Raw genomic sequence first — 242,556 nt, forward strand, 5'->3', positions numbered from 1 at the left:
CACCAGGGTAGCAATAATGGTAGCCAGAGTTAAGATAATGGCATTTACCTATTTGTATAGACAGTCAGTGAGAACACCCTGAGCACCTACTGTATACCAGACCCTGGGTGCTGGGGACACTGGGGGTGACCCCATCACAGGCTCTGCCTCAAGAAATGCATTGTCTAGTGAGAGAGGTAGGCAGGTCACCAGTCAGAGTGATATGGGCAATGATGCAACTTGGCCCAGGATGCTATGGGTACACAGAGGAGAGCCCCCGACTCAGCCTGAGGGATGGAATAGGCAACAATGAGCTGAGTCTTAAAAGTCCAGTAGGAGTCCATCAAGTGGAGAAAGTGTGGAAGGGCATTCCAGGTAAAGGAAAGGTATAGACGAGGGTACAGAGGTATGACTAAGCGTGGCCTGGTTCTGGAAACACTAAGTAGTCCCCTGGTGGTGGGACACTGGGCTCATGGATAAGAACAGTGGGAAGTAAGGCAGAATCCAAATCCTAAAAAGCCTCTTATTTTTTCAACATTTGCATTTTAAAAAGGGAAATCTGAGTAGAGCACTGTTTAACCCCAAGAAACGAAGCTCTAACAGGGGGTATATTTCAGACACCTGAGGAGCAACTGTGCTAAGCAACATCTTTCACTTCTCCTTATCCTGTTTCACTGATGTTTCAGTCCTGGCTGTAACCAGATGGCTGTTTGCAAAGGGTGCTGGGGGCACCTCTGTAACAAGGCCCCACAAGCTTTGGAGGACAGATCAGACCAGAAGAACATCAATCAAGCAGCACCTAGCCCCCCCTCTCCAGCCATTAAAGCCCCTACCTGGCCAAACACCTCCCAGGTCCAGCTCTCACACTTCTCAGAGATTTCTATTGCCAATAAATTTAATTTAAAAGTAAAATAAAATAAACATGTAAAAATCAGGTTTTGATTACAATTTACGTGAGTTCAAGGACAGGTGATTCGGACATGCCTAGGCACCTCAGGTGAGCCAGTGGAATGGAGCCACAGAAAACCAGTCCCCTTGGGCGACTGAGAAGCCTGTGAATTGGGATTGAACAGCCCAATTGAGTAACAAAGTCTTTCGTGGATGGAGGTACAATTCCAAACACAACAGGAGGCTGTCACTTCAATTTCTTCCCTGCTAGCTCCATTGACATTTCCTAGGAAAGAAAAGTCCTTTGGGTAAAGCCTAAAAGATCTGTGTTAATAAAATCTCTGTTCCAAGTTCTTATCTTGAGTTCTCAGGTTTAGTCTTACAAGAATCCAATGAGGCTTTTGTAAAATTCTTTTTTTTTCTTTTAACACTTTATTTTTTAATTTTTCCCCCTCCCTGTAAAATTCTTATGCCCCTTTTTAAGAAGAGATAAGTGGAGCTCAAAATTGCTAAGTCATTTGCCCAAAAGCACACCATCTTTAAGTCGGCACAGTAGGGATGTAGCCAATTTCCCATACTGTACTTCTGCTTGTAAAGCTCTGGCACCCCAAAGAAGTCCAGGTGGCCCCAGACCAGGAATTGCTGGTCTTTTTAGCACATGCCAACTTCTGGAATTTCAATTTGATTGGACCAGCCAAAGTCACATGACATACCACCTAACCAATCACTGTTTCCAAAGGAATGCAAAAAGACAACACAATGGGATTCTCCCTACATCATACCCCTGAAGCAGGGGGTGAAGCTCCACCTTCACCATGTTGAGAAGGTGAGAACATCTCGAAACAAAAATCAGTGAAAAAGGAAATGGATTTTGGAGGAGCAAATACTTTGTGACCACTACAGTCACATAAGGGAAACATGATTTATACAAGAAATGGAGCAAGTACAGAATTCTGTCAGAGTCCCACTAGGAAACAGCAGGCACGCTCAGGCTGGGTAACTTGAATAAAGGGATTATCCACAAAGGCGTGGGCAGGGTATAGAGAAACCATAGGGATAGGGCAGAACCTAGAGGTAGTTAGTCACAGTGACAAAGAGAGAGAGCAGTCACCAGAACCTGGAGAGAGAAAGGGAAAGATATGGAAAGAACATGGCCTGACAGGAGCAGTGGCCTTGGTCCAGGGAGATAGCCAGCTCATGGGGACCCCAGGGAAAGGAACCAAGGGAATGAGCCCCGGGTTCCTCTCCTTCCCCCTCTCGTTTCCTGTGTGTGTCCCATTGACTGAAGCAGGCCAGAAACCAGAGAGCAAGGGTGACTGTTGAAACGAACCATTTAGGTCAGCCTCCAGGGTGCAAAGCATTGAGGAGAAAGGTGGGGCATGGACCTGGAGAGGCACATAGAGGGTGGCCAGCATACCTGACAACTCAGCAACTGTTGGAAGCAGATTGGAATCCTTGGTCCTCACACTGGCAAACCACTTCGAGCAGCATTCTCAACGTCATCTTTGTGGAACCCAACAATCTGTACTGCAGGCAACCATCCCAGGTGCTCCTGAAAGAGATGGGCAATAAACCACAATTGGAATAATTTCTATGCAGGATGAAACATCATGTTTAAGCACTGGTGGCTGTGTGAAAGTCAGAGTCCCTCAGAAGAGGCAATGAATAGTTAATTACACTAGTATATCACTTTGTACTCTGACTATATCAGCTATCTACTGCTGTGTAACAAATTACCCCAAAATCTGGTGGCCAAAAACAATAATTGTTTACTATCTCACAGTGTCTGTGGGTCAGAAATTCAGAGGTGGCTTAGCTGGGAGGCTTTGACTCTTAGTGTTTCGTGAGATGACATCGAGATGTCGGCTGGACCAGCATCATCTCAAGGCTTCACCAGAGCTATGAAATCTGCCTCCAAGATGGCCCACTCACATAGTTATTGACAGTGGGCCTCAGCTCCTTACCACATAGACCTTCATGCTTGAGTGTCATCACTACATGGCAACTAACTTTCCCCAGAGTGAGTGATCCACTAGAGCAAGGCAGAATCCACAATGCTTTTTATGACCCAGCTGTGGAAGTCACGTTTTGCCATTTTCACAACATCCAATTGGTCATATAGGTCAGCCCTATTCTCTGTGCAAGGGGACTACACAAGGGCCTGAAGACCAGGGGGCTGGTATCTTTGGGAGCTGGTATCATTGGGGGCCAAGTGTTAGCACAGAGCCTGGCGTGTAAAGGTAACTCAGTCAGTGTTTGGTCAGTGCTGACTATGTCCTAGCACTGTGTAAGGCCTGACCCACAGCAACTTTCCCCAAGAACTTATATTATTTTTAGAAAATTAAGATAGAGATTGAATAAGGAGAGACCAGTACAAGCTGGTACTCAAGAGAACCAGAAATTGAATAGGCATAAGTAGCTAAAAGTGGCCCAGGAGAGTGTCCAGACACTCTAATGATGGGCAGAGAGCCAACTGAGCCCCTATTCTGACCCTGCAAGGGGAAGTTCTTTACTGCTTGGAAGCTGAGGGCAGGAAGCCCTAGGCTTCTCTATGGCTTGCTCTGAGCCTCTATCTAGCTGAGCGGCCTAGCCACATTGAGCTGATTCTGCCATTTCCTGACATATGGCTGACACTACCTAAGACCGTTGTTCCAGGCTGGGTCAAGCCTAGAGGCTTTGAGAGCTGGAAGGCTCCGAGAGGTCATCAGGTCTCACTCATGTCTGATGTGAAATACTGAAGTCCAGAGAGAAAAAGGGATCATCTAAAGTCACTGAGAAACTAACATATACTCAGCACCTACTTAGCGCCGGGCCTTGTGCCAGAATCTTCATACTCATCATGCCCTTTAATCTTAACAGCAACCCTGAACTATAGGAATGATAAACCCCATTTTACAGATGAGGAAACTAAGGGTCAGAGAAAGGAAGTGAGCTGCTCATAGTCACAAAGCTAAGAATTGGTGGAGCCTAGATATGAACTCTAGTCTCTTTGACCCTTAAGGCCATGGTCTTACAGGATAGAAGGTGGGCAAATGGAAGAGAAAGTAGGGTCAGACATCTGTGCCCCTACCAATGGTGAGCTTTGGGGACCATGTCTATCTCCAGCATTGGCATGAGCTCTCTGAATGGTGCCAGGAACACATGGCCATATTTAGCAATCCCTAAACAGAGTTGGTTCACTGTGGGATGGAGCACAGAGTGGTGACATGGCTGAGGTCTTGGCTGCCTCCACACTCCCCATTGCAAGAAGGGCGGCCACCATGTGAGACAATTATTGCCACATGCATGGGGCTCGGCATCTTAGGATAAGGCCATGGGGACTCAGGGGACCAGAGCTCTGGTGCAAAGGCTCATATGATCAGGACCAGTGTTGTGCAATGGTTTGGGTCAAGGGTTTGCCAGTCAGAGGCCCCGGTAAACAATACTGGGCTCCTTAGATACAAACACAACAAGCTTTCCTTAGGTATCCATTGAGTTACAGCCACAAGATAGGGCACTAAATACACATTATTTCACATTTTCACAGCATTCTTGGGATGGGGAGGTATCATCATTCCTTCTTGTAGATGAGGAAACTGAGGCATCTCTGGGAACTGACCCCCAAGGTTGCAGAGTTATTAAGTGCCCAAGGCAGAATTCAAACTCAGGGCTACTTGACTCTCAGACCCCATCACCCCACACTGCAACCTCCATTCTAAAAACAGAGCTCTCTGCACCAAGGATGCATGGTTGGGTGGGAGGCCATTTCTTTGTGTTCACAGCAGGATACCTCTGGCAGCAACTGTCCAGATTTGTAGTGTAGCCTAGGGGTTCAACATGAGTCTGCAGGTACCTGAAAGACCTGTATTCAAGTCCTGATCTGCCACTTGGGAGTTCTGTGGCTTCAGGCAAGTCCCTTGGCCTGTGTGTTTCAGTTTCCTCATACCTAGCATAGGATGAGAATCTTTGTGTTGCCGGTTGCTATGAAAACTCAAGGAGCCGATGCCTCTGGAGTGCCTGGTGTTGTTGGAAGCACTTAGTAAACACTTGTCACTCCAATGAGTGTTTTTAAATCAATTTAGGCTGCTGTCTTGAAAGGTAGATGGGGGAACCGGGGGCTCCATAGCAAGAGACCTTGAGTTCTACATGAGCCTGGAACCCCTTAAGATGATATAGTCACCATCTTTTTATCTTTGCATCTGCTGAACCAGAGCCTGACAAACTCTAACGGATGACTCAAGGCCCCACATAAATGTCACCACCTCTGAGAAGCATCCCTTGAACATGCCATCTCCATGTTCTCACTTCTGTGTTCCTTTAATACCCTAAACAGACCTCTGTGTTTGCATTTATCAGATTGGAGAAGAATATAGTTTCATGGCCAAGAGCAAGACAGATCTAGAGCGAAATCTACCTCTGTCGCTCTCTACTTGTGTGGCCTTGGACAAATTACTGGGCTTCTTTGATCTTCAAGATTCTTTTCTGTAAAATAGGAAGGGTAACCCTGTCCTCCCAGGGAGATTATGAGAATGAAATGTTGTTTATGTTCTTAGCACAGGGATCGATAAAAAATAAATGCTTAAAAAATGATACCATCATCATCATCATTGCCATCATTTTATTGCTGCTGAGTAAATATTCTTCTGTCCATCTGCCTCCCCCCTCTGGCCCTGAGTAGAGAAGTTCCAAGAGACCCAAGAGAAGGACAGAGGAACAGGACCTCTATTGAGCATCTATTATGTGCCAATCTCCATGCTGAGGGCTTTGCATATGATGTTATCCCATTTAACCCAGGTGAGAGCCCCTTTTAGGGCAAGTGGCATTCTCCTCATTCTTACAAAGAAATGGGCTGAAGCCCAGAGAGGTTAAGTAACTTTCCAAAGGCTGCACAGCCTCGAAGAGGTGACACTGGTACTTTAATCCAGGTCTGTCTGAAGGAACGCACGCTCCTTCCACCAAACCTATCACATTCATCTTTGCATCCCAGGGCCTATAAATGCCTGTTGAATGAATAATCACAGTCCAGGCTCGCATCGAGTTACGCATGAGAGGCCCACCTTCCACTTATCGGGGCCTCGGGGCTGTATTCTTTGCAGGGGTAGATAAAGATGTTTTTATGAAAGTTTGAAGCAGTGTTAATGTGGGGATGGATGAGGGTTTGATGGACAGCCTTTGGAATCCAGTCCCTCTTTCCCTGCCCAGCCCAACTTTATTGCTCAACGTAGGCTCCCATAGAGACTGTCCTCAACTCAGGCCTCGCCAGGCTCCATATCCCCTCCAGGCCTTTGCTTAGACCACCCCCAACCTGAATGTCTTTCTTTCTCTCATTTGTCCAGGAGGGGCTGGGGTGAGGGTGAGGGGAGTGGCTCCCTACCTCCTCTTTCGAAAATATTTCAATTCTATATTTTTTGACTCTATAATTTATTTTCCTATAAAAATTATATAAAGTGTGTATAGTACGTACATACATATATACATATATAATGAAATTCTTTATTCGTTTTCAAATGAGAAATTAAGAATCATCTGCAACCTGACCACCAAGAGACAAGTGCTACCAACATCTCCCAAACTTTTGGTCTAAGTGGATACATCTAAGCATTTACATACTTTTTTAAAAAAATTTAACCAAAATGTTATTTAGCAACTTGCTTTAACATCTTTAAAAAACCTTGTGACAAAATAATTCCTGGTCATTATGGACAAAATACAAACTGTGGATGACACAAGGACAAAAGCCATTATCGCCACCACTGCCAGTGTTGGGTGGAGGTTTCCTCTCAACCAATTTTTCTATGCCTATGGAATGACGTATGACATTGTTTCACAGCACTTGAGTTTAAAAGTAAATATATTTTTTACTAAATCAGATGAGTATGTCTTCAGAGTGGGGGCAATCTGAAAAGTCGAGGAAAGGCAGTCTCTCCTGGCTGCCTCTGCAGTACTCACTGGCCACTAAGAAGCAGGTGGCTCCACCTCTGCAGGCCAATCCATACTTCCCATGGCATGGCTCTAGTGCTTATCTCCCTGGGCCTTTGTGCCAGGCCACCTGTCAGCGGCTCGGCTACCTCCAGGCCACCTTCCAACTGCCGCTCTCCGCTCTCGGTGGACACAGCCCTTTCTTTCCCACTTCGGTTCCCCTCTGACTCTCAAATCCCTCTTCGTCTAGAACTGTCCAGTGCTCTCACCTCTGGAGCACAGGCTTCAGGAGGGAAAAGGTCATTAATTCTTCTCTGAGAGAAAGCGAATATGGAGGGATGGAGATGACACTTCCCTTTCTTCCTTGAGTCTCTTGCGTTTGCAACAAGTCGGAAATTAATATGCCAGTAAATTATCCTGCCAAAGGCACACTCCTACACTAAACAGAAGTGCAAGTATACTGTTTTGTAACCTTTTTCGTCTCCTATCTTCGTAATATTTTCTCTCTTACTCAAGCTCTTTCTCTCCTTCCCAGTTCACTTTCTTGGTCATCCCAGCCTTCAGTGGCCTCATCCTCTTTTGAACTCTCAAAGCTGCAGGATCATGGGTCAGAGAGTCTCTAGATGGGGCGACTCAGGCCACTGCTGCATGAGCTGGGCTTGGCTGGTCTTTGAGTGCTATTGGGTCAGGGTCTGGGTCTATCCTTGGTGGTACCCCAGGAGGAAGCAGCCAGGGCTGAGCAGGAGCAACTCTTGACTGTGAATTATGAAGTTGAACAGTGGACATCTGTCTCCAAACCTTATCTCCTCTGCTGGTGCAACATAGAAGACCCTCCCAGGATGTGTCTGTAGGGCCAGAGCAACAAGTATTGGCCCCAAGCTTCAGGGTAAACCTGGTGTTTATGGAATGATGGGGAAAACCCAGGAGAAGCTTCAGCATCATTTTTCACAGCTGGGTTATGAGGAAGCCCAAGGCCAGTGGCCAGTCTCCTGGTTGGTGGCAATGTGCCCCAACAGCAGGCGGTAAAAAGGTAGGGGGGTCTTGAAGTATCTGGAGTAAGTAAAGGTGGAAAATGGGCACATGATGGCTAACCCAGTGACCCCAATGGCAAAGGAGTGGCCTTTTCAGTACCCCACCCCCACATGTGGCTTCACCCAATTGATCTGGTTTAGCTGGGGCATAATTCAGACTATCCCAGATAGCCAAGGAGGACCCAGAGGAAGGGTCCTCTGGGTCCTCCTTGTATTCATAGCATATTCATTCGCATTAGTATAAAATGAGCAATTCCTTGCCTTGGCAAATGGGGTGTCCAGACCACTGGTGAATTTTTCTCATTGCCAGTATCACGTCATGAACTCTAACTGAGTGGCTGCTGCAGAGCTATTTGCCCCTAGATGAAATGGCCCCCTACTACTGAACTTGACTGTTCCCCTGACTGTTCTATGGTACTTCTGTTTCTTTCTGTGCTGAGTGCTGGCACCTTGCATTAGTGTCAGTTCGATCAGTGCTCCTTGATCCCCTAATTATCATTTGCCGTCTGGTAACTGAGTAATCACCTTGTTAAAGCGGTACATGTATTTCAGTCGTTTCTAAATTCAGCAAGTGCCTAACACATGGCAGTTCACAGGTGCCTGACACATAGCAGGCACTCAATTAGTGTCTGACCTTCCATTCGGTCAGGGAGCTCAGGGAAGAAGCCTAAAGGAGACCCTTTTCCCTATTGACTCCAGTATAGCTGCCATCGGATAAAGGCCCCTCTGGGCGGGACATTGCCTTGCTCAAACACCTTCAATGTCTCCCTCTGACTTACATGATAAAGTTAAAAATCTCCATCAATCAAAACCCTCATGATCTGACTTTTCAGCTGGCCTTTCCAGTCTCATCTCTCACCTCCCACCTCCCCTTCCCACACCCTGACTCCTGTCTACATGGGGCCACAAAGCCTTCTCCAGCGGTCAAAAGCCATTCATCATTCAAGGCCAGAACCCTCCCTCACTCCCTCCTTAGTTCTTAACCTGAACTCTCAGGTTAAGTAACACTTTTATTCTAATCCTCATCAAAATTGAACTTAGATGACCATAGGATTTTGTCTGTCTGTCACATAGTCTGGAACTTGGTGGGACTGAGATGTTATTTTAGCAATGAATTGTTGAAACCCTGCACTCAGAGAAGTTCAGTAAATAGCTAGTCACCATGCTAGGTGCATTTTACATACAGGTTCTTTAATCTCTATGGCGACCTAGCAAATTAGGAAGTGCTTTCCCCCAAATGAAGTCTCAGGTTAAGTAACTTGCCCAAAGTCATATTTGCTTAGCTTCGAAGGCTCTTTGCCAGGTATGTTTAAATATGTCTAATGAGTGTGTGCTCAAAATACACGCACGCACGCACACACACACACACGCGCGCGCACACACATACCCCAGCCTGTGCTTCATAGGAGCAGCACTACATGGACCTAATCTCACCTCTGTTTCTGTGTGTTTTTTGGAGCTTTCTACTAGGGCACACACCTCCTCTGAATTTCAATTTCCTCAACTGTCAAGGGGCATGATATTAATAGCTTCCTTCTTAGGCTGATGGAGATAACAGCACAAAGCATGCGGCCTTGTGATAAGTCATCTTCCTTCCTGGGTGCCCTGCCCCATCTCCATGCAGCGTAGATGCTTTGCAGATGGCTGAGAAGTGCTGGCTGGGGCAGGACAGGACTGGGTCCCTCTTGATTGTCTTCCGGAATCACACATCTGGCTTCTCTGGGAGGGGGAAGGGAGCCAGGTTCCCTGGATGCTGATGCAATGCGTCTGTTGTGGGCCTGTTGGGAAATGCTGAAACTTGGGAGGAAGGAACAGCAGCCATTGCATCCCTCGGCTGTGTCCAAGGCAGCTTGAGCAAGCCCCCGGCAATTGCTCCATCTGCCAACCAGAATGATGATGCCCCAGGGTGGGGTGTTGCACCACATTCTTAGAAAGCTGCCTCTGTACATGCATTTCCATTGGGGGCCTGGACTGGTTTTGTTTAAACACTGCCTTTTTCACTTCCAAATTTCTGAGGACAAATTAGGAGACAGCAATGTGGCGAAATGATCATTATTAGCCAAATGTCCCTGAGTACTTTCTCTACCGCCTGCCCTGTGCTAAGTGCCATATAGACGTGCTCTTGTAGAATCCACCCACCAACCCTTTGAGATAGGCGTTATTCCTCTCCAAATTTGCCGATGAAAAAACCGAGGCCCAGAGAGGTTAAGCAACTTGGCTATGGTCACACAGCTTACAAATGGTGAAGCCAGGAATTGAGCTCACACTGTATGGTTGGTTCCTGGACTGTTCACTACTCGTATTGCCTCCCATGAGTAAAAAGACATGGGCCTGGAAATCAGGCTGCTCTGAAGTTGAATCTTAGCAATGCTATTGGCTCACTACATGTCCTCACTGGGCCTCCATTTTTCCATCTGAAGAAAGAATGGGTTAGAATAGATGACTGGTTCTTAAATTTTGCTTTAGCTTTTGAAAAAATAGAATGCCTTAAGCAGGAATTGACTACAAACGGACACAAAGAATATTTTCATTGTACGGCAATGAAAATATTCTAAAACTGGATCGTGGTAATGGTTGCGCAGCAATGTATATTTTCTAAAAATCTTTGAATGGGTTCATTTTATGGCATGTAAATTATACCTCAATAAAGCTGTAACTTACAGAACATTATGTAAAACATCAATACTCAACCCCCAGGACCCCACCAGGTTGTTTGAAAACAAATGGGCTGTATGGATTCCGGATGGCCTTCAGACTCTGACCTTCTGGAATTTCAAGTTCATTTCTTGCACCTCGTTTGTACAATCGCTATAGATTATATGTGGTCAGGGATTCCATCTTCTACACTGTCAGCTCAGCCCCCGCACAGCATCTGGCCCATAGTAGATGCCTGAGTATTTGTTAAATAAGTGAATGAATGACTGAAGGAATGACTGGTACATTTTTTACAAGGGTATATCAGACTTTGGGCTACTTGGAGGCAGGTACTGTTTTCATCTCTGAACCCCCAACTCCCAGCGCAGACCTGGTACAGAGTGAGTGTTTGTTGAATAAATAGATGAGCGAGAGAATAAACGGTTTAGTTCCTGCTCTTGAAACAAGTTGAGGAGACAAGATATTGGTGTATTTATACACACTGTGTATTACTCAGGATGCTTCGGTTGCAAGCAACAGAGAACAACTGTAACTTTAGGACAAACAAAATTCATTGGAAAGGTATGGGAGAGAGGGCTTGCAGATCATGCCCCGGGTCTAGGTAGCAGACCTAGCTCATCTCTTTAGGAAACCGCTACGGAATGAAACAGCTCTAACCATTTTTCGTCCTTGTGTTATTCCCGCTCTAGATTCAGATCCCAGAAGAAGGGCATCTGATTGGCCTGGCTGGGGTCAGATGCCCTCCCTTGGCCAAAAATAGTTGAGCACTTCTATTGATAGTATATGAAGACAGCATTTAGGGAAGGGGGAAGGGACTCAAAACCAAAAGTGGGTTCCAAGTCTAGAAGGGGAGATACATGCTGGGCAGGTCAAAATAACCAATGTTCATAACAGCAAAAGATGAAAATGAGAGTTGGAAGAATTAAGGGAGATGTCACCAAGGCAGGCAAGCCCAGAACTAGGAATGTGGGGCTACCCCTGAGTTCCACGGAGGGCAACAGTTGGAGAAAGAAGTGAGCAATGGGCTAAGAAGCTAGAGAAACTTATTATTTCTTCTTCTTTTAAAACCCTTGGCTAAGCTACTGACTAATACTGATAGCCATCTCTTAGCACCAGGGCCATTTCCTCTCTGTTCTGGAAACCTCAGGAGGCTTCGATTAAATGGTCAGAGGAAGACCATTCTGAGCAAGGTGCATTGATGGTTCTGCAGTCCTACCAGGCCTTCTTCCGGGGCGTTTGCTGTGTAGCACTTGCCTCCAGGTCCCGGCTCCAATTTGTATTTCACGGAAAATGGGGGAAAGAAAGAATACTCTCCAAACTCCTTCTGTGGCACATGTTGTGGGTCTATTTTCTGATTTAATGCTCCCAGCTTATTGGCGAGCTGAGTATTACTAACTCCCTTTGGCAGTTAAAGCAACTGAGACTGACAAAAGTAACTTGCCCAGTGACAAGTGACAAAGTTGGGATTTGAACCCAGGCCCAGCTAGCCCCTAAAACCCTGTTTGCATGCTGTACTCGGTGCCTCCCCACTGGTTGTTTCAACCTAGGTAAGTCCTGTAACCTCTCTGGGTTTCCCCATCTGCAAATCCAGGGCCTAAAAGACAGGGTCGTCTCCTGCCCTGAAGAGACTATTCAGAAGCGTTTCAGATGGCCCCCATGGGCCCTGGGAGGGGGAAGCCCTTAGTGGCGGGTGAGGCTGATGTGGTCTGGGCCACAATGAGTCTGTCCCAGCTGTAGATGACTGATTTAAGTGGCTTTCTGCAGGAGGAGAGCCAGCCTACCACAGGCTGGAGGCAAGACCTGAGCCTATGAGTCACCCCACCTCTCCTTGCCACTGGAGGGGACGGTGACAACCCATGTCTAGTCCCCTCGGGTCCCTACCCCCACCCCCAGGGGTGTCCTGCAACCGGGGCACAGTGATTAGGAGTACGTGCTCAGACACACACACAGACTTTGCAAACAATACAGGGAAATAAAGTTCTCACAGGAAACATTATCATATTGACTCATGACAGACCCATCCATAAAACAAACTCTGGGTACCTGGGGCGGCTCAGAGAGCAGCAGCCTGGGAGACAGCAGCCAGGCCGCTCTCTCCCGGCCCCTGGAGGAAGTGGGTGCCAGTGGGGAAGGGCAACATCCCCTGGCTGTTCTAATGCTGGCTCAGAATCTGAATTATTTGTCAAAAAGAGCAAAAATAATTTTAAAAAAAAAAAAAAAGCACAAATCCCAGAGCACTATGGCCTCTTTGCCTTGTCACAAGAACTCTGTTGCAAAAACTCCTCTTAATACCGTGGTATTTTGCAAGTCAACTGCCATGTCGATGCAGAAAATATTACCATCTCCAGAGGCCTGTGTCTTCATCAATCCTTGCTTAGCAAAGCAGACTTGTAGAAAGAGATTCTGATCCAAGTCTTTTTTCAGACATGGGAAGGCAGCTTGGAGTATCTGACAGGCATCAGATGGACAGGCCTCTTACTACACGTAATCTCTTCTGGTTTGGGGGCCTCAGTTTCTCTATCTGCAAAATGGGAGTAATCATGAGAATTCAAGAAAATGTATGTACAGCACATGGCATGGTATTCATCTTCCTGACCCTTTGTGAGAAGCAGCCTGGAAAAGGGATTCTACCGTTTCTTAATCTTGCGAGCTTGGGCAAGCCCGAGTGCTTCTCCGTACTTCAGTTTCCTCCTCTGGAAAAGCAAGGGACATAACTAGCCCTGGCTGCCTGCCTCCCCAGGTATGGCATGACTGTTAGGGTAGCTGTTGTCAACCAGGCTTAAGACACTGGGTTGTGAGGGGTTCGGGTACCAAGGAGATAGTACCTATAGTGTTTGGGTTGCTGCAATCCCAGCTGAGCCCTGGCCATTTTCCCATCTAGAAATTAGAGTGATGGATACATGGTGTCCCAGAATTTGCCCTAAGAGAGGAAGAGGGCAAATATCCCCTTTCTGGTTGTGGAGATTGACCTGGGTAACCACTGGGAAGGGGTCATCGGTGGTACAAAAAGCACCCCTCCTTCGGGCCCCAGCAAACTCTAGCTTCCCTTGAGAGTACTGTCGACTGACTTAGAACCCTAGGTACCTGGCATGGAGTTGGCCCATCTCACATCCACCACCTATGCCTAGCACTGACCGAGGTCCTCATGAAATCGCTCCCAGTCTCGCTCTCTCCCTCGATTTCCCTAGTGGTGACAAGGGCGCTCTCTCAAGGACATATGCGGACCAGGTCACACTCCTTATCTTGTTCGTCAAGGTTCTTTGGGGTCTGGCCTCTGCTGAGCTAACCAGCTGGCCTCTCACCCACCCTACTCTCCAGACTCGCTCAAGGACCCACAGTTTCCTGAACCTACCATGGTTTCATGTGTTAGTGCTTTATCCATATGCACGTCTGACTGGGAGGTTGCTCCTTCTGTTACCTTCCAACAAACTGCTATTCATCCATCAAAGCCCAACTTCGATGTCCCCTTTTCTGTCAAGACAGCTCTAAACCATCCCCCAAATAGTCGCTCTCTCCTCTGTGCTTCCACAGTTCCCTGTCCATCTCTCTGTAATAACAGCTCTCATGCCATCTTATCGTTTGCTTCTTTATAGATCTTGTGGTCTCCTACTTGAGACCACAAGCTCAACAGGTTAAGAACTGATTTCTGAGTGTCTTGCTCTGAACTCTTAAAATTTCCTCACCACATTTAGGAAATTTCCCTCCACAAAATTGTGACTGTGTGGGTTGCTGCTGCTTAAGGGATTTCCAATGGTGCCCAAATTTACAACCAAGTGTCCTTCAAGGGAGCCCACTTCACCTTGAAGCTTTAGTAGCTTATTTTTGTACCAAATAGACTCCAGATGGATCAGCAGTGGCCAGCACACTAATGGCAGCTGATGCATGCCTGCATTTTTAAAAAATTTTAATGTGCAACTGTTTAATTTTTCCCAGGAACTTATTTTCTGGGCGATAGAGATATTTTTTAAATAATACACTTCTTTTGTGTTGGAGGTAAAGCAAGGAATGAAATCAAAGCACCAGAAGTACAACTCTTTTGCCAGTCCCTAAGTCAGCTCCAAGGATGAGAAATAGGATGCAATGCAGCTCTAAGGAATGAACTCCTTGGGATGTATGTCCGTCAGGCAGAGCCGTCTGGAGCACTTCCTAGAAATCTTGACCTGTCGCCGTCAGTGGAGAAGGCTAATTAAAGGAAATAAAAGACTAGTAGCCAGGAGATTCCAATGTGCTGAACAAACAAAGGCAGCCAACCTGCAGACTGCGAAGTCAGCTCTCTGCTTTGCCCCTGCTCGGCTCCCCCTCCCACCCACCAAAACGCTTTTTCTTTTCCTCGTCTGATTTTCCAGATTTTCCACTACCAACACCTGCTCTTTTCTGTTTACCCGGAGGGATCAACAGAGACAACCTTCGAAGCGGAGGCTAATGTAGTAATTGAGGCCCCTGACTCCAACTGTGGACCCTTCAAGGGCTGGCACTGTCCCTTCCTCATCTTGTGTCCCATGAAGGGCCATGCAGCTGACTGCAGTGGTTCAGAGTAAGGATAGAGAAATGCAAAGTAAAGCTACTAGACACCTCTGTTCTTCCATCAGAACTAAAAAGGTTGATCATAGCAAGTGTTGGTGAGGATATGGAGCAACTAGATTACTCATACACTTCTGATGGAAATGCAAAATGTTATAATACACACTTGAGAAAACACTTTGACGGTTTATTATAAAGCTAAATATACACTTTACCGTATGACCCAGCCATTGCCTCCTAGGTACTTTCAAAAGTGAAGTGAAAACATATATCTGCAAAAAGACTTATACATAAATGTTCAGAGCGGTGTCTATCAACAGAGGAATGAATCTACAAAAGGCGATCTATCTGTACAATGGAATATTATTTGGCCATAAAAAAGGAATAAAGTACTGATTGATGTTATAACATGGATGAACCTTGAAAATGCAAAATGAACAAAAGGATTAACAAAGGACCCCACAGTATAAGATTTCATATATGTAAAATGTCTAGAATAGGCAAATCTGTAAAGACAGAAAATAAATTAGTGGTTGCCAGGGGTTGGAGGGTGGTGTGGGGAGAATGAGAAGTGACCAAAGGTAGGGAGTTTCTTTTGGAGGTGCCGGAAATGTTCTAAAATTGATTGTGGTGATGGTTGCACAACTCTGTGAATATATTTTAACTCAACTGCACCCTTTAAAAGGGAAACTTGTATAGTATGTGAATTATGTCTTAATGGAGCTGTTACACACACACACACACACACACACACACACACACACACACACACGTGATGAGGATCAGGTCTCAAGCCCGACACAAGCAGCATGCAGGAGTCTCCTAATTAGACCTGCAGATTGAATTGGGTTGTAGAATCTTGTTTGGCTGGCAATGTTTGAAAACACTATTTGATCTTTGTTCCTGTAACCTGGGCATGTGCTCTCCAGTCCTGTTGGGCAAGATTTACTCATTTATACAACCTGCGTGGCTTGATGTGTCCATCCCTGAAGGAAGGCAGGGGACCCTTGAAAGCCTGGGAGAAGGGACACAGCCCTGACTTGGAATGAGCTCCTCTAGAAGCTGCTGTACCTCCCCCATTCGCCAGTGTTGTATCACGAGATGCCACAATGCTGGAGAATTGGCCTGCCATGTTTCTGAGTTAACAGAGAGTAGACCCTGGTATGGAGCCCCACGTCAGTGTGAGACTGGTCTGCTATGCCATTCTACCCTCTTTTGCATAAGAGAAATAGTAGAGGACATTTATGGAGTGCCTACTATGTGCCGGCCTGAGCGTAAAACTTAGCATGTAGCATCTCATTTAATCTCCACCGTGACCCGAAAGGGGCTGTTCCCATATTACTCCCCAGTATACCCAGTGGTGGGTGTGTACCTTGCTCAAGGCCCCCCAACTGTAAGTGGTGGAGCAGGGACTGGAACTCCAGTCAGTAAGGCTCCAGACCCCAGGTGGCCTCAGTGGCAGAGCCAAGGGGCCTGGAGTAACCTGTTCCTACCGCACCTGCACCAAGAGAAAGCAGAGGGCGGGGAGGACACAGGGCTTGCCTGAGGGTGAGACAGCCAGAATTGGGCTCTTCAGCTGGAGACTCTCAGGCCAGTCACATTAGCTGCAGGCCAGGAATGGAGGATCTGGGCATTTACCCTGTGGCAGGTGAGAAGAAAGAGTTTGTCCTGAAGAGTTCGATTTGGAAAATTACCAGGCAGAAAGGGGGATTTGCATTGAGAGAGAAGATGGGAGAGAAGGAGATGGGGAAGAAAGAGCAAAGGGAAGGAAGGAAGAAGGGAGTCTTCCCAGCCCAACGAATATTTGGAAGATGAGTAGTTTTATTTTGTGGGTTTTTTTCCCAGGTTGTTAACAATGGACAAAGCATAGGTTCAGTTGCCTGTTTATTCATTCATTCACTCATTCATTCATTTATTTAATTGAAATTATTTAATTTCCCCCCCACTGCCGTCTACCTCAGTTGCCTGTTTGAAGTAGTTCCTGAACTTCCATATTGAAGAAAATCCCAGCAGCCAGGCATTTAGCTCCCGGAGATCCCACTTTGTCTGATTCTTTTTTGACAGTCACCTCTCTGTGTCTTCTCTACTTCCTATTTATTAGAGTTGAAATCAAAATCTTGATTTTTGAAAGGTTTACTAATTTAAGAGATACCGGGTTGGGCTCGCCCTTAGACATAGCTACAGGTCTTTTTCTAGGTACAACTCATTTTTAAACTTTATGTAATAACTCCAAAAAATAAGTTTGTGTCATTGCCAAGTACTAATGGCAAGAGTAGCTGGCATCACTGTAAAGCTCTACACACATTGTCATCAGACCTCTCAGTGTCCTTGCAAGATTAGCTTTGTTTCCTCCACTTTACAGGTGACCAACCTATGGCTTAGAGGGGGTCACGTCACAAAAGAGCACATAAATGCAAGCTCTCGAATTCTCCAGTCTTTAAGAGGAGATGCTTTTTCTCTTTATCTGTTTTGGCCTTTGCTGATGGCTGGCGATAGGGCTTTTTACAACTGGGCCAGCTTTCCCTGCCTAGCTCTTTAACAAACATTCCAAGTGGACTTATCGTCCTGTGGGTTATATGGGAAATTCTCATTCATTTAATTCATATCACAGAGTAAAAACAAAACAAACAGGGAACTGCATGCATAAAAAAATACATTAAATTTACCAATCAAAAGAAGTCTGCAGATTTTTTTTTTTCAATGTATTTACAAATTCCTTTCTCCTCTGTACTTTATTACTGAAAATAACATACTCTTTTCTGGTATCAAAACCAAGGTAGCTGTTTCTGCCTTCTGGCCAGTCCATAAGCATTCACTGACACCTCTCTAGAGAGGGTTGAGAGCACAGTGGGCACAGATGAGTAAGACCCAGGTCACTGGAGGTGATAAGGCATGTTCATTAAACAACAATGGGTGCCCTGCCTCGTCTGATAAGTGCTGTGGGAAAGGCTTAGATAAGATGCCATGAGTGTGCACAGGGAGAGGCCTTTCTATCTAGGAGAATCAGGCCAGGCTGAAGGATGGGTAGGAAATGAACAGGAAGACACAATGAGGAAGGACTTCCTTCCTCGGAACTTCTTCCTCACCATCACTGTGGCTCCCATGGATGCCATATGCCAGGCGCTGGGCCACGCACATTATCTACATTGTGGCATTTGATCCTCAGAGCAACCCACTAGGGCAGTTACTGCTCCCACCCCCTCCTTTCAGATAAGCAAACTGAAGCTCCAAGAGGTTAAGCCACTTGCCTAAGGTTACAGGAAAGTTTCAAAAACAAACTTTGAATCCAGGTCTATTTGAAGCCAGAACCCCTGCTCTTAGGTTGATTTACCATTTTCAGAGAACTTTCAAACACGTTATCCCATCTGATCTTCCTGTATCAGAGTTTCTCTATGTCTCACCAGCCTGTTGGTACAGATGAGTCACCCTACCCGTAAAAGATCGGCCCCTCCCTCTCCCCTTGCTTGCCCTGGTCCTCAGGCCACCTGCAAAGTTTCCCCGCCACTGGCGGGAGTCCCCAGGGGTGTCTACAGTCGCCTTTCCTTCCATCCCCCCTATTAAAGTTCACTGCCCAAGAAGGCCCCACACCCTCTGTCCAGGTGCGGCCCCCTTTGAGATTCCTTTCCCAGCGGGCAGCCTCGGGACCCTGGGTGCTCACAGAGGGGTTACCGCATCATGACCCCTCTGTAAGCCTCGGTTTCCTTATCTGGGAAGAGAGAGGGGTCAGTTCAGTTCCACACATGTACACTGAACAGCGGATGAATATGACAGTGAACCATGGAACTGAAGGAAACGGGTGAATCAGGCCAGGCCCTGGATGAGACACACACATAAGCAATTACACCCCCAAGCCCCATTTGTGTAGGGGCTAAGTGCCATGAGGCAGTCAAACCGTTATGGAAAGGACTGTTTCCAGTTGGGGAGAGGCCCATGTGGTGGCTGTTCACGGAGGCTGTAACTTAACATAGGCTGGATCCTGGGCTCAGAGCTTCACCAGCATTGACCCGTTTAACCCTCCCTCCTACCCCCAAGCCAGTTGGGCAGGGACCAGTTATTATTCCCGTGGTAGAGACAAGGAAACTGAGGCTCAGAGAGATGAAGTCACTCGCCCAAAGTCACACACAGCTAGTTAAGTGGTGGGATCTGGCAGAATTAGGTCTGAGGGCCCCATATTCTTAGTTGCTGTCTTCACAGAAGTGGAGCCAGTAAATCTTGGCATTGACGTATCAGCTCAGTCCTGATGCAGCTCAGCTCCATCCCTTTCTACATTATGCTTCTTGGGCTAGAATCACACATTGTTTCCCTGTTCCACAGTCAGCTGGGACAAGAATTCCTGGAGCTCAAGTAAAGTCATGAGGATAGTCTCCCAATTCACAGAAAAAAATCGAGTGGAAAGTCAGAGCCGTTTCAGTTGGGATTTTTTCTTCTGTGTCCCTTATTCCTGCTAGACTTTACATACCAAGGTATCTGGCTGATCAATAACAATCATAATCATGAATATCATCGAGTACTGGCAAGCACTTTACATGCGTTGCCTCATTAAATCCTCACGACCACATGCGGCAGATATCTGATCTCTGTTTTACAGAGATGAGAACCAAGGCTCAAAGAAAGGAAGTGTCTTGCCAGAGGTGACCCAGGCAGCAAGTGACCGGCCTTTGAACCAGATCTGGTGGCCCTAATGCCCATGCTCTTAACCACGATCTAGATGAGTTTCTTATTTTTCCCTTTTTTCAGTGGTTCTCAGTCCAGGCTGCACGTTTGAAATGCCTGGGATACTTTTTTAAATACTGTGGCTAGACCCATCCCAAACCAATTCAATCAGACTCTTTAGGAGTGGACACAGCTTGATGATCTGGGCCCTGGGAAATTCTTGGTGTTCCACCAAGAGCCTCAGCTTGACCTGAAACTAAAGGGAGAATTGGACTGTGCTGTGGGAGAGATGAAGGTTAGCCAATTCTTCTCCCCTTCACCTTCCCTTCCATCTTCTCTTTTTCCGGCCCACCTAGGAAGTGGCCTCCAGTCTCCTTCTGGGTCTGAGATGATTGTGCATTTGGGTTAAGATTTTATGTGGCCCTTCTCCCACATGCTATCTGGTGAGACTGGCACATCATAGGTGCTCAGTAAACATGTGGTAAACAAATTCATGAAGAGACCCCCTCCAGCCATCCCTTTCAGGCAGATGAGACTGCATGGATCTATTCTCTAGGAGTTTAAAGAACATACACAGTGGGACCGAGACTTGCCCACTCAGGCAGGTAGCATCATATGCTTCCATCAGCAGCACACGAGCGTGTCCCTTGCACCGCCCCCTTCCCAGCAATATGTATTAACTTAAAAAAAAGAAATCCTTTCTAATTTAATAGGTAGAAAACAATCTCGGTTTTGGTTTGAATTTACATTTCTTTGACTACTGGTGAAGATGAACATTTTTTTCATGTGCTTATTAGTCATTTGTATTGCTTCTTCTGTGAATTGTCTGTTCCCAATTTACTAATTTACGACGAGAAGTATAACTGCCAAAGGGACCGGATACACATGTCCTCCAGCCAACACACCAGCTCCCTGTAGGCAAACCCCTCGAGAAGCCAAATTCTAATCAGAACGATGCTTAGTGAGCACAGAATGAAAAAAGGATGGGGTTGGTTATGGGATTCCAGGGTTTAACAGTATCAGGGCAAGCTAGACCTACTGCTGGGATCACAGAATCCTTGGCCAGAGCATCCTCCCTCTTTCTCTTTCCTCTGCCTCCCTGGCTACCCAACACTTCTTCAGATGGACACGTTCTTTCTTTAGAAACATTACTACATTCATTTGGGATTCCCTCCTGGGCCATATGCTTGAACTCTCAAGGCAGTCTTCATTCCGAGTTCCTTGCCTCCTTGGACTGCTTGTCCATTCCTTGGAGATTCACAAAGTATAGTTGATACCTTGCAGGGTGTCTGCCTCCCTTACTGTCTTAGATTTGCCCCCTCCCATAAGTGAAAGCAGCTCCAGAGGGTTTACAAGACTCAATAATGCATTCCACACTTGGAATGTTCACACTTGTGCCATTGTCAAACCTTCCCTTAACCTCTCCCAGAGGTCTCAGACTACAAAGGTTAAGATCCATTGCCACAGAGCAGTAGTCCCCAACCTTTCTGGCACCAGGGACCTGTCCTCCTATAAGAATCTAATGCCTGATGATCTGAGATGGAGCTGAGGCCGTGATGCTAGCGCTGGGGAGTGGCTGCAAATACAGATGAAGCTTTGCTCACCTGCCAGCCACTGACCTTCTGCTGCGTGGCCCAGTTTCTAACAGGTCATGGACCAGTACCGGTCTGCAGCCTAGGGGTTGGGCACTCCTGCAGTAGATGTTGAGAGTGGAGAGAAAGGTGTGAATGGCATAGCCCAAAGACTAAGAACTAGAAGAACCAGGAAGAGGGGCTCCGGGCACGTGTGTGGTCTGGGAGGGTGCCTGGAGCAGGAAAAAAAGGAAAAATTTCATTCAAAGACTGGAGGAGAAAGAGGATTTTAGGTGGGCATGAGCAGGGTATCTCTGGCCTGAAACATGCAAAAGCCCCTTTCTGGTAGCATTTGGCCCGCTCTCTCTTTTTTTTAAACATTTTATTTAGTTATTTATTTAACATTTTATTTATTTATTTATTTATTTATTTATTTATTTATTTAGCATTTTATTTATTTTCCCCCTCCTTCCATCTTTGGCCCTCTTTATCCTTCTTTACTCCAGGCCTCCAGAGCAACCTTCCTAAACCAAATCTGACTAAGTCACTCCCCTCCTTCAACCCTCCTGCATCTCTACCACCCATGAGATAAAATTTATGTCCCTAAGGTCAGCATTCAAGCCTTTCACAGTAAACAACTTTGCTTTTCAGGCTTGCTTCTCTTCCCCAGAAGACTGTGGGATGGTTCCTGAATATGCCATGTATGTTCACACCTCTGAGCTTTTGCTCCGGCAAAGCCTTCTGCCTGGGATGCCCTTCCCAACTTCCTCATCCTTTAATACCCAGCTCAAAAGTCCACTCCTCATTGAAGTCTTTCCCGAGCCCCCTCCCTCCTTGAAACCCTTAGTTATAGCATTTACTACATTTATGAGAGTGTAATTTTTCCAAGCATCCTCCTCTCTGGCCCTTGAGAACCTTGACATCAAAGATCGTGTTTGGTCTGTCTGGGTCTCCTAACCTCCAGCAAGGTCCCACATGTAGTAGAGGCTGGATGAATGACCAGGTCACTGTTGTAGACTTGCTCATGGGGAAGCACTATGCAAAGAGAATTAGAGATCTGGACTCCGATTCTGGACCTCTGGGGCCTTGGGCAAATTCCTTAGTCTTTCTAGACTTCGGTTCCCTTTTCTGTAGAAGGGGAGCATTAGGATGTGACTATCTGTGATGCTGTTTATTAAGATTTACTCTGTACAAGGCACCACTCTAGAAATAAACATATTGTAATAATAATTATATAATGTATATAACAATAATGATGTATATAAATATTTCTGGTAGCATGGAAATATAAAAACGAAGTCCTTGAAGTGATTTGCAGTCTAGTTCTGTAACCAACAAAGGCAGGATAAGACCTCTTAGGGGGAGAGATTTTAAACTGGAGGAAGCGGTATATTTCATTATAAGAAACATTATGCCACTCTTGGCTCCAAAGAGGTAGTGTGATGGAGCAAAATAAACATGGATGTGAGAGGCAGAGCACAACTCCAATCCCAATCTGCAGCCCTCTAGCTGTGTGACCTTTAGCAAGTTACTTTCCCTCTCTGAGCTTTAAAAACTGGAGATTGTCTCAAAGAGTTGTTTTGAGGACTCAGTTAGATGGTTGTAGAACTCCGTGAATGCTAGGAATCCTTTCTTTTTCTTCTCAAGGAATATATGCTACAAGAAAAGGGATCTTGGACAAGGGACTTCATCCTTCAAAGCTTCATTGTCCTCATCGGCCAAATGGGGGCTGCCAGGAGGGCTGATTTTAGATGAAGTGAGATTGTGAGTACAGAGAACTGTGCTGGGATATTCCATGAATGTTAGTTTCTCTCCCAGCCTGGTGGTGTGGCATAAACCCCAGCTCCATCTCCTTGGGCAGAAATCTTGGAACAAGGGATTCAGAGCCCTGGAGACGGCTGAGAAGGAAGCACAGTCAAGAGAAAGAGTCAGAAGATGACTCTGGGACACGTGATGACTGCCTCTCCCATCAGAAAATGCTCTTAAACAAACAGCAAGTTTCCTCCATTAATAAGGCCTGTGGAATGCAGATGAGATTTTTTTCCTCCTCCTTTTTTGCTGATTAAGTTCCCCCAAAACCCCCTTAAGAATTTTAATAAGAAATGCAAAAATCAACAAAAGTCCAGCAAACCCTTTCCTGTTATTAAATAAAGGGAAAGTAAATATTGCAAATTGGACATATTTCATAAGAGGATGTTTTGTTTGGGCGAAAAAAATGAGAAAGAAATGAAAAAGCTATTTGCTTTCTGGCAGCAAATACATGTCTTTGCTGAATTTTGGTTTCTAATTTGATGACTGGGGCATTATTCCTGGTTTGCCTGGAATTCAGGCCTTTTGACATCTGAGGTGAATGTACCCAGGCGAGCAGGAAAGCCAGGTTTTGGCTATGTTGGGCCTATTCTTCTCTCTCTTCAATGAGCAAACCAAGGAGTTCTTTAGTCACCCAGGAAATCATGATCCTAAGCTCAGAGGTGGAGACCTATAGAGGGTCACATACAAGACAAAAGCAACTTAGAACAAAGAAGTTAGTATGAGAGTGAGAAACAAAATAAAACACAAAAGTTTCTCTGTACTTCCTTTTTAGGATAGGAGACCATAAAACGTACTGCATTAATGTAGCACAGAAGCCCTGTAGTCAGGTGGATCTGGTTTTAAATTTACCTCTGTCACTTCTTAACAGGGTTACCTTGGGTAAATTACTTCTCTGACTCACTTTCCTCAACTTCAAAATGGGGAAATTGAAAGTATTTACTGATAGAGATGTTATGAGCAATAAATGAGTAGAAAATGAGCCAATGCAAGGAAAGTGCTAGGCTCTGTATGTTTCCCATATTATTTTGTGTAATATAACAAATGTAAAGGAAGAGGAAAAATGGAAAAAGTGATAAGACTTTATTTTGCTTGATTTCTTTGTAGTGACTGTTAGTTCGCAAAGAACATTAGCACTCATGATTTTGCATGCTCGTCGCTTCAGCCCGAGGAGACGGGCAAAGTGAGAACTGCCCTTGGTCTCCCATTGGGGCACCTGGTGCAGGAAAGTGGCCCCTCAGGGACACATATTAAATGTTCTTATGTGACGATGAGTTCAGAGAAAATGACGAAAGGAAAGGGAGGGAGAGAGAGAAGCCAGAGGGTGTGGCCACTTCCAGCCATCTCCTTCCCACAGCAGAAGCATATCTTCCCCAGAGCACCTGCACCTCCTCCTGGTCCTCTCTGTCCTTCTCATGGCGTCCCCACAGCCTCACTTGGCACTCGCTTCCCCCTGGTGGGGCGGGCACTCACAGACGGTGGGATCTTTTGTGGAAAGCCAGGAGCTGGACTCCACCAGCCACATTCCCATAGCAAAGTCTAGGCCTGAGCCTCCAAGCGCCAGAACCTGCCTGCCACCTCTTCTGATTGTCTTCTCCCAGGTTCCTTTCGGGCCATCCCAGAGGACTGGCTACCCCTATCTTCAAATAAGAAAATTATTTGGTTTTTGTAGTTTTCTATCTTTGTATTTGTTTGTTTTCCCAAAGCATCTTTTTCTGCAGAATTTAAAAATAGATAAAGAAAAACATGTAATTTAAAATCATATTCCCACTTGCATATTTGCTTCTAGTTTTTTTTTAAGATAAAACATAAAACTAAAGTCCCCATATCTACTACCTAACCCCCACAGATAGGTAATGAATTTGGTGCTTATCCTTCCTGTTATTTTTCTTTTAGCTTACCTATACATACATTCAGTATTTTATATTGTTTTCTGTGTATTTTAATTTACACAAATGGCATCATAGATCTCATGTTGTTCTGCATCTTGCCTTTATCACCAAACATTATGTTTTTTAAATCTATCCACATTGATATGTAATAAGAGCTAGTTCATTCCTTTTCATTTAAGCTGCACCGTATTCCACTCTATGAATCTTTTACACCACATTTTGTATATCCATTCCTGTAGGGGCAGTCATTTAGGTTGTTTACTTTTTTAAAATTACAAACCAACATGCTTTGATTTAAAAAATCTTTGTATGTGCCTTGTGGGCATCTATGCCCAAGTTTCTCTGGGAAATTTACCCAGAAGTCAAATGTGTTTGTGAGTCACAAGGCAGAAGTAAACATACCTGGAATCCAGTCCCGACTCTGATGTTTACTCCCTGTGTGACCTTGGGCAAGTCATTTCAGTTCTCTGGGTCTGGTTTATTACCTATAAAATGGGTGTGTGCTAATCCCTAACTCATTGCATTGGCTATTTCTAAAAAGTAGCAGGAATTGTGCAAATGGTAGGAGTCCAGTAGCTCTCATCATCCATGCCACAGGTTTTTCTAGCAACCAAAGTAGGATCTGAAGGCAATGCCCAACCCTTTGCACAAGGGACCTGGAGCCCAGCAGAGCAATTCCTTGAGGCTTGCCCAGCCCACCTCTTACTACATGGTTGTCACCTCTTTCTCCTGCCTAGCCTGCTGTCAGCTGGGTAAATAATTGAGCAAATGCACCCTTCCGCATCTCAGTTTATTCGCCTGTAAAATGGAATAAAAGCACCTACCTCGAAGGGCTGTCATAAGACTTAAAGCTAGATCACGTATGCCGGGCACTTGTTAAAACTGCCCTTTCCAACTCACTCTGGACACTTTCCCCTTGAAAGCTGTAAAATTATCTGAAGTTCCTTCTCACCAGCAGGGTGAAGCTGGACTATGTTTCTGATTTGATTTTGGTTTCACAGCTCTAGGATTTTACGTTGCGGATGCTGCGAGTAAACACGTGGAGGCTGTGTAAGGACCCTGTGTTTGTTTTCCGCCCCGGAAAGCTGCATCAGCAGGAGAGACTGGGTCGTTTAAATTTGCTAAAATGTCTCCATCTAGTGGACTCTCTGAAACACTGCAGGGGTTGGCCCTGTTTGGGAAAAACAATGGGGTGACAGCTGGGGCCGCCCTGCCCTGCTCACAAACTCCAGTGGCTCCCCATTGTCTACGGGGTAAAGTCCAAATGCCAAGGCTGGAATTCGAGCGCCGGCCCAATCGGGCCCCGCCCTGTCTTTAGGACCTTATCATCAGCTTCGACCTCCTGCCCCCGCCAGGCCCAGTTCCTCCCTGCTCCAGAACCTCAAAGCCCACACCTGCCTAGCACGTGGACCAGCCCTGTGCCTCAGACCTCACCTCCCTTCTCCTCTCCACTCTTCTGAGGCTAACCCTCTTTCCAGGCTCAGCTGAAAGGTCACCTCTTCCTGGAAGCCTCCCCAACTCTTCAATCCATCCTCGTCTTCCCTGACCTTCCATCAACACTTGCTGTTGCTCGTTTTTGTATTTCTATATTTAAAGTTGTGTTTTGTCAATGCACTGTCCTCCAGTATCCAGCATGATGAATTAAAATAAATGCAAGCCTGGTAGTCCCCTGGATCTGGATCCTCATCTGGCCTCCACTACTTCCTAGCTCTGAGAACTTGAGCGAAGGAGGGAACCTCAACTGTGAAACAGAAGAACACCTATTTCACAGGGCTGTGATGAAAATTAAATAAGATAAGATGAAAAGTGGCCAGCACATATTAACGCCCAATAAATTGTCGTTAAGGTGATCATATAAAATACAAGATACTACAAATAGTACATGTAGGTTCTGTGCAACATTTCACAGATAAATGATATTATTGTTCACTTTGTTAGATGTGCTAATGATACTGGGGATATATACATGCAGTTGGTCTTCATTATTGTAAGATTCAGCATTTGCAAATTCACCTACTGGCTAAATTTTATTTGTAATGCCAAAATCAATACTCACAGCGCTTGTTCATTTGCAGACATGCACATGTATAGAACGGAGAAAACTTTGTCTCCCAATTTGCATGTTCTCAACTGAAGTCAATAGATGATACTCTGCCTTGTTTCAGCTCTCATTCCAGGAACAAGTTTACTTTTTTCAGTCTCTTTAGTGCCACATTTTTTGCATTTTTGTGCTGTTGGCGATTTTGCTGTTTAATATGGACCCAAGCAGAGCGTTGAAGTGCTATCTAGTATTCCTAAGCTAAGAAGGCTATGCTGTTTCTTACAGGGAAAACACATGTTAGATGAGCTTCATTCAGGTGTGAGTTATAGTGCTGCTGGCCATGAGTTCAATGTTAATGAATCAATAGTAGATATTCAATAAAGTGTCTTTAAACAGAAACACCCATAAAACAAGGTTCCATATTGATTGGTTGATGGAAATGTTGTAGCTAGACTGGCAAGAGCCTAACCCTATATTTTCCCTAGGAGTAATGTTTCAGTATTCACTAATTCAGTGTTCATGGTGACTCTATAGAACTACTGGAATAACAAGAATCAAATATATATATACATACACATATATATACATATATGTATGTGTACATATGTATATATGCATGTGTATGTATATAATAAAATTTAAAAATTCGAGATATATACTGAAATTTTGAGTGAAATTATATGTCTGGGATTGCTTTAAAATATTCCAGCAGTGGGATAAAGATGTGTATATGGAGAGTGTAAAAGAAACAAGATACCAAAGGCTGAAGGTTGTAGAAGTGATGATTTATTAGATAATTCTTTCTACTTTGTGTATGTTTGAAAATGACCACAAAAAATGTTTAAAGTACACACTGAGGAGAAAATCTTGGGGGAAGAGTATCTTATTAAGTAACTTCCACTCTGGACCCTCTGTTGGGACAGGGATCCAGATGATGCTGAGATTCCATTAGCGGGGAATCCCAAGCCTCTGAGTGTGGAGCACCTCACTGAGGTCCAGGACTGCCTCTATTCTGACTTGCTCGGATACCTCTGGCAACTCACAGAGCTACTGAACCTTTTTTCTTATCAGTTAGATATAAAGTTGAACTGGACAACCTCTGAGTTCCCTTTCATTGTTAAAACCCTCTAATTCTAAAACTAGTATCCCCTAAATTGGCATATTCTGGTGCATTATTACAGGCTCTCCCCAGCTCTCTATTCCCTGTCTAATCCATCCTGATACCACTCTTCTGTGAATCTTGACAGAGTTCTCCCTTTTTTGCAACACTAATAGGAAGCTATTCTGATTTTGGTTTATCTAAAGTCTGAACTCTTTAGCTGAGCCGTTAATGCCCATGGTGTCTTAAGCTCTTTCTACCAAGGGCTCATAGTCCAGTTAAAGAGGACCAGGAAACAGGGAACACAGAGAAAAGTCACCCAAGCCTGCCTGGGGAAGCAAGAGGATGTCTCCTGGAGGAAGAGATATCTGAACTGAGACCTAAAGGGTGACCAGGAATTTCTGCTGCAAACAGTGGGGAAGGATGTTCCAGGCACAGGCAACAGTAGGTTCCAAGACCTGGAGACAAGAGAAAGTTGAGAAAGATCCAGATTTCAAAGCCCATCACACCTAGCCCCTCCCTTCCCTGTCACTCACCTCCCCCAACTGTCCAGCATGTATGGTATGTGCACTGGGGACCCTGGAATTCATATCTGGGAAGGTATACATTGGACTCCTTACCGGCCTCTTTTTAAAATAATCAGGTCAGGAGAAACTTTTACACTTCCCAACACGCTTTTGCTCATCCCTCATAATGCTGACGACTCATTTTTCAGCAGAAAGAAGTGAGGCTCAGAAGGGTTAAGTCACTCACTCAAGACCAGCTGTCTGTATAATACCGATGAGTACTGGAAAGAGGGCCTGCGGCCTCAGCCATACACTCGGGGAGGGTCGAGCGGTACGCGCTGCACCCGCCTTCGGGCTGTGCGCAGGCGCGCTCCGCGAAGACGGCGGGAGCGCCCTCGGGCTCAGCGCCTGCGCATTTGTCCGGCTTTGCGGCTTCACTGCTTGACGGCAGCGGTGTCCGTCCGCACTGGCTGGCGTTGCCGGGGTAACGGCGAGCGCGTGGGGCCGAAGAAGGTAAGGCCCGTGGAATAGGAGCCGGCGGCCTCCTGGGGCGCTGAGCCCTGTGGCCCTCAGCACACTGGGCAGGGGTGGGGTTCCACAGGAGGACACGTGGAACGAGAGTGAAAAGGGCCCAGAGACTTCACCCAGGTTGCACAGCCGGACCAAACTGGGTCGGAACGAGGAACTAGGTTTCCCAGTTCGGCCGGAATTAGCCCCTCTTCCCGTTCTCAGTACTTCTCTTTCTTCATTCTTTTTGGGAACATTGACACCACGTCCAGGGCTGGGGAAGTCGACGTGCATTTGACCCCGTCTCTGCCCGAGAGGAGCCTCAGCCGCTAGTAGGGTTGCTGGGGGCAGGGAGGTGGTGAGAGACACTCAAGGAAACCAGCAGATGGTTAAAACAAAGTTACGAATTGGGCCCTTAACACTTTTTTTGGCTTGTGTGGCGTCATTTACTGAGGTTGCAGCTGCCGTCTGGCTAGCAATTCCCCATGGTAGGCCCAGTACTAGGCGCCTACGCACAATTACCCATTTAATCCTTTTCACAGCCTTCAAAGGTTTATCGTTATTTGAAAACTCCCCAGAGGCTGGATTGTCGCCTTGTCCCCTTTATCCCTACCTCCCCTAGCCCAGGAGGTAAGCACTTGGCGTTTCAAACGTTTTTTAATTGGGAGAAGGTGAACTTTGCTGGGTGAGAGATTTTAACCAGGCTTGTTTGGCAAGATGGACCCAGAGAATTAGAAAATTAAATGTAGCTACCTCCCCCCTCTTTGCTTTGCTTTGTTTTGTTTGGAATAAACATTTATTGAGCACCTAACAGGTGTTAGCTTATCTGCTCAAAGGGAATAAGAAAGAACAAGCCCTGCTTTAGAGAGAAAAGTAAACATACTTAACACTGCCAGCGCCTGGAGTCAGGTAATGCCCAGGTTTTGGAAAGGAAAAATAACCTCTTAGAGGTACATAGCACTCAGTCTCTCTGAGTCCCTTGCCTCATCTGTAGAATGGGAATAGTAAAGTACTTACCTCAGGGGTCCGCATGTTGAAATCACCTGGGTCCCAGAATTTCTGATGTAATTGCTCGTGAGGCCTGGGCATTGGGAGATGTAAATTTTCCTCAGGTAATTCTAAGGGTGGCCAAGCTTGAGAGCCACTGTTACATGCCACCCTGGGTTAATTTTCATAATCTCTTTTCACTCGTCATAATCTGCACTGGCTTCAAGTCTAAACCAACTTTCACATCCCAACCCTCCTGACTGGCCTATTCCATCTCTGTGTGCTTCAGACATTGGTCTTTTAAGCCAGTCTCCTTACCATGCCTTGTCACCCTACCTTACTAACCTATTATCATCCTTCTCAGTGGGGCTTTGTGCAAATGCCTTGCCTGCCCTCTCTAACCTGTTTCCTTGTCTGTGAAGTGGAGATAGTACCGGCCTGTGTAGCATACGGCACAGTCATTGCCTACCTAGAATGTTGTACCTACCGATCATGATTACCTCTTCTAATGTTACATCCCACATTTGACATCATGTTGTTCTATCATGGTACTAAAGAAACATTACTTAAGCGAATATTGCAGTTTTGGAGAGTAGTGAATTCTGTGCTTTCTCCCCTGCTTTGCCTTCCAAGTTCAGCACAAGACAACTCTTCCACAAAACTATGAAACAAGAGATCATCTCGTTTGTCCTATTGAATTTTTTAAATAATAGCTTTATTGAGAGATCATTCACATACCATAAAGTTCACCCTTGTAAAATGTACAATTCAGTGATTTTAGTATATATGGTTATACAACCATCACTGCAATCTAATTTTAAACATTTTCATCACCCTCAAAATAAACCCCATACCTATTAACAGTCACTCCCATTTCTCCCTTCTTCCAGCACCTGGAAATCACTAATCTACTTCTTGACTCTTAAAGATTTGCCTATTCTGGACATTTTATATTAATGGTCTTACATAACGTGTGGTCTTTTATCACTGGCTTTCACTTAACGTAACGCCTTCAAGGTTCATGCACATTGTAGCATGTATCAGTACTTCATTCTTTTATTATTGCTGATAATATTCCATTATATGGATATACCACATTTTGTCAATCCATTCATCTCTTGATGGAAATTTGGGGGGTTTTTTAGCTATTACTAAAAATACTGCTGTAAACATTCATGTACAGATTTTTGCATGAACACGTTTTCAGTTTTCTTGTATCTATACCTAGGAGTGGAATTCCCAGATCATATGGTTACTCTGTGGTTAACATTTGAGCAATCTCCAGACTTTTTTAGTCTTATTTGATTTGAAGAGGAAGAAACTGGGCTCGAAGAGCTTAAGTGCATTATAAAGGTCAAACAATAGTAATAGAAGCTTTGCATATGTGGAAGGCTTCCTATGAGCCACATTCTTGATGTTCGTGTTGTCACATGGGCACAGGTCACAGTAGTACCAGATTTTGAGATTTTTGTGAAAAAGTGTTTTGTAATAGCCCTTATATCACATACACTTGAGTTGGAATACAGAGTTCTTGCCATCAAGTGTCATAGCTCATTCTTGCTTTATTTTAGAGTATAACAGCAATCTGAAAGGGAAAATCCTATACAAACCAGACAAAATATTTTAATTTTTGCTTGTTTGAGAGAATTTAATTGTAAGTTCTTGAAATTAGCCATTAAACATTTTCTCTTTTTTACAAATTCCAAATGTATATGCAGGTCAAATACTAACCAGGGGTTGAGTTATAAAAGTGTAAATATCATAAAACTCTGAATCATTCCTGAAATCTCAAGAAAGTTCCTCATTGGAGATCAACATCCTGTCTCAAAAAAAGCCAGCGCAACATTGTTTAAGTTTAGAATAAATTGCTATTTTCTTCAATTTAATACTAAATGCAATAATTGGCTTGAGTCGGATAAATTGGCAAGTGAAAATCTCGTTAAAATGCTCTTGGAAGAAAATCTCTTAATTTCCCATTAACAACCGGTATACATGTTTTATTATGAATGCTATACAGCAGTGTGTATGTGTGTGTATATATATATACACACACACATATACATACATACATAATGTGTACAGTCATGCTCATTATGTGATTCCTTTGAGGGATCTTATGTAGAAATTAGATTAGTGTTTTGATGCATGGAATACTTTGGCACTTCTCTGAAGGTTCCAACTTGCTGACTCTTATTTTTCAGTTATCTTTGTAACTTATTTATCAATTTCTCTAACTCTTCCTTGGTCTATGTTTTCCTTTGTCCTCATTTAATTCCTTGGCTTCTTTGAGAGGGTAAAGATGTCATCACACATTGGACAAAGCTTTTAATTTCTTTTGAATGGTCATGAACCCTTAAAACCACTCACTTTCCTTTAGCTTTGGCTACCTTCATTGGCTGTGTCAGGCTTGATTGCATCCATTGCCCAGTGGGATGCTGGTACTGAGGATAGGATGTGCCTAAATAATCAGTCCTGCTTTTTTCCTTGTTAGGGTTTGGAGCCACGTAGGTCAAACATATGTTTAACTCCACTGTATCTGGTATCTGCAAGCACCATATACACTCTCAGTTTAAATCAAGTCCAGACCCAGGACAGAGGGAGCAGCAGATTTAAGTCTCCCATCTCATTCCAGGGCGTCTGCTTGTTGCGTGGAATGGCTGGCCCAATCTCTTGCATTGTTTACATTTTTTCCCATCTGCGTATGGTTGAGTTTTCTTAAGCTAAATGCATCTACTGTGGCTCTATATCTTTATCACACTGTACACTCAACTTTACTTCCTTCCTTTGGCCGTTACTGAATTGCAGCCTTTTGCATGTTAGATGTTTGTTTTGTCTCCTCAGGCCAAATGTAAGGCCTGAAAGGGAGAAGTACTGACTTCAACTTCCTTTACTCCATCTCAGTGCTGGGTGCACAGTAATTAATTCCACTAGTCTCTGTAACCCTTCAGCTTCTAACCCTGAGAAATAGTGAGCCTTCAGACAAAAGGGGAGAGATGCTACCTGTGTTTGCCGCAGAACCCAGAGAGAAGAACTTGGGCTTTAATGTTCAACAGACCTGGGATTGTCCAGTGCCCCACCCTCCAGAGCCTTTCACAAAATCTGTGGGGTATTGATAGTGCTCACCCCATAGCTATAATTACAGCAAATACATGCATAGCTCTCAGTTTGTGCTAGATACTCTTCTAAGCACTTTATGGGTCTTATAAGACAGGGAGACCAGAGTATGGAGAAATTTAACTTTTGCCCACAATCACACAGCTGGGAATCAGTGAAGCTGATTCCCATCCTGGCACTCTGGCTTTATAGTTCCTATTCTTAGCAACTCACATTTAGAGGTACGTAATAGACCCTTAAATGAGAACTGCTGTCGTTGTTGTTATTTATCAATTTACTCTAAAAATTAGAAGATGATTGACATAATGTGTAGAATGTATTTTAAGGTCCTTTTTATGGAAAATGAAGTACTCACTGGATTTAATTATTTGAGGACAAGGTCTCTTGGTTTTATCTTTATATCCCCAGCATCTCTAATTATTAGGAGCCCTGGTAGGTACTCAGTAAATGTCTGTTGGCTGAGTGAAAAAATGGGAGTAATCCTAATAGGCAGAAATCCTAATGCGCTTACTATCAAGAGACTTTTGCATTGCATTGTGACTTGGAGCATGTCACTAGGCCTCAGTCTTATCAGCTGTAGTTAGAAATAATGTCACTGACTTCTTGGGTATGTGGGAATTAAGTTCACTGCTTTATAAATATTTAATTTTCCCACAGACCACAAAGTTTCCTGAGCCTAGGTATAAATATACTTGCATTTCTGATCAGTGTAGTTATTAATGGACTGTTTCTTTCTCTTCATTATATTCTTTAAAGAACAATTATGCTTGAAAAATGGCGGAAGCAGTTTTCCATGCCCCGAAGAGGAAAAGAAGAGTGTATGAGAATTATGAGTCTCCATTTCCGATCCCTTTTGGTCAGAACTGTGGTCCCAAGAAAGACTTCAAAATATTCCGTGCTGAACTGATAAACAACAGTGTAATTGTGAGGAACACAGAAGATATTGAGCAGCTGTATGGAAAAGTAAGTGCAGGTTGCCTTGGCATGCTACTTCCTGCCAGCCCTGAGCCAGCTATCCTTCTTCTCTCCATCCACCCCAGAAACAAATCATGAATGACCCATATTTTTTTCTTGCTATTTGGTCCCTGGTAGGAACACTACATTTTGACTCAGGTGCCTTGAAGCCATATATCATGAGGATAACTCCCCAACCCTGAACCCACATTTCATCAATGAAGTAGGGTCAGTACATTGCCCTTTCTTGTCCTTCAATTATAAAAGCAACGTATGTTCATTATAAATAAAGTGAGGCTTCAAAGTGTACTCTGGTGCCTTATCTGCTCTCTTGTCCTAGTTGGGGACCTCTTTTTACATGAAGACAACTTCTAGTTTTTGCTATTTTCCATTAGTAAAAGGTTTGGTTTGAGAATGGTAACTTGCTTCCCCCCATTTACCCCCCCACCCCCACCACAGCTAATTTGTCACTAGGGGTATTTTATAAACAGCTTTATTGAGGTATAATTTACAGCCATAAAATTCACCTATCGTAAGTGTACAATTCAATAATTATAGTAAATTCGAGTTGTGCAACCACTGCCACAATCCTGTTTTAGAGCACTCACATCAGCACAAAAGTTCCCTCATGCCTGTTGCACTTAATCCCTGCTTCCACGCCCGAGACACCCACTGATCAATCTACTTTCTGTCTCTATAAATGTGCCTTCTCTAGACATTTCATATAAAATATATAGGTTGTAGCCACCTTTCCAAAGTGGGTGGCATTGATCCTGGTGAGATAGGGTCTAGGCCAAGGGCAGTCTCTCCACATTCTCAATACATAAAATTAAGCTATACAAATGTGCTATACACATTTATTCTGATTGTTAAATCTAGGTGAAGGGTAAAGGGTTTCATTTTATTACTCTCAAATTTCTATGGGCTTAATATTTTATAATTTTAAGAAATGAGGGAAAAAATTTATGTTTTTGGAATCAGCAGAAGGAGAGGAATACTTCAATTCTAGGTATAAAAGAATTCAAGAGCTTTTTGTACATGGTAGACTTGGCTCCTGTTTTTAGGCACACTGCTCCTGACCCACATGTGAAGAAGACACCCTGCCTCTGCCTGCCCCATTGCCTTCAGCTTATCAGACCTAGACTGAAATTGCTATGAGACAAACGAGGTATACTAAAAACTTCCTAGCACTCTTCAAATGATCTGAGAGATAAAATGCTAAGATCCTCATTAGTAATCATTAGATAATCAGAGGAAAGATGTAAAACTGTGAAATGTGGGATAAATCTCTTATCAACTGAAATAGTTGTTATCCTTCCACTAAAAAATTGATAACTAAAGGCAAACTAACCTTATTTTCTTTTTTCCTGGAAGGGTTATTTTGGAAAAGGTATCCTGTCTAGAAGCCGTCCAAACTTCACAATTTCAGATCCTAAGCTGGTTGCTAAATGGAAAGGTAAACTTATGCATCATTTACTTCTTTTGGAAAATTATTATTATCTTTCATTTTTGATCTTCCATCTCAGATTATATAGTAAAGTTCTAGAGGAGAAGTAACATGCACACTGACAATTTTACTGCTAAAAATAGTAACTAGAATAATTCTAATCAAGGTGAAAAGGTTCTTATAATTGGTGAAAATGTGTCTTATTTAATTTCTGGAATTAATCAAAAGTGTTTATTCAGGCATTTCTGTTGTTAAGCACTGCCTACCAGAGTACTATACATGTGGAAAGTACTAGTAATTAAGTACCTGCTCACCTGTATGCAAAATGAGTTTTATTTCTAGAATTTGAATTTACGATAATAACCATAACATCGATGTATTTGGTAAAACATACTAATGTGTGTAGTTCTCACTTGCTGGTCTCTTTTCTTTATAAATCTTTTAGTATAGTTCTCTAAGGAAGTCTCACGGTAATTACATAACCAATACCAGCAGGTAAAAACATAATTAGAAAGAATTTTTAAAAACATTTTATTGTAAGAAAAAATTAAAACTGTCCTGAGATACCATTTCAGCAATCACATTGGCAAAAATCCAAAAGTTGGACCATTGGTGAGGCCCTGAGAAACACTCATGCATTTCTGCCGGGAGTGCAAGTGATACTGTCGTTATAGAGGGGAATTCGGCAATATCTAGCAAAATTTTATGTACATTTACTTCTCTCCCCCGTCCTTCTCTCCTCCTAACCTCTGGTAACCTTAGTATGCTTTCTTTGTCTATGAATTTGCCCATTCTAGATATTTCATATAAGTGGAAACATACATTATGACGACTCTTGTGTCTTTTCAGTTGAGATAATGCTTTCAAGTTTCATCCATGTCAGAACTTCATCCTGAATAATATTTTATTGTATGAATATACCATGTTTTGTTCATTCATCCAAAGATGGCCATTTGGGTGGTTTACACTTTTTGGCTGTTATGAATAGTGCTGCTGTTAACTTTCATGTACAAGTTTTTGTGTAGACATGTGTTTTTATTTCTCTTTGGTATATATGCCTAGGAAGGGACCTGCTGGATCATATGATAATTCTATTTTAATTTTTTGAAGAACTGCCAAAATGTCTTTCAAAACACCTACACTGTTTTACATTCCCCCCAGCAATGCCCCAGCATTCCAATTTCTCCACATCCTTATCAACACTTGTTATTTTCTGTTTTTGTTTTCGGTGATAACCATCCTAATGAGTGTGGAACATTAAAAGCGTTTAATTTTACTGAAGTCTAGTTTATATATTTTTTCTTTTGTTGCATGTGCTTTTGCTGTTATATTTAGGAAAGCATTGCCAAATCCAAGTTCAGGCATATTTTCCTCTACATTTTCTTCTAAGAGTTTTATAGTTTCAGTTCTTAAATTTAGGTCTTTGATCCAATTTGAGTTAATTTTTGTGTATGATATAAAGTAAGGATCCAGCTTTCTTGTTTTATCTGTGGATATCTAGTTGCCCCAGTATATGTATTAACTTTTAACTCAGCAATTTCACTTCTAGGAATTTAGCCAAAGACACAATGGCAAAAATATGAAAAGAAATACCATAAGGCTATTCATTTCATCACAACTTCTAATATTAAAAGACTAGAAAAACCGAAATGTCTATAAGGAGGGGACTGGTTGTATAAACTTTCATGCATTCATATAATGCAGTACTGTAGAGCTGAGATAGGAATGAGGGGTCACTAGAATATATTATTAAGTGAAGAAAGCAAGGTAAAGGAAAGTCTGCATAGTGTGAGATAGGGGAGAGTATAAATATAACTTTGAGCCATAGGAAGGATAATATTTTTAATGTCTATCAGGGAGGGATGAAATAGGATGGAATGGGAGATGAGATTTTATAGATTTGACTTTGGAACCTTGTAAATGTATTACATGATTACAAAACAAAGTTAAGTTTTTTGAAGTAATTCTTAAAAAAAATAGAACTTGTATATCAAGTTGGTAGTATAGCCACAATGGGGGAGCTATTTTGAGTGACTTTAAAACATGCTAATTTGATTGTTTAATCCTAATGGGGTAAACTTTGTGTCAGTTACCTCTTGCCACATTGTTTAACAAACCACTCCAAATTTCAGAGGCTTTCAACAACAATTAAATTGCTCACTAGTCTGTAGGTTTTGCTGGGTAGGTTTTGCTGGGTAGGTCTGCTGATCTTGGCTGGATGTGCTCATCTATATGGTTATTGGAGCTGGCTGCTCCAATGGATCAAATTGAGCTCACTAGTATCTGGTTGACTGACGGTTGGCTATCAACTGGTCTAGAATGGCCTCAACTGGAATGAGGGGTAGGGGCTAACATGTGTGTCATCCTCCAGCAGGCTAGCCAAGGCATGTTCTCATGGTAATGGTGGAAGTGCTTTTCAGGCCTCTGCTTGCATCATGTTTGCTAATATTCCATTGACCCAGAGTCAAAGCGTTTAGCAAATGGAAGATCTGAAGAACTGGGGCAGTCAACCTGCCATATACTCTAAAGAAAGAGCGAGCTACAAAATAATCTTTACATTGTTTTCAGCAATTATTTGATGGGTGGTAGTATTGTTACCATTATGCTGAGACTGTGGTATATGTGTGTGTATATATATCATATTGCATAATAAGGCAAATGAGTATGTTGGCGTGGTTGAGAGCAGCCAGGATTTTTTACATGAAACATCTTGTACCAGGAAGCAAAGAAGCTATCAAAAACTACTAATCTTGTTTCAAAAGAGGCTTCCACTGGCCGTGGAAACATTTGAACATCAACATGAATAATACTACAATTTATTTTGCAATCCGTTCATTCACAATAATAGCCAAAAATGCTTGAATACTTTAGTTCATCCTGATACATGCCAGATGAAATACATTGTTCACCTGTGGAAGATTCCTCATTTTGAAAACTGGTAAACGTGAACTGGTTCTAAGGGTAACCAAACAGTGAGGAATTTCTCTTTATAAAAGAATCCTGCAAATAAATAAAGAAGGAATAATAGAATTAGAATACCACCATTTTGTAACTTCTAATGAATTACTGGATCTAGGCATTGATCAACAATGGTGGCATAAAAGCCAACAAGACATAATAGAATAATAGAATTAGGATATCACCATTTTGTAACTCCTAATGAATTATTGGATCTAGGCATTGATCAACAACGGTGACATAAAAGCCAACAAGACATTTTGTGGCTTCTAATAGAAACATGCTGCATCACCTATAAAGTAGGCTTTCCAAAAAATCAAGCCTAAATCTTATCAAGCCTCTAGTTCCACCAATTCACAGGAGACACAGGGAACAGAGGAATGTGTTAAGCCAGTGTTGCGCAGAGTATTGAAGTGAAGCAAAATAAGACCTTTGCACCAGAACAAAAATAGATCCCATTCCATTTAGCTACAGCTAGTTAACTATTTACCTACAGCTTCCTTCTCCATGAAAATCTGACTGTGAGAACAAGGTGAGCTGAACTAGTCAGTGTGCTTAGTGAGACAATTATTTAAAGGTTGGCACAAGACCTTCATCTCTTCTTGGACCAGCGGCCCTGTGGCTGCCTTTGAGTAGCACTGTGTTAACAGCACAACAGGGATGCAATCATCCACAGCCAGACTGGGGGAAGTTCTACAAGACAGAGGACCCATTTCTTCAACAAATGAGTTTCAGAGAAAAAAAAGTCATGGCAGGGAAACCTATATGTTAGAATCAACTTCAGATACATCGATCAGTTGCAATGTATGGGCATTATTTGGCTTTTGAGTCAGACTTTCCAAAAAAGAAAAAAGCTTTGAGACAATACGTAGATTTTGGATAATGATAAGGAATTAATATCAGTTTTTTAAAAGTGCAGTAGTAGAACTGTGGTTATATATTTTTTAAAGTCATTATAGAAATACATACTGAACTATTTCAAGGTGAAATGATATGATAGGAAGCATCTGTTTCAAAATAATTTGGAGATCAGGAGTGGGCAGAAAAACAGATGAAGCATGAGTTAATTCTTAAAGCTGAGTGATGGGAACATGGGAATTTATTATGCTATTCACTCTACTTTTTATATATTTTAAACATTTTTCATTGTAAAGTTTTTAAAAAGAGAAAGTAGAGCAAGTAGCATATTGACCTGCCTATACCATCACCCAACTTTGGCAGTTACCAATATTTGGCCAAAAATGTATAATCTTAACAATTGAGAATCTTTTCTTGATCTGTGTAGTAACTAATTTTTAAATGGTGATAGAAATTTGAAGGAAATGAATTTATGCCAAGGAAACAGAAATTAAGATTGTAGACTCCTCTAAAGAAGTAAATCTCAAATGTCCATTTTAAGAGTTTCTTCAGAAACTGGCTTTAGCCTCATCTTCCACCCTCCCCTCTATCCACTCACTTGTTGGCACCAGCCACCTGGAGTCCTTGCCATTTCATGAACCTGCAACAGGTATTTGTTGTCTCAGGCTTTGTGCAGTGCTTTCCTTGCCTATTTCTCCCCTCCTCCCAGTCTACTCAGTGAATTCTTATTCATTCTTTAGAGCCCAGCTCAATTCTTTTTCCTCCTTTTTGTTTTTTCCTAACCTTTCCAGGTAAAGTTAACTAGACCCTTTATAATACTTGGTCATATATCAGCTTGGGTTAGAATCAGTCATTTCTGCTTTGTATCGCCAACTAGACTGTGAGCATCTCAGGAAAGGAGATTTGCTTTATTCTGTATTTTAGTGCTTGGCACATGGAAGACTGTCAGTAAAACTTGCTAAATTGTTGTTTATTGTAAAATTACCAAAGGATGAAGGTCATAACACTGAGAAAACTGACAAATTCCTAATGAGGTAAGAGTCTGTGAACTCACTTTCATAGGGCTTTAAAGCTGAACATCATCTATTTCAAGCCTTTAATGCAGCGATCCCCAACCTTTTGGCATCAGGGACCGGTGCTCCTATGAAAATCAAATGCCTGATCTGAGGTGGAGCTGAGGCAGTGATGCTAGCACTGGGAAGGAGCTGCAAATACAGATGAAGCTTCACTCTCCCACCACTCACCTCCTGGTGTGCAGCCCAATTCCTAACAGGCCATGAGCCAATACTTATTCATGTCCTGGAGGTTGGGGACCCCTGCTTTAATGCACTGGAGATAAGGCCACATTTGGGGAAGGAGAAATGACTTGCCCCAAGGCAGAGTCAGGGAGGACTAGGACTAAAACCCAATAAACATTTTAGGTGAAAAGAGTCTCCCAGCCAGATGACCAGAGCTGGTAGAGACCAGAATTCCCAAATCCACACGCCCAAAACTAACACCACCATAAAATTTAACAGCCCTTTCTATAGGCACAACTTTCACTGAAGATGCTTTATGGAGCATGGAGGAGTGGGAGTAAAGTGTGTAACTTTAGGGCCTCCATATTCTCATCTAAAAGTAGAAGGCATAAGCATTCAGAGGTGGCAGAGAGGATTCCTCTTGCATGTCATCGCTGCCTAGCTATAGTGTTGAGTTAAAAATTCTTAGGTCACATCTGAGCCCAGCAAGATCACTGTGATTGGTCAGGTGCGCCTGCAGGGAATGATGGAAAATAAAGCATATGTTTGCCATTGTTAGTTGGACAGGATTAGTCAACCCTCTAGGTGTATAATTTTGTGAATCTTGAAATTCTCTCTGTTTTAGATTTTCTGTGTTTTTCCCCTTAAGGACAATTTGTCTAAACTAATAAAATTTCTTTGTTGTTACAGATATGAAGACAGACATGCCTATAATCACATCAAAGAAGTAAGTCATGGTGAACTTTGGCCTTGCCCCAAATTATGGTTTAAGTCAGATCTACTTTTATTTTTTTAATATTTTTTAACTTTTTAATTATAGTTGGCATACAATATTCTGTTAGTTTTAGGTGTACCACATAGTGATTAAACATTTATATGACTTATGAAGTGATCATCCAATAAATCTAGTACCCATTTGACACCATACATAGTTATTACAATATTATTGACTATATTACTTATGCTATACTTTATGTCACCATGACAAAGGATTTGGCTTAGGATTATTTTTAAAAATAAACTTAATTAGTGCATTTCAAATACGATTTGATTCACATTAAATTTTCAAGGACACACCTACTATTACTACAAAAAAAAGCATGATTACCACATCAGAAAAAGTTATCTAAAAATAGATCTGATTTGTAACTGCCAGTCTGTACTTCTTAACCCATTTCTCATTTGCCCCGAGAATACTTGCACATGGTACTTGGGGCTGCATTTACCCAAAGATGACTTGTGGATTACAGCCTTACCTCCAAAGTTTGTCACACAATATCTCGCTTTTATTATTATTTTCATATCTCTCTGGTATATCAGTAGCCTTTGGAAACAAATGACATCATTCTATTTATAGCATTATGTTTTTAGTAGTGTTATTTTCCATTTATAAAATATAGTAATTATCAATTGCTGAAAATGTCAAATCCTAGAAAACATAGCATTCCTACATGTGATGTTAACATTGTTCTGGAACAGTAGTTAGCCTAATATTCATTTGATGAATCCTATTTATGTATACATTTCTGTTATATTAGGATTATAGACAAGTTCTGTTTAGAAATAACTCCACAGTTTTTATACTTTTTCACATTGAAAACCAATCAGATTCGCTTCAGCCTCAAAGAGCATGTTTATGTAAAATTAATGCTAGCAGCAAACTGCACTGTTTTTTTCTAAACAGGAAATGGGTTAATTTCTTCCCCCTTTTCACCCACCCTCCCCAATCCCTTCCCATTAGTCAACCATCAAATATTCCATGTACCTATTAATTTGTTTCAAATCAGATCTATTTTTAGATAACTTTTTCTGATGTGGTAGTCATGCCTTTTTTTGTAGTAGTAGTAGGTGTGTCCTTGAAAATTTAATGTGGATCAAATCATATTTGAAATGCACCAATTAAGGTTTATTTTTAAAAATAATCCTAAGCCAAATCCTTTGTCTCTTGAATTCCTTTCGAAATATGAACAGCTAACCTATAACATATATGTCTTTAAGTGCTAAGATGCTTAGATTTAGAACCACTCTCCTGTGGCGTGTGGGCATAAACGACCCTGTGTGAGCATAAATCTGCCTTTTTCCTTGCTCTACAGTTTTAAGGTTAGGGAAGAAGGTTCTCGGGGGCTCTTGTTCATCCATTCATACAGTTGTGACTCCTCTAGGTTCTTGTTTATGCTGTTTCCATTTCTCAGAACATTTCTCCCTAACCCCACAAGCATGCACACTGCCTGGCTCTTCCTGCACATCCCACGCACAGCTTACTTGTCACACTGTCTCGGAGTTTCTCTCTTCACCATCCTTCCCTCAACTGAGTTGAGGTCATTCCTTGGGCTTTCACAGAGTCTGCTTTGGCGCCCCTCACTGTGCCATTTGTTATACACCTAGATCTAGATTGTCAGTTCTTGGAGAGCAGGGACCATGCCTGGTTTCTCTCTACATCTCCAACACTTAGTGGTCCCTTAGTAGGATTTTGTTGATTAAATGGTCATCTAAAACTTCATCATCCCTGATGTACAGCTCTTCCTTCTAAAACTACTCAAGTCCACAGTGATTTTTCATCTTGTTTCTAGCATGTACTGGCAGAATCTGACAGCTCCTTTTTGATTACATGCCCAGTAACTCCATGGCCAGAGTGGCCGGGAGGCAGTGGCACCAAGAAGATCTTGATGGATGCTTTGGCTAAAACCACAGGCTGAGGAAAGGGATTGGGTTCTAGTCTGTGGGAGGGGCCTGCTAAGAACCTGGCAGAACCACCTTCCCCCACCCCATCCCAGGAGGGGATGCAGTATAGGCAGATTGCTCCAACTGACACTGAGACTCAAAAATAGATCAGAAGCCCACCCCTCAGAACTGCATCCTGATCAGGCTGGCAATAAAGATAACACGTTGTCATGCCAATTTGAGTATGTAAGGTTCTGGATGATGGAGATTGCCACTTACCTTAAGGTTATCTCTTTATAAGCTCTGCAATGTAACATTCCAAGAATTTTATTAACCCTTGTATTAGTTCCTAGGGCTGCCATGACAAAATACCACAAACTTGTTGGCTTAAAAGAATAGAAATTTTTTCTCACAGTTTTGGAGGCCAGAAATCCAAAATCAGGCTTCAGTAGAGCTGTCTAGGGGAGGATCCTGCCATGCTTCAACTTAGCTTCTGATGATCACCATCATGATCATCATAGCCAGTGGGTGCTGATTGCTCCAATAGTGCCAGTTACTGGTCTATATACCTGTATCATCTCAGTTCATCTTCTCAAGAAACCTTCGAAGTAGGTATAGTCGTTTCCATCCCATACATGGGAACCTGCAAATATCTTTTCCAAGATTATATGAGCTCAGACCAGGCTGCCCAGCTCCCGAGCCTGAGAAGAATTGACACATAATGAGAACAATAACATAGTTTTACATGCTGGCATTTCTTGAGTATGTTCCATGTGCTAGGTACTATGCTAATAACAGGTTTATAGAGTATTTCCTTCTGTCCTTGCATCACCCCTATGAGGTAGGTCCTGTTATCTGTCTTTGATGGGGGAGGAAACTGAACCAGCAGAGTTTAAGTAACTCGCTCAAGGCCAGTACTTGGACCTAAGCAGACTGATTCAAAACCATTTTGCTGTGAACTTCCAGTGATAAGTGGGCATTAATCAATAAGATGGTGGAGAAGGGTGTTCTGTGGAAATGGTGTGTTCCGGGCATCGAAACATGAGAAGCTGAGGTGTGTTCAGATGGTACCATTCAGTATTCGTGCTGCCCTAAAGTGGATCTGCTTTTCATCAGTCTCATTACTATTTCTAATCAGAGCTGCCACCTTTCTCTTCTGCCACTCTCTCCCTTATGTTTTCTCTTACTGTTTCTCTTAGCATTTCTCAAGCAGTGTTCGGGGTTAATCTCAGCAGGACTTGGCTTCTGAAATCATTGCCAGCCAATGAGAGGATACCTGCTCTGTGACTCATATGCCATATGTCATTTGTGTATCTGGCTGTTTTCATCACCAGTCTTACTCAGAGGCTTTCTTCTACATACTTTTGCAGCCAGTGTCTCATTTGAGCTTTCATAAATGAACAGCTGAGGTCATTATAAGGCAGGAATGCAGGCATGATTCTGGCATTTGGCAGAAGAGCAGAAAGAGATGTAGAGGTGCTAAGTGGCTTAGCTGAGAATCACAGAAGAGCCGACTCTAGAACCCAGATGTGGTGCAGCACTTGTCCCCACATGGCTGCCCCTGCTCTCAAAGAGCAGTTAATTAAAGTATACATTTCCACTCATTAAAATATTATTTGCTTTTTTAAATGTGATAGTCAAAATGTTTTTATTTCTCAAGTCTCTCTAAGAACCTCACAATAGATATAAATATAGTAATGTACAATAAATAAATATAGTAACAAATATTTATTGAGCACTTACTATGTCCTGAGCTCTTTACATATCTTGTCTCTTTTAATCCTTGCAACAACCCCATGAGGTAGGTACAGTTAATCTCTGGTTCACAGAGGAAGAACTGAGCCCTTAGAGAAGACGGTATGTAGCTAGTACAAGAATATCATGGAGTGAGGCTTTGAGCTTACATCTGCCTTAACTTCTCTTTTGCAAAGAGTAGAATAATGACCTGTGTGTGCGCTCTCTCTCTCTCTCAGTTCCAGATCTTCTGCTAAAAGGGAGAACTGTTGAACCTTTAATTCAGTGGTTCTTTCACATATTCTGAGTCAAGGAATTTGGTGAAAGTTGCGGATCCCTTTCCCAGAAAAGTATACATTGGCACAAAAATTCATGTTCAAATAAAGGAGATTCACAGACCTGTGAGGTCTATAGAGGCAGTGCTTTAGATAATATAAAGGGCAAAGAAAGTTCTTTTAACGGCATGCAAGGGTGGCCATACTTTTCATACAGGTGAAAAGATATCCTACTGTTACATGGGCAGCTACATTTTTTACCCCAATTATAAAAAGTACATAATGTGATCCTTCTTAGGTAGTAGTACTGTTATCCCCATCTTATGGATGGGAGACTGGAGCACAGAGAAGGTATGCAATTGCCTCAGTTATAAGTGACAGTCAGGGCCGAACATGAAATGGGCAATACCAAAGTCCATGCATGTAATCACTGCATCATCCTGCCTCTTTGGTGCTAGAGTAGCCTTGCCAGGTTTTCATCATGAAATCTAAGATACCATTCCCAATATATAGGAATGCATGCTCATCCCTACATAGGCTAAACAGGGTGGAGAGCTTAGAAATTCTTTGATTAATTAGGATTAAGCAGCCACAGATCTTTTTTTTAAATACAGCAAGCCAACTTCCTTGTTTAATCATTTGTGAGATGTTGCAGTTTATAAGCCATGACATATTCAGTCATCTATACACAGACAAAATATTCAAGGTGAAGAGTAAAATTGCCGCTGTCTTCCCACAAGCCACATGTCTTCTTAGGTGCTTTTTAAACTAACTGCTGTAGGTAGAGGCATAAGTGCTTGAGTTTCACAATGTCTTCAAGCCTTCCACTGATCAGACTTCTTACATATGGGGGTGATCTCACATCTCATGAATGCTTTTCAGCAATGTTGTTAGGTGTTGATACTTCTTCACCAGAGCAGAACCCTGTTGTTTAACCTGTAACTTTGCGTAACCTGGGAAGTGTGTTCAGGGCTTGCCTTCAAGTTTAAGAAACCAAGCATGAATTTTCTCATTAAAATATACTTGAAAAATTACTATGGAAAAAGGAGCCACTTCCATTAGGATGCATGGCTGTATGTATATAGCCACAATCATTTCTTTCCATGGGCGGTGGAGACATTAGGAGGTACTATGAACAAAATTTATTGAAATTTTCATTTTTGCTTTCCAATACTAAACAAAAGCTCTTTATATTATGAATGGAATATGTATATATACACAGATATATATTTATACATCTGAATATATATATATCTGAAAACGTGATATCTAAAATTGAAAATAATATGGAACAAATCTTGACAAAGGATGGCCATTTTCTCTTTATAGTTACCTAAATCATTTGATCTACCGATTTTAAATTACATAAATTTTCATACTTTGTTAAACTGGGGTCAATTTTTTTTTTCAAATTAAGCAAGTTAAATGAAGCTCTATTATAAAAACAAACAAAAAGTAATACGTGTGTATTATAGAACAGCTAGAAAATGCAGATGAGTTTTAAGAACACATTTACTTATAGCCCAGCATTGAGAAAAACCACTGTAAACATTTTGGCATACTACTTTTCGATCTTTTTTACATGCTCTCTTGTCTTTTACATATTAAAATTCAAGTGTTACTAACAGTGTTTCTGTTTCGCAGGTATCAGCGTAGTGTAGAATGGGCCACACAGCTCTTGCGAAGACAGGGGCAGGATGAGAACACAGTGCATAGAATCCTCAAGGATTATACAAAACCGCTTGAGTACCCTTGTATAAAAAGGAATGAAGAAGTTCAGTTGCATGACGAGCTGGGCTCTGAAATGCTCTCCAAAATAGAAGGCACAGCAGATAGAGAGAATCTTTCTGTGATGAACGGAGATGGGGGGAAGTCAGACTATATGAAGGATCCCAGCAAGCAATCAGACTGCCTGCAGGAAGGCTCTGGGCATGACCCACAAACCGCAGATGGCTTGGATGAACACATGATAGAGGTCGCTGCACCTCTGCCCCAAGTCCATTGTGGCAAACAAGATGTTCTGCCCCGGTGTGGTGCTCAGCCTGAGAACAGCAGTCAACGAGAAGGTTTCATCTGTGCTGGAGAAAGAGGGCCTGATGATGAATATGTGCTGGTGGAGGAAGTCATGGGTGATGTGAACGAAAGGGAAGATGCCCCAAATGAGGAAGTAAGTAGAAGAAAATACATCATTTCCTCCAAAGCCATCTGTTTCTGGCCCATAGGAGATTTTGGCTAATTGGATGCCCCTTACTTGGAACTGGTAGCGGGTCCATATTAAACATCCAGGATATGTGAGAGGTGGTCAGGACACCACACTGCAGACACTTTGAGGGAACCAGCAGGCACTGGGTCCTGCCCCAGTGGCTTAATAGTTGTGAGGGCTATTTTAACTAAAACGTTAAAGTTTGTGAATAACTTAACCTTAAAAAATGTGTAAATTAAAGCAAGTCCAATAATCCCCTTGTTTGGAAGAAAAAGAAATGCAGTGGTGATTGCACAGTCTTGAGTGTAGCGGTGGGGGCAGGCTTCGAGTGTAGACATCAGCCATCACAAGAGAAGCAGTGGGAAGCAGATTAACAGCCACTTCATTAAGGGGTGCACTGTCAGAGTTGCCCTAGAATTATCCGTAATAGTTAAAAAGTAGAAACAATCTAATGGTTAAGTAGTATGTGAAACTCCTACTTGAAGAAATGTTATCTAGCTTTTCAGATGAGGTTTATGAAGTCTCATTAAGAACCTAGGGACATGCTTGTAAGGTACATACAGTTGGGTGGGAAAAAAAGCCCATAAAATCTACCAACAAAATGACCACAACCATGGGAAAAATTCATGGGGGCAGAAAGGAAGGAAATAAATCAAAATGTTAATAGTGGAAAAACTAAAACTTTATTGTCCACATAGGTAATAAAAAATTATTTTTTAACAGTATGAATCGAACAAATGTAAATCTGAGAAATTTATAGGAAAACTGCATTTTAAAATGTGATCTATATAACACGTAGTGCTTCCATTTGTTCTACATGTTCCTTTTATTTCTTTCTCTTCAGTTGGTGCAAAAAGGGAGACTAACATGCAGAAGAAATCCATATAGGATCTTTGAGTATTTGCAACTCAGCCTGGAAGAGGTATGTTTTCAGCATGTTCTCTTAGCTATTGGTCTCTGGGCTGGGGCGACACTGTATAGATGAGTCTACCTCAAAATGCACTTCTGTGTGTGAGTCAGTAACCAAGAATTCAGTAATTGAATATCGTAATTTGGTATTGACATCACCCGAGGCAGTTTCCAAAGTAGGCCTGCCTAGATTTCACTCTTTAGCCTTCATTTTATCAATTCTAAGGTGTGTGGGATGGGGGTGGGGTGGGGTTGCCTGGGGGCCTTTCCTATATCATTCCACAGAGGTTTCAACAGGTTTGTCTAAACATTTCTTTTCACCTCAAGGTTTAAGATTGGCCAAATATTATGGTACTAATTTTCCCAGGTTCTAAAAAAAAGTGTAGTTTATTGCGACATAGTTCACATACCATATGATTACCCATTTAAGGTGTACAGTTCAGTGATTTTTAGTGTATTTGTGGAATTTCACCAGCTTTTAATAAGCTATATTGCATGCTTCCAGTCATGTAATAAGTGACTGCTAATTACCTAAATGGACTCTAGGTATTTCCTTCTGCAGAACAGAATTACTAATGCACGTTCTCGTTATTGAAAGCAGGGGTCGCCAGCCCCTGGGCCGCAGACCAGTACCGGTCCGTGGCCTGTTAGGAACTGGGCCACACAGCAGGAGGTGAGCGGCGGGCAAGTGAGCGAAGCTTCATCTGTATTTGCAGCCGCTCCCCAGCGCTAGCATCACCACCTCAGCTCCAGATCATCAGGCATTAGATTCTCATAGGAGCATAGGTCCTGGTGCCAAAAAATTTGGGGACCACTGAATAACTGCATTCTCAAAAGTTGGCTTAAAAAGTGGCTTTCTAACAACTGTATCATTTTTCCTCTCATTTGGAGTTTCTCTGTCTTGTGTTCATGTGACTTTCAGCTCCACCTTTTTTGCTTATGTTTATACTGTACACAAAAATGTCCCTTCTGCCCTTCAAGATAGCATCCCTTCCTCAGTTTCATGTCCATGAGTGTGCTTCTTCTCCAAAGGAGTGCTCTTGCCTACCTTGGATAGCCTCTGCAGTGTCTAGTACAGTTCCTGGTATATATGTAGGTCTCAGGTGTGCTTCTTGAATGCATCCACATTGGTAATTTTATAGATGTGTCCTCAGAGAAGTAATTGTGTCTCTAGATCCTCTTGATCTCCTGATCTGTGCTTTTTGTAGTGAGGCCAACAGTACAAAGAACAGACTTTCAGAGCAGGAAGGATGTTTGGAATTATTTACTTCACCTCCTCATTTTACAAATGAGATAGCTTAGTCTGCTGTAGAGTACAGTAGCCACTAGCTGCATATGGCCATTTAATTAAAATCGAAAAAAATTCAAAATTTTGTTTCTCAGTTGTGCCAGCTGCATTTCAAACACTCAACAGCCCCATCTGGCTAGTGGCTACTCTCTTGGAGTACATATATAGAACAGTCCCATCATCACAGGAAGTTCTGTTCACAGCACTGTGGATACCCGTTCCCGAAGTGCTTGAGCCTCAGCTTCTCTGTAAAATGAGGGTTATGTAACACCTTGTTCATAAGATATTCTAGAAACTAAATCATGCATGTAATATACAGTACCTAGTATATAGTAAATGCTTAATAAGTGTTAGTGTCTGCTATTCTGTCATTGTCATCATTATTAAGTTACTTGTAAAAGCTATTTAGTAGCTGACTGGAACTCTTTTTGTCAATTAGTGCTTTGCAGAAATATTCACTGGGTATTTACTATGTGCCAGGCACTGGGTTAAGTACCAACAATACAGAAATAAATAGAATATGACTCTGGTCCTAAAGATAGCACAGAAATAATTATAATTCAGTGTGAAAAGCACAGTATGGTATATGGATTGTGCCAGTGTTACTCCTCTTGTATCCTTGTACCCAATGCCGACATCTATTAGGTGTTTAATAATTATTTGTTAAATGGATATGTACAAGGTATGGAATTTGCATAGAATTTGATGGAGTCCAAAGAGACACGAGCTAACTGGATAGACTTTGCAGAGTAAGTGATATCTGTGGATGTTAAAGAATAAGTAGAGGATTGCCAGATAGACAGGGGACAGCATGGATTCTTTCATGCAGCTCAGTCCTAGAAGTGGCAGCACAGGAGGGCTAGATCATGGAGGACATGTCTATGAGTAGGGGTCTGACCTGGGCCTGGTGCACCAGGGCACTGCAGATGGTGATGTGGAGGAGCGACAGGGACCAGAGCTGGCTTCAGTATGAGCGTGGACTGGAGGGCTGAGGCCGTGAAAAGCCTGTCAGCCTCTCAGCTCCAGGAGATGACAGCAGTAGGCCTAAAAAGAATATCAGGTATCAGAAACTAGCGGGTACAGCCTCACTGTTCCAGGTGGGTGACCAGTTGATGCTTTTTAATGACAAGTAAAAAAAGGTGCTACTGTCTTCTGCCTTCTCCCAGACACTCCCTGAAGAAAGGCAAGAGTAATGAGATAGCAGATGAGATTGCTCTGCACTCTTGGATGCTGCGTGGCTCCTGAGACTATTCCAGAGACGTGTTGCGGAAGTTCTCAAAGAGCATGCAGTTAAACCTAGCTCTGCTTCTCAGTTCTGTTTGGCAAATTTCCTTTGAATGATTCAGCCATGTTTGGCACACCGCTTCTACAGTTTAATGTGTTTCCATAAATGTCTGTCAGGAACATGGGCAGTCCTGCCGTGATGATTTAAAGCAGTTCTTTTTAAGGACTGAGAATGGTGATACCACAGCTGACTTAAAGATCTGCTTCTTAGAGATCTGTTACTGAGAGCTGTTTTTCTGTTATAATGATTTGGGCCCTAACTAGATTTTGTGATACGATGTTAAAATTATCATGAAAACTCATCCCTCCATCTTATTAGTACTATCAAAGCAAAAACTTACTAATGAGATCTCAGAGGACATAATTACCAACCTCTACAGATCTCCCCAGTCTGCTGATGATTTAATTTTAAATAAAATCAGCTCAATTGAATTAAGCTCCCCTCCATCTGTGATAAGTGTCTAAGAGCCTTTTTGCATAGATTCATAAAAGCTATTTGAGGCCAATAAAAATGAGGCATTGGTTTCATCAGTTCTTAGGAAAATATATGGTTGCTGATAATGGAAAGTTTCCAAAGAACTTAAATTATAACAGATACCAGGAAGAAATCTCTTGCTAGGCAAAAGATGAACTTTTCTAGCCTACGAAATCTAAATTGTTTTTATAAAGGGAAGGAAATTAAAATGAATTGAGCATAGCTTTTTAAATCTTTATGACACACTGCTGGTAGAAATGTAAATTGATACAGCCACTATGCAAAGCAGCTTGGAGGTTCCTCAAAAAACTAAGAATAGAATTACCATATGACCCAGCAATCCTTATTCTGGGTATTTACCCAAAAAACTTGAAAATATTTATCCACAAAGCTATATGCACCCTGATGTTCATAGCAGCATTGTTCACAGTGGCCAACACATGAAAATAACCAAAGTGTCCATCAGTAGATGATTGGATAAAGAAAACATGGTACATATATACAATGGGATATTACTTAGGCACAAGAAAAGATGAAATACTTCCATTTGCAACAACATGGATGGATCTTGAGATTATCATGCTAAACGAAATAAATCAGACAGAAAAAGTTGAGAACCATATGATTTCACTCATATGTGGGATATAAAACTAAAAGCAACAAATATGAAAAACAGACTCATGGACACAGACAGTGGATTAGTGGTTATGAGAGGGAAGCCGGGGAGAGGGGAGGTAGGTAGGTGTAAAGGGGGTCAAATATTTGGTGGTGGAAGGAAATTTAACTTTGGGTGGTGAACATACAATGCAATATACATATGACATATTATTGCACTTGAAACCTATTTGATTTTATTAATCAATGTCACCCCAATAATTTTAATTTAAAAAAAAATTTAAATACTAACAGTAAAAAAAAAAAATTTTATGACATTTAATCTCATTAAATCTTCAACCAAGAAGGCATTATCAGTCTATGGCCATGCCACCCTATATGTGCCCGATCCCATCTGATCTCGGAAGCTAAGCAGGGTCGGGCCTGGTTAGTACTTGGATGGGAGACCACCTAGGAATACCAGATGCTGTAGGCATTAAAAAATATGTGTGTGTGTGTGTGGTTGTATGTGTGTGTGTGACCATTTTGATGACGATTCAAGGACATTCATTTGTATTTGAGGCAAAGAGAAATCAATCTGTAAAATAATTTCTTAAGAATGTGGAATAGTTGAACATTTTCTGCTTGTTCTGTTTTTAGGCCTTCTTCCTGGTCTATGCCCTGGGATGTCTAAGTATTTACTATGAGAAGGTAAGATGTTTTATTTAGTTATAATCCACTTTAAATTTTTCCTGATGTTAAAAGCAGGTTATAGTAATTTCCATATTGCTTCAATACAAATTTATCTACTTTTACTAAGTAAAATAAGGAATTGAATTTTTATCTAAGTTTCAGCTTTGAGTCCTGAATTGGGGCCGTTTAGGCAAAAGCCACTTTTGACCATTTTAGTTGGAATTTCATTCCCAGAGGGTAGGAGAAGAGCAATATCTTACATAATGATCAGGAAGTCTGTGTCAGAAGGGCACTAAAAATTAACAAAAATAAAAGCCACCAGTATTTAGCACTTCTTTAGTAAAGGGTATATGTTAGGTGCTTTACATTCAATATTTGTAATCCTTACCTCCATCTGGTAAGAATTTTATAGATAAGGTAACCGAGTCTCAGAGAAAATAAATAACTCACCCAAGGTCACACAGCTGATCTGGTTAGAATTAGTATTTGAAAATATACTTAGGATAGCTCCAAAGCCCATGATTTTATGTGGCAGCCAGCTGCCCTTAGAAGAATGGTTGTTCCATAAGAAGTTGATACCATTGTTTGCCTTCTAGTAGAGGAACTGGAGGGCTGAGTACAATGTTGGGAGGAAGATGACACTGTATACCTTTTGTACTTTTTGAATTTTGAACCCTGTGAATATAATAATACCTATTCAAAATAATTCAAATGAAAATGAAATTAAAATTAAAGAGAAATGCAAGCAGACAAAGCATATTTTATTCTGTTCTTGGAAGTACACAATTTTATCATTCATCAAATATTAATTATATAAATCTTTTTCCCAAGTATTGCAGTGGTTTGGAAATGGGTGTCTGACTAATGGGTGACTCATTTTCCCAGATGGTGGCCATTCTTAGCCCACCTTGCCTCCTTTCCTGGGCCTTAACTGAAATTTGTCAGAGCATTCCAGATGCTACATAGAATCCTCAACATCTGAAACATGATGGGCTATCCATATTGGAAGTTCAGCCTTCTCTACGAGACTATTGCTTCTCAGGGGAGGGGTTGAGTGTTTCCTCACAATGGGATTTGAAGGCTATACATATATGGAGTTTCCATCTTAGGAATAACTGCCACCTCCACCACCACCCCACCCCCCGCCCAAAAAAAACCCCCACAACTCCACCTCTTATTTATGTTATTAAAATCTTCATCTGAGCCAACTGAGCAAATCTTATCAAGTGACTGAACCCTAAACCAACTGAAGAATTGATCATTTTACTAAGTATTTAAATGAAACGAAAAACTTTACAAACTTCACTAGTTTTTGTTGTTGTATTTTTTTGTATTGTTACATCAAAATGTTCTCTGAACCAAACCATTCTCCGTCTCTTCAAGTTCTACATTAGAAAGTAAAATTCTCTTATAAGTAGTTGGATTATTAATTTGTGCCACCAGTTCTGTAGTTTCAGAGACTAAATGGAGCATTTTTTTAAAGGCTTTTATTAAATAACTTGTGCCTTTTTTGAACGTGGACTGACACGTAGTACCTACTCTTTAGAGTCTGTAAAATGTTTGGCACATGCTTCCCTTGTGGACTTGTTACCCTAGAGCACCCCAGCATGCACTCCTTCCTCTGCCTGCCAGGTTCTTCCACAGCCACCACCACCACCTCCTCCAGGACTCTCCACCAGCCCCTTTCACTTGGCCACTTCCTTGCCATCTCCAATGTTACTGCCTCAGGACAGCCTCTCCTGAGTTTGTAGAGCAGTGCTGTCCACTCTATAATGAGAGCCTCAGATGGGAGCCATGTGTATAATTAAAATTTTCTGATAGTCACATTACAAAGTTTTTTAAAAAGTCAAGTGAAATTAATTTATTATGATATATTGCATAATTTATTTAACTCAACATATCCAAAACTATTGAGGTAGCTTACATTCTTTTTTTCCTATTAAGCCTTTGAGATTCCACATGTATTTTACAATTGGAACACATTTCAGTTCAGGCATGTGGCTGGTAGCCGCCACATTGGACATCACAGGTCTAGATCTTCTAGTTAAATCCCTCTTGTGGGTACCATGTTTGTTTTATTCATTGCTTCAGCTTCACACTTACAGATATTGATTATTGGCTGAATCATGAGTGAGTACACACATAATAATGCCTTTTTTAATAACTTTAGGAACCTTTAACAATTGTGAAACTCTGGAAAGTTTTCACCATAGTTCAGCCCACATTTAGAACTACGTACATGGCATACCATTACTTCCGAAGCAAGGGCTGGGTGCCCAAAACAGGCCTTAAGTATGGAACAGATCTGCGTAAGTAATTCTTGGCTTGGTAGGTGTCACAACCAGGGTTTGCATCAGATCCTAGGGTGGAAAAGCAAAGTGGTTATATGTGCTGTTGCTGATCTTTTCTAAGAAATGTCTTCCTTTTGGCTTAGATAAGAATATTGGATATTTGGATTGGGGTAGAGGGTGTGTTCAGAAAGAATGAAAAAGCAATCTAGGGGAAAAGCCCGGAGTAGAAGCTTGCAGCCCTACAGGGGGTAAGTCAGGAAAAGTCAGGCTTTTCCTTTCATCTACTCTGCGATCCTCAGAAAGAGTTCTGCAGCAGCCAACCCCACCTGTCATAAGCCATGCAACAGTTTCTTATCTTCTGGGCCTCAGTTGCCTCAGATGGCAAATGAGAATAATCACCTAATTGTAATAATAATCATAACGATCATGTATTGAGCATTTACTACATGCTGAGTATTTTACACCCATTATCTCATTTAATCCTTACAGCAGTTCTATGTGATGGATACTTACTACACTCATTTTTCTGATAGGGAGACTGCAGTTTTGGGAGAATGGCTCATTTGCCTTGATGGAGCCGTTTATGTTCTGGTGGAGGAGACAAACAAGCAAACACATATGTAATATAATTTCAGGAACTGATAAGTACCATAAGAAAAATAGAGCAGAGTAACAGGCTAAAGAGTAAAAGAAGTTAGTAAACGCAGTCAAGAAAGCGATCTGAAAAGAAGTGACCACAATGAGAGAGCAGGTCACTTGAGAATCTGGGGAAGAGCACGTTAGGCACAAAGGCCCTGAGGTAGAAACAAGCTCGTCAGGTCGCAAAAAGATAGTGTGTCTACAACTTAGAGATCCACAGGGAGAGTGACATGAGGTGATGTCTAAGCGTTGGGCCAGACCCAGGTGATGTAGGACCTGGCAGAGACTTTGGATGTTTTTCTGCTGAGTGGACATCTTGGGAGATTTTAAGCAAGGGGTTGATTTAAATTTAATGACTTAATTTAACAGGACCCTCTGTCTGCTCTCTTACTAATATACTGCAGGAGGGCAAAAATGGAAGCAGAGAGACAAGTTAGGAAAACTGAGCTTGACCAGCCGCAAAGACGAAATGAATGTAAGATCTGTGGGTAAGAGAGGAACCAGGGATAATGCCTAGCTATTTGGCTTAATGTTTTGGACATATTAAGTCCAGTGGCGATACTGTGAAGACAGGCAATTCTGAAGCATGGAGAGCTTTGAGGTAGAAATTTGGACTTGTCATTACATACCTGGCACTTAAAGCCATGGGCCTGAGTGAGTAAACATAATCACTCATGTCACTTCTTCAATAAGTCGTTGAAACTCATTTTCCTCATCTGCCAAGTGATGGTGCTGCTTCCTGGATGCTTTTCAGAATTGTTAGGTTCAAACTAAAATTTCAAGATGTATGAGAGGCCATCTAAGAAGTCATAGCCCTTAAAATCTTTTGAGCTGTCACATATTTGTTCTGTGTGTTTTTTGAGCCCTTTTAAATGCTCCAAAATTGAGTGTGCTTAATCTAGACTCATATGATGGTCTTAGGGGGCACCTGCACCCCTGAAATTTTATTCAAAATATTGTGTTTATGGATTGGTGCATTTTTCTGGATCAAGAGTCCATAGCTTTCATTAAATTCTCAAAGGGGGTCAGCAATCCAAAATAAAGGTCACTCATCCCTCTCAAGATAAATGGCTTCTTTTGTTTCTTTCATGCCTGGATTTTCTGTACAGGTATCCTAACACAGAGTTACCACACAAACGATCAGGATTAGCTTGAGATTGGTTTGCTAGGCTTCCAGATAATTTTGTTGGCCACAGGTCACATTATTTAAACAAGTGAGTGATGTGCCTGTTTCGTTTTTCTTCACTGGCTTTCTGCCCCCTTCTCCTTTTCATGCTCCTGTAAGAATAGCCACTCAGCGTAAATGCTTGGCAGGTCTTCTCCAACTTTCTCATTGTGTGAGTGAAATTTAATTAGAATTTTCCAGTGGATAAGGCTACAGTGATACATTAAGAGGTGGCATGGGGTGATAGAAAAAGTGCTCTTTGGGTTCAGAGCCGGCTCCACTTATGACCTCAGGCAAGGTTCTTCATCTCTTTGTGCTTCTGTTTGCTCATTATACGACATGGATAACAACATTTTTATAAAATAACTTTCTTTATTTTAAAAAAGTGCGTTGCAGGGCAGCAGGGCTTTTTTGAATGCCTTATATCATATATTTTCAATACTCAAGCCATATTTGTGGATGATTAATAGAGAGAATTTTCCTAATTTAAAAATAAACTGCCTTATTAGGATGGAAGGATAGATTTTTTTAAAAAAAAGAAAAGGAAACTAAATCAACTATTTCCCAACTCTCTGGAGGCCTTTGCTTCAGCTGGGGCATATCATGCACTTCAAGCCTCTTGTATAATTAATGTGAGACCAGGTCTCTGGCCCAGGAGCAAATGAAGGATGTCTTCAGTTTCTGCTTTAGCAAGAGTTCACGAGCAGTGCTAGCCCAGGATGAGAGGATCAGCTTTCTAAACTTTACTCCTTCTCCAGGCATAGCTGGACAGTGCCATTGGTTTTTAACAATACTATTTTAGGTTTGAAGGCTGGTGACCTAATCACGCATACCTTAGAACTGCCAACATGGGTTAAACCCAGGACATTCTCTTAACAGTTATTTCTGCTTACAGAGCTAATGACTCATGACAAAGGGCTGTTATGAAATTCACATCTTATCAGGGAAACTCTTCCTTGAATAAATCATGTCAATCAAATTTCATTCCAGGAGCAGTATTTGGAACAAGTGATATGGATCTCAAATCAAGTGCAGCTGCCGAGCTAGTTCAGCTTGATCTCCCACTGGTGAAAACCAGACTAGAAACCAAGGGAGAGCCTTTCCTTACATTCCTCCACCCAAAAGCTACCATGGCTGCTGGCTCCTTTGGTGACCAGGCCCTTTGCTCTGGTGCTTTTCTTCTCTTGTCTTATTTAATCTTAATACTCCTAGGAGTATAGTGTTTACCTCCCTGCCACAGACTGTGTGCCTCCAGAGGGTTCCCTGTGCAGTTCTAGGGTCCACATGGCAGAGTCTCTGGCCCCAGGCTCCCTCTCCAGGTGGCAACTCTTGACCTCCACAAATTGAATTACAGAAGTCCCCTTTATTTGAGATTTCTCTTTCCTCGGTTTCAGTTACCCATGGTCAATGGCAATCTGAAAATATGGAAAATTCCAGAAATAATTCATAAGTTTTAAATTGTGTGTTGTTCTGAGTAGCATGATGAAATTTCTCACAGTCCCTCTCTGTCCCACCCAGAATGTGAATCATCCCTTTTTTCCATGCTGCATACAACCCCCACCCTCTAGTCACTCAGTAGCAGTCTTGGTTATCAGATTGACTGTCACAGTATTGCAGTGCTTGTGTTCAAGTAAACCTTATTTTACTTAACAATGACCCCGAAGCCACTCATAACTTTTATTATAGTACAGTGTTATAATTGTCTTATTACTAGTTACTGTTGTTAATCTTCTTATAGGTATGTATGTATATATAAGAAAAAACATATCTGTATGTATAGATATAGATAGATAGAAAACATACATAGGTATATATGGGGTTTGGTACTCTCTGCGGTTTCAGGCATCTACTGGAGGTCTAGGAAAATATCCCCCATGGATAAGGGGCAACTACTGTAGTAGGACAGACTGATCTCTGAGTGGTGTATATGGTTATGTGATTTTCCGCCCCCCACTTTACTTTGAATGTCTTAAAAATAAGCATGAGTCTTGTTCACTTCTAGTGCCAACACCTAAGTCAATACCTAGCCAGATTAATTTAGACACTTTAAATTACACTAATTTGATACAAACAACAAAATGTTGATCTACATTATACAAACTCTATACTCTTGATACACTTTCACACTCTCACTCCAGAGAGTATAAGATGAAGCAAGACCATCATAAGAAGCAAGACAAGAATTGCTTGTGTGGACTGTGGAATTCATTCGTGGAGTGAAAGTAGGATGAGGATGTTAGGGTCTTGGCAACAGATTTGCTCTACTAATTACATTTTGTTTTAGAGGCAAAAAACGGTTTGGATTTTAAAAATAGACTACAGGGCATACTGCACATTACCCATATAGAGATAATTGGGTGTTTATGTCCTTCTGGAGAAGAAAAAACCTAAGTAATAAAAATAAGATTTTGATTTGAGGTGATTACACATTTTCTTTTTCTTTGCAGTGCTGTATCGAAAAGGCCCTCCATTTTACCACGCAAGGTTTGGAGTGATTTTTAAATAAGTTAATGACTTAAGGGGACGTGATGAAATTTCTGGCCTCCACTTTAATTTTTCATTGCCACAGAAAACAGTCATGTTCCTGTTGGCCTAATAGAGATTGATACTCTTATGTGCCTTATACACTAACATTGTTATACTATATATAGAATAATAAATTATGACATTGAATTAATCTTTGTGGCAATTGTTCCTCTTAATATCAGTGAATATTAGTATCTAAACAGTACAGCTTTTATGTTGGGAGAAATATTTCTGTTCTTTTCCTGTACATGTTGAAATCAGCCTGAAAGTTTGTAACATAAAGTGTGAGGTTTTCATTAATATTTTCTCAGTAGCAGTCTAGGGGAATTTAGGATAAGATGATTTACTTTTTATTTTTTATGCGTCTTCATTCTTGGTAGGAGGAACAATATTTTTTTAAAACAGATTGATTTCATGCTTTTTATTTTTAAAACACCCTTTATGTGTTTTCCAGTTACTCTGTCATTATTGAGTTAGTCGATGACCATTTTGAGGGCTCTCTTAGAAGACCTTTCAGTTGGAAGTCGCTGGCTGCCTTGAGCAGAGTTTCAGTGAATGTTTCCAAGGTAACAACATCAGCTCTTCACATGTCACTTAAGTGGTTGGATTTTTTTTTTTTTTTTTTATGTAATAGAAACAGAAAGTCATTTGTAGAAACTTCAAAATGTTCCTACCAGTGAAGTCCTCGAACACTGGACCAGAAGCTGTCTTCCCTCATGTCCCCTCCTACCATTCCTGGCTCTAAGCTCCAGGAATTGAGCTTTGACATTTCCCTTCAGTGGGCATTGCCTTTCTTCCCAGGGGCGCCATTGGTAAGCACAGCCAGCACATGCTCAGAATGCACTCACACATTCACAAAAGAGTCCAAACATTGACACATTTCTTTTCAAAGTTTACAGATCTCTTAGGAATGGAATTAACTGCTAAACACTTGACGTGTTTTTTTACCACCTGTTTACTATTCTCATGCTAAGAGTGAGGAATTGAAGGGTCAGAGATGTTTAGTGAGAAACCGATGGTCTTGAAGTTCATATACAAAACTGGGCTTCAAACCTAGAGCCACCTGAGTTGCTGGCTGTGTTCTACTATATCCTGCTGCTCTCGAGGTAGAAGGGAATTTCATCTTACACCAAGGCCATTACTGATGAAAACTGTGCATTCTCTGTTGTTCAGTAATTTGGTAACTGAAAATGAATTGTAGGCCTCCTCCAACTCTGTCCTACTGCTGCTGGAGGTGTGGAAGCTGAGGCGAGAAGGGCTAAAGGGGCCAGGTGACAGCTGTCTTAAGTGTAGGTTAACTTGCTTAAGCTCCAGCCTATAAAAAGTAGCTTTGTCTTATAGAAATAGGGAGTCTGTGCGGTTTCTAGTATTATCGTGCCCACTTTTTGGGATTTGTAGCATATATTTAATATTTCAAATGCTGTATTTATCACCAGCATATCTACTTTATTTGCTTTCTTTTGCCATGTCAGTAATGACTAAATGGCAAGTCCTTAGTCTAGAATGTGAGCCCAGTTATGATGTTCCCAGGAGGAAACTATAGTGCTCAGTGATGTTTCCAGGAGCACACAGTGAGAGGGAATGGAAACTACCTGCATTTCCTGCTGACGCACTCAAATTTGTACTATTATTTTCTGGGAGATAGAGATTGTTTTTCATTTATCAATAGGAACTTATGCTGTGCTATTTGATTAAACCCTCTACCATGACTGACAAAGAAATGGAGTCACCAGAATGTATGAAAAGAATTAAAGTTCAGGTGGGTAAACTCAGAGATAATTTATGTCATCCTAAAGATTCCATCCATTGTATTGTGTCCTCTTGAACAGGTGCTCCTAAGAAATGAAACTCATCTTACCTTGGTAACAGAAAACCCTCTCAAGTCTTTTCCTGCTAAACCCATTCTTACTCTCCCTTAATTCCTGCTGCTTCCTTACCTGCCATATGATCTGGTTTCTGTCCTTAAAATCAAACTGTTTGATTTTTTTCTGTCCTTAAAATCAATGAAACTGTTCTCCCAGACAACCTGGGACCTCCCAGCCAGGCCAGGACCTCGCCTCAGTCTCATTCCCAGAGACTAGAAGTGGTGCTGTTGACTTGCTCTCTCCTGGAACCTCTCACCTTGCTTCTGGGGTCTGTGTTACACTGAGTCTCTTTTTGTCTTCCTGGTGGGTTTTTCTCTGCCAGGGCTGCCAAGTTCATTGTCCAGTCACCCAGCGTTTATTAATATTCCCATCCCATCCCTTGCCCTGTCTGACTCCTCCTCCACATCAGCGCCTCACTATTTTTCTTCCATCTCTAACATTTCACCCTTCCTTCCTGTTCGCACCACTCCAGCACCTCTTCCCCCTTATATGTCCTGCTCATCCCCACTAGATTAACGTTTTATAAAATGCCAATCTAGATCCACTCCTCCTCCCTCAGAGCTGACCTAGATATACCAACGCCATCATAGACTTGGTTCTGATATTAAATACGAGCTTTTGCCCTGGTGCTCCTAATCCTGGAAAGTGTTAGTAAAGGCAAGTTTAGCTTTTAAAATCTTTGCACGATTATGATAGATACTATTTGCATGTAAGGTTTGTATTGCTGCATTCACATTTTCTCCAAATGTTTGGTTAAAAGGAATGGGAACAGGTATCCTTATTATGTAGACAGCTTTTTGTAGCTACAGTGTCACATGCGTAGCATGTTTTTATTTTGTTCTTGAAATTCAGTCACCTTTTTGTTTTGATTGGTTACAGGAGGTGATTCTAAGCCGCTGGGTTTCTTCACGAGAGAGGAGTGACCAAGACGAACTTTAACAATTCAGCCTCAGATTTCTGATTTCACCAGCAAATACTTATTGAGTCTCCTATGATAAGCCAAGTTTAGGGGGAGGTAAAGAGTCCTTTTATTGTCATTGTCCATTAATTTAAAAGTTTTAAATGGCATGGCACTCCCAACACTGGAAAACCGTTAGTGTTTTAAAACATAAAATTACATAAGGGAGAAAAAGAGCCCTGTGCTGAGGCTTCAGATTCTGGCCTTGAATCAGTCACTGACTCTGACCGACCCTGAGCTCCTTGCCTCTGGGCCTCAGTCTGTGTCCTCATCCATTCAGTGAGGAAGCTGGACTACATGAGCCCCAAAAGGACTCTCTCAGCAGTAGAGAAATTATGTTGTTCTCAGATTTTACCGGAGAATGATAATAGCCTACATTATGTGGTACTGTTCAGTTTCCAAAGCGCTTTTGTACACAGGGCTCTCTTGTTCCCCACATCCAATCTGTTCCTGAAAGAGTGCTGGAGAGCAGATTTGGGGATTGTAGGGCGCTATGTTCCATTATTTTAAATAAAAAAATAATATGTCTCAGCTTGTCCAAGAGCTTCAAGCAATTTCTCAAACACATAAAGATCCATTTAATATTTAACAAGGATTTCTGTAGCATTTAAAATATCAATTACATAATTATTTGTCAGTGAACTCGTTGGTGGGCATATTTGTATAGAATACACAACAATATTATACAATATTAGGTAAAAATCACATCTTGCTTCAGTGTCCTTGTTATGAAATAAAAATAGGCGGTGAACTAATGTATGAAGATACATAATGAGTTCGATTAACATTTGGTAAAACACAATAAACAAGGCCTCTTTTAAATTGGTTAGATCCCAATGAAGAGTTGCCTAAGGGGTGGCATTTGGAGGCAGTGAGGAAATGGACAGAGGGCATTGGAAGTTGGGAGGAGATGAGCAAGTGGCAGCCAGTGTAGGCATGAGGGAACCGGTGTCTGGGATTCTTCCACTGTCCAAATTCAAGACACTGGCGGACAGTCTTCTCCTTGGCACTAAATATTCCAGAAGTAGATGGTTAAGAACCGTCTTTGGAAGCTGAGATGAAAAAACCAACATGGGCTCTTGTTTGTACTCCCTTGATTCATGATCTTGGAGTTCCTGACAGCCTAAGATTCTGCTTATAGTTGTGTTTTAAAGCGGTGCTTCTGTTCACGTCATGATCCTACTCTCGCAACAAAATCATCATGTCTGCATGCCTTACATTTTCAAGATTTGGCATTCAAATAATGGAGCTCCCGTTCCTCCCCTGCATCAGACCAGTAATGACCATCAATTTGAAAGAGCTTCTTAGTAAATTCTTTACTCTTCATTTGTGATGCTAGTAGTTCTTCAACATTTTTACTGTCCACTTTATTTACACCAGGCTCCTTAGCAAAATGGAAGATTTCGCTTTGAATCATCACTTTCTCAAAATCTTGAATGTTGGCAAAAAATTTCAGGAGGCATTTCTTCTCTACTTCATTCTTCATTTGTGATGGCATGTCTTTCCAAGCCTAATCAGTGCATCAAATGCCTTTATGGTAAAAACTCTTCCATGAGTCCTTTATCAAAGTACGGTCTTCCTGTCAGCTAATATGCTTTGAAGGTTGTAGTGACTCCCTGGTGTAAAGGCTACAGTAAAGATGTAGAGACGCCAAAAGATATTTGTAACTGAAAACTCTAGAAGGATGTCTAAAGCATCCTCTTTAGTCAAGTCTCGTATGAAGGATTTTCCTTTTTATGTATAAGATACGAACACCATATAACAGGCCATGCATTCTTCAGTGTTACACAAGGGCCCTGGGGGTTCTGGAGTGATAACCAGCAAAGGTTTTGGTTTACATCACACTCACAGTTTCCAGCTAAAAGCAATATTAGCTTATCTTCCAAAGCATTGAGTCCTACCACTTCTTACTTTTTGAAGTAAATGTACCAGATGGCATTTGTTTTCAAAAAAAAAAAAAAAAAAAAAAGCTCAGTTTCATCAAGATTGGAAATTGGCTCTTCAATAAAACCCCCCTGAGGAGATTTTACAGTTCAGTGGGGGAGATGCCACAGCCTCACTGAGAACAGAAGTTGCTTCACCCACACCCTTCAAAGCATCAGGCTTACATGGTTCTAAAATCCCAAACCTCCCAGACTTGCTTTAAAACTGAAATCCTTTTGATGACTGTGCCTCCTATTACCTTTAGGCCTGGCACTAGGATTTTAGGTCATCATAAATTAAAATTTGATTTTATTCACTCAGAGAATATTAGGATAATGGGATTGTCTGATTATTCTCTGAAATTTGCAGAATCAAACACTTTTCTAACACCTAAAAAAAATAAAAATAAAACTGAAATCCTTCACCAAATCCTCTTTCCTCCATCACTTTCCAGCTCTCCTGAGAGGTGTTCAAAGCCATCTACAGTACCAACTTGTATTCGGTGACATCAGACTGGCCATACAAGAATTTCACTAGCCTTATAAAAATAGCATGCCATGGTCAAGAACACTGAAATTTTGTGAAACCAACATGTTTCACAAGTTATATTTTGTCAACCCAATGCAAAAAAAAAATAGGCAGATACCTGCTTGGCCAAGATTATATCTTTTATATGATCACCTTTCTCAATACACTATCATTCTTTTTTCTATTATAGGGAGATTTCCTAGGCCTCAAAAACTCATCTACTTTTTTCCACTTCAATAGGAGACATTTTTACTTAGTAAAGTCAAGGAAATGATGTGCTGATATACTACACATCCAAACACAAACATCAGGCAGTCAGCTAAAACAGAAGCACATGCTGTGTCTTTCTGGTCCAGACACAACTTAAATGATTTCACTGCAGACTCTTACATATTCATTATTTTTTATTTGGATAACCAATATGGGGGACCATATTTTGCAGATCATTACAGCAAATATTCAGATACTGGGAGCCGAGATGAGGCAGACACCTTTATTCTTGCTCATACCACAAGCCCTTTATGATTAGGTGGTGGAACCCTCCACAAGAGGAAGGTTTGAGGCTCAGCGATGTGGCCTCTTGTACGTCACCACTAGGAAGCGGAGGACTTGATCTGAGAGCTCTTGGTCTTGCATTCAGTGCCTTTATGAGATCTCCACAACTGAAGTAACACCAGCCTAGAAAATCACGTGAAGTCAAAAATACAGCCCCATTAGGGCTTGTTCAGGTGGAGGTTAAAGAGGAGGGCTGCCCTCAGTGCCAGGCAAATCCTGAGGTGGGGGACCACTGCCCAGCCATGCGCTGGCATGGCTGGGCAGTGGTCCCCCACCTCAGGATTGGGCGCAGCCTGAGATCTCTCTGGAACATGCTCATGCATATGATTTTGCATACATCTTCCGGAGGTTCCCAGATTCCATGTAGATCCAAAGTTAAGAACCTGGGAGCAATGCGTGGTTCTTGGCTTTTAATATATTTTCTCATAGATAATTTTATTGAAGGCTAGTTAGTGGAATGAGCCTTCTAGAAAGGAACCATTCAAATCTCATCTCTGCCTCTCAATGGTTGTGACCTTGGGCAACTTACTTGCCCTTTATCGTCCTCAGTTTTCTTATCTCTAAAGTGGGGCTGATGATATGGTTATGTAAATAAAGGAGAATTCAAAAAGCACCTAACACAAGGAGTTTCCACTTCCTTCCTGGAAGGAGTGACTCAAACCCACCAAACTGGCAAGAGACCAGGAAGACACAATGTCAATTTATTTAAATTCGGAGCTAACTCTGGGTTGAGAACTGAAATGTATTTGTGGAAGTTAGGCCCATCTGATAACAAACACAGACATTGTTTGTGCACAGAAAGTGGAGAGAAGTAAGAGGACGTTTCTAGAGGGCCTCCTGTGTGTCAAGGGGCTATTTTGTACTTGAAGTGAGTTGAATTACCTTTATCTTGCCTTCTGAAGAACCTATGGCCAGAATCAGGCAGTCAGCCACGCCTGGAAGGTGCTGAACCAGCCTGGGGAGCAGCAAGGAGGAATAAATAGTTCTGTAACCATGGACCTGCCTTGCTTTAAGGCACCATCTCCTCGGATTATAGTTAGTAGCTTACAGTTTTCAGGATTTTAAAACTTTATAAGACTGATTTTAGTATCAAACTTTAGCAATTCCTTGTTCTCTGATTGGCCTTAGGTAGATGGCTAAGAGCTCCTTGCTTTGGAGTCAGACCTAGGTTTGCATCCCAACTCATCCACTTAGTAGCAAAGTAATCTTAACCTCGGTTTCCTCATCTATAAAATGAAATTAATGTTATCAGCATACACATACAATGGAATGCTATTCAACAACAAAAAGAAATGAAGTACTGACACGTTACAACGTGGATGAACCTCGAAAACATGCCAAGTGAAGCCAGACACAAAAGGTTACATATTGTTTGATCCCAATTAGATACCCAAGGTAAATCCATAAAGAACACAGATTGGTGGTTACCAGGGGAGCGGGGAGAGAGGACTGAGGAGCAACTGCTCAGTGGGTACAGAGTCATCTTTCAGGGTGATAAAGTGTTTCCGAACCAGATAGAAGTGGTGGTTGCACAACATCGTACTAAATGCCACTGAATTTTCCACTTTAAAATAGGTTTATGTAATATGAATCTCAATTTTAAAAAGTAAAAATAATGTTATCAACCCCAGAGGTTGGCTAGAGGATTTATGTGGATTAGTCCTCCCAAGGTGCTTGTTATAACAGTGCTGGCTCATAATGTACTGTCAGGAATTTGTAGCTATGAGGATTCATTTTCGGGGGAAAGAGGAAGCACTTATGTCCTAAGAATCACAGTTACCTGTCATCTAGTAAGGCAGTTACTTGTGCAGTTAATTATTGTATGTTGATTCTCTTAGCTTCAGTTTTAGACCTTAACATTTTCTGACCTCACCCCCAAACTGTAAGGGGAAATGGTAACTTCTACACCTTTACTGTCCTGAGTTCTCGCGTAAAGAGATTCACTTCTATAATTAGTGAGAATTAAACCAACACTTGGCAGGGATTAAAGCAACATGAATGGGTTTTAGGTGGGTTTACCAGGCTGGTATTGGTTAGGTTTCGCTATGATTCTGAATATAATGTACTAGTCTGAGAAGTCCTTGTTACTTATTGAATAGTTTTTATTTTGTCTTATTTTGCCTTTATTGTTAAAGCATTTTCATTTTTTGTTTTTAAAAAGTTAACCGTTTGCTTGAATGTGATTCTTAACTTAGTTTTCCCCTTGTGGCGGGGTACTTGGGATAAAAAGAAATGAAATGTCTCTCCCCGCTACCATGCACCTTCCATTTATAATTTTACCAACTGAATTGAATTTTTAAAAATCTGATTACAGACTCAAATAATTATCCCATTTCTAAAATCGATTGAGATATTTAAACCCATCAATTTAACTTAAATCTTTGCATTTTTATATATACGCTGAAAAAATTTAGTCTTTTTACCATTTTGTGAAACAGGGATGTCTTAATATGTGATATAAAAAAGCACATTTGTGAAATTGTTAAGCTAAGAGGTAATGTTTTTTTAATTTCAAAGCAATTCAATCTAAATGAAAGGTTTTGAGCATTTTTTAAAAATTTAGGATCTTTACATTTTCAGAAACACTATTGCAGAGGTAGATAGTCTCCTTTCTAACTTTTAAATTCTGATAGAGTAGGAACAGTGGAATCAGGAAAACCTGGGTCCAAATGCCAGGTCTATGCTAGAAAAAATAGTGGCAATCTTGGAAATGTTGCCTAATCACTGTGAGCCTCAGTTTCTCAGCTGTGAAATGGGGATAATTACTACCTCTTGAGTTTGTTTGGCAGATTAAGCGAGATGTCATAGAGAAGAGTCTGGCATATGATAGGTATACTTTTTTCCCTCTCTGATAAACCAAAAGTGTAAGCATTGCCATAATTATTTTCTTTCAGGATTGCAAAGCCTTGTTTATGCCCTGGTAGGTAGCACAATGGAAGAAGAGGCAATAGAAAAATAGTTTGAGGTAAAGTCGTGAGTGAAGACAGCGCTGGAGATCGGGGAAAATGATGTCATATGCACCTCCTATACAAAGGGAGCTAGATATGGCCATTGTGGGTTTTTTTAAAAATATGTTTATTGGATTTTCTGGTTATAAGAGTAGTCCATGCACACTATTGAGGCTTTGGAAAATACCTTTGTGTGGGTCATTTTAGTCTTTCAAATCAGTAACACCGAGGTAAACTATGACCTTGCCGTGGAAAGAAGCATTTATGGAGGACCAGATGTGTTCCAAGGGCAGTGCTAAATGCTGAGATGAAGAACTGCATTTTGGGACGTGCTGGGGAGAAAACTCTGAGACTTCTTCTGGGAAGCAGAGCTGGGGCCAATGCTAAATCTCCTCGTCCTTCAGTTAGCATTTAGCTGGTATGATAAAGGAAACAATGGAAGGATTCTCAGTTTATAATTCTAAAAAATGGAGCAACATTGCCATCTATTGGTGTTATGAAATGCTTAATTTCCTTTATTAGTGGTAAAACCTGTAGGGTAGTACTGTGACTTTATGAGTAAGGAATTTATAGCCTGCTGAAGTGAAGATATGAGGTAGACTACTGCCCATATCACCTCTAGGTTGAAAAGTAATCCCTAAAATAGAGACTGTTAAAGCTTTGAGAAGCAAGGAATGCTGCACTAAAAGAAAATAGCATGAAATTGGCATTTTTAATATTAACAATCCTTATTTTATCTGAATTGTTTTATAATATTATTTACTTGAATGTTGATGAAAGTAAAATCCTTATTTTCTCCTTTATCTTGTCTAATGGAAAAATTGCTGACCCAGTTATTGTACATCCTAGGTACCACTGGTCTCTTTCAGATTACCAGGTGGCTCAGGAGTTAAGTGCATGGGCCTTGCAGTCAAATTTGGGTTTGAACCCTGATTTTGCCACTGTGTGACTTTGGGCAAGTCATTTCCTCAGCATCCCTTTTCTTTCCACAGTAAAATGGGCATGTTAGTACCTACTTCGCAGGGTGGTCTTGAGGATTGAAAAGGAAGAATAAGAAGTGTTTATTCTGTTGTGGAGAATACTCATGAATACTCATGAACTGCAAGTGCTCTGATTACCAACAATCAGGTAAAGAATGAGACCAGAGAAGTGAAGTCCTAAGATAGGGTGTTAAGAGCATGGGGACAAATTGGAATGTTCCCCAAACTCAACACTCTTTCATCTTTACCTACTGAGATCTTTACAAATCCTTGAACACTGCAGAATAGCAGTCACAGTTCCATTTAAAGTGGTATCATAATCTGGGTGGGAAGTTTTATTTTTTCTTAAAGAAAAGTACCAGAACTTAAAAGCGAAAATGTTGGTATGCCATGCATTTTTTCCCACTGAAGTTGCCAGTGCTGAAACATTGACCAAATGCCTCTTTGGAAACAAGCTTTAATGATCTGTAGCAAGTTTTAAGTGTCTCGCCTACCTTCCTACAAATCACCATCTGGATTCACATTGAAAGGTGAATTTGTTCAGCTCTAATTAATTTATTAAAAAAGTTTTTATTGCTCTGTGAATAAAAGATTCTGGCACTTTATGCTGTAACATGGATTCTCAGTTTAAAAACTAAACTGCTAGGAAAATTTAGTTGTAACGTATACAATTTTGGAAACCCGGAGCAATTTTTATAAATTCTTTTTATAAAAGTTTTGTAAATTCTTATACAGCAGTAAACTGAAATATGCTTAAAAGAAAGCCATAACACTTTTTTATTAACAACAGTTTAATACATTTAGAAATCTCCAGTACCTACTAAGGTAATAACTCCCAAATGTCCTGTTCCTTCTGCTCCTATATGTCACACTCAGCACAAACCGCTCCCTGGAGGAGGGCTTGGCTCTTGATCAGGGCGGTCAATCACATAGAAACCATGCTCTTCTATTGCCCGGTAGAGCGTGATGTACTTGGAAGCCTTCCTGGTCCTCGGAACCACGAATTTCTCTGTGAACTCATTCTTGTCCAGTTGCTCTTTGCCTTCTGTGGTCAGAATGCAGTTAATGAATGTGAGGGTGTAACTGTAGCAGTTGTGGCAGTCTTCTTCATACCTTACAAAACAAGGAAGTGGAGAAGAGAAGCCTTCGCTTTAAAAGCTGCTCAGAATAGGCCAAAGAAGCTGCTGAAGGCCTTTTATAATTAAAACTGGGCTCACTCAGCGAGCTGGGCTCTTACCTGTGCTGGCCCACTTGATGACAAAGCTCTGAAAGATGCAATTCTGAGGGCCACTTGACATCTTGGGCTATTTCTACTTTCTAGTTAAGTACAGATGGGACTCAACTAAATGTTCAGAGTGATGACTTAAGTTGCTTATAAACCCCAGTTTGGGGAATTTAATTTCACTGAAGTTCTAGATTTCAGAAGTAAAATTCTATGTCAAATTTTAAGATATCCCATATTGTCTATATTTATTTCAAGGGAATCCTAAAAACAATTTAAATTTATAAGTATGCTATATATCTAAAGTGATGAGGGAGCAAGGAATTGAGAAAATTTCAAAATTGTCAAAACCAAGAAAAGAAGCTTAAAATATTTATAAATTTTGAATATCACTTTTTAAAAATTTATATTATGAGAATATAATATCTCAGCTTTTGTACACATTATTATTAAATGTTAAATGTTAAGTATGTAAAAATACCTAGTCAAATAACTAGAGTACTAAGTTCTGATCCTTTCAGTTCGTAAAATACTATGATTCTGTTATGTAAATGTACACTGACTCACTCCGCCAAAGTAAGTCAACCCTTAAATTATTAAGCTTAAATTATTACAGGTGCTACTATCTTGGAATGGGCACAACTAGACACAGCTTAGAGTCCTCTGTGAGCTTAGATCACACTTGTGTGGTGAAAGAGGGCCAGGGAATGGGTGGTCTCTGCAGCCCTGTACCTGTGAGGCAGCCAGGCCCCAGTGGTGGAGAAGTCTTCCAGGTACTTGTCCCACTGGTCCATCAGTCCAAACATGCTGGGCTGCAATAATGGGATACTTACACTTTGCTCCCAGCCTGCTTCATCTCGCTGGACACCATGCGTGGTGTAATTATACACAATTCCTACAACCAAAACCAGAGTTGTATAGAAGCTTAAGGGAAAATGCACCACTGTGAAAAGGACATCAGAAAAGACAGCAACCACTGTGGTAACTTTACATATCAGCAACCCAGGCTGCATTTTCTGATTACTGTCAGAGAACAAAGGGCCATGAGAGGCTATAGAACCTCCTTCTTCCAGGATCATCAAGTTCAGGAAGCAGCTACCCACCTAGGAGATTAGGAGAGGGTCTTGCCTGGAGACAAGCAAAGCAGTTCCTTCAGAGAAACCCAGTTCTTGCTCCACCTGTTCTTCAACACCTTGAAGTTGCCCCCAGGAAACAGATAATAATAGGCACCAGGATAATCATCTCCAAATATTTTTACTTAAGTTCTCCATTTACAAATGAGTCTATCTTGTTTCCTTAAATCAGTAATAAATTTCCAGTGATAAGATTGGTGGCACATTTGATTGCCCACGTGGGTAACAGTTCAAAATCCCAGTCCCAGGTTTCTGTTCACAGCATCAGTTTCTCCTGCCTCCAGGGGCCAAGGAAAGGCTGTGATTACAGCCTCACCTGGCTGGCCTCACTCACCATTCCCAGGCCTAGAGGTTCCTGCAAGTGGCTCATGCAGGCCCTTTTCCTACAAACAAGGATGTTCTGGTTTCAGGGGTTGCAGACTCCATGCCCTGAGAGCTAAATCTGACCAAAGAAACTACTTTATTTAAACATGCTTCTTTTGTTATTGTTTTTCTAAGAAAACCACTGCAGACCGTGCCACATGCTCAGGTGCCATATCCCCTGATTTATTCCTGAGGTTCCTGCCCACCTGACCCCTGGGGACCCTGCAGTGTGAGGACCCAGTGGCAGTGAGCTGAAAATATGATTGAGGGGCAAAGGCCCTGGGTCCAGATTCTGGTTCCCACATAAGATGAGATCTTGGGCAGCTCAGCCTCTACAGAATTCTATTTCTTCCTCTTTTAAAAATCAACAAAAAAATTTAACAGGTTTATGTCACTCTTGGCTGAGAAAACATTAAAGAGCTTTCAAGTATTTAGTATTGTTAGTAGTAATAACTTGCTGTAAAGTCAAGTATTTCTCACTTGGGGGTAGCATTTCCCATCTCATGGCACAGCAAGAGAACCCAGAGAACAGAGAAATCACTAATTAAATGTTACCACAATCACTTTTTCTCTAGAACTACTGCTCTCCTCTGGGTATTTTGGGCATTTTTTAGGCTTAAAAAAAAAAAAGAACAAACTATGAAAATGCACTCACCATTTGTGTTGGTTATTCCAACGTGAAGATCAGACCTTCCATCGTACTCCCTGAAAGAAACAAGTATTTTTTTTTTTTTCTTGCTTGCATATGTCTGGCACAAAGAATTGGTACTAAAATTGGAGGAGAGTGATGGGTCTCCTCTCTTGGCGGTGCCAGACTTGCTATCACTGTCCAGGGTAGTGGAAGTCTGTTTCAAAGCTGATTAAGCCAAGAATTAATTTGAGATATAAAATATCCCCCTGCCCCTGATCTGGATTTTCTTGCTCCCCCACCCCCATTACTAAGGGTAAGTATGCTAGAAGACCAGCCCTGCTAGAGCAGAAAGCATAATGCTGGCTCCAAGGGCAGAGGGGCCACCCAGAGGTCATTCATTGAAGAAGCTCCTTATTCTTTCCTCCTTGTATGTGAGGTGACAGCCTGTTCCTCAGGCTAACATGGGTGAAAGGACCCTGAATGCATCTCAGTGGACCTCTACCTTCAAAACTAATGTAGCCTATTTTGGTCTTGTAGCCTGTAACTACATTTTTCTTAGAAATACTGTTCTCCTCTGACTGGATAGCCCTTGTCTCCTGAAACTATTCTTTACCTGAGACTGTGTATTAGATGTATAAGACCATATAATTTAATCTTCATATATGGCCCTAGACCATCACTTAATAGCCCTGGGACATGGAGCAAGTCACATACTCTCTCTGATCTATTTCCTCATCTATAAAATAGGAATATCATAAGCCTCCTAGCAAGCTGGTTTTAAAAATAAAATGTCTATTGAGTGCCTGCCACATGAGGTGTCGAGTAAATCAGAGGTTATTTTTAAATATAACGCTCCTTCGTTAGACCACAGGTCCAGATATGTGGTTCCTCATTAAAGCAAGTAGTTACAGGTTTTAAAAATGACCGAGAACACAAATGGCTGCCCCACCTTCTTCAGAGTAATCCCCCTCCCAGGTCATCTTGTTGGAGACACTTTGAGTTTTTTGAGGAAAAAACCCTGTGGGTTTAGAGGTTGAGAATGAAGCTGGGAAAAATAGGAACAGTCTTGGGTAGCTAACGACAGCGCTGCACCTGCTGCACCCACCATGTGTGCTACCCTAAGATTGCTTCCTGAGCGCATCGCTGCACTTAGTTTCCTGCCTAAATTCTAGGCATTTCCTTCCTCCCGCCTTCAGTTATTTATCAGTCAAGAAACACATGTTTATGGGCCTGTCTGAAGTGAAGGGCTAGTGACACAACAGGAAATAAGGCCGGGTCTCTGCCCTCACGGAGGTTTCACGCTTCCAGAGAAGACTTTTTACCTTTAGTTTAATGAGGTTTTAGTAGTTTGGTAAGTGCTGTGAAGGGAAAAATATATAGAATGTTACGGAAGCATGTGATAGGGGCAGGGCCACCCCTCTCCTATGACACCTTTGTGCAAATTAAGAAAAGATACCCCTTCTTCCTGCAGGTGCAGCTTTCCCCGGGAGATTGGCTTGATGAATGGAGTGCAGACTTGAGTTCCAGTACTCACCACCACCTTGGCCAGGTGCCTTTGTGCAGTCCACAACCTGCACAACCATGTAGCAGCCCTGCGGGATCCTAACCTAACTAGAGCAGAGCCTCAGTGGTTCCTTTGGGTCACTGCTGATTCTCTTTTATGAAAGAGAGTCAGTCCTGAGGGTTTGTAAATTGGATGAGAAAGGAGGAAATAGTTTGGAACTCGGCCTTACAGGGTCTGGTGAGCAGGGGGCTACTTAAAGATTCTGCAGATCCTGGCCTGAAGAGTTAAGGGGGTGGGAAAATGCCAAAACACATAACTTGTGTCAACACCACCACCTCCCTTCCACTGAAGCCAAGGGAGACCAGGCCCATCGGTATCATCACCATATCATAGCATAAATATATGTGTATTAAGGGCCAACCTGAAAGCCTCATGTATCTTTTTTTTTTTTGAGCAGTTAGGCTGTGGCTTGCTCACTGTGACATCCCTAGCATTTCCCACACAGAGCTGCTCAGTATGGGTTTGTTGAATGAACCATGTTAAGGCAAATTCTGAATTTTAACCACATTATTCAAAAGCTTTTGGAATCCAACCAGTTACTAACTCCAACTTAGCATGAATGAGGGGCTCTTATAAAATAGTTTAGTGCAACATCTTTTACACACTTTGTTTCATTTCAGCCTCATCGAGATGTGCAGGAAATCAATTAAGGAAGTTAGCAGGGAAGTGAATAGTCTAATTTTCTCATCCCAAGCACTCTTGAGGGCACAGGGGGTTGAGAGGGTAGATTTCAAAGAGTTCTCGGCATTAGATGGTGACGATGCACATGGATGTGCCTTCATCCAGTCGCATCTATGCTCTGGCTTGTGCAGGGCCAGTCCCAATTCCATTTGTAAACCCCACAAGAACTCTAAGAGACATAGTCCTTTTTTTTAATTTCTGAAATCTTAAAGTCAGGTGGTATCTATAATTGAACTAGACCAGCTCTAGTCTTCAATTTAACTCACTTCCATAAGTGGCCATTCTTCAGGCTCTGTACATTGTCCCTGTTTGTCACTGAAATTACAAACTTAACTCACAATAAAGGTATTGATAACATTAGCTGCTGCGTCATTTTCCCAATTAGCCTCTTAGCTCAAAATCCGTGGGCAAAAAACTTCAGGTTATAGATTTTTCTCTCTTAAAGTTGTACAAGCAGGTTTGACCTTCATACATTCTTGCACTTATTGCTCCAGGAAAGTATTCACACCATCTATTTTTATGAAACGAATAGGCCTACATTTTAGAATTCAATGCTAAAATACTGGAAAGATTATCCACCAAACCTCATACTGTAAAAGGTTTTAATAACTACAGCACAGAAGGAAATGTATGCACAATTCAATATAATGTTTAAAAACACGGTACCTAAGAAACGTCCCTTGAGTTGGTTTGAGGAGGAATGAACATTTTTCTTGATGTCCATTGGTAAACGGATTGGAGATGCTAACAGGTGCTTCCTCCAGCTTCCTCGAGCCCACTTCCTGCCGGCAGAGGGGGCAGCATTGCGGCACAATGAAGCTGTAGATGTATTTCCTACAGTGGTTGAATTTAATTAAAGGCTTTCCGACCTCTGCGTACTGCATGGCTTTCCCCTCCTGGGCAAGCAGGGGAGCTTTCCTGTGACTTCCTTTTCCTTATCACACAGGTAGCAAATGCAAGCAGCCGGAGTAACCTGACCAACAGTGACGTCATTGTGATTGACGGCTTTAAAAGCCAAACCCGGTAGGATTAACCAGTAACCAGTCTTACCCATAAATTGGTGTCCTCAAGAGCTTTCATTTTCATTTTCATTTGTGCTTGCTTACAAAATTTCTTTTTAGCCTTTGTACATTTTGAACTGTTGGCAGCCAGCTCCTACTCATCCTTTAAAGCCCTACCTTTGTGAAACCTTTCTCTACTTCCCGCAGCGTTCACTTGGCGTTGGCAGCTCTGGATTCATGTTTCTACCAGAGCTGTGTTCTTTAATCTGTGGGCTTTTAGTAGTTAGGGACCCACATTTTTGTGTTTCTAGAAAAAGTTATATCGTTTTGGTTTTGAATAAATAAATCCTTATTTCGAGGCTATTTTTTTTTTGATGTTTTATATTGTAAAAGTAATCTTGCATGTGCCGTTTACAAGAAATACAGTTTAGATGTAAAAATATCAAGTAAATTGAAAATAAAAGGATGGAAAAAGATATACCTAATGCAAACACTATCTGAAAGAAAGCTGATGTGATTATATTCATATTAGACAAATTCCCCTTAAAAAAGAATTTCTAGACATTTTCTTTTTATACTAGCACTCTCAGAAACATCTTTTATACATATGTCTTTACATAGTGTACTACAGGCACCATAATGTAGTCAACACAGTCTTCACTGCAAACGTACCCTGATGCAATTAACGACTAGCATTCCTAGAAATGTCTTTGGTTCACGTCCTCACATAGTGTATTATGTGCACAATAGTGAGGCAATAGGTTCTTTCACTGATATAATAACACTGTCCTGATTCACATTGGCAACTAGCACAAAGAGGGATATTTCTCAGTCATGATGTGTTGACAAAACAGAAGAGCATGATTTAAATTTGTTTGAACCTATGAACATAGCTTCAAAATATATAAATCAAATGTTGACCAAACTAAAAGAATAGACAATTCCACAGTGGGATTAACTAGCAATCAAAAGAAATCAATAAGAAAAAGATAATTAGAAAATCCTCTGTGGTTGGGAAATTAAGCAGCACACTTCTAAATAACATGGGTGAAAGAATAGATAAAAATGAAAATCAGAAAATATTTTGAACCCAGTGGTAAGGAAAATATGACATAAAAGCTTGTGGATACAACTAAAAAGTGCTTAGAGGGAAAATTATAGCTTTAAATACTTAAAAAAGAATGCTTGAACATTAGTGATCTAAACTTCCTTCTCAAGGCACTAGAAATGAGCAATCTGAACTTAAACATAGAATAAAAAATAAAGAGCAAAAGTCAATGAAATATAAAACACATGTACAATAAAGAAAATGGACAAAGCCAAACTAAACTGCAAGCTGAGGTGGCTTCAGTGGCAAATTCTTCCAAACATTTAAGGAAAATATTTATATTACACAGATTTTTCCAGAGAATAGAAAAGAGGGGAGACTTCCAAACTCATTTTATGCATATCTCAGATACCTAAACCTGACATGGTACAAGGAAGGAAATTACACATTTTCTAATATATTTCCTAAATTTCTGAGAAATTTCAAAAGCTCTAATTGGAAATCTATACTGTGCTCATTCATTGGAAGAGTCAATATTTTTATAGCAAAGTAAAAGAACATATAGCTATATATAACATGCATGCATCTCACAGATATAATGTTGGTGAAAAGAAAACAGACAAAAGGGTACATACTGAGTTATTTATATCGAGGTCAAGAACAATCAAAACTAATTTGTGATGTGAGAATAAGCTTTGGGAGATTAATTGTGAAGGGGCATAAGGGAGCCCTCTGGGGTTTGAGAATGTTCTTTGATCTAGGTGGCGATTTTATGAGTGTATACATATGTAAAAATTCATACAGGCATATGTGTTTTGTGCACTGATTTATTATAGCTCGATGTTTAAAAATTTTAAAAAGAACAATTTAAAAAGCGATGGAAAACCACTGAAAGTTAAAGGAAGTTAATGACATCTGATTTATGTTTTTAAAAATGGGTTATACGTGACAACAGACTAGTAGAGGGTAGGAGCAGAAGCTAGAAGAGCAGTTAAAAGGCCATTGCATGACCCCAGGCAAGGAGTGATGGTTGCTTAGACTAGAACTATGAAGGTGGAAATGGAGAGAAAAGGATGCATTGAAGAGAAGTGTAGGAGCAGGATCTGCAGGATATAAAGAACCAGAGGAGAGTGTCACTAATATATTTTTGGGTTTCCACCACAGGAAATGGAAGACCAACAGCAGAGGAATACCAGGGAAGAAAATGACTAAACTTGGGATGGGAGTGGAGACTTTGCAAAAGAGTAATTGAGAGAGAACTAAGGAATTCCTTACTTGGGAGGCGAAGTGTGGCGGGAACAGTTGAGGTAGGGCCTGAGAAAGGGGCCCGGGGAATGTAAATTTGGATATAGGTAGAAATATTTAGGATTAAGGTGCGCAGAGGAGAGGCGGGAGCTTAGCCTCGGGAGAGGTGAAGTGATCCTAGAGACGCGAGAGGTCGCTAAGGAATGCTCTTGGAGATGGGAGCAGACACAGAGGAACTAGCGAGCCAGGCCCCGCCCAGCAGGCTTGGAAATGAGAGACAAAGAGTGAGGAAACTGGGGGTCGGCTTTGCCTCACCACCGGCGGAACCAATTGTGACGGCGGCGAGGTTTCCGGCGGGCGCTACAGAGGTGTCACACGGGAGGGGCGGTGTGCGCCGGCGTGACGCGGCCGCGTGGGAGGGGCAGGGCCAGACCCAGGCGCCCACCGCAAGAGCGAGAGGCGGCGGCGGCGCGACTACGGCCCTCCAGCTCGACCACCATGAGCACCAAGCAGATCACTTGCAGGTCAGTGCTCGGTGAGGTCCAGGAGCGCCGGGTCACCTGGGACCCCTCCCCTGGGCCCTGGGTGGCGCGACCGCCCCAATCCTGCCGCCGGGGAAACTGAGATTGGAACGGATTTGTGGAAAGCTGCTCAGCTGTTTGTGGTCCGGCTTTTCAAGGCAGAGCTGGCGCTGCGGCCGGAGCCGGAGACCCGGTGGGTGCGTGGCCGTGTCTCTTAGCCGAGACCCGGGATGAGGCCATCGCGGGAGCTGTCCCGCGAGTTTGAAGCGTGACCCTTGTTGGCTGGAAGGACGTGCTAGCCAGGGCCGTGCAGGGTGCTGGGGCCTTGGGAGAAGGGCTCTTGGAACTTACATTTATCTGGAAACGGAGATTTGGATTTGAGCAACAGGACACTAAGAGGTCTTTTACCAATGGGATGGCACACAGGAGTAGGTTTTTAATAGATAATAAGGGCCTGAAAGAAGCTAAGGCCCCGAAAGCGGCCTTCGTTTCCTGAGAGTTTGAAGAACTCCCAAGCAACGTAAACTTACAGAGAGCTAGCAAGTAAGCGCTGTTGTGCAGAAAATGATAACGTCATGTAGGATTTACTGAAAGTTTAAGTGTCCCTCGTATTTCCAAGTCCTTTATATTCATTGTTTCTAGTCTTCACTACTAGGCAGATAGAATTCACATTTTACAGTGGAGGTAACAGACTGAAAGAGATTAAATGATACTCTTATTGAGACACCCATTTACCTGAAGAATACAATGGTAATGGATGGATGGTTGTACAAAATTCAGAAGCGGATGACTACACTGTGGCTGCTCCTGTGAAATAGAAATAGCTTGGTTGTATAACATCCTCATTCCTTATGTAGCTTGTGGCTTTCCAGTATTAGAATCCTAGTCTTATTGAACTGATACTTGGAAAGCACAAATTTTATTTTAATGATTAGTTTCAGTAAAATTTGTGTGGGAAGCATTGCTTTAAAAAAACCAATTGTTTGATTATTTAATATACAGTTTAAGTATCATTTATGTTATTTCTCTTCGTTAGTATGAATATTTGAGAAATGACTGTAAAAAGTTTTCCATTAGCATTAGTGTATATTAACAGTTCAATCGATTTATCCAAGGCCCACGTGGCTTATGTTAAGCAGTTGTCAGAAATTTGCACTTCTTGTTTATAGGAAAGACTTGTACTAAAAGATATTTTGTAAAGACGTGTGTTTATTTGTATAAAGTTTCCCGTTAAAATTAAAAGGCCTTTCAGAGTAAGAGGTAATCAGCATTTATTTGAGATTTGAAAAGAATGCTATTTGTTAAGCACCGATTTAGGCAGAAACCCAAATAGCGTTTCAATTAGAAAACAAAGACAAAGGATATTAAGGAGAAAGGGAGGGAGGAAGAATTACATCAGTAGAAGGAAGGCATTTCTCTTGATGCAAATAAGCTAACATAGTGATGCTAATTCTAAATGTTTTTAATTTTAAGTCTGGTAGTCATATCTGCTTTCTTGTTATGGTTGCGAACAGTTCTTTGGAGCACGATGTTGCTTTAGGCCCAGTACAGGTTATTTTGCCCTGTTTTAATATTACAGAGGTTTGAGGCAAAAGTCGTGCAAGGCAATTCCTCTGGAATGGCAGCTCCTACTGTATTTTAAAATGGCGCGCGTGCTCTCTTTCGCTCTCTCTCTCCACACACACACACACACAGGTATATATAATTTTTTTCACCCCTTTTGGAGCAATTTCTTAGTCATTGTGGACTGTTGTAGGTTCTGGCTACTGCTCCTAAGATGGGTCCACAAAACAGTGCACATTTATATAATGCTTTATAATTGAATGTCAACTCTGTGTAGTATCTAATTTTACAGATAAGGAAATCTTATGCTCAAGAAGACTTGAGACTTAACATCTAACTGCAGGAACAAGAACTTAAATCAGCATCATCTTGGTTATTTCCTTCTGTACCATGAGATGGCCTGATCTGAAAGTTTTATTCTGTTTCCAAAACAGGAGCATCCTGCAGGATGTTGTTGCGTGTAAACTAAGAGTAGGTTGGAATGTTGGAAAGAGGTTACTTCTGTTTAAGTACTAACTGATTTTGTGGGGGGCTTACAGTTTACTGGGTGCTCTTTAAGTTGCTCTACCAGCCATACTACTTATAATCCAGCAACCAGGACTATCCACAGATCGTGAAACTGAGCCTCAGCATTGAAGTGATTGTCATGTCATTTAGCTTCCAAGTGGCAGAGCTGTGGCATCAGAGTCCATTTCTTATAGTTTGAGAAATGCTAAATGAAAGTTTTTTTGCTGTGGGAATTTTCAACACTTTTAATATGCTCATGTGAAAGGAAAACGTACAAAAACACATAGAAAGTACAAGTTCACTTGTAAGGGAGTGTGAAGGACTCAGCTCTCATAAGGACTGCCTGGCCAAATAAAAACAGAGCACATGTTTAAATAAAAAAACCTGCAATATTACCAAGAGTTTACGTTACTGTGTTCATAGTGAAAAAGCTTTTCTCACTTTATTATTCACTAAAGTCTTATCTCCAGACATTAGCAACTTTTAGGAAATATTCAAGGTATGATTTATTTTGGGCACCAGATTTAAAATAGGTTTTATTGGTTTATGTCAGGGGGCAAAGTGGTTTGGGTTTGTTTTCCTGACTTTGGAATGTGATTGTACATTCTTATTCTGAATGGCATCAGGACAAAGTCTTAGTTTTGTTTCCATTCTCATGCTCATTATGTCTTTCCAAGAGATGGATTTGAAATATTAGAATTCCTAACTTAATGCAAAGACACTGTATATGTTTATTGCCTGGAATGGGCAAGAAGACAACTTACACAGTTGTGCTGTCAGCTATTCTGATTTCTTGACATGCCACTCGATCCAGAATCTCAATCTGGGGATCATTTTTGCTAATTCTTCTTCCTAACCATCTCTTATGTCTTCCAGTATGTTTTCAAAGCCCTGGTGCAGGCCTTTATTATAGCTTGGTAACCAATTTCTTTGTCCTCCTCCTCATGTGATAGACATCCCTTCATCTTATTACTTAGTAGAAGACCCAGAATTTCAGTTTACTGAGAGAATCAAGCCTAGAAAGTTACAAAACAAGTCTATAGCCATGCCACCCTGAACGTGCCCGATCTCATCTGATCTCAGAAACTAAGAGTTGGGCCTGGTTAGTACTTGGATGGGAGACCACCTTGGAATACCAGGTGCAGTAGGAGTTTAAAAAAGAAAAAGAAATAAAAAAGAAAGTTACAAAACATGGGGCACCTTGTCAGCCAGTAAGTGGTAGGAAGAACTTAAGCTCCAGAATTGGGTAGTTCTGGATTCTGATCCTGATACCACCTTTGCCAGAATTTCCTCGTCTGTAAAATGGGGGTGATAATGCCTACCCAGCAGGGTTGATTAAGAGATTAGATAATAAAACAAACCATCTTGGAGCATTTACAATGTGTTAGGATAAGCACTTACATGCATTTTCTCCGTTAACCCTCACAGTAGTCTATCACAACAGTCTATGAAGTACAGTTATGATAATCGTAATTCAGATGGAGAAACTGAGAGTTGGAAATTTAAATAATTTGCTCAAGGTCACATAGGGAGCTTTCTCACCTTAAAGTCTTTACTTAACCACTACACTATACTCTATTTCACCTCCACATCTAGTACATCTATTTCAGACCTACCATTATGCCTAGAATTAGCTCCCTTCCCACCTGATGGCTCTGTCGTCACAAGCAGTACAGCCAGAAATGTTAAGCCTGTGAAAAAATGTGGGAAAATGTAAAGAAAGGTGACACAGAGAATACACATTACCCATATACTTGGAGATGATTGCGGAAAGCATTTCGCTAGAGGCAGACACTGTTGAAAGGCCTGCAATAAACCAGATTGATTCTGTTTGTCTGAGCCACAGCCAGAGCTCCTGGCAGTTCTGTGGCCAGTAGTGAATCTGATAGCCTTTGCAACGTATAATAGCCATACTGTCTGAAACAGCCTTTTTGGGTCACCTAGAATAACAGACCCCTTCAGAGTGCCCTCCAGAAAGAATCTCCCCACTCTGAGTCTCTAGCTATGTGCTTCCTTCCTCATTCTACCCTCCACCCCAATTCATGTCTCAGTCTTCTTCCGAAGGAAAATATAAGGGATGATTTGGCTATCAGGAAAAGGGAACAGTTGGAAATTACTACAAGGTGCAATATGAAAGAGACCTGGATTAAGCTTAGTATAAAATTGATGGAGAGGAATGGCTATAAGCAGTTGATAAAGATGCCCCAAAGGTCAGGCAGGGTGTGCTCAGGGTAGTTTTGTGTTTGTCACTAGGGAATGGAAATGGTGACATATGCTACAGAAATAAAACTGCTGGCTTCACCTCTTATATAACACTGTTTCACACTCACCTTTCTTGAAAGAGTGGTCGTGGTCTAGAAGTTATTTTTGAACCTCTTTAAATCTGAACTCAGTCACTCACAGAAGTAAAATGGCTTGTACAAAGTCACTAGCTTATAAGTGGCAAAACTAGAAGCTCTGCTTGGTGGTTAAATATTTTTCTTAATGGGAAAGATAATTAGTGAATGCAGTTTGGAAGGCAGATTTTCTGAATGACTTATGGGAGGTGGTGATAGAATTATAGAAGGCATCCTTGTAGGACCAATGCTAAAAATCTTTCCTCTTGCATGCCTGATTAACAAATAGTATCTGGTAGAGGACTTCTGGTCATCTCCTACCATGGTTTTTCCAGAAAATCTTGTCTAAATGGTTTCTCCAAAAGAAACCATTAATTACTTGTTAGATATCACTTTATGGAACTGTTTATATATCCACTTTGAGCCTATTCTCTTTCAGTATTTATGAATTTACTAATCTTGATACCTCTTTGTCATTCAGACTTGGCACTGAATTTTTTTTAAATTTTTTTACTTTTATACCTTCAAAGATCAAAAATTACCATATTCGAGGATGATTGAAATAGTGTTGCAATCTTCAGTAGCATTTTCCAGAAAGAATTATTAAACTGTTTAGAAGCGTAATACATTTTGGGGTCTAGGATTCCCGAGACCACCCATACATCCGGAGATTGGCTAGAAAGACACACAGGACTCAGCATATAGTTGTACTCAAGAGGCTAAGATTTATTTCCGCGATGTAGTAAGGAGTCACAGCTGGATCACAAAGGAAAAAGGCACAGGCAGCATCTGGAGGAACCCATATGCAGGCTTTCTGTCTTCACTCTCTCCCATACAGGGTCACACAGCACACTTTGCTCCCAGTAGCAAAAAGGCAGCAACATGTGCCCCGGTGAATCCATTAGAGAGTCATTGCCCAGGCTGGTCAACCTCTACCAGACTTGTGGAAGGAAAGCAGATGTTCAGCATAAACCATGTTACACAGTTAAAGCACAATGAGCCAGTCTTATCACTTAGGGAAATTTTATTTCAGTGGAGAGAACTGTTTAATAGCCAAGTGGCAGATGCTAGGCAGGGTCCAGCCATGTAAGCAGGCCTCTCTAAGGATCGCAGGCTTTGACCTGCTGTGTTAATTCTTTTCTACACACTTAAAATCACACTTGTTATTGTGAATAACAAGATCCCTTTGGTATAGGCCTTTTTAAAAAAGTTCCTCTTAAGTTTCTTTTTAAAATTATTTTTGTTTTTCAGTTACAGTTGACATGCAATATTATGTTAATTTCAGGTGTACAATATAGTAATTAGACATTTATATACCTTACAGAGTGATTACCCTGATAAGTCTAGTACCCATCTAACACCATACATAGTTATTACAATACTATTGACTGTACTCCTTATGCTGTACTTCTATTCAGTGACTGTTTTATAACTGCTTTTTTGTACTTTTTTTAAAATTTTGTTAAGAGTTTATGTGAGCTAAACTGACGACATATGCCATGGAGCAAGATTTCAAATGCCCTTTTTTTGAACTTCTTAATCCCTCACCTTTTGTCACCCATTCACCCATCCCCTCCCATTAGGCATCCATCAATTTGTTTTTTTGTCTGAGTTTGTTTTGTTTATTTTTTAGATTCTACATATGAAATCATATGGTATTTGTCTTTCTCTGACTTATTTCACTTAGCATATTACTCTCTAGGTCCATCCATGTTGTCATAAATGACAAGATTTCATTCTTTTTTATGGCTGAGAAATATTCCAGTATATATATGTACCACATCTTCTTTATCTATTTGTCTATCGATAGACACTTAGGTTGCTTCCATTTCTTGCATTATTGTAAACAGTGCTGCAATGAACATAGGAGTGTGTATATCTTTTTGAATTAGTGTTTTAGATTTCTTCAGACAAATACCTCGAAGTAGAATTGCTGGGTAATATGGTAGTTCTATTTTTAATTTTTTGAGGAACCTCCTTACTGTTTTCTGTAGTGGCTGTACCAGTGTACAATCCCACCAGCAGTGCATGAGGATTCCCTTTTCTCCACATCCTCACCAACACTTGTTGTTTTCAATTTATTGATAGCCATTCTAACAGATGTGAGGTGATATCTCATTGTGGTTTTAGTTTGCATTTCCCTGAGGATTAGTAATGTTGAGCATCTTTTTATATGTCTTGTGGCCATCTGTATGTCCTCTTTGGATGTCTGTTCACATTCTCAGCTCATTTTTTAATCGGATTGGGGTTTTTTTGATAAGTTGTATGAGTTCCTTATATTTTTTAGATATTAACCCCTTATTGGATGAATCATTTGAGATTTTTCTTGTTTCTTGAGAGAGGCCTGTATTACTATGAGTTTCTCTCTTAGACCGCTTTGGCTGTTTCCACAGATTTTGGGTCATTTTGTTCTCATTTTCATTTGTCTCAAGATATCTTTATTTCCTTGATCTCGTTAACTCATCATTGTTTAGTAGCTTGTCATTTACCTTCCTTGTGTTTTTCAGTTTTTTTCTTCTAATTGATTGCTAGTTTTATCTCGGTGTGATCAGAGAAGATGCCTCATATCATTTCAGTTTTCTTAAATTTGTTGTGACTTGCTTTATAGCCTAACAGGTGGTCTGTCCTGGAAAATGTTACACGTGCACTTGAAAAAACTGTATATTCTGTTGCTTTTGGATGAAATGTCCTAAAAAAGCCAATTAAATCTAGTAGGTCTAATGTGTCATTTAAGGCTGCTGTTGATTTTCTGTCTGAGTGATTTAGTTATTGATGACAATAGGATGTTAAAGTTCCCTGCTATTCTGTATTAATGTTGCTCTCTTTTATGTTTGTCAGTATTTGCTTTATATATTTAGGTGCTTCTAAGTTGTATGTGTAAATGTTTACAAGAGTTGTATCCTCTTATTGAATTGATCCTTTTATTGTTATGAAATTTTCTTTTTTGTCTCTTGCTTTAAAGCCTTTGCTTTAAAGTCTGTTTTATCTGATATAAGTATTGCTACCCCAGCCTTTTTTTTCCTTGCCATTTGCATGAAATATCTTTTCCATCCCTTTACTTTCAGTCTATATCTATCGATCTGAAGTGGGTCTGTTGATAGACAGCATGTGTATGGGTCTTGTTCTTATATCTCTTCAGCCACCCTGAGTGGGCATTTAATCCATTTATATTTAAAGTTAATTATTGACAGGTATGTAGCGATTGCCATTTTTATTAATTGTTTTCTGATTGTTTTTGTAATTCTCTGTTCCTTTCTTATTCTCTTATTCTCTTCTCTTGTATATTGATGGCTTTCTATAGTATTATGTTTGGATTTTTTTTTTTTTGTATGTATCTTGTAGATTTTTAGTTTGTGGTTACCATGTGCTTCATATATCCCAAGCTATGTTTATAGCAGTCTATTTTTAAGTCGATGGTCACTGAAGTTCAAACACATTCTAAAATCACTACAATTTTTACTCACCCCCTCGACGTTTATGTTTAGTAATTTTTTTACTATTTTTGTACATATATATTTGTGTGTGTGTCTTAATTTATTCTTGTAATTACATATGATCTTCCTACTCTGGCTGTTTAACCTTTGTACTACCTTCATAGTTGATCAATCTATTGTTTTTAAGTTTTTGCCTTAGTGAGAATTTCTTTCCTATATTTTCTTATCCATATTTTTTTATCTTGTCTTCTTAAAGAAATTCCTTTAACATTTCTTAAAATAGTGATTTAGTGGTGATGAACTCCCTTAGCTTTTTCTTGTCTGGAAAACTCTTTATCTCACCTTTGATTCTAAAATATTCCTTTGCTGAGTAATCTTAATTGTAGGTCTTTGCCTTTCATCACTTTGAATATTTTATGCCAGTCCCTTCTAGCCTTCAAAGTTTCTGTTGAGTAATCATCTGACGGTCTTATGGGAGTTCCCTTATATATAACTAATTGCTTTTCTCCTGCTATTTTTAAGATTCTCTGTCTTTAACTTTGGGCATTTTATTTATTACTATTTTTATTTACTTACTTACTTACTTACTTACTTACTTACTTATTTATTTATTGTAGTGACATTGGTTAACAAAATCCAGTAATTTTCAAGTATGTAATTCAACAGTAAGGCGTATGTATGCATGTATGTATATTGCATTGTGTGTTCACCTTTAGTTAGATTTCTTTCTGTCACCACATATTTGACCCATTTTACGCCATCTCTCTCACTGCTCCTCCTTACCCTCTGGTAACCACTAGTCTATTGTCCATGTCCATGAGTCTCTGTATTGTTTGTTTGTTTGTTGCTTTTAGGTTTGTATCCCACACATAAATGATGTGTGATTTTCAGCTTTTTCTGTCTGGCTCATTTCGCTTAGCATGATTATCTCAAGGTCCATCCATGTTGTCACAAATGCAGTATTTCATCTCTTCTTATGGTTGAGTGATATTCCATTGTATATGTGTACCACATCTTCTTTATCCAATCATCTGTTGTAGGACACTTCATTTGCTTCCATGTCCTGGCCACCGTGAATAATGCTGCTATGAACATCGGTGTGCAAATATCTTTTCAGGTATATGTTTTCAAGTCTTTAGGGTAAATACCCAGTAGAGGGATTGCTAGATCATAGGATAGATCAATTCTTAGTTCTTTGAGGAACCTCCATACAGGTTTCTATAGTGGCTGTACCAATTTGCAGTCCCACCAGCAGTGTATGAGGGTTCCTTTTACTCTCCAACACTTGTTATTACTGTCCTGTTGATAGATCTGATATTGTCCTGTTGTAACAGGTATAAGATGGTATCTCATTGTTAACCTTGGGCATTTTAATTATGATGTGTCTTGGCGTGGGCTTCTTTGAGTTCATCTTCTTTGGGAGTCTCTGCTCTTCCTGGACCTGAATGTCTATTTTCTTTGCCAGGCTAGGGAAGTTTTCGGTCATTATTTCTTCAAATAGCTTTCAATCTCATGTTCTCTGTCTTCTGGTACCCATATGATATGAATGTTGGTACATTTGTTGTGCCAGAGGTTCTATTACCCAGTGGTCCCCAACCTTTTTGGCACCAGGGACCAGTGCTCCTATGAAAATCTAATGCCTGATGATGTGAGATGGAGTTGAGGCAGTGACACTAGCACTGGGGAGCAGCTGCAAATACAGACGAAGCTTCGCTCACTGGCCTGCTGCTCACTTCCTGCAGTGCTTACCAGTTCCTAACAGGCCACAGATTGGTACTGGTCTGTGACTCCTGCCTTAAACTATCTTCATTTTTTAAAAATCTTTTTTCTTTTTGCTGTTCCAATTGGATGTGTTCCGCTACCTTGTCTTCCAGATTGCTGATTCTGTTTTCTGCTTCATCTGGTCTGTTAATTCCCTCTAATGTAGTTTTCATTTCAATTATTTCTGAATGGTTCATTTCTGACTGGTTCTTTTTTATGTTTTCTATTTTTTGTTGAAGTTCTCACTGAGTTCATTTTTCTTCCCCTAACTTCATCGAGCATCCTTAAAACCAGCATTTTGAACTCTGTATCTGGTTGATTGTTTATTTCCATTTTGTTTAGTTATTTTTCTAGAGTTTTGTCCTGTTCTTTAATTTGGGACATGTTTCTTTGTCTCTCCATTTTGGTTGACTCCCTGTGTTTGATTTTATGTGGTAGGTATATCTGTTACATCTCCCAGCTTTATCAGAATGCCTTTATTTAGTAGGTGTCCTGTGGGGCCCAGTGGTACCATCTTCTTGGTCACCTGAGCCTGGTGCTCCACAGTGTCCTTTGTATGGGTTGTGTGTGCTCTCCTGTTGTAGTTGAACCTTGATTGCTGTTGGCACATCCGTGGGTGGGGTTTACCCTCAGGCTGACTGGCTGTGAGGGCTGGCCATGACTGCAGTGGACGAGCTGTTGTGTAGGGGCCAATCCCATGGAACAGGAGTCACTTTAGTGTGCTCTAGTGCCAGCCAGGTCCACCCTTCAGGTGTGTCATTTGTGGAGCTAGCTGGGTGGTGCTCTAGTGTGGTCTAAAGGTGGCACCAGGTATGTTGGTTCTGAAGTCTCTTGGGAGGAGCTCTGGTGCAGGCCAATGTCTGTCACCACTCGGACCACCTACTAAGTACTACAATATGCTCTGCAGTTGGTTGACACTTGTGCTTAGAGGCACTTGGGAGGGGCTGTGCCGCGAACCAAGGCCAGCTGCCATTTGTGCTGGGCTTGGGACCCCAATACTGGCCACTGCTTATGCCAGGCTTGGGGCCACCTGATAGGAGTTAACAGTGCAAGTTGATAACAGATACTACACTTGATCTTAGTCAAAAGGCCGAGAAGCGATTACAGTGCAAGTTGAGACTGGTTGCTGCTTGTGCTGGGCTTGGGGCTGCTTAGCAAGAGTTAAGGGTACACCAAGGCCAGCCACTGCTTGTTTGGGGTTTTTAGACCTTTGACAGAAATTAGGAAAGTCCATAGCACAAGCTGAGGGGGAGGCCACTTGTGTGGAAAAGCCACTGGAAGCAGCTCAGCCCTGGTATGTGAGTTGGGAGGAGGTGGGGTTTCAGGGAATCACCAGGACAGGTTGTATAGTGTTAGTCAGGTTAATGGAGATACAGATTTGGCCCACTCGGGCTGGGTCTGTTGGGTTGGCCAAAGGCTCAACAAAGGAGCAGTGGTGCCTGCTAGCACGTCTATCCTCAGAAATAGCTGCCCTGATACTTGCTTTTCCAGCCCTCACCCTGAAGCTAGTCAGTTTAGTCCCTCCCTGTATGTCCCTGGCATTTTTTGAGTTGCTTCTTCCTTGCTGGGGCTTAGAGCAGATTTGTGAACAAGGAAGTCAGTGCGTCGGCCCCTCAAGAGGAGAACCTAGGTCTCCAGCAGCCCTCCATGTCACTCAGACGCAGTCCTTGCTGGTTCTCACAGTCAAATGTTATTGGGATATCTTTTCTGGCCCTGGAGTCCTCAGCTGGGCTCCCTCGCTCTTCCGGGGGAGTACCGCTGCAGCCAAGATATCGCTCCTGGTCTTTAACTGCCACACTGTGGTTATGGGGCCTGCCCCTTCTGCATCTCCACCCCTCCTACCAGTCTCGTGGCTTCTCTTTTATATCCTTAGTTATAGGACTTGCGTTCAGGTAGTCCTCAGGCGGTTCTCAATGATGATTGTTCTGTAATTTAGGTGTAATTTTGATGTGGTCATGGGGGAGGAGAGGAACACAGCATTTACCAACTCCTCCATCCTGACTGGTCTCTTCTTAAGTTTTTAACAAAGAATGCCCTTAGTTTGTTACACTCTGTGCCATTTTCTTCCTGTCTTCCTTGTCTTCCTTGTCTCCCTCCTTCCTCCTTTCCTTTTTTCCTTAGCCTATACCAGACTTATAGCAAATTACCAAATAGTCTCTGTTCTAGAGGAAGACCTCTAAGGGGCTGTTGCATGGGAAAAGCCTAACTGATCACGTAATAAAGATTGTGGGGAGGCACCTCAATATAGTCACTTAAGTCACAGGGTCCAGAAATTTGCTTTTGTTGGTGTACTTAGAGGTGGCTAATGCTAGCCAAACTCAGAGGAGACTGACATCAAAACTGAAATATCTTTTTATCATTTCTCTGGGAGAAAAGAAACTGTAAGGTGGGCCCGGTCAACATTTCCTCTGTTTTTAGGGAAGTGAACAGGTGAAGAAAGTTAGATGAATGCTTGGAGAGCAAAGAGGGATGAAATCTCAGAGCCTCCAGCCGAGGCAGTTTCCCAGGCCCATGGTAGGGTCTGGGGTGAAGCATGAATTGTCACTTGCATTGTCTAGTACCTTGGAAAGGATAGTCTGAGCCTCTTGGGTCTTCCTGACCTACCTTAGAAACCATGCCTGCCTTCTGTTGTCAAGCTTTTCTCCTTTTCCAGGCAGAACCATATAATTGGTTAGGTTCGGTGGCATTTAGTGATAATTCCAGATGTGCCTTCCTGAAGTTATTAACAGTCATTCTTCATTAGAGACTGATGTCCCTGACTGTGTTCATGATCATTAGCTCTCTTGGGTCAGGGTCCCCAGATTGGGAAGCACCATACCATGTGGCTGCCACCAGTGAGTCTGGGGTTGGAGGAATGAAAGTGCAGTTTGAGCTGGAGGGGTGAGAAGGCTCCTTGGACCAGTCAGGACTCACTCATGCTGGTCCATGAAGGAAGGTGGGTTATAGCAGTTCAGTGCAATGAAAGATGGAATACAGTGTTTTGCACAGGGGCCAAAATGTGGACAAAGGCAGAGTAACAGGAAAGTCAGTTTGGATGGGAAAAGGTCAGGGCTGAGAAGACCAGAGCTGGGGTTCCCTACTTAACAATTGAATATATAAGTCATCATACCTTTCTGAACCTCAGCTTTCCTATTTGCATCATAGGCATAATAATGATACTCCTTAGAGTATTGTTAGGATTCAATGAAATAAAGAAGTGAAAGTGTTAGTATTGATGGCACTGTTTATCTGCTCTTTTGTATTTTTTTCTCATTTCATGTATTTCTCATAATATACTTGCTGGGGAACCAGAGGTGGGGGCTTCTTGCCTAAAAGCCTTCATTCAAGGGATATGTGAGTTATTCCTCTTCAAAATAATACAGGAAGTAGGGAAAAGGGTCAAACCAGATTGATCATGAGTTGATAATGTGAAAGCTGGTGCTGGTACACCTTGAGAGTTTATTCTGCCGTTCTATTTTGTATAGTTTAGAAACTTTCCATATTTTTTTTTTTAATAAAACATGGTTTACAAATAAAAGTTCCTTTATGAAGCAACCTCCTTAAAGACTTCTCATGTACACTTTCAGCCCTCTCCAGTCTGTCTTCTACTCTGTAGCTCAAGTGGCTTTTTCTGAAAACACCTGGGAAAAGGTGTGCTTAATAAGAATAAACAGTTTTCTTTATGACAGTACACTCAGAACCTTTCCTCTGCTGCTGTCTGTTGTAAATCTCTGAGAAAGACCACTCTGGTTTCCTAAGCTGACTTGATTGTGAGCCCTTCATTTCTTGTTTTGAGACACACTCATCAATATTTCAACTAACACTAGGGTATCTTGGAGCGCAATTAGAGTAATAATACTCATCTCTCCACAAGCCTGTCCTTACTCCCTTACAACGTCCCACTTCTCTGCCTTTTTTTTTTTTTCAAATTTGCTGTCCTCTCTTCTGGCACATACTCCTCACACCCACTGGCATCCCCCTCCATTTTGCAGGCTCTACTTGGGCATGACCTCTACTGGGATGTTGCCTCCTGTTGCCCTACGTGAGTCACTCAGCACTTTATACATTGTGTTAAGGCATAGGTCACTCTTGTAACTAATTATTGGTTTAGTTGTCTGGTTTTTTTACTAGACTTTAATGAAGAGTTGAACTTTGTGGGGTACCTACTGTGTGACAGATAATGTACTGAGCATTTTATCTATATTCTTAACCATGCCCTCACCATTATTGGATAGTATTTATGATTTTTTAAAACTAAAACAGCCATTTACTATTATAAAATCAGTATATGTTCATGGTAGAAATGGTAGAAAGTGCAGATTAACAAAAATAAGGAAATAAAAATACCACTGTTAACATGCTATTAAATATCTTTTGAGATTTTTTAAATGCATATATATGTATATATTTTTTAAATTTTTACCAAAATGAGAGTATATAGTATGTGCTCTTAAAAATATTCTTAATTGTGGTAAAATATACATAACAAATTTATTATCTTAACCATTTTTAAGTGGTTAGTTCATTAGCATTAAGCACATTCAAGATATTGTGCAACCATCACCACCATCCATCTCCAGAACTCTTTTCATTGTCCCCAACTGAAATTCTGTCCCCATTAAACACTAACTCCCCTTTTCCCTCCTCCAGCCTCTGACAACCGCCATTCTACTTTCTGTCTCTATGATTTGACCACTTTAGGGACCTCACATATGTGGAATCATATTGTTTTGTCTTTTTTGTGACTGGCTTATTTCATTTAATGTAATATCCTCAAGGTTCATCCATCCATGTTGTAGCATGTGTCAGAATTTCCTTCCTTTTCAAGTTGGAATAATATTTCATTGTATGGATAGACCACATTTTGTCTATTCATTTATCCATTTATGGACATTTGGGTTGTTTCCACCTTTTGGCTATTGTGAATAATGCTGCTATGAACATGGGTGTACAATTATTTGAGTTCTTTTTCAGTTCTTTTGTGTATGTACCCAAAAGTGAAATTGCTGGATCATATGGTAATTCTGTTTTTAATTTTTTGAGGAACTGGTATAGTTTTCCATGATGGCTGTACCATTTTACTATATATGCTTTTTTCCCCCTCTCTTTAATTCCCCCTGACCTACTGATGTTGCCACCTCCCCTTAAGAACTGGATCTCTGAAGGCAGGGCATCTCCTCCCACATGCTTGCGGTGTGCACCTGAGGCCTGGCACACCCGGGGCCTGGCGCACCTGGGTCATGGTCTGTGGCTCTATCTGGGGCGCAAACCCAGGACCTTCTGCGTGTAAAGCAGATGTGCTAACCACTACACTATGGAGCCACCCCTGTATATGCTGATTTATAGTATGCTTTTTTTAGTTAACAATCTTCAACTTTCCATGTCAGTAAAATTTTATTTTATCTAATACCTAATCCATACTCAAATTTTTCCATTTGTTCCAAAAATGTCTTTTACATCTGGTTTGTCCAAATCAGAATCTAATCCAGAACTAAATGTTGCTTCTGGTTACTTTGTTGTTTATGTAATATCTACTAACCTAGTACAGTTCCCTCCTTTTTAAATTTTTTTTTTCTAACATCTTCATTGAAATATACATACCATAAACTTACCCATTCACAATTCAAAGACTTTTAATAAATTTACAGTGTTGTACAAGCGTCACAATTAAATTTTAGAATATTTTCGTCACCCCAAAAAGCTTCCTCGTGCCCATTTGCAGTCACTCCCTATTATCCCCTCTCCAAGCCCTAGGCAACCACTTAACTATTTTCTGTCCCTTTAGATTTGCCCTTTATTCATGCAACATGCCCTTTGTATCTGGCTTATTTCACCTTCCATGGTATATTTGAGGTTCATCTATGTTGTAGTCATGATTTTATTCGTTTTTATTGCCAACTAATATCCCATTGTATAGATATATTGATGGAATTGTAAAAGTTTCCACTTTGGGGCTATTATGAATAAAGCTGCCATGAACATTCATGTACAAGTATTTGTGTGAACATGTTTTCACTTTTTTGGGGTAAATATCTAGGAGTGGATTCATTGAGTCAAATGGTAAATTTATGTTTATGTTCTTATTTTTAAGAAACCACCAAACTGTTCTCCATACTCAGCTGACCCCTCTCCCTTTATTTATGACACCTGTTAAGGAGACTCGGCCCATATACCACCTCTTCTTTTGTATTTGTCTGATTGCTTCCTTATGATTTTTTTTAGCTTGTTCCTAATTGTATGTCCTGTAAACTGGGAGTTAGATTTGGAGTTTTGTGGTATTCAACTTAAATGTTTTTGGCTAGAATACATCACAGATTATACTGTATACTTCATACTGGGTCACATCAGCAGACATAAAACATTTGAGTTTCATATTTTCCCTAGAGGTACTCAGTCCAGCATTTTTTTTAAATGAGGAAAATCACAAACTTGCTTATATTCTTAGGGTTTCTCTGTAGAGTGAGTCCTTTTGTGTCTTTGTAAGGTACTGTAATATCTGTAGGCTTTCCCACATTTCTTATATTCATAGGGTTTCTCTCCACTGTGCTTTCTTTCATGTCTTCAAAAACTTTGATAACATATGAAGGCTTCCCCACATTCCTTACATGCATAAAGTTTCTCTCCAGTGAATTTTCTTTGAAAATTTTAATAATATGTGAAGGCATTTCCATATTCATTACATGCATTGGGCTTCTCTCCAGTGAGTTCTTTGTGGCTAATGGAAGAGATGAGAACCGAAAGTTTTACAACATTGCTTACATTCTTGGATTTCTTGCCTGTGTGAGTCTTTTGGGGTATTTGTAAAGGCACTATAATATAGGTAGGCTTTGTCACGTTGTTTACATTCATAAGCTTTCTCTGCAGTGTGAGTTTTTTCATGCATTCAGAGAGAACTGAGATGACCGAAGGCTTTACTACATTGTTTACATTCATAGGGTTTCTGTCCTATGTGAATTCTTTCATGGTTTGAAAAGTTTGATATATGTAGGCTTTTCCACATTGTTTATATTGATAGAGTTTTGCTCCAGTGTGGGTTCTTTCATATATTTGAAGTGAAGTTGAAGAATTAAAGGTTTTCCCACATTTCTTACATTAGGTTTTCTCACCATTGTGATTTCTTTCATATTTTTTAATACACTGGAGAGAACTGATGGCTCTCCCACATACGTTACATTTATATGGCTTCTCCATGATTCTGATACTCATATGGCTTGTGTCCATTTTGACATCTGTGTGCATATTATGGGATGAATGATACATAAAGACTTCCACACATACTGTAGTCCCATAGTTTTTTACTCCAGAAAGAGTTGTCTTGTTTATATTGAAATTTGAAATAGGCTCAAGTTTTCCTCACATTGACTACTGTCTTTCTCATCACTTATTCTCTCTACCATATGACTTCTTAGTTTTCTGGGTTTTGTACTGATCTTTAGTATTTAGTATCATGATCTTTCCATTTTTTTTCCCTTTTGAGGCCAGGTTCCCAAAGGTTTCTCACATCACATCTCCTTAGAGTTTTTTCTGTGAAGAAAGGATCCAGTAAAGCCAACTCTTCCAGGGTGAAGTTCACAGCCACTCTCTCAAAGTCCACTGAATCCACTTCTAGACTTCCTGTGTCTCCCTGAGTCCTTCCTATGCAGATCACAGCAGGAGAGAAGCTGTAACATGGCCACGAGGGCTGTGAAGGACAGGCAACATGTGATCCTCCCAGCACGTTTGTTGAAAAGACTATTCTTTCCCACATTGAATTACCTTGACCTCTTTATCAGAAGTCAATTAATCATTTATGTGTGATGCTATTTACAGGCTCTTCAAAAAGCTTCCATTAGCCACCTTGAACTCCAGTCTCTCTTCAACTCAGCAGGACTGCTGTGCTGTACTTGAGGTTCCCCTCCTTGCACCAAGGTCCAGAATACGCCTCTAGGCAGAAAGCCAAGCCGAACATGGAGCTCTTCTCCTTTGTGTCCCTTCTCTCAAAAACCAGTCTTATGTTGCCCTTTGTCCATGTCTGAAAACAGCTGTTTCATATATTTTGTTTCTTTTTTTTTTTTTTTACATTAGAGGGCAATTTCCATACTCCATCATAGCTAGAAGCAAAAATCTGTTCTTTCTTCCTCTCTCTGCTTCAGTTTGGATACTTTCTATTGCTATGTCTTCAGGTTTTCTGAGATTTTCTTTTATAGTGCCTAATATAGTAGTAGTAAGCTTATACAGTATAATTTTCATTTTAGATAATGTAGTTTTTATTTCAAGAAGTTCCATTTGGTTCCCTTTATATCTTCAGTTTCTCTCTATATTCAGGTTCTCCTTTAAATCCTAGACTGTTGTATATTTATTACTGAACATATTTATAATAGCCATTTTTAAATTCCTTGTCTGCTGATTCCATCATCTGTCATTTCTGTTATTGACTAATTTTTTTTCTTCTGGTTGTGGGTCCATTTGCCTGCTTTTTGTCATGTCTGATAATTTTTTATTTTTGAGCATTTGAATTTTATTGTCTTCTTTCAAAGAGTGCTAAAGTGTTTTGGCTGACAATAATTATTTCCTATCAGTTTGATCCTTTCAGAGTTTGTTTTTGAGCTTTATTAGGATATGTCTAAAATACTCATTACTTTAGAACTTATCTACTCTTAATACCAAGGCATGTCCCTCTAGAGTCTCTTTACCGTTGGCTCTGACTATTCAACCAGGTCTTTCTAATCTGGACAGAATAAGAATGCCTTCCAGTTATTCCTTCAGGGCCAGAATTGGACATCTCAGTGGACACTAGCGTGTGTGTGAGTTTGCGTGTTTGTGTGTAATTTACTTTTTTTTTTTTTTTTTTTTGGTGCTACAGTATTTATTTGATCCTCACCACAACCCCGGAAAGTAGGCAGTGTAATTTTTGTTTTATAGATAAAGGTAATGATGCCCAGAGAAGTTGGTTTTGTGACTTGCTCGTAGATGGCAGGACTGGATCTTGGACCCAGGTCTCCTTGACTCCACTACACCATATCCTATAAGCTCTATGTGAAAGAGAGAGCAGTTTTTCAAAGAGTATTTTCTCACTTATGAGGCTCACGTTTTACATGTGTAACATATCTCAAATCAAGAAGATATATCTTAAATAGAGATTTAAGGGATCATTTTTCTTCCAGAAAAACTGTCATTGAATTAGTTGTGGTGCATCTAAAATCACTGTCTTACCAGTGGAACAGAATTGAGAGTCCAGAAGTAAATCTATATTTACATGAGCAAATAATTTTCGACAAAAAAGCCAAAAACATACAGTGGAGAAAGGAAAGCCTCTTCAGTAAATGGTGCTGGGAAAACTGGAAAGCCACCTGCAAAAGAATGAAAGTAGACTGTTGTCTATCACCACACACCAAAATTAACTCAAAACGGATTAAGGACCTGAATATAAGACCTGAAACAATAAAATGCGTAGAAGAAAACGTAGGAACTAAACTCAAGGACCTTGGACTAAAAGAGGATTTTATGAATTTGAACTCAAAAGCAAGGGAAGTAAAAGCTAAAATAAATGAATGGGACTCCATCAAACTAAAAAGCTTTTGCTCAGCAAAAGAAATTGTCAACAAGGTAAAGAGATAACCATCCGAATGGGAAAATATATTTGCAAGCAACACCTCCAATAAGGGCCTAATATCCAAAATATACAAAGAACTCATGCAACTCAATAATAACAAAAAAACAAACGATCCAATCAAAAAATGGGCAGAGGACCTGAACAGACACTTCTCCCTAGAGGACATACAAATAGCCAACAAATATTTGAATAGCTATAATCAACAGGACAAGTAATAACAAATGCTGGAGAGGATGCGGAGAAAAAGGAACCCTCATACACTGCTGGTGGGACTGCAAATTGGTACAGCCACTATGGAGAACAGTATGGAGGTTCCTCAAAAAACTGAGAATTGATCTACCATATGATCCAGCAATCCCTCTACTGGGTATTTACCCCAAAGACTTGAAAACCCATATCCAAAAAGATATTTGCACACCAATGTTCACAGCAGCATTATTCACAGTGGCCAGGACATGGAAGCAACCAAAGCATCCTACGATAGATGATTGGCTAAAGAAGCTGTGGTACATATATACAATGGAATATTACTCAGCCATAAGAAGAGATGAAATACTGCCATTTGCAACAACATAGATGGACCTCTAGATAATCATGCTAAACGAAATAAGCCAGACAGAAAAAATTGGAAATCACATGATATCACTTATATGTGGGTTATAAACCTAAAAGCAGCAAATGAACAGGACAAACAGAGACTCATGGACATGGACAATAGACTAGTGGTTACCAGAGGGTAGGGGATGGGAGGAGGGTGGAGGTAGATGGGATAAAGGGGGTCAAATATGTGGTGACAGAAAGAAATCTAACTATGAGAGGTGAACACACAGTGTAAATATATATATTTATATATTTACACTTTAACAGTAAGGCATATATATATATATATATATATATATATATATATATATATATGAGGGGAAAATTTAAATTTAAAAGTACTATGACAACATTATAAAAAGTATAGTAAATAATTTTGAAACCTCAATTTTAATACCCTAGTAAGGCATATATATATATATATATATATATATATATATATGCCTTACTGTTAAAGTGTACAGATGAAACTTAATTGGATTTTGTTAACCAACGTCACCATAAAAAATTAATTAAAAATAAATGAAAGCGTAATAATAAAAAATAAATAAAATCACTGTCTTAGAATCATGAAAATATGTATATCTCCAGTGTTTGATAGAGCCTTGATACAAAAATATGCATAATAGTATTTGTATGCTAGGTTAAAAAATATGTTGACTTTATAAAAGAAAGTATACTCCTTAAAGTTTTATGCTTCTTTTTGTCTCTTCAGGTACTTTATGCATGGTGTGTGTCGGGAAGGAAACCAATGCCTGTTTTCACATGACTTGGCAAACAGCAAGCCATCCACCATCTGCAAATACTATCAGAAGGGCTGTTGCGCCTATGGAACTCGTTGCAGGCAAGAACCCTGAAACTTCCCCCAACTGTTATACTGAGTTTAATACTATCAGGGATTCAGATCCTTCATTTGGAACATGGGTCTTGCTGAGGGGAAAATTTAAATTTAAAAGTACTATGACAACATTATAAAAAGTATAGTAAATAATTTTGAAACCTCAATTTTAATACCCTAAAAATAATTTTAATTTTCAAAATCACTTTTAAGGCCTTTTTCTTGTGAGTTTCTTTTAAATTATAATTGCACTCATAATATGTATAAGATTTTATATCTTGCTTTTTTCCCCCCACTGAACATGTCATAACCTTTTTCCTGTGCTGCTACTTTATCTCCTAATTGTAATTTTATGTTTCGTAATGTTAACAGACATCATTTTATTAACTTTTTCTACATTTAAGTGGCTTCCAGTTTTTTTGCTGTGAGTACCCCTGCACTGAACATTTAAGTGCATGGAGTCTTCCTTTTTTCCTCTGACACCTGTAGGCAACTTGTATAACTTCTAAACAGGGAAATATTCCAAAAACCTGTTCCTGTCCTTTTGTAGTGAAGAGCTGCTCTGTTCTCTGGGCTGCAAAGCTCCCTCCAGTTCTTCCTCTGGCTACCTGGTAGATGATGGAAGTTGGCTGACCTTGCCCTCCCCCTGCCAGTGGGTACCCCAGAGAGACCGCCCAGGAAAGGCCGGTTTCCAGATGTGAAATTGGCCATCATTAACATTGTATGAACTCCTGCCCAAAACACTAGTTTGGGAGTCAGGAGATTTGAGTTCAACATATGTCTGAAATTTTCAGGGTCTCATTGTGTTATCTGGGGCAGTATGTCTGTCCCACGTAAGTCCTACAAGGACACTTAAGTGTGATAGACTACAATGTACCACTCACTCTGAATTGCCAGGCAGTTATTAACTGATAAGCCTTTTATCAGTTAAAATATGGGAAAAGATCGTTTCATTTTCTGCCTCCACAAATGGAGTAGAAGGAAGGACAATCCACGTCTGGGCAGTGTGGGAGTCATGTGATTGTAGTGTGTCCGTAACGCATGTGCTGTGTGTTTTGTTTAGATATGATCACACGAGGCCCCCTGCTGCGGCTGGTGGTGCTATGGGCACTGTGCCCCACAGTGTGCCCTCCCCAAGTTTCCACAGTCCTCACCCTCCTTCCGACCTTACTGCATCTATTGTGAAAACTAACTTACACGAGCCTGGGAAACGTGAAAAGAGAACATTGGTACTTAGAGACCGAAGTGAGTGAGCAGAATCCTTTTGTTGCCTCTTTTTGAAAAGCAGTCTTGCTTGTTCTTGATGTTCCTTTCTGGCCTTCACTGCTAACTTAATACCCCTCCAGGCCGTCTGAATGTAGAGACACCAGATCTGTCCTGAGAATAGGCTTTAGATAATACATTTAACCTTATGTCCAAGACTGAGCTGGCAAAATATAAACAGTGACTTTTTTGTCGACATGCAACTTCTGTCTCTGCACAAAGTGGTTGCCCAGTTCTGAGAAGCCTCAAGCTGTTCATTTCAAAACTATATATTTTGATAAAGAACGTGTATCAATCACTATTTCACTTTAGGTCAATTTATAGCCTTAGTTCTTGTGCTGAGACAGTGGCGTTTTAGGTTGCACCGTTGGTAATAGAATAGTGTGTTGGGGTTTGGGGAATGGTCTGTACTCTGGAACGGGGTTTGGGGAGTGGTCTGTACTCTAGAACGGGGTTTGGGGAAGAAGAAAGCTACAAATCATAAAAGTCGTTTTTATTGGCTAGTTCTCAGCAGGTGAAGGAATTTTTATTTTAGTTCTCAGAATCGTGCAGCATAAGATAGGCAGATTCCATGATAGATAACTTTACTGGTGTGAAGGAAACCACTGTATTTTATTGACCTCATTCTAAATTCCCTTTGACTTTTACATCTATCTATTTATTACCTATTTATTTTCTTTCTTTCTGTCAATCTGTCTACTTACCTACCTACCTACCTGAAAAGTATAATACATTTTTTTAGTGTTAACTGGTCCAAATGTTGACATTTCCATACTTGCCATTTTTAAATAACAACTTTAGTGTTCTTCTGTGTAATATATTCCCTGTGTTGCCAATTATGTTTTTTGGATTTTAATTATGATTATAAGTAATGTCACTGTGAACATTTTATATTATTCTTTTTATTTTTCCCTCTTGGCCTGTTTTTTCCTATATGACCCCAAGAGTGAAATTCCCAAGGTCAAAGTTGCTTTACCTGTTAGGTTTTGACTAATACTGCTTACCAGAATGGTTGGGCCAGTTTTCATTTGTGTGTATGCTCTGTGTTTTGTATTAAGATCTTTCTGGCATGGCTGAAGAAAAGGCTTCCCCAACTGTGGTGAATAATCCAGGAAGTGGCAGTGACCTTCAGAGTAGCCCAGAAATGAAGCCACATTCCTACCTAGATGCAATCAGGAGTGGCCTTGATGACTTAGAAGCCAGCAGCTCCTACAGCAGTGAGCAGCAGCTATGCCCCTATGCAGCCGCCGGAGAGTGCCGATTTGAGGATGCTTGTGTCTACTTGCATGGAGAAGTGTGTGAAATCTGTAGGTTACGAGTCTTGCACCCCTTTGACCCAGAACAAAGAAAAGCTCATGAAAAGGTAAAGTTGCAAGCCTTTGTATGAACTCGTTTTTAGAAATTTGAAATGCACTATGTGACAAAATTGTTGGTATTTCTGTAAGCATCTTTCTGCCAATGATATCTACATTATGTTCGTTAAATATTTGTACCTTATTTTCAAGTCCTTTTTCCTATTGTTATTTTGCCAATTTTTGATTATTTAGAATAAAGAAAAATGGAAGAGACATCAGAAACATAAAGCTATGCAAAGTTCAAATAATAAATCTAGCACAGGAGCATGGTTTGTGTGTGTCTGTCACACATAGGCTTTTTCCCTCGCTAGGTTTATATATCATTGTGGCTACAATCCAGGCAGGCTGAGTTCTGGACAATTTGAGAGTCCAAGTCATGGAATCTGAGAAGCCAAGTGTTGAAGGGACCTTCCAGGTCATTAGGTCCCCAGTGTTTAGGAGCACTGCCTCACACTGGTCTTAGTGCTTCGTACTGGACTCTGAAGGTGAGTAAGAGAGAAAGGGAGGAGTCCACAGCAGTAGCGTTTGAGTGGATGAGGAGGAGGTCACGGTATGTGGAGGTTGAGTCTGCCACCCTCCACTGTCTTCCATGGGGGTGTTCAGGTGAGTGCAGAGTTAGAACTTTCCTCTTCACCCAGATGGATCAGGGTCTTTGTGCTGTGCTTGTTGATTTATCTCATATCCGTGTCCATTGTGAGCTCCCAAGGGCACGGCCTAGGTCTTCATACTCTTTTCATTGACTCCAATGCCTGATATACAGTGCTGTACATGAGAAGTATTCAGTACGTGCTTACTGAATACTTCATATGAATTCATTACATAATTTGTCCTCTTGAGAAGAAGTGGTACTGCTTGCGTAACTCTAACTCTATACTACCCGCTGATATTTCAAGTTAAGGATTATTTGGCATTTTTGGTATTGGTGCAGTTCAGAGTAGAGAAAGCTGGTGCCCAGAGGAGCCAAGGGACCAGGTCCCAGTCCTTCTGAACTCTGTGATCCCACAGCAGTTCCCACAGAGTTACCTTCTGGGAACTCTGGTCTCTGCTCTAAATTGGAGGTGACCATATTATGCTAGGAAAGCAAGGGGCTGGGCCAGTGATGGTTTGAAGTCCTTTTTGTGATCCAAGAGAGCTTTGTGTCCTGAATCCAGGGATTGCTGGGCCCTGACTTAAAGCAGCCACATCGTGTTCTTTCCTGATCTTGGTTTTGGCAGTGTGGCTGGCAGCTCCAGAACCTAAAAAAGTTTCCTTCCTCCCTCTCTGTACTTCAGATCTGCATGTCGACATTCGAACACGAGATGGAGAAGGCCTTTGCCTTCCAGGCAAGTCAGGACAAAGTGTGCAGTATCTGCATGGAAGTGATCCTTGAGAAGGCATCCGCTTCTGAGAGGAGATTTGGAATTCTCTCCAACTGCAATCACACGTACTGCTTGTCCTGCATCCGACAGTGGAGGTGTGCCAAGCAGTTCGAGAACCCAATCATTAAGTAAGTACAGCATGACTCTTAGCTGCAGAAGCGAGGGGAAAAGTTTGATTGGGGACCTTCCGTCCACTCTTAAGCCTTCCCTTGTCTTCAGAGGGGTTTTGGTACAGAGGATAACTGGTGAGTCCTGGCCCCTGGGTGTGTGAACTTGGGCCCCACTACTGTGCTGAGCCCAAGTGCCTTTTCTTTTGAAATTTTTTGAAATTCTTTTTATTGTTGAGAAAACAGTTCCTGCCAAGCTCTCAGGGTATTGAGGGGCACTCAGCAGGGATCATCTCTGTGAGGGGGAATGGTATTGGCCTGTTTGACTCCAGTACTCACAGTTATTAATTGTCTGCCCTTAGGCCAATTGCCTATTGACCTTTTTAAGCTTCATTTTTTTCCATATGTAAAATAGGATTATTTGAGGATTAAATGAAATAATGTGTGTAAAACACTTCATGTAATGTCCAGTACATAGGATATGCTCCATGAAGCCAACACAGGATTCTTAACATTCTGCAGTGGACCAGTGTGGGGAGGAAGAGCTAACTTATTGAGAAGTTACTGCATGCTATGTACTATTTCAGAAACGTCACATACATTAATGTATAATTCTGTCAGAGACCCTATGATCATCGTTCTCATTTTACAGATGAGGAAACTGAGGTATGGTAAGCTCGAGTAACTTGCCTAAAGTCACTCATTTGTGTGATAAAATACCAGCTTTATTGAGATAAAAGTTTACAATTCAGTGATTTTTAGTATATTCACCGAGTTGTACAACTATTACAATTTAATTTTAGAACACTTTCATCATCTCAAAAAGAAACCTCTGTTTGCAGTGCCCATTCCTCCCTCCTTCCAACCCCTGGCAACCACTAATTTACTTTCTGTCCTGTGGATTTGTCTATTCTAGACATTTCGTATAAGTGGAATCCTCCAATATTAGGCCTTTTTGTGTCTGGCTAAATCTTCCACTTAACATGATATTTTTGGAGTTCAACCATGTTATAGCATGTGCCAGTTCTTCACTCCTTTTTTTCATAGCCAAATAATATTGCATTGTCTGGATAGCTACATTTTGTTTACGTATTCATCAGTTAACAGACATTTCATTGTTTCCATCTTTTGGTTATTATGACTAGTGCTGCTGTGAATATTTGTGTACAAGTTTTTGTGTGGACATGTTTTTATTTTTCTTGGGCAGATAACTAAGAGTGGAGTTTGTTGGGTCATATGGTAATTCCATGTTAAATGTTTTCAGAAACTGCCAAAGTCTTTTCCAAAGTGGCTGAAACATTTTACATTCCCACCAGCAATGTATGAGGATTCCATTTTCTCCACATACTCATTGACACTTGTTATTGTCTTTATTTCTCACTTTAGCCATTCTAGTAGGTGTGAAGTGATATCTTATTGTGGCTTTAATTGCATTTCTCTGATAACTAATGATATCGTGCATCTTTTCCTGTGATTTTTTGGCCATTTTGGAGAATTGCCTACTCAAATCCTTTGCCCATTTTAAAATTAGGTAGTCTTTTTATTGTTGAGAAAACATGTTTTTAACAGTAAATAAGTTTGGTTAGGAAATACCTGGAGTGGTTATGCATTTGAGCAAGAAGTTAGTGGTGGAGTATGCACTGAATTTGTAACTTAATCTCTTCCATACTAACCCGATTCTTATTTCAGGTCTTGTCCAGAATGCCGAGTGATATCAGAGTTTGTAATTCCAAGTGTGTATTGGGTAGAAGATCAGAATAAAAAGAACGAGTTGATTGAAGCTTTCAAACAGGGAATGGGGTAAGTTTGTTGGGTTCAAGCATGATCCTGGTGCCTGCCTAGGTTCTTGTTTCGTCTTTGTCATTGCCTGCAGAGCCTGCCCTTCTCTCCCAAGAATGTGGTCTTGGTCTGTGGCCACTCAGAGTCTCTTCCTTCTCTCAGGCATCATGCTGGGCTTTGGAGATGCAGAGATCAGCAAAGCTATGGTGTAGTGGACTTGTTTAGTTTCTAAACAAAGTGATATCCCCTTGAAATCCTGTTTCTGGTGTTGAAGTCGACTTGTCATCTGTAATCATTCATTTATTCAATAGAATCAATTAAAGATTTATGTATTAGGCCTTTTCTAGTTGCTAGGGATACAGCACGAAACAAATCAGACAAAAATCCCAGCCCTCACGCAGCTCACATTCTAGCGAAGGAAAATAAGAATAAAATATAAGGAAAATATATATTAGATGATGATTAGGGCTGAGGAATGAAATGTACCCAGGAATGGGCAACAGAACGTGAGGTGGTTGCAGTTTTAATGTGGGAGACCAGAGAATGCCTCACTGAAGTGATGTTTGAGCAAAGACCTACAGGAGGTGAGACAGCAAGCCAAGTTGACATGAATAAGAACATTCGAGATGGAGGGGACAGTCACTGCGAAGACTGAGGCTGAAGTACGTCTATCTTGTTCAAAGAACAGTAGGGAGTGGCTGGATGAGAGGAGCAAATTGGAGAGAATACTGGAGACAAGAGACGAGGTACTGAGGCAGGGCGAGGAGCAAATTGTGTGGGGCTTTGTAGGTCACTGGATGGGCTAGGCTTTTTTTCTGGATGAGATGAACAGCTATCCTAGGAGTTTTGATCAGAGGAGTGACATGAACTGATCAATATTCTAAAAGGGTCACTGCCTGATCCAGTGAAAACATATTGAAAGAGGAGGCAAAGGTGGAAATAGGGAGACCAGTTAGGTTATTGCAATAATCCAGATAAGATATGACAGTGGCTTGGACCAGTGTAGCAGGTATGGAGGTGGTGAGAAGTGATCGGATGCTGAATCTGTTTAAAAGAATTGCTGATGCATTGGATATAATGTGGCTGTGAGAGTGAAGAGGTGAGAATTCAAATTTCACTTCCAGCATTACTACTTTCCATTTCTTTGCTGCACTTCTATCTTTGTTGGCCAGTTTCTTTTCAGTTATCCGTTTTCGTAAAATGTCATGTGCGTTTATCACTGGGAAACAAGGAGGCAATACATCTCTACATTTTGCTGTCTGTAAACTGAGTAACAAAGGTATAGTGACCAGTTACCAACAGACTTTGGAAGAAAGTTACATGATTGGTCACTGACCATGTTGCACATTTGTTATTTATATAGTGATTTGAACTGAAGAGCTATCAGCAGCATTCATATTAATGTATTGTGTTAATTGAAATTTGAACCATGTTGAAAGACAAGTGTTATTTAATTAAACCCTGGTGGATTTGTTTCCGAGGACTGCTGTAACAAATTACTACAAACTAGGTGGCTTAGAATAGAAATTCTCCTACAGTTCTGGAGCCTGGAAGTCCAAAATCAAGGCAGGGTTGTCTCCTCCTGGAAGCTCTTTGGGGAAATTTGTTCCATGCCTCTCTACTAGACTCTAGTGGCTGCTGGCAGTTTTTGGCATTCCTTCGCAGGTGGCAGCATAACACCTTTCTCTGCCTTTAACTTCTCCTTTCTTTCTCCTCCTCCTGTCTTTTGTAAGTGCAAGTGTCATTGGTTTTAGGACCCTCCCATTAATCCAGAGTAATCTCGAGATCTTTAACTACATCTGCAAAGATGATTTTTCTAGAAAATGGTCACATTCACTCGTATCAGAGCTTAGGATTTTGGCAGATCTTGAAGGCCACTACTATTCGACTCATTGTATGTGGTGTCTTAGTCCATTCTGGCTGCTATAACAAAATGCCACAGACTGGGTGACTTATAAACAACAGAAATTTATTTTTCACAGTTCTGAAGGCTGGGAAGCCCAAGCAAGATCAAGGTGCCAACACAATTGGGTTCTGATGAGGACCCACTTCCTGCTTCGTAGCTAGGTGCCTTCTCACTATGACCTTACATGGTGGATGGAAGTGGGCAACAGAGCTCTCCGGGGTCTCTTATAAGAACACTAATCTCATTCTTGAGGGCTTCACACTCTTGACTTAATCACCTTCTAAAGATCCCACCTTTTACTCCCATCATGTCAAGCATTAGGATTTCAACATGAAGTTTAGCGAGCTACAAACATTCAAACCATAGCACATGGTAACTGAAATTAATGCATATCAGAACTGTACAAAGCAGGGACTACCTGTTTACCATTTTGATACCTATGGTGTTTCCAGCTGCTAGCTATCCTGAGTAATTTTTAGAGTTCCATTTTAACTGATAGCTTTTTAGTTTATCTTTTTTTAATGGTTTTTCTTGGGCCTACAATATACTCTTAATTTTTTTCAGTCAGAATTCATATTCCTACTGTCTTACATAATATGCAGTTATCTCATTACCATCTTTTATACTAGATACAGTGTATATATACTTTAGAACCCCCACAGGGTGGTAATGTAATTTTTTAAAATTTCAGCATTATTGGGGTATAATTGACCAAAAAAAACTTAAGATATTTAAAGTGTACATCATAGAGATTAGATATATGTTGTGAAAAGATTCTCCCCATTTGGTTAATTAACACATCACCTCACTTATCTTTTTTTGATGAGAGCATTTTAGTTCTACTCTGATAGAAAATATCAATTATGTAGTAGTGTTATCAACTATAATCACCATGTTTTACATTATATCCTCAGGCCTTGTTTGTCTGAGTTAAAAGCTTATTATCCCCTGTTTTATGGTTTCAGGTCTCATGTTCAAGTTTTTAATCCATTTTGAGTTGATTTTTGTGTATGGTGTAAGAAAGTGGTTTGATTTTATTTTGCTTGTGGCTGTCCAGTTTTCCCAACACCATTTATTGGGGAGACTTTTTTTCGCCATTGTATATTCTTGGCTCTTTTGTCATAGATTGATTGATTGTATATGTGTGGGTTTATTTCTGAGCTCTATTCTGTTCCATTGATCTATGTGTCTGTTTTTATGCTACTACTACTGTACTATTTAATGTAGCTTTGTAGTACAGCTTGAAACCAGGAAGTTTGATGCCTCCAACTTTGTTCTTGTGTCTCAAGGTTGCTTTGGATATTTGGAGTCTTTTGTGATTCCATACAAATTATAGAGTTGATTGTTCTATTTCTATGAAAAGTGCCATTAGAATTTTGATCGGGATTGCACTGAATCAGTAAATTGCTTTGGATAGTAATATGGACAGTTTAACATTCTTCTAATCTTTGAGAACATGGTATCATTCCATTTAGTTGTGTCTCTGATTTATTTCATCATTGTCTTACAGTTTTCAGTCTACAGGTCTTTCACCTGAGCTAAATTTATTTCTACGTGTTTCTTTTTGATGCAATTATAAATGGGATTATTTTAATTTCTCTCATAGTTCATTGTTAGTGTATAGAAAGGCAAGTGATACTTGTAGATTATGTACCCTGAAACTTTACTATTATAATGTATGGATGTAATATTTTATATACATATTAGGTAATAGGACTTTTTGCCTTTAAAAACTTGTGTATTTTTCAGAGGAAAAAAAAAATTTACTATTTCCAGTGCCTGTTGTTTGGTATAAAATTCCTTCCAACTGTTATAATTTCTCTTCAGCCTCAAGAACTGCTTTTAATGTTTTATTGAGCTGCTGGTGATGATTTTTTTTCTATTAGAAGTAGCTTTTCATTCTTAAAGGATATTTTCATTGAATATGTTGGTCTGATCAGTTCTGTTTCCATCTTTGCCTCCTCTTTCAATTAATAGAATTCTAGTTTAATAGTAGAATTCTAGTTTAATAGTTTCTTTTAGCTCTTTGCAAATGTTGTTGCACTATAATCAGGCTGCCTACCAGCCATTCCCTGTTTCTTCCATCTTCCCCAGCCTCTGGCAACCACTTTTCTACTATGTTTCTGTGAATTTGACTTTTTTTTTTAGATTCCACATATGAGTGATACCATACAGTATTTGTCTTTCTCTGGCTTATTCCACTTAGCATAACGTTCACAGGGTCCATCCATCTTGTCGCAAAATGAAAGGATTTCCTTTCTCGTGGCTGAATATTACATTATATACATATACACCACATCGTCTGTATCCATTTATCTGTTGACAGACATGTTGGTTATTTCCATATCTTGGCTATTATGAATAATGCTATGATGAACATGAGAGTGCAGATATCTCTTCTAACAAGTGTGAGGTGATATCTCATTGTGATTTTGATTTGCATTTCCCTGAGAGTGAAGTTGAGCACCTTTTCATGAACCTATTAGACATTTGTATGGCTTCTTTGGAAAAATGTCTGTGTTCACTTCCTCTGCCCATTTTAAAATGGATTGTTGCTATTATTGTTGTTGAGTTGTATGTATTCTTTATGTATTTTGGATATTAACCCCTTATCGGGTACATAATTTGCAAAATTGTCTCCCATTCAGTAGATTGCCTGTTGATGGTTTCCTTTGCTGTGCAGAAGCTTTTAGTTTGAGGTAATCTCACTTGTTTATTTTTGCTTTTAGTGTCAAATCCAAAAAGATTGCCAAGACCAGTGTCTAGGAGCTTATTACCCACTGTAGTTTTTGATTAGAAGGCAGTGGTGATTCAAATTGTAATATGTCATTTTTCTGGGGTGGTTTCAGTATTTTCTCTTGGGTTTCAGTAGTTTGATATTTTGCCTAGGAGTGGTTTTCTTCATATCGTACTGCTTGGTTTTCTCTGAATCTGTAAGTTTATGTCATTCACCAAATTCAGGGAATTTTTGGTCTACCTTTTTTTTCTCTCTCTCGTAGGACTCTTAATTACATGTGATAAACTTTTGGATATTTTGTTCCACAGGTCTTGGGCTCTGTTCATGTCTTTTCATTCTTTTTTCCCTCTCTGTTCATTATTTTGAACACATTTATAGTAGCTACTTTGAAATCCTTGTCATCTTGAAGTTGGTCTCTGGTCATATTTTCCTGATTCTTCATAAGTTGAGTCATTTTGGATTGTAGCATAGACATTATAAATGTTACCTTTTAGAGATTCTGGTTTCTGTTAGGTTCCTCTAGAAAGGGTTGATGTTTTTGTCTTAATGGGCAGATACATAGTTTAGACTCAAAACTCTTGGGCAGCAGTTCAAATCTCAGTTCAGTTATTTTATCCTTAGCTGAGTTGCCTTTTATCCTTAGCTGAGTTGCCTTGAGCCTGCCTCATTGATGTGTGGGTCAGGGGTTAGGTGGATCAGAGATTTCGAAGGAGTTAATGCACAGTATTTGGAGTGCCCCCTTCAGGCCCCTTTCTTTGTGGGATTGCTGCCTCACTTTCCAGTGGCTGATTTCTTCCAACTATCTTTGGTTCTTCAGGCCAGAAAGCCTGGATTTTTCCACTGCAATTTTAGCCACTCTACATAGACACCTGGCTTTGGTCCACTCTAGGCTGAAAGCTATTTTTTCTGAAAAGATGACTCACTTCTTGCCATTCCATTCCTCCAGCTGTCTAATCTCTTGAACAATCCTCCTGCTGCTGTTCATTCTCCAGTACCTCCAATGTTCTTTAAAAAAACGAATATTTTTTAAAGAATATTCGTTTCTAGTTATTTGCAGGAGGATTGGTTCTGGTAGAAGCTTACTAAAAGCAGATCTCTTTATGTTACCTTTTTTAATGGTTCCCTTAAGCTGCATATCAATTATTTACTAAAGGCTTGGTATGTTCCTGTTTTACTATTTTTCCCTTGTGTTATCAAGTGTCCACCAGAGGGCAGGAGTGGCAAGGCAGAGGGATCCAGCCTGTAGGAAGGAGCTCTGCTAGCATTGTCTAAAAATTCTCATTATTATTGTTTGGGTCTTTCCTGGCTCTAGTCTCCATTGATGGCTGTTTTTTTAATGCATTCCACAAACATTTACTGAGCACCACTACGGGCCAGGCACCTTCAAGCTAAGCACCAGTGGAGGCTATAGAATAGAGATTAGTAAGATAATTTCATGGGAAATTGCAAAAAGACAATTATGATACAGGTTTCCTGGCAACAGGTGCATGAGAGGCCCAAGCCAGATATCACAACAGAGAAAGCACTTGGATCCACCTGCGTGGGAGTGTTGGGGAACGCCATGAAGCATGATTAGCTTCTCCATGTGTGTTGGAGGTTGTAGGTGGGTGAATAGAATGACATGGGTGCAGGATGGTACAAATTTTGTGTTTAGGGAACAGGGGGAGTGGTCACTGGGGTTGAAAGAGGTGGTATATAGAAGGAAGTGGCAGGACTTACAACCATAGGGGTAGATGGACTAGAGTCAAGTCTAAGAGAACAAAACAGGTGGCCCACTGTTTGGAGACACTCTCTGTGGTAGTGTGAAGAGGTTGGAACCTGCTGAGAAGGGAGGCCAATTAAGAAATGTCTGTGACAGGCAGGCAGCAGAGGATGGCATCCCTATCAGTTTCAGCAGTGTGGGATCGGAAAGGACAGGTTTATTTCGGGGGTGCTCTGTAAGGCTTTTGTTCTTGGTGACCAGTTAAGGCTGGGAGAAAAAAAAAGAACAATTTTGGGGGAAGGGACCAGAGAATAATTTTTTGAACCTGATGAGTTTATTAAAGCCAGTGTCTGGCAGACTCTGGTAAGAACTCACTACTTGAGCAGTCATTTGAAAGCCTTCTCAGGCTCTTGGGGTCACGGGAACCATGGAAGGTGCCTGGTCCATACACCTGTTTGAATCCACTCCCCAGCTACCTGTGCTGGAATCAGACCTGGTGGGAGTAGCACCCAGGCAAGCAAGGCAGCTCCTTCCCTCTGCGGACAGTTGTTAGGGAGCTTTCTTTGTGCTGCTCTGATGTCTGTCTCCGAGACCTTCACCACTATTTCCTGCCATCCCCTTGTTTGAGGAACACTGGATTCAAGGAGTCCCCCTGTCTTGTCATCTGCCAACACCACACCCCAGCTGTCCTGGCAGTAGCCCCACCCTCTGCAGCGATTTAGCTTTCTTTCTGCTGCAGCGTCCCTTCCTCAGCACTCTCAGGTGGCCCTCTGGGTTTTTGGGCATCTCTTCTTCAACTTGGGATTTTTGAAAATTTCATTTGAGCAAGAAGAAACAGGAATTTTCTGGTTGTGATTTCCTCAGGAGCACGGGTTCTTAACATAGAGGTCTGTGGGTATAGGTCGGAGAAAAAAAATTAATTTTTGAAACCTATATTTTGTAGACCTATGTTTGATTTTATGCATTTAAAAGCTGTTCTGGGGCAGGGTCTATGGCACATAGTTAAGAACCCCTGCTCTAGAGGGTGGGGACCAAGGAAAATTGGAATGAGACCTGTAACTTTAGGCAGCTGCTAAAAGTCACAGCTTTCCCTGTGATTCCTAAGTCAGGGCTGTGGTCATCTTGACATCATTGCCAGCCAGGAGGAAGGGAAATGTCCCTGGGTGGAGGCAAGTAGCCCAGCTTCAGCTTCAGAACATTGACATTGGAGCCCGTCACAGCTGGCCCAAAGGAGCAATCAAGCCTGCGTTCCTTGTGGTCATTTTGGAGCACTGCAGTCTCAAAAGTCCTCATACAGGTTATGATCTTTGTGAGGCCACACGTCACAGTGGGAACATTATCCAGCTTGGAAATCAACATCCCAACCTCTGTGCCTCACTCTCCCTACCTCTAATGTGAGGTCGACTTAATTCTGGCATCATAGGCAGGGATGGAGGAAGGCAGTGGTTCATCTGTACCCTGGATTCGCCCACCATCTTTTTTCTTTGCTTTTCAGAAAAAAAGCTTGCAAATACTTTGAGCAAGGTAAGGGGACCTGCCCATTTGGAAGCAAATGTCTTTATCGCCATGCTTACCCAGATGGGCGGCTAGCAGAGCCTGAGAAACCTCGGAAACAGCTCAGTTCTGAAGGCACCGTAAGGGTAAGGACTTTGCCATGTCTTGCACAGGACACTTACCAGTGGGCATTTCCAGATTCTGTTCTTGGCCCTTTCTCTAATAGCTTTGGCAGCCAGAAATGGGGTAGGCAAAAGAAAAATAACCTTCCCAGCCTTCATGTTGCCATTTATAATAATAAGGCCTGTCTGCTGGCTGTTTTTACAGTTCTTTAATTCAGTGCGGCTCTGGGATTTCATCGAGAACCGAGAAAGCCGGCATGTCCCTAACACTGAAGATGTCGACATGACAGAGCTTGGGGATCTCTTCATGCACCTGTCGGGAGTAGAGTCATCAGAACCCTGAAGAGTTGATGGTTGCCCATGCATCTCGGGCTCTGCCGGCTGAGCCTTCCCTGAGCTAGGGTGTGTAGAGCTTCCTTTACTGCAGCCCAAGGTGGTGTGTTGCTTGGATTTGAGTGGGGTTGTATTTAACCTTGGTCTCATCCATTCTCCATTATTACAGCCATGAGAATAGTGAAGGATATAAAATAACCTAACAAGTATACGAATCTCTACTTTTCTAGCTGTTAATGTTAGTCGCACCTCAAGGTCCTTGGGGGTCAGCAAACCAGCCAGTTTTGACTGACTGATTTTAAACAAACCTGGCTCCTGTCCTTTATGAGCTTTAACTCCTTAGAAAGAGTCAACTTGTAGTTACCCCTAAAGCAGATTTCTTACCAGAGGATTCTTCACTCCTAAAAAGGATTCCTCTGTAGTGATTTTTCCTAGTGTACTTAACTAGTATGTAGTCGAAACTTGACCTGTACAGGGCTTTTCCAGAAACAAAAAGTGAGCACTGCATACCTTAGCATTAAGACGTTATTTAGGACTCTTCAGTGTCCCAAATCAGAGCAGGAGTCTTGTTGCCATATTTTTAGTAAGCAAAGTGTAAACCTCCTTCCTTGTAGAGGGGGGGCTCTTGAAGTAGCAGGAAGTGGGACAGTAAAGCCGAGGTATGGCCCCTCATTTCTGGTTGTTGTTGGGGCCACAATGGGAGGAAATGTGTACCCAGCTCTCCCCTGTGGGCACAGGCTCCGGAGTAATTTTACTGAGGCTTGGTGCACAAGTGCTTGTGTGTGGCTCCTGCCCAAACCATCTCTAGTCTTAACCTGTGAAGCCTGGCTTCCATTTGAAATTTTGTGAACACTTTATGGCATCTAAGAAAGTTTCTGACCAGTAGTGGTCCTGAAGAGAACTTAGCATGAGTCCTCTGTCATCAGTTGTGATTTTAATTGAAGGAGCATAATCTTGTGAATCAGAACAAACTAATTAAGCCTGAATTACCTATTTTTATAAACAACTATAGATATCAAATATTTTGTAAAATGCATTAAATGTGGGTAGAAAAAGGTCTATTCTTACCTGAGTTTAGAGTGCTTTTTGCATAATTTTTATAGCTAACTGTAGTGAAAGGTGACGAGCATAGGCAAAGGCTGAATTAAATTCACTCACTGGAGGCTCCTGGGCCCATTTCCTGCTTCTTGAGTCCTGCTCCAGAAGGGATGAACAAATGGGAGAGTCATTAAGCCTACATTTAATTTATTTTATTAAAATAACATAATTGAACCACCAGATAACTGTATTTTGTCAGGCGCAATAAAAACAAAATTAAAACCCAAATCATCAAGAAAACCTGTATTCTGGCTTCCTTGCATACACATGATGTGGCTGTTGAGAGACAAGGCCGGCCTTGTGGCCCCACCCCATAGGGGCAGCTCCTGGAAGACAAAATTCAGGGTGATGGAAGACTGCTCCCTGAGAGGGTGGAGACTGGGAAGAGCAGGCCAAGTGCCTCTTCTGGAAAACTATCCCAATGCACTGGAGACCTCCAAGAAATGGAAGTGTCCCCAAACTCAAGTTCCAAAGTACCAAAGCAGACTCCTTCAGGCGGCCGTGGTCTCGACAGTCCTGGGCTGTTTGGTGCGTTATGTGCAAAACTACCTGTTTGGCGCCACACCACTATTTCTGAAGAAAAGTCTTTCCTGTGATAAGCATTCCTCATAGGAGCTGATATTTAAAATCCACGTGTCCCATCAGGGCTGGTTTTCCTGCTACCTTCATTTCCCCTCTGAGTGCTTTTTCTTGCCCTAAAAATACTCATTTAGCCAACAGCTAGGGCCTCAGATCATGTATTGCCATCAGCAGCCACTGGTACATCTGGAGAAGGCACGGCTCATGAGCATGGGGGACGCAAGGAAGGAGCAGGACAAACCAGCATTGCGAATGGCTTCCTTCTCCAGGGCCGGAAAGGGTAGAAAAGAAGGCAACATGAAGTTAAGGCCCTGTGAGTAGTCTAGAAGGTCCTTAGCAGCAGCTTCTCTGAAAACAAGCTCTGTGCTCCCATAGAAAGGGAGCAGAAAGATGGTGCCTGCTGACTTCCCTTCCTCCCCTGGTGGCCTGAGTACAGGTGCAAAGTCAGCTAGAAGACAGGCAGTCTGGGGGACGTGGTCAGTGTGCAGGCATTGATATCCTCGGTGTGAGCCGCCCGATGCAGGGATGGCTCAGAAGCGCTCCTGTTAATTTTCGGTAGAGAGTGTTGGAGCAGCTCAATGGAAGACAGGATCTGAAAGCCACAAAATAGTCTCAGTCATTGAGCTTGGCATTTCCACATTAGCTTCTGATCAAGCTGTTCGAAACCTACTTGTAACATCTTGTGGAGAACAAGACCCCCCGCGCCCCCCGCCCCCCGCCATTACAAAATAAAAAACAGCACTGCCCTCCCAGTCGTTAAGTACTTCTGCCTTTAATCAGTCCCAGCACCCTTGAGGTGTCTTACCTGGGGAAAAAGAGGCCTCTCTTCCTTAACTTTCTTCACACAGTCAGCTACAAGCCTCTTCATTGCTTTGGGGCAGTTCTTGTATAGCTTACTAAGGTCTGGAGAGGCATATCCTCGGCCCACCATGAAGATGATCTGGGGAGGAAAAGGGGGAAGATTTGAGGGAATGGGTGGGTAAACAACAGTGAAAGCAACTTCCAACCCTCCTGAGGCTCAGACTGGCAGGAGGCCCAGGGGCTTCCACAGCAGGTTAGGCCCTTTAATGGCAGTGCACATACCTGATCTCGGTTGTTGATGTGGGAATAAGGTAGCTCCCCTGTCATGAGCTCATACAGCACAATGCCATAGGAGTAGACATCTGATTGGAAGCTGAAGGGGTTGTTATCTTGCATTCGGATCACCTCTGGGGCCTACAAGGACAAAGTGCATTCCTCACCATCTGGGCCTCAGCACCAGGAGCCAGGTTATCCCTTCCTTTGTCCTTTCTCTGCCCTCTATGGTTCTTCCCTTAGGGCACCGACACCCTAAGGCGCTGACTGCTACTTTGAGCTCAGGATCCTATCTCTGGGATCTAGCACTTCCCATCACCTAACTCCAAGTTATGCTTCAACATGGTTCTAGACTGCCAGCTTCCTCCAGGAAACCCAAAATTCACCCCAGGCTGTCTGATGTCATTAAAAGCGTCACTCAGGTGACCTGGACTGTGAGAAATGTGGGGAAATGCTTTAAGTTCGCTCACAGACTCCCCCAGGGTGCCCCCCCCGTCCTGCACCCTGCTAGTGGGAGCCTCGCCTCACCATCCACAGGACAGAGCCGGTGGGTTGTTCAACCTGCTGAGAACCACTCCAGCGTGACTTTACTGTTGCCAAACCAAAATCCCCAATTTTCACCGTCAGGCCTTCATGGAGAAATATATCTCAATGCTTGTTAAGGACTCTGGTTTCAAAACAATGGTCAAGTTAACTTTGAAAAACTTCCCAAAGTTCTTACAAACACAGCCATCTCTCCGCCTCCCACCTGCCCTAGCCTTCTCTGCACTGGATTTGCTAGGGTTTCCAAAGTTTTTTAAAGTGCTTTTGAAATGTCCCTTTTTCTCCCCATTTACACATCTAGGTGCCAGTTCCCAGACCTTATGACCTTCCCACATAATGAAGGTGCCTTAAACTCCAAGACTTCTAAGAGCACAGGCTTCCCTCCGGCACTCCTCAGAGCCCAGCACAGCCTACTGATTGCTTACATTTGTTTCTGCCTGAATCCTGCCCTCCATGACTAACTGAAGCACATGTGAATAACAAAATAGTAAATCCCTCACTGAGCAATGAATGCTGTCCTAAGACATTTCTCACTAGAACAGGTACCATTTGGTGACTTCAAAATAAGAACCAAATTCACCTCATTTCTGGGTAAAAAAGTCAGGAAGTTTAAGGCTGACTTGTGATCAGATGCTCAGTGATTCACACCACCTTAAAACCTATGGTGTCTGCTTTCATGGCATGATGTGTTGGTCCCAAAAAAACCCCAACACTAAAAGGTATTCAGTGCCTCAGACATGTGCCCCAAATAGGCTACGTTCCATAATCGAACCCAACACAACTGTCATGCCTCTCACTGGCCAAGAAGCAAAGTTCAGCTGTAATGCCACTCTTCTTTAAAAGAGAAAGGTTGGGAGAGGGAGGCAGACATAAAATTGTTACATTTCACACCCTTCAGTATGCAAACTATTGCTGTACATTTAAGAAAGAGAATTTTAAGTAGTAATTCTGAAAATCTTGCAACATTTGGCTTACGGCTATTTTCTGACCAGATACATACTCTCTACAAACTAGAAAAATACATGAAAAGCAAAAAGCCCTGTTCCCACCCCGCCCCCCAAGTTAAATTAAACAATAAACAGCATAATAAAACCAGGACTATTTCAACCTAAACCCAAACACATATCTCAACTTCTGTGGAAATTTTCCCAAGGTCACTTTTTGCTAAAATAAACTTTAAAAGTCTCCCTTCTGTTTTCCTAAGCTTAGAACTGAGCAGCCAAATGAAACCACCACCAAAGGATACTGTTGGATTTCATGTCTCTGTGGATGATGTTCTTTGCATGCAAATAGCTGTGAAGGAAAAATAGCTCTATTAAAAACAGTCTGAGGGGCATGGGTAGAAAGCATCTTCAAACTACAGCTACAAAGTAATAAACCACCTGAAGGCCTGGCTCCTGGTGGAGTTACATTCAGGGACTGGCCCTGTGCTGCTTCATGTGGGACCACATTGTGCCTTACCTGAAGGTGAGGCTATAGCACAAATAGGGCAACTCTTCTTTAAGCATCAATTTTACTCAAAAAGTTAATCTTCTAACCCAAATGTTCATCAACTGATGAACAAATAAGTAAAATGCAGCATATATCCATGTAACAGAATATCGTTCAGCCATAGAAAGGAATAAAGTACTGATAGCTCCTACGGCATGGATGAACAAAAACATAATACTAAATGAAAGAAGCCAGACACAAAAGACCTCATCTTCTATCTTGAAAATGTTCAAAAGTAGTGATGGTTGCACATTCTGAATATACTAAAAAAACCACTGAATCGTACACTTTTTAAATTGATGAATTTTATGTCAATTATATCTAAATGTTTTTACAAAAAGTAACTGTAACTAGTTATTATTATTTTTTTAATGTAAGGCAGAACATGAGATTTTATATAACACTTAAAAGCACAGCTTTGGCTTGAGCTCCCAGACATCTAGGGGTATGAGGAGTATCCCACTCCCCCCGTATAAGGGGCAGTTCGGAGAAAAGTTTCAGAAGCACTACTTTGGGCTAGCCAAGAATGGAACACACAGAGAAAGACACACACACACACGCATGCACGCACACCCTCCACCCCCACTTCTTCACAAAGTAATGTGTTAGGCACAGAGACCCAAAAGGGTAGTATTTAATGGAAGTACTAAAGATGACCTTTAAGAATCTTCCAAAAGAAAAATAAATTATCTAAAAATGACATGTGGAACAAGAACATCTGTTGATGGGCCATGCTTCAGACATTTGAAGCCCACAGAGGGCACTACCATGGCTGTAAGGTTGTGTGTCCAGCTGAATTTTGAGGATAGTGGCTGGAAGTGAAACCTGAGCCCCAAGGGAACAGCCTCGGCTTGTGCAAGGAACATGAATTTGTGCAAAAATAACACCGAAATCATTTAATAGACTTGGCTTTTCCTAATCCTGGTTCCGATTTAAGGACATGTTGAAATGCTTGGACTCCAGACTTTATAGTCATCAGGCCATCTACTCACTCCATTCCCTGAGCCGTCTGCCGGGCAATGTCAATCAACTGGAACATCTGGAACTTGGTCTCTTGAACATGCAGGTGTTTGTAGAGGCTGCTGCCCTCACACCACTGGGTCACAATCGCCAGGTTGTCCTTCGTCATGTACCCCATGAAGAGCAGGATGTTCACGTGCCGTGTTTTGCTGGAGGGAGTGAGGAGAGAAAAGGCCCTGAACCTTCCCTTGCTTCAGAATAGGGAAATGTACCGTTTTCCTACTGAGAGCAAATCCTGTATGTTCTTGACACCACTCGTGCTTACAATTTGGGTGGCTAGCAAAGCAAACACATAAGACTATAGATAATCCAGTTGGTGGTGTGACTTGACAAAGGAGCCCACCATGATTCACCTCAGTGTTGGCCTTGTTTAAAGAGAGAATATTCTCTCTGTTAGCATACACTCATGATTCTCTGCACAGGGGTCACCAGGACCCCTAATCTGTGGAATTCATCATTATTCAACTTATTGCTAAAAGTCTAAATAGTGACTCGAAGACTTGAAAGCTGAAGGTTTGAAGTCCAGAATAAGGCAACTTAGCTATAAAAAGAGCTCTTGGAAATAAATGTGAAAATAGAACCTATTTCTCCCTACCGCAAACCAAAACCCAGAGACAGAACCTAGGCTATTGAGTGTAGCCAGAGACCTAAAGCGGTGGAAGCGGGTATGCTCACCAAAAGGGGCTCTTGTAAAGGTTTGACAACCACATAAGCTGGAAGGAAACCTTCCACTCCTTTTCACTTGTAAGGGAGGAACTTCAACCACAAGACTCCACAGTGAACACTCACTAACCACCATTCCCAGCCAGAGGCCCTCAGAGAGAGGTCTGTACCAAATATCCAACTTACTTTGTAGGTTTGCGTGCCACCACCCAGGCCCTGCCCCTACCACTACAGGATGGCTGGACAGGCCAGCTTTCTACTCACCGTAGGACAGCCACCTCGTTCCTGAAGGCCTGGAACTGTTCTGGTGTGGGGTCGACAACCTTTAGGATCTTTACTGCAACGTCTCCTGCAAATGAGTTTGTAGGCAATATAATCAGTTGAATGATCTTTGTTATTTTTCATATACTTTAGAGATATAGTGAATCACTTATTCAAAAATCATATACCTACATAGATGGAACAGGTGTGTGTATTTCTAAATTATTTAAGAGGCTGAAAAAGGTTAAATAGGTTATACTACTATCCTTAAAATACCACCCCATGGGCCTTGAACAGGCTTGGTTTAAACTATTCCTATCAAGCCTGGCATCCCCAGAGGTAAGGTCACATGTAAGATCACAACCTGGGCCTATGAGGACGGCATCAGCAGGTGAATATGAAAAGCCCAGCAGATATTGAATCTTTGGGGCCAGAAGGCTGGTGCTAGGAAGCAGGCCATTTAGCAAGCAGTTGATGTTAAACTTGGCAGCCACATTTCAAGGAGACATGAGATTGCCCCTTGTACAAATTCAAAGATATATATTGAAATTAAGCTTACCTTCAATACCATTAAAAAGTAATCCTAACAATTAACACTGATTGCTTACTATACCCTGACACTGTGTGTGCTTTCACAGACATTATCACCTTTAATCCTCATAGCTGCCCCATGATCAATACTGTTATCCTCATTTTACAGAAAACAAAGTTTAGTCACTTGCCCAAAGTCAAACAGACACAAACCAAGGTGCTGGAGCCAGGATTAGAACCCCAGTCTTAACTCCAATGGCTGTACTACTAACTACCATACTGACTGTTAAATCACCATCAATCACTGTCAGCCTCTTTATATAACCTTAGAAATACCCACGGATCAATTCTACTTTACATTTGCTGTCAATTTAGAAACCACTTTCAGAAATACTTTTATGTCATATTTATCACAGGAATTATAATACATTACTTGAAACCCTAATAGGACCTCAAATTTTCATGGCAAATGAATTTACTAAAACACAGCCTTCTGATGATTAAACAAAGTAGGAATTGGCACCTTTGAGGTGACTTAGTTCCTCCACATGTCGAGCACGTGGTCCCCTTGCAGCCTGTTGGAACATTCTTCATTTCACTTTCGGGGACTACCAACTGGTAGAGAGATGGTTCTTACGACAGGTCTCAAACTGTTGAGCTAAAGTCTCCACTTTACAATAGCCTCTAACCTGGCTCTCAACCAATTCACTGGCACATGTATTTACCAAGGGCCCAGGGCTGCCTCTGAAGGTGCTGCTGACCTTGGATGGGAGATGCACACTTTATTCAGAGCTACCTTCTATCTAGGATGGAGCTAGTAAACCATGCAGCCCCAACCTCAAGTTCATTATGACTGAGTAGGAGGACAAGAGTCTTACATAATGACTCATTCTAGAGCAGTTTGAGCCAAGATTGGGGGGCAGGGGGAGAATTAAGTCTCTTGGTAGAGAGGATATAGAAAAGTCTGAAGGAAATGGGACATAATCCAAGGGAAGGATTTTACCAAATGCGGGAAGGCTGTTCCAAACCAGGTACACCAGAACTAAGGTGAGGTAGGGGGGATGAGAGAACCATGAGTTGCATTTGGAAAACTCTAGCATGGGGTTTGGGCATCTGTAGGATACAAGGGAAGCCAAGGAGGAGTCTGCTGCAAGAGCCCAGGTAAGATAAAGGCACAGTGGGGATGTGGGAATAGAAAGGAGGGGGTGGAGGCAAGAAACCCTATGAAAGTAAAGTGATCCAACATGGCAGTTAACTGGGTGTGCAGGAGGAAGACTTGGGGAGATAATGGATGATCCCTCAGGAGGGGTTGCTTCTCAGAACCTTCAAGTTCATGAGCCTGTCCCTTTCTCAGAGCTCTCTTCAAGACATGCTCCAAGTGTCACTGAACTCACCCTCAGTGGCACCAATTTTGGACCTAATTAGTAATGCAACCTCAGAGCTCAGAGGATTCACTGGCAGCCAAAGCCTGCTCACAGTGGCTCACTCTGACTCTACAGTCAGCTGAACATCCTCACACCTCTAGCCTCCAATTTCTGGAACAGTGAACAGGACTTAACTCTGTTAAAAGCTCACCTGTTCTTTGTTCCATGATCACAGCCAGTTCAAATCCTCTTATCTTTCTAAATCCTATTATCTAAATATGCATTACACCTCTGTGTAAGTCATTCACAATACCTGAGTCTTCATGCAAGTCACTGATGGGAAGACTGAACAGGGTCGAACTAAAGACTGCTCATAAGCAGTACTGTGGCAAATCTAACTAATGCTTTAAAAATTATGTGCTCAATCAGAAGAAAATTAAATTTGGGCACAACTTACACTGCGTCTACTGGCTTTTAGCTGAAGCTTTAAAAATGTGGTATAAAAAATGATTAAATGCTCCAAATGGCAGCATTAAAAGCAATATTATAACTGCTCCACTTCCTAAAATCACTAGCAGTTTTATTGTCTCAGATTGGAGCACTCTTATCCCACAAAATCGTGTTCTTTTTCCAAGGGATCACCTAGACATTTATGACATCTCTTTGGAAAATATTCTGCAATAGTATAAATTCTGAGAGATCCAGAGGTATGCCACTAATACATCAGATAGAATTTTCAAAGGAAAAGGAATCATTCTACATGAAATTTACAAATATTTGGCCCTGTCCCGGTCCCTTAAAGAATCAGAAATTTGTCAGATGATTAGTTAAAAGTGGCAAACCCATATATACTGATGAACTTGTAAAATTGGAGGTGTTAATCAGTTTTTAACACCTTGAATTTTAATGCTCCATTCATTTGATGTTCTTAACTTTTCTCAATCTTTGCACATTTACAAATAAATATGGTGGCATCCTAAGTAGAAATATAGGAACCCAGGCACTTTAGGTGTTTGTCTTCTGTTTGGTTTGGGTTTTTTGCTTTATTAAAATCTGAATTTATAAGAGATGTCTTTTTAGGAACGTCTAGTATTTTCAAGCCAATACTCCCTAAATGCTAACACCCTAAAGCTAAAGGCATTGAAAACCTGACAGAGAAATGCTAAGTATGTTGCCAAAATACACAAGCTGTAGCTACAGACATCGCAATAGTACATTTCTTCCAAGTGACAAAGCGTTTCCATTAGAATAACACTAACACACGCCACACAGATTCAAGAAGTAAATCTGTGTCTTCCCTGTTTGATAGAGATTCTCACAGCCAATCCTGGGGGGAGGGTGGGAGCGGGCAAAGAGAAGCTGTTGCAGGAGGCTCCTTGCCTTCCTGTGCCCAACTGTCTGACCATGAGCATATCTGTTCCCTTCTCAGGACCTAGGTTTCTTGAATGTAAAATAAGGTCCTTTCCAGCTTTAAGTTTCTTGAATCCATGCTCCCCTCGTAGCAACACTCTTACTCATTTAAGGAGCCTTAAAGCATGTCCCATGTGCAGCCTGTATTCAATCAGCTTATAAGAGACCCTGACATTTAGAGCTCAACTTTTGTTCACCAATTTCTAATTATTCTAAATACCTTATCATACCGATTACAGCATTATGGAGTCTATAAAGAATGCTATGGAGTTTCACTGAGATATTGTGAAGTTCAATCTTTAGGCATAATCAAGTATCCCTGCAGAGTGCTGCTGTGAGCCACAGAGCTCAAGGAATCTCATACCCCTCCTGACCCACTCTGGACTGAAACTTGACTTCCCCATGGCCTTGAAGAAAAGGTCCCAAACTTACCATGCCACTTGCCCTTATAAACAGTTCCAAAAGAGCCTGACCCAATCCGAGTCGAGAGCATCACTTCACTGGCTTCTATTTCCCAGTAATAGCTTGAATCTCTCTGTCCACGAGGCCTCTGAAACAAGCAGAGATTATTAAATACGCTCCATGGAATGATAAAGCTCTGTTTAACAAGGGTGTCAAAGAAAAGATCAACTCAACTTGATCCATTCCCATATCTTTTAAAAATAGACATATTAACTGCAATTCTAATTTTTGTCTTTTGAGAAAATACCATTTTAGGTGTGCCCTCCCTTAAGCATGCCAAAAATGGCACTAAAATTCATGAATCATTAAATGCTTTTTATTTGAGTCTCCTCCTGCCCCTCCCCCCAAATTAAAAGCATTTTCATTTCCAACTAAGTTTTTCTTATTGAACCCTAACCTGCAGAAGGTACTGTTGGCTATACTCACAATTTTATTTTTCTCCTGGCTCCCGGATCCTGGTGCCCGCTCTCTCTGTGCCGGCACAGGGGTTTTGGGCTGTGACCAGCCTGTTGGGCTCAGATTGTTGGGGCTGCTGGACAAGGCTGAAGGTGAGGCTTAATAGACAAGACAAATAGAATCCACACATGGATAAGCCAACAGAAGATACACAGCATAAAGAGAAAAAGCCCATTACTACTTGCTAAATGACTTTGGACAAGTACCTGATTCACTGTGACTTCGAATTGCATCCTAAAACAGAAAAGGAAAGCTGGTCAATTTCTGCACTAGGAAAGATGGTCTCTGGGGGAGGGAAAGGGAAGGAGGAGGATTTACAGGAATAAAGTAGAGTATAAAATCTCTCAAATATAGCCTATTTTACACACTCTAACTTTCTTTTGATTAAATTCACCAAATGTCAGTGGCCAGTATCTTCAAAATTGTTATCAAGTATTAATTTTTCATATACAATGAAAACCATTCTTTATTGCAGAAGACAGCAATGCACACAGCAAACTGATAACTCTTTAAGGCTAACAAAGTTACTATCAGCTAAGACCTTTCCAATGATTGGGGATCCTGCTCCACTGAAACTAAAAAAAAAAATTAAAACAGATTGAGTGGCAAGCTCACCCTTACTCCTCCGGAAGGTTATGAGAAAGCATTGACCAGAAGTTGGATCTGTTACAGGTGAGCATCATGACTCTATTACTTTATCTGAGCATAAAATCATGGAAAGCTGAAAGGACCCTGACCAAAAACTAAATTTTACACACATAACATACTAGAACAAGTAAAGAGACTTGGCCAGGGTCGCACAGCCAGTAGGTGGCAGAAAGAGAACCAGAAACCATCTCAGCCCTCAGCTGGTTCACCACAAAATGCTCAGACCTTATCAGTAAGCTCTGAAGTTACATTCTGTTCAGGTAAGAAGTCGAAGGTTACCTTTAGAATTTATTATGAATTGTTTGGATGAAACAGTTTAAATCAGAAGGCCCTCCACAAGACCTAAATTGTTATTTTACATACCCTCATTTGGAGTATAGAAATACTAAAAACATAAAAACCACTTGGCCCCCACATCCTCAAAAGATATTTTTCTGGGAAGTGCTATTCTCTTTGTTTTCCTTGTGTAACCACAGTAAAGACATTTTTTCACAACTATTACTGGAACATTCCCACTCTGTGACATTTTTACAAGATAAAAAAAAATCATAAACCAAGCTGCTTCTCCCTGCCTTTGGCAGCGCCACCAAAGCATCTTCAAGAGTTTACCAATAAAGCATGGTTCTGGGGTTCCAACACCTGGCGAGTCTTCAAGAATTACTCAGAGAGGTGTTTAAGAATATAGACTGCTAACCCTCCCACTCCCACCAGGACTGATTAAACATATCTGAGAGTGCAGGCTGAGAAGCCCAGGAGTCTGTATGTTTTGAAGCAGGACAGGATGACTGCCAGGTAGGCAAAACATTGGCCAAAAATAAACCTGAATTTCAACAGAATATACAGCAACTAAAGCTTTATTATCCAACTAATCCACTCTCTGTTTTTAGTCAAGGATGGCACGATGTGTTTTTACTGACCAGAATTATATTCCCATGCCCTAGGATTTTTTTCTTAATGTCACAGTAATTTTTTCCCTGTATCATATACCTCATATTTTATTCTGTGCTAACTGCTACAGCTGGATTGATTTACCCTAGAAGGGTAAAAAGAAATAAAAATGGCTTAAACAAAGCAAGAATGTGTACTTTAAAAATTCTGAATCATAAGGAATAAAAAATCAAAATTTGTTCTGCCTCTAAAGCACAGAGAGGATTAAGCACAACAGTAATGCTAGTTATAACAAAAATTCAAGAATTTTCACTTCTAATGTTTCCTCTATTTACAGAGGAACAAATCATATAATAGAAGTAATTGGTACTATCAAGGCTAATCATCAAATAGAAATAAAATTCATAGCTTATATACACAATGACCTCCTCACAATAACCTTGTGAGATTCAAAGTGCCTGCCACACACACATGACTACTTTAGACTCTACATTCAGAAACCAACTATTTGTTGAGTCCCTGCCACCTCTAATTTGTAGGACAAGTATGTCTAAAGAGATTTGAAGGTTGAGTGACGTAAGCTGTGCCTGAGGTGACAGGTGTCCCCTGAGGTTTTTCAAGAAACAATTCATGATTTAGAGAGAGTATAGTTGTCTCTGATTAGCTTTTAAAAAAAGATTTTCAGAGCCTATCAACCAAACTGACATATTGGTTTCTTAACAGCTATAAATAGAACAAAAATGCTGTGAGTACCAACCAAATAAATCTAACATTAGTCTTGGGCTGGAACTGATTTTAAAAAAAAATGTAATGCCCTTGGCCTCAAACTCTCACTTGTAAAACTTATCGGCAACACCACATAGTATTTTTTTTACTCCTATATACTCTATTACCAAAAAAAACAAAAAAACAAAAATGAAGGCAAGTCTGACAATAAATATAAAATTTAACTTAGTGATTGTTTCATTTTCTGCTAGTCTAGTGTCTGACAGTCTTAGCAATCCTGTTAATTTACAAGAAAGCAAAGGCATGAAGAAGAATACCTACTCTTCCCCTCAAACAAAATCGTCTGGACCACGCCCTGGGAGAAGCATTCAGGCTGTTATTCTAGTCCAAAGCAATGAGAAATAAAGAAGAATAAAGAACAAAGGAAGTATTTTAAGTGTATGCAGTTGTTATTAAAGATGAACTAGAAAGCAAACCAAACATACCAAAAAGCCAAGAAAAGAAAAAGCAGTTTGAAAACACTAGCTTTGGGCACTTATACATCTCCCTAAATACCTGCTTATTAAAATCCTATGACTCCACCCTTTGCTTTCTAAATAAAAACACTTAGTCTTTCAGAGAGTTTGTAGTTCTCCATCACTATTATTTTCTTTCCCACATCAAAATGGAACTACTCTTCATGTATCGTACTCACTAGCTCACTGAAATTCTATTCAAATTTGACATGGAAAAAAAATTAGTTCAAATGTTAACATTTCTTCAGTAAATTTTAGTTCTCCACTTGAATGATATACCAACTGGATTATTCAGCCAGTCTAAAGATGTAGTGGATAAAAAAAGAAATTTAAAAAGTCCACAGACTTCAGAAAGTGCTACCATATTCCTTATCAGGTTTGAAACCCAAAACTCTCTGACACAACTGTCAACCCCACCTGAATAAGTGACTGATACCCATCACCATTCCAAGGGGCCCTATTACCTCAATCATCCTGCTATCCACAGGCAGGGTGGTGCTGACCATGTGGACATTAGGTGTGGACGTCGACCTCTGCCTCTGGGAGAGGGAACCTTCAGAGGAGGGGCTGGAGGTGTTGAATGTGAAGGCGTGGGGTGTGGAGTATCTGTGCTGGGAACTAGGCGAGGAGGAGAAAGACAATTCCATGATTGACACTCAGGCCTCCCCACTGGTAAAGTTATTCAACTACCTACTTCATTAAGATACTCTGGGGCAAACCCTATTTGTACTACAACCTTTGACAAACTGTTCCTTTCTTTCAATATGCACCATTTAAAAATTTTCTTCTGTCTAGAAGCTTCTGCATGTAAATTTTTGAAAAGGAAATAATATATGTGCTTGAAATTCGTGTGACAACACCACATTACAAATTTTCTTCTTTTTAATAAATCACCTTTGAAGAATATTCCAAATTTTGAGACCGTCTCTGAGAAAGAATAAATAAGCATGTGCCAATTTACTAAGCTAGAGACTAGCTTAGAGACTAAATTAGAGAACTTTAAGGAAGATTATTCAACAGATGGTTAGACATGCTGAGCATGTCTGAAAAAAGGCCAACATTTTATCCACTGTGCATCCTCCCCTCCACCCCCTATAACCAGCTCCAAAAGTCTAATACTATGAATTCGGTTTTTAGGTTGTAATACCTAACTGTGAAATTAATCACGGGCCTTTCAGCCAATGACACTCCCCCACCAACCAACCCGGAACACACATTAAAAGTATAACACTTTCATTATTTGCTCTAAGGATGTTTTGCTCAGATTTAAGTAATACCATGCATGAATTAAGTGATGAAGAGAAATTAAATTGTTCTTTTGCCTTGAAAAATTGCCATCCCAGGTAATTCAATATTTATGCTGTCAGAAGCCTGGTTTCTTCTGTGAAATCCTCAAGAAGCAAGTATAGTTTATTGGTCAGACTTGCTTTTCAAATGATCAAGAAAAATAAAAATCATACATAATCAGATATAATTTCAATACAAATTCCTTGTTCTAATATATGCTGTCTTTAACAATTCCATTGTAGTTTTACAAAGGCCACTAAATATTACAAGATTATATATACATTAAAGTCAAATTTTGGACAAAGATGTAGATTTTATTTTAGGTTCCAAATTCACATGTAACACTGAGCAAGACGTGAACTCAACAAAACACTCATCTTAAAGCTGGAAAACAAGAGTAAAGACAAGGTATATTCAAATTCACATAAAGATTAAAAAGGTTATTTATATTAAAAATCTAATTAGATTCTTTTTTAAGATAGCAGTCTATTAAGTGTCATGGTTTTAGCAATGCAAGGTCATAACAAGCATTTCAAAGTCAAGGATTTCATTTTTATTGCATCACTGCATATAGTTTTGGGACCCTTTCCCTAAAGATCATCTCACTTACATACTGAGGAAGGCAAAATCTCCAGGTCTTTCAAATGTGATGAGATATTAAAGGGCACACACTATGATAAAAGAAGAAACCTGTAGCTAGAGTCACTTTCCAGAATGTAAGAACTACAGGACCACAAAGAGAAAGGTCTACATTTTGCTCTGATACCAATTAAGATCCCCAGAAGCAGCAAGGAGTTTACATGGAGAGAATGCAAAGGAACTCTTGTCTTTTGTATTCATGTTTCAATCCCACCCACCCCAATTTAACCTTCCAAAAGAAAAGCTGTAAGTAAAAAAAAGGTTTTTTTGTTTTGGGTTTTTTTTTTTACCTAACAGGAATCCGGGAAACAGACTCTCGCATCCGGCGCATTGTCAAAGGCGGCAGTGCTGGGACCCCACTGTCACCAATGGTGGAATTTGGAAACAATCTAAATAAAATCAGAGAAAGACTGGTTTACAGACTTGCAGTAATTTTACAAAGTCAGCCTGCCTTGCCTTGCAAACAGATCCTCAATATAAACTTTCCTAGTCACATTTTCCTCAACTATTTATTTTAGGCTACCCAGAGTTAAGGGACCACCAACATAAATAACTGGATTTGAATGGCTACAAAATGTGAACAATACTGACCTGCCAATAAACATAGAGGCTCTATGTGTTTTTAGGAAATACTAGTCCAATGTCCAATGTCCAGCTATGTCAAAATATTTTTTAAAGCTACAATAGGCACTATATAGTATAAATCATGTAGAGCTTTTTTGAAAACATTCTGTCTTGGAAATACATACATGAAAAGACTGAAATATGAATAATAAGTCACATTCAGCACCAAAAGTCATAAATAAAAGGAAAAGATATTGACATTAACGGGGCATCTTCTTTCCATGAGATGAATACTTGTACTCAGCAATTTCACATTATCCCAGGTAATCCTCACAAGAAGATTGCAAGGAAGGTAATAACCCCTTTTTTTCAGATGAGTGAAACTGAGGCTCAGAGGTAGTTAGTTAGTTAATGACAATACTGAGATTTTGACCCATGTCTGCTGGACTCCAAGGTCTCTTTGCAAAAGCAACATGTTACTACCACAAATGCAAAAAAGATGTTTTCATTGTGGTTTAATGATAACCTTCCCTTAATTTATCCCTCAAAAAAGGATAGAACTTCGACTGACTTTTCATATCCCTATTAACAGTTTTTAGAAGTCACTTTGGAATATGTACTTTTAATTTAAACCTTACTAAAAGATATTTTGTCTATATGAAATATATTTTGATAAATTTATTCTCTCCCGAGGGATACAAATGTCTTTTAAGGTTTTATATTCAAATCATTTTAAAATTAATGTTTTTTCAGTTTGAAGTGAAGACAGTATTTACTAGCAAACTAGTAGGTGACACTGTCAAGAGAGGAAAGTCATTAAGTCTTTTAGGTTTTCATATCCCTTTGTTCTCATCTTACTGAATCACAGTATGACAATCTCTATACGACAGATAATGTCCTACCTGCTCTTTTTAGAGAGTTATACCACACTAAAACTCACTGGTTTCAGAAATGTCATGTTTCTAAAGTAGATGGTTTCCAGATCACGACAATTCATTTACTAAGTCCAAAAGCCCAACTCGTCAGTCAAATATATAAGCATCCTAAAGAATTTCTACTTCTCCAATACTTTCTATTCTTTGAAAAAAGAATGACTTACAAGAGTTGTCTGACATTACTCCAGTCCACACACATAGTAGGTACTTTGGTGCTACAGTGCTCGTGAAATTTGTAGCCACAAGTCTGACATCGAAATCCATTTAGCAGGAACTTCTGACACATGTCACAGAAGGCAAGCTTCAGGAAGGTCTTCCGAGCCTAGAACAAGAACACAGGTGTAAACTGTGCTGAATAAATGAAAGATGACAAAAGATAATTTCCTTCTCTGAATCCCAAGAGGTTTCATAGAAGAATCATACTTCCAACATTTGTAAAATTCACACCTAGAAATTAAAGTATACCTGTAACTAATGAAACCTAATTTGCCTTACTGTAAAACAGTACTCCACAGCTTTAAATAATCCAACAACATATATGCTTATTATCTCTGAGAAATTCCTGCCAGCCAAAGCACCCAACATGCCACAAAGAGAGAAGAGATCTGCAACTTACAAAGTTGTGTGTTGTGAGGGGAACATGATCCAGGAAATCTACTTGAAGTTCTTCTCCAATCAACGAGGCAGCATCAGTATTCCAATCTAAACGTGCTTTTTTACTAAAGGGAATTTAAAGCATAATACGAAAGGGAAATGTTTAAACAAGGTAAAAGTTTAATACCAATAACAACAGCTACTGTTTCTCTCATGCTATATAAACATAAAACTTAACTTAATCCTATACAACACTAACTTATTGAATTCATACAACAAAACTATGACGGAGGCACTATTATCTCCACTTTAAAAATTAGAGAATTGGGCCTGAAGAAGATATGTTGCTCAAAGCCACATGATGAGTGTAAGAGCCTATGCTTTAATCCAGGTCGGTTGGACTCTAAAGCTAATACTCTTAGAATAAAGTTTTCTTTAAACAATGAAATGTAACAATCTCACGATAAATATGCAATAAATTGGACTTTATGACACTAAAATCCTATAAAGGTCTAAAATTCTATAAAACGGGTTATAAATATTGCTATAGTAGAAAAATTTAATCGCTAACCTACTTCAATCGAGAAGATACATAAATTGAAAGGAATCACAAATGAAAAGCCCTTTTCTATTAATAGGCTCAAATCTGCAGAGTTGTTTGCAGGGCCTATAAATATGACGGGAGGCTTGACTATCCTAATATTTACTCTGAGACCATTCCTTCTGTGCCTAGAGTAAACAAGACAGAAAAATGAATGCCCAGCTCCTTTCTCAAGTCTTGTCTACTTAATCAGGCCCATCTCCTGCATATGATGAATATTCTCAGGCAAGGAGAGAACACCACAACTAGAGTACCAGTCAAACCTCCCCCTTTGCCTACCAGAAGACTATTCCAACCATTTATCTGGTTATTCAACAGTAAATAATGCATCCTTCAATATAATTCCCTTTACAAGGTCTGGGAAAACGCTATCTTTCCAAAGTCCTGTTTTGCTCTAATGAAGAAAGAGGGGCAGCCTTGTTTTCCAATCAGTCATCAGGTGCGATCTGTCCAAGAAAGAACCTAGGGTAGCCCCCAAAACAATGCAGCCTTGAATAAGAGTGGATCAAGCCCCTAACTGTCTCTGAATGTCTCCCATCTTTTTTCTTAAACAATAGATTTATTTATCACAGTTCTGGAAGCTGAAATTCTAAGATTAGGGTGCCAGCATGATTAGGGTTCCGGTAAGAGCCCTCCTGACTTGAAGGTGTCTGCCTACTCACTGTGTCCTCACAGAGCTGAGATTTCTAGTTCTTTAAGGAACACTAAAAATTGGCTTGGGGGTCAACCAACCTGGGGCTATACCCAAATAAAGCTGACATCTGCTTCGAAGATTAGCACTTCAATAAAATGCCTCCTAAGATGAGAGGAACAGCATGAACAAAGAAATTTATGCTCATTGAGTAGACTCATTCCCTGGGCTATATTATCTATCTGACTGGAGAATTCTTTGAAACATAATAGAAGTTGAAGCTCTGTAATAGAACTAGCACTTTCTAAGAAGGTAAACTCAAGGTTATTTCTCCACATTTCAGGAGAGATAACAGATAATGGATAATTATGAATGGCTCTGCTACTTTGGGGTATTACTTCTAGCCTTTGAGGGGCTGCCTCTATCTTTCCACTGCCATTAAAGAAATACTATGAACTATAGATCCTCCTTGAAGCAGAAATTCTCCTGCATCTTTTAGCCCCATGTCTGTAAAACTGTAGGGGTTTAGTAAACATTAACTGAATAAAAATGAATAGGTGATTTGCAGGAGTCCATCTTTTGAGAATAGCATTCTTTAACTATAAACAATAATGCAAACACTTTCTGAGTACCCACTCTGTGCACTGCACTGTAGCAAATGCCAAAATTTTTGCTCTCAAGAAATATACCATTAGACATCACTGTTTCCATCTATGGAAACACCATCAACACCTAACATGTATTTTATTTTTCAATGTAATGTTTTCAAGCAATAATTTCAAGCTCTTAGTATTTTTTTTTCTGAATTGTCTCTTTATAAACAGTGATATACAAATACACAATATTTTATAGGAAGCTAGTAAATTTTTTAAGAGACAGAAAGTCATTATTTGAAGCTAGGCGATCCCTACTAGTATAAAGGAGGAAGTGACTAACTTTTGAGTTCTTACCCTTTGTGTTCGTGGAGAAGTCTGAACACTGCACAGCACTCCGGTTGCAGGCCCCTCACCTTGAGTGCTTTCATAAGGCAGTCATGCAAGCTCATTCCATTTCGTACATTGACCTATAAGCAAAGGATCATCTTTAAGACCAACACGGGCTGCACGCCCCTTGGAAAGGTAAGCACAAATAAATACAAGAGTCTGTAAGGGTATATGTAGAAATAGATTTATGACAGTGTTGCTTATAATGATACACACACACACACACCCAGAATGTCCAGCAATAGGTGCATACTTGAATGAAGTATGAAACATCTGCATATGTCACATTATGCCACTACTCATAACGACCTTGAGGGAGAGGTGTCTGTATGTTAATTGGGGGAAAATATTTTTCAAAATAATACAAAGAGTAAGATTATTTAAAGGGTGGGGAACCTGAGAGACAGGGAGGGAGGGAGAAGAGGGAGAGAAGGGAGGGAGGGAGGGAAGGGGAGAGAGAGAGAATATATACACCTAGCTATTAATGTCAGGAAAGTGGCTGGGAGAGAGAAAATAATCAGCTTTCCCTTTACACCTTTCTAATTCGTTAGGTTTACAGAAATGTACGTGCACGCATGAACATCCACCAAAAAGAAAAATAAGCAGAATGCTCTATAAACAAACATGAGTTTTGCTGATCAAAATTTTCTATTTTGACCTAATAACTGATCTTCCTAAGAAAAATTCCATCTCATATGTACTTCCCACTAGTGAAAGCAAGCAGAAAGTAAAAGAAATTGAGCTTCTGCCCTGATATAAGGATAAACACCAATGCTAGTTTAAATAAATGTGTATAGCATTCCAAGTAGCTTTAGCAAAGTAAGGTCCTCTACATTTTTCTGTGCTTAATCCTCAAGAGCCAGGCAGGTACTCAGAGGCCTAGTAGAAAGTGTGAGTGCCCAGGGTGCTAATAATTGCAGCCATATAAAACTTTCAACTAAGATCTTAAGTTTTGATAAAAGCCCTATATATTTTGTTTTTAAAGTCAATAAAGTTAGTCAAAAGTAGGGCAACTAGAAGTCAGTATGGCCAGTAAGGAGAGCAGAATGTAAATCTACAGTGATTGCAAACTGTCTACAGTTGACTTCCCCTGTTGGGTGAAAGTGTGACAGCTGACAGTGGCCAACCCAGCCCGTTCCCAAAGGCAGGTGAGTGGATGTCTGTATTTTAAAGGTTTAAAATATTTTAAAACATTCATTTAAAATGTTCCATAACAAATTTATTTTAAAGTTCCTCAAAGTAGTGATACTCTTAGAAAGATTCCACTAACTTTCAGCTTTTCAGAAACAAAACTACTATGTAAAGTGAAATATAATGATCTGAACTGAACTATAAAGACTTTAAGAATGAGGACAATGTCTACAGCCAGGCTATCTTGAACAAGCCCAATCCTGTCTGATCTCAGAAGCTAAGCAGCGTCAGGCCTGGGTAGTACTTAGATGGGAGACCACCTAGGAAGACCAGGTGCTGTAGGCGTAAAAAATAAAAAAATAAGGGATTGTAAACTGACAAGGTTCCTGTAATCTGTGAGGTCGACCAAGGTTGTCTCACCTAAAAAAAAGAGGACAACAAAGAGTAATAAACGCACACTAACAGTATCATGACCTGCATCAAATAGTGTGCAGTACTGCTCTGAAAACTGCAAAGTGATTATCTGTGTTATACCATTAGTGTTCATTAAAAGTTAACAGATCCCAAGAGCTAGATGGTTCTTTGTCCTCTAATCTAGCAGGGTTCTCAAATGTGGTTGCCATTGGAATCATCCAAGGGGCTTGTGAAATACAGACTCCAACCTCTCCCCTCTAACACACCCAAAGATTCTGATTCAGTTAATTCTGAATGAAGCCTAGGAATCTGTATTTTAACCTGCTTGTCAAGTGGTTCTAATGGTCCTCAGCTATGGTCCAATCACTCATCATCATCATGATCATCATTATCATAACAGAGGAGAAGGGAGGGGAGGAGAAGAATGGCAGCAGTAACAGTCAGAGAGACATACGTTTATGAAACAAATGACAAGAAAAATTCAAAGAATAAGCAACTACCAATTATTACTTCTAAAATTAATTTAAATCAGATATACATCTTGTCATTCTCCTCTCTATAACTCCCCAAGGAGACATGTTGAAATCAGTTAAATCTGACTAATTTCTGGAGTCCACTAAGTAATGATGAGAGTTATTTTGAGTTTCAGCAGTGAAACAACCTAGGGATGACCAGAAACAGCTGACTGGTGGTACTGTCAGTCAAGTGACTCCTTTCTCCTTCAATGCTCCCCTGAAGCTGGGTGCCTGTTAAAAAAAACTGGTTCTTCCAGAGATAGATGATCCATCTCTGGTCAAAGAAATAGGAGAAACTAAATTTCTCAGCTAGAACCTTTCTATGAACTGTAGAAGAAATCAAGTTTTCAAATCCCTGGTTCCCAACTACCAACTGTGCTCAAATGAAGACTCTCAAGAACTACACAGACATAGAAAAAACTCAGAAATAATCATAGCTACCATTTTACTTATGAATTAGCCAATAAAATCAGCATGAGCCTCATTTCATAAAGGTCAGGAACATGAGACTCAAAATATTATGTAACCTGTCTAGATGACACAGCTAATAAAAGGAAATACAGGGGTTTAAATTTGGGCCTGGTTGTCTTAAAGGTCCATACACTTAACCATTATGCCAAACCAGGTTTACTAATCTCCCAGGCAAACTGGTAGTAGATGGGGATGGAGAAGATAGCCAAAATAACACCCAGAACAGCACCAGGTGGTCTTCAGCTTCCCATCACATTCACAAAAGAAGTATAAAGAAATTTATTAGTAAACTCGGGAGAATGAAACTGTTAGAAACCAACTGAGAAAACCTGGGACTGGACTTCTCAATCTCCGAATCTTGCCTCACCTAGTTACAAAGAATAAACACACTATACTGATTTTACACAAAGAATGAAGATAGGAAAAGGAGGAGGCATAGAATTTTTGAACTAAGGTTTTCTCAAATGTCCACTCAAATAAAATTAGCATAACTTCACTTTTTTGTTTCAACCAGGTGGGGTTTTTTCCCAGAATAATAAGAAACTTTTCTGAGCAGTAATTTCTTAGAAAAATTGGGAGTTTGTATCAGAAAACTGAGTGGCAGTGCCCTACCATGTCAATATAAATCTGTCACTGGTACTACAAAAATAAGCTCTGCGGAAATAACTTGCTAGTGCCAGCACTCTGAAAAGAAGACCCTATGATTTCTCAGCTACATCCAATTTTGCCCTGGGCCTATCAAATTTAACAATTTTTTTTTAGGTAACTTTATTTTCTTCTAAATACTTGATTGTAATAGCCAGAAAAAAAAAATTAAGTGAATATTTTGCTTTAATATTTAGAAGAAAATAATTTTAATTATTAACAAGGTAAGGGAGCTTTTCAAAAAAAGGTCTTTGAAATATAATCCCATAAAAATGTACTATTTGTTTGAATGAAGTGGTAGAAGACATTCCATTCCAGGAAAGCGTCATAACAGAAGGAAGGCCAAAGGTGGGAAAAAATAGGGGATGTGGAAGGAAAATAGCAATATAAAGCAATAAAATCTGCAACTGGAAAGCCAATTAATAAAGACCCTGAGTGACAGTGAAGATTTTGCCTGTTTATAAAGTAAGTAATATGATCCATGATGTTTTCTATAGGGGGATGAATGGCTAAATTTTCTGAGAGGAATGTTCACATACCACCGTTCTTTGCTTGTTTGGCAAGAAAACACGGATAGTATTGCTTGTCTTAGAAGAGTCCATAAGTTTGCCATCATCTGACGCCCGACGCTGATAGCCAAACTGCTGAACTATTGTGGGGGAAATGCAGCTGGGGCCATCGAACACTGTGTCTTTGAATCCAAAACCATTGCTGATCGTCTTCCAGGCCCCCTGTATGTGCTCCATTGATGCAGCTTACACAGTACTTAAAAACCTGGTAAAAAAGACAAATAATCATAATTCTAAAACAGAAGCAATTAATGCAACACAATATATAAAGTGTGAAAATAGTGATATTTGGCCTTCTTATAAGCGATATCTTGTGCTTAAATAATTTAATCAGAAAACTTCTATATGAGTATATTTCCATAAAACATTTCATAGATAACTCAAAAATTAGCAAAGTGGGGACTAAAGATCAAAAGACTTATCAAGGGTTGGATATACCACAAGTTAAAAGCGAACCTGAAACATGAGCCAGGTCTCCTGACTTTTACTTTAATACTTTTTCAATTAAATTTCTCTTCTTTGGTTATTGTATATTAAGTATGAGCAACTATTCTTAAGTATGAGTAACATATCAGCACTATGAGAAATTTTTAAAAGTGTAAGCCATAATTTTGTTTTCAAGGAAGGAAATTAGTGCTTCTAGAATGTAACAGACATTTTATAAATTATCTCATTTAATTTGTTTAAGAATCCAAAAGATTTTAAATCCCTTCCTCCATGCACCCTTTATTTTTTAAATAAATAAGGAACAGAAAAATCATGCTACTTGCCCAAGTATACCAAGGTGATACGTAAAATAACCAGATTCTATATCTGTTTAAATTTAAAGCTCATGAACTTTCCACCAGAGTTCAGTTTTGGTAAGAAACAAAACTTATAAACGGAAGCAAGCAGAGACAATCATCTAACTAAAAATAACCAAACGTTTTAATTAGGCCAAAGGAAGTCCACAGATAGTCATACAATGATAGTAAGTCAGATACTCTGCAGTGAGGACATAATGTGTGCTCTGGCATTGACTGGGGATCAGCAACCATGCAGAACAGAAGTCAGAGGTTTGTTTCCTCCTTTAGAAAACGGTGAAGTTGACAAGGAATCCCATCCTTTTCAAGCCTTCCTCCTTCAGAAACTTCTGTCTTATTAACAATATCTACCATTTACTAGGTGCTACTATTATGAGGCAGTAATACTGCATATGTTCCACTCATATTATCCAACCTAATCCTTAGAGTGATACTCTAGACAGGAATTACATCCTCATGTTACAGCTGCTTTAAGTGGCAGAGCTGGAATTCAAAACAGGCAGCTTTGACTCCAGAATCCTATCTTCTCATATATAATACATTTAATCAGAGCTGAATGGCCTAGAATTAAAAACCATTCAATTCAAAATTCTTGTTTTCAACCAAAAGTTTCTGTCTGAATACCCACTATGTGCTAATAAATAAGCTCTTTCTCACATCACATGTCTGAATCAAGAAGGGGTGATAGATATTAACTATTTTTAGGTGACAGTTGAGAAAACCAAAGAGCTTTAGAGAGTTACTCAAGATCACAACATGGCTTTACTCTCAACTTTTTTGGAGACTACGGTAATAACTTAAAATTTTTAAATGTTCTTAAAGATTGATCTAGTAATTCAATTCTACTATAGGAATTTATCCTACAGAAGTATAAGTGTATAAAGATATTTGTATGAGCATCTTCATTACAGTATTGTTCATATCCTTGAAAAATTGAAAAAAGACCAAATACCTAACAATAGAGAATTGTTAATAGCCATGTGATAAATGAAGTAGATCTGTGTGTGCACAAATGCGAAAAAGCTATCCAAGACAAAACTGAAAAGTATAGCTTGAACTTTTTCAATATTAATCTAGAAAGAAGGAAGAAGATCTAGAATCACAGGTGAGAAAATCTGGACTAATAAACAAGTATCAACTGATTATTTGAGCAGAATTGTGAGAAATCTTTACTTCTTATATATTACCTTCTTCTTGCTTTTTTATATTTTACTATTACATTATAAACTTCTATAAGCCTATTTTATTTCTGTAATGGGGAGGGGTGGGACAAGATCCCATAGCCTTCAAAGTGGAAGGGCCATGATACACTGCCTCCACTCCTGGTGCTTAAACCTGAGCCCTGACGTACCTAACTCTATCCCTCAGTTACCATGAGGTCACTTTTTAGGGGCACCTACATCTCCTATTTTCCTTAGATCTTTTTTAGCAACTAAAGAGGAAGAGATGAAAAAGTTTACAACCAGATGAGAGAAAAAGATGAAAGAGAAAATTTATCTGAACATCTCACTAGCCTGAAATGATGTGGCTCCTATGATCTACAGATAAAAAGCAACCAGAGCAATTTAAAAAATGCAACTCATCGTGTCCCTCCCTTTTAAGACTCAGAATAAAAGTTAAAATCCTTTTTGAACATGCCAAGCTTCATACTTCGGGACTTCTGAACTTCTTATTCCCTTCACCTAGAAGGCTGAAACCTCCAGAAACAAGCAAGTTGGCCTTTTCCCATCCTTAAGGTCTTCACCTAAAAGATCTCTTTAGAGACGCTTTCCTAGCTCCCCTAGCCCTATCAAATAAATAATTGTCTTATTTTCTTCATGGCACTTCTTACTATAATATGTTAAACTGTTTACAGATTCTGGTCAGTACCCCACCCCTCCTTCAGTTTCATTAGGGCAAAGCTCTGCCAATCTTGTTCACTGCTGTATTTTTAGTCCTAAATACAGTACCTAGAACATGAAAACATATATATATTTATGAAATGAATTAAGTTAGCAACCAGAATAATGCTGCAAAACTATAATTCTTGTAATAGAAAAGACCTAGTAAATGTGAATTGAATCTCCATTTGGTAGTACACCTTTAAAAAATATCTGCCATTCAGCAAAAGACAAACTACAATAAAGTAAATTCTGTATTTAACTGTGAGGGAAGACTATATTATATAACCTATTGGCTAAAGAACCCCTCATAAAACTTGAATGTAGCTTAAATCCAAAAACGTTGTTATTTTATAATGAATTCTAAGTCTTATAGGCATTTAAAAAATAAGTGTCGGTGCTTAGTAGAGAACATACTGCAGTAACTGTTAAAAAGTAACAAAAGCAAACCTACGTTAATTCTCAAGTTTTAGATTATTTATAATTCATAATTTTTTTCCTATGCTACATCGAGACCACTTACAGGCTAAGCAATATGCTAAGTCAGTGCTTTCCAATCTTTTTCACATCAACAAAATGATATTTGTAAGGCATGCTGAGGTAAGCAGACAAGCCCAGGAAGGCCAAGGACCCTACCAGTTGTCCCGGGGCTGATGAGTACACCTCTAACCTGTTTATCACATAGGAAGCTCTATGCTAGGGTATTCTTTAATCAAGGGTACATATCAGAAAACAAGAAAGACACTATCTTCCAAAAACCATATAACAGCAACATACTTCAATCTTAAATGGAGACACTCAGAAGCCCCATTTAAACTACTCTTAAATGTAAATGTAAAAACAAAAAAAAAGTAAATGGAGATGTAACATAAATGTAAATCTAACTCTAGTATTGTGATCTCTCCCTCTAATCTGTTGACTAAATGCTCCAAGTCAAAAAATATATACACTTAGAGACATACTGCAACTAAACAGTCCAAAGTAGAAATCAGCTTCTGAATGTGAAAGATCTTTCAAAGTTCTAAAGGAAAGTTTCAAAAGAAATAAATTATCTTATGAATGGAGAAATTCACTATGTTGGAAAAAATCAATCATTTAAAAAGATATACATATCTCCCTTTAAAGGATTGCTATTCCTAATATACAAAGAACTCCTGAAAATTAATAAGATGAAAAATGCCACAGGAAAAAAAACAAGGAATTAAATTCATAGAAGAGAAACACAAAGTCCACAAACGTGTATATATACATTTGAGATGCAAATTTTCAAAATAAAACACTATTTTTAATATCAAACTTAGAAAAAGTAAAAGATTGAAAACACCCATCACAAGCACTTGAGGAAATCTACCTCTCATTATACTTGCTAGTAGAAGTATAAACCACAACAGTCTAACAATTTAATAGTGCCTATTAACTATTTAAAGACTTACATTCACATACCATTTGACAGACTAGCCTTCAAGATTATAAAAAAAAAAACCCCAGCACTACAAAAATACACAGGAATATTTTTACTGCACCATTGTTTGTTAATATCAATAAACTGTGAACTACTTGAGAGCCAAAGCCGTGGAACTAAACTAGAACAATTTAAAGCAAGACTGGTTTACAAAAACAAGCTAAAGGTTTAATTTAAAGAATATATATCTAGACTTTTTTGTCTAGAAAAATTATCTAAAGTTATGAAAAACCCTATTTTGTTTTCCCTGAGCCAACTTTTTTAAAAAGAAACTTGTAAGCTTTAAATAGCGAGTATTTTAAACTTTCATATTTAAGCAGAAAAACTATTGGACATCACTGCTTAAACTGTAAATTATTTCCATAATGTAAGAATGGAGCTAATGTCATCTGTCACCAATACATTTTAAATACTTTAGAAGACTTTACATGTTGTATAGTATCAAAAGTAAACCAAACATTAAGAAAAAAAATAAATTTAAAATGTTCATGAAATGTTCATAGTTCTTGGTATTCAACCCTTACATAAAGGTATGTTTTCAAAAGAGGATTGTTAAATATGCCATCTGAAGATAACTCTACTAATGAAAAGTTTATATGGAATCCAACTGTAAAAGTGCAATGATAAAAAAAAATCCTTTTTTAAGTAACTGTTCACATATACAAAATAGTAGCTTTATTATTATAAAATTCACTGATCTTAAACACTTAATTTGGTGAAATAGTCTGAGAATTTGTATTCTACAGACTAAACATTTACCTTTTAGAAGAACAGACATGGCATATTCATAATTTCATGTATTGTGATAGCTATATTCCTATAAATTATTTAGGAAGCCTACGATTTATTTCATATGAATTATTCTAGCCTATTCTAGAATTCAGGTTCCAAGCTGCTTCCTTCTGCACTCCAGACACCTTCCCCTACCCACCCCATCCCTAGCATCAAAGAACACCTCAGAAATCAAAAAACCTAGATCCTATCCTACTCTGCTTTCCCTACTTTGGCTACACTAAAGAATTGCCACAATGGGCCTAACCACAAAGTCCGTCTCTGAAAGACACTAGGGTATGGATATCTGACTCATTAACTGCTAGCTTTCTCAGCTTTTTGTAGTCACCCACTCTATATTTGTAAATCATGAGTTCATCTAAATTTCTCTGAATTTATTACTTCTAGCCAACATTATTTCTGAGGGAGGGAGGTTCCATAGATTCCATAGTTTCATCAAAAAGTTTGCCTTTTATTGGCTTCATGCTTCATCCTGCCATACCGGAGTTGGAAGACATGTTGTTCACTTTAGTCACACACTCTAAACTCTTTCCAAAGCTTTATTTTTCTATACCAAAATGTCCATCTTTACTATCATAGTTCATAAATGAAAATAACCTCATTTATTCTCTACATGAATATTCCTTTTTAGAAATATAGAGATCTATCAAGTTTCTATATCTAAGTTAAAAGACGGTTTTATAAATTTTAAATAGTGCTGAGCTTAGACGAAAACAAATAACTATAGTAGAAAGACACACAGCCCTGAATTATGCAGCAGGGGACTGAAGAGTCAGAGGCCAAGCCCCTGAACAATCTGATAGACTCTATCTTGAGATCCATTTCAGTTGCCTTCTTTGGGCCTTTTTTGTGGTATAACTAAAATAGCATCCAATAGGGTTTCAAACAAAGACCGAGTAGGTACCTTCTTCTTTATAATGAACAGTTTTTTCAGGGAAGACTTAAAAAACTCAAGTCTTTTTTCCTAGAGTACAACTCAGCACTTTTTCAAACTATGGGGTATGACCCATTTCATTACTGGTCAGGAAACCATTTTAGTGAATCATGGCCAGCTTTCTTAAAAATAAGAATAGAATGTATCTCACATAGTACAAGTAAGTACTATTTTGAGAAATCTTTGATTCAGGTACATACACATAATAAAATGTATTTCCTAGTGTGGATCATCACTAAGTTTGAAAGCTACTGTATATAATTCTAAAGCCCAGAATCCCTAGGAGAGCTTGCATAGATTTCCAAAGGCATTTATCTACACAATATATATCTTCCTGTGCTTGAATGATCATTTTTTTTTAAGGATCCATCTAGTCTTAAAGTGTCTTTATTAGTTCTACCAATGAACTCTCAAGATGTGCTAATTCCACCTTACATTACATTTAAAAAGTCATTTCCCCTACTTCATGTAATTCTTTCAGTTTCATGTATTTCATTGCTATGTGGGCTCAAAAAAACTCTGTATATTAAGTTTTCATTCTTTTCTGAGGTACCATTAGTTATTTTGTGACTTTATTTATCATTCAAATTTACTGTGAAGATCTCTAATGACAGAGACAGTAACCTGATACCATTCTTTTAGGTTACATGGTCCATTAACTTCATATGAAATTTTTAAGGCATGGAACTTATCTACCCGTGGTTCTCACATTATACTGTCTCATTTACCAAATTATTTTTGCCCTATGTTGACTTCTTTTACCTCTCTCTAAATAGCTCTTCCTCTACTTTTCTCATTTACTGCTTCTTATAATGATCTTTGTTACTATGGGGCCTCCATTTCCTGCCTGCTAAGATGATGTTCTCTTCTGCTTTCAAATAAAATACCGGATCAGAGTGTGGTGTTAACTCTATTTCAATGAACTTAATGCAGATTCCCTCCCCAATTTAAATCTTTCTCCAAAATATACACAACAAAGATTGTAGTACGCATTTGTCTTACAACTTTTTTTCCTTGCTCTTCTAAATGGTTTGAGAGAGCAAGTCTTTGTACAGTACAAAAACCTTAAAAGGTACAAAGTGCGTTTGTGGAAGGAAGTCTTTATTTGAAGGCAGGCCCTCAGCAGAATTCTGTATGCTTCTATTGAGGCTTTAGGTCCTCTGTGATGTTTTTCAGTTAAAGCACCTGAAATTCTCCCTCATAAAGCCTCCCCTCTTTGCTCCCTATTCATAATTTATTACTCCCTCCTCTTTTTCATATTTATATTATTCATATATATTAACAGCACTTGTACTGTAATTATTTATGTACATGTCTGTCTGCTTCCCTGCCTGTTCCTTGAAGATGGTCTACATGCCTTCTTTGTTCTCCCAGAACATAGCATGACGCCTGACCCACAGGAATTATTCGACCAAGACTTCAAAACCAATGGAATGGCAGGTGTAAGAGCCACAATATATTAACTATTAAAATTTATGTAAATTAAGAAAATGGCTATTTTTAAGATGTAATATAAAATTATAAGCAGCATCCATTAAAAAATACAAATATTTAACAAAGACTGCTTGGCTATCTAAACAATAACAATAGTGGTTTGCTCTCTATTTTGACACCTGCCAAAACTCACTAGACAACAAGGTATGTCCACCAAAAAATAAATTTCTTAAAATTCTGTACCAAGCAGCAACAATAATGATATTGAGTCCTTCACATTTTAGTATGTACGTAATGTTTCAGTTCTTTACATACAGTATCTCATTTAATCTTCCCAACAACTCTATGAGAAAGACTATTATTCTGATTTTGGAGATTAGGAAACAGAGGAGCAAAAAGGTTAAATGAAATTGTCCAAGGTTACATAAAAAGATAGAGAACTTAGATTACTGACTGAACATCTAAGGTGAAAAGCAGTTGCAAGTTTTACCAAGGTTTTATCACACCACCATTCTTTATTCTTAAGGTAGATAAGATCAGTGTATTTGTGGGACAAGCTAATGCTTAGATGAAGTACCAGATTTCAACCTTGTGGCTGCCTGCTCTAGCTTCCTCATAGCTGGCTCTTTCCTTCCACTCTGGTAACTTTTTAAAAATTATACTTTTATTTAAAATATTACATAATAAGAATTAAATATGGGGAGAAGGATAAAGCAAAAAAGTTACCCATAACCTTACTCATCCTAACACTTTTTTTTAATATCATCTTCTAATATTAAAACAATACATGGATGGATATCAGTTCAAAATCTACCCCCACCTTTTATTAGCTGTTGGTCTTCTGCATAATTGCTTAACTTCCCCCACGACAATTTTCTCACTCAATCACTCATACAATAGAAATTACTGAGTACCTACTATGCACCAGGAACTGTTCTAGATGCTTGGGTTGAGCCAACACTTGGAAGTCAGAGATTTTGACTTGCAAATAGCTGGGAAAACAGCCAGCAAAAACCTTAACGCAGGAGTGTACTGTGTACAAGGAATAGCAAAGAGATCGTAAAGTTCAGTGAAGTGAGAGTACAGTTGGGGAGAGGAGGGACAATGCAAATAACATACTGCCTTGTAGGTCACTCACGGTAAGGACTTTGCCTCTTACTGAGTGAAACGAGAAGCCAAAGCCTTGGAAAGGTTTTGAGCAGAAGAGACACAATATGCCTTAGGTCTTAAAAAGACTGCTCCAGCTACTATATTGCAAATAAAATACATAAATAGATATATAATTATGGAGGAGTTCAGAAGATGTCTGGGCTGAAGAATTAACTGTAAAAAAAAGGGATAATACTTCATTGACTTATGAAAATTGTTCAATTAATATTTGTAAGGCACTTAGTACTGTAATATTAGAAATGATATTGTTATAGTTTTTGCCTTACAATAGGACATCCAACATAGGAAATGAGACAGGGTAGAAATTCAGCCCATGCTTCATTGACTAAGCCATGTACGTGGAACACAACAGACACCGTCAGCCTGGAGGAAGGGGATTCCTAATTTACATGAAGCGGGTAGTCCCGCTAGCTGAGTTATGGACCTTTCACTATTTGATCATGGTGTCTCTGGAGTTAGCTGTTGCCTTAATCCTAGTCCATCTGTATGCACAATCACATTCTTGAGTCAAGTTCTATGCTACATTATGTTTCCAATTTAATTTTAAATATTTGATAATTATTTGCCTAATACTCCTATGTTGGGTGTAATTTATTCTTACCTGTTTTTAAGTTACACATTTTTTCAAATTTTAAAATCTCTGAAATCAGAACACGCCTTACAAAACAATGGTGTACCTCATTTGTCCTAACAGAGAACCTGAAATAAACAACTTCAAGAATATAGGTATTTTGCTTAACAACCTAGGCAGGGGATTACTGGGTCAAAAGGTAAGAATTATGTATGAGTACTGTTACTATCATGTTTTTAATATTTTTAAGTTGGCCTAGGTGAATTTTTGTTTTTAAGATAAGCTTATTTTCTGAAGCAATGTGTCACTATCAATTTTCTCCGATTTTTGGGGGTAGGGAGGGATAACCCGGAAAAGGCGGGTTGGTGCTACTTCAACTTCTTAGAAGTAACAAAGGGTTCTAAAAGTTTAGAAAGGGTAAAGATACAGGTTGATAAAGGCAACACCAGTGGGTGTAACTTTTAAAAGAATTTCACATCGGGTCAGCTTTCTAACTGCAGGTTACATAGTGAGTAAGATTATTTTGTTTTTTATACTCCTTCAAAGAAAAGTATAACTCAACAGCCTAGTAGCTAAGATCTCTCTGAAACACTTCCAATAAAGCCCAATATCTTTTATTCCCAGAAAGTTAAAATAGAAGGCCTCTAGACTAGGGTACAGTTCAGAACATGGATGCCATTCTGAAAACTATGTTAATTGAATGCTTGAATGCAGAGACCAACAGCCTTTCCATAGCTGGGCAACCAGGCTCGAAGAAGCTGACATGAGTTCCCCTACCTTAAAATGAAGCTCAAAGATAAACCTAATCCAAGCAAAGATCCCAATCAGCTGTTTAATCCTATCCTTTTAAAAATAAGCAGACTGCCAAAGATTACCAGACTTTTGAGGAAAGCCCCTAACATGAGTGATAAAGACCAAAACACAGAGGAAAAAGCTTAACTGGATGACTTGAGCTATCAGATTAACTGGAGTTATCAAAACAGAGCTCCTCAAACACCTAGCACATTAAATTTTATAACAATAGAGAACTAGATTATATACACTTCTAGAGAAAAAAAATACAAAGGACCAGGAATCAGAATGGCTTCAAATCTCTCAACATTAAAAGCTAGAATGGAAAAAAGCCTTCTAAATTCTGAAGGAAAATTATCTCCAATTTAGAATAATCAATAAAACTATCAATAAACGGAGTAGGAATATATTTTCTGACATTCGTAGTTACAAAAATTTTACCCTTCTTGATCTCTTTCTTAAGGAATTTGTCACATGCATAAGAAATCGAGCAAGAAAAAGACTTGGAATATAGAAAATAGGGCATTATCACTGAAAAGAAGCAAAGGAAATCCCCCTAAAGGTCAAAGGAGGGAAATCCCTGAATGACAAGTATGCATCAGAGAAGAGAATCCATAATTATGTGACCCTTTCTAGCAACCTCAAACCACCACCAGTAATACTTACCTACATAATGGCTTTTTCTTTTCTTTAGAGAGGAAAAGAGGGAGGGAGGGAAAAAAAGAGAGGGTGAGGGTGAGTGAGAGAGAGAGAAAGAGATGAGAAGGAAACAGCTCACATTTTTTTTAAGTTTTATATGGTTCTATACCCCTTCAAGTACATTCTTCCTTGTAGAAGGAGTGGTCAGACTTGTGCTGAGATATTCTAGCTGGTTGAACAACCTGAACAGTCTAGCAGCACAGGGTATCTCCAAGGCATGAGCCCTACAAAATGACTTTAGGGGATTTGTGAACAAAACATAAATAACACTAAATCAATCAAATATTATGATAAGGAAAAGATCTCAGTTTGGTATCTAATACTTTCTAATCTCCCTTAAAAAAAAAAAAAAAGAATAGATTTCAAGCTCAAAAACACTGACAGACTGAGCAGAGGGGAAATCTTGAGATGGTTACTGAAAAATAGGATGAATAAAGTGGACACTGATGGAGCTGAAACAAAGGTGCTGATGAAGCACTACCAGAGACTGAGTGAACCAATGGGAACCCCTGTTGATCTCCCAACATTAAAGGGCCCCAAATGAGTCCACTCTATTTACTCCAGTAAGATGAGGAATCTGACCAGGAATTCCCTGGGGTGATGGTTAGGAAGATTAATCAAGGCCACAGTCTTCTGTCCTCACCTCCAGATCAGAACCCAAGGCCATATGCACATATGTGGGTAAAACGGCGATGGGTAGGAGAAGAAACTTTTCTGGAACTCCATGATACAGGAACCCAATGCACTGTAAAACCGAAACCTGTTGCTGAAGTTACACTAGTAATGTAAAGAGGCTGCAGTTAGAAATTTAAGGATTGATGGAATTAAAAGTTTGTAGAAAAATTGAGGGTTTTGAACAGATTTTGTGTGAGGTGGTCACGTCTCCTCTATCCGAATGTATTAGTGGGATGGATATTATGTCTAACTGGGGATTGTTTCCCCAATCTAATAAAAATATAACAGAAGTCATGTAAGTCCACCCTCGGGTCAGTTTTAATTGGGCATGCTAAATGGAAACCATTAGAATTGCCCAAGTCCACAGAGGTGGTTAACTTAAAGTAACAGAGAATACCTGGCGGACAAAAAGAGATTACCATGTTAATTAATGACATGCTAAATAGTCTTTCTGGCACCAGGGACCAGTGCTTCTATGAGAATCTAATTCCTGATGATCTGAGGTGGAACTAAGGCAGTGATGCTAACGCTGGGGAGTGGTTGCAAATACAGATGAAGCTTTGCTGGCTAGCCCACCACTCATCCTGCTGTGCAGCCCCGTTCCTAACAGGCCACCGACTGGTACTGGTCCACAGCCTGGGGGTTGGGAACCCCTGTGCTAGAAGTTGGAGTGCTGGTACCAATGAATTTGCTGTAAACAGCCCTGTGTGGCCTGTGAAAAAAGCAGATGGCTGGCTAACAGTAGACTCTCAAGGCTTAAATAAAGTTGTAGAGACCATAGCATCAGTAGTTCCAGACATGGTCTCAACCATTCACAAAATACAGCAGACTAAAGGAGGCTGGTACTTAGTGACCAACCTTGCAAATGCTTCTCCATCTCAATCAGAAAAGAGCCAACTACAATTTGCCTTGGGAAGGATTCCAATTTATTTTTACTATGCTGCCACAGAGTTATCTGAACTTACCCGCTTACTGTCATAATTTGGTCAGAAATAATCTGGACTTGATGTAGGTCTCAAGTATAAAAATACACTATAGTAATGACATTATGATAATATCAGAACCAAAGAGTAAGCCAGAACTGATTTGAAGGCAATGGTGAAGCATATAACCGACTGGGGCTGGTTAATAAATCCAGCAAAGATCCATGAGTTTGCCTCCTCTAAATTAAGTTCTTTGAGGGCAGGAACCAATCTTCAGCTCCCTCACCTTGCTTGGAATTTGGCACAGAGCAGGTCAAATATGTACTAAATAAATGAATAAACAAGCAGTTCAATCAATGCTTGCTGACAAATGTAATTCACCTGACAGCATGCTCTTTGAACTGATGTTCCTTGGTCTAGCTTGCTGCGCATTTGAAATATAGGTGGTTTAGGAGTAAGCTGGGTGCTATTATTTAAGTTCTGGGGTTACAAGTAACATAATATCCACTTCAATTGCATAAATAAAAATAATTTACTGATTCATTCAACTGACAAGACCAAAGATAGAAGAATGGCTTCAAGAAGGCTTGGTCTAATGTCTCAATGATGTCACTAAAGATCAGGTTTCATTTTCTCCTCCACCTACCTTGGTATTTGCTTCGACCCCCCCACACTCCCAAATCACAACATGAGTGACTACAAACATTCTGAGAACTACATGCATCCTCATTTAAGTCTAGGAGGTAAACAGCATTGCTCAGGGAAGCTGTTTGGAGTAAGGGAGCCCCAAACATGATTCTACATCTTACTGGCCTTTAGTGAGTCACTGTGACCAGATCATTATGTCTAAGTAGCTGGGCTTTACTGAATGGTTTAAGCTAATCAGGCTCTCCCCTAGAGCTAAGGATGGGGTCGATGTCATTAAAACAGAATAGTTTTGCAAAAGGAAATAAAAGGTTGACAGTTCCTCATGGAAAAATATGAACTAAAGTTACCATGAGGGGGTGGGAGTGGAGATAGAAACAAACAGAAATATCCTTAAATCGGCCTAGTGTGCATATTCTTAAATTATACAATCAAAATTCAGGTAATATATTTAACTTCAAGCTTCTCAGGTATTGCCATTGTTCATACAACACCCACCCATGACAAATCATGCAAGCAGCATGGGTCTTCTTAAGTCCTTACAGCTCTGTTCTTTCTTTAACAAATCTCAAGGGAAAATCCTTACAATGCTGTATCCTGATGAGCAGGCAGGGGATATGATACTAGAAGTTTTCTTATTCAATTGCTTCTCTGGAACACATCTATCACTAGGACTAGAGGCATAAAGTTTCCAGAAAATAAAATGAGACATAACAGAAAAAGGACAGACTTGACAGGTAAAGAAAAAGAAAACCAGCCATCTTTTAGGCATCTACCATGAGGTAGGCCCTGCGCTCATAGGTGTTTATATGGCATTTTATTTAATCCACATAACTCTGAGGCAGATGTTAATCTCAATTAACAATAAGACTCAAAAAAGTTACATAATTTGCCTTACCTAAGTTTAAATCCCAGATCTGCAACTACAAACGTGACCATAAATAAGTCACTACCTTTTTGGACCTCAAGTTACCTTCTCTGCAAAACATGGAGTTGGATGAGATGATCTATAATGATCCTTCTAGCTCTAAAATCTTACTATGATCCTAGTGCCATAAAAATGTAACATATATTAAAATTTTCTAATATAGAATATTGCTTTCCCAGCTTTCCAATTAGACTATACCAAGCAACCTTTTCTTAATAATTTATAAATTACTATAATGAGTAACCTCTGGTTACTGACAACATAAATACAGATTTTGGAATCATTTGTTATTTCCAACAATTTTACTCAAGACTTCTTAGTGAGGGAGGTTAATAAGGTAACTAATATTTTTAAATATTTTTATAATACACCTATTATGAAGTAAAATTCAAGAACCAAAGATTTAGATAAAACATGACTTCGAAGAACTTGCAGGTTTAAAAGAGTAGGCATTTAACTTTCTCCAATATTTAGTGGAAAGTTTCAAAAACAATTAATGTAATAAATGTAACATAGAGTTTTGTCTCCCAGTTCTTGTACTCTGCCAGTGCCACTTCTATCACTTTATTTACCTCTATTAACTTCCTTACTCCTCAGCATGTGCTCATGACAACCTGGTTTGAGAAAAAGAGATAATCAAGTTTGTGTGTAAAGAAACACAACAGAAGAAAAAGAGCCTATGGACCTAGCCTTACTGAGTAATGAAAAGGCTTTACTTAGCACAGGCTTACCTGCAAGATCAAAGCTACATTCCAGAAGATTAAGGCTACCAAAAATCCAACATTCAGGCAAGCATTGTCCTCCTACATACTTGGACCACAAAACCGCATACACTGTTATAAGATTTTTTTTAAACATACAAAATATAAATTTTTAAACTCCATGAGAGCAGTGACTCAGCTTTGTAAACCTCCATAAATTTAACTCATAGAAGAATACTTGGCAAGTAGTTTTGAATTACTAAATAAACTGAGCATGTGCTTTAAAGTCAGGAAAGATCTGTAGTTGAATAACCTCCTTGGTGTGTGGACCCGGGCAAATCACACCTAAGCTTTAATTTCTTCATCTGTAAAATGAGCACAACTATATTTAAGAGGCTGTTGTGAGAACTAAATGAAAAACTACAAAAAAAAATGCAAAACTCAAGGTCTGGTACATAGTGAGCACTTACTCTCAGACAGCTATTATTAATATGATAGCTATATTACTGTTATTGATAATAAAACAGTGTTTATCAGCACACCAAAGTAACAAAGATATCCTTGATTCTTTTATTTTTCCACACTCACCATATTTAATTATCCATCACATCAGTTCAAAAATCTAACCACTTTAATCTAACTCCAGCCAATCTAAATTAAGCCATCATCATCTTGCCAAATTACCCTCCAAGTGTCACTATGTCCACTCCCAATCCCTCTCAGTCTATTCTCTACAGAGTCATCTTAAAACACAAATCTGGTCACATTATTCCTCTGCTAAAATCCTCCATCAGTTCCCTATCACACTCAAAACCCAAATTTTTAAACTATGACCTATAAGTCCTTACATGATGGCCAGGCCTCTACCTCCCTTTTCGGCCTTATCTCTTACTCCTCTCTTGCTCACTCACTTCATTTCTGTCATACTGGCCTTCTTGCTGCTAGCTCACTTCTTGTCAATCATGTTTCCACTTAAATGTCACTCCTCAAAAGGGACCTCCTTGACCATCCTGCTCAAGTGTATCCTGCCTCTCTCTACCCACTATTCCTGTCTCTTTACTCAGCTTTCTAGTTTTCATTAATACTTTACAACATCTAATACTTTGAAACTATATTAGACATCTGCCTACTCAGTGATTATTTTCTACCTACCCCACTAGATAGTATGCTCCAAGAAACTAAGTTCATTTTATCCTTATAAATCCATCACCTTTAATAGTATCTAGCATATAGTAGGTCCTTGATATATTTCCTGAATGAATACTAATGCTGTCATCTGGGTCCAATGAGTGCTGAGTTCAAACAGAAATAATCAATGCAGTCATTTAGGACTTACTCTATGTTGAGGGGCTACACTCTAGAATTAGAACATTAACAATTGTGGAATGCTGCAACTATAGAATCAGCACAATACAATTGTTGACTGGCAGTCAGCTAAAGTCATATAACAGCTCATCAGACAGATCCCAGACAAAAATCAGCTGATAATATCCAACTGAAGCTATTATGGAATTCTACTATGCTGGAGTTATTTCCAAAGTTTGATTTACCTGTATTGTTTGGCATTTCCCTTCAGTTTTGTTTTGTTTTGTTTTAAATAAAACCATTCTAGTTCCTGACCTGTCACACTAAACTGCAAACATTTTCCTCCTACACACATATCCAATTTGCCCTAAATATACACTGCTGAAAATAATAAGTGGTTTTAAACCACAGTGTCCTTACTAAAGAAATAGAGAAATGTTTTTAAGAATTGATCATGCAGAATGCAAAAGAGGAAATTCAGATTTGGCGAGGGTAGGGGAGATAGTTCAGTTCAAAGGAAATAATTCTCAAACATCTGAGTACACGTCACAAAACAAGAATGCTTTCTTAAGCGTTACCGAATAATGTTATAATTTAGATTCTTCGAAGTTAATTTAAAGTATTCTTTGTGTACTTAAGCTGTCAATCATGAAACCAACCACACATTCAGTAAGATTAAAGAGTAAATAGTAATTAAGGGTAAAATTAATAAATAATTAAAGATTAATACAGCAGTATTATAGAGTAAACAATAAACAGGAGTAATTCAGTAAAACTTAAAATTATGTTACTGTTTCCAGCAAGTTCCAGAATGTGCAAAAAATAAATAAACAGTGACAGAACCGCTACATTTTTATATCATGTTTGCAAATGATTCTATAACCTATGGCAGTCACTGCTTTCTCTGTACTTACTATGGGCCAAACTCCATAGGCCATAATGTAGCCCTAAGAATAATTCTCCATTTTAGTAAATGAATGAGGCAAATTTCTCAATGAATAAAAACAAGGGACTGCTGAACTTCAACAAGTTTTATAGGACACAGCTAACGAGCTGATTGCTATGGTATAAATTTCTCAAACTCCTTCTTGAATAATTCAAAAATATAGTAATGTTAAGAAAAACTCAATTTTTACAGCAAATTCATATTGTTTTAAACCAGGTATACATTCCTGAGGGTTTCCATAAACAACATGCACCAGTACAGCCAATAAGTTTTCTGCTATACGCCAAGCAGAAAGCTCTGAAGAAAGACTATATAGAAGCAGTAGGCCAGTGATTTTGAATTCCTTAACACTTTCAAGAAATAAGATTAATTACCTTTTTAAGTCTAAACATTGATAAGGCGAGGTACAAGTCCTCCCTGTAATACTGCACTCTGTCTTCAGGCAACAAATCAAATGGCTGGTAAAAGCAAAGTACCTACTACTCAACCCTCAGACGTCAGCAAAGAAATCAAACATTCTGTTGGCTAAGGCTGCAATCCTCATGCCCCAGTCTACATAAAGCTCCATGTGGCTGAGAAACCAGTTATTGTAGGTAGGAACACTCAGGTATGAAAACATGTTAAGGACTGGATAAATAAAGTTAGTAAATATAGGGACCACACTATGTTTGTGAAAATTGAATTGTTAAAATTTTTTTTTAAAAATCAAGTTATTTCTTAGTGCAATTCCTAATAAGCTGTTTGAAGTGATATTACAAAAGATACTTGTATAATTTATTCTGTTCATAATCCAGGAGAATACTGAGTTCTGATAAAGGCATTTTAAACTCAACACAATCATTTCAGCCTTCTCATACTGAGGCCCAGCTCTCACAATAATTTCAGTGAACTGTTGCATTCAGAGACATTTCTAAAAATGAATAAATAGTGCCAGATTAATAAAATATAAGTTAAAAAACAAACTTTCCAAAACCCTGAGAAGGTCTTGCTTTTTTTATTTTCGAGTTTACCAAATGCTACAAAAAAATGCTTTGAAAGCAAGACCATGTTTAAGGTTCAAGATTATTAGGGAGCAGCAAGCATACATACAAAATACTAATAAGCAGCCTCAGGACAACTAAAATCTGATAAGACTACAATTATGAAAATGTAACTAGCAGTACTTAGGGTATAATTTTAAGTGATTTTAGTCTTATGCTTTACGGTCCATCTTCCACCTCAAAGCCTAATCTGAAGTATACATGTTTGACTGGAAATGCTACTATACCAATTTCTGGAGAGCAGTCACTTAACATTTCTCATTGATTCTCTTGTTACACAGCTCTTCTCCTGAAAGATGGGGTTAGATTCCTTTGAGCCACAGTAAGAAAAACCAATTTTAGCAATCCTGATTAATACAGGAAGCTTTTTAGAAGTTTGATGTACAAGAATCAAAAAGTCTTAAAACTTCTGCCTGAGAGAGTCAAGAAGCAGTTGGCAAAGGCAGGGTTAAGGCTTACTTTGTTTCATCCTTTCCCTACCTCAGCTAGTCAAGCAGCCAAATAAACCTTACTATTGACCCTGAGTAGGGAAGCACACACATACACCAAACAATGTAAATACTTCATTTTAAATTTTCTTCATTAGTATTTATAACCGGACATTCTGAAAAACCTTGTTTTCTAGTTTTCCTTCAAATACTGTCTTATATTTCACTCAAAAATATTACATTGGCAGAGCAAAAATACCTAAAGTAACCAGCACTTTGGTGTTTAAATGAGATTTTAAGAGACTCGATCTACCTAAAACCTAGTTTCTGAGAATGAAGCAATGCAGTCTGTGATTGAGACTGATTCCAGAAAGTTTACTTCAGTCAAGAAAAACTTAACAATTTTACAGAACTTAAGTTTATTCAGCTCTCATTACTTTCTCACACGACTGTAAAATTAGACTAAAGCAGGTACTATTTCTACTTCTTTTTTAGATGAAGAAAATGTGACGTTCAAAAGGTTTAGTGACAACAAATTCAGATCCTCATTAAATTACAGCTATATTATAACAGTGATTTAACCGTGTAATGTTACTATTATAGTACTTAGAAATTGTTTAAATAATGCAGCAGACCTGTACATGGAGGAAAGGAAAAAAATATATGTAACTTTATATATAACTTTAAATTTTTCTTCATATTTAAAAGATGTTTACTTCATTTCTAAATAACAATTTAAATTCATTATCCTAGTATTCCTTTTGCTTTTTCTAACTTGGCCTTTCTTCTTATCCACTGAAAGATACAGAATAGAGGGTATATCAAAAATATAATCTTTTATTCAAAAAGCTAATTCTCATAATCTGCAGTAAATGGATAGGACTTAAGACAAATACAATGAAAATTTTATAAATTTCTTTTAAGCCATTCTTTTTTATCCTCATTCCAAAAAAGTTAGATAAAATAAAATCTCCATGTAATAAGACTGCTGAAATATAAACCATGACTCACTAATTCTGACTATTAGTCAATACAAAAGAATTCCTATACATCAAATAACCAAGGCACTGTCCTCCAGTTAAAATTCTGTTGTAATATTATCTAGCTGCCCTGAGTTTCTCCTTCATTTGCAAGCAAGGAGGAGGAACTGGGAGCAAGAGCTTTAAAAGTCTGTGGCACAAATGACCTGAACACACTAAATAAAAAGCCTGTATTTTTAATAGCCTTTAACTTACTGACATCTAAATTTAATTTACTTGTATTTCTTTCTCTTATACTTGGCATGTTTTGTAACACAGGAGGATTAAATAACACATGAGCGTATAGTGTTAGCCTGAGATAGTAAATGGTACCTATTATCATTTGTTATACAAGCAGTGATGGTTGTACTGATTACAATAACCAGAAACTCTTCTAGTAGCCCTTAAACCTGCAGCCTACGTTTTTCTGAGTTCAGAGCCTAAAACTCTTAACCACTATGCTAATGTGTTCCAAAAATTAAGCTCCCAGTTCCAAAGTACAGATCAATTGTGAAAAACCATGTTTAGCTCTCACATTACTTGGGGGAATAACACTGGCTGTACATTATCTTATTCATATGCTATTTACAAGCTATCTCCATATTCCCAGAGATCCTCTGCAGGGTCTGCATGGGGCAATTCTAGTTGTTTTTACCCATTTAGTCTATAACTTGGAACCTGTGAATGACATCAACACACTTCTAAATTACCTAAAATTAACCAAAGCATAACTTTTTGGAAAATACTTCTCTCCCCGCTTAGATCAATCATTTCCTCAAAAGCATCTTATTTTTATCTCTTCAGATAGGAGAAATAAGACAAGATTTAATGTTAAAGATAAGAAAACCAAATGCCATATACGATTTATAGCAACTTAAGAGCTTGAGACATGTAAAATATCCTATTTTGCTGTTCTTTAATCAAAATATAGGCAAAAGTAGCTCTATTAACTTTATATGGTATACAATTTTATTTGAAGTATGTGTCAGTTTATATTTTAATCAGTTAACTAAAATATTCTAACACTGTATCTTCCTGACAAATCAGAAAATTAGAAAATAGACTGGGAGTACAGAATAGGAGAAATGGTAGTAATAAAATAAACTAAGTACATTATTTTTAATAACTTTAATAACCTTTCTGATCAGAACACTATTTCAAAGACTTGTCTACTCAATTTTGATTACTTAATTGCTTAATGAACCTTTAAAATTACAAAAGCCAATACAATCATTTTAAAAATCTTTCCACAAAGCTCACTTTTCAGAGTATTACCTATCATATAAAATTCCAAGCATCTTAAACACTCTCAGAAAAACTGGCAAAATTAGTGCAGAAAACTTTCCAGAGAGTGAAGTCCTTCCATTAAATGATAAATGTTTAAAACATTAAGTAGACATCCCTAATCACCCCCAGCTTTAGATTAAAGGCTTCAGTATGAGCCCACAATCTTGCCCAAAGTGCTTGCATAAACTGGGTACATTTTACATACATGTGACAGGAAATTTCCTAGAAGTTTATGAAATATGAAGTAGTGATAGAGGGTAACATTTTAGAAAGAATATTTCTAAAAGTATTACTTTAAACTATATCCCTAAATTAAATATTTAAGATCCAAAAAAAAGTTTACACATATAAAGTAATAGCAAAATGTATTCATTATCATCTTACAGAAAAAAAAAAGAGTAATGGAAATAAGTATTTCTACTCAGGTCAACAAAAGTTTAGGAAAGACAACTCTTCAAAAGGGATATCTCTGAGGACTCTACAAAAAATGAGTACTTGGAGAGAGAAATTAGTTTAGAACTTGATCGCAGCCTTCAATAATTTCAGAGTTTAGTTGAGGAAGTAAATAAGGTGGGGTTAAACATATAAGGCCCATAAGAAGGAAATGGAACTACTTTAAGTTATAAAATGATAGAACAGAGGGCATTCCCGGAAACCTAACAAAAAGAGTAAATTTGCATCACACCTAGGGATTAAATTCTGAAGTGAAGATAGGATGCAGGATGGAGTCCAAATCAACCTAGAAAATCCCTTTATTCTCTGATTAAGTAGGTGGCCTGTTATTTAGGTTATTTACCCCATTTCTCTTTGCTTTTTCCTCTTTAAAATAAGGATCATAATGTATGTACCTAATCACCAGGCTGTTGGGAAGATTAAATAAATTAAGAATAATATTTTTAGAAATTGGCAGGTGAATAGTCAATCAATAAAGGTAAATTTTTACCTTCAGAGATCACTGTTTTTTAAATTGTTTCTTTAGACAAAAAAATCACACTCAACTGTAAGATGGTCAAACTATAAGACTTGTGAGAATTGAGACTGATGAAAGAATAGATTCATTTTCTTCAACTGCAATCAAAATCTCATAAGAATAGTTTTGGGTGACAGAGTAAAAACATGATTAAATACTCATATTTTAATGTGCTTATCATGCACATTACTATTTCCCACTTAAGCTCATTTCCCACTTCAGCCCACCTCGGTCCATCTGAGAGACTGGATGATCAAATTTTCAAGATTATCCCAGTTTCCTTTAGAAAATATGTACTTTGTTCACTTTTTGTTTTTTTTTTTTTAAATTCAATTGGTCCCACAACACTGGGGGGAAAAAAATCACCCTTGAAAAGTTTCTGCTGAAGAGATATGCTCAAACACTTAAAAGTCAAATGTCATCTCATTCAAGTTAGAAAACAATAATATATCTAGTTTGGAAAAGGCTTAGGCTACAGTTTCCCAACCAGTCCAAAAGGGCACTCTGATGCACTGCACGGTGGTGTGTGTCAATATTTTGAGTTTCTTCACTCCTCTTTCTCAATTTCTGACCACAAACTGGTAACTTCATCAGATGACTGGCCAGCATAAACACACATGAAGAAATGTGACACTCTACTCTTCTAAAAATTACCAAGCAGGAGCTGCCCAAGTTTAGAAAAGATTCTGATTTTTTTAAAAGGTAATTAATTTTAAATACAAGTTAAAAATTAACTAGTTCAAAACAATATGTTAAACCAATCAGTTTCACAGTGAAAGACATCTGGAGCCAATTTCATTTTTAACTCTTGTCACAAGTTAGTTTTTCATTATTTTCATTTTAAGTCACTTTGAACTCTTTTTTAATCCAAGTTTTATTTTTCATCTCCAAATCAGTCAGTTTCTCATTTAGGCAGCAACTGCTAATTTAAAAATGAACAGACCCATTTAGAAAGCATATCATTAATTCAAGTACCAAAATATACAGTGCACAAATAAAATATGGTTTAGGGGATGATTATTCTGATGGCCAGGTAATGACAGAGTTAAAAAAAAAAAGGGGGGTCAGGGGTGGGGGAGGTGGCTACATAGTGAAAAGGTTAGAAAGAAAAACAAAAAAGTTACCCGATACCTCACCCTGCTAAGTTAATACTTGGAAACACTGACTTAACCTTGTATCACCGATATCTTTTCCACATAAAAGGCCTCAAATTTTAGTGGCAAATCGTGCATAATCAAATAATTTTAAAAATAGCGTTAGCCATCCTCTAAAATAAAGATGTGAAATATAAAATATAAAATAAGTGAATCTCCTATCTACCACATAAAAATACTAATATAAAACAGGACAAACAGAGACTCATGGACATGGACAATAGACTGGTGGTTACCAGAGGGTAGCGGGGAAGGGGAGATGGATGGGAGAAAAGGGGTCAAGTATGTGGTGACAGAAAGAAATCTAACTATGGGCGGTGAACACACAGTGTAATATATATATATGTCTTGCTGTTGAATTGTACACCTGAAACTTAATGAATTTCATTAACCAATGTCGCCATAATAAAGAAATAAAAAAATTTTTTAAATAAGAAAAAAAAATACTGATATATAATCTTAAGAACCAGAATGATTATATACTGCAACCTAGAACAAAACTGAGAGGAAAAGAATAAGGAACACTATTCATTCAACAGTTCCTAAGACTACTTTCAATTGCCAGCTGCTGAACAATATAAAATTCAGACAGATGTGGACCTTGCCTTCCACGAGCTTTTAAAGTAAAGGAAAAAAAACCATCATCATTTACCAAAGACTTAACTATGTGCTAGGCACAGTGCTAAGGGCTTTCAGAATGACAAGCAGGCCTACGACAAAATGTGGCAGCTTCTCTGGGTGGTGGGGGAAGATAACTTCTCAAGAAAACTACTATGAGATTAGGAATGTGGAAAGGTCACTGGTAGCTTGAGTGGAAGAGGATATGGACAATAAAGGATGATTTCACTGTAATATTTGAACTAGAAAGAGTAGTATTTTGATAGATGCATAGGTAAAACAAAAGCTAAAGTATATCTATCCAGGGAATGAGGGTAGAGGAAAAGTCTAGAAAGAAACGAACCAGTTGTTTTTACTTTTTACACAACTTCGTTTTCCTTTTATTTTTAATTTTAATAGTTAGTGACTTTATAAACATAGAAACTGTAAATAGAAACCTATCTCCATCCTCAGTACCTTCTAAAACTTTTGCCCTGCTTTATTTTTTTCCTAGAGCACTTATGACATATAAATTAATGGTCTTTTTTTTTTTAACAACTTAATAATATTCTTCAGTGTTTTCTCCATGCTTATAATCCCATACAGATGTTAATACATACACATATAGGTTTTAGCAATAATTTATATTTCCCAAACTACTACTCTTTAAAAAGCTATATTGACTGATTACAGAATACATGTTCATGGGGCAGGGAAAGTAAAAATATAGAAAAATACAAAAATTAACCTATAGATGGCTCTTGCTAACATTTGTGGACATACGTATCTTTTTTATGTATAGATATATATTTTATATTTTTCTTTGTAAAAATGGGATCTTCTTGAACAACTTTTTTCAGTTAATATATCTTATCACCCAGGATGAACTGAAATCATCTTTCATCAACTAACTGAATACATTTGATATGTGGGTATTAAGAAAGGTAACTACAATAACTACATGTACCAGCTTGTCAAAAAACTTTATTCTTTTCAAAAATGATGAGTTATTGTGTAATTAGTGTATCTCTTTGAAGAATATTATATACAAATACATTTATAAGGGAGAAAAAAGTCTATTAGATGCAAATAGAGTCAATTTCTAAGCTTCTGGTTTGCCTATTAGCTCTAACTAACAGAAAGAAAAAAGCCTAGGGCCACTTCATATCCATTAGGACAGATAAAATCAAAAAAAAACAGAAAATAACAAGTGTTGGCAAGGATATATATGGAGAAACTGGTGGGAATGCAAAGTGGTACAGTTGCTGTGAAAACAGTTTGGCAGTTGCTCAAAAGGTTAAACAGAACTACTGTATGATCCAGCAATTCCACTCCTAGGCATATACACATAGGAAGGCAGAGATTAATACATACACTTGTAAACTAATGTTCACAGCATTATTTATAACAGCCAAAAGGTGGAAACAACCCAAGAGTCCATCAACAGATAAAATATTACATACACACGAACACGTACACGGGAATGTTATTCAGACATAAAAAGAAATTAAATTCTGGTACATGGTACAATATAGATGAACCCTGAAAACACACTAAGTGAAATAAGTCCCTTATATGAGATACTTGGGATAGACAAATTCGTAGAGAGAATGTAGAAAAGTATTTACCAGAAGCTTGGAGTAGGGAGGAATGGAGAGTTATTGTTTAATGAGTACAGGGTTCTGTTTGGGATGATGAAAAAGTTCTGGAAATAGTGGTGATGGTTGCACAATGTTGTGAATATACTTAATGCCACTGAATAGTACACATATATGGTTAAAATGGAAAATTTTATGTTATGTATAGTTTACCAACACCTCCCTCCATACACACACACACACACACACACACACACGCCCATGGGGCCCATTTTGTAGTGTCAAACAGCTAAATACTTGTCATGAAGGTGATGATCTCTAGTCTCACAATCTCACTTTAATTCCAATCCAGACTAAAGTCAAGGAAGGTGGAAGAGAATCATTTATCCCCTCATTCTCTCTGGTTAAAACTTTCTTCCATGTATTAAGCCTATGAATGCAGAAAGAAATAGCCAGCAGTTTGAGTCGATGAGTCAGGGAGCTGTTAAAGCAGGCAAACGTCTTCAAGGAGCTGGCAGTGAGAACCCAGAGCACTCTACAGATAACACCCAATAGAACTAAGCAAGGTAACTCAAAAGATGTCCTAAGTTTAGTAAGTGTATCCGCTTAACTGTAAGCATTTGTGTGTGTGATGGGTAGTAAGAAAGAACTAAATCCACAGGTGATAAACCTCTGAATCTCCACTCATTCAATTAATGTTTGTTATATAATCAAGACAAAGTTTTAAGAACTGGAGATTTAGAAAAATGAGCAAAATATTTAAAGACCTTAAGTCTAGCCAGACATGTAAGACATCTATACAAAAAATTCAACTCAATAAACATTATTTAACACCGTATATTCAACAAATTGAGCTGCGGATCAGGGGCTAGCTGTTATGCTAAACTCTGGGTATTTCAAAGGTGATTAATACACAGTCTTCTAAGAAAAGAAGAGTGGGATAGTCTACAGTGCACAGTTCCAAAAAAGTACTTTCACAAACCATTTAAGTTTAAATAAAAGGTCACAGGAAACCTATTAAGTATTGGAATTTAGATTCAACACTTTCACCAAAGATCACAGGGCTGATCCCTCAGCCTCTCAAAGGGAAAAATTTTTTTTTCACAAGTATTGATAAATAAGGAAACTGCACATTGAGTTGGAAACATTGAGTTTTATAATCTACTGGAATGTACAGTAAGCTCACAAATGACTATAAATAAAGGCCATAAAAATAAATGCAAAGAGTTTTAAGGCAGGGTTCAAGGAAGGAAACAACAATAAGTGAGAAGAGAAAAAGATCAGGAAATGACATTTAGAAGATGGTGCTCAAAATGCTCTTAAAAGAGGAACAGATAAAAGTGAGGAAATCATGCCAATCTCTCTTCATTAGATAAGATCCTGAAGTAAAGAACTTGCCTTTTTCACCCTGTACAAAGCACATTAGCCTGTACCTACTTAAGTGCTTAAAAAATGGTTTCTGAATTATGCTCCAGATAGTGTGAGGAATCAGTTAGCAAGACATAGAAGCAAGAACTCTATGTTTAGTCTGATATGCAATGGAGGAGACTCTTTGGAAGATTTGCAAAAGATTTGCACGTCTACACTTGAATATTCTTATATCATCATAAAAAAGATATAGAGAAGAACCCCATATTTCCCTCTATGAAAGAAAATTAGGTAGCTGGAGAACAAGAGGAAGGATTACTCTGCACAGCACAACTTTGTATCCTTTTAATTTTGTGGCAGGTGACTATTATCTATTTGAAAAATTAATAAAATTTAATTTTTAAGAATCTGCACATTGAGAAAATGAATCTGGCTATAATGTGGAGGATGTACTGGCATGAGAAGAAGAAAAAAAGAGTTCAATTCACAGGTTCTAATGGTCCAGGCAAATAGTAATAAAAGCCTGAACTAATGTGAAAGAAGTAGATAGTTGAAAGAAGCTCAAAAATATAGCTGTCACTGTAATCTGACAGTGACTGAATGGAGTGACATAAGGGCCCAGATCATGAATTGAACTGTTTTAACATTATTAAATGTATTTTCTACTATAAAAGCAATATATTCAGAGACTATGAAAAGTATAAAAAGGAACATTATCTTTATTTCTACTGTTTAAAAACCACTGTTAACATCTCCATGTATTTTCTTCATATGTGTAGGTTCTGAATTTTTTAACAGCTTAAGATATAATTCACATACCTTACAACTCACTCATTTAAAGTGTACAATTCAATAGCTTTTATTACATTCCTAGCATTGTGCATCCATTTCCACAATCAATTTTCGAATATTTTCATCACCCCAAAAAGAAACCCCAATCACACAGTCACTGCCCATTCCGCACTCCCTCCAGCCCCTGGCAACCACTAACCTGTTGTCTGTCTCTATACATTTGCCTATTCTGAACATTTCATATAAAAGTAATCATATAATATGTGGTCTTTTCTGACTGTATTTTCATTTAACATAATGTCTGCAAGGTTTAAACATGTTGGAGAATAGATCAGTATATAATTTCTTTTTATTAGTAAATAATATTCCACTATATTGTTTTTATATACAACTACGATCATTCTAGATACATAATTTTGTGTTCAGCATTTTCCATGTCATAAATGCTTCATATATGCCATATTTAATGAAGAGCTTAGTGTCCCATCAAAGTGGCTATACCCCAGTTTACGTAATCATTTTATTACCGTTGATCATTTGAACTTCTTCCAGTTTTGCCTATTGTAAATAAACTTTGTTAAATGCAAATAGGAGCTCCTTTCTGAATGACCTATGTGGATCTAGGGAAATGCCTCTCTCTGAGACTCTGAGCTTCCTAATGAATTTTGGAATGAAATAAGATTTGCCACATATAACCTGTCATGTTCTTCCAGGAAAAACTCAGAATTTCATTTATCCCAAACCTAGGTAAAGGACATGTTAAAAAGCTATCCAAGTCTGAAAAGGATGCCTCCAAAATACCCATTTTAAGAATGAAAACAAGTAATTTTAAAGACATATTGAGTTAAACATTAACTAGCTTGACTCTCATCAGAAATGTACATGGATGGAGAAAGGTAAATATTTTGTCCAAATGGAATGCCTAGTAGCTTCAAAAAAAATCAGACCACTTTTACTCTCCATAGCAGACTGGAAGAATATAGGAAAGAACATCTTGACTAAAACAGTAAAAATATGCTTACTCTTGCTATTAAATGACAGTAAATTAAACCCAACAAGTAGAAAAGAAAGAAACTAGTAGAATCCACAAAGTCCTCAGAAGCAATTAGACATTGATTGCCATTGCCTGCTGTTCCCATTCATTAACCAAAAATGTAAATAATCTCTAAATCACAAAGGTTTTTAAATTCTAAACTAGTTTTAGGATTGTTAATCCTCACCCAGTAAAATCCCTTAGAATCTGATCTAAAAATAAAACTGTGTGTCAAGTGTTCCTCAAGAAAAACTATGTACACTGATTGGAATGTGAAGCAATTAACACACTTTGTGATTTGCCAGAGACTTCAGACAGCCTGGGCCAAAACTAGTAACAAAGAAAGAACTAGTTAAACGGAGATGCTAGGAGTAATTTTAGAAGAAAAGCTAACAGATCTGAAGCTAACTACTAAAATTATTGAGAGCTACATAAGTATTATGGGAGAAATGAAGGAAAAGAATGATTCAATCACTGTAAAAATTAATGAAAATTTTGATATATAATTAAGGAACTTTTACTCACAACTTTTAAAGCTAGAATACCCAGCCCTTACTATCATGAAGATTACAGGCAAAATAGTTTAAGCCCTATACCCAAAATACTAACTGAATTTGAATTGGAACTCAAATATCTAGTATTACATTTTGAATCTAGTCAGTTTATTAAGTAGGAATTCTTATCCATCCATACACATACATGAACAAACAAAACACATACAAAATAAGACAACCTAAAACCTGAAACAACCTCATCCTAAATGAGCCCAATGTTCCTTGATTTCCACTCAAGGTGAGCAGTTTTCTACCTACAGTCATTTGTTTTGAAGAAATGAGACTCCCATGTTCTGCACAATTTAAAAAACAAAAAACCTCAAGTCAAAGCACAATTTTGTGGTTTCATAAACCCCCTACCGTCACATTAGTCCACTGCCTTTCAAAGGCAATATTTAAAATTCTCTTCTGCAAGTCAACATGAAGGCATGTTGTTTGGCTAACAAGCTCCTCCCAAGACCAAGATTATTATGTATGGCCTATTATGTTCCTAACATGCAAACAAAAGCACTCCCTCATGTAACATTTTTCTATTTTTAGGCAGTAGGTTACCAACTACTGAAAGTTTTATCTGAAATTAAAATGTAGTAGAACCATATATCTACTACTGACTCCTTAAAATAGTAATGAAGTCATTAATTTTATTTTCCATTTTAATAAGTAATCTAATGCTTCTGGAAAAGTAAAATTTAACTTCCAAGTTTAATCTTCAGAACAAAGCATCTATTTCAGATTTCACAATGGCATGTTTTAAACTAAAAGCAACTAGTTTCAGAGCAGTTGTAATAGAACACTTGATGTTTAACCATTCTCCATTTCATTTTTTAGAAACTTTTCATCATAAATGACTAATTTAATATGCTTTTCACTGTTTTCTTCTGCTAAACCAAATCCTATAAAGTATGTTCTAATGTATTTCACTCAAGCCTTCTATTTTGAAAGCACGCATATTTTTCAACTACTGACAAGAGTTTAACAAGACTAAGCAATCCCGCTACAATTTATAATCACAAATACATACCTAAAAGATAAGTTTTACAACAGAAACAGTAACAGGTTTATTTTCCCAAGTATCCAGTATTCAATCAAATGAGTCAAATGTTTCTGTTGCAATTTAAATAGCTTAGCCCTTGAAGTGATAAGGGTGAAAACAAGTCAAAAGAATATTTCTTAAACATTAAATTTATGGGAGTAACACTGGTTAATAACATATAAGTTTCAAGTGTATAATTTTATAATACATCATTGTGTGCTCACCACCCAGAGTCCTATTCCATCACCAAGAAAAGAATCTTAATATTCTTCAGTGGTACAGAAGCATCACAACCCAAGAAAGATTTAGGAACTGCTAGCTGAAGCCTGTTAACATCATAATCACTTTAGCATAGCATTAATCACAATATAGCTATTTGGGAGAAATAATGTTCAAAGAGCTAAAGACTTTATAAAAGAATTGGAATCCATGGAATCAATCCAAAGAAATGGTTTATCCTATAAAACACATTTACTAAACTAAAAATATCTACTCACACTCTATACTTTTTCAGATGTTTTATACAATCTGGAAATTTATATATGACTGGGGAGCATGGTTTTTATTGTCAACAGCCATTTAAAATGTACTATTAGTGCAGTATACTACATCTGTAAAGTCAACATTTTTGTGAGCAAGTATAACTTGAGAAGACTCTTCTGCAAGAATCCCTAGAAATGAGTTCGGTTCAGTCCCCATGTACAAAGAAAGTACTTATCAAAAATGTTCTTAATTAGGTTTATCGACGTGAATCTTTTCAATTACTATCAGCTTCAACATCGAGAGGAGAAATTTATCAGCAAGAAAAAATAATTAGCAACGCTCATTTAAAATAATCCAAATTAAATGAACTAGTTCACTATCTTCAACAACTATCCTTCACAATCTAGCCAACTTTTCTTTTAGACCTTCATTTCTCACCACTTCCTTCCTGCACCCCAGACTACTTGCTGCTGCCCAAACTCATCCCCAACCCCTGCATGTTTCTTTCTTGTACCAGCTGTTCCCTCACATTAGAATGCTCTCTCTCTTCCTCCTCACCTGGTGAGCACTTACTCATCAGTCCAAATCTCAGCGCAAAAGTCTCCTCCAGTGGACAGGCTTCTTCGACTCTCCCAGGAAAAACTAGTTGTTCCAAATTCCCACAACACTTGGTAAGTCCATCCTTATCACAGCGCATTGTTTTCACGCCTCGGGAGCCAACCGAGGGCAGACTCCCTCCACTCAGGCCACAAAGGACAAGGCAAGCAGAAATACTTTGTGAACGTGCGCTGAATTCATTCCCTGCTTAGATTAAGCGATCCTCTAGAACCCAGTCACATCTCAAGGAGACCTAGGAAATCCTATCACTCTTCTCACCAGAGAATGAATACCAGAGGGCACACCCAGAGCCCTGGAAAGAGAACAATGAATGAACACAGCCGCTTCGCCTCTCCCGAAGTCCAAACTCCTCTCTCTGCGCATCGCCTAACGCTGCAAAGCCTCCGCAGCGCAGCTGCAGAATTGACGCGTCCTGGCGGCTCTAACGCCACACAAAAGACAGCCCTGGATCTTCACTCCAATGCATCCCGAGGCCAATCTTCAGTATAAGCATCTCAAACCTTTCATTAGTAACCCACAGAGTCCTAAAACTCTAGGCGAGGCCCCTATGCTTTTGTGGCGGGGCAGTGACCCATTTCCTCCTCTCGTCCTGGATTCCTCTCGTCTTCCCTAAAAAGGGTGTCACTTGAGTGACGGACCTTGAGAGAGATGCAAACCCGGGTCCCCCACTCCGCAGCCAGAAAGAAAAGGAATTAGCCCATCTGAATGACAACAGAGATATCGGGCAGCTCTGGGTGGATTTTCCCATTACCAAAATATGAGGAAAGTGCACCAGGTATAGGGGTGGCGCTGGCACGCTTCCCCAAAACACAAGAAAATCAGAATGGGAATGTGGGAACTCGTCTCGCCGGCCATGACACCGGGCCCCGGGGCCCCGCCCGTCAGCGCCGCCCGGGGTGACAGCGGCCTGGCCCGGGGCCTCCACCCAGCAGCCGTGGGGCCACTGTCAGCACCGCCCAAGCTGGGCCGCCAGGGAACCCGGCACCTTCAGCCCTGACGCCCGGCTCCCCCGCCCTCCAGCGCCACCCGGGGTTGACAGCGGCCTGGCCCGGGCCCTCCACCCAGCAGCCGTGGGGCCACTGTCAGCACCGCCCAAGCCGGGCCGCGGGTGAACCGGCGCCTTCAGCCCCGACGCCCGACTCCCCGAGCATCCAGGGCCCGGCCCTGCCGCCTACCTGAAGAACCGGGCCCCCTCCGTGTCTCGTCGTCCGGCTGCGGCGTCTGGCCCGCTCCTCCTCCCCGCAGTGGGTGAGGGAGCGGGAGGCGGTCACATTCGGCGCGTCCCCAGCCCAGGGGACGGGGCCCCGGGCAGCCCCCGCATCGTCGCACTCGCGCTCCGCGCCTCAGGGCACACGCCCCAAAGCCCGGCCAGCTGGCCCTCTTTGGGGCCCAAAGAGAGCGGTAGGGAAGGATCCTGTCTCACGCTCGTTCTCGTCTTACTCCCGCCATCTAAGATGGCGGCCCCAGCGCCCGCGATGAAGAAACTCTCGGGCGGCCCCAGCAAGCGAGCCCTCCGCTCGGTGCTCCTCCTCCCGACCTGAGGCGCCACCGCCTCTCTGCTTCTGCGCGAGCTTGCCTGGCGGCCGACTTCAAACTTGGCTCGGGCATCTATCGCTCTGGCCTATATTCAGGCCCCGCCTCCCAGGGAAAGGGCGTGGCCTCGCGAGCAAGCTGGTCGCCATTTCCGAGCGGGGGAGGCTATAGGACGGTTATTGATCAGCGCAGGAGAGAGGCGGTCTGCGGTAGAGAGGGTTCTGAGACCCAGAGAGCGCCAGCCTGCCAGCATCCCAAGACCCGGCAATAACCAGAAGTACCCTAGGATACACAACGTAGGAAATTGTCCAGGTTTAGTACATCCTCTGCAGAATCGGACTCAGGAGATGTCGAATCGCAACTCCTCCACTTCCCAGCTATGTGGAAAAGCCCCTAAATTTTCTGAGCCTCAGTTTCCTCATCTGTATATTGGGGGTTCCTTTACCCTCATCATATTGGTAAAAACGGATAATATCCAGTCTAGTCTAAGGTATATGGAAACCTGTTGTGTACCCTCATTCATCACTGGCAAGAATGGATTTCATCAGGAGGGCAATTTGGCATTATCTGTTGACATTTTTAATACATGTACTTTTCCAGCAATTCCACTTCTAAACACTAATTCTAAAGAAATATGTACATTATATACACAAAAAGGTATGTGCTAAGATGTTTATTGTTTTCTTTAAAGATACACTGGTGAAAATATTGATAAATAGGAAACTGCTTAAATAAATGGTGTTACCTTCAAAGTGTGGAAGATGTACCATTCATCTGTTTAAAAGAATGAGCTAGATCTATGTCTTGATTTTTTTTTCAATCCAAGACTTTTTTTTAAGTAAACCATGTCCAGTATGATCATATTTATTGAAACAGGTACACAAAACTACCCAGTACTATGTGCAACATTCATTGTATACCACACATTGTTCTGAGTATTGGGAAATCAATAAAAAAGCCCTGCCTCTAGTGATGAGACCAAAAGAAAATACAAATAATATTTAGGTAGTAATATGTGCAGTATAAAGAAAATGTGAAGCAAGATGAAGAGATAATGACAAGAATATGCAGACCAACATGAAAATAAATGCAGGGTAAAGACAAAGGCATTGAATACAGATGAGCCATGAAGGAATTTTTAAAAAATAGTAATAATAACCAAAAAAAAATTTCAACTGAGTAAACTTGACGATCTAATTGGCTTTATTGGTTTCATAAATCGGGCAGCATTCCATCTAATAACTAGTAGGGTGCTCCTGAGGGTTGTACAAGGTTTTTATAGGAAGCCAGGTGAGGCACGAGAGAGCTCTTAGTGAAAGAAAAGAAAGGATTATTCTCTGGCAGGGACATCTTTTCTTTGGGGGAAGAGAATGGGAAGGGTTTTTAATCATGCAGATTGCCTCTTTCTATGGGGGATGGAGAGGGCCTAGGTGACAGATTACCTTACTGATCCTTGACCAGGAAATTCCAGACTGGTTAATTAAGATTATGTTTCTGGGAGAGGTTGAAACTGCAATTAGATCAGGTATTAAATCTAGGTTTAGTATCATGGGCTTTTAGCATGAATGACTCCGTTTTAGGCCTGTGTCTTTTGTCTTGAACATAACAGTAACACCTACCTCACAGGATTAAATGAGATAAAACATGAAAAGGATTTACCATATAGAGCCTAGGATTTGAGACTTAAGTTTGTGGAATCTGACTGCCTAGGTTCGAATTTAGACTCTGCCACTTCCTTACCTGTGACTTGTACAAGGCATTTAAAGCTCAGTTCCTCAGTTTCTTCTCCTGTAATGAAAATATGGTAGTAATACCTGTTAGGTGCAAGGAATTGGTGAGTTTAAGATGTACAGCACTTGGAACATTGCCTGGCTCATATTAATGTTATAGAAGTATCAGCTGTAATTATTGTAGCTATCTCTTATCATCATATCATTACTACTTAGGACAGAGCAGCAAAGCCACACCTGCTGACCCCCAAGCCATTCCTTTCAGTTGCCCCCAGCTGATATGTGCCCAGCCCTTCACAGCTTAGAAAGCTTAAGGAGCCTGTACCTCATTCGGTCCTCTCAGCTGCACAGTGAGAGTGACTACTTCATTTTTTCAAAAATAATTTTTGACATGAAATTAATGAAACATGAAATGAACCATTTTAAAGTGGACAATTCAGTGGCATTAAGTATGTTCACAGTATTCTGCAACCACCACCTCTATCTAATTCTAAAACATTTCCATCACTCCAAAGTAAAAACCCTTACCCGTTAAGCAATTGTCCCCATCCTATCCCCACCCAGCTCCTGGCAATCACCAATATGTGTTCTAACACAATGGCTTTATCTGTTCTGTATATTTCATACAAATAGAATCATACAATGTGTGATCCTATGGCTTCTTAGCATAATGTTTTCAAAGTTTATCCATGTAGTTGTATGTATCAGTACCTCATTCTTTTTTATAGCTGAATATGTAAGTATATCACAATTTTTTATTCATTCATTATTGATGGACATTTGGGCTGTTTCCATCTTTCGGCTATTATGCATAGTGCTGCCATGAGCATGCATATATATATATATACTTGTTCGAGTATCTGTTTTCAATTTTTTCAGGCATATACCTAGAAGTGAAATTGCAAGGATCATCTTGCACTTCACTGGGTTGCATGCCCCCACTTTGCATCGATGTAAGAAACATCCGAACATATAGAGAATTTTTATAAAAGTTTATTTAAGCCACACTGATGACACGTGCTGGGGAACGAGATCTCAAATGCTCCAGAGAATAACAGTTTTGCAGTTTCTTTTATGCATTTAAAATTAAGGAGGAAACTAAGAAAGATTACATGGAGGTGGGAGAAAGCAAGGCAGGGATTGGATTATGGGATTGTGAAACTCTTGAGGGTGGTCAGGTATTAGAAGGAGGGGTCAAAAGGGGGCATTTTAAGGGTGTGTTAACCTAGATGCACAGGCACAACGGACAGGAGTTACTTAAGGCAAAGATAAACCTCTTACTAAAGAAGTTATTTTCCTGGGATGTGACTACCCACCACAACCTGCCCAATTAGGAATTTATGATCAGATCACCCTGTGAGGTTACTTTCCATAGAACCTCTTTTTTTGTCCACAGGCGGTAGGAGTCAAGAGAGCTAGAGTTACTAGAAGAAGGTCTCAGAAGACGAACTAGAAAAGGAGTTTGTCAGAAATGGCTTGAAGAGAGAATGAATGTGCAGTAATCTCAAATCAAATAGAGGAGGGAAAGAATGGGAGGTGTTATTGGTGCGGGGAGGAGATAGGGGAGGCTAACATGGAAACTTTCCTGGGTGTTGGAATGTTCTACTCCTTAATTTGGGAGGTGATTACATGGATGTGTTTATGTGTGTGTGTGTACGCACATATATATGTAGTAATTGGTGTGTGTACTTTTCTATACATATGTTACACCTCTATAAAAAATTCTTTTGAAAAATGCCAGGTCTCTAAACCTGGCAAAAGGGTGCATTTTTCAGATGAAGGAAAGAATAAACTTCACAAATAATAGCTACAATTTACGGAGCCTCTTCATGTAATCAGGCATTTTACACAATCTCCAATACTGATCTCAACTTGAAAGGCCTGATCTTCAAATGAGGAAGCCTTCCGAGAGGGTAATTAATCCAGGGACAAAGCTGAGAAGTGGTGGAGCAGGGATCTGAACCTGTTTGTTTATTCATTCCTCATGAAGATTTCTGTTGTGCCAAATATTTACCAGGCCTTGCAGTGAGCAAGCCAAAGTCCCTGCCCTCAAGGTCTAAGGGGGGAAACAAGCAGCAAACATGTGAACCAATGTATCAACATGACAGCTAGGATTGTGATAAATCAATAAAGGGAATGCCTAGAGAATGATAGAATGGGAAGGGGTGTGCCTTTAGACTCAGTAGCCAAGGAAGGCCTCTCTTAGGAGGTAATAGTTAAACAGGGCACTAAAGGATGAGAAAGAGCCAGGGGAAGAGCATCATAAGCAGTTGGGACAGCATATGAAAAGCCATGCACTGGGAAAGGAGTGCCGGCCACTGTGGTTATAGCTCAGAGAAGGAGGGGGAGGAGATGAAGCTGGTGAGGTAGAAAGAGGACAGAGGATGGAGTCATATCCAATCTGACTACCACACCCATGGCCTTTCCATACCATCCTGCCTCTGGTGAGTTTAATTTTAGTCACAGATGAGTTTGAAATATAGGCCTAGCCTGGGCTGGGTGCTGAAGAGTCAGCCACGGAAACAGTTACCCCACCAGGTGATCCAAATGTGTTCTAATAGTGAACAGTCCGAATTCTGTGGGAGGGCACCCAGAGGAGGGAGGGAATGACCAGTTCCGCCAGGGAGGGTCAGAGAGGTCTCCAAAGAAGCAATATTCCAAAGAAGCAAAGCTGAATCCTAAAGGAGGAGTCAGAATTTTCCAGACTGAGAAGGGAGAGAGAGCACAGCAAGTGGGAACAATATGGGCAAAGGCTTAGGAGGTGTGACTTAGCATATGTTTAGGAAAGAGCAAGCAATTCTCAGAGTTGGAGATTGCCTCCCTGGGGCAGGGAACACGGGAGTGGTTAAGGAGAGGTCTGGAGGGGCAAAAGAGGTCTGACCCAGGGTCAGTCTCCCTCAAGTCATAATGGGGCAAGCCTTAATGGGGTTGAGGGTGAGTGGCCAGCTATTGGTGTGTCAACCACAATACCTGCTGTGGTGTCATATGCAGGAAAGCCTAGTGCAATCATCTTGGAAAACAGTTAAAAATTAAGACCCAGGCTCTCATAAATTACTTGAGGCGTATAAACTGGAACAATCTCTATGGAAGTCAATTTGGCAATATCGAAATTATAAACATATATATCTTTTGCCCCCAAAATTCTCCTTCTGAGAATTTCCTGCAGGTACACTTGTAAACATGTGAAATGATATATGTACAAACTTATTCTTTGTGCATTGCTTGTAATTTAAACAAAGGAATATTATGCAGCTATAAAAAAGAATGAAGAACTCTGTACATACTGATATGGAAAGATCTCCAAGAAATACTGTTGATTGAAAGAAAAAAAAAAGATCCAAGGGACAAAACAGTGTGAACAGTATGCTACTTTTTGTGAAAGGGAAAGAAAACTTTGGCTTTAAAGGCTTAAATTAAGTCTGAAGGACACACAAAATGCTAACAATGACCACAGGGAGGGTGGGAACTGGGTAGATGGAGCACAGGAATGGAAAAATAGTTTTCACTGCTTAACTTTTCATTTTTTAATTTTTATTTTCTTTTTAATTTTTATTTTTGGTTTTTTATATCTTATTTTTAGTTTATTCTTTTCTTAATTTTTTCTTTCTTAAACTTTTTATAATTTTTAATTGTTGAATTATGTGAGTGCGTTACCCACTCAAAAGTTAAAAACAAAAACAGACCTGGAAGTCAAATGAAATGGTCCACACGGGAAATGAAGACTGTGAATGGGGGAATCAGAAATGAAGCAGAGTTAAGGGGCTGTGTCTCAGCCCTACCATCTTCTCCATTGTTCACACTCCCTGACCCACAAACGCAATGTGACCCTCACCAGGACACTGCCCACCACAGACTCCAAGGGGTATGCCTCAGGCAATGCCCTCTGGCCACCTGGGTCCCTGGATACCTGGCCAGCCTCTCCACACTTCTTAATACCACACCCCGTTCCACTCTAGTTCCTCAGCCGCAAAACCAGGAAATAGAGTGCCCTGACTAGGCAGCCCTGCTTAGAGCAGTGAGGTCCAGCTGCCTCTTGAGCATGGCCAATGCACAGCCTCTGCCACCACCTCTGTGGCTCACCTCCCTAGGCTTTCTCCCAAGCCTAGACCATACCTTTATCCTGAAGACCACCTCCAACAGGAGCCTGAGCTTCTTTTCACTGTACTCTTTCCACCATATTCCTACTTCAGCAGCTGCTGAGAAGAATACGTGAATTTTCTCTTTGATTTTCTCTTTAATTTTCTCTTACTTTTTCCTTTGCACAAAGGAATAAGCATGCATGGACTCCGAAGTCAGACAAATAGGCCCTCACCACTGTGATTCTTGGCCTCTCCCTCAGGTAATGTACTAGTAGAAGCACTTGCCTTGAGGGGTTACTGGGAGGAAATGAAATGAGAAAGGCCCTGGCAGCCAGTAGGTGCTCTGGAAATGCTGCTAGTCGTCCCCTCCCTCTCCAACATCCCCCCCGCCCCGACTTACTGCTTTCTTCTCTAAAGGGACAAGTCTGCCAGGCCTTGAAGAAGAAAAACACTTCAAATGTCCCTTTCCTTCTCCCATTTACCACTCTTTTTAGGGTCAAATGTATTTAAAAATGGTGTAGACTCAGGCTCAATTTTCTCATCCATCTCTCCACTGAGTCTGCCTTCCACAGCCATCTGAAGAATGCCTCTTCTCACTGGAACGTCCCTCCAGGAAGGTTTCCCAAGCCCAGGCCTCACTGCCCTTTATGACATTTGGTAAAGAGCAGCATCCCTTTCCCGTTGAAATTCTGCCTCTGAGGTTCTCTTCTCTTGCGCTGGCCTGACTGCTCCTGTCCCAGGAACAACACCGGTTCTCTTCTCAGGTCCACAGAACCCAGGGCACCTGGCAAAGCAGTGCACGCTATTCCCTCTGCTGGAAATGCTCTTCCCAACTTTCAGTCCCAGCTCAAGGACCACATTTCCACGGAGCCTCCTCTGGTAGCCGCGACCTCCAATGTTTGTTCTTTCTCTGAATTTTCATGTGTTTCCCACTTCAGCCCATACCTCATTACGTGCCATTTCTCAGCCTCTCATTGCTTCAACTGGCAGAAAAGGAACATGAACATAAATCAGACATTGAATTTCAATTTCCTTTTCTTATTAGCTGTGTGACTCTGGGCCAGGCCAACAAGCTAACACACCTGTCTGAGAGGTTTTCTGATCTGTGAAATGGGGATAAAAATGCACACTTCACAAGGCCTAGGTGAGGCTGAGATCCCGCCTGCTCCCCTTCCTTTCTGGCACTTCCCTCTACTGGCAACCTGCGCCAGTTCTGCCCAGCCTCCCTGTCTCTAACCTCACCCAGTGACCTTTGCCATCCTCTAGCCCTAGGAGGGGCTCAAACAGCCAACAGGCACACATGGGCCCCTATTGGGGTGTGCACTCACCTAAGAGGATCCCTGTGCCTTAGGGAGCTCAACATTAAATAGCAAATACAAAAAACACCGTGACAGGTCAAGAGAAAAGGTAAAGTTCTGGATTTTAGTACCTTTAATTGGCACTTTTTCCTGCTTTCTTAACAAAGGGCCCTGCATTTTCACTTTGCACTAGGCTCCAGAAATTATGTAGATGACCCTAGAGAGAGGCTAGAAGGGTTATGTGGCCCTGGAAGGGTTTTAAAGTTTGCCGGTTCTCCCCAAACAAGGTTATAGAGGTACACTGAGGAGGATAAAAAGGAGAAACCACCTATCTTACAATTTTAACCTGGAGCCTTGTCACCAGACCCCACTGTCTGTGGTAGACTATTACTCTAGTTGCCTATTGTTATATAAGAAGCCACTGTGAACTCAAGGGTATAAAACATGAACTACTTTATACTGTTCACAGATTCTGTGGGTTAGAAGTGCAGACAGGGCCTTAGAGATGGCTTGCCCCACCATGTCTGGGGCCTCAGGAGGAAAGACTCCGATGGCTGGGAGCTGGACTACCTGGGACTGGAGGGTCCACTTCCAAGGTGGTTTCTTCACTCCTATTGAGATGGCTGGAAGGTTGTATGTGTGTCTGTGTGTGTGAGGGACAATTATCTGACTATCTGATGGCACTTCCACCCGGCCTTTCCAGCATGGCAGCCTCGGGGTAGTCAGAATTCCTACAAGGTGGCTCAGAGCAGCAGCAAACAATGCAGAAGCTGTAAGTATTTTATGACCTAGTCACCAAGAGTCACTTATAGTGTATTCTCCTGGTTGAAGCAGTCTTAAGCCCACCCAGATTCAAGGGCAGGGAATACAGGCTCCATTTCTTGGTGGAGGACTGGTAGAGTTACAGAAATTCGTGTGGGGTAGGACATATTGTTGCAGCCATCTTTGGAAAGTGCAACCAGCCACAACTATGAATTGTTTCAAAGTAAATCCTGTAATTATCTTGCAAAGAGCATCATTAATTTGTGTTACATTTGTAACAGGAGATGATGATTTAAAAGAATTAATTTATTGAACATAAGCATTTAAAATATATCATCATCATTTTTAATATCTGCTTTGGCATTCTACATTTTAAAAAATATTCCAGGAGCTTTCAAATGGAAGTGGCTACAGTCTCTCTTAATCTCTAGAATGAGGACCTGATGATTTATTTTTGTAATGTTTTACCACCATGACTTCCCAACATATAGAACTGAGCATACAGTTGGTGCTTACTTCACTATTAGTTAAGACAGAAGAGAAATTGTGGTTCCAACTTAGAAGAAAATTCTAAAGCAATAAGACTTATTTGATGACTAAAACTTTAATTTTAGGTTATTTCATTGCCACCACTATCCAGAGTCTAAAATGGGTACAGTTTCCTTCATTGACTTGAGTTGGATGATTCCAAAAGGAGAATAATCAGATAATCAGGGCTAAAGTTGTACTTGTGTTGCTTTGTTTTGCATAAATCATATGGACAATCATCTCAGTTCTCTAATTCATTCTCTATTATCTACAATTCAGTTTATTTCAATGAACATTTACTGAGCATGTATTGCATACCTGGCCAGGCACTGAGCTAGCCACTGGAGATGTGGAGATGCCCAGCACACTTCCTGCCCTAAGGGGACTCACTGCGCAGTAGGGATGGGGTTGTTGTAGACAAATGAAGTACAGACACATGTAAGGAACTCAAACATATTAATCTACACAGGGCTCAGTGTTACACAGAGCATGTGACTCAGGCCTGGCCAATCAAAGTGGCACATGCCCTTGATCACTATAATTGGTTCAGGGATGAATACATGACCCAACTGGATCCAATCAAAATAAATCTCAGGATTTTTAAGGAAGCTTCCAAATGTCTCTGAGTTTTCCCATGGACTTGAACCTTGTGAGGAAGGACGGCTAGGCTGCCTCAGCTAACTTTACACAATGAGAGCTGAGCCCGGAATCATGCAGGGTCCTGCTGACATTTGCTGAGCACTGAAACCAGCCGGACCTGCAACCAGGCAGACCTGGGCTTTTCAGTTCCATGCAGCATTACATTCCATTTTTTTATTTTTTAACCTAAATCCATTGAGTTAGTTTTTTATCACTTATAACAGAGTCCTAATAGATACTCTGGCAATTAACTTGATTTTCTCTCTGGCAACACTGATAATCAGTTAAGGTTATTCTTTTTCATCTTCTGAAGAGACATCATCTAGAACATGGGAATCACTTGGGGGCTGTGCACACACTTGCAGAGGGAGAGTATCTTTGGCCTGGAGTGTTTCAGGCTCCAAGGACACCGTGGGAGAGATCTACCCAGAGCCTTCCTTTTGCAGCTCTGTGCCCTCAGGTAGTCCACTTCACTCCACCAGCCTCTGAGGCTCTTGTGGATTCAGAGTTTGGTATTGGAGAGGCCAACTTTCTACCTTCACCAGGCTTAAGTTCGTTATGTTGTGAGAATTTGGGTGTTCTTATTATGACAATTAGCAATATTTACATCCTTTCCAGGTAGGCATTGGCCCCATAACTTTCAGTAGGTGAGAATTTAGGAGCTTTGTTTGTTTAGTAAGTGGAGATAGGATTTTCTGGGATTCAACTTAAATTTGCACCCCTTCACCTACCTCTCTAGAAGGTAAAGACTTAGAGATGATACATGAGGTCAACCTTAGCTAGAAGCTTCCAACACCAGATTAATAGAAATCAGGCCTACCTGTGTAGCCCTTTTCTGAGCCTCAAATATGGTTTTCACTTAGTTCATTCCCTCATTAAGTTTTCGGGCAACTTTGGTTTTATCTTCCTCCACAGATTCCTTCTAGTAATGTCGGGCTTCTGTTCACATTTGCTCTATCAGGAAAGACAATATTTTCTGTTAGAGAACACTTCCAGAAGCCAAACAACTTCAAAGTATGTTGGTTAACATAGAAATGAAACTAATATTAACAATTATTGCTAACGGTGATTGAGAGCTAGCTTCATATCAGACAAAATGCCATAAGGCATAGGCAGGTAGTAAATTATATGATTGAATCTCATAACACCCCTGTGAGACAGATACCATTGTCAACCATTTTATAAATGAGGGAACTGAGGCAAGGACACACAGCTAACAAGGGTGAGCTCTGGATCCAATTCAAGCAGTTCAACTCTACCTACTTATTTTTTAAAAAGCAACTACTTTATAAATTTCAAAGAGAAAATTTGCAAAAGTACTATAATGTATTTACATATATAGAACCTGCGTTTTTAATTATATAATTTATTTGTTCAATAAATAAATAGGCACGCAAACATAGCGAGTAGCTAATTTTAATTAAGAAAACATCAATATACCCAAAATGAAAATCCAAAACAAAGATTAATCTTGGCTGAAAGTCCTGAAGCTGAAGGCAGAAGTGAAATGTGTCACATATTTTCAGCACAATTCTTACTCATTCTGTATTTATCTTTCCTGAGGTTTACTTATAGCAATAAATAGATTCACAAAAGCTCAGAGCTTAGACTCTTCAGTGCAACACACCTCCACATTCCCACCTCCTGAATTTGGCAGATGGGTTAGCTGGCCTGAAGGAGAGGCCAAGGTCCTCTGCCTTGTAACCACCCATGGGGAGCTGAGAACTCAGTGGCTTTAGAAATGGATCACCTCAGGTCAAAGTCCAGCTCTGTCACTTATAAGCTGTGTGACCTTGGATTGGGCCTAACCTCACAGAGCCTTGGTTTTCTTATCTGTAAATAGAGCAAAGAATACAGACCTCACGAGGTTATTGAGAGAATTAAATGAGATAAGATATGTAAAGAGCTTGGCATCTAGTAGAGATCTAATAAATGTCCCTTTTCCCTCTCTTTTCAAATAGCTTTAGATTATTTTTCTAGAATAGAGTCCCAGTGGATTTATTGGATCAACTTGAATAAACATTTTTATGGCCCTTGGTCTATATTGCCAACTTGTTTTCCAAAAGTGTGCTGCTTCCGGTGGCATGTGAAATTCTCAGTTTCACTATCCCTTTATCAGCACAATATATTATTTTTTGTTGGTTATTAGAAAAATAAAAGCATTGTTGCTTTAAGTTGTATCTCTCTGACTAATTGTGCAGGTGAATATTTTCCCACATATATGTTCCGTGTTTTCTGACTTATCTGTTCATGACCTTTGGCTATTGGGGTCTTGGTATTTTTTCTTATCAACACGTGTGAATTATTTTTATGATAAGCAATTAACGTCTTATAAACTGACCGCAAATATTTGTTCTTAGTCTTTTGTTTGCCTTTTTACTTTGAAGCTGTTTCATTGATTTTTAGTGATTTTGTAGTTCTAGTTATTATTATGATAGTTTTGGATATTTTAAGCCACAGAAATCTTTCATCTGTATTTTAATGTTTTTCTTTATGATTTATACTATAATTCATAAGCTGTCCCTTCCGGAGGTTAGATAATTTTGAGGAACAAATGTTATGGGTTGAACTGTGTCCCCCCAAAAGATTTGTTGAAGTCCTAACCCCCAGAATCTGCTAGTGTGGCCTTATTTGGAAATAGTCTTTGCAGATGTAATTAAGAAGAGATGAGATTATAGTGGAGTAGGGTGGGTACTAGCCCAATGTGATAAGAAGAGAAGACAGAGACGCACAGGGAGAATGCTATGTGACGACAGAGGCCAGACTAGAGTGATGGAGATTCAAGCCAAGGAACACCAAGGATTGCTGGCCACCACCAGAAGCTAAGAGAAAGGCAAGGAAGAATTAATTTTTCCTGGAGTCTCAGAGGGATCTCAGCCCTATTGACACTTTGATCTCGGACTTCTAGTCTCCAGAACTGTGAGAGAATAAATTGTTGTGGTTTTTTAGAGCTACCCAGTTTACGTTACTCTGTTACGATAGCCCTGAAAACACTGAATTAAAGCCAAATTTTCCTATTAAAATTGGAACCAAGGAGAACTGGACAGAAAGAATCCCGTACTGATTTGGAAGTACCAGGCATGTAAAAAAATGCGACCCAAAGTGCTGTTTTCCTAGCACCTAGAGAAAAGGGGAGAAAGTTTGATATCTAGTTTGCAAATTGCATCAAAATGAAACTCAAATGACTAAAAAATCAAACATAAAAAAAATGAAACTATAGAGGTACTAGAGGATAGCATGTGAAAGTTAAAAACATTTTTTTCAGTGCAGGGGAGGCATTTATAAGCATAATAGAAATGCCAGAAGCTTTAAAAGAAAAGCTTGATAAATTCAACCAAATAAAAGTCAACTTTCTGCATGGTAATAAATAGCTGAAGTGAAGTCAAAGGTCAAATGGCACACTGGGAAAAAATATTTGCAGTTCATTTCAAAGACAAAGGATTGGTTTCTTTTTATTCTTTTATTCTTTTTTTTTTTTCTCTTTTTATTTAGGATTGGTTTTTCTAATATAAAAGGAGCTCCAAAAATCCACAAGAAAAGACTGAGTTCTCAACAGTAAAATAATCAAAGGATATGAAAAGATAATTCACAGAAAGGAAGATGCAAATAATCGAACATGTAAAAATATAACCACCATCATAATAAGAGAAGCCACACTGAGAGGCCATTTCTCACCTATCAGATTGGGCAAATTCAAAAAATGTTTGCTAACTACCTCCCAAGTATTTTTGTGTATTCTTGACTGAGAAAGGTAGAAGATTAACACCACAGTCACTGAATGACCTCTTAAGAGCCTTTGCAATCTTAGGACTCTGTGACTATCTAATTGCCATTGTCATTATTTTCATCTAATAGCATTATTCGAATGTCAAGACATCAGTTGTATTGGAAAAAGCAGCTACAGCAAAAAGGTTAACTATAATATATAATGGTTAACTACCTAGGTTTGGTTCTTGGTTCTGCCATTTGCTATTCATTTGGTCTTGGGTAAGTCATTTAACTTTTGAGCCTTAATTTTCTCATCTGTAAAATGGGAATGATATAGTGCCTATTTCATAGGATTGTTAAAAATAATTAATGAGTCAATATATACAAAGCCTTTAGAACAGTGCCCGGCATATGGAAGTACTAGCAATTATTATCATCACAGGACAACCCTAAACTCTGGAAATATAGAAAATTTTATTATACGTTACCAACAAACCATTTATTCTGAAAATTCCTCTGTGTTTCTAGACTTGGTGGCTACTCTAATGTGCTAGATGCTTTTAAAATACATTATGTTCTTTAATTCTCCTATCAGTCCTATAAGGTTTGCTTTATTATCTCCATTTCACTAATAAGAGAAAAAGGATCAGAGAGGCGAAGTTACCTCCCCAAGATCACACAGCTAATGAGGGCAGGGCCAAGAATCATGCTTAAGTCTGCTCAGGTTCTTTCCATTCTATCACAGACTATCCCCTCCAGATTGTCTTTCTCAGTCCCCAAAAGCACCTTAGGTCCATTGAGTCTGGAAAAATTCTGATGGTGGTCCCTGACCAGAGCTCTTGCTTGTTTTTCACTCTGATACCCTGCTGATTTATAGAGAAGGTGAGAGCATTTCCCATTCCTCAGTCCCACCTAAGTGGAGAGAGAGGCAGACTGGCGGCTCCGCCTCCTGAGAACTCTTGGGCGGGCTCCGAGGCACAGGGAGAGACGCCAGGGCTCCTATTTACATTTGGGCATTAACAATGGCCCCAAATTCCCCCAAACGCTACCCTTCTGGTACAGGCCTCAGAGTGCATCCATCCAGGCTTGTCGTGCCGGACGATCAACGCGTGCAGAGTGTGCAGTGACCTGTTTCTAAATAGATCTCGTTTGGGCTGTGACTTTGAAAGTGAGCCAAAGGCCCCGATCTAAAATAGACAGCCTACTGCCCTGTTATTTTCATGGCTTAAAAAAATCTCTCCAAAGCAAAGCAAGTATTTTTATCACAGGCCTTACTCAGAATAGCAACACCTATTTACTTGGAGGGAGGAGACTGCAGGGCAAGTTTCAGCACCAGGAGAAAAATTACACTCAGTACACATGAGAGAATCCTCCCCATCAGACGGCAGGTTCCATTTCGTCTTACTCCAGTAGCATCTCCAGCCTTTACCCGAAGCCTTGGCACATAATTCATATTCTGGCCCCGCCATGCACCTCACTTTCTAAACTACTCCTGAACCCTCAGATCCTGACCAGTCAGAGTTACATAAGGGGGTCTCACCTCAGTGCTCAGACTGTCTGCAGCCTTCACCCTTTGCTTCTCTCCCCGTGGCCAAAATTTGGATCTTCCTTGGCTGGCAGCTCACTGACCTAAGGAGCATACATCAGCCATGAATAATCATTGTCGTAACTAAATTTTTATTGCGCACTCACTGGATGCCAGAGACCATACTACACATTTCTCCTCTATGTATCATCTCACTGAATTTTAAGGCCTGTTCCATGAGGTACTAACATCAGTCCAGTTTTACGAGAGGGAAAACTGAAATGTAGATGAACTACCCAGGATCACATAGGCAGAGGATGAGCTGGGAGATCTGAATCCAGTCTGAATGGCTCCCAAGTCTGAACTCTCAATTATTCTCTCATGGTTGTTGGTTTTTATTACTTACGGATATTTTCTCATCTTGTATAACATACATTTCTGTGCATCTGTGGAGATGAACTTGATATGCTACTTCTGGGGAGGGCTAGGGAATAAAAATCTGAAACATTTTTTACTTGCTTCTTTAAACTTTACCGTATATATTTTTATGAGAGTGTAACTTTTTATTATCAGAAAACAAACACTAGTTTGAAAAAAGTACTCAGTTGTCTCTGGCAGGGGCAGTGTGGAGTAGTGGTTACCATCATATACATTCAGGAGCCCTGCCAATCTGAGTTTAAATCCTAGCACTGCCACTTCCTAGCTGTGTGACTTTGGGTAATTCATTTAGCACCTTTGTGCCTGTTTCCTCGCCTATGGAATAGAGGCTAATAATAGCATCTATGTGTTCATTGATATGACTGCTGCCAGACCCTGGAGCTAGATCGAAGTGGGAACAGAGATTGCTTCCCATAAATCCCCTCAGAGACTGTGTGACTGACCCTCCCCTATGTCCCAGACATGATGGTTCCTGGAACAGACCCTTGTCCTGCCCCGGGCAAGTATGTAATGGTTCTCCCCTTATCTGTGGCAGGTCATGCTCCAGGACCCCTATCCATCCCACCCTGTCTTATATAACCCTTTAGCGCCTACCACATAGCACAGAGGATATCCACATCACTTCCTTGCCGCCTGAGACGTACATCATATGTAAGTTTCCTTAACAGACTCTCGATGTAATGCTGGAGTTGTCAGCCTCTTTCTCTGGTCTCTTGGCCCAGGGGAAATTTTTTCAACAAAAGGAAAGTCATGATTTCCGCTTGGATAGATTGAGATGGAGCTTTGAGATGTCATATGGAAATGCCAAAGGAGAGAAATATGGGAATCCTCAGTGTGTAACTATGGCAACCGTGGGGGTGTGTGTGCACGTGGGCTTGCCCAGAGAGAAGGTCAGAGTAAGATGAGAAAAGGGCCAAGGACTATGCCTTGAGGAACCCCAACATTTAACAGCCACACCTTTGCAGGAGGTCGAGGCTGCCAAGGAGACAGAGAAGGGCAACCAGAGAGGTAGGGGAAATGAGGATTATGAATTGTTGGAGAAGCCAAGAAAAGAAGTGGTGGGAGGAGGAGGGAGCGGTCCACCAAATCTCATCATACTGCTCAGAGGTCAAGTCAGAAGAAGACAAAAGGATTCATCAAGATTGGTTGGCCTTCAGGAAAGTCATTTAAGTTCTATTTGGGTTTAACCCCACACTCACTCCCTTATTAGACAGCACTAATTGATTAGGTCTGTGACACTGGAACTGGCAAAGGAGTTAGCGCTATTTCCAAAGAATGACACCGAATGGCCAGAAAGCCCCATGAAAAGGTGCTCAGCCTCATTAGTCATCAGGAAAATGTAAATCCAAACCACAATTGGATTCCATTTCACACCCACCAGATTGGCTAAAAATAAAAAGCCTAAACAATGCCAGAATTTGGCAACGATGTTGAGCAAATAAATGGAACTCTCATCATGCATTGTGGTAGGAGTGTAAGTTGGTACAACCATCTTAGATACGGTTTGACATTAAGTCATGTGGCTGAAGATGTGCATATTATGTTGGGCAAGGTTTCCTGGGAAACAAACTCCAAGGAGGTTTGCATACAGGAGATTTTTGGGGGATTGCTCTCAGGAACAATTGCAAGGGAGTAAGGACAACAGAATTTTACAAAAGGAGAAGATAGACTGCAATGGAGTTATAACAGAGCCTTCAGACGCCCAAAGCTCTGAAAATAGGATGGCCTTTCAGAATTGTCTTGAAATAACGAAAGGGGGCCAGGTCTTTGTACCCCTACATTGGCCAGTCATTAGCTGGGGCTGCCCTAAAGGAAGCAAGGCAGTGCTGTCCAACAAAGGGATAGACTCCTGGCAGCTAGAGAGTGCGTGCCTTGCTCCTGAAGGAGAAGCTCTTGACACACGCCATGGCACTCACTATAGTTCCATATCATTTGGATCTTCTGCTTTGTAAAATAAGTTAATGCCATCTGAGAACAGCTCTTCCAGGATTCTGATTCATTTCTTCTTCTGAAGAAATGCAGTGCCCAACCTTTTTGGCACCATGGACCAGTGCTCCTATGAGAATCTAATGCCTGATGATCTAAAGTAGAGCTGAGGCAGTGATGCTAGCACTGGGGTGTGGCTGCAAACCACTGAAGAAGCTTATAAACAGCACTCCCCCCACCACCCCCGCCCCCGCCATGCACCCCACCCCACCTGCCGCTCACCTCCTGCTGTGCAGCCCAGTTCATGGGCCTGGGCAGTACTTGTCCGTGGCCTGGGGTTGGGACCCCTGCTTCAGAGCGTTAGTGGAAATAAGCTACAGCTCTCATGCCACAGCTGGCCTACTTATTATCTACTTCTTCTACTACCCGTTCTAGACCCCTAACACTCAGCTAGCATCTCTTCTAGTGTAGGTGGCTTACCTAGCAAGATGGCTCAGACTTCACCTCTAAGAGCTCTGAGACCCTGGTCACCATACTTGTCTAAGTTATGGTTGCTGCCATCTGTCTACCTACTATCAAAATTCGTCAGAGAAGAACAAAGAAACACTAAGTGGGTCACCTGCAGGGTCAAATGTATTCTTCCCTGTCCTGTTGTGTAACAGCAGCCCTGCCTTCTTTGATGTCATAGTCACTTCGCCTGCTGAGAGGTGACTCCTCTTTTTGCCTGCAGGACTTTGAACAAGGAGCCTGTGTGATTAAATAGCAGCTATAGCTTAAAGTTTAATGAGACTCTCATGTCTCCTGGTGGAAGCATCCGCCTGCTGGGAACCAAGACCTGGAGACCTACAGAGACCACCGCTGTGGGGACAGAAAGCCCCAATTCTTCCAATGGCTTACCGGGAGGACAGCACAAAGAGTCATGCTTACTTCCATTCCTTATTCCCAGATTCATTTACAAGAAACCTCATTCTATTGCACTTCGCTTTGTTGTGCTTCACAAATACTGCATTTTTTACAAACTGAAGGTAAGACCCTCCACCAGTACAAAGATTATGACTTGCTGAAGACTCAGATGATGGTTAGCATTTTTTAGCAATAAAGTATCTTTTAATTAAGATGTGTACATTGCTTTTTTAGATGTAATGTGTACATTGCTTTTTTAGACGTAATGCTATTGCACACTTAATAGACTACAGGTAAACTTAACTTTTATGTGTGCTGGGAAACCAAAATATATCTCTGACTTGCTTTATTGTGGTGATCTGGAACTGAACCACAGTATCTCCTAGGTATGCCTGAATTCTACTTTTGTAGAACAGCACGCACTCGTGGTTATTGGTTTAGGGTAAATACTGCATCCTGGAACATGATGCTTCATTCACAGAGATATCATTTCCTGTTGGTACCTCAGTTGCATCTCTTTTTTCCAGCTAAAATGCTTTTTATTTTTAGACCCATCAAATGATTTTCATAGAAGAATTCTTTAATATAGAAACTCCAATCACAGTATCATCTACAGAACATGGGGGTGGGGTGGGTTACAAGAAGGAAGGGCACTTTTTTCAGGTTTCTGACTGCTTCCCTCTCCTGCAATCTCCCTTGTTGCCTGTGAGAACGAGATCTTAGTAGAGGACAGCCTGAAGCTTAGGGGCCTTGGAGCCTTCTCTAAGGTGTCCCGAGTGCAGAGCCCCGTCCCACATGACACCAATGCCCCCTCTAGGGACAGCCAGATCCCATTAGGAGACAATAGGAAAGTGTTACTGAGAGGAACCTTCTCATTTCTCAGGATTCTGCTGATTACACCTTTTGGGTACAGAATGAAGTTTTCTAGAAATTATTATATTTGCAAGAGGTAAAATCCACCTGGGAGAAGAACAGAAATTGAATATGAACCTACCTCCTACCAGAGTTCCTTGCCTGTAACTCTAGAAAGCTGGAGTATTGCATCTGCTCAGATGTTTGCGAAAGGGAAAGAATGACACTTTGGCCCAACAGGGCTGGAGCCCTGCCAGGTATTAACCAAGGAAGCCTCCAGGCAGGCCAGGGAGCTCTGTGGGAAGCAGCTTGAGTACTCAAGAGAGCATGGTGATACAATAGCTTTCAGGTAGAATTTATTGCATGTGTGGAAGAGAGAAAGGACACAAATCAGAAAGAATTAAGAACTAAAGTACCTGCTTCTTACAGGTCTGTGGAGTAAAAATGAGATGATACTTCTGGACTAGGGCTGGGAGAGCCCCCAAACTTGTTCTCTTCTTGAGGCCCAGTTTGACTGTCTTGGATGTAGGTTTCAGCTCCAAAGTTCTCCAAAGTCCAAAGTCCTCCAAAGGCCAATAGCTTCTGGGCAATGCAGTGTGTCATAAGTCCAGTGGACCCCATGGTCATGTGCCCACTGCTGTGCCTCCTTTTCTATAAAGTGCAGTTCTTGGTCAGATGTGATGTTATCTGAGACCAAATGTCAATAGATCAAACACTCTGCAAGTCTTTAGATTAGCTGAGACTCAGTAACCAGGAAAGGTGAGCACATACCCAGAATATGTGTCCCAGTCAAGGTGAATTGCTTCTCCTTCCGGGTGGAGGTTCATGTAATTAACTTGCCACCCAGAAATTGGTAGGGCTCCTTCAAAGAGTGGGTCCACATTGGCAACTCCATGTTGATCTTTATTGCTAGAAAATTGATCAGTCAGCAGTGGGAGTAGCTAGATCATTCTTAGTGAATGCAGAGTCTCTATCCCTGCCACATAGTTTCTCCATTATGAGCCTATTGTATCAAAACTGGGGCAGCCAATGACAGAGGCTGACTGCTAACCTGGCTGTGTCACTCTGTCTGCTTGGTTGTTTAATATCTCTTCCATGTTGGATGCTCTCTGGTGGACATTAACAAGTGATGCAAAAAGATCTTCATACTTTGTGCCCATTCCTACAGGTCCACACACAACCCTTTTCCAGACTTCCTTTTCCCTAGTCTTCCAATATTTATCCTTACTATTTTTGCCATTGCCCACAAGTCTGTAATTATTTTTACCTCAGGCCACTTTTCTTGTCCAAAGCAGATGCCCTGGGCACTGTCCAAAGCCCTGCCCATTGGAAAGATTCTATCTTATGATTGTCTTTAAAGGTCACTTCCAAGTGAGGCAGTAGTATACCTATCTTCCATTTTCAGCTTATACCCACCTAGCAAACAGACTCATTTGTGAATCAAGCTTAGCATTTTCTCTCATCAGCTGGATACAAAGAAGTCCCATGCAGCCACAGGTGTGAGATAAAGGAGAGATATTAGGTAGATGACATAGGGGTCAAGGCCATCTCTTTGTATAGTTTACTTGTGCCCTCTGCCCTACTTGTGCCTGGCCTCAGATTTACCACTTACTTTGGATTGCTGTCAAGCTCACCTTATGACTTGGTAGGTCTGAGGGATTCCAGTTTATGATGGACTGTTTTGACTGCAGGATCACTTAATGTTCCATGGTCAAGTGCTGCATCTCCACCAGGGCTCAACTTAGGAGGAGTTTCTCAACTGGAGATAATGCTCTGTTGCAGATTGAATGGTCTTGCTCCAGAAATTTAGGGGGTCTAGATTGTGATTATCTCATTGGGGCTTGCCATAAAAACATGGTGTCTTATCCCACTACAGATACCCCTAATACCATTGGGTCTTCCAAATCATACGGCCCAAGAAGTAAGAAGTAGAGCTGCTTGCAATACAGCCTGGATCTACTGCAGAGCTCTTTTCTGCCCAGAACCTGCTCGAAGTTGGCAACCTTCTATGTCACTCAGAAAATATATTGGATCAGTATTCCCAAGAATAAAATATGTTGACTCCAGACTGTAGAGGTCTACTAGGGGTTGTGCTTCCTTCTCAATGCTGAGATGTATTGAGTATTTATACGTCCTTTACTTTGCAGGGGTTGTCCCAGTATGTCCCAGGTCACTGAAACCCCCAAAACTACACTGAGGTGGTGAGCCCCTGAAAGCAGGCTTAATTGATCATCCTCTGGAGTCCTTGAATTCTTGTAGGGTTTTATCTCCTACTCTCCAGAACCATGTCTTATTCAGCCAGTTCCACTGCCATTATTTCACTAACATAGTGGACCAATCTGATGTTTTGCAGAACATCAAAATATTTTGGTCCCTTCAGACTGTATTATGACAGAGGGCAAGAGAGTTAACTTAGCCTTGAGGTGGATCATACATGTGTATTGTTGTCTGTCCCACATAAAAGTGAACTGTTTCTGGTCCTTTTTCCTGTTAGGGATACAAAAGAATTTATAAGCCAGATCAATGGTCAGACACCATGAACTTGAAGCTATCTTAATCTGTCTAACAAAGCTATCACATTTAATACAGTAACTGCAATTGGGGCTACTATTTGGCTGATTTTAGAGTAGGCCACTATCAGCCCCCAGGATCCATCTGATTTTTGCATGAGTCAATTGAGAATTAAAAGAAGAAGAGATGGTGATCACTACTCTTGAATTCTTTGGATCTTACATAGAGATCTCTGAAGAAAGTATTCCCAGAACCATTTTGCAGATGAGGAAACTGAAGCTCAGAGAGTTATTTATTGTAAAATTTTTGCTTTGTCAGATCTGATTCACAAGCTTTTGCACTTAACCAACAAGCTATCCAGCCAATAGCTGTAATTAGAGCTAATTTAAGAAAGTGAAAAACGATCTGGATAAATGCTACATGTCCACACACATCTGTCATGCTTTTTGCTAGAATTTTTCCTAATAAGTCTAATTTGGGGATAAAAGGGGGCCAATTCTGCCTAATTTCGTAAGAGTGACACATCAAACTCAGTTGAGAAAGTTTTGTTAGCTTTTATTCCTGGCAACTTTTAGATGAGCTTTATTTCCTATATGCCAGGATGTTTCCTCATTTGATTTTTCCAGGATTATGGTGGGAAAATAAATAAATAAAAATAAATAAATAAACGGAGGAAAAAGAGTCACCATTCAAAATTAAAATATTCCCTTCCATATGAAGCAATGTAGCATGAGGCCTCCTAGAGCTGGCAGTGACTTTCTTGTACAAATGAAGCAGTCCTAAAGTACAGCTATTCTCTGTGTCTTCATAGGCAAACCACCTCATCGGGCTCAGTTTCCTCATCTATGCAATGGAATTAATAATAGTATCTACCTGATAGGATTGTTGTGTTTTGTTTATCTCTGAGTCCCTAAAATAGCTGGCACAAAGGAGCATTCAGTGACTATATACTGAATGAATGAATGAATTTCGAAGATTAAATGAGATGATATTTGCACAGTGCATGGCAAACATTAGATTCTATAGTAGCAATTTAACAATATATATTAAAAGCTTGAAAACACACAGATCTTTTGACCCAACAATTCCATTTCTAGAACTGGAAACAATCCTAATACTTTAATAATTAAGATGTTGAATTAATAATCGTGATAATCTTAATTATTCAGATACTAATAATTAAACTCACACCAAAGATTTAGCAACAAGAATTCGCCTGAAAAAACAGCCTAAATATCCACCATTTTTTTGGTGAGGAATGCATATGTATGACACGTAGGCTTTTTTTTTTAAGGAAACACCGTCTTTTAATTTGACACAGATTTGATATATCAGGAAAAAATCTAATCACTAATCAAACGTCATAAGGATTCTAAAAAGAATCTAGATGCCAAAAGTCATACAACTCTCTTTCTTGTGAGAGCTAATGGGCACTAAGCACTTACTATGGAAATTGTCTTTTAGTCTTTAAACATCTTTTGTGGCAAGCACTAATATTCTCATTTTTCAGATGTGGTAATAGGCATAGAGGGGAGAGGTCATTTGTCCATGATCACACAGATAACTAGTGACAGAGCTGGGATTTTTGTTGTTATTGTTGTTGTTGTTGTTGTTATTTTTTTCACTTTATTTTTTTTTAATTTATTTTTCAATTTAGAAAGACTTTATAAGGCTATACACTAAGACAGTGGTCCTTGTTACCTTGGTCACCTAACTGTTCCCCTTGTGTTTTCAATTTTTTCCATTATAAACAGTGTGGTCTGTGGATGGGCATCACCCAGAAACTTGTTAAAAATGCAAATTCTTGATCCCTACCCCATACCTACTGAATCAGAAATTCTGGGGTCAGGTCCAGCAAACTGAGTTTTAACAAGCCCTCCAGGTGGTGCTGATACAAGTACAAGAACCGATGCTCTAGGGTGCTACCAGAGTGTGTTTCTTTGTGAGAGTATTTTAATATTTATGTATTTTCTGACTTTCCTGAAGTAAGTATTACGTTGCCAGCTTATATAATAAAAATGCTCAATAACAGAAAAAGTGAAAAAGAAGAAAAAGTAAACGGAGTAGAAGTAAAAGGGGAAAACAATGTTATAAAAAAAAGAAAAACACAGGAAAAAAAAGCATTCCTACTTCTTTCCCCCACTTTACTTCTACCGCCACACCAGTGGAGTGTTATGTATTTACAAGCTTGATTCGTGTGCAGGTCATTTTGTAACTTTTTTCTTTTTCATTTAATATTACACAGCAGCATTTCTCATGATGCCCCAGGCTTCAGAATCATCATTTTTTTAAATCGAGACATTAATGTTACATAATATGATTGTTCCCTTAGTCACCTAATTGTTCCCCTGTGTTTTCAATATTTTGCTATCATAAATAATGCTGCCCCCAATATTTGTACATACACCTTTTCTCAAATTTCAAATTATGTCCTTCAGATAGGTTCTCAGAAGTACGGTAGCTGGATCAAAGGATAGAAACATTTTTATGGCTCCTCCTAGGTGTTGCCAAACTGTTCTTCCAAAGATCTGCTACCAGTTTCCATTGCCAATGGCACTGTACAAGACTGCCAGTTTCCAAATAGCCTCCTTAGTGTGAGGTATTAGCATTTTAAATAGTTTTGCAAATTTAATGGGGAAAATAAGTTATCTCTCTGTTTTAATTTTTCATTTCTTTATTAGAGACAACAGCTTCTCTTCCTTTAAAAATAAACTATTAATATTTATTCTTTTGTAAATTGGGTTGAGAGGAAAGCTCTGGACTTCTCACCATTTAACATCATCTTACTATTTAATATTATTTAACATTTCAGTTTCTTCATCTACAAAATGGAGTGATACCAGAGTGATTGCAAAATCAAGTGATAGAAAGTCTAGGAAAGTTGTATTCTGCATGTATTCATTACTATTACCACCCCGCTTAGTCTCAAATATATCTATTTATTATAAAAAATCTGTTTTGCCAACAATCCAGAAAACTTACACGGCATTCTTACTCTTGAAAGACATTTTTGTGTGTGTGACCTAGCACCTTAAAAATGTAAAGTCTCTTCTTAATTTCCTCCATTTTTTGAGGGAAACGTTACGGTCGTGTTTGGAGTTTTATGGAGAAGGGCCTCCACCAAAGCCTGAGAGTGTCATTATCTGACACTAGCAGGAAAAGCAAGCTCAGCCATGTGAGGGTGCAGCCTCTCCGGCTCTGCAGACTCGACCTTGCGTTTGGAAGCAGAACCCCTCTCATCAGGAAAGGTCAAGGACGTTCTCAGACCCAACAGAAACGCTCCAGGTGCCAGAAACTGACCTCGGTATGACCTGGCAGGTGCAGAAGCCAGAATGCATCACTTACCCACTCTCAGGAAGTTTCCTTCTCGATGTTTTTTCCGTTGCTAGGAAACCTCGCTTCGCGGAGGCTCACTGGTTTGAGCCCTCTCTTGTGTCCATGCCCTGTAATAGCACCTTCGGCTGAGCAAAGAGTAAAGATTACCTTTTGTTTTTAATACTTGGATTTCAATAATTTTTATTCTGGAATATAATATACAGAAAAGTATCCAAGATATACACACATCTTTGAAAGTAGTTATAAAATAACCCCTCGTGTAACCACCACCCAGGTAAGGAAATAGAGCACTGCCAGCACCTCAGACATCCCCCAACCCAACATCACACTCCTTCCTCTATTCTACAGATAAACACTCTGCCAATGCTTAGAATATTCCCTTATTGCTTTCTTTTGTGTGTTTTTTTTTAACCTGTATATGTATCCTAAAACAATATAGCTTTGGTTTTATCTGGGAACTTTATATAAGTAAAACTATATGGTTTTACTCAATATCATGTTTGTAAAGTTCATCCATGTTGTTGCACACAGATATAGTGTGTTCGTTTTCATTGCTGTATAATATTCCACTATATCATTTTACCACAATTTATCTATTCTCTTGTTGATGGACATTTGGGCTGTTTTCAGCTTTGGACTATTTTGAACAATGCTGCTATGAACCTTCTTGTACTAGTGTTTTGCTGCACATATGCACGCATTTCTCCAGATTATGTATCTAAGGATAAAACTGCTGGGCAATGGAATGTGTATCTCTGACTACTAAATAATGCAAAACAACTTTCTGAAGCAGTTGAACAAATAAGTGTACATTCCTACCCAGCATCAGATATTTATTCCCACTGCTCCATGCGGCTATAGTTGATATCATCAGACACTAATTTTCACCAATTTGGTGGGTGTGTAGTGGTATCTCATTGTCATTTAAATTTTTATTTCTTGAAAATTAATGAGATCAAATACATTTTTATACGTTTACCAGCCAGTCGGATTTCCTCTTATTTTGAGTGTTTATTCAAAACTTTTGTCTATTTTCTTTTGGGTTGTGTTTGTAGCAGAAACTTCTAGTTCTTGCTCTTGGCTAATCTCTGATTTCAGTAGCTATTACAATAAACAGGTTTTTTTTCCACTTTTTATTTTGACATGATTTCAGACTTATAGTAAAGTTGCAAGAATAGAACAACAACAAAAAAAATCCTATATCCCTGTCACCGGATTTCCAAATGTCAACACAGTACCACGTTTATCCTTTTCTCTATAAGTATCTTTATTTTCTGAATTTGAAAGCAAGTTGCAGATATGATGCTTTTTTATCCTAAATCTTTCAGTATGTATTTGCTAAAAACAAGGATATTCTCTTACGTAGCCATAGTACGATTATCGAAACCAAGAAACTAACATTGATACATTAATAGTATCTTAATAGTGACACATTAATAATGTTTATCTGTAGACCTTATTTAGATTTTGCCATGTGTCCCAGTCATGTCCTCTATAACTGAAGAAAATTCAAGATCATGTTTACATTTATTTATGATGTCTCTTTTGCCTCCATTAATCTATAACGACTCCTTTGTCTTTGTTTTGCATGATTGACACTTTTGAAGAATATGGATCAATTATTTCATAAAATGTCCCTCCATCTGGGTTTATTAGGTATTTCTTCGTGATCAGATTCAGCTTATGCATTTAGACAGGAATCTCATAGAAGTGATATTGTATTCCAAAGCGTCATTTTTAAATCCTAAAATCAATCTAATTTATTATTTGCAAGAGATTGTCGAGTATATCATTAAAGATTATAACATTATAAAAAATGAAAAGACAAGTCACGAAGTAAAGAGATCATTGAAACATACATGTTAGACATTATGTATTAAACAGACGATAGTATCAAAAGTACATCAAGAATTCCTACAAGTCGATAGAAAAAAGGCGGACAACCCAATAGGGAAACAATGGGCTAAAGACTTCATTTAGTTCTTCCTAAAAGAGAAAATCCCAAAGTGCTCAACCTCATTAATAAACAGAGAAATACAAATTAAAACACAAAAAGATAACATTATATGCTTAATATATTGGCCCAAATGACAAGACCTGCAATACCAAGAGGTGATAGTTCTGCTGGATGTGCTAGAGTTTAAATAGTTGACCACTTTGGGAAAGAGTGTTGTTTTAAACTAAGAAAGCTCAAGATATGCACACTCTCTGATCCAGCAATTCCACGACCTCAGAGAAACTCCTGCACCAGGAAAGACATGCACACAATGTTCATAGCATCATTGTCACAATAGCTGAACACTGGAAACAACCAAAATGTTTATCAGTGAGAGAAAGGATAAATAAATTGTGATCTATCTGCCCAATAGAATACAGCATTGGTTCTCAAATTTAAGCATGCTTCAGAATCACCTTAGGGGCTTTGTGTCCACACAAAAACTTGTACGTGAATGTTCATGATAGCATTATTTATTATAGCCAAAAAGTGGAAACAACCCAGTGTCTATAAATGAATGGATAAAGAAAATGTGGTCTCTCTATACTATTATTCTGCCATAAAAAGGAATGAAGTACTGATTCATGCTACAACATGGATGAAACTAACAAACATGTTAGGTGAAAGAAACCAGATATGAAAGGCCACATATCATATGCTTTCATTTATATGAAATGTCCAGAGTAGGAAAATTCATAGAGACAGAAAGTAGATCAGTGGATGCCAGGGCCGGAGGGAAAGGAAAATAGAGACTAACTGCTACTAGGGGTTTCTTTTCGGGGTGATGAAAATGTTCTATATTGGATTGGGATCATCATTGCATAACTCTGAATATACTAAAAACTGTTGAATTGTGTACTTTAGTTGAATGTATGACATGAATTACATTTCAATAAAATTGTTTAAAAATCACATGTGCAGATTTCAGGCTCCATCCTATGGAGTTTGTGATTCAGTGGGTCTGATGTGGGGGCTGAGCCTTTTCCTTTCTAACGGGTTCCTGGAGGAAGATGATGATTAGAGAACCACTCTTGTGCAGCAATCAGAACGAGCAAGTTACACATATACACAACTCATCCAAACGATTCCAAATCAGCATTTAACTTGCTTTTTGAAACCTTAAAACCTTAAAAAATTCACCTCCTGGGTCCCTGGCATCTCTGCTTTAATTCTGTCTGATTTACTAATGCTGAGAATGGTGACCAGCAGGTGGCTGGGGCAGGGCAGGTCTCCCCTCCTCCCTCAGCCCCTCCTATGCTGGAGTTGGCTTCTGCCCTGTGTAGGAAAGGGTGGGAGTTGAGGGGGGCTCAGTGAGACTGCTCCCCACATGACTCCCAGCCACTCCGCTCTAGCCTTGCTTTATTTACACCACAGAGGCCACCCACCCTATTGGAAATATTCTCCAGGACCTCAGGGCTAGTTTCCCTCTTAAACTGCACAGGCATCTCACTGCAGTCCCAGGTGTGGCGAGGCCCACTATTAGCTTCTCAAGAGTCTTTGCTCTCTCCTCTGAGGCCTAGGTTAAATAAGAAAGGATGCGTGAGGGAAACAAGGTTCATTTTTTAAAAAAATCCCCCGCCTCACCTCCACCCTTGGTTGCATTCTCTTCTTAAGAACTGGATCTCTGAAGGCGAGGGTGTCCCCTCCCACATGCTCGCAGCAGCGTGCACCCAGGGTCTGGCGCACTCAGAGGGCCTGATGCACCTGGGGGGCCTGGCACTCCCGGGGCCTGGACCGTGGCTCCACTGGGGCTCGAACCCAGGACCTTCTGAGTGTAAAGCAGACATACTACTCTATGGAACCACCCCGCAAGGTTCATTTTTAGCCTTTGCTGAGCACCTACTATGAGCCAGGCTCTGTATTAAGTGTCTCATTTATTCTCACAACTGCTGTCTGAGAAGTCTAGGGTGGGCACAGGGGATACTTCTGAAGAGGTCAGAGGTCAGGGGCATGAGGAGTGTGGCAGGAAGCACTGTGGTCCAGGTGGGCTGGGCCAAATGTTAAAGGAGCCCAAGAACTGGGGCTTCTTCCTGATGGCCGTGTGTGAAGAACATGAAACAGTCAGCTCTGAGTTTGAGGGAGAGCCTTCTGACTATGCAGTGGGGATAGGCTGGAGGAAGCCAGGAGGGAAGGAAACTGAGGCAGGGAGAGAGAAGATATCGGTCAGGAGGATATGGGAGCCCTGAACTGCAGCAGGACTGGGGGGTGGGGGCGGGGAGGCAGAAGACTGGACAGCAACAGGCTGGTGCTGTGCAGAAGCTTTTTAGTTTGATGTAGTCCCATTTATTTATTTCTGTTATTTCCCTTGCTGTCGATGTCAACTCCACAAAAACAGTGCTAAGATCAAGGTCCAGAAGAACATACTGTCATTCTATTACATCACTTAGGCCTTTTGGATTCAAGGGACAAGAACTCAAACTCAAACTGCGTGAAAGAAATATGGAAGTTTATTGCCTCATAAAACAGGACTAGCTTGGGGGCAGCTTGATTCATATGGTAGAACATTGTGATCAGGGCTTGGCTTCCCAGTCACTTTTGGTTCTACTCTACTCTTTGTGTGGACTTCATTCTCAAACTGGTTCTAGGGATTGCAAGATGGTGTCAGTGGAGCTAAGTTCACACCCTCACATCATGAAATGCAACAGAGGAGAAAGTGCTTCTCTCAGAAGCTCCAGTGTGATAGTTAATTTTCTGTGTCAACTTGACTGGGCCGTGAGTGCCCAGATATTTGGCTAAACATTATTCTGATGTATCCGTGAAGGTATTTCTGGATGAGATTAACATCTGAATCAGGACCGAGTAAAGCAGATTGCCCTCCCCAGTAGGAGTGAGCCTCATCCAATCCATTGAAGGCCTGAATAAAAAATAAAATAAAATAAAATAAAGTAGAGAAAGGGAGAATTTACTGTCTCTGCCTGACTCTTTGAACTGGACATCAGTCTTGACCTTGGACTGGAAATTATACCACCAGTTCTCCTGGTTCTCAGCCTTTCAGACTCAGACTCAGGCTGGAACTACACCGCCAGCTCTCCTGGGTCTTCAGCTTGCCAACTGCAGACTGTCTCAATAATCACATGAGACAATTTCCTATAATAAATCCCTTTAGATATCTGCTATTGGTTCTATTTCTCTGGAGAATTCTGACTAATATACCCAGCAAAGATCTCTGTTTCAATTATCTGTTGCAGTGTAACAAACCATCGCAAATCTTGGTGGCTTAAAACACAACAATTTATTATTTTTCATCATTCTTCAATACAGTATAAGCTTAGCTGGGTGGTTCTTCTGCTTCATATGGTGTCTGTGAGGGTTGGAAAGTCCAAGATGCTTTCTTACTCACATGTCTGGTGCCTCGCCTGGGATGGCTGAAAAGCTTGGGGCTGGCCAGACCTCTCTCTGTCTGGCTTTCCCACAGCATGGGTAGCTTAGGATAGTCAGATTTCTTATATGGAAGCTGAATTTCTGGGAAAGCAGAAGCCGCCAGGCCTCTTAAAGTCTAGGCCTGGGACAGTCACATGTCACTTCTGCTACATTCCATTGGTCAAAGCAAGTCATAATTCTATCTGAGATCCAGAGGGCAAAATTTTACCCCTTGACGTGCAGAAGTAGCACATGCATATAAGTGGGGGAGAGATGGTTGAGGTCCATCTGGGGAGACTAGTCACTGTGGGTTCTGTTGAGTTCTGAGTCTAGATTACAGCTTGCTGCTGAGAGACCCAAAAAGAGAAAAAAGAACGGATGCTGGGGAATAACATGTGCCTCTGCCATGTGCCCCTCCCTGAATCAGTGACTGGAATATGCTGAACGCCAGTCAGAAATCATCCCGGGAGCTAGAGGTAGGGTCAACCCTCCCAAAATCTGTTGGGTGCAGATTTTTTTAAAATTTTAACTTTTTTTATTGTGGTAAAATATACATAACATAAAATATACCTTTTGACCACTTTTAAGTGTATAATTTAGTAGTATTATGTAAATTCACAATGTCTTCTATCACCATTATCCATTTCAGAACTTTCTCATCACTCCAAACAGAAACTCTGTACCCATTAGGCAATAACAACCTATCCCACATTCCCCCCAGCCCCTGGTAACTTCTATTATACCTTCTGTCTCTATGAATTTGCCCATTCTAGTATCTCATATAAATGAATTATACAATATGTGTCCTTTTACGACTGGGTTTTTTCATAGCATAATGTCCTTAAGATTCATCCATGTTGTAGCATTTGTCAGAATCTTATTCTTTTTCATGGCTGAATAATATTCCATTGTTTGTTTAGAGTATATTTTGTTTATTCATTCATTCATCCATTGATGGATACTTGGGCTGCTTCCACATTTGAGGTATTGTGAAGAATGCTGCTGTGACCAGAGGCGTACAAGTACCTGTTTGAGTCCCTGTTCTCAATTCTTTTGACTATATATCTAGGAGTGGAATGCTAGGTTCTATGTTTGACTTTTGAGAAACTGCCAAACTATTTTCCACAGTGGCTGCCCCAGCAGCAATGCACAAGAGTTCCAGTTTCTCTGCATCCTCACTAATACTTACTATTTTCCATTTTTTATAATAGCCTTTCTAATGGGTGTGAGGTGATATTGATTTTCATTTCCCTAATGACTAATGATATTGAGTATCCTTTCTTGTGAATATATCTTCTTTGGAGAGAAATGTCTATTCAACTCCTTTAACTTTTTCCCCCCCATTTTTGAATTGAGCCGTTTGTTTTGTTGTTGTTGAGTTGCGGTAGTTCTTTATATATTCTGGATATTAAACCCTCATCAGGTATATGATTTGTAAATATTTTCTCGCATTCTGTGGGTTGTCTTTTCATTCTCTTGATAGTATCCTTCGATGCTCAAAAGGGCATAGGCTTATTCTTCAAAGAAAAATTGGAATGGCAAAAAAACATCCAAAGTGCAAATAACAAATATTGACTACAACCACCTGCCACGTAGCCCAAACTAAAGCTCTCAGATCAACCTAAACTCCCCTTTTTCCTTTACTTCATTAATTCATTCACTCACTCATTAACTCATTCGTTTACATATTGAACAAACTCAGAATCTAGTGGAGGAGACCAATATAGACAGAGACGATTCCCAGGCTGAGTGTTAAGGGCTCGAACCATGGGGAAAGCCCAGGGGGCTGAAGGTGGGCCTACACTCCAAGTCATGCTGTGGATTAGACCTCTAAAACGTCCTCAAAGTCACCTTTCCTCTCTGCTCCTATGGCCACTGGTATCCTTGTTCCTAGTCTCACCGCATTAGTCCAGGCTCTCTGATAAGCTAGTGCCAGGACGGGACAAAATGTGGAAGGATTTCATGAGGGAAAACATCTGTGGGAGAGAAAATGGGGAGGCAGTGGAAGGCAGGGAGAGCCATCAGGCTGCGATGAAGTTTGGCCCCAGGTGAAGGAAGTTTGAGTGGAAGAATCTAGTCTGCCAGGCTGTATAAGGAAGGTGTGGCAGGTGTCGGGGAGTACTGTATCTCTCAGAAATGGGCCTGCCTTAGTGTCCCTCTTGTGCTAAATCACCAACTGGGAGCATCCCATGCGAAGCATGGCCTTAGTGCAAACACAAATCATAGCAGGCCTTGCTCAATTATAACCCCTTGTAGTTGAAGGTCTGTGAGGCTCATTTTCATGATCTCCACAGCCCCCACCAGGCTACCGCAGTGATCTTTTTAAAATGCAATCTCACTATGCTATTTCTCTGCTCAGATGCCTTTCATGGCAACCCAGTGTCCTCAGGCTAAAGCTCCAGCTCTTTCTCCCAGCTCTCAAGGTCCTGCTGAGGGAAAGGGGACAATTTACCCTGTATGCTCTATTGCTCATTAATCCTCATGCCTACTTGCAATTTATATGCCTCAGCCACACTAAACTGACTGCCTGCTCCCCATACATGTATTCTCTTTCATTCTTCCATGCCTTTGCCAAAACTGTGCCCTCCGCCTGGAAAGCCCTTCCCTACATGCCTCCCCCACTCCTCAACTAACCTCCCCACCCTCCCCCAGGCAAAGCCTAGCTCAATGTCAAGTGCTTTCACCAGCTTCCCAGATTCAGTCAGCAGCATCCCCTGACTCCATCTCTGGTCCAGGCCCAGGTCCTCTAGAGTAGACAGAGGATTCCTGGGACTGTGCAAGGAGAATGGGACAAACAACTGTCACAGTCCTCTTGGGCTTCTTGCCTTTCCTCCCAGCACAAGTTGGCTTGCATGGCCTCAATATGTTCTCATACCCCCGTCCTCTCTCCACTATGATCACAGCAGAAATCCAGTGCACAGAGTTCAGGGAAGTCAGTGATAGGGCCCCATTTCCACCCCACTCCCGTCCAAGCCCTTTCTTCCTCCCTCCTCCACTTTGCAATCCTGCCTTCCTGTGCTCAGGATTCAATACTTTATTTTTAGACCACACATTGGACTGGGGCTCTAGGAATCCGCTTGATATCTGAGGTGTAACCAAACCCCAGGCTGGCACTGGTCTTGAGCTCTAGCTGAGCAGAGGAGAAGTGAGAGGGTCCAAGGGCAGTGCTAGGGGCCAGAGCCCCATGCAGGCAGCACACTAGAGCAGGAGAAGCCTTCACTGAGATCGAGATTCTCCCAGGACATGAGGAGCTCCTACAACCTGACCCACCTGAACCCCTTCTTTGACAACTGGGGCTCAGAGAAGCCACGGTTACCAGCAGCAGCAGAACTGGGTTTGAACTCATGTTCCCACAGTGTAGTCAGGCTGCCCAAAATTGAAAAGTGGCACAGAAAAGACCGTGTTCTTTTTCTTGCTCTGGCTTTCTCTCCCATTCTGTGTGTATCTCCTTCAGCTCCTGCCTCCAGCTTAACACTAAGGAGAGCTCCCAGTGCAAACACTGGAAGCTGATACCCTCAGGCCAGATCCAGTTTTGTTTGAGTACAGATAATTTGAAATATATTTTGTAATTGTGGTAAAATACACATAACATAAAATTTACCATCTTAACCATTTTTAAGTGTCCAGTTCAGTGGTATTAAGTATTTTTCGCACTGTCATACAACCATCACTACCATCCATCTCCAGAACTTTTTCATCATCCCCAGCTAAAATTCGTACCCATTAAACACTAACTGCCCATTCCCCCTCTCCTCAGCCCCTGGCAACCACCATTCTACTTTCCGTCTCGACAACTCTGACTGTTCTAGGGACCTCATATAAGTGTACAATATGCATCCTTTAATGACTCACTCATTTCACTTAGCATAATGTTCTCAAGGTTCATCCATGTGGTAACATGTGTCAGAGTTTTCTTCCTCTTTAAGGCAGAATAATATTCCATTGTATATATAGACCACATTTTGTTTATTCATTCATCTGTCGATGGACATTTGGGTCGCTTCTACACTTTGGATATTTGTGAATGAACATAGATGTGCCAACATTTCTTTGAGTTCCTGCTTTCAATTATTTTGGGTTTATATCCAGAAGTAGACATGCTTGATCATATGATAATTCCATTTTTAATTTCTTTGAGGAACTACTATACTGTTTTCACGGCAGAATTTGAAATTTTAAAAAACTAGTTGCCAACATTAAAAAATATCTGGGTTTAGTGCTTCTGTTGAGAAATCGGAGGTCTGACACTCTGGACTCCTAGCAGCAGCCTCATCGGCCCCCCTCCGGGACACCAGCACCAGCAGACCATTCCCCCTTCTTGGAGGTCTGGGTCCCAGCTCTACAGGACCCTTTCTCAAGTTTCTTGGTTCTAAACCTCTTTCCTTTGTTCCCCCAGCCCTAGGTGGTAACTGCTTCCCTCTGTGAGGCTCTGTGATAACTCAGTAGTCCCTTTTCGCCTTTTCAGTCCTCCCCCTGCCTGTTTCACACATTTCCTACATTAGATCTCTCTCCCAAAATACCTGCTGTGGCTCTGTTTTCCAGGCTGGCTCTGGCTGAACCCACTCAACTGGTGTTCCTGGCTGGCAACGCTGCACAGCAGCTGCCTCTTTTGGTCAGGTATTGGCTTTCCTGGTCCCCTCTCCCTGACTTCCCATTATTCTACATTTGGCTGACTTTGCCTGCTGGAATGTATGGTATCTGATGTGTGCCTCTGCTCTAATCAAGTAACTCCTGTTTACTGAGCATCTACTATGTTCCAGAGACTGTGTATAAGACTCGATATAATTATCTCATGTAATCTTCTCCACAGCACTGTGAAGTGGGCGCTGCTGTGATCCCCATTGTACAGATGAGGAAACTGAGGCCTGGACAGGGAAGGCTAACTACACTATCCTTAAGTCAGCAAGTTCATATTTCTATCATGAACTCTTGAGTTTTATTTATACATTCGATAAATATCTGACCCATGCACTTCAGGCTTCCTTTGGAAGAATGTAAGTTATACACAAGTACTTGAAAATCTCAGAAACTAGCTTTCCCTGTCTTAGTTTTCTTTTCTGTAAAATGGGAATCATAACAGTGCTACCTCACATGGTCTGGATGAGGATTAAATAACAGGATATGCACAAAGTGCTTAGCTCCACACCCAGCGCATAAGAAGTACTGAACAAATGTTAGCAATTGACATATTACCTAAATATAGAAGGATTATTATGTAAAGCATGAAATACCCAGTGGCTGGAAATGATGCTTATGGAGAGTATGTAGTAACGGAAAAATGTTTATTATATGTGAAAGAAAAAAAAAGACCCAAAATAAAGATAAATGAACTCACACACTAAAAAGATTCACGGGAAACACATCAAAACTGTAACTGCAGCTGATTTGGGGTGCTGAGATTTGGGACAATTTTTTTTTCTGATAAAAATGTAAAAACTCAATCTTATCAGTATTCCCATTAGTTTCTTTATGGAAGTTGACATGCTGATCCTAAAACTTGTATGGAAATGCAATGGACCAAGAACAGCCAAAACAGTCTTGAAAACTAAAACAATTGGAAGACTATGCCACAGGTACGGATGACAGGGTCAAGCTGAGACTGAATGTGGAAACTATCAAGAACATTCTCTACTCATAGGTCACAAGTCTCCTGAAAGAATTCCCTAAGCTTCATTGACAGAGATACCTTATAGTAAGAATTGCTTTGGGAGGAAGTGAGGCTTTTATCACTTGAGGTGTGGGAACTAAGGGAAAATCCCAGAAACAAGAGAACAAAAATTCTCTAGTCCCATGGTTTCCAAAAGACGTTTGTTTTTTTTCACCAGACCACAGTGATTTGAGGAAAAAGAACAACCAGTAATGTTTTCATAAAGCTTAGTTTACTCACCTTAAACCTCATTTTGTTTCTGATGATTACTTCCCTGATTTTTTGATCCAAAACTGTTCTACCTTTTATAAAACGATGTTGATAGTTGATTTTTTGTTGTTGTTTTTATTGTCCTCAGTTGGCAAGGTAAAGAGTTGGCAACCTTCTCTTTCTCACTTTTAAAAAATATCCTATAACTCTGAGAATCCCAAAGTCTGGGAAACACTGGCAAAAACTCACAGCTCTGCCACTTATTTGCTGTGGGAACTTGAGCAAGTTACTAAACCTCTTAAATCTCTGTTTCTTCACCTGCAAAATAAGAATGATTCACACAAAATGAGGCTGCTGTGAGAATTAACCAGATAACCTATGTGACTATACCTGGACCATCATAATCACTTGAGAAAGTGTCCTCCAGTCTATGAGTTCAAGCAAAGCTCCCACTTTTCTCTTCTGCAAGTTGAAGAGTTCTTGTTTCTTTAATCATTCTTCATATTCTTACTCTGGTTTCTTCTGTGTGTTCTCAGTTTATCACTGTTGCTCTTAATATGTGAGTCTACAACTTAACACATGCTATTGGTGTGGCCTGGCCATGTAAAGCAGGGCCTACTATCATCTCCTTCAGTCTGGACTCTGCACCTCCATTAATTCAACCCAAATTTAAAATAGATTTGTTTTGTGCCCTTGTCTCACTCCTATGGTATTTATTGAGCTGAGAGTACCTAACAGTCCCAGATTTTTTCACCAATATGTTTGCAAAACCCTGTCTCCCATTCTGAACCTGTGCAATTGAAGTTTTGGACCTAAAATGAGGGGCTTTACTTTAGATGTATTCCCTTCTGTACTTTATCATGTAGGACAAGGTGCCCGCCCTGACTAGATGGGGTCAAAGAAGACCCCAAGGGTATTCTTGCATTCAAGAAATCGAAAGAAATATTTTACTGACTCTTTTTAGTCCAGGGAAGAAAATGTTTATTTGAATCTCAATGGAGTCCAGGGCTGCAGGGCTGGGACTAGTGATGGCACAGGTGATAGAGCCCAGATGCTGTGGCTTTAGTGCCCAACATCTCACCTACATCAGCTTCACAGGGGTTAGGGGGGCGGTGGCGACATAGTGGTTCCTTGCCTCAGGGAAGTGGACTGTTAGTCTGTCCTGGGATGGCTCGGTAGGACCTGAGAGCACACCAAGACAGCCCGGGGATTTGAGGGAAACCAGGAGCTCAGACATGTTACATACAGCTTGCAGGGCCCAGGGATCTCCTACTGTCTCCTGAGAGCAGCGACGTCCCAGAATCTTCTTGTTGTTCCAGGTACCACGGAGGGCTCAGTCCCAGCACTCTCCCTCTGCCTTCCATCCTGGCAGCTGGATTGCATGCCGACATTGCCCGAACGACATCTTGGCCTGGGCTAGTGCCAATGTGCAGACCACGAAGAAGGAAAAGTGCTCTCTTTATTGCTCTAGCTTGATCTGCCATGTGTCTCCCGGGATGTTGCTCCGTGCTCAGAAGATGTAGTGGCAGTCACCCTGGAGCCTGGCTTGGCTGCCTGCCTGGTACTGGCCTCAGTCAGTCCTCCTGAATCCTGGAAAGGAAAGCCCACAGGATGGCATAGGATTCTGAAGGGAGTGAGGCCTCATCCCCATCATCACCCTAGATGCCTAAATACCCCTCATAGCTGGAATCATGTAGTTCCCCCAGAAGCCACGAGTCTCCGTGACCCACAGCCATTGAGTTAAAGGAGACAGAAATCCCAAGCACGGAGATACACAGCCCCCTGGCCTCTCAGTTTTGAGACATAATAGTAGGCAACAGAGCTGCTGGTTATGAAAGAGGTTCTCCTTTAGTTCATCCAGCCACTCTAGTGACCCTGGGCAAGTCACTCCACCTAAGTCTCAGTTTCATTAGACAAGCGTAAGATAAGTAAAGCCCACCCTCACCTCCAGTTGCTATTAGGGAAATAAAATCATGGAGAAGATAGTATTTGGGGAAATGTAAAGTTATACGACAGAATACCCAGATTCCCTTCACTTTTCTGCAGTGTTGCACACTTAAAGACTTCTGCATCCATTCCTCACATGGTTTTCACAATACCCTTGTATGGTAGGTGTTATTATATCCATTTTCCAGTTGAGGAATTTGGGGCTAAAAGAGGCTCCAGGGACCCACAGCTGGTAAATTGGAAGAGGCAGGACTTGAACCCAGGCCCTAACTTCAGGCCCTGTGTTCTTTCGTCATTGACCCTGATAGGGAGAGAGAAAGTGACATAGGAAGAATGTAAAAGTTACCCATCAGCCTGAGCTTCTGAAACAGGGGGATGAAGCCTTGCAGGACACTGTGGATCCGGTACACTGCTCAGAGATGAAGAGAAAGGTGACTGAGCTTTGTGTCTCCTCAACGGCCTTGGGGTCAGATATCCTCCAACCCACCCTGGACCAAGGCCTACCTCACACAAACAAGGCTCTAATGGTGGAATTTCAGGCAGCAGGTTAAGCTTTGATAATAGTACTAGACTTATTATTAAAAACAACAGCCTCAAATAGTAATAACAGTGCCAGGAAATGGTGAATGTAGTACCCAACCCCATTAACTAATTTGTTTTTTGGTATCTGCCTAACTGTTTTTGTTGTATTTTTACAGAGCTGCCTGTTTTTTCCACAGGGTTTTGCCAACAACCTCACATTGACCTTGAAAGTAGTCAGGAAGAAAACATGAGCATAAGGAAATCTTTAAAAAGTGTTTAGGTCATGACTTTCTGGCTCTTGGTGAGTATCTGTGGCTAGTCCAGCCACCACCCTACAAGAGATGGGGGTGAGGTGCTTACCCAGACCGAAATAGATGCCAACGGTCTCCAGGGAGGCAAAGGTGAGTAGGCCGACCCCAAGGGACATGAACCAGTCTGCAAGGGCAGCCAGGGAGAGAATGTTTAGCCTGCGAGTCTGGAGCCCCTCTCCCTCATTCCCTTTCCCACAGCTCCCCACTCACCTGCGTAATAGTGATAACACACCAGCAAGGCCCCGATGGCAAAGCAGAGGAGGACGAAGTGGAAAAACTCATCTGTAAAGGCAGAGGAGGTGGGGAATTTACTATTTGCTTCTTTCTCCTCCTTTTTAAATTACTAAACCTATTCCTGTCTCTGTTGAAATGTAGCTTATTCAGAGTCAGTACTCCTGACCAGCCGGACTAAAACAGCATCCCAAGCCCCACCCCTTTCCAGCCTTTATCTCACTTTATTATTTTTCTAACACTTATCACCACTCAACTGGTTATATTTTCGTTTCTGTGTTTATTCTCTGTCCCTATAACTGAAGTAGCCAGGTGCCCAATACTGTATTTGTGGAATAAATGTTAAATACAATTGTAAAAAATGCAAACGTGTCAAGTTTAATAGTTTCACATTTCCCCATTCTCTCTTCCTAATCCCATTCCTTAAAATTAAGCCATGACTGGCAAAACCTCTCCAGGCACATACATATGACACATTTTTAAAAACAAAAGGAGGATCAATTAGTATACCTGCTTCTCTGTGATTTACTTTTTCCCTCTTGTCAATAAATTGAGGCCATCTTTCCATCTCAGAGAATATATAGATTTGTCCTGCTTTTTTTGATGGCTATATAGTGTTCCATGGTATAAAGTTACTCTAGTTTATTTAACTAGTCCCCCACTGATGAACCTATTGGTGTTAGATAGTTGTTGTTACCACCAGTGTTGCACCAAACATCACTACACACGAACCTTCATGCATTTGTGCAGGTATTACTGTGGGCTCAATGCCAAGAGGTGGAATTGCAGGCTTGGAATGTTATTAGCAGAATGTAGTTAATAGAGATAGAGGATCTGAGAGGCAGGGACCGTGCCTTGGGCAGAAATTTAGGGGCTGTCTGTGAAAGAGGCCCTCCTGCACTTTGCCTGGCACACAGGAGTCATCAGGGTAAGAACACAGAGGCCTTGTCCTAGTAAAGGGGCTGTGATTAGAGGAGACACAAACAAAGATTTCAAAAAGAAAGAAAGAAAAAGAACAAACAGAGGACAATTCAGAAAAGGTTTCCTGGAATGAGGCAGGCTCCCTGAGTGGGTGTCGAGGCTGCCGGGAATGTGTCTTAGTTCAGTCCGGGTCAGCCACTGATGTGCTGTGAAGCTTTGGACAAATGTCCCGAGCCTTCTGAGTCTCAGTGTTCACATTGAGAAATAGAAGAGAGCAACGTCTATGCCACTGAAAGGATAGATGAGGGTCTCGGATAGGAGAGCTCTTTGTAAATGGTAGAAGGCAGTGTGATACCGCACACATACCACTGCTGTCGAGGGGCATTTCGAAGGCAAATGGATAGTTAGTGAGGAGGGTATTTCTGTCCTCTGCCCAGGGAAAAAATTAGAACATTCATGGCTCTAAATTCAGTTTACCCTTTAGGAAAAAATGTACGTTATGCAGAAATGGACTTAATGTTTAAGAAAGCATCAGGCTTAGGTCTCTCCGGAGTTGTGAAAACCGGGAGGTGGGGGGGTGGGCGAGGTGGATTAGAGAACTCTTTCTTTCTCTCTTCTTCACCCAATTTTTCTGAAATATAAAATGAGTTCCTAACAGAGAAGTTCTCCCTGAATCTTATTTTCAGTTTTCTTGTGAATAAATATTTAGAAAATACAAGTTTTTGAGAGATTGGAGGGACATCAACAAATGCAAGATTGAATAGAGAACCGGGTGGATAGGATAGCTTGGTCTGAAAAAGCAAGAAATCGGAAACAACCTAAACATCTGTCAAGTGGGGAATAATGAGTACGTCATAATGTACCCATACTATGGAATTTTATGCAGTTGTTAAGATGTTGTAAAAATTCAGGAATCAACGTGACTGGGGAAGTCCATGTGGGCTTTGTGGAAGAATGAGAGTTTGAGCTGAGCCTAAGAGAGAGTCAAGGCAGCAGGAGTTGAATAAAGGAGAAGGGCGTGTGTGTGTGTGTGTGTGTGTGTGTGTGTGTGTGTGTGTGTGTGTGTGTGTGTGTTTATGCTACTTGTGAGGCACAGCATGAGGGAAGGAAGTGAGGCCAAGGCACAGACCCAGTATAGTGAAGAGTTGGTTCAACCATGTGAGTGGAGGGGCTACTGTGAACTAGAAGTTTTGGAGGCCAAGGAGATCAGGTCAGGATAAGGACTCCAAGGTTATATATGAGCCCAGAGAGACCTAGAGGATCATTCTGGTCTGGTTTTTCTCAGATTTCAGCCATCCACATACCACCTTTGTGGGTTTTGCCCTTTCTCAGTACCACTGCTCACGATCTTCGCAATTTCATCCTAACCCAAGGACTATCCACACTAATATTTACTTAACATTTTTCTTTAAACAGAAATGGGCTACAATTACTGCTGTTCTAGGCCACCAGCTTACTTTCTACCTGTAGAAATTTGGACCAGACAGGTCGACGCAGCTTTGAGACACCAATTTCCTTACCATCTTTCTTTATCTTCAGTCTTCTTAACTGAGAGGCCTCCACTTCTCCTTAAGACCAAGAGAGAAATGTGTGTTTTAACTTTGGTGTGGAATAGCAGGTGGGATTTTTCTCTTCTCTGCTTCACTGAGAATGGCTCTCCTGGGTTCTTTTTCCTGGGTCAAGGCAAAGCTGTGAAAATGGGGGTGGCTGTCCCTAGGATCCTCACTGACCCCCCTCCTCCCTCCACAGGCCTGACTCTGAGCTTGGAGGTCCCTTTCCTGAATTAAGCGATACTCTGGCTGATGATGACATCCCTGCTGAGTCTGACCCACCCTCCCAGGCAGGCTGTGGCCCCACCTCACCCCCCTGGAATCCAGGCTGCCTCCTGCCTCTGTTTGGACCTTGCTACTTACCACTTGCTGGGTCTGAGCCTCTCTTTCGGAGTCCTGGAAATTAGAAACTCAACATTAGTGCCCAGGCCAGCTTGAATTTCTAACAGCTGCCTCCACCCTGGAGGAGGCAATAGGTGACCTATGAAAATGCTCTCTGTCAAATGCCCTCTGTCAAATGCCCACGGATCTTTCTATCTATCTATTGATGGTTGTAATCTCTTTGCCTCTTGCCTGGACCCTCTTTCTAATCTCCACTGGCTCCCTGCCTTATGTCTCAGCCAGCCCCACCTGCTTGCTGAGCCCAGCTCAGAGCCCCAGAACCCCAAGTGGACTTGTCCTGTTGTACAGCCATGAACCCTGATGGCAGCTGGTTGTCTCTGAGGAAAGACAATGCCCAGACCTCATTCAACACCAACACCAATAACCCCTCTCCCCTAACTGGACACTCACCTGATTCTCCAGAAGGTACCACTTCTCCAGGGATACCTGCACAGAAGGAAAATCAGTGATCACAGATACATTATCCGCTGGGTGGAGAGCAATTACACTGTAAAGAAGGTAGAGCTCACTCAGAGACTTTCCATTTAATCTGAGTAGGCTGAATGGTGCCTAGAGCAAGCTGGAAGTTCCTATTCCATCTAAAGAGGCAGTTGCCACCCACCAGCCGCTAAAGCTGTTGGAGGAATGCCTGCCCAGTGTTACAGGTCTTCCAATTTCCCACAAGAAGCCACAAACTTCTTGATTATAAAAAAGGTTGCCAACTCTTGTATTCCAGTGAATCAAAGAATTTGTGAGACTTGACATTATTTTATATGTTACTATGTAATGAAAACCACTGCCAATTATCATTGTAAGTTGCCAGTGATTTAAAAATACATCCCGATTTCAGATATGTTGAAATGTGAAAAAGTATGAGTTGTAGAACTGATAAAATATATTAATAATAGTTTTTAAAAATACATCGTGAGCCAGATAAAATACATTTGCACACACATGAGCCACCAGTTTTCAACCTGTGCCCATTCATGCCTATCCAGATTCAGGTGATAACATCTATCTCCAGCCCCATCAGGCCCTGAGCTCCCGGGAGCCAAGCTGAGCTGTACATGGCAGCCCAGCACTTCACCCTGAGTGTCAAGCACCTTGTCTGGATGAGCTGAGTACTATACCTAGCTTGAACTGCAGCTTCCCCAGCAATCTGGTCTGGAGTGCCCCCACCCCACTCACCTTCTGGTTCTTGGTGCCTATTCTAGTTCCTGATGACCTCTCTCCTAGCTTGTCAACTCCTTTCTCTCAAAGACAGGCAGAACCTCTTGTAACCATCCCCTACCATCAGATGCCCCCAATCCTGTATATTTCTTGTCCTTTAGGTCAGCCCCAAGCCATGAACATCAGAAGAGGGCACTCAGCACACAACAATAAACATTCAGCAAGCTCAACTGCTTTTAGAGCTAATATGCAAATGGGAACACCATCTGCAAGGGACCAAAAAATAACCAGTACCAAGGGTGCAGAGAATATACCAAGAAGAACATAAAATGAGACTCCAACAGTATAATTTACTAAGTATCTCCAATGCCTTGGGGGCAAGGGTGGAAGCACAAAGTAATTCACAAATATGTGACAATAGCTAAATTTTCTACAGTAAATATGAATTACTTTTATGAAAAAAATTTTAATATATGTAAATATCAGTTTCTCTCTCATTTTACACCCAATAAAACATTTCTTTCATACTTGAGCATTAAAAGCATTTTTCTAAACAAAGTAATACTTGTTTTGTAAAAAAAAAAAGAAAAAGGAAAGAAAGAAAGAAAGAAAGAAAGAAAGAAAGAAAGAAAGAAAGAAAGAAAGAAAGAAAGAAAGAAAGAAAAGAAAGAAGGAAAAAAAAATTCACATAAGCAAATAAAACACTTTAAAGTTTACCCAAAATGCTACCACCTACAGGCAGCCACTGGTAATGTCTTGAGCAGAACATCAAAATATTTCATTTACATTTCTTCAAATGTATACATAGTGTTTCTGTTGTTTTTCTAGGGTTATTTTTAGGAGTTAGGAGACTAAGTAGATTATGGAAATATTCGATTAAACAATGTTAAACAGGTTTTCTTATCTGGCCACATGCATCGGTCAGGTTTTTCAGAAACTTGGTTTATTCCTACAAATTCCCTCATTTTGTCATCGTGCTACTAAGCAAAGGGCCATAATATTTAGATCTTGCTGTAATGGTAACGATACTTGGAGACAATTATTTCATAATATGAGTTTTACAGAGATCAGATCCTTAATTTTCTCTTGCAGGTGTAAACAGCCCAGTATTCCAAGAGAGTGTGTGCTGATCATGTCCCATTTTGCTGGTTGGAAAGCTGAGGCCCAGAAAGGTTAAGTGACTGGTCAAGGTCACTCTGCAAGTCAAGGTTACAGTTCAGAAGAGAACCTAGGACAGTCTCACCGTGGTGCAAAATGCCTGTCCTTATCCCCATCTGCTGATGTAACCACTCACCTTGCCACATCTCTATATTTGCCCATGACTTTTCAGCTCATGAAAGGCACTTATGATTTCGTTTCTGCCCAACAAACTCCTAAGCCCTCATGTCCTTTGTCTAATTCTGTTTTCTCCAAAGCCACTGGACAATCAAATACCTCCATAGAGTTGAAGCTCATCCTTTGAAATGTCAGGCTCCCCATGCTCAGCACCTGGGTGGAGATAAACCCCGTTAGTCATCTCTCTCAGCTGGATTTAGGGCAGCTTCCATCTCCCACCTGCCTGAAGCCTTAAAAAGTCATATAGTTTTTGTGCTGGGGGTGAACTGGGCAGTCTTGAAGAGGCAAGACAGCCTTACAAGTGCTCCTTTACTCTGTCGGACTCCCCCCAGCATACTCAGAGGTGGCCGTGTCCAGTTTACCAAGAAAGAATCATGAGCCTGAGAGACCGGGACCTCATTCAAAGTCATTAATAATAGTTGCCATTTATTGAGCACTTTCTATGTGCCAACGCTGTACAGAGTAATTTATATTTAATATTTCATTTGATCTTCATGGAAATCCTATGAAGAAGGTATTAGTACCTCTTTCTCGTTCATTTTACAGATAAGGAAACTGAAGCTCACAAAGTTCAATTATTCCCTGAAGGTCACATAATCAGTACGTGACAACTTCAGAGTTCAAACTCAGGTCTGTCACCAAAGCCTTCAATCTTAATCATTTTTTATCTCCAGAAATAGAACCCAGAGCTCAACTCCAACTTCATGGGCAGCATTTGTTAAACACTTCATGTGTGCCAGTATCTGTACTAGGCATTAATCTCAGCTCTTTCCCCCGTATTGTTTTCTTCCCATGATCTATTTGGGCTAAAATTTATCACTGTTTTGTTTTGGTTTTGCAAAAATTTTCTTCTGATTGTAAAAGTAAATCATGCTCATTGTAAAATATTTATAGTATAGATAGTTAAAAGAAGAGAAAATCACCCATAACTTAAACTATCCACAGATAACCATTATTAACATTTGGATAGTTTTCCTTCTGGTCTTGTTTATAGCCACCTATGTGTGAATTTTTACAAAGTGTATATGAGATCAGACAAATGATACGATTCGATATCTTTCTTTTTCACTTCAGAGAGATACAAAGAACGGAGCTCTAACCAGGACAGGGTGCAGCATCACTATCTAATGTGCTGTTGTTGAACATAAGGTTGTTTCCCATTGTTGCCCTACTACAAACAATATTGAGAGGAACATCTTCACACAGACAAGACATGCTCAGTTCCATTGAGAAACTCAGTCCCATTGTGAGCCTAGTGGGCAAAGGAGAAATGGTAAGGCCTATTGCCTACCGGGTGAGCAGCCCCTGTGAGGGTATCCAGTCCCCTGGCTCTGCCGACTTTTTCTGGTTTCTCTGGGGTGCTGGTCCTCATCACTGTTCTCTGCAGGGAATAAACACAAGCTGTAGGAGAGCCTCAGCCTGAAAGAAGCCTGGAAGATGCTTATTCTGATGTTCACTCTCAGAATTTAATTTATGCGAGGAGTGTGGGGGAAAGAGGTCTGCTTTGGTGGCTGAGAAAAAGAAGATCTGCCACAAACTTTCTGTGTGAACTTGGACAAATCACTTAATATTCCTGTTGCTGCTTTCATAATGCTTTCTTCATGACAAGTTCATACAAGGTGTATTACTGAGATGGCTTCTCTCCCACCAAGTGCTGGTCTGTGCCATCTCTGTATCTCCACAAAGCCAAAGTGGCTCTATGTTTGTTCATGCTATCTCCCACAGGGAATGCTCTTCCCATTTGTCTCCCTTATCCTGAAGGTTAAGCTGATGTCACACCTCCTATAAAAAGACTTTTCCAACTGCCCCAGCTCACACTCATCTTACTCTCCTTCCTCTGCATCAACTGTCTGTTTGACACAGTGGGCATGAGGATCAGTGGTTGTGGAGCTTGTCTCTCCAATCATCCCAAGCTCCCAAAAGACAAGGCCTGGATCCTCACTCTCCCGAGGGTATCCAGCCTGGAGCAGGAGCCTGATTAAGACTTAGAGAATGATTGCATCATTTATACTTTTCGACTGGTCAGCATTCCAGGAATTCAGGCCTAGAAGTTTCTAGCCCCACGTCCAGAGGACTCCGTTTCCTCAGGATGACCAGGGTGGCTCCAGCAAGACTGGTGTCCCTCCACATGTTTGGGGGCCTGCTGCCCCATGGATAAATTTTAGAATTCCAGAAAACTGGGTTAACTATACTTAAAAATCAGTGCACATATGATCTCAGCTAGATGCAGAGAAAGAGGTATCAGGAAGTACATCAAGATATTGGTATTTATCTCAGAAGATAGGATTTGGGGTGGCTACCAATTTCTTCATTTCTGTTATTAATATCACTTCTTCATTAATATTTTACAAATATTAATTCATGCCAAAAAGAGAAGCTTATTCATTGAATTTTGCAAAATATCAAACAATACAGAAAATAACGAAAGCAAAATTTACTCCAAATTCTATCAGCCAGAGACAACCTGTATCAATATACAAATGAACATTGTTTTAGTCTCTATATTTTCATAATACATAATTTTTAATGAAAGGTATTATATAGAATTATATGCTGTGTAAAATAAGGACAATTTTTGTATGTACTCTCTAATTTAACTATTTAAAAAGTTAACCCTGGCAGAAGGAGTCACAGTTTGTTGCTAATACCCCCGGTATCCATTACAGAGCTTGGTACTCAGCAAATATTTATTGAATAAATTTAAGGAAAGATAAAATATGTGTTTAGTGGTTATCTCTGAGTGACGAAGCAAAGGATGATTTTTTTTCTTCTTTCTACTTCTTGATATGTTCCGCATTTTCTACAACATGCCTATGCATAATCTTTCACAATAAAAAAAGTTTTAATTAAAAAATAACAAGATACATTAAGAACAAAAAAATACAGGGAGAGCAGCGCCGCATGCCAAACTGTGAGTTAGGGTCCTGCGTATAGAGGAAGAAGGCCGGGGGCTGCAGTGAGGCACCCAGGCTTGGGGCCTTGAGGCCACTGTCTGAGCCTGAAGAATGGGCACTGTCTGAGTTCCAGCAATAGGCTAGCCATTGTGGATCAGACACTCGGATCCTGAATGTCAGTCTGTCTCTGTGTGTCTGTGTTTATTTTCCTATCGCTTTCTCTTAGAGTTCAGGCCCACTGAATACAGCCAGTCCCATGTGTGCTGTGGAAAAAGGGGGGAAGCAGCTTATGGGGGAGACATTTGTGGGAGAACAGCGCCCTCTAAGGGTCATCCAGACTCAGAAGGCAGGTTGGCCCCTCCCACCAGGGACCCCCTGCAAGAGTTCCACTGTACCTGGAAGCCCTTCTTCCAGAGCTAAACTTCATAGAGGGTGGGTTTGTATACTTTTTAATAAGGACAGTGGCTTCTTTTCCAGTTTCCTGAGGAGAATGGCTACACACAAAGCCACTGGACCCGCTAACTATTCTCCCTCCTCTGTCTGCTGAAATAAACGTGGATGTTGTGGCTTTGAGCCCCAGCCTCATCGTTTGAAACATAAGAACATGAGGTCAGAGTGCCAGGGCTTTGCAAGTATTTTTTTAAATTTAGCTTGAGATTGCTTTCATCAAATAAAATCCCAGGCCCAGGCCTACTATGTTATATGTTCATAGTTCAGGCGGTCTGGTTGAGGAGGAGTAGACCAGAGCCAACTCTTAGGTTTCCCCGTCCCAGGAAGAGCTCAAGGGACTCTGGAAGGGACTGTGGAAAAACAGAATTGAAGTAATCAGGATGGGGGACTATGGGGCATGGTTTTTCCACATAAATGCTTTTCTTGAATAATATTATAAGAATAAACACACATGTATATTTAATCTTTGCTATACCTGAGGTAGAGGAGGAGGAGGAAGAGGAGGAGGATGAGGATGAGGATGAAGAGGAGGAGGAGGTAGAGGAGAAAGGCTTGTCTCTCTCATTTCGTTCTTGAGAAAAGACTCCGGCCTCCCCGTCTTGCTTGCGGAAATCTGTCTCTGCATCTGGGGGGCACACGCACGTAAGGATGAGTGTTTCCCGCCCTTCTCACCCCAGAAACCACCAAGGCCTCCCTAGGAGTCTACCTGGACTTGGGGAGCCAGCAGGGGCTGGTTTCTCCGCAATACTCTTCCCAAACCCTTAGCGCCGATGGAAGGTTCATTCGACCAGGGCTCTCAGAGGCCCTAGGGGCTCCAGGAAGGTCCAGGGCAGACATTTCTCTGAATATGGAGCCCAGAGAGGAGCTTCTAAGGGTGCTGTCTTGTCCAGAGACCACTGGACTGTGTAAGCAGTTGCCAATTTAGGATTCTCTGTAAATTACAGGGCAGGTGGGATCTGATCAAGCCCTGAACCTTCCTATCCCCCATCCTGGAGCATGCAGGACCCTCCTCACCTTTTAAGGACTCCCCCTAGTGTCAGTTCAAGCCCCCAGAGCCTCCTGGAGATTTGGGTAGCAACTGAGGGTCCCCACAACTGGAAAGCACTGGGGGGACAGACTGGACCAAGCACATATGTATGTGTACATGTGTGTAAAATCACTACTTCTCTAGAGGTTCCAACTGTGACTTAAACCTCAGCAGGGCCTTCTATTCTACCCACTGTTGGACTCCACCTCCTATGTAGCTTTTCCCAGAGGGTCAGAAAAGGCAAACATACGGTCAAGATCATCTGTTTCTTTGTGAACTCGACTGTGGTCTTGAGTCTGGGAGGAGCATCCCGAAGTCTCCATGGCTTTCCCTGGAGGAATACAATATTAAATAATTGGTATTACCTTAGTTAATAACTTTAACATATAAAGAGCTTGGCAAATAAATAAGAAAGGGAAAAACACTTCATTTAAAAAGATATAAGAAGAACAATTTACAAAAAGAAAAGAAATACAAAATTAGGGAAATTTGAATAATGATCATCTTTTGACAATATTAATAAGTTGTTTATTTTAACAAATAGACTTTAGTTTTAGAGCAGTTTTTGGTTCTCAGCAAACTGAGTGGAAGGTACATAGATTTTCTATATACATCTTAAATCCAAACATGTGTAGCTTCCCCCATTATGAACATCTCCGCCGGAGTATTTATGTTTTTCAGGTGTGATAGTTATCTTGAGGTTATATTTATTTAAAGTATCTTTAAATTTAGATATAATTACTGAAATATTTATGATAAAATTATATGATGTCTGGGACTTGCTTCGAAATAATTTTGTTGGAGAGTCAGAGGGCACAGGTGGGGGTCCAGATAAACAGACATGAGATCAGTTAATAGTTGTTGGAGCTACATCAAAATATAAAGAGTGGTTTTCTCTGGGTGGCGGTATTATGAGTATTTTTAGTCTTATTTCTACTTTGCATTTACTAAATTTTAACAGTATTATTTTTGTTATAATAAAATAATTAATGTTTTTAATTACTTAAAAATGCCACTTTATATCAGTATAGTACTTAATGGTTTTACAAAGGGCTATGTGTCTATAATTCCATCTGAGCCTCATCATAAACTAGTCAGGTAGGAAATGGGATTGAGTGCTCCTCACATTTGAATTGTAGTTTTTAGACAACAAAACTTTCCAAAAGATTGTCTCATTCGAGACTTAAAATAACCCTGCAAAGTAAATTGCATTATCCCCATTTTACAGGGGAGGAAACTGAGGCCCAAAGAGATGAAGTGACTTGCACAAGTTAGGACTCCTGACCCATATTCTATTTAATGCACCTCAAAATGTTGGTTAGGGTCACAAAACTGTTCAAGGGCCACCATGGAGTCAAGCCTCCCAGGAATGGAATGCAGACTGTCTCCTAGGGACAAAGATCACTTCCACTTGAGAATCACTGGTCTAGACAATCTACTCTTTTTAAGCTTTAATTTTATTTAAAAAAATTTTTCGACACACGGAAGAATAGGCAATATGATTGAAGAAAGATGCTACCCTGGTGGATTTAAAGATGGAGGAAAAGGCCAGGAGCCAAAGAATGCAAGGAGTGCAGCTCTAGAAGATAGAGAAGGCCTGGAAACATTCTCTTCTAAACCCACTGGAGGGAGCTCAGCCCCAATTTCAGATTTTGATTCTTAGAACTGTAAGATAATAAATTGTGTGTGTGTGTTAAAAAAAATTTAATCGAGTTATAATTGGCATATAACATTATATTAGTTTCAGATATGTAACATAGTGATTCAATATTTGTATACATTGCAAAAGGATCATCACAATAAGTCTATTTAAAATCCGTCGCCATATGTAATAACAAAATATTTTTTTCTTGTGATGAGAACTTTTAAGATCTACTTACTCTCTTAGCAATTTTCAAATATACAATACAGTATTACTAACGATAGTCATCATGCTGTACATTATATCTCCAGAATTTATTTATTTTGTAACTGGAAGTTCATACCTTTTAACTGCTTCATCTATTTTGCCCGTCCCCATCCTACTCCTGACAACCACCTATCTGTTCTCTGTATCAATGAGTTGGAGTTGTTTTTGTTTTTGTTTTACTGGAGAATCTACTCTTCATCCATCACAAGACCTTGGCAAGGCAATATCTTTTCCTGTGTCTCAGAGTCAGACCAGCTGGGTTTGAATCCTGACACTTCCAGCTGTGGCACCTGGGTATGTTCTTGAACCTCTTGCTATGACTCAGGTTCCTCTTCTGTAAAATGGGGACAATAGTCGTATTGTTGTGAAAATGGAATGAGTTCAAATACGTGAAGCACTTAGAGCAATGCCTGGTACAGAGTAAATATTGAATAAATGCTATCTGAGATGATGACCATTATTATGACAAGGGAGAAACAAGACCATGTTTGTGTAGTGAGACGAACATGTGTTTTGGGGTCAGACTGATCCCACTTCTGTCATTCGAGCCAGGGATAACCTTGGGCAGGGCAGTCCCCTTCTCTAAGCTCTAATTACCTCAGTTGTGAACAGCGATGGCAGAGCATTAGGGAGGAAAGATAGCCAGTGTCTGCACTAAAGGAGCTCAGAATACGTGAGTTCCCTCTTCTACAGGCCTCCTATTATCCTCAGACACTTGGTGTCCAGCCCCAGCCCTGCCCATCCGCTGTCTCCTAAGCCTCAGGCTCTATTACTCCCTTTCTAGAATAAAAATTCCCATTTTTCAGGGCAGACTTCAGCAAAGCATTAGGAAGTTACTAGCCAATAAAACGAATTAATATTCAGGTATGAATGAATGATAACCATAAGCCTCTAGGGCAAACCTATATTTTGAAAAGAACTTTTTGTTCATGGCATATATCCAATATATGTTTATTGGCTGAGATCATCTCTAATGGTGGAATTTCAGGTGAAGTGAAGGAAGAGATTTAGAGACATATGGGGGAAAGAGAGCTTCTGGCTGGTGCCAAATACACCAAAAGTTCACCAAGCTGGTCCTATCTCTTTCCTGCTCTAGCTGTCTCGGCCACTTGGCAGTCCCTGGTCACATACAGCATTTTCAGCATTTTCCTATTGTCAAAATTGTATTTGACCCTCCAGGCATAGCTCAAAATACCACCTCCTTCATGAAGCCCTATGCTGATTGCTTAACCAGTACCCTTCCTCCTGAACCCCACTCCATTAATCCTCCTCCCCGAACCACCCTTGGACTTCTTCCTTGCTAACGGAACTGCAATTTTGTTTTTCCAGCTCCAGTTAGATACTCGTTTTTCTGGTCTTTCTTATAGCTGGGGGTGGCCATGTGACCCAGTTTTGGCTAATGAAAAGTCAGCTGGGATTCAGGAAAGGTTTCACTTCTCCTAACAAATGAAGCCAACAGGGCTGGTGCTGTGACTTGCCTCTCCTTCCTTCCTCCAACATGCATGTGATGGCAGGAGCTACAGCAGCCATCTTGTGACCTTGAGGAAAAAACCAAAGCAAATGCAGAGATGTTGTTTGAGCTGCTGAGCTCTTGCCAACAACTGCCTGCTTTCTTGTTATTTGGGAAAAATAAATCTCTTTTTGTTTAAGCCTCTATAGTCAGGATTTTTAACATTTGTAGCTAGCTGAACACAATTCTGACTGATACATAGTTCTTCTTACATTCTTACATTAATTGAGCACCTACTGTATGCTAGCACTAGGGATACTGTGTTAGATAAGTCTTCAAGAAATTTCAAGGTAGACCAGGGGACTGTGGGAGCCCCGGGGCTATATCAGACCCAGGTCAGTCAGGGAAAGTTCCTGAAGGAGGGTATGCTGGGGTGAGTTTGAAAGGACCAAAGAGAACAATGTGCAAAGGCACAGAAGCAAGGGACCCTGGCCCACATGGGAAACAGTTGTCAGGAAATAGCTGTAAAGAAAAATGGGATTTGGGGGAGGCCCTAAGATAACACCCCCACCCTGTCTTCAGCACATAGCTCTCCTGAGCCTTAGTCAACTCTGCCTTGTACCAGGCTCTTCTTTAAGGTAGGCACCTCGTTGCGTAACTCTAGGGCCATCATCCCTATTCACCTTCTCAGCACTCAACAGAGAGTCTGACATACCCACGGCGTGTCTCCACTATATCATGAAACGAGCCAGGGTTAGGGACTGAGGTTGATTCATCTGTGTGCCACCAGAACCCTGCACAGGGCCTGGCAGAAAGCAAAAATGAGGACGATGACAATAACAAACAAGTGCTTACTCTCTGCCAGGCAATCATCTGAGCACGTTACACGTGTCAACTCATGTATTCCTTACCACAGCCTTATGAGGGTGCACTATGGTTGTACCCATTTTATAGGTAAGAACATCGAGGCACAGAAAGACTAAGAAACTTGTCTAGGGCCACATAGCTAGTAAATGCTTGAGCAAGGATAGTTGCTTAGTCTACACTGGGGGACGAAAGGAGTGATGCTGACATCTCTGCCCAAGCCCCTATCATTTGTACCAGGAAAGAAGCCACTAAACGGTCCTGGCAATGTTATGCAAATGATGTTGATTTGACTTAGGAGCCCTGAGCAAGTGTCCTCACAGCTAAGGGCACTTCCTCAGGCAGTTCTTCAGCGCACTGATCCATCAGGAGAGGGGGAATGGTAAACCTGAGGTAGCCCTGTTTCACCTTTCAGTGTCCTTGCCCCATCCCTCCTCCACCCATATTTCTGCTATGACAAAGGATAAATAGAACTTTTAAAATTTAAAACTCAAGGATCAGTGTGCAAGGCAAAGCTTAATACAAAGGACAGAGCATCAGTGGTGGAACAGCAGGCACCACCGGCAGTGAGATGGCTGGGAGAGGTTTCTACAAGCTCTAGTTTAATACATGTGACTTTGAGCCAAGACGGACCGTGGGGAGTTGACAGGAGAAGTGAAGAAAGAAGAAAGCAAGAAGATGAGAAGGAAACGGCACATTCCCTCCAATCTTATTTTATTCGTACAAGTCTCATTTTATGCAGGAAAAAAACTGAGGTTCAAGAAGACAAAGTGACTTGTCCAAGGTCTCTCAACTTACAGATGGACTCAAATCTGACCCGTCCCAATAGAGAACCCCATTCCCCGGCCCTGGTTAGAGGCCTCTAGGGCCCCTCTCTCAGGTGGCCCCACATCTGAGGCTGATCCTACAAGGAAATCGAATGCCTGACTTCCTAGCACTTTTCTCCAAAAGCCCAGCCCTGCTGAGTCACTGGTGGTTCCAGGTCCTCTGCACCCACAAATCTGGCTAAACTGGATTTCAGTTCAGCCCAGATTTCTTAAGCTCCTGCTGTCACAGGCGCCTGGGCCCAGGGTGGGAAGGGATATTAGGAGATGCTGAGCTATCACAGCCTCACAGCACCTTCCCCACCCAGCTCACTCGATCCTCATACTAACCACGAGGGACGCAGGGTGGGGATTGCTGTTTTATTTTACAGATGGGGAAACTGAGGCCTAAAAATGGAGGAACTTGCACAAGCTCACATAGCAACTCAGGGGCAAGGCTGGCACCAGAAACCCGTCTCTTGATTCAGGGGCTGTTTATCTTTTCCCCAGTGTCCCACCCTGGAGGATGGGGACGAGGCAACTAAGAGTTCCCCGAACAGGCTGTCCTCTCGTTTCAGCTCCCGGACGCTGTCTGCTCCGCAGTCTGGTTCCTCAGCAATTCCCTCTGTTCTGTGAGATCCCAAATCCTCCTAATAAAGTCCTTTTTTTGGTACCGCGAGGTGGTTTCTGTTACTTGTAACTGAAGCACTTTAGTTGAGATAAATGTGTGAGGAGGGCTCTGGGATTCTAGGCAGAGCAAAGCAGGGCTGGGGGCAAAGGGGTCCACAGATTTCACTCCAGCCTCCAGGGTGAGACTTGGGCAGGGTCCCTGACGTCCCATATATGAAGCGAGGCATTCTATCTCAACTCCAGGCTGGGTCGGGGACTTCCACTTCCCCTTCTTCCTCCTCCCTGTAACTGTCCAAGCAGCAGCGGCCCTGAATATCTTGTCCTAGAGACTTGTACACTTGCTGAAAACAAAGACCATCTTAGAACCAGTTCAGCTCCTCACTGGTTTTCTATTGCTTCTGTAACAAATTCCCACAAACTCAGTGGCTTAAAATAACAACATAAATTCAGTGTCTCATGGTTCTGTAGGTTAGAAATCCAACACAGGTCTCCATGGGTTAAAATCAAGGTGTCTGCAGGGCTGACTTCCTTTCTGGAGGCTCTGGAGGAAATTTAGTTTCCTTGATGCTGCTTTTATTTCTTCTCTTTCTCCTTCTCCCTCTCCTTCTCTCCTTTCCCTCCCCTCTTCTCTCCCTCCTTATCCTTTATCTCCCTTCTTTTTCCAGCTTTCAGAGGCCACCCGCATTCCTTGGCTTGTGGCCCCTTCTTCCATCTTCAAAGTCAACGATGTCAGGTCAAGTCTTCCCATTGCGCCACCCTAACCTCTAACATCTGCCCTCCTCTTCCACTTTTAAGGACCACGTGACTACATTGGGCTCAGCCTGATCATCTGGGATTATATCCCTATGTTAAGGTCAATTGATGCGCAATCTTAATTCCATCTCAACTTTAATTGCCCTTTGCTATGTAACCTAACATAGTAACAGTTTCCAGGGATTAGGATACAGATATCTTTGAGGGCTATTATTGTGCCCACCACAGTCTCTAATCCCAGTGCCTGCCACAGCCTGGAGCCCTGCAGATGCTGAACATCTTCCTTTCTAAACCAGGTTCCCTCTTTGACTCCACCATGCTCCTGAGCCCCCAAACTTCCAAACAGGAAATATGTCCTGACTCCTTCCTCCCTAGCCAGCCAAAGCCCAAGCCTGTCCCATTTCCCCTTAAAGAAGGGCTAGTTTCTCTGTTCCCACTGCCTCCCTATAGGTTCTCTTGAGAGACCTATAAAGGAAGTGAGGGCTTTGGAGTTCGTTATACCTGTGTTCTTATCCCTGCCCCCTAGCTGCCTGGCTCCTCTCGGCCTCAATTTCCCATCTATAAAATGGGACATTAATATCTATTCCCAGAGTATGGTGGGAATTAGATAATATCGTGCCTGTAATAAGCCTAGAATACTGGCACTTAATAAGTAAGAGTTTCCTTTCTCCTTTCCCATGCCCAATATCTCTCACACTTGGCTCATGACCAGATTCCAGGAGAACAGGTGACAGTGCCAATTTCCAGGACTCTCTCCTCTAGAGGTTTTTCGCTCTGAGGGGCTGATGTTAGGAGCAAGGTTTGGGTTAGGATATGGCTCAGGGAAATCTCTGTTGTTAACAAGGGCACCACACGCTTGGTAGAGTGTGGTCCACTCAGACCGCCAGAACCCCTGAGCGTTGCAATAGTCTCCCAACAGGCTTGCCCGCCTCTGTCCACCCCTCTCTGCACACACTGCTGGATGGCCCTGGGCTTCAGTTTCCCCATAGGTAGAAGTTAGGCTGAACTCTACAAGGTTCTTCTAGCTCTGATATTCCAGGATGCTAATGCCCTCCTCTACTTAAAGTCTTCAAGATTCATGCACTCAATCAGCAAAGAACTCCGGACTCACTGTTGATGTGGCCTGCAAGAGGGCCCAGAACAGCATGTATCTATATCTTCAAGGGAACAGTAGGCCCTTGACATGCTCTAAGAAAAAATACAATTATTTGTATTCAAATAATTTGGGACAACACTGCTTTCTATAGCTCACTTCTTGGAGCTCCTCGGAGTGTAATTGTGTGATAAAGGCTCTGAGAAGGCAAGCAGGAAAGAATGTTCTTTCATTATTAAATCCAATTCAGTACCATGCAACAACACAGTCCTTTTCCCCAGAATGTGGTTCGGCATAGCTTTGAGAAATGCCATCTGCTTCAATCCCTGATCTGCCTGGGTCAGCCTCTCCGTCCAAAAATCTAGGCCTGAGCACTACCCACTTTGGACAGTGCCAAACTTCTCTGTCCAGAGATCTTCCACCTCTCTATCAGGTCACCCTGGGGAGGAGAATGAATCAGAAACAACACCTAAGGGCATAAAACAGAAGTAGTCTTTCCACCAGCTCCAGGGCCCTGAGGTGTGGGTAGTGAACTCCCTGCACACTCAGGGTAGGGGCTGGGTAAGGGCTGGGGGAAGACACAGACTCAGCTGTTCTGAGACTGAGGGCCTGGCCCCAGCCCTGCCACTAACCCACTCCAGGCCCTTGGGCACATCACGTTCCTCTTCTAGGTCCCTTTTCTTATCTACATAACAGGCAATAAGGTCACTCACTAAGGGTTTTGGTTCCCATCTGGGGTCGTGGATAGGAAAGTGTGTAGTAAAATTATCATGCTCTGAGCTAGGATGCTGTACTGCAAGGTATCTCGACTAAGTCACTCCGGCCATGGGGTCTGACAGAGCCCACTTCAAGTCGTGTTTCATCATTTTACTTCCATGCTCTGTGACTTTGGGCATATCGCCTCACCTCTCTGACCTTCAGTTTCCTTGTCTGTAAAATGGGGGTAGCGTCACTATCTTGCAGCATTGCTATGAGGATTCAGACTTAGATGCTGAGCTCCCTGGGACTAGGAATAATGTTTTCTTGCTCTCTTCTACAGTCTAGCCCCTGGCTTATAGAAAGTGCTTCATAAAAAGAGATCATAAAGTGCTGAATTTGAGAGTTTAGAGAAATGATGTGAGGCCGGCAAAGTTTCTTTAGCACGCCCTTCTTCCCTTTAGAAGATCTCATACTTATTTGCACCCCTTCTCCTTCTTCAGCACCCTCCCCCTTCTGCTCTCAGCTCACCTTAACCCTCCCCGACCACCAGCTCCCCAGATTTGGCGGTCTCTACCTTTCCCCAAGCTAGAATTTCACAGAGTTGCAGCCAGGAGATCAAAACTGAGCCCCAGAAAAGGAAAGCGACTTGCCCAAGGCCACACAGCAAGCAGTCTGGATATGAACTCAGGTCTGAGGCTGACGTCCAAGTATGAAGGAGAGAAGGAAGATGCCACCATTTCCACCACCTTCGCTGTTTTGTCCCAAGTCTGTCCAGGCAGTCTGATGGTGGGATAACAGCCCACACTGCTCAGCCAGCTGACCACTAGCTAGATGGACCTGTCATGAATCTGGATGAACCTTGTGGCCACAGCACACCCAAGGATGCAGCCAGGGCCAGGGGTTGCCCCTGAGGAGTGCGAGGTGGCACCTAGGCTGAAACTTGAAGTTACAAAGGGACAAAATCAAGTTTGTGCAGAGAGAGGTTGGGTGGGCCCAGCTTGGAGGCTGTTCATACATAAAGACCTAGGATTGTCAAAAGACACTCTTAAAGGTAAGTAAATGTTAGCACAAACATCCTAGTGTCTAACACATAGTTAGTTGGTACACAATCAATGTTTATTCAAGTGCAACATGAGCCAACAAGGTGATAGAGCTACAAAGCAATGCTAGCACAGTCTTAGGTCATATTAATAAAAATACAGAGAATCTACAGTAAGGAAAGTGATCCACATTCTACTATGCCCCATTCTGGATTCAATCCTAGATCCTGCACAGAATAGAATCTGTACAAAAAGAGAGAATCTAGAGGATGTGGGGAGAAGTGGCTGGTGGAGCAGGGCACTCAGCCTAGGGATGAGCACTGCATGAGCAGACCTAGTCACTGTCCTCAAGTCTCTGCAGGACTTCTCCAGGACAGGGGACAGGCAAGGGTCAGGACCTCGTGGAGCCACTAGGGCAGATGCCAGTAAATAGATAAAAGACTTTTCTTAAAATGACAGCTGTTTTGGGACGGTCATGAGCACCCTAACATGAGAGGTAGCAGGCTGAGGAACAGGAGGAGCTGGCTTAGGTGTTCTTAGCTTGGAAGATATTAGTCTCTCAGATAATAATCTCTAAAGTGCAGAAGGAAAATATTAGTTCATGTATTTCTAACTAAAAATAATTAATAGTATACAGTTCAACTCTGATGTGCACCCTCGGGCATATGTCGGCAACAAATGTCACGTCCATTAAATGGGGTCCCCGGAGCCCAGTAGGGAGCCCTGCTGTGGCCACATTTTCCATTTTCTACATTCAGCCTATTGCAACATATTGTGGTGTACTGGTGCTGGGTTGTGTGGATTTGAGATCAAACAATACAGCTTTAACTGAATCAGCCCCATAGCGTGGACAAGTGGCTTCAAAGAGTCCATGCAAAGAAACCACGGATGAAGATAACTCTAATCTAGAAAGTACAAGCAAGCAGCAGGAAATGTGTGAGACAGACCTGCTCCGGCTCCTCCTTCAATTTCTTCATCAGCCATGTTACCACGATGAAAATAACAATGAATGGGATCTCTCTCACACACAATTGCCTACTGAAGCCAAAAAGCAAACTATTTGAAAAGTGAATTTCCGCTTATTATCAGTGGTAAAGAAATTCACTCCAAGTGTATATTGGGCCTTAGACATTAGCTAATGGCCACATTACTCGGATATAATTTCTAAATCTATAAATACATATATGTTGGGGATGCCTACAGCATTTTTATGGAGAAGAGTGCACAATCAAATAATGTGACAACTGTTGCTCCAGACCCTTAGACCCAACTAGGGGATATTATTTTCTGTTTGAGTTTTGGGGTCTAATCAGATTTGTTTCAGACTTAGGGACCAAGAAAAACTAGGCAGGAGTGTGGCCCCTAATAAACCTTTCTGATGCCCCCCAAATGTTTGAAAATTAATGAGAAGAAACCAAAAACTTTTAAAAGGTTTTCCCTGGCTCTGATTCTCCAAGGTGGGTGCCTGTTTAAACAGAGACAGTCCAATCTCCTCTCTCTGTCTCTCTCTCACACACAACACACGTACAACACACACCCACACAACACACACACACACACATGCACGCAGTTGGCTAAAACACGAAAGGAGGCATACAGTGCAGAGAAAGAGGTTGCTGGCTCTTGAATGTCAGACAGACCTGGACTCAGTTCCCCGCTTTACCCATAGCTAACTGTGAAGACCTCAGGAAAGTAACATCCATTCTCGGAGCCTCAGAATCCTCCTCTGGAAAAATGAGCATGTGTAGAACTCAACAATAAGATGACAACCCAATTTTAAAAGAATCAAAGGATTTAAATAGACATTTCTCTATAGAAGATATACGAATAGCCAATAACATGTGGAAAGATGCTCGGCATCATTAGTCATTAGGGAAATGCAAATCAAAACCACAATGAGATATCACTTCACACTCAACGTAATGCCTAAGAAAAGAAATACAGACAATAACAAGTGTTGTCGATGGTGTCGAAAATTGGAGCCTTCATGTATTGTCAGTGGAATTGTAAAATGGTATAGCAGCTTTGGAAAACAGTTTGCCGGTTCCTCAAAATGTTAAACATAGATTTATCATATGACACAGCAACTTCACTCCTAAGTATATACCCAAGAGAATTGAAAACTTATGTCCACACAAAGACTTGTACATAAATGTTCACAGAAGTATTATTCATAATAGCCAAAATGTGGAAACAATCCGAATTTCCATCAACTGATATTCAATAGATACACAATGTGATATAATCATACAATACACTCTTATTCTGCCATAAAGAAGAAATGCTGACACATGCTACAACATGTATAAACCTTGAAAACACTATGCTCAGTGGAAGAAGCCAGTCAGAAAGGATCACTTATTGTATGATTCTATTTCCATGAAATATTTAGAAACATTTAGAATAAGCAAATCTATAGAAACAGAAAGCAGATTAGTGTTTGTGGGGGGAGGGGGGCAAAGGGAGTGACTGCTAAAGGGTATTGGGTTTATTCTGGGATGATAAACATGTTCTAAATTAGATAGTAATAATGGATGCCCTACTTTGGGAATATACTAAAACCACAGAATTGTACACTTTAAAAGGGTGAATTTTATGGTATGTGAATGATCTCTCAATAAAGTGTTGTTTGTTTTTTTTTTTTTAAAGAGAACTTCCCACATAGGATTGTTATGAAAGTAAAATAGGGCCTCCAGCAGGGTAATGCCCAGCATGAGCCCTGGAGTATAGCCAGTGTGGTGGCTTTTAGAGGATTCCAAGATCCAGGTACCTTAGTGTTTTAGAGGGCTACACTAGTCTGAATTTTAGAAATTTCAGAGCCAGGAAGGAGTCTCATTATTTACAGATCTGCTTAGTTTGGACTCCAAACAGAACACTTCACTCAATATAATGCCCACTAACACATACTTCTGACTCAACTTTTTTGGTAGTTTCTAAAGAAAACAATAAAATAACAGGCACAAGATCATATATAACCTTTCTTGTCCCCCTTAAAAGAAAAATGGATTGGTTCGAGGCTTGAAAGCTGCCTCTGAGAAGAGGAGCTGGAATGCTCTGAGCAGAGGGGGCTCCCCTGATTTAGGATGATAGCCCAGGAGATAGTGAGGGAAGATGATGCTTGGACAGGGGCAGGTGGAGGCTCCCCTATAAGCCACACCACTTTGGTGAGCTTCTGACAGGCAGCAGGGCCCCCTCCCCCAAGGCTCAGCTCTCTCTGATCAGCATTTTTGCCCCAAAGGTAAATTTGAGCCCGAAACAGAGGAGACAACTGGCCTCATCCTCCCACATCTGACATGCCTGGCTCAGGGCCCACAGTGGTTTCTGAGGGAAGAACAAAAGGGTGGCTGCCTTTATTTACTGGTCAAAGCACAGAGGCTAAGAGGTTTGATGGGACACCCTTGCCTTCCAAAGCTCCCCTCCCCACAAGGGCAGAGTGGGAGAGGCCTTCAGAGATCTAGTTAAACTCTTCACAAATGGGGAGATTGAGGCTCAGAGAGGTCAAGGAGTTTTCTGAAAGTCCTACAGCAAGTTTATGACAGAATCAGGAGTTGGCCATCTGCTATGCTTGGCTGAAGCCTCAAAACAACCCAAGGGGTAAATATTTGTCATCCTCCCCAGATTTTTCCAGAGATGGTGACTGAGGTGCTCAGCCAGCTGGGAAGACAAAAAGCTGGGATTCAAATCCGAGCTCCCATAGGAACCACAAAACATCAGCCCTGTTGAAAAGCCAGTTCTCTTAAAATTTAACCCCTCTCCCTGCCCCATGTTCCATTACCTGTGATCCCGAGGCCTGTCAGGTGCAAGGCGAACTGTGTGTGAACTGTGCTGATGCCAGCCTGGGCAGGGGAAGAGGACAATGGCCACGCCCCCTGTGATGGGAGGGGGCAGGATGTGACTTGTTCCTGGGCCCCACTTGCTCACTGCTCACCCTAGTGGCATTCCTTCCTGCCAGAACTATTGGCCCCAGGAACTCCTGTCTGACTTGACTCTTCCTTATGACACCCCAGGACCTTAGATGGGGCTACTACACCCCAGACCCACCTCCTAGACCATGGCCACGCCCTCTGTTTCTGGGGGGAAGTGATGTGAGGGGCAGTTGCATCACCGTCGGCTGTGCCAAATTCTAGGCAGAGATGAGGTGAGGTGTGTCCCAAGTCCCCACCTCCACCCAAGTTGTTAAGGCTGACTCAAAACCCAGCCATGTGGACCAACCTGATACTCCTGGGAAGAGTAAGGGTGAGCAGACAGCAGGAGAGGAGGCCCCAGGAGCTCAAGGGGCTGGAGACTCCTATAAGCAGACTGGCAGTGCCCTCTCCTGGTGAAGAAACAAGGCAAAAGCTAGAATGTCCACTGCCTTGTGAGATGTAAAACACAAGTCCCATGGAGTGAGGACTGACCTCTCACAGCTGAGGCCAGGAGTAAACCCAGCTCAGTCTGCTTCTGCCTCTCACTCATTTATCAAATACTCTGGAAGCAAGACAGTAAGCAAGTCCTACATCACCCTGGGGAGCACCCAGACCAGAAGGAGACAGGCCATGACAGGCTTCATGAGAGCAAAGCCCCAGGACCTGTGGGTTCCCAGGAGTCATCCTTGATTCCTTGCTTTCATTCTTGGAGTCATCCTTGATTCCTTGCTTTCTCATACTCTGTATCTGAATTATCTGGAAAGCCCTGTTGGACTCACCTTCCACATATCCTGAATTTGGTCCCTTCTCTCCATCTCTATGGGAACCACCCTGGTCTAGACAACACATCACTAGTCTCTCTGCTCCTGCCCTCAGCCCGCTGTCTGTTGTCATCACAGCAACCAGAAGGATTTCATTAAAACCCAACTCGGCTCAGGTCCCTCCTCCACCTGCACCCTCTCAGGGCTCCCACTTCACTCAGGATAAAACTCAAGTTTCTTACGTGGCCCTGCGTGATCTGCCACCTACCACCTCTTGCTCTCTCTGACCTTAATTCCTATGACTTCCTCTCTCACTCTGCCCCAGCCATACTGGAATGTGCCCCAAACATCCAGTTAGGCTCCCTCCACAAGGCCTTTGCACTGGCTGTTCCTTCTACCTAGAATGCTTTTCCCCAGACAGCCAGCTGGCTCCTTTCCTCACTTCTTCAGGTCTCTACTCAAACGTCGCCTTCTCCAAGAGGGCTTCCCCGATCACCCTGTATAAAGTAGTAACCTCCAGCACCACCTTTCCTTCTCATCCTGCCTCATTGTTTGCCATCCAACATTTTATAACTTTTCTTGCTATGCTTATTTCCTTGTTATGTACTTGTTTGCTCCAGGATCCAGGACAGTGTCTTACACATAATAGGTGCTCGATAAATTTTGTTGAACAAATGAGTGACCTGAAAGGGTAGCCCAAGAAGCATTACAAGGGCATTCTAGGCAGAAGAAGCCATGTGTGCAAAGGCTTAGAGGTAAGAGACACTACTATGTTGAGGATTTGTGAATAATTTGGTGCAGCAGGAGAGTGAGACCTTAGGGTCTAGAGGAAGGGAAAAGAGAAAGCCGGTGAAAAGGCCTTGTGGAGGGAGCCTAACTGGATGTTTGGGGCACATTCCAGTATGGCTGGGGCAGAGTGAGAGAGGAAGTCATAGGAATTAAGGTCAGAGAGAGCAAGAGGTGGAAAAAAAAAAGGCCATGTGATAGCTCTTTACGTATTTTTGTATTGATTACCTGTTTAAAAGATAATAGTTTAGATTTATTGGGTTAAAATATATTGTTAAAATTAGTTTCACTTGCTTCTTTTTGCTATTTTTGACAATTTTAATTGGAAAATTCAAAATTTTGTGTAGGTACTTAGAGCTCACAGTATAGTTCTGTTAGACAGCACTGATTTACAGGGCAGAATGAACAGGGCTTGGTGGTGGATGAACTGCGGGGATTCTAACTGCAAGTCTGCATTCCCCTTCATTTGCTCCTTTGTGATGAGAGCATATGGTCCAGTGGCAGAAAGAATGGGCCACATGGGAGAGCTGATAGTTTTCATTTCAACACAAGCATACACAAAAAATTCATAGCTTTACAGTAAACTATATAGAAATAAGTTAACAGAATAGGCAATGAGATCTCGTCCTGGAGGTATGTAAGAAGAAACTTGAAGACCACCATTAAGCAGGGGAAAGAAAGTTGAACTAATTAGTTATGGTCTCTGGACCAGCAGCATCAGCATCATCTTTTAGAAATGCAAATTCTCAGGTCCCATTCCAGTCTTACTGAATCAGAAACTCTGGAGGTGGGACATACAATTCATATTTTAACAAGTCCCTGAGGTGATTCAGATGCCTCCTAAAGTTTAAAAGTTTAAGGACCACCGGACTAAATAATACTTCCTACCATTAAAAGGTTTCAAAGACTGACACATAGTAGATATTCAGAAAAAATCAGCCACTATCTTTTGTTGGCCTTCTAGTCCCAGGTTAAGGTATTTCCCCTGAGCAAATGAAGTTTGCCTCCTGTAGCACCTGGTTGTATGTGTACTTGGCATAGGATGAAGGCACAACTTCAGGCCATTTCCTGTATCTCTGCCGTGGGCAGATCTCTAGGGCCATGACAGAGCTAACAGAGGTGTAAGGAAGGTTCCAGCTCAGCTCCATTCTGAGGTGACCTCACTGCTATGTGTGTGTGTGGCGGCGGTGATTCATAAGAGAGCTGTCCTGTGAGCACAGTTGACAGCCCTAGGGAGCCAGCTCAGCAGCTGAGCTTGGCATCCGGCTTCCCTGCATTCCAGAACAGCCAGCCTGGGGCCCACCTGACTCAGCAAGGACATGCACTCTGGGGACAACAGCAGCTCAGCCTCAGTCTCCACATCCACCAGAATGGGAAGAAGGCAGCCCCTATCCATGGCGAGATTTTTGTATAAAGTGCTCAGAGTGGTGCCTGGACAGTCAGCCCTCACTATGCCTTGGCATTCTTGTGATGAGTCCATGGTACCCCTCAGGCTGATGGGAATTTCCTGATGACTCCTTAGGTCTGAGAAGCTGTAGGGGTGAAAGAATGTGCACCTACTGTGAACACCCAGTTCCTGACAAAGAGCTCCTAAAACCCTTATAATTTCCTTAGTTGATGGAGGTGATAGGATCATCTCATGAAGAGTTTCTAAATCCTTTGAAATTTTCTGGGTGATAGAATCATCTTTTGTTCTAATGAAGCAACTCTTGATGGGCTCTTGGATAGCTCCAAGATAGAGGCTGGTCTCCAGAAAGACCAAGCCATGATTAGAAGCTTGGAACTTTCAGCCACTGGGGAGGGGAGAGATTCTAGAGATTGAGTTAATATTTGATCATGCCTACATGTTGAAGCTTCCATAAAAATCTCTAAGCTATGGGGTTCAGAGAGCTTCCAGATTGGTGACATATCCATATGCCAGGAAGGTGGTGCACCCCAACTTCATGGGGATAGAATCTCCTTTGCTTGGGGCCCTTCCAAACCTCACCCTATGTGCCTCTTCATCTGGCTCTTCATCTATATCCTTCACATCTGTGTAATAAACTGGTAAACATAAGTTTAATAAGCTGGTAAACATAGTAAACATTTTCCTAAGTTTTGTGTGTTGTTCTAGCTAATTATTGAAGCTGAGGAGGAGGTAGAGGGAGCCTTCGATTTATAGCCTGTCAGTCAGAAGTATGGAAGACCCAGATTTGCAATTGGCATTTTAAGTGGAGACAGTGTCATGGAAATAAGCCTTTGGATCTGTGCAAATTATGGGTAGTTAGTGTCAGAATTGCTTGGTATGAGGGGAAAAACACACATTTGGTGTCAAAACTGTTGTAAGTAGACTCTCAAAACCTAGATTACTAGAATTGAATATATAAGTAAATTATTGTAGATTATTAGAGCGACATCTATTCCTGTTAAAGAAAGAAGTTACAAATAAGGAAAGAGGGAAGATTAAAATGAATTCTGTGGTGTTGGATTGAAATCAGAGGTATCAGTATGAACTTATGGTTTTTATTATAGATACAGCATCTTAATCCGTTGGGTTGCTATAATAAAATACGATAGACTGAGTGGTTTATAAACAATGGAAATTTATTTCTCACAGTTCTGGATGCTAAAAAGTCCAAAATCAAGGCACTAGTGGATTCGGTGTCTGGTGAGGGCCTGATTCCTGGTTCAGGGACAGCCACTTTTTCATTGTGTCCTCACGTAGTAGAAGGAGAGAGAGATCTCTCTAGGGTCTCTTTTATAAGGGCATTAATCCCACTCACGGGGGCTCCACTCTCATGACCTAACCTCCTCCTAAAGGCCCCCATCTCCTAATACTATCACCTTAGGGTTAAGATTTCACCATATTATTTGGTGGGACACGGACATTCAGACCATAGCATATAGACGTAGATGTGCGTATATGAAGGTTAGTGTGTAGATATAGATATAGATATAGATATAGTTGATATAGATATAGATAGAAATAGATAAAATTCATAGCTCTGTCTGCTGGGAGGGTCTAGAATAAATGGCATCCAGTAGCAATGAACACATCCAGTACCCAGATCTTGGTTCTAAGCACCATTCTCCAGTAAAAGTACTCCTTGAAAAAATAGATAAATATAGTTGCAACAGGGAAGATACAAAATAAGCCTTGAATATTTTTTGATGCCAGGATAAAAGAAAGTGCTCATAAAAGGATGGGGGCTCATGGAAAGAACACAGAAACCAACCTGAAGGAGCTCCCAATGGCCAAACCTGGGAATATTTGAGCAACAAAATACATAGTAATAGTACTGGATTGTAACCCAAAGTATAAAGTGAATATACAGGAGTCCATGGACATCAATAAATAATTGGAAAAAATAAATGAGGAGAAGAGACAGGTCTTCCTTTCAGAAGAATGTCAATTAATAAACGTAGAAGAGAAGAGGGAAATAGAAAATCACCATTTGGCAGCAATAATCATAACAGAAACATCTAACAACAAATGTTAAAATTAGTGCGTGTAAGTTTGAGGAGAAATAGGGTATTTGCATAGTCTCAAAGGATCTCCCTCAAGATACTTACCAAGTATAATGTATGTATAATGTATACAATTTTATGATTTAATTTTAAATAAATAAAATAAAATTTAAATGCATATTTATAAAATTATAAATGTATTAATTACAAAGAGAAACATAGTCACTTTATATTGGAGAGACCCAGCTTAAGCAAGACACAGCTTAGCCAAGTGATCAAGGTTAACATCACCAGTCATAAGACTTATCGACAGCCCCTGACATGACGCACTGACAAGAGCATAACACCACTTCTGTCATAGACTTTCCCCAAAACGCAGAACCTTAATCTAATCATGAAAAAACTTTAGACAAACCCAAATTGAGGGACATTCCATAAAATAACTGATCAGCTCTCTCCAAAACTGTCAAGGTAATAATAAACAAGGAAAGAAGGTGGAATAGCCACATATTGGAGGAGACCAAAGAGAGATGACAACTAAGTGTAATGTGGGACCCTGAATTAGATCCTGGAACAGAAAAAGGATATGATTGGAAAAATTGGTGAAATCCTAGTAAGGTCTATGGTTGGGTAAATAATGTTGTACCAATATTAATTTCCTGGTTTTGATCATTGTAAAATGGTAATATAAGACGATAGCATTATTGGAAGATGCTGAGTGAAGGGTATTAGGAAACTCTTCATACTATTTTGCAACTTTTATTTGAGTCTAAAACTGTTCCAAAATAAAAAGTTTATAGGAGATATACCTAAAACATTAGCATCCAGAAAGATTTAAACTAAAAGTATGCAAAAAAGCGGGGGGCAGGAAAGTTCTAACCAAGAGAAAACAGGCATCACTATATTTTACAATAGACAAAAATGACTTCAAAGCAAAAAGTGTTATTTTGGAAAAAGATGATTGCTGCATAATAATAAAGGGAATACTTCACCAGGCTATGTAATAATTCTAAATGTGTTTATTTAGTAATAATATATTATCTAGTAATAATATGAAAATAAATTAAGCAAAAGGAACAGATTTACTGGAAGAAATTGACAAATCAGTTACCAAAGTGGGAATATTTAACACAGCTTTCTCAGTAAGGGATAGATTAAATAGACAAAAATTATTAGGAACACTGATACTAATTAAGAAAATTGATATTACAGACATACAAAAAACCCTGCACCCAGCACTTAGAAAATGCATATTCTTTTCAACGCATGTGGATATTTATTAAAAAATTGACCATCTACTAGGTCATAAGACAGATCTCAACAAATACTGAAGAAATGGTATTTTATAGATCTGAACAGCAACATCCTTGATTTTTTGCCACAAAGAGTGGAGTATCTTTCAGTCAGTATTGCAAAAACAATCCAATTTTTGGTTCCACTGTCACTTATTGAGTAGCTCCCCCAAGGTTCCAGGCTCTGCACTAAGTGTTGGTTGTGTTCTTCCTCCAGAACATAGTGTCCAGCTGGAACTAATTTATGAAACTCCTTTGTAGTTGTGCATGGCCATGTGGCTGAGTCTGGCCAATGGCATGGAACTGGAAGCAATGTCTGGGACTTAAGACACTGGATATGGACTCTTTCACACTCTTTTCCCTTCTGTTGGCTGGAACCTAGGTATGCCACTGATCCAACTTCAATCAAGCAATTGAGGACAATGTCCTAGGGGATGGCAGAACAATAAGTTGGAGGGATCCTGGGTTCCTGAATACTTAAAGGGAGCAAAACTGCCCTGCCAGTCTCAGATATCTTATGAGAGAAATGCATTTTGTTTTTGAAAGCACATAATGGTTGGGGGCTGTTTGTCATAGCAGCTTCATCTTTACCCAAATACATCAGTCTCACCCTGGACAAGAATATTCCACTCCCACCTCTGATAGTAACAGTTATTCTTCCCTCAATTTTTTTATTGGGGTAAAATACACATAACATAAAATTTACCATCTTAATCACTATAAGTGTATAGTTTGCTGGTATTAAATCCTTTCAAAATGTTGCGCAATCATTACGAGTATTCATCTCCATAACTCTTCATCTTATAAAACTGAAACAGTACCCATTAAACACGAACTCCCCATTCTCCCTCCCCAACCCCATCCAAGGCAACAACCATTCTATTTTCTGTCTTTATGAGTTTAACAATTTTAAGTACCTTATGTAAGTGGAATCATACAATATTTGTCTTTTTGAGACTGGCTGCTTTCACTTAGCATAAAGTCCTCAAGTTTTACCTATGTTGTAGCATGTGTCAAAATTTCCTTCCTTTTTAATTAAGGCCAAATAATATTCGCTTGTATGTATAGACTACATTTTGCTTATCCATTCTTTTATCAATGGACACTTGGATTACTTCCGCATTTTAGCTATTGTGAATAATATTGCTATAAATACACAAACTTCTCTTCAAGACCCTACTTTTTAAGTCCTTTGGCTATATACCCAGAAGTGGACCTGCTGGATCACATAGTAATTCTGTTTTTAATTATTTGAAGACCTGCCAACTGTTTCCACAGAGGTAGTATCATTTTACATTCCCACCAACAATTCCATTTCTTTACAACCTTCCAACATGTAATTTTCTTTTTTTTTTTAATAGTAGCCATCTTAATGGATGTGAATAACAGTTATTATCTTTTTTAGTAACAGTTATTTTTGATGTATGCCGGGTATAGCCCTCTATGTACCCATTTCACTGACTTGCTGACTCCTATTCTTTATTGAGGAGTAATTTACATACAGTAAGTACTCCTTTCTTTTTTTAAATTTTATTTTATTAGTTTCAAGTAAATAGTACGTCAATTAGACATTTATATATTTATAAAATGATCCTCCTAATTGCTCTTTCTCTCTTCTGGCTCTCCACCTAACCAATACATTAATGCTAACTGCATTCCCTATGCCGTGCTCCCCATCCCTGTGACCATCTATCAATTACTAATTTGTACTTCTTTAACTCTTCACTCCTTTCTCCCAGCTCCCCAACCCTCACCCCTCTGGCCGTCACCAGATTGTCCTCTATATTTGTGAGTCTGTTTTTGATTAGTTTGTTCTTTTTGTTTCTTAGATTCCACATATAAGTGAAATTATATGGTATTTATCTTTCTCTGTCTGACTTATTTCACTCAGCTTAATAACCTCTAGGTCTATCCATATTGTTGCAAATGGTAGGATTTCATTTTTTTTAATGGCTGTGTAATATTCCATTGTATATATGAACCATAACTTTTCATCCAATCATCTGTTGATGGGCATTTAGGTTGCTTCCATATCTTGGCTATCGTAAATTGTGTTGTCATGAATACAGGGGTGCATAGAACTTTACAAATTATTGTTTTGGTTTTCTTTGGATAAATACCCAGAAGTAAGTCCACCTTCCTTAACAGTACAGCTCAATAAGTTTTGACAAATGTATGTAGTCATGTAATCACCACCACAGTAAAGATACAAAAATTTACAATACCCCAAACAGTTCCCTCGGGCCCCTTTACAATCTCCCTTAGTAACCACTGATCTCTCTCTATAAACTAAAGTTTATTATAAACTATAAACTAAAAAATTATAGTTTGCCTTTTCTGGACATCTCACATAAATGAAATAAAATAATACATAAACTTTTGTGTCTGGCTCCTTTCACTTGGCATAATGTTCTTGAGATTTACCCATTTTGTTGTATATGTCAATAATTTGTTCTTTTCTATTGCTAGGTAAAAATTCCATTATATAGATGTGCCACAATTCGTTTCTCTGTTCACCAGTTGATGGACATTTGATTTTTTTTTCCTGTTTTTGGTGATTATAAATAAAGCTGCTGTGAATATTCATGTACAAGTATTAGTACGAACATAGATCTGCGTTTTTCTTGGGTAAATACCTATGAGTGTAATTGCTGGGTTATGTGATAAGCGTATTTTATAAGCTGCCAAACTGTTTTCCAAAGTGGCCATATCATTATTTATTTATTTTTGACTTGTAAAAATATATTCACTGACTTGTAAGATTATTACAAAATGTTATTCAACAGAAAAAACTTATTAAACTGTATATTTATTTCATTTCTCTTCTCTTTATTGAGCAAAGAACAGCTCAATAAAATTTCACCTATGTATATACCCATAATCATTGCCTCAATCAAGATAGCAAATACTTACAGTGCCTCAAGAAGGCTACCTAGTGTCCCTTTCCAATCGGTTCCCCTCAGTGGTAACTACTATTCTGATTTCTATCATCTTTAGACTAGTTTTGCCTGGTTTTGAACTTCACACAAAAGGAACAATACACTATACATTCCTGAGTCTGGCTTGTTTTACTCAGTATAACATCTCTGAGAGTCATTCATGTTATTTTGTGCAGCAGTTGCTATGTAGTATCATTGCTATGTAGTACTCCATTTTATGACTATACCTTCGTACACCCACTCACCTACTGATGAGCCCTTGGGTTGTTTCTAATTTTTGGCTTCTGAATAAAACTGCTCTGGAGTCTTTTGTTGAACACATAAGCATTCATATATCTTAAATACATATCTGAGAGTGGAATTACTTATCTGAACGGTCAAGGTAGGAATATGCTTAGCTTTTGTAAATATTGCCAAGCAATTTTCCAAAGCAGTTGTGACAATTTAAAGCTCTCGCCAGCACCATAGAAGAGTGCTGTTTGTTCTACATCCTCAATAACACTTAATATTGTCGATCCTTGTACGCTCTCATCATTTTAAATACCACCTCTGTGTAAAGACCTTCCCTCCATCTTTATCTCCAATGCAGTGCTCTCCCCTGATGCAACTAGTGTATCCAATCGTCAATATGACATCTCTCCTTGGATGTCGTGTTCGTATCTCCAAGATAACAGGTCAATGCAGAGCTCTCAAGTCCTCTTTCCTCTCAAAGGACTTTCTCCTACTTTTTCCCCACAAAGAAAGCACCACTATCAGCCACTCCAGCAAAAAACCTATAATTCTTCCCTTTCCCTTACCTCCACATCTAATCCTGTATTCAAAGCTGCTGTATTCTATTTCTATATTATATCCAGAACCTGTCCATTTCTTCCCACCTTCACCACCACTCCTCTAATGCAAACCACCATCATTCTTGAGTGCTCAGCACCCAGTGGGATATGTCTAAAAAATAAACTGATCATGTCAATTTCTTGCCTAATGCCCTCCAGTGGTTCCCTAGTGCTCTGATATAAAAATCCTAACTCCTCACTTTGGCCTGAAAGGCTGTGAATGATCTGGCCACTACTCACCTCTCTGACCTCATCTCCTCCCTAAGAGACTGAGCACAATCCAGCCATTGCTTTTTCTTAAATACGTCAGGTTTGTTCCCACTTCAGGACCTTTGTGCTTGCTGTTCCTCTGTCTGGGAAGTTCTTCCTTCAAGTCTCTGCCCAGTTGCCTTCTTTTCATCTGTTTGGGTCTTAGCCCAAATTTCTCTTCCTCAAAAAAGGCCTTCCCTGACCACTGTGGCTAAAGTTACCTCTCCACACCCCCCAGGCACTCTCTATCCCCTTACTTTCTTTTATTTTCTGTATAGATATTATTTTCCTTATTTAATCACTTCCTTAATGTCCTCCACTGGAATGTAAGGTCCCCAAAGGTCAGGGACTATGTGTGTCTAGTCTCCTGCTGTTTTCCTACTATCCAGAACTGCACTGTCCACTGTGTTAGCCACTAGCCCCAGGGTGCTATTTAACTTTAAATTAATTAAAAGTAGATAGAATTTAGGATTCAGTTCCTCAGTCACACCATCCACATTTCATGTGCTCAGTAGACACATGTAGCTAATGGCTACCATAGCAGACAGTGTAGATGTAGAAAGTTTCCAACACTGCAGAAAGTTCTGTTGGACAATATTGCTCTACAATCCAGGTACGCATATTAAACAGGTACCCAACGAGTGCGTTATAAAGATTCCTTTTATCCCTATTGTATGGGTAAGAAAAAAATAGGCCAGAGATGTTATGTCATTATCCCAAGGCCACTTAGCCAGGAAGCCTAGCAGGAATTTGAATCCAGGATTGTTTTGCTGCAAAACACATGCTCTTCCCTCTCCCAAGAGCCAAAAGCCTCTTGGCTGTTTAGAGAGGTACAGGGCTCTCCTTGTCCTACAAATCCTTCTACCCTGAGCTTGTACCTAACTGTGGGCAGCTTCCAGGAAGGATCCTTACCCAAGACATTAAGGGTTCTGGGGTCAGTCCTGATTCCATCTCAGATTCATTGGCTGTGTGACCCTTAACAAGTCTCTTTGCCTCTCTTGGCCTTGGCTATATCCTTATGAAATGAAGAAACTGACCCTAATGCTCTGAGTGTTGGAGATGGCAGGTAGGTGACTTAGTGTGACTGAGTACATGCTTCATATCTTGTCTGGCTCTGGGGCAGGCCAGCATGAGGAGTGGGGTTGGCGTGGGAGTGCTTTGCTTGGTTGGCTTGATACAATAGCAGCTCCTGTTTCTTGAATGCCTACAGATGAGGAAGCTGAGGCTCAGAAACGTAAGGTAACTTGGTCGAGGCTACACAGCAGGGTAACTGGAAGAGCTGGAATTCGAACCTAGGGCTCTGATACCACGCGCCCATGCCATGGGATAAGGGTTGAGGGGCGCAGAGCGCGGAGCCGTGGAACCACAGGCATCACAGGGAGGAGCTGTCTGGTGATAAGGGGTGAGCTCCCCGTCTCCGGAGGTGTGCAAGCCGGGGCTGGGCTGTTCACGGCAGGAGCAGACGCAGAGCCGAGATGGCGGAGCCCCTCGCGGGCGCCCTTCCGCCTCCCGCGCCGGCGGCGGCGGCGGCCGAGGCCGGAGCGCGGCGCCGGCGGGGCGGGGCGGGGGCTGCTATTTCTGTCTGGTGAGCGCAGCCCGCGCGGCGAGGCGGGGCAGGGGGCGCCCGCGCCGCCATATTCCCTCCCGCCGGCCGGCCCGCGGCGCGCAGCCACCATGAGCACCGCCGCCTTCCACATCTCCAGCCTCTTGGAGAAGATGACGTCCAGCGACAAGGACTTCAGGTGCGCCCCGCTGCCCCGCCCCGCCTC

At 40.6% G+C, this 242,556-nt stretch overlaps 6 protein-coding genes, 2 non-coding genes and 3 pseudogenes across 18 annotated transcripts in view; 7 read left to right on the forward strand and 4 right to left on the reverse strand.

Moving 5' to 3' along the window:
• Positions 1–28,910: 28,910 nt before the first annotated feature.
• TSEN2 (tRNA splicing endonuclease subunit 2) lies at positions 28,911–62,921 on the forward strand. Of its 2 annotated transcripts, none has more exons than XM_039886771.1 (12): positions 28,911–29,056; positions 33,908–34,114; positions 35,480–35,561; positions 41,297–41,333; positions 46,921–47,443; positions 48,324–48,401; positions 52,690–52,740; positions 54,893–55,031; positions 59,265–59,301; positions 59,798–59,909; positions 61,013–61,102; positions 62,088–62,921. In XM_039886771.1, exons 2-12 carry the CDS (start codon positions 33,926–33,928, stop codon positions 62,145–62,147), a joined length of 1,398 nt encoding a protein of 465 aa, XP_039742705.1. In that variant the 5' UTR covers positions 28,911–29,056; positions 33,908–33,925; the 3' UTR covers positions 62,148–62,921. The 2 variants fall into 2 exon arrangements, with proteins under 2 accessions (XP_039742705.1, XP_039742706.1); XM_039886772.1 differs by lacking the exon at positions 28,911–29,056 and adding an exon at positions 29,887–29,959.
• On the forward strand, positions 52,407–52,525 carry LOC120622407 (5S ribosomal RNA). The gene has a single exon (XR_005658478.1). It is a non-coding gene; the product is annotated as a 5S ribosomal RNA (ribosomal RNA).
• Positions 62,922–64,326: 1,405 nt separating the features above from the next.
• LOC120622208 (small nucleolar RNA SNORA79) lies at positions 64,327–64,470 on the forward strand. Its single transcript, XR_005658457.1, has one exon. It is a non-coding gene; the product is annotated as a small nucleolar RNA SNORA79 (small nucleolar RNA).
• Positions 64,471–69,853: 5,383 nt separating this feature from the next.
• Positions 69,854–75,680, reverse strand: MKRN2OS (MKRN2 opposite strand). Of its 2 annotated transcripts, XM_039886776.1 has the most exons (4): positions 75,361–75,680; positions 72,474–72,523; positions 71,055–71,217; positions 69,854–70,213 (listed from the first exon to the last, which is right to left on the reverse strand). In XM_039886776.1, the coding sequence occupies exons 1-4, from the start codon at positions 75,576–75,578 to the stop codon at positions 69,973–69,975; spliced, it is 672 nt and encodes a 223-aa protein (XP_039742710.1). In that variant the 5' UTR covers positions 75,579–75,680; the 3' UTR covers positions 69,854–69,972. The 2 variants fall into 2 exon arrangements, with proteins under 2 accessions (XP_039742710.1, XP_039742711.1); XM_039886777.1 differs by lacking the exon at positions 72,474–72,523 and having other exon boundaries at positions 75,361–75,418.
• Positions 75,681–78,364: 2,684 nt separating this feature from the next.
• Positions 78,365–114,601, forward strand: MKRN2 (makorin ring finger protein 2). Of its 2 annotated transcripts, XM_039886773.1 has the most exons (8): positions 78,365–78,512; positions 98,997–99,125; positions 100,183–100,364; positions 101,441–101,745; positions 103,009–103,223; positions 104,892–105,002; positions 112,822–112,966; positions 113,148–114,601. In XM_039886773.1, exons 1-8 carry the CDS (start codon positions 78,487–78,489, stop codon positions 113,283–113,285), a joined length of 1,251 nt encoding a protein of 416 aa, XP_039742707.1. In that variant the 5' UTR covers positions 78,365–78,486; the 3' UTR covers positions 113,286–114,601. The 2 variants fall into 2 exon arrangements, with proteins under 2 accessions (XP_039742707.1, XP_039742709.1); XM_039886775.1 differs by lacking the exon at positions 100,183–100,364 and having other exon boundaries at positions 78,408–78,512.
• On the forward strand, positions 81,615–81,730 carry LOC120622597 (uncharacterized; annotated as a pseudogene).
• On the reverse strand, positions 89,145–89,212 carry LOC120622175 (uncharacterized; annotated as a pseudogene).
• On the reverse strand, positions 114,511–169,142 carry RAF1 (Raf-1 proto-oncogene, serine/threonine kinase). Of its 2 annotated transcripts, XM_039886768.1 has the most exons (17): positions 168,793–169,142; positions 136,954–137,188; positions 133,206–133,318; positions 131,046–131,148; positions 130,594–130,751; positions 129,221–129,319; positions 127,469–127,622; positions 124,434–124,461; positions 124,198–124,325; positions 123,742–123,859; positions 120,008–120,092; positions 119,053–119,229; positions 117,816–117,862; positions 116,555–116,673; positions 116,036–116,167; positions 115,758–115,892; positions 114,511–115,544 (listed from the first exon to the last, which is right to left on the reverse strand). In XM_039886768.1, exons 2-17 carry the CDS (start codon positions 137,158–137,160, stop codon positions 115,401–115,403), a joined length of 1,947 nt encoding a protein of 648 aa, XP_039742702.1. In that variant the 5' UTR covers positions 137,161–137,188; positions 168,793–169,142; the 3' UTR covers positions 114,511–115,400. The 2 variants fall into 2 exon arrangements, with proteins under 2 accessions (XP_039742702.1, XP_039742704.1); XM_039886770.1 differs by lacking the exons at positions 133,206–133,318; positions 168,793–169,142 and having other exon boundaries at positions 136,954–137,030.
• LOC120622564 (uncharacterized) lies at positions 134,596–134,714 on the forward strand (annotated as a pseudogene).
• Positions 169,143–205,555: 36,413 nt separating the features above from the next.
• TMEM40 (transmembrane protein 40) lies at positions 205,556–230,434 on the reverse strand. 4 transcript variants are annotated; one of them, XM_039886778.1, is made up of 12 exons: positions 230,354–230,434; positions 217,588–217,668; positions 216,786–216,935; positions 214,258–214,347; positions 213,066–213,119; positions 210,873–210,908; positions 210,444–210,476; positions 210,051–210,098; positions 207,589–207,660; positions 207,428–207,502; positions 206,892–206,954; positions 205,556–206,188 (listed from the first exon to the last, which is right to left on the reverse strand). In XM_039886778.1, the coding sequence occupies exons 2-12, from the start codon at positions 217,658–217,660 to the stop codon at positions 206,169–206,171; spliced, it is 714 nt and encodes a 237-aa protein (XP_039742712.1). In that variant the 5' UTR covers positions 217,661–217,668; positions 230,354–230,434; the 3' UTR covers positions 205,556–206,168. The 4 variants fall into 4 exon arrangements, with proteins under 4 accessions (XP_039742712.1, XP_039742714.1, XP_039742713.1 ...); XM_039886780.1 differs by lacking the exon at positions 216,786–216,935; XM_039886779.1 differs by lacking the exon at positions 214,258–214,347.
• Positions 230,435–242,377: 11,943 nt separating this feature from the next.
• The window catches only part of CAND2 (cullin associated and neddylation dissociated 2 (putative)), a 29,598-nt gene continuing 29,419 nt past the window's right edge, over positions 242,378–242,556 (forward strand). For all 4 annotated transcript variants that reach the window (XR_005658166.1, XM_039886782.1, XM_039886785.1 and 1 more), the window contains exon 1: positions 242,378–242,529. Coding sequence is in view for 3 of the 4 variants with exons in the window: in XM_039886782.1 (XP_039742716.1) it covers positions 242,462–242,529 (68 nt within the window). In the remaining variant the exon portion in view is untranslated. The remainder of the gene's footprint in view (positions 242,530–242,556) is intronic.

The sequence above is a fragment of the Pteropus medius genome, unplaced genomic scaffold (genome assembly GCF_902729225.1).
Source record: "Pteropus medius unplaced genomic scaffold, Ma_sr-lr_union100, whole genome shotgun sequence".
Classification (NCBI taxonomy): Eukaryota; Metazoa; Chordata; class Mammalia; order Chiroptera; family Pteropodidae; genus Pteropus; species Pteropus medius.

Bases quoted from the DNA above. Each gene is read 5' to 3' on its own strand.
- TMEM40 (XM_039886778.1), bottom strand. From the start codon at position 217,660: ATGGAGACTTCGGGATGCTCCTCCCAGACTCAAGACCACAGTCGAGTT. The intron at 216,936-217,587 runs GTATGTTTGCCT...TGTGCCCCCCAG, and splicing joins AGAAACAGATGATCTTGACC to ATGCAGAGACAGATTTCCGC. The intron at 210,909-213,065 runs GTATTTGATTGT...CCTTCTGTGCAG, and splicing joins TGAGCTTCAACTCTATGGAG to GTATCCCTGGAGAAGTGGTA.
- MKRN2OS (XM_039886776.1), bottom strand. From the start codon at position 75,578: ATGCAGTACGCAGAGGTCGGAAAGCCTTTAATTAAATTCAACCACTGT. The intron at 71,218-72,473 runs GTGAGTGCATTT...TTTTGGTTGTAG, and splicing joins TGGAATAACCAACACAAATG to GAATTGTGTATAATTACACC. The intron at 70,214-71,054 runs GTACAGGGCTGC...TTGTTTTGTAAG, and splicing joins GGGGCCTGGCTGCCTCACAG to GTATGAAGAAGACTGCCACA.
- MKRN2 (XM_039886773.1), top strand. From the start codon at position 78,487: ATGAGCACCAAGCAGATCACTTGCAG. The intron at 78,513-98,996 runs GTCAGTGCTCGG...TTGTCTCTTCAG, and splicing joins ACCAAGCAGATCACTTGCAG to GTACTTTATGCATGGTGTGT. The intron at 103,224-104,891 runs GTAAGTACAGCA...TTCTTATTTCAG, and splicing joins TTCGAGAACCCAATCATTAA to GTCTTGTCCAGAATGCCGAG.
- TSEN2 (XM_039886771.1), top strand. From the start codon at position 33,926: ATGGCGGAAGCAGTTTTCCATGCCCCGAAGAGGAAAAGAAGAGTGTAT. The intron at 35,562-41,296 runs GTAAACTTATGC...TTGTTGTTACAG, and splicing joins GCTGGTTGCTAAATGGAAAG to ATATGAAGACAGACATGCCT. The intron at 59,910-61,012 runs GTAACAACATCA...ATTTATCAATAG, and splicing joins TTTCAGTGAATGTTTCCAAG to GAACTTATGCTGTGCTATTT.
- RAF1 (XM_039886768.1), bottom strand. From the start codon at position 137,160: ATGGAGCACATACAGGGGGCCTGGAAGACGATCAGCAATGGTTTTGGA. The intron at 133,319-136,953 runs GTATGTGAACAT...CTTTGCTTATAG, and splicing joins CAAACAAGCAAAGAACGGTG to GTCAATGTACGAAATGGAAT. The intron at 131,149-133,205 runs GTAAGAACTCAA...AATTCCCTTTAG, and splicing joins CTTCTCCACGAACACAAAGG to TAAAAAAGCACGTTTAGATT.